This window comes from Dufourea novaeangliae, unplaced genomic scaffold (assembly GCF_001272555.1).
Source record: "Dufourea novaeangliae isolate 0120121106 unplaced genomic scaffold, ASM127255v1 scaffold55, whole genome shotgun sequence".
NCBI classification, from domain to species: domain Eukaryota; kingdom Metazoa; phylum Arthropoda; class Insecta; order Hymenoptera; family Halictidae; genus Dufourea; species Dufourea novaeangliae.
The window spans coordinates 1,005,841-1,258,268 of record NW_015373934.1 but is presented as its reverse complement, the minus strand read 5'-3'; the positions used below and the strand labels follow the sequence as shown (position 1 = coordinate 1,258,268).

The window sequence follows — 252,428 nt, the reverse complement described above, 5'->3', positions numbered from 1 at the left end:
TGAGGAAGCAAGCACAGACCTGCACGGGATGGTACGACCTTGGTACACGGCGTACACGGCTAAGTCAATAAACTGTGTGACGCAACGTTACTAGTGCGTTGGACTGACGGAGAGAACCGATACGCGGCACTCTCTACCGTACTCTCTCGCTCGCACGCCTTCCCCCATAGCCACTGAAATTCCTCTACACGCGTCAACACCGACGGAGAGCACCGATACCGCGACTCGCTCTACCGCTCTCACTCGCACGCCGGGATGTCACCCGATTCCCGGAATCCCGCTACGAGACGGCTCATGACGGTAAGGCATTCCCGCAAGGGAAATTGTAATGAATGGGAATAACATAATATGAAACTTCTTTACCTCTTCTTGAACATTCATACTCCCATATAAATTATAAATATGTAAATTTAATAAAAGCGGTGTATATTTTCCCCCACATATAGATTTGATAAACTATTTATGAAACTACATCTATTCTGAATTTATCTGTTACTAATATACAAATGTAAGGCACAGTCTATATTTCTATGTCTATGATGATCATAGTATGATCCCAATGCTGTAACATCAATGGCCGCTACTGTCATTGGGTATCAGCCGTCATTATTGTGACAGAAGTCCAGTTTTTCTCTAGCCTATACTTTCATGTCTTATTTATTCGATTTGTATTAATAATCTTGATTCAGACAGTGTTTTCACAATCTCTTAAACTAAATAGTTTACTGGCGACATGTTTGAAGCAGAAATTTAGACGAGATCATAGATGACTGATCGAGGTCAAATATGTGTGACTGATATTTGTCTTGCATGAAAAGGAAGAATTTTGTATTAAACTAGAATCGTAAAGATGGGTCCTCCACCGGTGGTAACGGGAGTATCACCCAAGGAAGGACCACCGGGAACCCGTGTGATTGTTCGTGGTGAATTCTTGGGAAACAAAGCTCAAGATCTCGTAGGTTAGTATCCCTCTCAACAATAATACTCTAAATATTTTCGATTAGGTATTTTTATAACATGAAATGCTTATAGGTTTGACAATATGCGGATGTGATTGCCTTTTGTCGGCGGAATGGAAATCTACCAACAAAATTATTGCTAGGTCAGGACCTTGCAAAGGTCGTGGGGACATTATAGTAACCACACATGGTGGAGGGCAAGGCACATCAACGGTACAATTTCGTGGTTATCACGAAACAATAGGCCCTATGAAAGAGTCAGCAGTATGGGTAGAAGAAGCTCCCTTGCAAAGTTTTGGGTGGGAAAGACGGACTCTATCCCCGACAAATTATCAACAAGAAGACCCTCTAGGCCTTAGTGTAGAGGGCAATGAGTATGTTCATTTTAGGATGATGAATTGACAAATGTTTTAATTCTTTTCTTTGCAGCAAAAAGTTCCCAGAGGACGAGCTAATAGAACTTTTTGGAGAAGGAAGCGGTGATCTTACCAGTGAGAAGTTTCATCCTGGTTGGTTTCTGTTACAGCATCATCATGCCACTACTTTTGGAGATTTAAAAGCTGGATTGGCATTTCTTAAAAGAAAAGTAAACTCTCAAAAGGAGGGTGAATTATCATTTTTGAAGGTGATTAAGTTAAAAAAAAGAATTCTTATCATATTCTTTTGACTTACCATTGTTTATAATTTGTAGGCCAATGTAGGGTCTGTAATGGAACAATTGGACACAATAATGTTATTAAAAGAGCAGTTTGAAGCAGATATAAAAACGTATGGTAGTGATCCTACTGAGAAATTAGAAAAAGCTATTCAGCAATCCATGTCAGAAGCTAATAAATTATTCGATGATGTATTAGCAAGAAGAGATAGAGCAGATGCTACAAGAAATGCTTTAGCTGTAATGCAACGATATAAGTTCCTCTTTTGTATGCCAATTAATATAGAAAAGAATATAAAACGGGGCAATTACGATCTTGTAATTAATGATTATGCAAGAGTAAAAAATTTATTTAAAACCACCGAGGTGGACGTTTTTAAACAAGTATTACAAGAGATCGATGATAGAGTCGACATGCTTAAGATATTTTTGAGGAAAAAACTAGAAGAAATGCCCTTTAGTTTGGAGGAACATAAAAAGATAATTAGAAATCTTGTTAATTTGGAGGCTAAAGGCGATCCAGCTTGGAACGCGATAGGTATTCGTACACATAAAATATGTTCGTATCAAATAAAATACTAATAATTACGTTTTCAGTTTCACACGCGAATTATTTGAAGAAAAGTATTACCGCGTGTGTACAAGAAGATTTGGAATCAGACAATTCAAGTGGCGACGATCTGAACGAAACAAAATCTTCGTTGAACAGTAAACAATCAAAATCAAACAAAAATGTTGGAACCAATATGCCACCACAAATATTATGTACCGAGGCAATTTGTGATATTATTGTTGAACAACTGCCTGATCTTTGGAGACTGGGTCAAAGTTATTTCACAGGACAGCTGCATGTTGCAGTTGATGCCGAGAAACAAACACCTTTCAAAGTAAATTAACGTAAATTCACAACGTTAATAAACTTAACATTACTGAACGACACAATGATTATTTGATTCAATTAATTGCTGTAACGCAGACTCTAGTGCTATCTAGCATGCAACACGCCATGGAAGCTATGAGAAATACATGCAGCAATGATTTAGACGCAGTTTGGCTTCTACATATCTTACGTAGGATCAGACAGATGTATGCTTCATTAATTCATTTGGATTTACCAAGTGATGCGCTGGACATTTTCGGAAAACTTATACTGGATTTAAGGTATAAAACACCTTAACCTTTTAAGAATATACATACTCTTCTGTTATATCATGCAATAAATTGAATGTACCCCTGAAACAGATTGCAGTGCTTTGCTGCTCTTTTTAAACAAACAGCAAAGAACATAGGAGCTTTAAACAAAAAAGAAACTTGGCAGATTGAATATTTAAACGAAGATGGCGGCGTCACAAGAGTGGTGATTATTTAATTTGTGAAATTTTCTATACATATCTATAAATTTGTTAGTTAAATATGAATTTTGTTCATTTCGAACAGCCATATTTGTTCGAGGAAATGGTCATGGAAGTTTCAAAGCAAGCAAGAGATACAGCTGTCGCTTGTGGCCCTCGAGAAAGTGCACTGTTCGCCAGTCCTATTCATCAACAATTATATTACAATTCTGTCAAAACGTTATTCACATCGTTTGACCGATGTCTCCAGCAGTTGGCATTCAGTGGCTGTGAGGAGGCTTTGGAGGACGACGAATCCTCTGTTTCTCAGCTAGTTGGTTCTCCTTCTGGCTATAAAAGCAAAAGCAGCAAACATCCTGGTCCAGTAAGTTCGCCACTCTGTTTAAAATTGATTTTACGATATTAACGATCCGTCTATTAGCTCTGTTATAAGTGATTGCAATTGGTAGAGTCCTTTGAAATCGATGCTGCATTTTATCGTTACTTCTGAATTTTTTATCAGACATGGGAGCAATGCCTTTTGATCTCATTAAGTAACATTCGTTATACATTGAATACTATTGTACCAAAAATTGGAGATGCGTTGAAGGAGCTGGATTACCCAAGCTTGTCGAACGCTGTCGGATGGAACTCTGACTGGACGCAGTTGGAATCATTGGCTACTGTCTTTTTAGACGCGTACTTGGAACGTCGTTGCGACCCATTGGTCGGTACGATCGAGCCCAGTATGTATCTAGGTGGTTTGGAATGGGATTATGAAACTGAACCAACTCATGTGAGACCGTACGCCCAGGAAATTCTAGCGAATCTGATTGCAGTGCATGCAGAAGTAATGATCACGTCTGATTTTGTCTAAAAACGAAATAGGATTTTCGTTATTATCAATTGTTTCGTTTGGTAGGTGCGTCGTGTCTCCCCAGGTTTATTACAACGAGTGCTGTCTCATATTGTGGAGACTATAGCAGAGGAGCTTGCGAGACTTATGTCTTGTGTTACTCAATTTCGACCTGCAGGGATTGTTCAGGCACGAACCGACATCGTCCTTCTACGGAACGCATTGCAATCTTACAGTACAACTAGAGCAAAGTACTTATCTTATTCATTGGAAACTACTAATAATTATGGTCAATTTTTAAAGTGACATTGATTGACAGAAACTTTTTCGAGGAAGCTCTGGACGCAATACCCCAGCCAGTCAGCAAAGAAGACTGTATGCGAATCGACATTTTGTTGTCGAAGGTGACAACGTCCATGCAGTTGCAGTTGTCGTGTCTTTCCAGCAACACAAATCATACTCTGCGACTGGTAGCCGATCCTAATCGCGTTACCACTGTATAATTGTAACAGTACCTTTAGCAATTAATTTATTACACTCGACCTTATATTTTTATACCGTTACAACGGGATTCGCTGTATTATACTATCCATAGTTATTGCTGTTGTCATAGACAGACTAAACGAGTGTCATCCTGTGATGTAAAACTGTATAAACAATTACGCGTGATAGCTATGATAAATAAAAGATGTTTATTACGGAAACATATCATAAAAGGATATCACTTGGACGTTTTTGTGTTTTCTTGTTGGTCAAATTTCTTTACCAGCTGTAAAACTCCGGTGTCTGCGACCAGTAACACAGTATCGCCTGAAAGTTGGTATAAATTTTAATGTAGTATTACTATCTAGTCTTATTTAGTTGTGAAAGTTGAGTCATATGGAAGAAAACTGCTAATCGAATAAATTCATTAACCTGTCTGGAACATTTGCGTGGCTCCCTTGGCGCTAATTATACAAGGCAGACCATATTCTCTAGCTACAACAGCTCCATGACTTATAAGACCACCCATTTCCGTGACTATGCCACTGAACAAAGCAAAGTATGGGCTCCAAGCGATGTCCGTAGCACGTGTAATTAAAATATCACCATGTTGTATTTTGTGAGTTTCCAATAGATCCGTGATCACACATGCTCTGTTGAGGACAGAGCCACCGCATACCGGTGTTCCTTGAACCTTTACTGAAGCGTCAATCACCGATGCACCCAAATCGTTCTAAAAGGCGATATCGTCATTTGTTATTTTATAAACGTCCATATAATTTTTTGCTAAACGAAGTCTTCTACGAATGGCCCTAGCACAATATGCAAACATTTACAAATGTTTCCAGAAATGATTTAATTTCATTTGATTGATTAGTTATTTACCTTTGAACAAGCGAAGTAGTGCGATAATTTAATACTCGTCCGATTTCTTCGTTCGTCAAAAAGAATATAAGATCTTCAGTAGGTAGATATTCCTCTAGGACCATCAACCTCCCCAATCTTCTGTAAGCTAACCTGAATTTGTGTACAATGCTTACGTATAACGCCTTCGTCAATTCTCTACGAACGACAGCTGTTCTACAAAGAGGTACGAGTTTCTTCAGAATCAACCTGGACAAATTTGATTTCGGCGTCTTCAGTAACGCCACCGATTCCTCCACGTTTAATGTCTTTTTCATGGTACTCGTTACCGGAGACGTTACCATTGTCTGGTGAAGATATTATTATTTAATGATTCAATAAATCTCACTGCACGCGCACCATTTCTACGTAATTTGGTTTACCTGAAGCGTCGTGATAAGATTCTCTGGACGAAGGCACCAAGGTTCATAAAAGAAATCCGTTTCTTGAATGCATCTGTGCCCATGCTCTTTAAGAATATTCTCAAATTCCGTCGCAGCTGGTGGACAGTTAACTTTCAACCAATCGATACACTTCGTAGGATCGAGTTCCTTAAATTCTTTGTCCACTTTGCTCTTTTTAACGTAATTCACTATTTTCTGGAATCTCGTCGCTATCTGCCCGCTAATGATATCACTACAAGAGCCTAGTAAAATAGCAATGTCTGAGAAATGATCAGGTATTAAGTCTGCGTATCCCTTCGTCAAGATTGTCATTGCGAAAATTTGATAAGTAACACCGACTCTCGATGTGTGCATATGAAAATGCGATGCCTGAAAATTTCACGTATTCTAATTGTCTCCTTAAAATTATTTAGTAACGACGAATTACTTACTTTGGTGTAGTGCGTGAACCGTTTATTAATTTCATTATATAAACTGCAGGCGGTATGGAAGTCTTCTGCGTTCAGAGTTAAATCTTGATAATTTTGTTTGGCAGCCTTTTCCACAGCGGTACACTGCACTGCATCTTTAAGCATTGAATACATTAGAAACATCTGAAAGGACCAACTAGGTTCACCGTTTCTTTCAAGAGCAATTTTATGAATTTCAGGCGTTAACACAACATTCCCAGAAACAGCCACGTCGATAACTTTATTCAAAAACGTAATATGTTTGCGAGGATGTGCTAAAAACATCTACAGCGAAAAACAATGTTATTATATTGTCCTTCTTTGTCTTACACGTTTAAAATTAACTGTTTGTGAAATAACTCACGTTATAGTAGTTCAATGCGTATCTCATGCCTACGATATTAAATAAGCAACGATCCTTAAAGAACCATGTAGCACTTATTATATCATTGTAGGCCTTTTCAAACGCAGAGATACTTAAAGGCGATATTGGGTATGGGCATACTTCGCCTATATTGGCGAACGATAGTATATCGGTATCGCTTGGCACGCCATTGTCTAATTCGTGCATTAACTCAAATTCCGTCCACGTGTACAGAGTAGTAATAGGTCGTGCTTGAAGCAAGTAAATCTTTTCGCCGATCACTGCCCATTCTATATCACGAGCACTGCTGAACAGGGTTTCTAAGTTCATCCCAATAGCGGCTAATCGGAGAGCGATGGTCTCTGATATGCAGATTTCATTATTTTCCTGCTCATTCAAATCAACTGTGACCAATCCATTTTCGTTTGCCAGCAATTTCTGCCGTTTATTCCCTGCCGTCGAACTTTTCACAGTCAATTTGTTATTCCAACTTTTATGAATAATTATCGTATCCGGTTCAACCGAGGCCGACACAACGGTCTAAACAAAACGAAAAAGTTGGTATGAATTAATACTATATTTTCACTTTGTACGGTTACTGGTTTAATATTAGTGTAATTGTACCTCCCCTAGGCCATAATTAGCCGTGATAACGATATTTGAGGGATCTGTGGTAGTTGGATGTCTGGTAAACATTACTCCAGCAGTATCAGCGTTCACCATTTGTTGTACACAAACTCCCATAGACGCTTTTATAAACATGCCGTGATGTTTTCTAATGTATGAATATTCAAAGTTGGAATCTAGGATATTTATGGATTACAAATGTAACACCAGCTAAATATTACCTATATTTGACACTTTGATACGAGAACAAACTTGCCCAACACATGGCTACGTTCTTAATTATATTGTCCACCCCTTGAATAGCCAAAAACGTTGCATTTTGACCAGCTGCCGATGTTTCTTCGCTATCTTCACCAACGGCACTAGACCTTACTGCGTATCTATTTAATATACCACTGCCACTTTCCGATTCTAAGTCATTCATTGCTTTCAAAATGGCTCCTTTTACTTCGTCGACTACAGGAGTCGACTGAATAATCTGTTTCGCCCTGAAAGTATCACACAATGAACACTATATTGTTGAGTGATCAAACGGTAAAGAATAAAACCAGCAGGCGATTAATGTACTTTTCACAATACTGTTGTAGATCACCCTCTTTTTTACCAACGCTAACGCGCTCAATATCTTTGATAACATTCTGCAATTCTGTATGTGTATGTAATTGCAGCTCCAAAGCGAACACTGTAACGCAAAATCCTTTTGGCACAATGAACTGCAAATGATCATTTAAGTTACGTGTTGAGAAATCAATGATGAGCAACGACGAGCTTTTTTTACAGTTCTTACATCACCGTCTTTAATTGAAGTTAACACTGCAAGTGAGAATCCTTTTCCGCCGACAATATTTTCGTTTTGACATTTTCCGTCGTCAAAACGTACAACATAATCGCTTCTTTCCACGTGTACATATGGTTGTTTTAAATATTGCAATTTAGGAGGTGCTTTTCCCTTGTATAGCCCGTTATACGAATGACATAACTGCAGCAGTCCAACACCTATTAAAACATTATGAGTGAAACTTTACAAAATTTATAAACAATCTTTTAAGATATATTCGATACCAATACCTGGTTTTCCATTGAGTTCCAATTCCACTGGAATAATCGTGTTTAACCAGTTCCATGGTTGTCCATAATACACGGTTACTGAATCAGTGCACTTCACAGAAATATCATAATCTTTACCTTCAGCTAAAATTAAATGTGTAACAATTATGTACATAAACTTTCAAACTATATTTTCATATGAACTGTGAACAACCTCTGAACCACGTTCTGTGTTTCGAGTTCCCCGTAAATTCTTTTTGCATGAAATCAGATAATTCGAGTCCCATACTGTCCATTATGTGTATCTCTTCACTACTGTGTCTAAATTGTCCACACCGTATCCTGTAAGCAAGTAATGGAACATTAGAAATCTTTTCGCAAATGACACATTGTTTCACTTACTCTGGAAAACTGTGTTTCGTACTGCTCGTATTCAGATAGTACAAGGCTCCATGCAACATCACGCCGAACAATGTAACAGATTCATTGAACTCTTGAGACTCATGTTGTCCCCAACGATGCTGGTGAAGCCCTCGCAAATACACGGTAGAAATAGCTCCGTCATTATATTTTATTTGACCTAACAAAGATCCAAAATAATCAGCGCCTGTATGATCCAATTGTTTTCTGAAAAGGTTCAGATCATTGTATTATATCCAGAAACAACAGAATAATTTATACGATTATGCAGTACATTTTGTTTATCCACTCTGGACTCTTCCACTGTTCATGAGCTAGCGCGTCAGCGTGCAATTTAGGGCTCCAATCTTCTGGCCATTTTAATGGTTTCGAATTTGCAATAAATCTAGATAAAGGATTCAAGTGTTTAATTTTCAGTAAAGTTGACTGATAGTTACGATCAAGATTATTTATCTTACAGGAAGTTCAAACGAACATGTTCAATATTTTCGTCACTGCATTCATCACCGTGGGCAATGTTCCTAAGCATACCGTTGTAGACTATTCTCCAACGTTCTTGGGATTTTAATGGTTCAATTTTAAGACCTGCTGCTGTCCATACTTGATTGAAACTGCTGACCAAAGCAGTATCTGGATACACTGTTGAAACGAAGCATTTAATGGACTTTGTATTAACGAATTGAGAAATTGTTGTTAAACATATACTGTACCAGGCAAAACGTATAGACGGTTGTCAGACGTTGTAAGGTGCAACGACGCTTCTACTTTTTTAAAGCCTCTGTAAGAGAATTTTATATGTAGAGAATTCCCGTGTTGATCTGCACCGTAAAAAAGCATGCTGTCGCTACTCTATAAAAAATCATAATCACTGTAAAATAACCGAAAATCTGTAATAGATAGCTGAGCCACACAGTTCATATTTACATCTTTGTCTTTTATTCTTGAATTTTCTAGCTGATTGTTTTTATTCTTAGTCGACTTCGTTTCTTTTTTCTTTCGCATTTTGAGACAGCATTCCGCCCACCAATGTTTCAGTAAGAAATTGATACCTAAAAATAATTCGCATTGCTGAAGTCTGACATTAATTGATTTTCTTTTAAATAATAGTATATACTTACTAGGAATTACACATTTTGAACACGACCCTGTCGAACACTTTCTTTTTGCAGTTTTATTCAGCCAAAAATACAGCCACAATGGGACCAGAATGGAAAGTGTAACTTTCATAAGAAACCAAATGCTGATCATTTTTAATTCTTATTTCAAATAAGAATGATGATGCTTCAATTAACGTTTCATGAAAATGAAGCTCATCACACCATGTACAACTGAATGAGACTTCAATATTTCTTATCACAAAGTTCAAACGATTCTTAATCTTTATAATCTTTATCAGAGATGGCTACTCTTTATAGTTCTCCAAAAGATTTGCTTATCAGCTAATCCAGTAGATACAATTTAGTGCCATATACGTAAAACACTTTCTAACAATACATATTACTCGCCGTCGACACAGTTGATATCGGATTGTTTATATATAGTCTTGGATGTAAATATTTATAAAGTGTCATTCCAAGAGACACCTGTCTACTAGAACATCCAAGACTATACTAGTAGGAAATTAAGCAGCATCCATTACCACTCCAGTGGTTTAACTCTATACTAAGTGACCTTGGTCACGATTATGTAACGAAATCATACACCGATTTCTGTAATTCTTACCAGTGTCTGAAAGTCAATTTAACAAATTTCACGGAACATCAATGTTTGTACGACAAAAGATTTGATTAATTTTGTATAAATTAAATTGAAATAGACGTGATTTTCTATTATTAGTGTAATCTAGAAAGTTTTGAAATAAAACACCAATCTATATGTGTCACGATCCAATCTCACATTTTCATTCTATTTCCAAATCGCTTATATATAAAAAATTCCTGTAAAGAAACAATGGTAATATATTCAAAAGATGTTGTGCCGAATGTGTTTTTTATAATTAATACTGCCATCTGTGTAATTTCGTCGTCAGAATGTAACATTGCCACGCTCGATATTATACGTTTCATTAACAAATACGTCATGTTGATTTCACATGTCAACAAGTTATCACCGTCTTACTATATATCACAAACAGTGAAAAATATAATTTTAACCCTATGTAACATTTTTATCTCTAAATTGTATTTAATTGGTTTTTTTACTCGAGCTCCCGTAATCGACAGATTCTTCACCAATTGTGTCGCCGTCTGGTCGAGACTTATCAACGGGGTACAGCCTGAAAAGAATCGTATTCGTAAAAATCTAAGTATACGTGATGTTCGCATAAACGTTAAATATATGACTCACCATCTTTGATACAGATAAATAAGAAAAATAGTGTCGTCTCGGAAGCATGCTATTCGATGTGCGGTCGGTGTAACAATTACAAATGCAAACACATCGTCGATGAATGTATTAAACGCTTTATACATGAATGTTCTCCATGGCAGATGCGCCACGGATTTCAGTTTATAGTTCACGAACAGTTGAGGAAGCATGAATAGAAATCCAAATGCATAAACACCATTCACCAACGAGTTTATACTCCACGAGTACCAACTGAAATTTCGTGTAATGCTTAGGCAATATTTTTAAAGGCTCTAATTAAATTGAAGATAAAATCAGATTACCTTTTGTGCGGTTGATAAAGCAAAGAATAAATCGCTCCCCCAATAACAAGAGGATATAACAAGTAGCTTAAATAACGCATGCTTTCCATATCGAATTCTCTTGTTTTCATTTCAGCCACGCTATTGTGACTTTTGTTTAGTCTAAGCTTCAACACCTTCTTCAGTTTCCATATCTGTTTCAAAAAAAAAATACAAGTATAAGTACAAGAAACTAGTGTGCGCTTTATTTAATATATTACCTCAATTATAGATCCTATTCCAGCAGGCATAAGCACAAGCAAAGAGGAACCTTCTTCAAGTAGATAGAGGAATACAACAGTCTGACTGATCCCTCTCCAAACAACAGTCCATCTACTAAGGCCAACAAGATTATCTTTCCTCCTCCAATAACTGACATCATTTTTAAAGGCAAGAAAATCAAACAGCAACTGTGATAATGCAGAACATCATAATACTAAATTAGTCTACATTGTTTCTTAGTTATTGCAATGCGTACGTACATGAATGGTTGCAATGAAGAATGTTCCTCCTAAAAGATATATGTTAGTATCTGCAAAAATGCCTTTAACTTCGTCTACATCTTTGTCAGAAAATCCAAGATATTTCATAGTCTGCATAGAACCTTCAACGTGCAACAACATCCTCAACTTTCCAAGGGAAATTGGTGAATACTGCAGTGTCATATTAACTGTATTATTGTGCGGCATTAGTCTCACTAAATCACTGTGTCTAGTTTGTAGGAAATCATTTTTAACAATAGGTAGAAATGTTCTGCCCTGTACAATCCTACAAAAGCAAACATTTGTCTAGAATTAGTTTCATAAGCACTGATGGCTGCAGAAATAGAATTATTAATTACGCACTTTAAGTGATGTATAAGTTCTGCAGGTACATTGTGAACAGGAAGTTTTATATCATCAGTCATTATTGTAAATGTTATACGGCTTTTTATGTGTGTCACAGGATGTAGAAACGTTTCTTTTTTCTTCTTTGCATTTGAATCCTTCTCTCCCAACAAATTAATAGCCTCTGCTTTAGGAATAACATATTGTGTCATCTCAATAGCGGTGTAAGATATATATGGATCCTAAAATATACATAAATTAAACATTCATATAAATCTAACTTACATCTCTGTGTGCACTTACTTTTTCTACATCCATGATACTTTCGCGATGTTTATTAGAACTGGGTTCAATGAAAAAATGGAGGAACAATGTCCCATTGTTTCTTGTTTTACGTGGAACATTCAAAGACACTGGACTGGAGTAGATATCATCATTTGATTATTATTATTACTGTTAAATGGTTTGTTAAAATGGAAAAAAACAATGTGCACCAAGAGAATAGAATAAATTAATGGAAGAAAAAAAATCACGTATATGTAAACAAAAACAGTCTGTGTAAATGTATACTCACAAACTGTTTGAATGCGTGTAATTAAAATCTCTGGCGCTGTAAATGAAATCTAGTTGCTGTCTATCAGCTGGATATTTCTCAACGGAACTGTAAATCTGCAGCTGCAGACGTGGCTTTTGGTTCAAGTAAGACTTCAAACACGGCTTGCCATCCTCGCAAGACGGTGTCACGAATAACAGTGACATACTGTAAATCGTATAAACAATGTAAGCTAGAAATATTTGCGTGAAAATCAAGCTCAACGACGGCCACTGCATTTTCAAAATTCTCTGTGAAAATGTTTATAACACGATCCGCCACCTCATTAGAATTAAACTGTACACGTCGATTTTACTTGATCCGGAAACGCGCTGCTTCGAAATTACGATTGTGACAGCGCAATTTCGATCATACCGCGTGGATTTTATGCGAACGAGGTCTTTGACATTTCATCGACACCAGCGTGTGCGGTTTAAATACGGATTTCTGACGGCAAACCGGTTAAGTCACAACGTCACACTTTGTGACTCGAAAGTTAACAACAGCCATAGACATACAATGTATAGACTGCGCGTCAAATTGGGCCGACGTCCAACTTTAGAAAGAGACAGATTGCTTTCAGAGGACTTGCTATCTCTTGTCTACGACAACAGCTAACAAATTAAATCATAATTGAGATATAAGGATGAATTTTATATGCGATGTATTTTCATGTTCCGAAATTTTGGGGCTTGAAAACCCATTACATACCATTTTAGTGTCATGCCCTACGTTCCCGATAAAGCTCACATTGTTGGGCATTATCACAAACGAGGTATGTACATAGATATAAGAACAGACATCTGATGGTACCACTGGGTACCACTGTGCCATTCGCTGCATAATGACGAAATAACCAAACAAACTCGTGGCGATATCTATGGTACCATGCCCAAGTTATTAGCCAGTTGGTACCCGAATTGATCTCTCTAGGTGGTGCCACCATTTTCATTAATCTGATGACATAAAAGGGAACAGGAGAGTAGTAGGATTGCATACTTGCAAGGAGCTGGCCTAGAAAAGTAAGAGGGGAAATTCGAAGCATTAATAATATATGAGTGGTTTATTCACAACCGGTACCATTAGACGAATCGGTGATTATTTTACATTTATTAAACGCTACAATCTATCACAATAAACTCTTCTTCTCCTCGAACGCGCGAGGCTTGGTATAGAAATATATTTGAAACAACATGCCACTAACTTCCTACTAGAACGTAAATCGTATTTCGAGGACGGCGGTCGAGATCCGCCACGGAAAACTTGCACACCTAGAAGATACATCCGTATTTATTGTACAGTAAACGTACATGTACATATATACAAGCTAGAAGTGGTTGTAGTGGAAAACACGGGTCGAGTCGTCGCTTTCTTCTCAATGTTCTGCTGGATATGTTATAAAGGCGTAAAGCTACAAACTACTTATGTATTTGGTCCGATCCTTTCGTTAGCCCGATTGCGTGTCGAAAATATTGTATGTATTTCAAGTCGACCGTACATGTGCAAGCAAATCAATTGATTTCTGTTACCCTATTAGAACCGTGTGTACTCTTTCAAGTTCGAAGACCGTGAGAAATGTTCAAGCTGGATCTCGAATTAAGAAGAGATAGCTAAATATTACTGGTACAAATAGAAGTTCATAATTACATGTACACAGGCTGTCCCGTTGACTTTATCACTGTTGAACGCATTATAACAGTAGAACCTTTCTGCTACGAAATTTTACAGTTCCTTCGGAAGAAATATCAATTCTTAACAGAAGTTTCTCACCTCGCGGTTCAAGGTGATTATTCAAAGTCAATAAAAATGATATTCAATTGTAAAATCATACCGATTAGTTTCTATGTAAAATACCCCAAACAAAAGAAAATGACTTTGGCGATAAAGTCAGCTGGGTTATCCTGTACAGTTTGGAAGTATTCTCCGACGATTCGTAGGAATTCATTCTTATTAAATCACCTCTCTCCTCCTCCCTGCTCTCTCTGCCACTTTCTTCCCTAGTTATCCCTAGCTAAAAATTAATAGTTTTATTTGTACTTACTGTCCTAAAAAAAAATTGTTCGTTAACCATCCCATCGACAAAGTACATTTCTTATTGCACTGACCAATTATTTCTTTTCGTTTTTTTTACTGCCGCTCGAAACGAAAGCGATCGGCGTCGCTGTCATCCCCGTAAAACATTCACACCTATCGGTTTATTATCGCGGTAGAAAAATATATTACGGAACGGTGCTACTGACAAAATCAAAATCCAGGCGTTATAGAAGAATACTCTGTGTTGCGTATCGATGCACGACGCGAAGCACACAACACGCGCGCGCGCGCGCCCGATACCACTACCAACACGACTATAGGAATGCGTGCGCGCGTCCTGTAATTTTGATGTGTCGTCAGCTGCTCTTCCCTCGAAAACCTCGCGCCTGTACACGCCTAGGATACCTGCGGGTGAACGGATAAAAAAACACGATTTGTTCGCTCTATGCGAAACTTCGCGAAAAATCGGAGTGAAAATTGAAAAAGTTACGGTGTGTACCCGGAAAGTATTCCATTTCCAGTTCGTGTACCGATTTCAAAAAATTGTCCGGCACGCGTCGAGTTTTTTTTTTAAGTACTATTGCTCCAACAATGAAATCTGTTCGTGCACTTCACCGTCAGAAATACTGAACGTTTCCATCCTCTTCACCGGCTGGATTATTTTCTTTTGTCATAGCTTCGTGTGCTTCACACTGTCCGTCCAGTAGTTCTGTATTGTCATCGCCTCCAACGAATTTAGGAACGAGTCGTTATCCAAACTGTACATCTCCTCGGAATTATCCTGCAAGAACCGGGGTTTTGGATCAGTACCAGGTGTAAAATCAATTCCCGAAAGGGCCTTGCAATCTGGACTTGTTAATGACACAAGCTACAGTGAATCATCGATGAGTGTTCGGACGTCATTCCCTCCACTGGGCGTTTGATTGACTCCACGGAATTCCCCTCTCCTCCACAGTGGTGTGGATGACATCTGAACAGTCATCGATGATTTACTGTATCTTGTACCCTTCATGCACTACTATTGAAATCGAAATTAAGAAGGACCCCAAGCGGTATCTTTCTGTAGCCACCGTCCTGCATACTTACACGAATAGTGGAATCGTCAATATATCCGGAACTATCGGGGTTACTACACTTATCGCTGTTCAGGGTCTGCGGTGGATTCAGGTACCTACGCCTGCAACAGACATTCATTAGCATCTATTTAAGTAGTTGGAGCAGTCCGACGCTCTACACTGAGCTAATTACCTGTACATAATGAATCCGAGGCTGCCCATTGTGCTTAGCAAAACAACGGTCGCCAGACAGCTTCCGGTAATGGCGGCGATGTCCACGGTGGATCTCGCGACGCCCTCTTGCTTCGAGTTCTCGCCGTCGTTGTAGTCCGGTATATGATCCTCTTGGACCTGATCCCTTTGGAAATCTTTGGGAAACGCGCTTCTCGCTCGGCTAAGTCGCGTGGGCTCGCTCACGCCAACTGAAATATCAATCACGGAAATGTAATCGTGATAAAATTTGCTTAAATATTGTAATAAATAGCTATTCGGTAGATGATAGTATAGTGTGTTTGATTATTTCACTACGTTCTTGCTTCTATAACATTAAACTTCGTAAACTCTAAACTCTTTCCTCGCTTAGAAACTAATAGGGAGATCGTGCTCTGATCACCTTCGAGGATCGACGCAGCGGTGGCGAACAGCTGAGGCTCGACCAGCTCCTCGTCGATCTCGACGTCGTCGTCGGACCTGTTAAACGTCCTGATACCGGAAGCCCCAGCGGACGAGGAGGCTAACGAAGAGGAGGAGGAGGAGGACAACAACGTCGATGATTTGGTCTTGTTCAGTACCAGCCTGATTCTAGACACCTCTTCCTGAAGAGGCAGCACCGTGAGATCCTCGACGAAGTCCACGCTGTCGTTCCGGTTCCCAATCATCTCCTCCTCCTCGACTTTCTCCTCCTGCTCGTACTTCGACCTGACGGTCTTGTTCGTCGTCAGGATCCACGTGATCTTGCTATCCTTCTTCGTCACTGGGCTACGTATCCTGTCGTAGTTCCCTGCCTTACCGGCCGTATCGTTCGAGTTACCGACACCGCTGCGCCGGAAGTCCTCCGCGGCGACAGGAGTCACGACGACGTTCCCCCGTGGCTCCAAGGGGCTCGTGACGGTGGTTGACGACAGCCTGTCCAGGACCATCGCTGCGTTCGTGGACGGATGAAAACCGATCGCTTTCGCGACACGAAAGCTCTGTCTTTGCGGCACCACGGTTCCCGTGTCCATGATGGAGACTTCCGGCGTCGTTTCCGAGCTCTGGACACGTGGTTCCGTCGTGGTCGACGGCACTGGGTTCCCTAAGATCACTGAACATCGAATACAAACGATTAGAGATACATATTACTTTTGTTTTTGTTCATTCGCGGGAGAGTTCCGTGAATAGGTACATTAAATCTTCGATGTGTGCCCGAAGGCTCTTTGGCACGGACCATGAAATATTTGATAAACTAACGGCTAGATGCAGATAAAACAAATATCATTGGCTTCAGAATCCCAAGCACTGTCACTGTTATAAACTGCATTAAAAATATTAACGTTACACCTGGGTAACTCTTCTTATCACTGTCCAAGAGCCTTCGAACACTCATCGAGAATTTACTGCATACGAAATTCTGAAACTCGTCAATATCTTCCACACAGGAGAATCAAGGTCCAGCTCGGGGCGGAGAGGGTGGATGGGAGGAAAAACTGTGTCGAGGATCGCGGATTCTAGATCCCTTGCCCCCCCCCCCCCCGCCCCTTCGGTCGGGGAGGATAGCTTCCGTTTGCGATTTCACGCGTACACCTCTCTCCCTCCTCGAATCTTATCTGGACCGTGAACGGGAGAGTCGCGTTTAACGCGTCTTTCCGATGGACGGCGCGAAAGCAGCCGTTTGACGAACCGACACGCACGGAAGTCGCGTTGCGAACCAACGCGCGCGCGCTCGTTGCCCTTGATTTACTACGGGATTGTACGGAACGTACCGAGAAATTGAGCGGTAACCCAGAACCAGTGCATCCACCAATGCAGCGTCATCGCGTCATCTGCGTGTACCTGCAACAGACGGGGACGGGCGCGTTAACTGGCAGTCGTTTGAATGATCGAGGTTGCGCAACGAACGAATCGCGAAACGGGAGGGACGGATGATTCACTGATGTTTTTCCCGACTCGAGAACATTCCCAGGGTGTTTGTCTGTCCGTCCATGGCTCTTTCATTCGAATCGTAATATTAATTACCGCTGGAATCAAACTGACAGATGTTCGCGCCAGGAAGTACGATGAGTCTTCGGAAGACGTGGAACGCGTTTACTGTGACGAAGGAATTAAATGAATGGCTTGTTTATCCGTAGACGTAACGAATCGGTACGTTTACGATTTTACTCGTCAGCCTCAATCGGATTAATATCGTATGTACTTAGATAATTATTGCAATAGTGATTACTAAACCGCGGATTATTATGCGAAATTACATTTTCCAGTATGATTCGTAACAACGTAAGCAAACGTAGCGATTTCTATGTAACTTCTTTTAATTATTTTATTGGGTTCGGAGAAAAATAGAAAACTCATTGCATAGGATGAAGATTTTATCTTCTGTTGTAATTCACGGAGTATAGACTCTGTGAACGCTATAGAGTCTATAGTCAGAGTCACTATAATAATATGTAGAGGCTACTAATGCATAAAATCCGCATTCTATTGAGTGTTATTTAATAATAAGACAACGCACGTATTCTTGAACAGGGTAGAAGAACAATTATTTTGCGTTGACGTTCTTGGAAGTCGATTATTATTCACAAATATCTGTTACCTTTCACCAGATTTCCCAGCTACGCTTTCGAAATGTTGAAAATTCGCCTTTAAGCGAGTCAACGTATAAAATCTTGTAATAGAAGAAAGATAATGCGTTCAAATTCTTGGAAGACGAATATTATTAGCGAATTTCTATTACCTTTTACCAGATTTCCTAGTTACGCTTTCGAAATGTTGAATATTCGCCTTTAAGCGAATCAATGTACGAAATCTTGAAAATAGGAGAAAGATAATTTTGCGTTGTAGCTCTTGAAAGACGATTATTATCCACGGATATCTGTTACCTTATATCATATTTCACAATTATGCCTTCGAAATATTGAAAATTCGCCTTTAACGTATTCAAAGTACGAAATCTTAAAAATAGACGAAGGACAACAATTTTGCATTGAAGCTCCTGAAAGACGATTATTACTCACGAATATCTGTTACCTTTTATCAGATTTCCTAGTTACGCTTCCGAAATGTTGAAAATTCGCCTTTAAGCGTCGCCTCGTTCGAGCCTCTGTCGCACGGAACTGGTCGGAGCGGGGTTAATTCGCGACCGGATTTTACGTGTCTCTCGAACGAGTTTCACAGGCGCGTTCTGGGTACAGAGTGCACAGTATTGAAATTTTCAACAGTAGCGTGTACAACGTGTGGACGACAATTGGTGGAAAAAGACCGAAGGATACCGCGTGACGCTGCTGTTCGACGGTAGCCTCTTTGCTAATGCAGTCACCAAGCCACACACCAAACGGTTTAGATAATAAGCGCTTGCGAATAATCACCGTTACGCGGTCTCCTTTTCACGCGACTTTGCTCCCGAAACCAATAACGATACCGAGAAATGAAAATTGCGTGAGTCTTAGGATCGATATGTAGTTTTTTCACTCTTTTCGATGATAAAAATCTTTTCGTTCTGTTCTGAATATAGTTCCCAAGTTGCAAGGTTTTCGCACCTTTGTATTAGCTCTCCCCGGGAGTTCGAAAAGCGTTACTCAATACACTTTGGCTCTCTGGTCCAGATACATACACATATCGTTTTAATACACGACGAAAGGATCGAGAGGTAGATCAATCGTTCCCACATCTCTCGACTCGTGCCCCAGAATCTGATATCACAAACGGCCTTCCAGTGCCTCTGGCGCGGTGTCGAGGTCGAATTTCAGCCGTTCCCGTAAAGTCCAGTCGAAGGTTAACCTTCCGAGCGGATAAATATGGAAAGTGAATGAAGCACACACATGAGGGAAGCGGAGGGAACTGGGTACCCGGTCGAGCTATGCGCTTACGCAACCAGCGGCCTCCGTCAACGAGACCCGCCTCGCCTTCAGGGGGGAAACACGTTCTTTTTTTTATCATATTCTTTCCTTTGGTTCCTCTGTCGGTTCTCAGGCTCGATGGGACCTCGTCGCCCATTCAGGTATGTAACGTCGAAAACCCTTTAAACCCTTCCTCAACCCATTCACCCTTGCGCTCCGACGACAAGCAACCGAAAGGACTCCGTTCTCCACCAGAGATGTGCAAACTAATTATCTAGATAAAAAGTTTCGAATAACGAATAAAAGATAAAAATGTATTTCGTGATTTTTTATCGTTTAAACGTGGAAATTTCAATTTTTTGTAATAAAATACTTCTTTATGAATGAGTCGACATTTGTCGAACAACTATTTAATCTCATTAAATGTTTAAAGATCAGAACGACAATCTAAATACTTCTTTATGAATGAGTCGACATTTGTCGAACAACTATTTAATCTCATTAAATGTTTAATTTTGTTAGATACAGCTGCTTTTCACTGCGTATTATTCGAATAAAATTCTGCCCAACTCCGTTCTCCGCTAAGCGTTCGATCCTCTCAAACGATTTCGAGTCGAAGGTGGAACGAATCGTCCACCGAAATCATGTTCCAAGAAACAATCTAAGAAGGAGGCTGTGAATGAGAGTAGAACGATATCGGACCCAGAGGTTTTTGGTCTAAAAACGAAGTGGCACAGTGGAACGAGAACGGCCAGGTAGATCGACCGACTATATACATCACGAATCATCGCCAATGTTGAATGTGATTCTCGTCGCGCGCCACGATGAGTTCGTGCTGTTATCTACGTGATTCATCCGACTGTTTTATGTAACATCAGCGATCGATACGGAAAACGGAGGTACGAGGGGAACGGTAAAAATAAACTTAGGAATAGATGTATATTCTGTCATCTAGGGAGACATTGGACCAATGTTGCTACTGGGATTTTAAGAAAGTAGTTTGTCCCTCGTAATCGTTTTTAATAGTAATTTTACAAGAGAATAAACGTATAGTAGTAAGGTTATAGTAAATCTTTTTAATCCTGCGTTTACCATTTTTTTCTTTTTACCACGTTTTACCATTATTCTGAATACACGACGTTCTGAAACACACGACGGTTCAAGGCACTTCGTAATCGATATTAATCTATTAATCCTGGTCGCTATCAAATGCAACGATTGGAATTCACCGTAAATATATACCTATTTATTACCTCCACGGCTCAATACACCATCAATCGTCCCACGTTCGGTCCATTTCAATCCTACAACTCCCGTTCCTTCGCGCGCTAACGAGATTTCTCTCTCGTGGAAAATAAAGGAAATTCTTCGACGACAGTCAGCCTTGAAAGTTGCGTGAATCCGTCCCTTGTGTCAATTTGACACATTTTTAAATTTAACCGAGGCTCTGCGAATTTTATTTTAAAGAATTTGCAAATTTAACCATTTATTTCTTTATTATATAAATTCCTTAACACTGTGTCAATATGACACCGAGGGACATGTTGCATTAAATTAAAGGAACGTCTAATTGACGTCACCGTCGATCCGCGGGATTCGGAAGGACTCGAAGCGTTTCTATACCGAGCGGAAAGGGAGCGGCGCAACACTAATTCCGGCATCTCTCTTGTATGTTGTACAGGGTGTTCCATTTAAAATATCAAAAAATGTTTCATACAAAGGTTAAATAAAACCAGAGTATTTTATCACTTTATGATGTTACTTTTTTCTATGTGGACGTGTAAAGGTCATACGAAGGTTAACTTTGTTTTTTTAGAATGGAATCGTATATTTTTTAATGTACTAATTCCCCATAAGTGACTTAGTACTTCATGTACGGAATAACGAGTAGCATCGAGTGGTGCATCAAAAAATATACGATTCCAGTTAAAAAAATAAAGTTGACCTTCATATAACCTCTACGCGTTCACATGGAGAAACGTTACTCTCATCAGGAAATGGGTCCTCTAATACCATTTAACTTCCGTTCGAAACATTTTTTAATATCGTCAACTGTTTCGGAGATATTCGAGTGAGTTGATTTAAATGGAACATCCTGTATAGTCGGTAGGGGTGTGGGGCAGAGGGAACAAATTGCGACATCGCGTCGCGCCTCGCGTGTCCAGGTGCAGTCCTCGGTCACAGTCAAGAGAGCATGACCAGTCTGCGAATATAACTGTACACCAGATTTTTTCGCGTCCCTGGCTTCGTTGAGGACCAAGAAGACTTTATTATTTTTTCTTTCTTTCGCGAAGACGCGCCAGTGTCGCGGTTCGCTTCGACGGCGGCCATCTTGTTACGCCCGATGGCAATCGCTAGCGAAATTAGAAACGATCGCCATGCTTTTTTTCGGACAGAACTGTCTGTGTTTATTATCGAATACTTTTCGTTATTTTTAATACATTCGCTATAACAGGCAAAGATGTTTATTCGCGTGTTGGTTAATTATTTTGTTTTACGACTGGAAACTATTAGGTATAGTCAGCGGTGGGATTCAGACGATTCGTACCGGTTCGGTGGAACCGTTTCCTAACAGTTCCCTTAAAAAGATACTTGAAATATTTTTTACTTAATTATGTCATAAAATTTTCATTATAAGTTTGTTGTTTTCACACTTTTGTAGCTGACGCTGAAGTTCCGAACCGGTTGTTAAATTATTCGAATTCCATCACAGGGTATATAATCTTCTTAACCCTTTCGATCTTTATCGTCAATAATTTCCCAGGAATAAAATAAATTCTGTATTCGTAAAAAAATTTTTGTATTCGTCAACACGAGTCTGACAGGATGTTATAAGGCAAGGGGTTAAAGGGTGAAAGATCGTTACTCAGCTGCATGTTGTGCTCGGAATTGCGCAAGTTACCGTTCAACAATCGACTAGTTAATGGCGCCGATCACCGGTGATCACCAATGACGATCGTAAACGCTCTCGGTCCAATTACAAAACGATCGGATATTCCACGGAACACAGGCGTTGCCAGGGTGGAACGGTCCACCGTTCTTAAAATTCCTTCGGGCGATGAGTCACGACTGAAACCGCGATTGAGCAACCGGCTGCCGATTAGTCAGTCTGAAATATCCAATTTTCTGAATGACGAACACCACGACTATGTCTATAGGATATTACCTAGTTTCGAAGCCAGATAACGAACCAGATAATTGTCTATTGACAAGAACCACAAATCCTATGTACAGTAAAAGTTAAAAATAAATAGATACAGTTTGAATGTATGGTATTCATTTTCACCACCAATTTTCTGTTAAATTATGTAACTGAAGTATTTATTTTACATTACAATTGTTTCTTCCTAAGTGCATTAAATAAAAACATAACCCATGTTCTTATATTTATTAAATAAAACCAACCAATGTTCTTAAAAAAGATCCCCAAACTATCAAATAAACTTTACATTTTTCTTCTTTAAAAATATCTATATGTTACAAAATTATACTTTCGACATTATGCTTTTACTGAAGTATTCTAGGAAATGTATGCATTATCCAGTAAATGAATATATTTACCAGAAATAAAAAAAAAACCACGCTTTTACTGTGACGTATACAGGAAAGTGCACGATTTTCTGGAATTCCGGATGACTTCCTCGAGCGTGAATCATCGAGAAAGGATCGACCTCGGTCCAGCTCTGGAATTCATTGGGACGAAGAGTGGACGACCGGTTGGTTTTTCCATTGTCGGTTGAAAAGCGGTCGGCCACCCGAGGCGCGTCGGTTCCGAGCTTTTGAATCGATCTCGCCGGTCCAGCCACTCTCTCGCTGTCCAACGCCGATATTTTGCTACGTGTCCCACGTGACTAATGGACCATTGTCCTGGCACGGACACCGAGAGAGCCACGGACTGGACGGGAATCCGACGAGGATCGTTCGATCACGCGAACACGATGGCGGCTTAATGGTCAATACGCTCGAAGCTGTCTTGTTTTTGTTTATGATGGCGGTGAAGTGTTATATCCCCTGTTAATATTTCATATCAATAGATAGAACTATTGTGGACAGATTCAAGTAATCAACGCGCGATTGTAAATGGATCAATCGTTTTTTAGATAAATAAGTGTTTATACGACACTCCACACTTGGGTAGATTTCGAGATTTGGTACAATTATTTTTTAAGCACAATTTTCAAATTGAATTGTGAGAAAGAAAATGAAGAAAGAATATGTAGTATGTTATTATTTTTATCCCTGTTCATTCGAACACCTTTTCCCCCTGGAGGTCGAATTTTAAAAAATTCTGAAATTAGTTAAGATGAATTAGAAAAAAGTTAAACCTTTGTATCCTTTGTATCAAAGGATTTTTCCAGTCAAAGTAAATATTATTATCATTATTATTATTATTATTAAATCGTTACCCAATCCCTTAATCAACCGTGGGAAATTCTAATTGTATGGAAAGCGAATTTTCCACGGCAGAGGGAAGGGAACGACTAGTTTATCGAACAGGCAGCCACGCCGTTGCTTCAGCGTCCAAGTCGAACGTCCGTGAACCGATTAGCCTCCCCGAGCCTCTTTCAGCCGTTTGTTAACAGGCAATCCGGTCCACGCGAGGCAAAGGTTAATTTTAGCGATTGACACTACGGTCCCTAATTGCTCGTTAATCACGTTTCCCAATCGAGCCAATTGCCCCCGTTCAACCTTTCCCTCCGACACTCTGGCCTTTCTTCGTTCCGAAAGGATAACCACGACTGATATTTTCAATTTTCCCCTGGAAAAAGGCTTTTCATATACATACCAGTTCAATAATAGACAGTGGATATTTACAGGTTTATGGAACATGCAAACATGCGGAACAATTTACTTTTAGTCTGTATTTTCATGAAATCATCCAGGAAAAATGGGAATTTCCAGGGAGATTCATTTCCTTCTCGTCGGTTTATTCTTAATTTGGAATCGACGTTTATCTGTTACACGATCCTCGTGTATTAAATTAAATTCTATAATTATATCGATAGCTGTAATATATAATACAGTATAATGTAAAATATACAATAAATTAAAGATCGACCAGAATACCTAAGAAAGCACCTTCAAGATTTCAGCGATAGTAAAATACTGAAATGTGTATTCCATCGTTTCAACAATTTTTATACGTATACTACCAATCAAAAGTATAGAACCAGACCAGATAGTTAAAGAAACTAAAAACTATTCTACAAAGATTGATAAAAGTAACGTGTCAAAATTGATTAAAAAGAATTCATATATCTACTGATTTCGTAACTTTTATATTACATCGTAACGGAACAATCAATTAATATTTCATGACTCATCAACTCTGGTCCCATACTTTCGGCCGATTAGTGTAGTTCTAGTGTTTCAAAATATATTACTGGCGCCGTTCGCTTATTGATCGTGACATTCTCGCCGTTCACGATACAAATTACATCGAACTCGACCCCGACAGTCAAAGAATTTCTCTTTGTAATTAGCGAACAAAAGAAAACAATAGGTGGAAGTGAAACAACGCCGTTCGTCGTGATCGAATGGATGGGATCCAGACGTCGTCGGGCATTATCGCGACAACTGTATCCATAATTCAGATCCCTTATCTGTTCTTCCGGGCTTCCGCTTCCGGGGGAAGGAGGGGGGGGAAGGAGGCTCCGTTCCGCTCGCAACAAGTTAACGCGCTCGCGGTCATCTGGGTCAGGATAGGCTCTCGCTTCGGAAGCCCGTGAACAGCTTATGTAGGTCAGGATTGTTTAGTACATTGTGCTCCGTTTCTTCGAGATTCGATACAACAGAGACGCCTGTTCTTCGCTCTGAAAACGGCGCGAAAGAAAGTCGCAGCTCGATCCTTGAGAACGTAACCGCGCAAAACCGTTGATAATAATCACGATTAATTAGGTTCGACAAGAAATACTGTTCGTAAACTTAACTGTGATAGAAACAGGATTAATAAGAAGAAGATGATGCGAAAGTATATAGTGTCAGGATCAATACAGTTCATGAAACCTCCTTTTGGAGCTCCAAGCGTATCAGTTTCGTTATAATTCGGTTCTAGCGAAGGTTAAATATTGGATAGGATTCTTGAACAATTTTTTTCTAAAAACAAAAGTAAATGTAATTATTGCATATAGCGATCCCCTAATTCTTTCGAGTACTGTCGTTCGCCAGAACCCAGTTTGGAGCTCCAAGCGTACCAGTTCTATTAGAACCCTGTCCCAGTGCGAACAGTTTCGTTTCTAAAACCAAAACTAGGTGTTTCGTTATTATAATACAAGAACCATATCGATATATAAAACCTACTTGAACCCTATTTCGGTCATCTACAAGTAACCATCCCCTAATTCAATCCAGCAGCACTGTCATTAAACATAGAACCCGTTTCGAAGCTCCAGTCTTACCAGTTCCATTAGCACTCTGATCCGACGTGGGATGAAATGTTCGATTCTCGGGGGGACTTTAAGGAAATTTAATACAGTCAAGAGTCTTTCCGAGGAAACTCCCTCGGATAAGAATCGCCGAACAAAATCAGATTATCCAAATGGGATTTAATCGGCTGGTTCGAATTCGTAGCCACGCTCGGCAACGCCGCCGTGTTTCCTCTTATCAGCTCGATGGAAACACGATCGGTTTCCCGGTGGGACGGAAAGTAGAAAGAACGAGCGAGATAGAAAAGCGACAACCGTGGCCCGTTTCGATTACCGGATTGCATAATACATATCGCGGTGGAGCTGGCTCCAGCCGCCTCGTCGATCGAGCGGAACGAGTTTCGCGCCCCGCTGAATCCCCTCGATTAATATGAAATTAAACGGGTAAGATCCACGCAAAAAAAAAAAACCTGAACAAAATTCCTCGATTGTACACATTCACCATGGCGCCCGTTACTTCACCGCGAAGAAAGGAAACTCATCGGCTTGTTTCCGCTCGAACATCAGACTCGTAAACAACGGGCTGATAGATAAGCATCTCACGGAGTCCAGGGAGAATCGTGAGAATCTCGGTCACGGAAGCAAGGAAACTGGGTGAATCGCGGTGGGGAGCAAGTTTCCGAGAAGAATCAAAATTTAGCAGCTTAAACGGTCGATGACAAATTTCTTTAGTCTTCCACTGGAATGCAAATTAATTTATTATTGGGCATGAAAAATTTATTTTAAAATAATTGGGCAGGCGAGTGCACGTTTATATTAAAGTAAATATTTGAAGGGTTAATACAATGCTGGAAACAATTGAAGGATCATCTATTGCGATTATCTACTCGTTAGTACGACGTGCAATGTCCGAAAATTTTGTGCATAAAAATGTTGACAACAATTTACCGAACCTAGAGGGCTTGTTTCGTTTCGTTCGCTCGGTATTATTCTGTATTTAGTAATTATTTCTGAGCAGTGTAAAATACAGTTCCAATCTAGGTTAAAACAATGGTGCACAAATACGTTATTAGTTCTCGTATCATCTTTGTCTTTCGAGATCTATTGGATCGAACCGTGCCGCCTCGTAAACGCCAATTCACTTTCGTTTCTCTAAAAAAGAGAATCAGTCCCGGTCCACTAACCGACCGTGTTCTTTCCTGGATTCGACGGGTGCGCGCACGTGCCCCTTGTGAGGGGAGGGGAGGAGGCTTTCACTCGGGAAGCGATTCGTATTTTGAATTCTTCCGTTTCCTTTTTCCGACTTATACAATCCTTTCGATTATTGTCTGGCTTGTCCTACACGATTATTGTCCAGGCGTTATCCCCACCACTGGGGGGGGGGGGCGTGGAACCTTTCAAGCGCATACTTTGTTGCCAAAGCTCAGGCTTCAGGCAAAAAAGAAATTTACGAGGATCTGAAGCATTTCTCCCTATGAGATTATTGTCTCGACGTGGTCCCGAGTTCGGGACGATAATCGAGACGAGTCTGTATTATTTAAAATTCGACAAAGAAAAAAAAGCATTCTCTTGTATTTCATTTGCTCGAACTACGGTTGTTCCATGCCTGTCGCATAATACGAAGACGGCATTGTACGTCTCATTAGTTCGTCCTATAGTAAGTATATACTGTGTTACATAATAACGAAAACTGTATTATTATTGGTATTATTATTGCGATGTCCCTGGACGATGACGACACCGTCGGAGCATCGATCGCGCCGGTTGAAAGTCTTCGTCGAGTAGGCGCGATCGCGAGCCCAGCTGCACACTAACTCGATCAAATTGTAATTCCGAATCGAAGAAGCGATACACCTGAATTAATCCAATTCTATGTCGTGCAATGTCCGTAACGCGATTCGAGAATCCTGGAGGGACGGCGACAACGCGAACTCGACCGTGAGACACGATCGAATTCGATGAATACGATGTATACAGGGTGTCCCAAAATAATTTCGACTCCCGGTAATGAGAGGTTCCTGGGATGATTTGAAACAACTTTTTCCTTAGCAAAAATGTTATCCGAGGCTTTGTTAACGAGATATTAACGAAAAACACCGACCAATCAGAGCTCGGCCGGTAGACTGGCGCTGATTGGTCGGTGTTTTTCGTTAATATCTCGTTAACAAAGCCTCGGATAACATTTTTGCTAAGGAAAAAGTTGTTTCAAATCATCCCAGGAACCCCTCATTTCAAGGAGTCGAAGTTATTTTGGGACACCCTGTATGTATATCGAGGGAATCGTGAAGTCTCGGAGACCGTGTCCAGGAAGTTTCAGCGGTCGAAAACACGATGGTTTTCGCTTTGTGTTCCCCTGTATTGTCCCACGAGATATACATATACACTCTGAAACATTTCCAAACGGCTCCCGAGCGTAGTTCGCTCGAGTAAGTTCGTCAGAACTTATCGCCCCGATTGTAATGGGCTCTATCTAATCTGATCGATTCCACCCGACTGCGGTGATCGTTGGTTAACTCTCTTTAGACGGAATGTTTTATATGCTAGGTGACTCGATGTTCGTTAAACAGTAGATTGAACAGGAAATTTTAATTTATTAAACATTGCCACCGAAACAATTTGTTCTTTCGTTCGCGCCATTAATACACAGCGGAGGCACAAAATGGCCGACATTGGGTTCCGATGCGCTCGACCGGTCTAGCCTACGTAATGTCTCGAACTGTCTGTACTTTTTTACCTAAAGACTTCTATACTTTATTGTTGTAGAAATAAAATAATATCTACACTTTACTGTACGAGCATAATATCTATACTTAATTTACGCTAGAATCAATCGCGTCGTATTACTTTCAACTTTTCCAACTGTGCTATAATCGAAGAAGATCTTTTTTGAATATCTACTAAAAACTTGGCTCGTACAATCACCAGGAAACTCTTACTACCCTGTAATAACTTCACCGAGCACACCGACGTAACATCTTCGGCTCTATAATTAACAGTCCCCGTTAACGATTACCGCAACACCACGGGTCCATCAGGCTTGGCGCGTTCCGCTCAAGAAACTCCGCACGAGCATCGAGGCTCCGAGTAAATACATACAGTGACTCACACATTCGTTCGCAAACTTCTGAAATACAATTGAAGTGTCAAAACTTTATACAATTTCTATTTATATATTCTGCTTATCGTAACTTTTATCATTCTATTGTAATAAATTTTTCTTAATTTTGAAATAAAATTCCCATTTTGGTTAAATAGCGGGAAGAAATTTGTGAGTCACTGTGTACCTGGATGAGCGTTTCCCTGATTTCGTTTCTCAGATTATCCACCGAGCGTTAATAATTTAAGTGTCAAAACTTTTATACAATTTCTACTTATATATTCTGCTCATCATAACTTTTATCATTCTGTTGTAATCAATTTTTCCTAATTTTGAAATAAAATTCACATTTTGGTTTAACGGAGGTGACAGACTTTCGTGAACGAACTTGTGAGTCACTATGTACCTGGATGAGCGTTTCCCTGATTTCGTTTCTCAGATTATCCACCGAGCGTTAATAATTTAAGTGTCAAAACTTTTATACAATTTCTACTTATATATTCTGCTCATCATAACTTTTATCATTCTGTTGTAATCAATTTTTCCTAATTTTGAAATAAAATTCACATTTTGGTTTAACGGAGGTGACAGACTTTCGTGAACGAACTTGTGAGTCACTATGTACCTGGATGAGCGTTTCCCTGATTTCCTCAGATTATCCATCGAGCGTTAATAATTTAGGTGTCAAAACTTTTATACAATCTCTACTTATATATTCTGCTCATCGTAATTTTTATCATTCAATTCAAATAAATTTTTCTTAATTTTAAAATAAAATTCCGTGAATAAATTTGTGAGTCACTATGTACCTGGATGAGCGTTTCCCTGATTTCGTTTCTCAGATTATCCAGCGAGCGTTAATTTATGCTCCGTGACCAGACAAGTTACGATACATTCCGACCCGCCGCGATCGAAAAGGACGCGATAACGAATGTGTTGTTGGAACGTGCAAAAGCACGGACAACCGGGACGTCGCGGTGAGAACAATTAACGTCCCGTTTTTCGTGCTTCCCGTCGTGCGTCTCGTTAGCGACCTGCCAGACGATTCGTTATTGCGGCGACCAATTATCACGCGGCGCGTCCCCGCGACATCGCGGCCATTCGAATGGACGAAGTTAAATTTGTTTTTAATTACCACGACAACGACGAGACGGGCCCGGAACTTGTGCCAGACCTAATTTATGTCCGATTATTTCCGCTTTCTGTGCACCTAGAGTCTAGAGGATCGGAGCAATTCGCGTAGCTAGCAAACTGAGGGTGGAGGGCTGATAAATTTGTAGTTTCACTCCCACGATATATACAGTGTGACAGAATAATATTTAAGACTAGAACAGCCAGCACTGAATGTACCTATGCTGAGTTAAATTGTGTAATATATAATGCAATATAGCTTACAATTAGTATACTGTAGGAAGTGTATAAGAAATTAGAGTTTAACATAGATTCCGATGAAAATATCTCTAGGGTTTCATTAATTGTAATATAAAAAATATGAAATCCATCATTCCGACAGGTTTGGTAGTTCTAGTGCTGATAAGAATTTATTTCGTTTGTACACACAGCGAAGACTGCACGATCATTTATAATAGAAATTTCGTTTTGTGAAACCCAACATTTTTCTAAATCGCGATACATCTGTGGTTTCACTTTCGTAGAATATTCCACGATACCGCTGAAGACGAGGCTCGTCCGAGAGAGAAAACCCGAAGGTGCATCCTCGTGATGCCCACCGCCCAGACGACACACAGGCAACAACGATCGTTACATCTTTAGATACCAGTCACGACCGGCTAATAAGTTGTAACGTGTATTTATTTCTGAAAGCGAAAGCTTCTAATGCAACTGGTAGTCACGCTCGCGATCATGCAAAACCGGCGTGAAAGCCGAACCGTCGCTTTCCTCGACGATTATTAAATCCTCGCCATGCTCGATAAACCATCATTTTTTGCTACTTTGCTGTCCGAGTAATCGTTCGAAACGGTCACATTGATCGTACCAATCTCCTAGTACGCACATATATCTAGGGGAACCTGAAATGATCGCTACCCAAGTGTTTCCTGGTCCTGTTTGAGAACTTTGGTATACCTCTTTAGTGTCAATAAACATCTTCCAACATTTCCATTGGAAGATACCTACTATGTATTAGGGATGTTACGAATATTCGAATAATTCGAATTTGATATTCAAATGATTAGAATATTTTTAAGTATTTGAATTATTCGAAATATTCGGAGTATTTGAATTATTCGGTGTATGTATTCGGATTTTTCGAATTATTCGCAATATTCGGTGTACGTATTCGAATTATTCGGAGTATTCGAATATTCAAAATATTCAGTGTTATTCGAAGTGATCGAATTTTGGATGGTACTCAACAGGAATCTGAATATAATATATTTTTTCACACTCTATCGTGAAATTCTCTTCACATTGCCCTTTACAATTATTTGTTTTTTAAATTCCTATTCGGTACAATAAAATATTCGATTACTTCTATTACTCGAATATTCAAATAATACGAATACTTCGTACTGTTCAAATTATTCAAATACATTATTGGTATTCGAATAGTTCGAATATCTGAATACTTCAAGGTCTACTACTTATGCACTTTCGTCTACTACTTATTCTACATCCCTCGCATTAGGCGACAATCATTTAGAAGGACGTGTTAAGGACGAACAAAGACACCAGGTCACCTTTTACCATCGACTTCGAAATCTGCAAACGATACGAACAGTCAGTCTAATTATGTATTACCTGAAAAACCTGAGTCAGACGTCCGACGTCTCCAGCTTCGAGCGTACCGAAGTGAAGGGGATAGATGATAAAGCTACGGTATCCTCGAACGATAGAATGTTATTGTTGGCATGAGCCACGGATCGAAACCGTGCACCCGGTGTGTCAGCAATAACCGTTTCGATCTATTTTCGCGGCGATTGCACGAGCCGAACCAGAAACCGATCGGTTACGTGTGCCAAAAAAAAAAAAAAAAAAAAAAAAAAAAGAAAAACTGGGCAGGAATGGCCGAGTGATTTCTGGTTTAATGCACGCGACCAAGGCATGACCACCTGCTGGCCTCTTCCAAAAGCAATTAGCGGGATTCGTTGCAAAAAAAATAACAGAAACCAGTCACGGTATATTTTTTCCATCGCTGGAGTTAATATTAAATTTCTATTTAAAGGATTCTGTTTAATTCGTGTTTATGGAATCGAACTGACAATTATGGACCATGAACGGTATTTTCTCGTTTTTAACTATGTTATCCTCGTGGACATCCGATCGAGACGGCCTTCAATTTGTTTTCGACGAACACGCGTTTACCCGTTTACTTAATCGTCGATTCCGCTAGCTGGAACTAACGCAAACACTGTGTTCAAATATCTTCGAACCCTTTGACAGTCCAATTTTATTTGTCGTTCTAAATAACTTCTATCTAAATTAAATTGTTATGATTATGTAATAAAGTGACTGTAACAAATACGAGGGACGCGTCTCATTAATACAAATTTAATACGAATATAAACTTGATAATCAAGTTGCCGAGACGGCTGCACCGATCGATCTGCAGTTCGAAAAAGCTGCAGAGATGTTAATCGAATGACCGTGCGCGAATTTTCACGCGAAATCGGGGGGAAAGAGACAAGCCGGTTCGTTAAAGCCCCCTGGAAGGACTCGCAACGCCACCCCCGCCGATGGAATTGAATTAAAAATGGAAATTAGGGAGGATAACTGGATCTCTGTTCGGAAAAACCTGGAATCGGAGATAATCTCGTCGAAGCAGGACAGAAGAATCACCTGGAAAAAATGTGAATTAAAGTAAATTTAAAAAATATAGGATACCTTCGATCCATTATTATTTCCTAATTTTTCCATCGGAGAAAATGAGATACAAGACTATTTCGAAATACATTCAACTTGATTGGATAGAATCGGAAGACAGCTCTAGTTTGGGGGAAATATAAGGGGAAGAATAAGGGGAAGAAATATCGACTGACCCACGTGACCGAATGATACGCTCGAGATTACACTAGAGATCCCTACTTCACACAAAACGTGTATTTAAGTACACGTGTACTGTCGTTCTTCGGGGAAAAAACGAATTTACGAGTGTCTGAAGCATATCTCCCTATGACAACGGTCTCAAACCTGGTTGACGCAAAAATTTTTTAATAAAAAATTACTTTTTATACCCTAATACGTACAAATAAATAAAACTTCACATCGTGACGTAACAGTAAAAATTCAGTGAATGAATGGTTATTTTTATTTTTTTTTTGTTCGAAGAGGCGTAGTAGCTTAAAGGTTGGAAACCGTTGCCCTATGAGATTATTGTCCCGACGCGGATCCAAGTTCGGGACGATAATCGAGAGGCGTCTGTAGTGGCGCTGGTGATACGAAAAAGAGGAAGACGAGTAAGAGAAAAGACGCGGCATTTCACGACGCCGCCAGGGGCTATTGTCTATTGTCCGCGAAGATAAACGAAGGAACGTTCCCTTTCACTTGCACACGCGTCCTGGATAAGGATCCCGATCACGAAGATAGAAAACAATGGAGGAGGCAACGAGTGCGCGCGACTGAGAGAGGGAACCATCTGCGGTTTGGCAACACTCGTGGTCCGTTCGAAAGAGAAGGAACGCGCATCGTCTTCTTTTTTCCGAGCGATTTTCACCGCACGAGGGGGTAACTTTCCTCTAAGACGTGTCTAACGGGGCTTACGAAAACGAAAACACCGCGAGACAACTGTGTCGGCGTAATTTATATACGCGAGTATCGAATTACCCGCGAGCAACGAGAGGAAAAGTGAACGCAACGAAACGGCTGGATACGGTGAGTCGTTCGCGATCGAGCGAGATCCTTGGATCCTAATTACGTTTCTCTCTGATCATCGTAGATAACCAAATTTGGATAACTGGAGTAGTATCGACACGGATACCTTTGAATTCCAGATTTTTCTTGTGTGATATTCGCGATTATGTTACTCAACACCAGGATACACAGGTGTTTGGCATTGCACAGGTGTGCAAGGAATAATCGTGTCCATGAATGGTCGTCGATCTACGATACCGTTTACGGTTTTTGCACTCCAAATACTACTTTTTGCAGGGGAAATTCACCCTTTTGAAAGATAATATTGATCCTTTTGTAAATCGAATGCAACTTTGTGCAAATTAAATTCACCCTTTTGTAGATGAAATTAACCCTTTTGTAGATGAAATTAACCCCTTTGCAGATCAAATACATCCTTTTGAAGATGAAACTCACCCTTTTAAAGATAATATTCACCCTTTTGCAGATGACGTTCACTCTTTTGTATATGAAATTCACCCTTCTGTAGATGCAATTCATCCTTTTGAAGATGAAATTCACCTTGTTGCAAATCAAATTCACCCTTTAGTAGATAAAATTCACTCTTTCCCAGATGAAAATCACCCTTTCTTCTTTCCCAGATGAAACTCACCCTTTCATAAATGAAATGTATCCTTTTGAAAAAGAAATTCAGTATTTTTTAAAATTATTTCACTAATTTCATGTATGTCGTAATGATGTTTATCCACGACGCAACAGTTCCTCGAGGGTTCGATGCCCGAAACACTGGACCGGAATGTGAAAAGCTGCGACCCGTTTCCGATCGTTTAAGCAGCGAGCCGCACTGGGAATAGGAACATCCTGTGGAAATTCGCGTCCCCCGAGCGGAAGTCGAGGGAGACCGCTTCGCGATACCCGGTTCCCGGCAGCTGGCCAGATTACCCGACGTGCGCCCACGATCGTTCGAATCGGTTCGGACATAAGAACTGTGGATTTTATGCCATTTATAGCCTATAGGTGTCAGTGAAAAACAATGGGGGACGAAAGTTTCGTCAAATGCAACAATTTTTTTGTTTCCTTTCGAATCCAATAATATAGTTAAAGGAAGAAAGGAATTCCTACTTTTCTTTTTATCGTTATGAACAACCTTCTAAAATGTGATTAGAGTCTAGTCAGGACATTAAATGTGAGTTTTGTCGCCGTGAAAATTAGGTGTCGCGTTTTGGTGACATTGGTTCCATTGCCACGACAAGAAAAGCCATGATTGTTTTTGTCACGTGAAAACGTACTTTTAAAATAGAATACGTCGTCGATACGATCTATGTAATTTCTTTCGAACGGTCGATTTGTTAAGGTCACCGAGGAGGACGATAAGTTCGTTCTAATGTTCGTCTAATTGAATCCAGACAGCGATTAATCACGTTGTTCAGTTGTTAAACGGTCGCAATTCCGCGGGAAACGTTGCGTTATCCGCGTGGAAACGTTTCGACGACGATAAAAGGGGGGAATTTATCACGGAAAACTGGGGCCACGATTTGTACGTCGGATTCGATATCGAGTGGATGCGCGAGTAAATGAACACGTATCAGTGAATAAACATTACATAATGTATAAAAACGAATAAATTAAATTATGTCAAGCAAGTGGCAAAATATTGATTATGAAAAGATATACAGTAAATCCTCGATGAGTGTTCGATGACTCTTAGTCACTGACAAGTAGAGATCCCCATTTTTCTGAAGCCAATGATATTTAACGTTCAGTACCCTTCGAACACTAATCGAGGATTTACTATACATACTAAAAAATCTAATTTTCTTATGCCAAATGTTTACTACTATTATTATCATTTGAAATTCGACTTCAATAGTTACAAAATCTCTTCAGTGTTCATTCATCGGTGCGTTTACCCTACGTCATGCATTTCACGATTGCTAAAAATTCGGCGAGCCTGATTCTACGCAAGAACAAAAAAAATTAGAAAGCTGATCACGTTGCGGGGGAGGACAACATTTAGTGCTTTCTCTCCCCAGGATCGATGGTGGAATTACGCGGGCGAGTTAGCCTCCACCTTCCCCCTCCTAACCCCACCTAAAGTGATCCGTTCGAATTCACCCGCGTCTCGAGGTTCATTGGGAAACGGTCGACCCGAATGAATTTCGATGGAGATCCCCGAGGCGATCGTGCGCCGTCCACGTTCGTCTCTCTGTTTATCTTCCGGGTGGAAGCAGCCTCGTGTGTCGTGGCCCAGGGAACGCAATGGGAGAAACAAAAAGAAACCCCCCCCCCCCCTCGGTGAGACCATCGTCTTCGCCAGAGGTTTGGAATGCGCACTATTCCTGGAGATTCTTCGGGGACTCGTTGCTCGTATTTTACGAAAAAGTTCTCTTCCTGGTCGACCGCCTCACCTTTCCACACGCGTGTATTCTCCGATCCAGTGGATTTAGAAAGGATCGTTCGGATGCCACCGATCGATTTGCACCTCGATGAACCCTTTCATTCCCACTGTTGCCTTATGGCACGTATTCGGAATTACAAAATAAAATATTAGTATCGTGTATTTTTTCGTATCTTTGAATATATATAAAATAGGATGGTCCTTTTTGCCTTTTTCATTCGATGGCATTCAAGTGTTGAGTATTGTTACAAATACAGTAGTAACTTATGGAACTCGAGCTTCTTTCAAATATTTCGAGAGGGTTTAGTGATTAAAGATAAGAAAAATTGGTTTTTAAGTATAGCAGTATAACGGGAATTATTATGTAATATATCACTGTGAGGAAAGTAAAAAGGTTTCTAATGGCAACGAATGAAAAATGGCATTAATGGCAAAAATACTACAAAATATTTCTTTGGTAATTTTTGAATTTCGGAATGAAAAGATTAGAAGTTTATAATATAGAATTTCAAATAAAGATTTTCCTAACTGACCTGAAGGTTTAAGAGCTTCCGTGATACGATAAGAAATGGAATCGTGTTCAAATGTTAGTTGAAAAGCGTCTGGGCTCAATTATTCAGCAGTCATTGGAAATATTTTTATGCAACGATTTCCTCGTCCAACCGTATGGGAAACAGTAATAGCATGCAAATATAGTGATTAAAGCGAAAAAAAAATATGCCCGATCCTGCCAGGATTCGAACCTGGAATCTTCTGATCCGTAGTCAGACGCGTTATCCGTTGCGCCACAGGACCGTGTTCTTACGACATTTCTAGTTCCGATACAAATTTCTATTGTTAAACAATTATTGAAAAGCTAACAACATATTACAGTAGTTTAAATCAAGAAAAGTATATTTACTTTTCCATCGATCTTCATCTGTAACACGATGTAACGTTACACTATTTACGCATCAGACGTGACATTTAAAAGTTAGCGAATAGCCTTATGTGACATTTATCGAGGTTGAATTTTATCACTTCCTCACCTTCTGATATATAAATACAAAGAAGATAAGAGAACAACAGAAAGTCGTGGAGGACGATTTACAGTAACAATTAAAAAGTCCTTGACTAGATTGTCCACAAATCTGTCTGAATACTTATTACAGTATTATTTTCATATTGAATTTATTCTTCAGTCTCACGTCTAACCACCATACTTGCTACTAACTCAAACACAGTGATCGTTAAAATATTAATATTAACGAATCGCGACCTTACGGTGATGACTTTGAAACAGAAACATCGAAAACAACTTTCGATTCGGTGTTGGTTTGGTTTCAGAGAATAGGTCTACCGTATTAGTATGGTATTGGTTACTGTTATTGTTATAATTGTATTAATCTAATGCGACAAATCTCGCGCGCACTCTACATTTGGTAATAAAGAAGCGAAAGTAACGATTCGTAAACACACGCGAGACGGCGGTGAACGCATCGACGGATCCTGAATCTTTGTATGTCCTACAAAATAGGATCCTGACAATGTGTCAAGGAAAATACCCGAGGCGTGATTAGAAGAGGTAAATATTATTACCCGCGCAATATAATCGCGATGGAATAAAGAACTCACCGTGATCAGCGGAACTGCAGTCTCGGAATGAAATGAAGAAAAAATAAAATATATCACAGGCGCGACAGTCCCGTCGATCGCGAGACTAGTAGGAACGTAATCGGTGCACGTTCGAATACGCACGGCACACAGAACCGATACTTTCGAAACAATAACGCACTTCGTGACACTTCCGCGAAACAACAATAAACGACACTTATCGAACGATCTCTCTTTCTATCGTTCGAAAAGGCACACACACCCGGTAAATCGGTCGCCGTTAGGACGGCCAGAAGACATTCGAGACCAGGCGAGAGACGATTCGCGGGTCCCAGTAACCGATAGGGCACTTTAAATCGACGAGTAACGTCAATGTCACCCCGTCACCGTCCATCGAGAACAGAAAGGGTGCCGAATCCGGTCGATGGTAACTACGAGATAATCGTGTCCAGTTGTTTCCCACAAAACGTTCAACCGTTTCCACTCACTGTCCGTGGCTGGAACGGTCATGTGTGTCACACAGCCGCACGCGTCCCGTTCAAAGATTCGTGAACACGAGCGAATCGCACCGAGAGCTGTCACGGACCGACCTCACTCTCGCCATTTTGGTTTACACTGACACTCGGTGACTCGGGAACGAGCGGAACGAGCAGCAAGGTGTTTTACCGTGTGTGCGCATGCGCGCGACAGGTGGCTATCCGGGAGTTAAACGCGATTCGCAACGCATCGGCCGTTGTACGGCAGTTTTCATAACCTTGACATTATCATTAAATTGTCGGCTGATTTAATTGAACATTTTGTGGAATACCTTAGACACGGTTGTTATTTTGCAAAGTCGATTTGGAGTTGAATTTGATAGGCCCGTCGAACACTGTTTTAACGACATTAGAGAACGACCCTACAGTACCGACTAAATGGAGAATAGACCTATCCTTCGAGTTTACATATCTGTACTTTTTTCCGGCCACAGTGCGGGGGCTACGTAGCCCCCGTATGCACCAGTTTACAGTAGGTACTCGTTTATTGCAGCCTTCAGGGCTGTCGATGGCCAGAATTCCAGGAATATTGTAATATCTCATTAAATATAATCGTTGCGATCCGAGCAATTTTTTAAGATAAAACTTGTTAAGAAATACTAGTACATATTCCGCGCCAACTATTTGTCGCTGTCTATTCTCTGCCTCGTCTGTGTCTACAGTTGATTCGTTACCTACAGTAGTTACAATTTTATTGAATTTATGTACATAATATTTCTACATTGAAGACATTCTATATGTTATTAAAAATATTTCGTACACACTTTATACGATATTGTAATGGAAAGACTCTAAAAAATGCACTGAAATCAAAATATCATATTCAAAATTAGAAAAAAAAAATTTGGCCCATGGGGGGATCGAACCCACGATACGCTCTAACCAACTGAGCTAATGGGCCTCGTTGTTTGTACAATTTCTTACACCAAGTATTCTAATACGTATGCAAATTGTATCAACATTCAATTACATGATTGGTTGTTTTCTAACACCGCCAACCAATAATTTCAATCTGTAAATGCAGCATTAAATGACTCGTGACTTGCATATAATAACCACATTATTTGCTCATCAGTTTGTAAATTGTAGGGTTCATGCATGTACATGCTCTTGACAGTGACACATACTCGTCACTATTAATAAGTTCGTCTCGTTGTACGCTGACGAGCGTTTTTCTCTTGTATAACAGAAATTCACCTGGCTATACGTCGGTCTCTGCAGTAACAAGTTTTCCGAGCAACGTATACGGCCGGTTGCGAGTTGCCGTGACTGTTCAACGAACGAAATTAAAAAATAATCGAACTCGCTGAAACTTTTCCGCGATGAACTTCTTCTCTGTTGCATTTTCCTTATTGACGGATGCTTCGTTATCCCAACTGTTTCTTTCCCTCGCGGTGGGAGGTTCGTGAACTCTACATATTGATTTCAACTATTCCTAGAGACGTACGAGGAACGGTCAATGGACTGTCGTCTTTCACGTCCATCAACCGGTCTAACAATAGTTAAACGCCGCGGGTTCGTAAGGCTCGTTCGAACGAAGGCAGGGGAGAATTGTATCTCGAGATCTCGCGGACGACAAACTGAATTTCGCGTATGGTACGAGTACCTCTATCACGATACTCTTATCACGATGTACGGACGTAAATTGTTATAATATAAACATAATGTATAAACATCCGTGAATATATCTACGTTTAAAAATTCCTACCCGTCCGCTAAGGGATGTTTTATGCACGGATGGGAAATCGATAAATTGGTGCATTGACCGATGGTGGCCGTGTGTCTATAGTCCGTGACAGGCTGCGTGGATTTTCATCGCGAAACAATGAACGGAATATGATGACCAGACTGCGGATTTATATGCATTTGTAGCGTACAAAATAGTAAATGGTAAACATTAACATCCGATCTAATACATTCTCTGTCTTATTCTTGTCGTAATAAAATCCTTCAGAAAGGAAAGAAAATCCAATCTGTCTTTGCAATCGCTTCGTGAAATGCTATTATCCATAAAGTTCCGCGGTCTACCGGTGACTTTATCGTGTGAAAATTTAAAACCCGCTTTCACGGGCGATTATCATGGCCGCGTGACATTTTAGACTCCTGTACTCTGATACAGGTTTCGTTTCTCCATCCAATGAAAATCTTGTCTCTTTCTCCCTTTCCACGAGTCTTTTATCATCGGCTCGAGGCACTCCTATTATCACTCGGGCACGTACGATAACGTGTGTACGGTCGTCGTGAGTTTTGCTCGTGGAAACTTAGCTTGTCATCGTTATTACACGGTCATCTCGACAACACGCTCTGCGATGGACGGACAGAACACATTGTGAGTACAGTTCGAGTTAGCTGTGACGCCGATTATCTTATAAATGCAACATACAGATATATACAGGGTGTAACAAAAATGTTGGAGGACCCGGAAATGGGAGACTCGTGAAGTGATTTGAAACAAGTTTTCATTTAGCAAAAATGTTATCCGAGGCTGTGTTAACGAGATATTAACGAAAAATCCGCGCTGCGATTGGTAGCCAACGTTACCGCGGGAACTCGGCTGGCAGACTCGCGCTCTGATTGATCGGAGTTTGTTGTTAATATCTCGTTAAAAAAGCCTCGGATAACATTTTGGCTAAGGAAAAACTTGTTTCAAATCACCTCACGAGTCTCTCATTTCCAAAATTTCCAACAATTTTGTTACACCCAGTATATAAGATACTTCATGTTTCACAGACGAAAGTGACGCTGATGAAGCATTAACGTTTTTCGTGTCGCGACAGAAAATCGAGCGGCGCTGCGTAGGAGGAAATATTTAAAAAAAACAATCGTAAAATCAAGAAACGGAAATCGGCGATGTATCCACGCGGACGTGTTAATGGAAAACAGTCACGATCGAATATTTCGTTATTTTCGCTGGAAAACCGCCTAGAAAACGATTCCCCCCACGTGGGGAGACGTCCACTAAGCATGCATCGCGAAACGAAAGTGATTGCATAAGCGACGTATGAAAGCCGGGTGTATCGCGATCGGCTGCAGCGTTCCGAACAAGGCAGAAGTGTCCGTAGTTTCGCGCGCGAGCGATGCTGTCGTCGTGACGGCGAAAGTGAAGCACGCGACACACGGTTATTTTTCTATTCTTCTTTTTGTGTTTTTTTCTTTTTGGTCTCTTGAACGATTCATTTTTCTCGAGCTATCTGTTATCGCTGTTTCGACGACGCCACGGTGTCTTATCCGCTAGAGGTCATCTCTGGTCGTTCTTCGTTGGAATCCTCTGAGATATACTGAGTATATCGGTGTTTGGATCTTTTCGGAAATCATTGCGTTGCTAAAAAAAACATCGGAGAATGACGTTACTAGAGTTATCAGCTGAATTTGAAAATCAATGTTTTCGTCATGAAAGCATCGTTTATTCGCGAGTTTCTGAGCTTCTGGTACAGTGGTGGCTAAATCTTGTCAGAATAGCAGCCATGTAACACCTATCAGAAATACTCGAGAAACGCATCCTCTATTGGAACAGTATTAAATTCTGCGTTATGCTTACAATCCGTTTGTATATCGCACTGCATAATAAAGTCGAACAAACTTACACAAATATTACACATGTGTATGTCAAGTTTATAAAAAAATATTGTATAAGGGGCACTCGACCCAGCGTTAACTTCAATTAATTTTCATATGGCCAATTTTAAAGTGTCCCTATTTTTGAAAATTTGTCCATAAAAAGGATAAATAGGTCTATATCACTAAAGACTATAATACATCCATGTGTCTACAGAATCCGAAATGTTACTGTCCGAATCGCGGTAAGTGTCCAGAAGAGCCGTCTGCGGCTCGCGAGTCACAGTTTGGACACCGTGTGGTTCTAGTATTCTTTATTGCCTGACCTCCTCGGTCGGCACTATCAACCGTTGACCTCCAGAAAACGAAGTACCTCTATCTCGCTGCTGCAAGTTCAGTGTATGTCAATTTATTAGAATAAATTTACCCGTGAAATTGTCGCACAATTGGTAAAATATGATCGTTCATCAGCTGGGCAGTCCAGTCGATAGTCGCGATACTCCCTATAGTCGAGCGATTGGTTGACAGGGACGCGAAGGTTCTCCTTGGTAGTGGTCAGAGACGCGTTATAGACAGACGGTTTAGTTGCGATCCGTGCACGAGGGGAAAAGGTTCGTCAGTCGTTCGTCACTTTTCCGTCTGATCGAATCCAGGATTTTCTCGTGGTGGCTCCTCGTGCAAGACGATCGTGGGACCGTGTGATTTCGTTGCAAGATCGCAGTTTCTAATTCACTGTTCAAGGTGCTTTCGTCGGAAAAATTCGACACGTCAATCGGTAAGATTCACGTTCGATTCGCTTAGCCAGATCTTCTTGCTGGTACCACAAAAACAAGCTGTTAACTTTTATCTGAGACTGTAATGTGTGTTTATATACGTGAAACGTGATTAATACACCGTTGATAGTCACGGTGTGTCTCGACTACTAACCGGCCGAAATCTTCGTCGATTAACGCGAATTAAACTTGTTTCGCTCAATTCCCAGTTTTAGATACTTGAATTTCCTCGATCCACGCCTGTGTGTCTCTTCGTTACTCTTCGTGTTATTTCTTAATAGACCATCGCCTTGAAACTCATTCTAGTTAATTGCATCTAACACGTCTCTCCAGTGTTCGATGCCAGTAAAGCTAAAAAGTATTAAAAAAAAAACTGGGAGTGTTTGCGTCAAGATATTGTTGTATCTTAAAGTGTCAATTAAAGAACGGAATTTACCAAGTTATCGTCAAAAGTGGTACTTGGAAGTTATTCGAAATTTTAGTACATTTTTATAAGCATGTGCCACATTGGCGGAATGTTTGTGCTATTTATTTCATGTTTATAAATTGTGAGTAATACTGTAATACCTTCGAAACTGCCCAGTCATTTTTTTACAATACTAATTTGTATTTTTTTTTTATGTCAAATGTTTATTGTCTTTCGAAAGAATCAAGGTGACCTTGAAATCTCTGAAATGCCTCTACCCACAAAAAAAGCACGTACCTTATAACATGTGCCCCTTGATGTCATATAACTTCTAGGCCTCAAAATTTTCATAAAGTATACCGTTAAGTCATTATTCGAAGTGATCAAGTTAGCTGAGACACCCTGTATATATATACATAAACATATGTGCACTATAACAACAAATAAACAGAAAAGATCATTTATTATGAATGTATACGAAATTCTTTTTCAAAAAACTTTCTCCAGAGAGAAGTTATTCATTTTTGTCCATTTTCCTATATCCATTGAACACTGTGAGTCTTGGCAAACAACTGCGAATTCTTGAGAATCACTTTCGTTTCCACCGAGTAAATATGTTTTCGAAGAAAATACCCACAGTTGTTTGACAGTCGATATTTATAAAGAACTCGATCGAAATCCGGTTCGTGCACTTCACGGAAAAACAAGTTTAATCAGGCGATATTGTTTCTCGAATGGCTCATCATTTGCAAACTTGAATCGATGGTACTTAAACATCGGTCGAAATTGTTTCCGTTCGCATCCGCCGGCTTAAGACAACGTGAATTGATTACAGATTCGACCTAACAACGCGTTCGGTCAATTAGTTTCATTTACGGCGTCAAGCTTTTCGTCAATCGAAGCAATTGTGGCGTCGCCAGCTCGGATACTTCGAAAACGCTGATCACAGATCATCATCGGGTGAAAGATCGTATACATTCCCATCCGTGTTTACGGTTGTCTAATCTACGAATCCGATCTTGAGCAATCCTTTTACAACCCAGTCAGCCAAATTTTCTCCAATGCCTGTTATAAAGTTATGGCGACAATCCAGATGGCACACAGACGGTTTAATGACGGCTTAAATCACCTCAGACCTAAAATAGCCGTAAAATAGGCGTCTTCAAGGCGTCATGTGCTATTTAGGAAGTTTGATGCAAGATTTGCTATAAACAACTTGTGAGCATCATTGGTAGCAACAAATACAATAAATTGGCCTGCGCAGACTCTGTTCCGTTTCTGTCCCCAATTTAACACAGGTTATGTTGCAAGACTTGTTGTTAATTGGCTTGACCATTTTGTCAGCTGACGTTGCCTGTAAAATCCAAGTCAAATGCGGAAACAGATAGTTCTGATTTTTCAGACAACCTTTGCCATTATTTGCTGGCAATTTGCTCGCAACTTGTACACAACTGGTTCAATCGCGAGTAAATTCCAAGGCGTTTGAGCCATCCTCCGCTTCGATATTTCCCGCGTACGAAGCAGGTTTCGTCGACTCGATGGAAACGTGAGACACCGTTGTCGTGGCAAAAATGCGTCGGAACGCGTTTAATGGCAAAAAAAAATGTCTGTTCTCCTTCCCCCCCTCACCCTCCACCAGAGCAGTTCCGCCGTCCCCTTTTGGATGCACCCGTCGTTTCACGAACGGTGAAAGACGCTGTTTATTTTACACAATCCACGGTTCGTTCGCAGCCCGGTCTCGTTGCTGCGGCCAATTCAAATTCACCGCGGGATTTGGCAAGATAACAATCAACCCGTTGGTTTAAACCGCGAGAGTTATTTTCAGCCCATCCAGGAAGTCTCTGGATACCTGTGCATGGTCTCGTTGGACGAAATGTTTATCGATCGAGGAAACAAAATCAATCGTTTCCTCGATCGTGAAATCGTGTGGTTTAAGCTGACTTTCGTCTTGCAGGGAAGTACTACGTGAAACCATGGTGAAGGCGTACGGGGGTGTGTTGCTTGTGGTGGACATTTCGCTGGAGAGATTGTTCTGGTATTTAATTGATGAAATATTCTGCAATAACGTAGGAATCATATGCACGGGTGACTTGAATGCTCGTAGACCGTAGTAATCTGTCGTCGTACAGGTACAAGGCGTGTACGTTATGTAATTTGTTTTTGTGGTTTTTAATTACTCCTCACTTCCTCCGCGATGCTGCATTCGTTATGTATATAATCGTAACCTGTGTGCCCCTGTGCGTTATTTATCGCGTACAACAATTACAAGCAGTTTGCTTTTATTCGACGTTAACTGCGGACTGGACACCGGATTGTAATTTAATGTATTATAATATTAAGTGACAGTTTGGTTGTTTCCGCAGGTAACAGGAGCGGGACACGGTATTGGCAAAGAATTAGCATTGAAATATGCATCGCTTGGCGCTACTGTTGTTTGCTGGGACCTAAACCCGCAAGGAAACGATGAGACAGTGAAAGAAATTAACCAGATGGGCGGCACTAAAGCTCACGGTTACAAGTACGTGAAAAAAGGTGTAAACGCCAAAACTCAACTGTACCATGTATCCGCATTGTTATTCTACAGACTTTTCCGATGATCCGCAGATGCGATGTGTCGAACAGGGAGGAGGTGCTCAAAGTGGCCGATATGGTGAGGGCAGAAGTCGGGGATGTGACAATCCTGGTGAATAATGCCGGCATAATGCCTTGTCGTACGTTCCTGGATCACACGCAGGAGGATATCAAGCGAATATTCGACATCAACGTGATGGCGCACTTCTGGGTAAGCTAATCTTGTTGGTTCAGCGACATCCGTTGCATCGAGTTACGTTCTTTCTTTTATGGGAACTGTTGACAATTTTTTTCGGAACCTTCTTGCAGACGTTGCAAGCTTTCTTGCCCAGCATGATCCAAAGAAATCACGGACACGTGGTTGCTCTCTCGTCGATGGCCGGATTGCTCGGTTTGACGAATCTGGTCCCATACTGCGCTTCTAAGTTCGCAGTAAGAGGTGAGAATCCTCGTTCTTCTATCGCACAATTGATTATCTTTATGTTAACGTTGCTCCTTTTCGATGATCGAAGGGTTAATGGAGAGCCTGAACGAAGAGATCCGAGCCATGACCAAGGATAAATCTTCGAACATTAAATTCACCACCATCTATCCGTACATGGTGGACACGGGACTCTGCAAGAAACCGAAAATCAGGTGAAGTTCGCTCGAGCAGAGTAACTCGCAGAAACCGGCTCAATGTATTCCATATAAATATTAGAATTAGTCTTTAAGTTTTTTTAACATTATGCGAGTCTATTAAATGTGAAATTACTCGCTCAATGATAATCACGAACACACGTGTTTATTTGCAAGCAGGCTGGATTATTGGATGAAAGGTGGGCGCTGATTTCTGAAACCAATAAATAATGAAAATATTCATAAAAGATGTACCAAAGCGATATAAAAAAGCTGAGCAAGGATTATAATAATGATCGATGGAATACTTTTTATCTAGGTTCCCGGGCGTCATGTCAATGGTTTCACCAAAAGAGGCAGTTGCTGAAATAGTTAGTGCGCAGAGGCGAAACATCAAAGAAACATCCATTCCCGCGTGTTGGGCCTATGTCAACACCTTCTTAAGGTAAATACCAATTTGATCGACGGTTCTCAATTCTAATGAAATTGTTTAATGAAACGTGTATCCTGTACGCGTTTTTCCAGGTGTGTTCCTGTAAAGGGCATGGCTTCCGTGACAGATTTCCTAGACTCTGGCGTCGAGGCTGACAGTTAGCGAATATTCCTAGGATCTATTAACGGGAATGTGGAGGAAATTAAAATCTGTGTCCTTTACAAGATCACGAGGACGCTCGTTAAACTATAAATGGGGAACAGTTCGTTTTAAATATTTATACCGTTTTTTATATATTTGTATGCACGTGTAATTATTCATCAGGAACTTGTAGATAACTTCTATTACGTAATTCGTGTAATTACGTATTCGATACACTGTTCACCGCTACATTTGGACACAATCCAATTTCCTTTCGGTTTGTTGTTGGTATTCCCTAAGGTGTGACGCGTGATAAGTGTAAATTGAGAGATATTTCTTGATGTGTAATATACGGATTTGTACTGGTGTATTGTTTTCTATTAATTCACAGTAAATGAATGTTGACTCGTACCATGTGCTTGTATCTATAATGATTAATTAACACGAAAACGTATGAACCAACAACCGATTGTATTTTATTCTGTCCCAATCAGATTGAAACATAGCTACCTTCTTTTTAAGATAAAAAGGTGGTAATATTGATACATACTTCTAAGTTTGAACATGTTTTTAACGGTGCATAAAACTTATGTTAAAAATCTTAAAAAATTCGATTTTCCATAACCGAAGATAGATCATACAGCCTCTTTAGAGTCTCAAATATTTACATAACGTTTAATATGATATTTCGACTAGCTTTGCAATGCATTTTTGAAGATTTCATCTAATTTGCCGTAGCCTTTTAAACCAACTTTAGCGCCAGCTACTTGACAACCGAAAGTCACGGCTGCTTGTAGAACACTCTGCGTAATAAATTCAGTATGGCTACATTCTACGCTTTCTATATTATAATTCTTTGTGATATTGCGCTTATGCCCCTCTGTGTTTTCTTCGGACAAGTCCGATTTTCTCGTTTTAATAAAATCTAATTTTGCGGTATTTAAAAAGTGCAACACTGCTGCATTGAAAGTATCACCAGCACCCAATGTATCCACAACTTCGTGTGGTGGGAAAGCAGGAGACTGTACTGTGACATTGTCCGGAGTTCTTGCCATAGCACCTCGATCTCCCCAAGCACAGATCAGAGTTGCCCTAAAAGTAAATAAAGTTAGTAACACGTTAATATTTTGGTGTTTAATTTATTCAAGGCTTGTAATTTATATGCACACCCAGATTTAGCATCTTCGCTGATATTCTTTAATGTCTCACTCATATTATCATATCCTCTACTTTGAGCAAAATCTTTAGATATAAATGCAACATCAACATATGGTAACAGATCTAATAACTCCTGTTCTGGACGTTCCAGTTCCACACTAACTGTAATTGGCATTTGGCTGTAATCAAGTTCTTTATCTGTGGAATCTTGACTATAACTTAACATATTATTATAATTTTCCACACACTGCATCATGGATAATACTTCGTTTAAATTTCTGCCTTCAAAATGAATCCAGCTGTAATCTTGGAGATGCAACTGTTCAAAATCCTTCAATGTTAATTCAGGCATACATGGATTGTGATGCAGAATCGTGCGGGAACCATTACTCAAACTCAAAATAACCGTCGATGTTGGACATCCAATTCCTTGTACCATAGGACAATGGGAAAAATCAATGTGATGCTTCCTCATGTCATTTTGTAGATAGTTTAAATGTTCATCCGTGCTCAAGGTACCCAAGAACTCACAAAAACTTCCCAGGAGGGAAAGAACTGTACAAGTATTGGATGCATTGCCTCCCCTTTGCCATCTATATTCTACAGATCTAGAAACAATAAAAAAGGCAGCCACTAAACAAATGATTTAGAAACTATTTCTTATTCTTAATAGACTTTAATACTAATTGCATTATATATCATTCAAATTGCACGCTTCAAGACTTTATTATATAATCAGTGACAATCAGTGACATTGTTTCTCTTTCTCAAGGTATTATTAAATTAAAATTATTCTGAACAGGCATATCCATAAAATGATCATACGATAGTTGTAATATGGAAGTATTATAAATCATAATTCATGATTCATAAACTGTTACATAAATGGAAAACTGTTGTCACAAGAAATGTGAAAAATATGTAGGCATGATCACAAGAAGGTGTGAAAAATATGTAGAAATACGAACCGTATTTCTTCATTTGGCGTTTATGTAAAATGTGCAAAACATATGCACTATGAAAAACATGCGCGTGCAAGAATATCCACAGTCTAATTATATTCCGCAATTGTATAAAATCTATAATCTAAAATCTACATAGTCGTAATGATCTGTAAATTTACATCTCATTTATCCTGGATATCTAAGAATCGATCTGTCAAAAGATTATCTTAATGAAAGATAAACGAAAAGATAACATTCCATTTACTTGAGTTGTTTACGCCTCTTATATGTATCAGCCGCATGCTTACAATGAGCAGTGCTCATCGTGGTCATTGAGTACAATAAATGACAGATAAAAGATGACATTGCAAAATCGCAAACCTAAGAAAATCTCACCCAATCTCACCTTTGATCAGTGTCTTCTGCGGGGTATTGTCTACAAGCTTGCACAATATCCAAACAAGTTAACCCAACACAAAGAATTTTCTGCTGGCTCGGCTCCGTCGTAGAAGACGCACCAATAATTTTTTCATAAAAGCTCGAAATCATAGTAGATGCTAACCCTGCAGCACTCAAATCACGTTACATTTCTTCTGAACTGACCACGGTGTTCTGACTAATTTACATACACTCCAAACAAAATTTCACGATCCGATATCGCATGTATCCAGTACTTCTTTTTGTTTAAACAACATATTTCCCTCGTTATCTGACCGATTACATGTAGGCGATCAAGTCTACTCGACCTTTGACACTTCGAATAGAGATACATACATCGATAACTTTTAATCCTGCGGTAACTTTAGCGCCAAAAATAGCGATAATAAAACTTACGAAAAATGGGATTACGGTTAAACCGGAAGCATGTTAAGCAGTGTACCTTTCTTTACTACTATACTGATAAGTTATATACGAAGAATGAAGTGAACATCTGATTGGAACATAGATTTTTATCCATTTATATAGTGTGACATGTGTCACGTAGAATGGCTTATTGAAGATATTGTTTCAGGATTTATGATTAAACCATATTATCAGCAGGTAGAGATTAAGAATGATGATGTAAAATTAAAATTCCCGCTTCATTAACATGAAACGATTGTAGCGCTTGACTGACAGTGAAAAATGCCAAGATGGCAACTCAAGCGAATTCGTTGGATGTCGAGATAACTTTTATTGTTCGTTGATTTACAATTCCGAACTGATACCGAGAAAATTATCATATAAGGAAACAGAAACTTTTAGCTTAATTATAAGAAAGATCATTTGTCTTTTAAGCAGGTCTAACTATATGCGATATCTACGCGTGTATCGCATAGAATACGGAAGCTGCGGCACAAAAATTGCACAGCAACTTTTTTCTGATAATCTTTGTACACGTTCCGTTTAAACTCGTTTAATAAAAAAATTTAATATGGATCCTCGAATACATAGAAGAACAGACTCGGAAAAGGGACCGGGTGATTTGGTCAGTGTCATAACCTGTGACATTTTCGAAACATATTTCATGAATACAAACACATCGTTTGTTACGCATAGAGATATACATATATGTATTTCATGAAGCTGTAATAATTATCAGCTAAAATGTTTATGTTCAAAGTATAAGAAAAATGTTTCGCTTAGCAAATTATACAGTGTAGTCATAAAAAATCTATATTATTTTTATTATAGAAATTAGAAATAACGGGTCGTTTTGTTTTGCGTTAAATCTTGCAGATAGTTGAATGGCTAAACGAGGCTTCCTTAAATCCAACAGAGGACGTAAAAGTCACCAATTTATCTAAAGTTCATGAAATATTAGTAAATAAGGAACCACAATTGCTACCATTATATTTAGACGAAGCTTTGCAATTCTCCTTAGATAGAAATGCAGAAGTTAGGAAAACAGTCACTGGTTTCATAGACGAAGCAGGGTAATACTCATTACAGATGCACTGAAATAATTCATTCATTCAAGATTTACCAATTATGTTTTATTTGCAGAGTAAAGCAACCAGAAATAATTCCACGTGTAGTTCAAATACTCTTAAGATTAGTCTCTGATGAATCATCTGCTGTAGCCAAAAGAGCTTTAAGAGCTAGTGGTAGAATATTGAGAGCTGCATTAAAATGGATATCTAGTGCTACTACAGTTACTCCTGAAATGGAAGTAGCATGGGGTCAACTTAGTACACTTAAGATACAGATAATAAATATGATAGACAGTGATAATGATGGGTAAAATGATTATTCTAGCTACTATTTCCATAATTGTATTAATCGATTTTTGATTATTAAATTTTTTATATTTCAGCATTAGGACACAAGCTGTAAAGTTTCTTGAAGGTGTTGTTTTGATACAAACATATCCTGATCCAGATTCACCAAAAAAGCAAGATGATTTTTCTTTAGAAGATATTCCACTAACTTTAAAAATAGCTCGTAGGCGGAAATTGGAAGAAGAAGCCAACGATGTAATGGATTTGTTAATTAAATTTCATGGTTCTCCTCATGTTAGCAGTGTTAATTTAATGACATGCATGGGGTCACTGGCATTGATTGCCAAGACAAGACCTCAATTTATGCCAGGAGTAATACAAGGTATACAGCATATGTGGTCAAAGCTTGTTTATACACAGTTTGTAACTAATAGATTTTAATTTACAGCTTTACAAAGGTTACAACACGATTTACCTCCAACATTGTCTGATTCTCAAGTCACTAGTGTACAGAAGCAGCTGAAATTAACATTATTAGGTCTAATGAAACACCCTGCTAGTATAGAATTCGCGTCTACAATAGCTAAGCAATTGGCACAGCTGGGAGCGAAAGAGCAAGAAATAATTAAAGCTTATCCAAAACCGGAGGACATCCGACGCATGAAAAAACGTCAACAAGTAATTTTGTTATTGATGTGAATGATGTGTCCTGATCGAAATTTATTCATTAGTAAATTATATAATTTTTAGGAAGCGGCTGCTGCTTCTGCTGCGAAACGGCTTAAAGTTGAAACTCCCTTAATACCGGAAGAACCGGAGGTCGTGCCCACTCCTGTACCGCCTCCAAAATTACCAGAATTATTGGAACTTTCGGAAAGTTTTATTTCCGAAAGATTAAGCGTAGAGATTGCTACAGATCTAGTAATGGATAGCATGGTAAATAATACGTCTTCTTTTGAATAAGATCGTTATCATTCCAAAACTTCTTCTATTAAACATATTTTATTCATAGGCATGGGTACCAGACACAATGACCACGATTTTTCAAAGAGAATATCAGCCGACTTCAACGACTGACGTTGCCATTCAACGGCAAGCGATTGCTAAATTATTGGCAGCGCAAATAAAACAAGCTAAAGCGAAGAAGAAAAAGGAGTCGAAAGACGAAGACGCGGTAATGGAGGATTTAATAAAGAATCCGACTATCAGCGTGGCAGAAGCAAAACGGGAAAGAAAACGTGAAAAAGATAGAGAAAAGGAAAAGGAAGCAAAGGCATCTTTGGAAGCCCATGAAAAATCCCTTGTAAAAGCAAGAAACCGTTTGAAAGCTTTGAAATTGTCTGAAGTCACGAAACCGTTGCCAAAAGAAATAAAAGAAAAAATGTTACTAATGGCTGTTAATAGGATCTTGTTGTCTGAAAAAACAGCCGTATTTGGTGGCGTAGCCGCCACAAGGTAAATAAACTACAAAAGAAATATTCTGTGAGATTGGAACTTAATTATGATTAACTAGTTATTATTTCATTTTAGGTCTAAAATCTTAACAACTCTAGCTGCAACATTTAATCCATATATTAAAGAGGCAGTATTGCGATACATTACTGATGATATGAGAAGTCGTTTAGACTTAGCTCTAGGCTGGTTGTACGAAGAATACGCGTTACTTCAAGGTTTCCAAAGAAGAACTACACTGTGCACAAAGCCTCAAGAAGCACCACATCAAGCCTACAACTTTCTGTTGTGTACTTTAGTGTCAGCAATAGATCTGGTACAAGGAAAAGATCGAGATACATTATTGAACAGGTATTAAGTGTATCGAGTAATGTATTTGCAAATGAAAAAATGTTGTATACGTCACATTCATTGTTTACTTTGTTTTTAAAAGATTGTATTTGGAAGCCCCTTTAATTACCGAAGACGCTGTGGAGGCTTTAAAAATGGTGTCTTCTGACGAGACCAGAGGGTTGGTGCCATTACAGTTACTGAAAGACATGGTTATTCGCAGACCAACGAAGCAATTAGTTTTCTTAAATGTGTTACTATGCCATACTGGTCACGAGAACAATACTGTATGTAATATCATTGTATATTATTTGTGATAGACTAAAGAAACTTCCAATTTTCTGTTTACACATAGATACGGGAAGCTGCAATAGAATTAGTGTGCCAGCTATACAGCCGTCCAGAATTAAGTAAACTCATAGAAGAGTACGCGGTTCTTTATTTAGGTTTCTTACGACTCCATACTCCACCCGAGATTGTTTTTGGACAGGATCGAGGTAGACCTCAAATAGAAAACCAATGGACAGAATCGACTACGAGAGCGTGTCTTGGATTATATCTCGCGCTACTGAGCGAACATCAAGATCTAATCCACGAGTGAGTCATCTCTACAGTGAATGTATTAACAATTAAGTCTTTCTCATACTCCTATTAATAACATTCTCCTAGATTGGCAAGAGTTTATACGTCAATGAGCGCGGATGTAAAACGTATGGTTCTTCGATTAGTAGAAGGACCAGTAAGGTCTCTGGGGATGGGCAGTCCACAGTTACTAGCTTTAGTTGAAAATTGTCCGAAAGGAGCAGAAACACTGGTTACGAGAATTATTCATATTCTTACAGAGAAATGTATGAGAACCTATAATTTCACGTTATATATTACCACTGTTTTCGATATCTTTAATGTGTTGCTTCATATTTAGCTGCACCGAGCGCCGAACTGGTAGCAAGAGTCCGAGAACTTTATCAAACCCGAGTTTCAGATGTTCGCTTCTTAATACCGGTTTTAAATGGTTTAACAAAGAAAGAAGTTATAGCCGCCCTCCCAAAACTGATAAAGTTAAATCCAATTGTAGTTAAAGAGGTAAATGTGTCTTTAATGATGTCTGCGTGAGCTTAAGGTAAGATCGTATATTAACGATTCAACGATTCTTTCACAGGTGTTTAATAGGTTACTGGGAACTCATAATAACGAAGGCGGCGTACCTCATACTTCTCCGATCACACCTGCTGAATTGTTGATAGCCCTACATAATATAGACTCCAGTAAAGCAGAATTAAAAACAATTATAAAAGGTATGATATATATTCAGTGTTCATCTATAAGAAACAACGATTTCTTTTTATGCTTAGAATCATTTGATAATATCGGTTTTCAGCTACGTCTTTATGTTTCGCGGAGAAACAAGTGTATACGCAGGAAACTGTGGCCGTTGTAATGCAACATCTGATGGACATGACACCGCTTCCTACATTGTTAATGCGTACAGTAATACAAAGTCTAGCTCTGTACCCGAGGTTAAGTGGATTTGTTATGAATATACTACAACGGTTAATTTTGAAGCAAGTTTGGAAGCAGCCGAAAGTCTGGGAGGGTTTTGTCAAGTGTTGCGAACGAACACAACCACAAAGTTTTGCTGTCATCTTACAACTTCCTCCGGCTCAATTAGCAGAAGCATTAAAGATGGCTAGTAACTTACGCGCCCCCTTACTAGCGCATGTTGAAGCGTTCGCTGAGAATCAGGTAATTCTAATGGCATTATTCTTTTACTAACCATAGAAGGTTTTTGTATAAATAAACTGTGGTTATTGCTTTACAGAAAGCGCACATTCCACAATCGATAATGGACGTTATTCAGGGTAAATCACCCTGCGACATGCATGATGAATTTGATATTGTGAGTAAAGATAGTTGTATATAAAGAATTGATTTTTATATTATCATAAAAACAAAATAAATATATGAACTGATCCAAACAGCTTTTCCTATAATTTCTTGCAGGCACCACCCGGTGATTATCCGATCGAACAAAAACCAGATACAATGGAAATTGATGTTTCAGAACCAGCTCCCCCTGGTTTAGATTAGCATAAACTCATTCCAGTGTTGGGATCTGAATCATCATCTACAGATTGTCCCAACTTTAACGAATTCACACTGTAAATCATAAATATGTTTGTGTATACTTCGTGACAATCTGAAACGTTTAGATCCATATGTTCTTTGACTCGTTTGAAAAGTGTACATAATTTAAATTTTGAATTTTCTTGTCGAAAATGAACTCTATTTTATGTTTTTGACAAGCCCACTTGAATATATGGTTTTGTAAATAGTTCTTCCATTACAATTGAATGTACATACATCTGTATGTTATTTTGCACGGTGTAATAGTATATTCTCAATTGCATACCGAAATTATTTAATTAATTTTATTTCAACAAGGATCAAGATTGTCATTATTAATTAAAAATTATATTTGTAGAAATATATTTATTAAGACTTGGAATTCTTCGAAAAATATACATAAAAGCATTTTCAGAAAAGAATAGAGATGTTACACAATTATATGTACATATTCTGTACACAGTATTGGTTATGGAATTCAAAGTATACATTGTCAAGGACGCAAAATAAATGTTTTGCTACGTTAAATTGTCACGATACTGTGTATATAGATCATTCTTTCAATATGAAATATGATAACAGTTTTTATTCGTTTTACAAAATATATGTGATTTACGTTGCATACGTACAAGTTGCATAATATAATGTTCAACTTGGTATTATATTTATCCTCGCGAATGTCTCCCTCAAACAGTAAGTATAAAGACTCACAGTTTCTGGTTTATACTCAAACATTAAGTATCATGAATGTGTTTATCATGTTTTATACATTGTGCGTATATGTTTCTTGCTCCATTAATTAATGAGTCATTCTACCGATTATTCGTATTTACTCATACGCGTATCTTACATATGACATGTTGTTTTACTGTATATGAGTATTAAAACATGTAAGAGCTACGTAAATGTAATGTGTATGAATTACAAAACAGAAGTTACAAAAAGTTAATCTTTATTGGAAGATGCTTCAAAGATCGAACGATATAGAAAGAGCAAATAAAATATTTTTTGTTATACAAATCTCAAACTTCTCCAGTACAGTTTCCCACAATATAACTGCCAGAAACAAATTATCACACTTAATTAGGAAAACTAAATATCATCCAAAATCAACTCCCGTGTCTAATAAGTCGCGCATCATAAACGATGCCTTTTTCGGAAGTACCCTAAAAAAGTGAAATGTTAATTACATATGAGATACTTAATTGCATTAATTGTAGAGTTACCTGAGAACATGTCCCAGATATAGTAAATACCCAGGTACACTGAATTCCGCATAATTTCGACGAACACCATCTAAAATTTGCTTAGCTGCTTCTACAGCGGGCATTGTGCCAAAGTAGCTTGGTATTCTACATGAAACGTAAAAAAAAAGTTAGTTGTTTATAGGAATACGAGTATTGTTTATTCGCTCCCATACCTGAAACGAATATCTCTTGCCATTTCTGCGCTCACAATAAATGGGTAAACATGAACTAAGGTAATTATAATATTACTATTAGAATGCCTTAATTCAGTATGTAATGACTCAGCTAAACCTTGAACAGCAAACTGAGCAGTAGACAAAGGAACCCTACTTCCTCCAGTAACAACACCTGATAGACCAGCCACAGAAGACAAAACCACTATGTGTCCCTTGCCAGCACGTTCCATGGAAGGTAAAACTGTTTCTAATAACTAAAAGCACATCTCACTGTTCATATTTATGATCAATTACATGTATATTGTACAACATATATTTTACCCAGAAGTGGCTGACTACAGTTAACTCAATTGTGTGCCTAATTTCTGGTTGATCTTCAATTAATGCCCTAGGACTTGGTATACTGCAGCAATGAAAAAGCATTGTAATTTCACCTAATTGTGATCGAATAATATTTACAGTACGAGCCACCTGTTGTAATTAATGTGATTCAATTATGTACTACCCTAACTATTCCATGGTATAAACTGTAATATTACAAACATTAAGCTTACTTCATTTTTGTCCGTAACATTGCAAATATATGTTTTTGCCACCCCCAATGCCTGTGAAGTTTTTTCTACAGTAACATTAGAATTTTCAGCATTAATGTCCACACAAGCAACACTGACACCCAACCGACACAAATGAATTGCTAATTCTCTGCCTACACCTCGTCCAGCACCAACAACCTAGGGACAAATAGCAGGTGCTTCATCAATGAAACGCACTGTTTATAAATTTGACTAAATAACCCTATTACCATTGCAACTTCTCCATGTAAACTTTTCAAAGGTGGAGGTCTAAATGTTCTATATATTGCCATTAAAATAGCAAAAAAGATGCCAACTAAAAGTGTTACAAGATCTAGCATCAGGATGAAAAGGGAATATACTTGTAAGAACATTTTTGGTGGCCTAAGATTTCTTCTTAGACTTTCCTGAAAAATTAATTTACACTTATGTAAGAAACATACTGAACCATAATATCAGTCTAAATAGAACATGATTTTAAATGTTATGACGTGGATCTGATGAAACCTTAATTTCAAAGATATGTAATCATTAAAAAAATTTTATACTATCGAATACACATGTTTGTTACATCATACTTACCATTTTCTGAAAAACAATAATTAAAACCAAGCGCGAACTCGATCGTGTCACGAGACAATTTGAATCAATTAAGTGCCTGAAAGAGGCTTTTATTTAATCGAAACATATATACCTTGTATCAACTATCGTCAAGAAATTATGATAACATATCATGTCATTGCGGTGGGAAGCTATCCAAAATTTGCATTGTACCAATCGAATATTTTACAAGGAGAATCGACAAGTTTGAATAAGAGTTTTAAAATAAATATAAAAGAACACGCTCACTCAAGTTCGTTTTTTCAAAATCTTCAACCGCCTTCACTGTTATTGCTGCGTACAGGCAGTACTCTAAAAGTATTTAAATAAAGTAACTCTAACTTTTACCATGTAATCGTACATCGGAAGATGATGGCCACTGCAATGTAATATTTAAAATTTCAAACTGTAAACTAATTGAAAGAATAATATACCACTTAATTCAGAACTGTAGTGAGGAATCCTATTAAGTATCAGCATCAAATTAGTTAAATTATTTTTTATATGTGTACAAATTATTTAAATAAGATATCACATTTGTCATTATTATACCCACACATTATATTAACCCTCTCGTCATAAATTTTAAAAGTTCAACTTTGCTAAACGATTAAACGAAAAGTGAAATACCAATTTGAAATATAACACGCTATGAACAAAGTGATAAACGCAAGCGCGTTTTAACACTGGTATATACATACACATGGTAAGCTTGCTGGGCCGACATTTTGCAATTGTATGTCAGCTAGTGCATTAAGTTAAAAACAAGATTCGTTCAAAATGTGGTGGTTCGAAATAGTTCCATGTATCTGTATTATGGGAACTTTGATGTCTATACCACAAATTGCAGCCTATCATACAGCTGAATGGCTTTATGGAAACGTAAGTACTTATTGCAACTTAACCTATACGTTCTCGCTTTTGCGTAACAAGTATTTTTTGAACTAGATATTTCTTTCCTTATTTCTATTTTATTTTGTCTTTGCAGCCAATGCGTAGAGATTTGACAAAAGAGTGGGATTTATCAATGTTTGAGAGAGATAATTGTTTAACTGGGAAATATTATGTAAAAAAAGTAAGTAATTGTCAAGTTTTGTATTGTTTAGTAATAATAAAAATGTTTACGCTAATATAACTTTCTCAAATTCAAGATTTCAATATTTATAAAAGAACTTACTCAATTGAATTGTTGGTTTTTTTACAGGGTATGGAAGAAATTCCTGACATGCCATAAAATTATGGTGTATCATATATTGTGGTAGTAAATTTATGTTATGTATAAATAATTAATAAAATACATACTTATAAAATGTTCTTTACTACCAGTTTCTTAATGCTCCTTGATTCGTAACACGTCCATTCCTATTGAACATTCTTAAAATATCTCTGTAATATGTAGATTGCAAAATTATTTATACACATACTGCACACGCTGAAATGTTTTTCATCTCTTTTCCACTGTTTTTAGTATTAAACCTCAAAAGTACATTATAGCACTGTCAACAATATACTTTGGAAAGTCTTCTGTATACAAGTCTCTTAAACTTAATAAGTTACCAAAAATGTTTTTGTAACAGCAATGGGCACTGTAAGAAAAACTAAAATAAACACAGTTCACAATTGCCCCCTAAATAGTAATTTTAGGAAAATTAATCCAGATATTTTTTAAATACCATTCCATGTTTAACAAGATATCCAGATGACACGTTCTTGCTGAGAGGAATAAATTGTCTTTAACCGAAGGAAAAAAGTTCCAAGGCGTAATCCGTGTATCTCATAATCCTTTATTGCAATAAAATCGTTCTTTGAGGAGGGAACTTACACGAAGCGGTGTTTGTACTTCCAGCCGTAGATATTCGGAAGAAAACGCCTCGGCGAATGAAAAATTAATAACTGCGAAGTTGTTCTGTCGGAAGGAATATTATTTCGCGTTTCTTGTACAGGCACAGCAAGCGTCCAGAGTTCTTTGGTTGTCAGTCCGCTCGGAAGAAAAGAAATATCGCGAGCATCCCAGAGGAATTCTTATTTTCTCCGTGCGAAACGTATTTTATGCTATTCATTTCCTCGGCACTTCCAATATGCTTGGCATCCCGTTCCGCGCCCGAAAATTCTTACTGTCCCAGGTAAATTTCGAGTGGCACGCGAAAGTCTTTTAAAGGGAAGAGAAGTTCCAGGTGTTCCGGACGTCGATGTCCTTTGTTTTCACGCCATTATAGTTCTGAACCCCTCGAAAATATATAAGATCGCCCCCTACGCGTAGTATACAGAGATAACGAACAATAGTCAGCTGAGGGGGGCAGGCCTTTGAACTGGGAACACAAAGGCCGTTACAGGTATACATACATATACTATACGCGCATTTTTCACCAGAAACGATGATAGAAAAAAAAGTAGACGGGGTTAATCGCGATTATCACGGGACTAACTAAACTGTGACGTGGAAAATACAGAAATATTTTCTTTATATCAAATAACGTACATAGATACATTGTGCGAATTTAGGACGTAAAAATCTTGTGCATGTTTTGGAATATTCCGATACAGCCGTATTGGAAAACTGTACGGATATTAATTTTTGAATACTTGTCAGAGTTTGGAATAAAAGGTTGCTATTAATTGCAGGCTCTGAATACGAGCTTTTAGCGATATGTATTCGTAACACTGAGATAGTGCGTCGGAACAATCGATCTTTCTAGATAAAACAGTCGACAATATTTCTCCGTAAACACACCGTTGTATTAATTCGCATGTGATGCAAGATGTTTCGCTCGAAGGTCGAGGGATCTTTCAGATATAAAATAAGGTAGATATCGTTCGAAATAATTGCTGTTGTACTGAGTCATCGATTACTGAACGCCGCAGGATATAATCTCAGCTACTGAGATAAGAGCACTTAGAGGCTAGATACTTTCAGAGCTTTAACGGATCTTAAAACGTTTTCCGTACCAGCACGGCAGATCCGGTCGAACGAAAGCAGAATTTATCGATTCTGCCATTCATCTCCGGTCCGTACTACCTGAGACCCCTTTCCAACCAATCGCGATGTCGGAATTTCTCAGTTTGAAAAATTAACCGCCGAGGGGCTGGATACTGTTGAGTCGAACAATTTGGCGTTCTCTTTTATGTGGGATTATGTCATAATCGAGAACATGTTCAAAAGAACAAAACACTTGAAATATTATCTTTTGCCATTTCATTTTTACTATTCCAATCATTCCATTAGCACTGATTTAATTCGAATCGAAGTTTACACAGCTCTCGCGTACTGCCGTCCGGATAAGAGCATACAATATACGTACAGTATACATACTTGAAAAACGATCTATTTGAATTACTTGACCATCTGTATCTTACGAATAATTGAACATGTTACTCAACCGAAAATACTTTTCCCGCATTCAATTATAAGGGTTAGGCATACATCTTCGATATTAATTGAAATCGCGAGGAAAAGTTGCAGGAAAATCGGCGCTGTTCGAGGTACATTCAGCAAACTATGGCAGAGCTTTAAATCGGTCTTGGGATCTCGGCGAGCGCGGCTCGCAGTCTAGCGCGAGACGTCGCGGAGGTAGCATCGTGTTCCACGCGTCGCGATCTTTCTCGTTCATGATTTCTCGCTTACGATTCTTTCGTCGTAAAATCACTTCGAACTGATTCTTCCGAAATCGTCAAATGTCATTCTAATTTCCGATAGACGACCGAAACGGATATACGTACGCAGCCGGATCGTATTTGCGCGGGAATTCACAAGAAACAGGGTCGCGTTGCAAGCGCATCTGTTCAGCATTTGTTCCTTCGGTTACAAAAGGACCGGCACGCTTGTCAGAGGCCAGTCGGTTGGGCGAAAGAACGGCGTGCAGCAAGACCGCAGTATTTCTTTGAATCTCCTTTCGTGCGATTGAAACGCGCGTGCAGGACAAATTAGTCTTTGGATAGTTTGCCGATTGTTTTCTACACGCGTTACCCTTTCTCGATGCGTTTATATATATATATACATACATATATATACATACATATATAGTGTATCGACGAAAGTTTCGGTCGGCGTCCACGGTCAACCTGTTAGTTAGTCATGTGAGAACGGTAAAAACCGCTCGGCAGGAACTCTGGAAGAGCAGTTTCTCGGAAATGGTAATAATGACGTAGTGGAACCTGCTCCTCGTTCCGGGCAAGGATACATGATGCTCTGACGGTCGTCCCTTAGCTTCTTTGTTGGTTGTGTGGTTTGGTGCGATGTTTGTTTGCTGGATCTGCGTACGGTGCAACACGTCCACAAAGTTTACGAAAATGCGTCATTCGAACGATTCCACGGACGAAACACTGTGAGATTATCATCTGGGAACGGAAAGCCACGGAATTACAAGAGATCGCGACAACGAAATACCGATTTTACGTCGCCATGCAGCGATTTGAAACAATTTCGCCAGGGTGGCATGCTAAGAAGATGGGTAAGTGACACATGAAAATTGTTACAGTAGCACGCTAACTGGGCTTCTCTTGATTCAAACCGATCGACTCTACGTGTTTCAGATTTTTGCGATCTTAATACCTTTTACATATTTCTGTTTAAGTAGTTTGCATGTTGTGTAATATCGTTATCAAGAAGTTGAAATATAACGGTTACGCGTGGAATATTTGTTTTAATTACTTTTTATCAGTGTGGATTTTGAGAGGCTCAGTTATTCGAACGGAACAAGAGAAAGTTATTCGATAAATTAATGATAGTGTACCAATTATCGAGCGTACAAACAAACGTGCGTTTTCCTTTCTTTGTATACGTTTGGTTATGACTCACAGCTGGCTCGCACGATCGGTAAGTCAAGAATCCGGATAATTAACAATTTATTGTCTTCTTCTCTCTCCGTCGAGATTTAAATGTTTTTGGGTTTCCTGTTCTCGAGTAATTACGTTTCGTTTTATTCGTGCGTCGTAAAGATCCACGATGTTCCCATGATGTTTCAAATAACATGGTGTTTAGACGCAAAAGGAATTGCGACTCGTTTCCTGAAAAATCGATCGGGTCCCGTACAGCCGTGAATAAACGCACAAACGTGTTTCGCAACCGTTGCCAACCGCCTTTTCTTCGTCGGAGAACGTTCATCCTGGCGATTTTTTTTCGCTCTCTGCCGGTCGCGCGTATTTCCCCCGATTCCAATAAAAAAAAGTAAATTGACGTGCGGGTCAGTAAAATTTCAGGCTGATATTTTCGGCCCAAGGACGCCAGGTTCTTAAAATTTTTTCGGACTTGCTGGGTTGAACGTTCACTGTTGCTGCGTACAATTAGCAATTACCTTTCCCGTTACTCCGGTTCCTCCCTTAGTCCCGGTGAAATGGTCGTGTTTCTTCGCGAAGCCCCTGAACATATTCACACGACACAGTTCAAACGTGTTTAGATATCGATTCTATTCCAGTCGATCTTACGTCCAGACGATTTAAACATCTCGCAAGTTCGTGTTGCACACGTGGAACGTTAATCGGAACGCTGACGGAAGTATTAATACTTCAAAGAACAAGTTTTATATTTAAATTAAAATTCGTATGAAACAGGTTGGTTCTTTAAAATTCCTTCTTTTATATTGCCGTTTAATATCTATGATCAATGTCCTCTCGAGCAGTTGTTAAAGAACGATGTCGGTTAGACAGCGTTTGACGTATGTGTCCACCATCTTGAGACAGTATACATAGATAATATCGTCGACGTTTAACACACAGAATCTTGAAAATGGATATAGTTACAATGTTTCTTTTCGTCCTATATTCCTAGAATCGTACGTTATTCTGTAATACATCGTTTTTTTTCACCAGAAAAATCTACAAACATTACACATCCACTAACCTGGGTGTAACCCCTTCAGTTCTATCGGCCATAGGGAGGGGGGCTAAGGCGAAATGGCAGCACCGGTGGGATTTTTGCGCCGACAGCAAGGAGGATCGTATTAACAGCTAGAGTTAAATTACATTTCCTTGAACAGGGGACAAACGGGCGTCCTTATCGTCTCTAGAGAGCTAATCTTCTTTCGAGAACGTTGATAAATCGCCCTCCGTCGACGGTTTTTCCGTGCGCTCGCGAACGAAAGACCGACTCTTGTCTCTTCGTTACTAGCCGTTTGTTATGTAAACACGCGGTTGTTTCGTGGACAGGGTCGGGGACAAATATGTATGTATAACCGGAGCCGCAGATAAAAATTGTTGTCGGGCATCGTGGAAACGGTACAGGCTCCCATAAGTCGACGGGAACTACTTGAACCGGCCGTGAAGGATCTCCCGTTTTTGGGTATTCTTTCTGTTACACGAGGCTCTGACTGAGGAACGCGCGCGAAAAGCGTTTAATTAAAATAATATTCGTTGCATAAATCGCGGCCGATTCATTCTCCGTTACAGCCTGAATATTCGTGCGCGCGTAATTAAAATTTCCATCGCTTTGAATTCCGTCCCAACGCGCAACCCCTTTCTGCGTATTTTATATTAAAGTAATCATGGAAACGTGTGTGTGGGTGGATTCGTTAACTTTGAACCGTCATTTATCTAGCCTCGAAAAAACGGAAGCGTGGAAAATGCGTTTCTTTTTTCGGAGCGGATAGTTTTTGGATCTCGTTGGATGGAACGTTTATCATTACTTTCCCCGCGTATATTATTATTTTTAATGAGCTCCGTGGTTTCCGGCCCTTTGCTACGTTAATAACCCATGCACGATCAGTTCGGTTTTTAAATAACTTATATACAGGGTGTTTCACAAATGCTCGAAGTGATGTCCATCAACTTTGATATACTTTTTCACTAATCCCTCTATCGTAGTTAATTATTTAAATCTACTCCCTTAGATTTGTGGATTTTTTCGCACTTAAGTTCACATTAAGGTCATACTATTTAGGCCATTGGATTGGTCTTGACTCAATTATTATACCACGATGATAAAAATATGTACAGTCCCATTTAAAAACACAGCAATGACCTTGAAATTTCGAAACAGACGACCTCGAGAACAATTGTTCCCTCACATTTTTGTGTATCCTCAAAAACAAGCGAGATATTGAACGGTGCTCACGTTAGGTGGAACACACTGTATATGTCGATTGAGTCGTTAGCGGCGGGTCGACGGTGTTCTAATTTCACGTGATGTCTGTCAATATTTGACAAGACTTACCGAGAACTTCTGTGCCTCGTTAGAGTTTCATGATGCAGGTGTATATTGTGTACTTATGCAAAATTATCGTCATTCACGTATATCACAGGTATGCGGGTACATGTTCTAGATGTAAAACTGATATACAATATCGAAACCGTAAATGACTCCCTGAAAGTTACATAATCTGGGAACTAGCACCGTGACTATATGTAGAGGGCAGTAGACACGATCCTGCGACAATTTCAATGTCTCTCCCTTCCATCTTGTTCCCATTTACATTCAGTACCAAAGGAAGGCCCATTTATTATCAGTTTAGCTCAGTACGATAGTAATGTGACTATGTAAAATATTGTAATTCCAGTATTTCAATATAAGAGGTCCTTTTGTGGTATAATTTTCTAGTCTTCCCGCGTGACAATGTGAAATATCGTACTCCCCAATATGTACGTCGATGGAAGAGGATCTTTTGTGGTCAATTTTCTAGTCCTTCCGTGTGGCTATGTGAAATATTATAATTCCCAGTATGTCGATGGAAGAGATGTGATCCTTTTATGGTACAATTTTGCAGTCCCCCTGTTAGTAAGAGACGGGGGTAACTACCAGTAATAAGTTTTCGTAGGTCTATAAAGTAGCTGCCAGCTTCTCAGTGGCCCAGTTTACGATCGTGCATAATATCGTTTCAGCGACTTCATAGCCCCCTCCCACCACTCCCCCATTTCGAAGTAAGGTTCGAGTCATTTGGAAAATAGAGATGGTGTGCAAAATCGCTAATAGTGACTAATCAAAGTGATCGCAGAATCACGATCACGGTCGTGATTGAACCCCATCCATTCCGTGATTTTTTTTATCTTGAGCGAACTTGCGAAAATTAATTACATTACCATTTTGTTCTTAAAAATCGGTATAAAAAAATGAAAATATAAAAGAATGATTAGGTATACTTATAAAACACATATTTAACAAATACGTAAGTATTTATAATCATTAATATATTCATTATTCTTCATTGTTCCTCATTATTTCTTTACTTCATGCGACTGGTATTATCGTCTCGTTAATCTAAAATCTAGAGGTTATGTATCGCGTGGAAAGACTGTTGAATGAAAGAAGTGTTATGTTCCCCCGCTCAATCAGGAACGATCACGAAAAATCGGAAATTACTGTGAAAAATCACCGTGATTGGGAACAGAAACATTGTCTTTACCGTAAAACGACCCGATACGCTTCGAGTTTTCCAAGGGTTCTCAGCCCGTCGTTATACACGGCGGGCACGCACCGTGCGTATTTAAACGCATAATTAAACGACGTTGCATCATGGGCAAATTGCAATAATCCTGGCCGCTTTCCCATTCGCGGGGAGTGCGCACGAGGGAATAATTGTTTTCGCTTCATTGTGCAACGCACTCGCGTTATCCCGTATGGCACGCGTGTGCCCAAACCAGGGCTTTTGTCTTTTGTCTCCTCGTGTCACCCGTCAGAAGCGAAGCGCAGGCTCCATCTTTCGACGCTCCGTTTTCTTATTCGACGACCCGTGTGCTCGGGGAAACCCCGAAATAAGGCCCGTTCCTATACGCGATCCGAGTCGAACCGTGAAGCGTCCACGGATTTCCGTACCCTTCAGCACAGAGACTTGTATTATTACGTCCTTTGACGGAACTAATGCCTTACCCTCGAGGGAGAGCTCTGTGCGACATACACAGATATTGTAGGACGGTGGTGGAACTTGAACGATGGATTAGCTGGAAGAAATATGAGATCTTTTTCTGAAACTGAAACGAGTTTTTCATGAAAATGCGAAACCATTGGTAGGAAGTATCCCCATACGGTCTTGTTATTGTAAAAATGCCATCCGTGTTGTTACAGAAAATATATAAATATCCTATTCCAAACAACAACGAGGGGGGGGGGCGTGTAACGGCGAACCCAAGAGGGAACAAATGAATTCTTTTGTGGCTCGAGCAGAGAGACAAGTTGTTACGTCGTCGGTCGTGTTTCGTTAAATTGTGTATCGACTCTGTGGGGGTGGCAGGAAGCATCGTCGCGGCTCCTCTTTTCCTAGAGGCCCAGAAATAGGATTCCATCGATGTGTGTTGTGTACTTTTCGTTCGCTTCGTTTCACGGGGGATTGTTACCGATATTTTTGATAATTGCGTATCGTTGTCCCTCCCCTTCGACGTCGTTCTTGCTGTTCGCTGGGGGAACGAGAGCAATCGATAGAGGGAACATAGAACGCAATTCTCGTTGCATCCCCCTTCTCCCGTTAAAATTGATACTGCGTAAAAACCTGTCGTTGATCGCGCGTTTCCATCTTTTATCCATGGGAGGGGAGTGGGATATTTAACATTTAAATATTGAACGGCGGGGGGGGGGATCGATTGGACCCGTAGCTCGTTTAAACATCGCCGTGTGTGCGCATTTCGACGATTAAATCTCCTTTCAACGGATTATATTGCTGGACGAGCAACGACAGAAGGGGCGTTTTCTTTGATTTTAACGAACGATCGTTTATACAAAATATGCAAGTTGGGGTGGTAGAGGGAAGAAAGGCGAACAACACAGAGTTTGAACGAGTATCGGGAACCGGACACCTCTTGTGGCAAAGGAGTATACACAGGTGAATTTACAGCCGTGTGTGCCGCTTTTGAAATATGCAGATTAATTATCAACAATATGTTCGTTCCATTAAAATTCGATAAGCGGCTCGGATGGATTTCATTTTGTCGCGAAATTGGATCGTCCCCCACCCCCTGTCGGACGCGCTCGCGTGCTCACCCCCCGACCTCGCCTTTTCATAATTATGAAACGCGATGCTCGTCGTGAAAACGTCGTCGTGAGAAACTTCCGTATCTTCGATTCAGGTGCTATTCATGCGTCTGTGTGACTTAATAATTTCGTTCAATTTGGAATTACGTACACGCCCAGGTCTCGCTAATATCGTACCTACGATACGAGCCGTTCAAAGGCCAACTTGATTGGTTTCATTCATTTCATTTTTGTCGAGTTTCTTCGAATGCACCACCAGTTCTTCTTACAAAGTTAAATCATCTGTAATTACGTACATTTGCGTGGATCGTATTTCTTCAGAACCGAGAACAACCGAGATGATTCTCTTTCGTTACGGTAACAAAACCACAGATATTACAGGACTAACTATTTGCCCACGGCTTAGCCTGCGCGGATTTTCCCTGTTATTTTTAAAACCATGTATATCTTATTCACTCATTTTTTCTTACTTTAAATATTGATAGTAATAAATTAGGTGCTCGAGTTAAAATTAACACCGTGTATATGCACAGACTTTACATAGTAAAATAGAGAGACTGGAAAATCCTGTCATCAGAATCAGGTTCAAAATTGAACGTGCTCGAGCGGATTTCGGTGTCACCGATCGCCTATCGAGAGAGGATCCGTACGTTTGTTAATTACCGAATATTAATTTTGCAACGCTGTGGTCGCCCGTCGTTTGATTAATCGTCGGTTATATTACCCGGTTGGAAATTGAAATCGACTGGGGTCGTTATTATTTTATAATCGCGCGTCGATGTTTCTCCCGGCGCGATCGACGGTAATGCGCGCGCGCGCAAATTCTGCTTGTTACCGGAAACGTTAGTTCGCGACGTTAATTCCGTTCCAGGGCCCCAGAAGGTCTGTATATTCGGCCGATAAACGAGTTCTCCCCGGCATTATAACCAGTGCCGCCGTTAAACCAGGAAACCGGTAATGAGGGTTGGCGCCCGCGAGGATTTTCGAAGTCTCGTAAATTCAAACCTGGGATGGCCCCACCGTCTAGAATGGCTGAACGCGCGAGAATTAAGCTGTTGCTTGGCCTCTGGGTGTATATGTGTATTACGCGTGTACAGAGATGCACCTTGTTTATATATCACAGGGCGAAAGCCTTTCGAGGAGGGTGGGTGGACTAGGGGTGGTTGTTCCAGCGATGAAGAAACTCTTTCGGAACTCCTTTCTGGCCCGATGATTCCATTCAGAATCACCGACTTCGTTGGGATTTCAGCGTCGCGGAGTCCCCCCCCCCCCCCCGAAAAAAAAGGGAATGTTTCTTTAACTTCAGCTTGAAAAAAACTCGTAATGTCGAGGGGGCAGGAGAGGGACAGAGTGCAGAGAGAGAATGTGCTCTTCTTTGTACGGTTCTGCGAACCCCCCAGCGCGAGCGCGTCCAAAGATCGAGGATGGTCGGTGGAGAAGCAAGGGTTCTTCAAACGTTGGAACCCCCTTTGACATTCGTTATTCCGTACGGAAATGTGTCCAGGTCGAGCTGTCTCGAAACCACGCTGCTAATCGATGTTCCCAGTTTAAAGCTGCGCGTTAACGAGCGTTAATGGAAGAGCGACGGTGAAACACGGGGACCGAGAAAAGAACCTTCAGGTTGGACAGAGCGAAAATGTTTAGGATTAGCCGGGTAGGTCTTGCTCGAGTGACGCGAAAATGTTCCGTGAACGAGGAGAAAATGTACGAGCTATTTCAGAGTCGAGGGATTATAATTGGTTTCCCCAGGACGATGCAGACTCTGGGCAAGACCCCAGCTGACCCCCGATACCCTAACTGTGCGAATGATCCTGTAGTTCGAGGACAGTGCTATCTGGTTTCTTCCTGTAATTAGCCGGAAATTTCATTCCAGAACTCGAGTGAAAATAATTGATTATTTCGCCAGGACGATGCAGTCTCTTGGCGAAACCTAACGACCCCCGATACCCTAATTGTGTGAATGATCCTGTTGATCGAGGACAGTGATCCCTGGTTTCTTCCTGTAATTAACCGGAAATTTCATTCTAGAAGTTGCGGATATACCCCAGTAAACGCGAATAATGTTCCATAAACGAGAAGAGAAACGTATCGCTAGTTCAATAAGGAAACACAACTGAAAAATCACGATTTCAGGGAAAAGCTAGTTCGAATGTTTTGATTGCTGTAATTTTGTACGAACGTGATCTATTAAATGGACTGTCCTAACGTCCTCAATACTCGAACCGTGGAAATAATCGTATAGTTCGAGGACAGTGCTCTCTGGATTCTTCCTGGAATTAGCCGGAAATTTCATTCCGGAAGTTGGATATGGGGCGCGGAGGGTAACAAGTTGTGTAGATCGAGTTATCCGGGGCCGCTGCAATCTGGCGAAAAGAGGCCCGTGAATCGTTACCAATCGTTCCTTCTGTCAGCCACCGGTTTGCATCCCCCCACCTCCAGGGGGTAGAATAGCGATTTTTATTCCCCTCCCAAGCCATTCCCCTAGTTTTCGAGAGGGTAGCACGACACAACGCCGGAACGAGGAGTAGCCTCGACGATGTTTCCATATATGCGCGTATTCGAGCGCTGGAAATATCGGACCACTCGAAATTCGTGTCGAGCCAGAACCAGGGATTTTATCGAATCGGTAGAGAGGAGATTGCTGGATCGTTGTTCCGGCAATATACCGGCGTGCGATTCGATCGAGGCGGATAGAACCACCGTATGTGTGTCCCTTTTACCAGGTCGAGTAACTACGATCGTGAAATATCGCTGCGCGGGAACTGTATCACCGAGGTTCTTTTAAAGTTTCGGTCATGGTTTACCTTTAACCATCTGAGTTGTTCTTATCCTAGATCTGTAGATCGACTATCACCGGTGGATAACGGAATAATTGTCCGAACCAGTTCTGTTAGGTGAAATTGTTGTTATGGACGGGATACGATCATAAGTACAGTGATTCCTTGATGAATGCGACACTCTTTGGAACCAATCAAAACAGAAGCTAAGCAGAGTTATGCTGTTAATGCTCCGAAACGGGCCCGAGTTTGTCGCACTCATCGAGACATTACGGTATATGGGACGAATGTTTTTGATTGGTTTCGAATTTACAAGCTGATGATCGTAACGTTCAGGAATTTTTACAATGGCCTAATGATCAATTGTTGTTTAAAGGAAAGGCGTTTCTTAACCCTTTTGATGTTTCCATCGAGTATACTCGTCATGAACAGATGGTATTTTTTTGCTATAGCTTAATTTGCTATTTAAAGTGAAATTTAGGGTAAAACAGAAAACATATTCGTAATTTTATTACACCGTGGAATATTTAGGGCAAAGAAAAGAAAAAAGATCCCCCGATGGATAAGGCAGTGACCTTTTTTTGACAGTAGATAGCGCTCAAGCCGCAAGAGTAATTCTGTCTTTTTATTAAAATTTATTCCAATTTTACAGCAAATGTATTTACTCTGCTATCGTCGAGTGTGCTCGTCGTAGCTTAAAAATAATTCAGCACACAAGTGCAAGTTTTCAAAATGAAATAAACAGACCTAAAGGGTTAAAGTGATATGGTATATAATATACAATTATACAATATTAAGTGATGGTAAAAAGATACCTTCAGCGGCATTTATTAGGTCCAGGAGGCGTTCGTGTTTAGGAACTGCACAAGGGTGGAATTACCACCGATACAATTTCGGTGTTGCAAGAAGAACCACTAAATCAATCCGGTCTTCGTGTTTCTCTGCAAAGAAATCCTGAGTGGCTCCGTTTCAGGGATGCGAGGCACGAGTCGGATCACCGGGCGATATTATTTTTCCGACGTGAATTTCCACCGTTTCCGGAGAAAACAGATTTTTCTCGTATTTCATCGACGGCGGGGCGGAAGGGAGGAGGAAACGCGTGGATCTCGTGAACAAATCCGGGGATCGTGTAAAGCAGGTCGCGCCGCTCCCAATCAGAGGTGTGCAAAAAGGAGAAAAAGTGGAAACACGCGCGACAGTTTGCTGCGAAAAATGCTTCTTCGCGTCACCACGTCTCGGGTAAACTGTCACAGATCAGTGGATTTTTATCGCGCGGACGCTTCGAGGATAGCATTTCATCCGTGTTTTCAAGAGACAATGTACGGGGTTCGAAGGAATTCCAGTTTATTCTTCTCTCTGTCCAGAGTACAGTAAATCATCGTTGAGTGTTCGAAGGCTCCTCGGCACTGTGAGTGCTTAGACATCATCCCCTCCACTGGGGTAGTTCCCGTGGAACCAGTCAAGCGCCCAGTGGTGGGGATGACGTAGAAACTCTCACGAGGAACTGCCTAACCAACTCTCATGTAACCTTTACTGTACCTCGATAAGTTTAACTGTTATTCATAGTAGGTTTATCTTAAAGGTAACTTAAATTTGTATCTTTAAAATTATCGAGTGCCTATACCTAATATTTCACATACATCATTAAGAATCTGTCATCTTTCAAACCTTTGTCAAAATCGAAGTCGGACAGTTGGGTCCTTCCCTTGTCAGTGTCAAAAAGCTTTACAATTCTCATCGAGGATTTAGTGTATTTTCTTTGAAAAGCGTCAAAGTTCGGGATTAACAATTGTAAAGAGTGTACGGCACGATTATGCTACCGTTTCATTGGCTATCGCCTCCTGTCTTGTACCCTCCCACTAGCTCATTGCTGCCCCCGCCCCCTTCCGTTGATACGCTGGGGATATCGACGCAATTATAAAGAGGTGGACAAAGGATCATGATATAGAGAGAATCCAACATACCATAGCCAGCTGAATACTCAATCGCTAGTCCCATGGCCGATGCACAGTCGGAATGCCATCACGATTCGAGACGTGTTGTTACGGTAAGTCGATCGATCGTTGACGAAACAAGAGAACACCTGCTAGCCCAGACCTTCGTCGCCACCTGTGTGTAATTACTATTTGTAAGTGGACACTCGCGATTCAATCCGACGACGATCAGTTCGTTCTTTTTTTATCATGCTTTATGAAACCGGTCGTTGACACTAGTGAGCAAAATCATTGATAGTGATTTATCGCAGTGCATCATCGAATCCACGATCACAGTCGTGATCTACCTTCATTTACGACCCATGATTTTTTTTTTTATTCCACTATGATCGTAATTCTCGATCTTTAAGATGTAAACGTATTCAGTATGATTTTAAAATGAATTACATTACTATTTTTGTTTGTGGGAATCGGTAGGAAAACCAAGAAATTCTGAAAGAATGATTGCTAGGTAACTTACAGATAGTAGCATTTCACGCAATCTCTAGTTGTCACCGTTAGGATAACCAAGAATCCATTACACTTAAACACCACGTATTCCTTTCGTTACTAGATTCTGCGGTTTAAACAGGCCGCCGACAAGAACCGTTATAGATCACGTTCTGCGCTCAGTTTTAACAGATTAAACTCCGTGGCGTGCAGTTTCGGTGCACAAAACGCTCCTGTGTCTGCCTACCGTCCCGGTTGCTCCGTAAACCCGTTGAACCGCGGTACTTTCGTAATAATCAATGGGAGTAATCTGAACTTCACAGTCAACATAGTCTGCGTTTTCGTGTCACGGAACAACGGGTCCCCCTTTGCAGCGATCTTGCTACCTGGAGCCGATTTGGTTTTGCCACCTATAATTCGAGATTAACTTTCCGATTCCAAATCGTCTATCACGACGGGGAGTTTCTTCTGGCGGAAATGGGTGGCGACGGTCGTATCCAGAACGGGGTTCGTGGGCGGGAGTATAAATCAAATTCGAAAGAAATCTGGATTCCGACGGTGTCTTTTAACGTAACCGGAAGAACAAGCTTCGTGGCTCGATCCTCCTCCATTTCTCTGCGTTGCCTAAATTTAGCGAACGGGGGCGTCCTTCAATTTGATTCTCGTTCTTCTTGACCCAAAACCCGTGGCTTTTCCCCGTCCTCCTCGTGTAACGGCTCACAGAGTTACAGATGGGGAACGGATTATTAATGGGCCGTCGTGAACGCGACGAAGAAAGTCAATCCCCCTTTTGATGGAGCATCGTCAAGCACGATTGCCAGCGAATCGTGCCATCATTTATCGGGACTCCGAGGTTCGTTAATATATATACTCGCCCTGCGAAATTTCCGACGAGATGGGATCATGTGTCCCTATTCAATTCTTCAAAAAAAATCGATTCCTTTGGTTAAAAATCGCTTTTCCGAGTCGATTCTCTGCTGTTCGATTTTTCGGAGAGTCAATTCTGATTTTTTACCATTTTTAGTTCGATTCTTTGAAGTGAATCGAACAACCCTATTACCCACCCACACGCGTCCGTCCGCCATGACGGTAACGAAAACTGCCCCAGTTCGAACCGATATTGTGCGCTTTCGGCTATTCGCTTCAGGGTGGGAGGGGAGGGTCTCGATCGTATTGGAAATTAATTTTCCGCCGAGAATGCATCCGATAGCTTCTCTATGTTGTTCTAACGTATCTTTTCGTGGCGTGCACCAATACCCTCAACTGCCCGTAGGCGGATAGTCGACCCCCCCCCCCTCCATTTTGTGCCTCGTATTGCTTCTATTAAGTCGAACGACAAGAGCACGATTAAACACGTGGATTCTAGCACGTACACTGTACGTTAAATATTAAAAAAGCCCTGTCCGACAAGTATTTCTTTATCCAGAGGTATAAATTCATCATCGAAATCCAAGGGGGGGGAGACAAGTAAATTCTGTCTCACGGTGCGACACACAACGAGACCAAGAGCAAGAACGATATTTCAGGATATATCGTATCCATTCCCCTCCCGACATTTTCCGGGAGAGGATCGATTGCGCGACGCTTTGTTCGAGGCGACCCCGCGACAGGAACCTTGCATTCTATCTCCGTCCACCTGATCCGAGTGATTCCCGTTCCGATATGAAATACATTATTAATATCGAATGTCAATGCGACGCGTCGGGTCCGATCTAGGTATCGAGTGTCCCCTCGGTGTCGCCGCGAACGGAAGACGGCCCCCCATCGTCGTCTCGCTGGATCCCTTCGGCGATTTTTCTTACGACGTTGCCGGTGCAAGGTATTTATTCGCTGTACGGACGATATTGGCCGTAACAGGAGGAAAGTATATAGAGGGTCCGCCCTCCGGTGGAATCCGATAAGGTTCATCGAGGTAAAACTCGATACTTCCCGGCGACCGTCGGCGAAAGGCTCGGGGTGTCGTTAAAATGGCGGCGCAGATCGAGAAGACATTCTCCTCGGACCAATATACGTCCCGCGGTAGCGGCTGCTGCTCTTCTTCTTTTTTTTCTTTTTTTTTCTGCGTTCGTTACTGCTGGGAACCGCGGTCTTCTACAGGGGGCAGTAACTGCGCTTTCTTATGAATATTAAGGGAGCTTTCTGTTATCGTTACCCATCGTTATTAACGCGACCGATCGAAGACTCGATTATACTCCCATTTTCCTTCGGGGCCACCATCGTCGTGCTCCCGTTAATCGATATTCCTCCCGGCGCGTATTGGGAAAGAACTAATACTGCTGCTCCTTCTCTCTGGAGCCAGCCCCAGTCTTCTTCGTGCTCGCCTTTCTTCTTCGGTGGTTTAAATCGGCCGCTTTCGCATAATCGGCACTATAGAGCGTTCTACCCTGGCCGTGGGAGATAGCTTTATCTATAATGTAACGTAATTAGACGAGGATACACATACCTAAATCCCCGGCGGATTCTTTCACGCGAATATCTCACGGTCTCCCGTATCTCAGTGGATCAATTTTCATGCGTTTACTCTTTCAGGCCCGCGCTACCAGAGATGGTACACTCTAGAAGTATCTGGACACTTGTATACTGAAGTGCAAACTCTGGTTTCGCTAGGGGAAAATGTGGTGTGGAAAAAAAATCTCCTACCACTTACTACATTTACTTCAAGTACTGAAATAAATGTTAAATTGAACGATCATTTGGTACAAATTTCAATAATTCCCAATACCAAGTGGTAAGAAGCCTTTTTCCTACGTTTCTTTTTTCCCCTAGTGGAAGCCGAGTTTCCTCGCGAGTGTACAATGATGCAGAAATATATATTCTAAGAATATTTATAAATATTTCGTATGTGTTAAAAAAGAAGTAGCGATATTTAGCTATAGAAAGCTTTAAGTTCGATAAATAGTAGCGGAAATAATAGTCTTATTCATTTAATACCGACAATGTGACGTGTCCCGACATTTGTGAACGGTAGTATGTGTATAAGTAATTGTTTCCGCGCGGCGGTTTCCCATCGTTGTTTCTAGGGGTAATTTAAAACTATCTAGGATCCAGCTCGAGGCTATGAACAAGTAGCTGGGCTGTGCTTACGGAATTCCTGTTTACCCGGTCGAATTGCTAATGGCCGCGAGGACGTACGGATTCCCTGCGCCGTATGAAACTTCATCGGCGAAACCGGAAACGATGCCCACTCCCGGAAGCCCTTGTAATGTTATTGTTGACGGACTTCATCGTGGACGCTGGTAGTTTATGGATTCGACGAAATCTTTTTCTTTGATAATTCGCGAATACAATAAAATCTTCATAATTGTCGTTCCACTTTCTGTACATGAAACTTTTGAAATTCCAAAAGGAATCCATTACTTAAATTAATGGACAAGTATGTGGGGTACCTTGTATGCACATTCGGTGGAAAATATTGTTTCGTTCGTTTCGAGAGATAAATTCAGCGGGGAACAAAGATGGCGACTCGGCTGCCCCTGGTCACGTGACCTAGCTTTTATTCGTCCACGGTCCGTATTCTACACCAGACCCAAGCCCCATACAAAACAAAACAGAAAAAGGGAACGTAAATGTTTGCGAATGCATGCAAGCAGCGTATTTTTTTTTCTCTAAAAATAAAATATTCACGTTTTTAAATTCTCGGCTGAATCTCCAAAAGATACTTCTCTGTCTATCGGCGGTTGCGTGAGCGAGGATCCAGAGCACAATCCCGCGGGTTCATTTTTCCAAGTCGAGCGGGATGGGTACGGAGAGCCCCCGCGGTAATGGATACGTCGCGCGCAATATCCACCGAGCCCCGCGAATATTTATGAAGCTTCGTTGAAGATGAACGAGAAACCGCTCGCGGAGAGCTTTGTGATCCTCTGTGTGAGCCTTCCGTGGTTCATCGGGGACGCGTCAAACGTTGAACGAAAGGTGAGGGGGCGCTGGTGTTTCGTCACGTTATAATGATGTATCTTGCCCCTGGCGACGTTTATGGTGACGCTTATATACAGGGTGTCCGAAAATGATGGGACAAACCGCGACGTGCATATTCCATATGTAAATACAAATCGAAAAGTCCTTTACCGTTTTATAATCTGAAACTCCATTTTCGAGATATTGGCAGTTGAACGTACCCCATTCAGCTGAACGGTTCGCCACACGTACGCGCAGAGGCCAGTCAGCTGAGTCGCGCGCTTTTTAACTGTGTCTCTCCGCGTACGTGTGACCAACCGCTCAGCTGATTGGAGTTCGTTCAACTGCCAATATATCGGAAACGGAGCTTCAGATTACAAAACGCTAAAGAACATTTTCATTTGTATTTGCATGAGGAATACGCACGTTGCGTCTCGTCATATGATTTTGAGACACCCTGTATACAAGAGGATCTCGATAAACTCGGATGAAAACAGTAGATCTGTTCGAATATTTGATCGTCAGGCGAAAGTGGCGATAAATCTTTCCCAGCTCTGTTTTTCATCCAGGTACTTGATGGTCGAAAATTATCGCATATAGATGTCGGAAGCAGCGCTAAGCTCCGAGCGAAACACGCCCGATTCTAAGAGTGTTAAACTCCGAAGGAAGCCAGAGATCTGGCCGGGATAGACGTGTGTCATGCCAGAGATTCTTGACTTCAGGAAGTTTCGACTCGAAGGTTAGTTCCGTGAGGATGACCAGACGCCTAGCTTTCTCGTCGAACGCCATACATCGCTTCTCGATCCGAGAGAACGTTCGTGACCAGGACGTTGGCTCTGGATCACATGGACTGACGTCTCTATTTATGTACTCTCATGCACGCAGAGCCCTGGAAGTGCCCGTTAAGGGTACCCGTGGCATCCACGTTCTCTGGATAACCGATCCCCGAACCTTCTGTCTTGGCCCCGTGTCGGAACTCATTCAAACTGTCGGCGAGCTGGAAAAGCAAACAGGAAGCGTCCCTCTCTCGATATATACCGTCCCCAAGCTTTAGGACTTGGGATGCTAAGCTTGGTCGATCTTACGGGACGATCCCGACCGGATCAACGAAGTTTCAGGTCCGCGTCGGGGTGGATACTTTAAAAATTAATTCCAAGTTCCGAGCCCACCGGCGGTTATATCCAATGATAAGAAAAACCAGGGGCCACAGGCGCGCGATTCAACCGAAGTTTCCATATTCGATGCCTTTCTTCTTAATTTCGTGCCACGCAGAAGGAAACACTCTGCGGTTAATTAAAGTTTCACTTCCGATGCACGCTATCGGACCACAGTTTCCGATCAGTTTCGGGATCGTTGGGTATTTTCAAGAACACCACGGGTACTTACCCGCTGGGCTTTTTCGCAACGGGGGGATATTCGGTGTCGACGTGGAAAAGTCGTGAAAAAAAAAACCACCCGATATTCTACGGTTGTGTTCTCCATCCACCGACGTGTATAAATAGAGCGAAAGAGATAAATAGGGTCTCCCCGGTCCGAACTTCTTCAAGATACATGGAACTGTCGAGGGCGCAACTTCGCGACTCGGACTGGTATACTCTCGAAGGTATTTGTAATCGGGTTCCTTTCCGCCGTCGCTTTTTAAGCCCGCTGTTTTCACCCCGACTGCAAAAATAAGCGACCGGTCCACGGAAACGCCCGACGTTCGCTCCTGTCTCTAATGAAATTCCTGGCTTGTTTCTTCAGGGGGGCCCCCACGAAGAAGCTGCACAAAGTCGACGACAACGAATTTGACCCTTGAATCTTGAATGAAGGAGGCTTTGGAGAGACACGCACGCTCGTTTATTTCGATCCTTTTGTGATCCAAAGACACCTGTAATGAAACGAAACGCCACGATTCATGATATATGATATTGCCGCGAAGGAATCTCATTGGCTACCTCGGTCGGTCACGTGACAGTTATAGGAACACCGGTATTGCTCGCAGATTTAAATTAATTATTAATGAATTCTTCATATTTAAATATAAAGCTAATTTTTTTTTAGCGAAACAGATGTCAAATAATGTTCTAAACTGAGACGATTTTTCGGTTATTAAACAACATGTAAAATTATTAAATGAAAATTACGCGCAGTAATTGGGACATGTGCCTTGTTACCTTTAAAAGAAAAGGGACTCGTATTCAACTGTCCAAACAGAAAATCGAGCTACGATTGGAATTAATTTGCACCAGTTGTATGTGTGTGGTTCCCTCGTGTCGGATTGAAGTGTGTAGAAGAAAGGTTCTTCACGATCGTTCGTTTCCCGTCGCGTCGTGATATCGCAATTATTAGAAGGGGCGCAAGTGTGAGCCGTAGTTTTTACCCGCGCGGCGTCGGGTGGCGAGAAGAAAACGCGTAAGAAAAATCAAATCGGTCGTCGGACACCGTTACCGCCTTTTCCCTCGTGACACCAGGCAATTTCCCACCGGCTGAAATGAAAGCAGTAAAGAAGTCGTTATTAGATACTCCGGGGGCGGGACTGGGTGCCATTTCGAAACGTAAAAACGGATCCCGCGGGGACTGGATATTGCGAAACTCTTTTGTCACGTCAGGTGGACAACAAGATCCCCACCACCTGTGTTCTTAATGGCCCGATGAAATCGATGGAAATTATTCTGGTGGGTGGTATTCGGTTTCCTCTTCGATTTCGATCCGGCGACGATATCCCGAGCAACAACAGAACGTAGATACAACCCTAATTGCTCGTTATTTCTCCTTTCAGCGCCAAGGGGGTCGTTTTATTGGACGGAGACGATTCAATATTCCCTATCCGATACATATAATTCGCGTCGGAGCCCACCGAGTGGACGCCTCGGCCACCCCCACGAAGTTTCGAGGCGCATGGGGATGAAAGTTGGCCGTAGTTTTTCCTATCTCGGGGTGGCTTTCAAACTTTCGAGGATCCAACTTTGTAGCGCTATTTTCAGCCCGGGTGATTCTTATTAATTCCCCGCCACTCGTGATCCTCCGTTTTATATCCCACGCGCGGATCGAGTCATCCGGAGGAACATTTTTATTCCAACATTCTTGTAATCGACGACTTTTGGGCGATCGAGTTCGCACGTTCCTGGACTTATTCCAGAGGATTTACATACTTCGCGGTGTGTGGTCGTTCTCGATCTGGCCTGGCAATAGATTACTATAATTGAGACCCTTTTCATTGTATGTACTTTTTCATTAGAACAGAAATAAAGAGTCCATTTTCATTCTGTTTTAATGGAACACTACGTGTAATTACTTCTACATAATACATCCGCGTGATACAGAGGAAACAGTGTCTCGTGAATTTCATCTCTGGAACTGGGCAGGTCTGTGCTCTTCACTAACAATATCAATTTATTACACATTGGTATGAATTAATTATTTTCTCCTCTGTTCGTGTCACTGCTCTACCTATAACGACATTATTCCACCGTCCATCCGATGTATGTATTCGCGTAGGTACTAGAATCGATGATTAAAATCGTGGTGAATCGAACCACCCCGTCCTATCGGTGTAACGAATCCATAAAATTTATGAAAAAGAATGAATTACCCCGCGGTCCACGCTCACGATGAATTACACCCGGTTGCAAATTGCGCGCGCTTTATGCAGATTTTATGCAGGCCATTTCGTTAAAGGGGGGATTCGGTGCGACCACTCGGCCCCCTTCCTTCTCTTCCTCTATGACGGTATTATTTTTACGCGCGATAAAATTTTCTTCCCTTTCGGCGCGCTCGTTTCGTTCCCTCTCTCGTCGACCCCCTTGAAAAATAACAACCGTGTTTCTTCCTCGCGCGCCGAAATTGCGACTGTTGCTCGCCCACTTCGGTGGCTCTCGAATGGGACCCCCGCGTGTGCACGACGAAATTTCGCACGATCGGTACTAAACGTGAAGTCTATTTTTTTTCTTCTATAATTTAATTAATTACATTTTCCTAACTTTTCATTTTGAAAACTCTACGTTACAAAAATGCGTAAATATTAAAAAAAATCAAATTTTCAAGTGCCAAATATTTAATAATATTATCTTTCAAAATTCGATTTTAACAACCGCAAAATTCTTAGAAGTTCATTCATTGGTGCATTCACCCTATCCAATGCGTCGAAATGGATCCAAAAAAACAAAAAACGAAGTAGTAGAATGGTCCCTGTTACCAGCAGTTGATCTAACGCCAGCGCAACAAGTAAGATCTCGCTCCGATCGTAGACGACCCCCGGCGAAAGGAGAGGGTTAATATTTCCGTCCAGCGGGAAGAAAGGGTCCTTCAATTCGATTTCGTACGAAAACGTTGTACCCGCGGGACGTAGAAAGAGAGAAAAGCAAAATCGCGGTAGCGGTTTATAATTAGCAGCTTGAAGGATGCAACGGAAGGGGGAGTGAACGTGCGCGCGCGAAGCAGCCGACCGAAACAATGCTTGGTTCTCGTCAGAGTGACGGGACCACTCTATAAATCGACGGTTAAAATAATATTTGCCGTTTCCACATTATTTCCGTCGAAGTAGCCCGGGATATTGCCCGTCGGCGTGTTTCCTCTTCTTCCTCCCTCCACTTCCTTCTTCTGGCCTCACCAGTGGTGCCGCCGCGGACGCGAACCCTTTCCGATAATGGGATTTTCCATCCCGGGCCCGCGATAAGGAAAATTCTCTCACCGTTCCGTGGAGGGGGGAGGTGGAAAGCTTGTCGACGGGTGTTCCGGCCGAGCGACGCGGCGCGAACTTGCTGGAAAATCGTCGGAAATGAAGCCCGATCCCTGGAACGCTCGCGAGTGCCGGGGCGACCAACCGGAAACGCGTGAGAACTCTCGAGAGACATAATCGCTACACCGTCTCTAGTCGGTTTAATACCGTTAACCTGGAACGACAGGATTTTATTTTCAGTCGCTGAAATGGAAAATAGATTTTCCGTTGGGACACGGACGATCGTCTGGATGGTATCAAGTTCTATTTTAACCCGTTGAGCTACGTGCATTTTCCGCGCCTGTATTGTATTTACTTTGTTCACACCACTTATCTGTCACGGAGAAAATTGAGAAAAAAGAATTTATATATCATTTTCAGCATTTGAACATCAATTTTTTTCATACAATAAAATTATTGTGGTACGGGCTAGACGTCTAGGTGAAAAATAATCGAAGGACGAACTCGATAGGGTACATAGTTTCCGAAATATCAATTTTCATGTATATCGCGGTTTCACGCATATAGTCAAAATAGAATTTTTTAAATAAATTCGAAAACATACAAATGTTGACACCCCACCCCTATCATTTCACCTGGACCACATCGTATTTCATGTTGAACAAAATCCCCGACATCGACCACCAAATTTGACGTGGAATGATCCTTCTGTTTTGTACATACGTATTTTAATGCAACAAATGTGATTTCAACTTTTGTGTTTTTCATCAAAAGGGTTGATTACTAGAATCTATGTGCCGATCAGATATTTTTTTACTCGATTTGGTAAGCAGTAATCAGCATCTAAAGTCTCAGACCCTTTTTTTCAGAACACCCTGTACACTCCGAGTAAAGCGGAACGGAAATGCGGCCGATGTTATCGGGACACGTCTTGGATTTCTCGCTCGAGGACGACCCGTTTTCTGGCCTTCCGCTTCCCCCTGAAGGGGAACTAGTTTCCCCCCTCGGGGAATGGCGATCTAATTGTTACGTAACCGATATGAAAGTCAGTGTCATAGTAACGTATATGGTACCCCTTCCCCCGCGACCGCAAAAGCCCTCGGCGAACGATCTCTCGTTACGGATCACCTACTTCCTCGTGTACCACCGCGGATACGTTTCTTGGGCCTGCTCCGCGCGATGCATCGAGATACCGATCGCGCAATAACTCGTCGTACAAGAGTAAAATAGCCCCCGATCTGTTTTCCCCAGGCGGGAATCGTCGTCGATCGAGTTTCCCCTCGATCTCCTTCCTCGTCGTGTGTGTTCGGTTCGAAACCAGGACGCCCCCGTGCATAGTAGGTAGTCAGGCAATCGAGTATCGGTTCCCCGAGCATTCGTGAGACAAATTCCCTCCTCACGATCCTCGATTTTCCAATGGAAAATCAAATCCGTTCCGAGGAACTCGGAAGTTTGTTGAAAGTTTTCCTCTTGGATGATCGCACCTCGTGGAAACTCGATTCTCCGGCGCACGCTGTCGACGATAATGACTTCACGAACGTGGAGACCATTACTTGGCAAGTTTCGATCTAGCACTCGATGGAAGGTGGTACCATTGCGCGTGGTGTGTGTAAGACAATGATCATCCGTGGGGGTTGTTGAAGCTGCAGGTTTTTACTTCTTGGGCTCGAAAATCGAGTGGACGACGATTCGAGTTTGAATTATATATTGCAATATTTAATATTGCAAAGCATCCTCTTTCCAAATTATTTATTTATTATTGTAAATAAACCGGCATAGCCTTTTGGTCGAAAAAAGTTACAATAGGACGAAGATGTATTATCTTCTTCTATTTTATAAAAAAAAATGAATGTTTAGCTAATACAGTAATGTCTCTATGAGTACTCGGGTCAATTTCAGAGTATTCGTGGCAAGGCGGGAAAGTTCTCAGCCCTTCATAAATTTGTTTTTTGCCCGAAGCCGAGCCTCTGGTTCTTTTTACTCTGTTTCGATTGGTCCCACGTTGGCTCGCGTCGCATTCATCCAGGAATTACTGTACCATTACTTAGCTAAGTTCCATACGTATATTCTCTTTAGCTGTTATTATTTTGTAAACATTCCGAATATAATTTGTTTCTTTAAACCTTTAGTGAGGTGCGGCGTGCAAGTGTCAGTCGCTTTAATGAAAAAAATTGTTGCATTTTTTCAGTACATATACCACATCGCTAAAGTCCTGTAAAAATGGCTGCTGTTAATGATCACGCTGTATCGTTACCGGTTAAAGTGTACCTGGATAAATCTTACGGAGCCTCGAGACACGGCGTGTAACAGTCTCGCCGCGTTAACTAACGAATAGAATTTCTATTTTTTTTTTTTCTCTCGAGCTCGACGACGATCTCGTCGACGATCGTTTCCCCGTAACGATGCCTGTTACCGGTCGCTACAACGGGTGCGTTCCTCAGCCCTACGGCCCTCGATGGAACAATAACCCAAAGGGAGGGGTGGGACAGTGGGGTGGAGGGGGGAAGCCTCGTCGAATCGACGATCCAGCGTCCTATCGAAGGGATAAATCGCGTGCAGGGGGATCGACGCAACGCCCTGAGGATCCGTGCACTTTATTCACTCGCCAGAGAGCCCAACACACCACCGCCTCGGGGGAGAACGTCGCGGCATCCCCTCTCTTTTTGATTTATTGCCGTCGACGATCGTAGTTTGCGCGCGTCTCCGCGTTCTTCGTTATTCCGGGACACTTGTATTACTCCTCTCCCAGGTGCTTCATTAATAATACTGTGTTGTCTTTGTTTCGCGAAAAAACCTGTGGGTGAACCTCTTTTTTTTTTCACGAACGTGTGCCGCGAATAATGCCTGGAAGACTTCATTTGGAATACATACTATGGAAGGGAAACGTAAAATGTCATTTAAAAAAAGGAAATGTATTTAATACGGTCTGGGGGCCAGATACAGATAACATACAGGATTGTGTGGGATTCAGTGTGACCGGACGTTCGATAAAGTTTGACGACATTAAAGTATTCAAGACTAAAATCTACCGGGAAGTAGAACGCACCAAACGTTAAGCTAAATATTCCAATAAACTCGTAACATATGTATATTTGCAGACACGTCACCTATATAATGCAATCTTATTGTAAATTAATGGGCTTTGTCCCAAGGACATAAATATAATATTTTGATTTTCTTAAAGAAAAGTAAAATCATAAACAGGGTAAAGAAACTTATATTCGACCACCAGTTTCTCTGAAATCGAACTGTAAAGGATCTATATTTACCCGAAGTTATTATAAAACGTGTTTCAGACAGTTCTGCCGGAATTAGAACACTGCCAAGTATCCGATGAGCAAAGAAACCACGGTGTGTATCTCCTCCAAGAAGAAGAATCTCGAGGTTCCGCGATTCCAGGTCGCGCTCGTCGATAAGACGCCTTAAGTTCTCCATAATTGGAGCGAAAAACCGGCGTCTCGGAGCGGCTGCATCGACCCTCCCCTCCCTCGAGGGGAAAGGAGCTGCTCGAGGCGTATCGCTCGTTGAAAAAAAAAAAAAAAAAAAAATTCCACGCTGATTGTGTTGTGTTCCTCTTGTACAATCCGCGGAGGAGCAGGGAGGAGGAACACCTTGCGCGCTGCGATTAACAGATTCCGTTGTGTCGGACCACGCGGTATCCCTGCATTCCGTATAAATACACGTGAATACCAGCGGGGGACGAGATGCGATCGCGGGAATTCCAGGCCTCGATATCCGCGAGGATCTAGATCCGTTGGCTCCACCGACGCGCGTTTTCGCTCGTGGAAATTCGATCCGCGCCGAATATTGTGCGCTCGCGATGTATATATATGTAGAGGGGGGAAGTCGCGGATGCAGAAATTCTTGAGCGTTTCGCGGCGAGGAAACACACCTCAGCGATTCCTTCGTTCGTCTCGTAGACGGTTTCTGCTGCACCGTTACGGGGTTCCGGATTTTTTCTGTCCAGGTCTATGATGATTGTAGCGAATAAGATGTATGACCTCGAAGCTTCCGGTCTTCTCGTTCGGGGACACCCTACACAAAGTGCGTCCCCCATTTAAATCAACCCACTCGAATATCTCCGAAACTATTGAAGGTATTAAAAAATGTTTCGGACTGAAGTTTAAATGGTATCAGGGGGCATATGTAAGTTTTTTCTATGGGGACCCGTAGAGGTCATATGAAGGTCAACTTTGCTTTTTTTTTTTTTAAAAAGGAATCGTATATTTTTGAATGCACTAATTCGACATATGGGACTGAGTACTTTATCTAGGGAATAACGAGTAGCATCGAGTAGTGCATTTAAATATATATGATTTCATTTGAAAAAACAAAGTTGACCTTCGTGTGACCTCTAAGTGTCAACATAGAAAAAAGTTACATTAGAAAGTGTGTACCCTGGTACGATTCAACTTTTGTCTGAAATGTTTTTTAATACCTTCAGTAGTTTTGCAGATATTCGAGTGGTTCGATTTAAATGGTACACTCTGTATAATGGTTCCGTGATCCTTTCTCCATTCAGAGGACCACGAGGATATCTAGTCGACGCGTTACCATTCGTTCGGTCGACTTCGAGAAGCGTAAATCTTGAGCGATGTCAGATACTGCGCGCGTTCTCTGAATGCAAAGGGGACTTTCGTTAGTCGGTGGAGTCACCGTGCGACATCGACGGAATTAAGTCCTTCTCGTGTCGTCATTGATCCCTGTGTATCTTTGAGGAGTCAGTACCTTAAATGGAAGCTCGGAGTTCAGTCCAGAGTTGGGATTACGTTTCTCTGAAACTTTGGATTCTGCAAGACCAGCAAACAGTCGCAAGTTTCACCTTTTTCTTTCTGCATTGTTAACCCTTTCATTCCCATTATTGCCATATGTGAGATAAAAGTAAGAAAGTCGTTAAATGGTAACGAATAAAAAATGACATTAGACGATTTCAAAATGTTATAATAGGCCACTGGTGAAAGTTACTCACAAACTCAGTCGTCGTATTGTCAATCGAATGGTAGGGTTCGTAGGGATCCATGAAGGTTCGCAGAATCGAAAATACGACGAATATCAAAGTCTTGTGTTCGGAGACCTCGAAAACCTTCTGGCGCGTCCGCTTAATCCCTGAACCGGTTCACACGTCGTGTCGGATCATGAGGGACACACGTCCGTGAATTTATGTAGTCACTCTGGTAAGCGTGAACCGATAAACTTGACCCACTCTTGAAATATATATCGTTTCCCCTCCCATCTCTCGCTATAATAACCTACCCGAAGAAAGCGAGCTTGGGGGCCGGAGGAAGCGTGACGTTCTCTGTCTTACCGACATTATACGCGATACCGGAAAAGAAAAAGGAGGAGAACGCTACGCTATTTTCGCGCCTCGTTGTTTTCCGGGGGCTCAGGGAACTAGGTGGTCCATAAATTTCGTCCAACGATTCCGGGACAGCTCGAGGCTGCCGTTCTCTGTGCTCGGCTTCTGGTAAAATCACCGTGGACGCCACCAGAGGCCTTTCCTTTTTATTTTTTAGCGCGTCCATCTGTTTCCCGACGCGGTGATTAATCGCGTGTAATTCTTGGCCCGACCCTCCGAGAACCAACCGCTTCGAAACCACGGCTTTTTACGTTATTTCGTTTCACACACCCCACCCCCTTCGCGGGAAAAGTGGAAACCGCCTTTTGTTCCGCGTGGAAAACAATACGGAGCGCCGCGAGATACGGGCGTACGGCTAATAACGATTTAAGGGAAATGCGAGAAAATCTAGTCGGAGAATGAAGGAAATGGGAAAAAAACAAGAGATGTCGTGCAATACAGAGTTCCGTCTTTATTAAACGTGCTTCGTCGCTCTTTGGAATCGTAACCATTGACCTTCAACGTCACGAGACCACAAGATGGACGTTTGTTTTTATAGCTTGGTTGCTTCTCCTCTTTTCCTGGTAATCTTTGAACCGTTAGGCAATAGAACGATCGTCAGATCGCGTCCACTGTTTCCAACGATCGCATCAAGATGGCTGACACTGGTCCACGCGTCAAGATGGCCGAATCGAATCCCTCGCCAAGGTGGCGCCACCAGCGCAGCGAACTCGATGACCCTCTCGGATATGCAAAAATTAATTATTACAGAGAATCGTGAACATTTGATAGAATTATGGATTATCTAGGCGGCTCAAAAGACCAATAACGAAGCGACTCAACAGAACCACTATCGAGACGACACAAGACGTTACACCCACGGGTTTCCAACTACAGTAAATCCTCGAAGAGTGTTCGAAAGGTCCTCGACACTGAACCTTAAATATTCCATAAACTAATGGCCATATGTGGCTGAAACAAATATAATTGGCTTCAGAATTCCAAGCTCTACCCATGTGCTAAACCTCGTTAAAAAGCCAGTGTTTCATCTGGGGATCTCTCCTTGTCAGTACGCCTAGAAGAGCCATCGAACACTCATCCAAAATTTACTGTATCCTTCCGCTGGAAGCAATATCAAAACCCTGTTCGGTCCTCGTATTTCCGGGAGTTACGCCGTGACTAATAACACCGTTCTCTCCCATACATAGCTCGCAGCCGAAATACATTCTCCCGTTGGCAATTTTTCGCGTCCTCGGTCCGAGTATTTAATATCGCGAGCACGAATGGCGAATAAATCAAGGTCGACTCGCGACAAAGCGCTGCGCCGTGTACAGGTACAGGCGTTAGATCCAGAGCGAAGCGATGTGCGGAGGGAAACATTTATCGAAAGCAATTGCACGTGGCAGAATTTTCGTGGCGGCGCACCGCTGTAATAGCTCCGCGACGACAAAAGCAAAGGGCCATCGGCACTTTTCTTTTTTCCGTTTTTTCTTCTCTTCACCGCGTAGAAAACACGGAGGAAAAACCACCAAGACGCGGCTTCTGTCGACGATCCACGAGCGGGTCTGGTCGGTTGGAAGGATCCGGAAACGCGCGAGTGCCGTTCTCCTTGCGCGCAGCCATGGCCAACGAGTTAATGGCCAGTTATGAACTTTCTTCATCTAAGTTCTCGAGGACTTTTTTCGCGTATAAATTGAAATTTTTATCGGACATTCCGAGCCCGTAACGAGCGGAGTCTCTAACCCCGTCCCTCGCCTATCCGCGGCATTTTCCTCTCTTGGAAGTTCGGTGATCGGACGCGCATATCAAGCGTGAAAAACTGGAAATTTGCTGCGTCCATCCGCGGATTTGGCGACTCGTCGACACCGTTTTCGTGACGGCGAAAGAAAGAGATGTCGAGGTTCGAATCGTTTAGAGGTCTTATAAAGTTACTATAATCACAGGCCATCGATACTTCCGGTATGAAAGGTCCAGATAGAAAAATATTTTTGCAAGTACAAATATAGAAAATCACTCGTAGACGCGGCAAATACAGTAAATCAGCGATGACTGTTCGAAGGCTCTTCAGCACCGAACATTAAATATTTCATAAACTAACACACTGTGCCAACCATTGTGCTGAGAAGCCCTCGAACACTCATCGATGATTTACTGTAGAACGTATTACAGTAGGTGTATCGAAAATGTATTTCTCGAGGAATCGATCTCAGCTAGGAAGGAGAAGAAGGAATCTGATTTCACACGCTCGATTTCTGGAACGTCTGGTTTCCCAACTCTTTCCTCGGCCAGTTTTCACGCTGGTTGCACTTATCCACGCGCAACAATCTTCCCCTCGGCTTCGGAAACGAAACGAATCACCGCGCTCGGGGAACGTGTTCCGACCGTGTATCCTTACTAAAAATAACAACCACTTCTGCTCCGTTCGGGGAGCTCGAGCGATTTTATTTATTCGATTCGAGGCCTGTCTGAAACGCCGCGAGACGTCGATGGCCGTTCCTGTATCCTCTTTGCCTCTTGCCACTCAGAAATTACTGAAACTCCCTGGTTCGCAACTCGATTTCGATGCTTCACCTCCGTCCTTCTTCTTTCATCCGATTTTTAACTCTTATAACTCGATCGCCGACAGTTCCTCCCGAGGCGTTCGATTTTCCGCTGTTCGCCCTCTTTTATGAGGCTCCTTTTTTTTTTCTATGGGAGAATGTATCTCGTTGAACGTAAAACTTGTAACATGCACGTAAAACAGTGACGGTGAACGTTGGCAGTATGTGCTCTTGATGTTATATATATATATATTTATTACACGATTGGCCCAAATGAGCCTTTAACCATTAACTACTGTTATATGCTTTGGTACACAATGTGCAGATATCAGAATAGTACTCGATTTAATCGGGTTTCTATTGGTTGTTCTGGGTTAGGGTCTTAAAACTTTATTACAATGACGCCCATTTCTGGTACTACTTGTAAAATACCTATCTAATTTATCGAACGATTACTATAAAAAACAGATTTCCACTTCCATGGCTCCTTTTATATCCGATTTAGATACCTTCTCGGAACCGCTTACAACGGACTTTGACGCCATCTTTTTTAACTGATAATGAATTTCTGGGCAAATTCAGCCTAGAAAACAACAAACATTCTTGTAAGTCCAAACTCTGAAACATCGAAAGCTTTTTCCCCCTTAATGGTTGTATCTTCAAATACCAACAACAATTAAAAATTGATATTGATAATAAGACAAAATTTTGTTAAATATAGGTAGATGATATTTTAGTGTGTTTGATTATTTCACTACTTCCCTGCTTGTACAATATTAAACTTCGTAAATTTTAAACTCAGTTTTCTCAGTTTAGAAACTAGTGGGGAAATAGAACAATTAAGAACTATAGCTGACATTTATTTTAGTTCTCAGTTGCTCGAGTCCCTTCAGCATCCAACTATCTTTTCTTCGAGAACCAATTTAACAATTGGATAACTTTCCCTGCAATTTTATTTATTATTTACACACGGATTCTGTTCGACGTTCACTGTTTTGCGTCACGTTGTCTCCAAATCCCAGTTGGTTACAGCAGCTGTCTACCGATAAATTGAATTAAGAACTGTCCATGCAGAAGTGCTTTCTGCTCCTCTAATCGCCGCGAGTCACCCCGCATAAAACATGTCCCTGTCGCTTCCATAAAGTGTCGTCACGGTCGGTCACAGGTGTCCCGAAACTTTTGTCCCCCCCACTCCGTGACCTCCCATTATTCTCGATTTTTACAAGTTCCGTCGTCGCGAGTCCAGAACGGTTATGTTATGTATCGTCGAGCCGGAAAAACAGCGCGTGGGGCTGGGATACGTGGGCATCGCGAACAAGGTGAATCGCGTCTCATAAATATTCAAAAGATCACGCAATCCCGCGATCGGACGCGCTGATAGATCAGAAACGAGGTAGAGAAGAAGGCTGACGAGAGCGTGTGCGTATGTTTTCGAGGTCATGACCGCGATAATCCGCTCACGATTTCACCCGGATCCGTTCTGTCCTCGAGTATTGTTCCGCGACAAATTCCGCGATCGTCGAAATCCAGGCGGATCCCTTTTTGTCCAGAATTAAAGTCTAACGATTCACGTAATCATTTGGCCGTCCTATGGATCCTCCAAGACCTCCAGATAATCCAAGTTTTCTTAAACGACCGCGAAAGAGGAGATCAAATACAGTAAACGATCGATTATTGTCCGAGAATTGGGCCGGGCGCTTATGAAGCAGAGGAATCGATTCTAAATACAGAATCAACGTCGAACGTAGGGAAGTGGGAATGAACACCGGGTGCTTACGCTGTAGATCCTTTCGAGCACTAATCAAACTTTTACTGTAGTTCGAACCGCGACGGTTCTCTCATTTCTGATTATCGGAGGACTCGATTGTACTACACGATGAAGAGCAGAGTATTTCATTTAAATAATACGACGTTTATAACCTATTCATATGAATCGTGCGAACGTGCACGTACTATCGTTCCTTTTTTCACGCCGTGTGCCCCATATCGAATGATATTTCTCGACGAGCGAGGGGCGCGGGCGTGTGAAATCGTTTTCGGACACTCGGCGCATACATACATCTTATTACGGGTCGTTCTCCGGGGCTGTTTATCATGTCGAAGACGGTTGGAAACGAGCAGAAGGTGTACAATTCCGACTACGAAACGACGTGGGCCTGCCGATGGACCCGTGATTAACGGCGGCCACCCAGGATGCGGAGGAGTTAGATATTCTCGCGTCTTCGGCTGATCTACGTTTCCACTGGACGGATCTTGCGGTGAAGATCGTGGTAAAATAATGGAATAGCGTGGTAAAACGTTTTTTTCATTCGTTGCCATTTCACAACTTTTTTAATAATTTCCATTGTAATGTTTATAATACATAATGAATCCAATTTTTCTGTTTTACCATTTACGTATACAAGACTAGAAGAAAGTAATATATACTCACAATAATATTTTACTTCGGCAACAGTGGTAATGAATGGGTTAAATGACATCCAAACATTAGAAAAACAGTGTTACCACCATGACTACCAATGCTCGTTATTTATCGCGAACAGACATATTATTTATAAACAACATTTTTTTTCAATCTTTCAAATAGTCTTAAAATGACTATTGATTCTTGATTTTATAAAGAAAGAAACATTCTTTTTTGTACAAAATATCAAAAAGATATGGTGAGCGGGTTAACGCGAACGTGTATTGTTCCGCTCGAGCTATTCACCTAAAATTGAATTACCCGTGCGTCAGACAGCGTGTCCCGAGTAGTTTCTCTTGCGTCCCGCGGATCCCTGGTTCTCGGTAAACGAGGATACGAAACAAAGCTGGTTAGAAAAGACGACCTAATGTGATTGCCTCGGGTGTTAATCACGACGGCCCCTCTGCCTGGTTAGATCTCGTTTTCCCTCGAAGCTTCGAGGTGGTTCCCGCGCTTTTCGTCGTCGTTCGTTGATTCCGTGAACCGTGGAAACGCGTCCGGTGCGTAGAGCATCGCCCAGAAGATTCCCTTAGAAATTAGTTTTTTTTTTCGTTTCAATGCACCGGGTGCCCGTTGAAATACTGGAACGCGAGACTTTTTGCCTGTAATGTATAATACATCCGTGTGTGTGTCTTTAACCGTTGTTAATCGCAGATCATCTCGTCTGGGAGACGAATTCGAATTTTTGTTTCGCATACCGCCACCTGGTGGAGAATTCTCGAAGCTCTTGCGCGTGTTTGAGCACCTTCGATTGACAGTAAACGGCGCAGTATTTCCGAAACTACACGTTCAGTTGGTTCTTAGAAAGTGTTCGAAAATAGTAATCGTAAACGGCCCTCAATTTTTATTTTCGAACAGACGTACTACTAGGTATGTACAATTTATATTCGACATTAAAGTGTTAAAGGTTAATTGTCTGGTAAAAGGCTGAAGAACTTCGAGTCGAATCAAGTCCGCTGGTCTCTCTGTGATCGTGACCTCAGGTCCCGACTGATGCTGTTTACATACATAGAGGTAGGACCGTATTCTTCGCCGAATATCCGTGCTGTTTTCCACAGAGTTTCTTTTTTAACTCGCGAACCACACAGGTGATTAATAATCAACGTGGAAGTTTGCGAAATGAGGGAAGCATTTCTTCCCTATTTGCGCCGAGAATTGATCCACGGGGCGAAGTTTGCCCGCGTTTCAAGTCCGTGGGAAAAAAGCCGTTTAAACCGTTGCAAGTCCGTGGAGTGGCTCGTTACTATATCCCACGTCGAAAAGTTTAATTCCACGGCGAGAAGGGGCCTTCGCTTTCTCTCGGCGTGATCGGGGAGAGAAGGGCGAAAGTTCAATCGCGTGGCTCCGAGAACGGGGAGAAACTCCCCGGTTTATTTCAGTCGACGGTGTCGACGGCTCGCGGAGATTTCAATGAAGTCATCGGTCTTTCCCCTAATTATCAGCTGCCCTCGCGGAAAGTTCACGAGGAGTCTCTACTCGTGGCTCTGCCCGATAAGACGCGACGAAAGCTTCGTCCTCGTCCTTCTTCCCTGTTTCTCACGCATCGCTGTCCAGCCGCCATCTTGGTGTTTTCTTACGACGGTTTCGCCGTGAGTAAAACACAGTGCGAATATAAAAATGGAAAATAAACTGTTCGGAGATTATACACAAGCCCGGAACTGGTTAACAGATGGCAGTTCTATGATCTCTCAGGTCTAACTGTAATCTTTTCATGCAAAGGACTTGGAACAGCGAATCCGAGAGATCCAGTGTGCACGCTAATAAAAATATGTAGTCCCATTTAAATAGAACATCGATGATCTTGAAATTTCACAAAATATAATTTCAAATCGTATTTTCCACTCACACTTTCTTTGTATAGTTTCGAAAATAAGTGAGATACCGAACCGTGCTCACGTTACGTGGGACATTCTGTATAAGAGACCGTGTTCCCAACATACAGGAAAAACGTTTGGAAGCATCGTGTCCCGTTTCTCTCTATAAGCGCGTTGCCAGTCCCGAGCGACGTGTCAGTACGTAGGGAATGTTCTCGAAATACAGAACTGACCGTTCGTTAACGGAAATCGATGAACGTTTCTAGGGGAAAAACGTAGGCTGCTGCTGCTGGAGCATTCTCGATGTCTCATCGGGACGCTGCACTAGTGACAAGGGACGACGAATTGCGACGTGTGGGGGTGGGAGGGAGCAATAAACGAGTGGAAACGTGAAACGTTTGGAGGGAAAACGGTGAAAATATGCGAGTTACGTCGCCGAGAATCGCTCGCATTCAGAGGAGCAGCTCTGGCCCAGGTGGCGGGAAACTTTCAGAAAGAGAGAGCTGCTTCTGGTCTACTCCGACGAATATCAACGTAGCACGACAAAGCTCGACCGAATTCTCCTCGTTTAATTTGTTTTCTCTTTAAACTGGGCTGCCACGCTGAAGAGGCGCCGTGAGAACTACGACTGTGTTTGCGCTCAGAAGATATCTGTTCCTGATGTTTGCGCGGCGAGAGGGACGCCACAGACAAGCGAGACGAGCGAGCTGAATGTCTGACGAGCCAGCCACCATTCAAATTTCCCGCCAAAGCTCGGGCCCCTTCCGACTGCCGCCATGTTTCTTTCTTAGCTCTCATACCGGAAGCTTCTTATTCCCTCCAACGATAATATTGAATTATTTAAATATTCTTCTTATTCTTGTAATCCTTACTCCTCGAATTATGGTATTTCTTGTGCTATTTCTTGTGCTATTTCTTGTGCTATTTGTGACAGTTCCGTCGACAATACCTTCGCGACAAGTAAACGGAAATGTCTGTTCGCTTGAGTTCAGATGAAAGCAACCAATGGCTGTTATTAAATTGAATATCTCTCTAGCTTTCGATCGACAATGATAGAGCACGAAGAAACATGAAAATTGGTTCAGGTGAAAGCTTGAAAGAAACTCGCGACCTGATTCGGCCGGTGAATGATTGAGAGTGCAAAAATGTCGGGCCGTGCGGTGCATTAAAACGGGACCGTTTGTCGATTACAGCGAATCAACGGGTTGTTTAAGTAAATTTTCACGGGAAATTGAGTGGTCGATCGGCTGGTAAACAGGCTATCAACGGGGAACGCGCGTTAAACGGGGAGTGGGCGTTGACGGTGAATAACGTCCGCGGATGTTTGACTTCGTGTTTTTTTTTTTTCACTGAAATTCGTGGGAATCCCTGTTTCTATGAATCGAAATCGCGCGATCATTCGCGGGCAGGCGTGTCATTCGATTATTAAACGACAGAATTATTCCATTACCGTGTTCGAATGGCCATCGATCTATTTATACTCCAATACTGTGATATCTGTCTACACAAGATACTAGGTAACGTTGCGACGGTCTTAAGACCACTCTGTCGTCTGTGAGTTATGTACCAACACGCTGTTTGTTTGTGCTGTACCATTATATCGGTTAATACTCGTAAACATATCGGCAATGTTACAGCCGGTTATCAGTTTCAAGGACTTACAATTATTTTGGGAAAAGCTGTTCAGAATAAAGGCATTGATTCACAAGGTCATTGAAATCGGTACTGAGGACCATGTTCTTAATAATTACCCACATTTTTTTCAAAGACTTCTCCACTCTCCTCCCTCAGAGTATATCCAAATATATATCGTTATTACTTCATCGTACATACGCAGCGATTCGATGCCTAGGCCCTCTGGGTGTTCTATGATCGATAACGAGACAAGGCTCCCGAACGTTTGATTTCGTCGAGCCCCGAGGCGCGGCGGATTAATACTTGATTCGATTATACCGGTAATCCGTAATAACCCGGAAGCCTTTGGCTCCTTTCAGGCGACGGCTGAACAGGTATATCAAGTCTTTGATAACCTCGAAATTAATATTGACCGAGAGGCGAAGAGACCGCCTCGGGGACGATATTCGTTTTGTCACTCGAGTTCTCATCATCTTACCATTTCTCCGTTCCTGCGACCGATATGGAAACTCCTCTCGACGATCAAACTTTGAAACCTAAACAATCGGTTCACGGGGAACAAAATCGATTCGTACGCGACAACAAAGAGGCCAGATAGAGTGATCCGAAGGCGTCCGTTGATCACCAATGTATTCGAACTTCTTGTCTCTCGACCTTTGACGCGAATGGGAGAATCACAGGGGTGGAAGGGGGAAATTATATATCGGAGTACGTCTATTGGACGCGACAGTTAGGCGTAATGGATAACTGTATTGCGTAGACGTCGAGATAGTATACGATTTACAACGCGGAATTGTTTCGAAACTAACGGCAAACAAAGCGATAACACGAACGCCTCTATCCGAGACTACTCCGCTAGGAGGGATCGGAGGTTGTGTGTTTACATCAATAAACGCCGTGTGACGAAAGCCACTACGTGTAATCTTGATTTGTTCGGGAAGATGATACGGGGGCTTTCTTGGCTTTACCTTTGAATCAGGACTTAGGTGACGAAGAGCGATCATCGGGGAACAGTGGAACGATAAGAATTCGGCTGGCTATTATTTTTTTTTAAATTAAAATCTTCAAACTTACTTTACTTCATGTCGGATCATCGAGGGTTGGTAGCTTTCTGTGTAACTTTTTTTCGAAAATTAAAATCTTCAAACCCGATTTTAATTCATCGAGTATCATCGAGGATTGCCAGCTTTCCGCTTATAACTCGACCCGATTTCCCTCTTTATTTATTGAATTCTCCGACGAATCGTTCGGGCCCACCCTGTATGCAGGGGCAATGAATCTTCGTTCGCTTACTAAATAAATAGTTATTAGAATCGTTTCGGAAGATTCAGTTCGGATCTCTTTGAAGCGTGTGAAACGAGTCAGCTCCGACTTTTATCGCTTTCGCCGTTCGCGGTTTAACGATTTCGTTGTCACGAAGGCAGCAGCAGTAGCATCGAGGCCGCGGAAAACTTCCTCGATTCGTGGGGAGAAAATATTTACGCGGGCTGGCGAAGGCAGTCGAGGGGGATCCCAGCTAAAATGTGTTTTCGAAACTATCGAAAAGCTCGCGAATCGCCTCGTGGAAGAAACCGATTTATGCTTGCCGTATCGACGGAGTTATATCTCCGCCGAAGATCTCTGGGAAACCCGTAAACTGCTGGAATGTATTTGCAAAACTCACGAATCGTGCTCCGTGTCCGATGCCGTGGTTTTTTTTTTTTTTTTTTTTTTTTTTTGCGAGGAAGACTGCGACTACACGAACAATTACGAACGATTGCGGCTGACCGTTTCCCGTAAAAACGCACGCTTCAAATTGAAACCGGGAACCAAAAAGAACGTGACGGGCGTGAAAAAGCCAGGAAACACGAATGCGCGCTTCGAGCGCCCGATCGAATCAATGGGTTTTCGTACGATGACTTATCGGCGGCATTTCACCTGGGAATGGTCGGTTATTAGGCTCTGGGACATGGGACACCTGTGAAATATCGCGTGGTTTCGGATATTTCAATTCAGAATGTTCTAAGTAGATCGGAATGAAGTGAAAAAGATTGATAAAATTCAACAGGGTCTTTGTTATATTGTCTTTTTTAGGTTCTATCTCCACTAGTTTCTAAGCTGAGAAAACTGAGCTTAAAGTTTCACCAAGTTTAATATTAGTGAAGCAGGAAAGTAGTGAAATAATCAAACGGAAATTTTATCTTATTATTAATATAACTTTTTACCGTTAGGACGAAAAAAACTTTCAAAGTTTCGGGGTTAGGGCTTAAAAGAACATTTGTTGTTTTGTAGGTTCTGTTGAATTTGTATTCTTTGGACCAATGAGACACACGTAGATGGTTTAACGAAATTTTTGTTGAAAAATGGAGTTAGAACAGTTAAGACTAGAGCCACGATTTGTCGAGGTAACGAGGTTCGATTGAACTTCCACTGGAAAGTCCATAAAAATGATTATAGGTAGGACCGAAAGTAATTTCTATAATCGATAACGTATTTTATGTACGATAAAGCGCTTTCGTAGACCTCTTTATAATCACTTCGCTATCCCCAATATATTCCACGAGGTTAGATAACAGTGGGCGGGACTTATTTCGGTCTTGCCAATAGCGAAATATGCGGATACCGATGGACCAATGAAAGGCGACAAAGACATAAGTCATTAGCCAATGAAACGGTCGTGAAATTGTATCCATTATTCTGTATAGTTTCCTCGCTAGTCCTGAACCGTTCCAGTAAAGAAATTAACCTGAAAAGAATATTAGCACCGGTAATATTCTTTTTCGACGGTATTATTTCTGCAAGGTGGCCTCGGAGATTCCAAAGATCGTGGTAATTGAAGGAACACTGTATCCAAATGGATAGTTTATGGAGAAGTCTGGCCGCGGGAGAATAAAGTTAGCCGCTGCTTGCGTTTCGAGGCTCTGCAGTTCATCGGAGCCTGGCACAATAAACACACCGCGCCTTCTTTCAGAACCTGCTGACTACGGCTAACACCGTGAATCACCAGCGAATGGTAAACCGATTTCTTTGTGCATCCTCGAACGAATTCCTCGACGATCATGTTCCACCGATCCATCGTTACGTGACGTCGCGACGATTATGCGGTGTAAATGAAAGCATAACCTTCAACATTTCGCTGAATTTAATCCTCTTAGTACCTTACAATTTCTTTGTGTACCGTCTACAAATACCTTGGAGAATTATGGATTTTGTAAGGTATTTATTAAAATTAACCCCCTTTTTCGACAAAGAAAGATAACTCTTTTTTCCATATATTATTGTAAAATGTGTTTCGTTTTACATTAGAAATGTTGGAAGTATTTTATATTTAGCCACTTCTCTATCAAAATTGCAAATTGAATTTGCAACAAGGTATTTGTGGCAAAGACCGTGGTGACGATATTTTGGCTTTTGGGGTAGTAGAAGGGTTAAGAACAAATATTCTCTTGCTTACACAATACTATAAAAATCCTCGACTAAATCTAATCAGGGGTTTCTAATTCAATTCCGTTCGTGCAAAAAAATCTTTGAAAGTGCAAATTTACATGCAGGGACTATTACTACCAGAGAGGATTGTACCGACAACTTGATTCCCCGGAGGGAAGCGAACGGGACGATAAAAGACCATCTCCTTCCGTATTAATATAAGCTTTCTAATATTTCATAGAGTCCGTGTCACGAGGATCCAAGTTACGTCCGGGATAGCGGGTAACCCCCGAGCCTCGTGGCCAACCGATAGGTATTCCGACCCGTTAAAAAATTCACGCGATGTATCCGTTCGCCTTCCTCCCCCTCGGAGAGAAACCTGCATCGAGAATGCCTCTCAGATATTCTCTCGTCATTGTTCCCCCCCTTGCAAGCAGGTCGAAAGCGGTGGTTAACGTGTGGAATAATGCATCCGCGGGGACCCGTCAAATTGTTCTTGACTTTTTGCGATTTTTCTCGAGACAATCACTGAGAACGTAAAGAAAGCGGCCGTGGAAGCGAGTACTGACCGATTACTCGATTTCCAATTCGATTCGATGCTATTATTGTTAAATTTTTGTATAAAAAGGGTCTTCCTGTTAATAGTAATAAATTAAATTGAAATTAAACGAATTGAAAGATTTGATTCGATATGATTCGATATGATTCGATATGATTCGATATGATTCGATATGATTCGATGTGATTCGATATGACTCGATATGATTCGATATGATTCGACGTGATTCAATATGATTCGACGTGATTCGATGTGATTCGATGTGATTCGATGTGATTCGATGTGATTCGATATGATTCGATATGATTCGATATGATTCGATACGATTCGATATGATTCGACGTGATTTGATATGATTCGATTTTTTCGAAGGAACTTTCCGATAAGTTCATGATCCACGTTGAGAGATCCGTCGTGAAGTTGCCCCCCCCCCCCCTCCATCTTCGAGAGTTCGTCGATTCACGGAACCGACCCGCCAACCTCTCGAAACGCTCGAGCCGCTCAGCCTCCGAGTTTTCAGCTAGGAAAATCCGCTTATTCTGTTCCAGACATGAGCTTGTTGCTAGTGAACGGGCTATTGATGATGGGATTCGTCGTGGCCACGATGCCGGACGCTATGGTGCTAGGATCGGCGGGTTCGACTCTGGTCATGGACCAGGACATCCCCTCGAGGACTTGTAAATACAGCAAAGCTTACTCGATGCTACAGGTGCGCTGCGTGAACCTCGGCTTGCCTTACATTCCTACCACTCTGAAGACGGACATTCAGGTGGGTCGATTGATCTTTACTTGGATTACAGTTCGATACTCTTTCCTACTTTAGACGAGAATGTAGTGTAGACAGAGTACTAGAAGGGACAACAAATGGGAGGATAATAGGGGATGGTTAAGAGAAATAGATGGGAAGGTAAAGGAACAGGAGGCAATAAAGTTAGAAGCGTAGTATGTATTCATAAAAGAAGGTTAAATAGAAGAAAAGAAAAGTGGTGGGGATGAGAGTGGGTACGTCGCAATGGATGAATGAAAATTTTTTAAACCAAGGTCCTTTTCAAGGTCGGAAAGACTGAAAATAAATTACGTACATATACTTTCTTCTGCTCTCGAAGTGGTTGTAAAAAGAAAACCACAGTTCACCTTCAAGGGGTAATGAATTAAGACTAGATCGTCTGTTTTACGAGAACTAGAATCAATGAAAAATCGATCCCAGTAATTAAGGGTAGTAATTAGGTAAGACCCCTAGGTGTTCAAAACAGTAAAGATTAAAATTCAGCGAAAGAAACTCTGTGCTCGTTTAATAAAGTAGACGACTATAATAAACGTCGTGACACACGATTAATTCGGCCGTACTCTCTCCGCAGATTCTAGACGCGTCTGGGAACAGGATCCGCGAGGTGACCAACACCAGCCTGGCCGCGTACACGAACCTCGCGTACCTCTATCTGGGCGACAACTTCATCGGGGACATTCACGAGGAGGCGTTTAGCAACCTGCGTTACCTGGAGGTGTTGGATCTGTCGACGAACGGCTGCGACAAACTGCCCAGAAACCTCTACCAGCTGCCCTATCTACGGAAGTTGTATCTGTCCGGGAATATGCTTCGCGACGACGCATTCACCGAGATCGACGTGATGTCGCCCCTGAATTTCCTCCAAGTGTCGAAGAACAAGATCTGCCGTATTCCCCAACTGGGCCCGGTCCCGACTCTGATGCATCTGAACGTCTCGGGCAACTCGATCACGTCGGTGACGCCCGACGATCTGGCTCCATTTTGCTCCCTAAAGGTGCTCGATCTCTCCAGGAATCCGATCAAGTTCGATCTGGCCGCCTGCGAGTGCCAGACGTTGAATTCATGGCTGAAGACTCGCGGTATACGCGTGCTGCCGGTGTTCAATTGCACCGACGAGCTGAAAAGCGGTTGCCCATCGAACGCCGAGTTCAGTAACAGGACCAACGAGCTGTACGATCGGTGCGCGGACATCATGCGGCTGAAGATCGAGACGGAGAAGGCAAGGTACACCTGGATCGTGGTCGCCAGTTGCATCGCTGGTTTTCTCGTCTGTCTGTTCGTTGTGCTCTTCTGCGTGCACAAAGTGAATAAACGCAGGAAGAAGAAGCTGAAGGAGAAGCAAAGATTGAACGCTGCGAGCAACGGGAATAACGCGAACACCGAGCTACTGAACAGCAATCTGAGCCAACCGGAGAACACTTGAACAGGGACGGGACTCACCGAGGCCACTGAATCGCGTCAGGTATATACGTATACCGTTTTTCTTGGCAACCATGCAACAAGTCAGATATTACTGAAATGATCCCTGATTACTGTTACGTTCTCCCTGGTTTACGCGGTACACTAATATAATATATGTCGGAATGTTGGGTTCAACACTCAAGTGTTTCCAATATATTAATAAATGTATTGTTTACGGTTGTAATCGGTAACAGCTATTTTTTACATTCTAATGTATGACATTTATCGTAAAAACAATTAAAACAATGCAATTCACACCACCACGCGCATCATTATAAAAGATATATAACCATGTTAGATCGAGTTTCACCTAAGTGTCGTTTTTCCTTTTCAGGTGCAAAGCGGACCTCTTTCGAGAACGAGCTTGTTTCGCGGGAATATCGCCGGAAGACTTCGCGGAAGCTTGTTCTCCTTGAATGCATTTTATGGTGGGGATGGGCAGAGGGCGCAAGGGAGAGAGAAAGAGAGAGAATGAAAGTGAGTGTGTGTGTGAGAGAGAGAGGTAATAATCGAGTTGAATGAAACTAAAATTGCAGTTCACCTTTGAAAATACAATACTATCTGTTCGACGAAAATAACCATCGTGTAGTCACCGATAACGATTATATGGGCCAGCTTTCGGCAAAGGATTTCACGAATTCCAATCGAAACACTTAATCTTCGATCGGTAGTAATCCCTCTCGCGCGTGAGCCAGCACTCGACCTCGATAGTTCGATCCCTCGTTCTGATCACGTCGCGATCGTCGGATTCCCGGAAATCATTACACAAAGGTTGTACCCGTTTACTATCGATGATTCGATCGGACTGGAACGCGTTGTCGGTTACCCATTCTGATAGACTGCGCGCCCGTTTCCCCCGTATTTTGAAACGCACTTGACGAATCCTCTCCTCGTACGGGTGAGGTGGTCTAACTGCGTCTTTCTCGTCCGCGAATCCACGGTGCTTGTAATTGCAATTACACGCAGGTTTACCACGGGGAAATCGTAACGCCGCGTTTAATTGCAATTAGTATCGTTGGATCGACGCGCTTTAACCGCCCTCCATATCATCCCACATCCGCGGGTGTTGCACAACTTTCTGCAACGCGCGAAAACGGGAATGACAAATGGGATTCGGTTGAGATAAGCAATCTCTGTACGAATTCGATCGAATCTTATTCATCATCAGCGATAGTAGGTGTAGATATTCCTCTCTTTTTACATTATCGAAACCGTGTTGTAGATATATTTACTCTTATTACAATATATATGTATGTATACGTATATATACCTATATATGTATGTATTAATTGTTATCGTATTTATTTGTATTTAACAAGAGAGAGAGAGAGAGAGAGAGAGAGTGTGAGAGAGAAAGAGCTCTGTATTTATTTCTTGGTTCGTCTTTGTTTTCTTTTTGTCCTACGAAAGACACGCGAGTTTTTCGTAACCAAGAGTGTAATAGACGCTTTTACCCGAGGGCAGCGAACTGAAGGCGCGTGCATATGCCGTGCTTTCTAGCGAAAAGGGTGCCAAATACGATTAATTTACGTGCAACATGTACTTTCTGAAACAAGGTTCTGTGAAATTTCGTTGAATGAGAGCACGCCATACGAAGAAGCTGAAATTGAGAAATAAGCTTTGAAATTTATGTATCGCTTCGTAACGGTTCTTTGATCCCTTTCCCTCCATTTTGCTGCCAACCGTTGCTTCTTTTCGAATAATCTTTTCGCCGACAGGTAATGGTATTTAAATGGAAACCCGAGCGAATTTTATTTAATATGTGAACAGAAAGAACTTTGAAGTCCAAGAACATTTCATGTCAGTTCAACGGTGTGTGTAACGTATACGTGAACGTTTCAGTCATAGTCGTTACGGCTCTCGAAGTAATAAAGCTGTCGGCTTTGAATAAAAGATTGGTCCTTGGAAATGTTAATACGTTTCTTATAGATCTACAAATGTGCAGGCTCTATTTAATTTCATTTTCGGCAAATTCAATAAAAATCTGCAGTTCCATACACATGCACAATATGAATTCAATTACTATGCGATATAGTAATTATAATTAAAATACATGCAACATATATACAAGCATTTTCTGTTTGCCGGGCGGAATGAATGTGTTTAACTAAAGACTGATATGTTCGTCGTGTATTCTTAACAAGTACAACACAATCCATAAACAAAGTCATATTTCTTTGTATGCGCGTGCAATGTGTACTTAAAACTGTGTTCTAACACATCTCCAATTTTCCTCTCTTAGATTTTACTACGTACGGAATGGAATTATATATGTTGTACAGAAGATGTTATCGAAAGTTCGATGGATTCCGTGAAATAAATCTTAAACTTATTCCCTGTTAGTTTCGTTATAATTCCCAGACCATTTTACAGAAAAATAAAGTATCGAAGGAGTTCCAAATGTTCCGTGTTTTTATGTACCGTTTGTATCGATTGATCTAGTCAATCGGTAGTTCCGCGTATCTCCGCGAGGTGGCAGCCGTTTGTACTTTACTGTCGTGGAAATTCAATATGTAGCGCACATTTGAATGTATCCTATGCAATAGGCTTAGATTCGAAACAGTTTAAACTTCTTTACAACTCAGTAAACTAATATTTAATAGCTATTTACAATATACACATTTTTAGTTATCATTTATAGCTCCTGACGTCGATATGGGGGCAATCATTGTTGATTAAAGTATAGTCTTTTTTAACAGTCATTGTGTGAACACATCAGGTATCAATTTTCATGCAATCAATTTACCCTTTCCATTCCGATTTTACATGTGTATCTTGATGACAATGCATTTCGGATGCCTCGGTCGAAGATATAAATACGTTAGAGGAGGTATGAGGAAATTCAGTTTCCGATGTTCCCTCGAGAGATGACGCAGCAATCGCAAGTGCAGGACGGCATGAAATGATATGATAGTTTGGAGAAACTAGACAGACATTGATATTCATTTAAAGGTGCAGGGTGTAGATCCAATTCATCCAATCCAGCATTGCCGTTGTTCCTGATCACGTGTCGATGTAAGGTTAACCAATGACACATGTTAGAAGCGACAGCCAGTTCAACGCCAGTCAGTTGTGTCAGTCAGTCGTCAGTCGAGTAACGGTCTTCTACTTAACTGGACGTCACTTGACATCCGACGAGTTGAGTAATCGAAAAGTGATGGGACGTTCACATGTTGGAAATTAGGCAGGATTTATCTTGTGTTCAATCGTAAGTGAAATGTAACACTGAGCCAATTTTTCTCCTCGTGCTTTGTACACGTTCTTCTGTTGTTATTGCGCTTGAATCATTACATTTTAATGTGTTCATCCCTAGGGACCAGCGTGAGAAATATTCTTCCAATGACTCGAGTATCGAACGCGATCCCATTAACACTAAATGAATCATTATTGACAATCATGAAAATACCGTTTAATCGATTGTATCACGCTGTTTCGACACCCGAAGATCGCAATCTATCATTATATAAGCGACTTTTGTGACTATCATCGTTTGTGAGAAATGTTTTCCTGTAAAACTGAGTGTCCGCAAATGCAGATATGCCGACTCAGTATTTTTGATTCCTCTTTCACAGAATGAATTGTGTTCATTACAAACGGTTTACCTCATCATTCGATATCGTAAGTTCTAATAGATTTCAGTGAAAACCGTGATTGTAATCACAAAGTATTACCTTCGCCCAGTAGATTACGGTTGAGTAATGTGTGTCAAATGTACACATAGAGTGCCTCACGTAAAATTGACCCCCCTCAAACGATAAATTTTTATAATTTGCGGGTCAGCTTGAATATGATTCTACGTGCAAAAATATTCTGTAATGGTTTATGAAAAAAATTTGGTTCTAAAAGAGTGTCATTTGCCAAATTTTATTTTGTAACGTAAGTAACGTTTTTCTCAAATGTGTAGATTTGTGGGGATGAGTGAGGTCGGTTTTACGTGAGACACTCTGTATATTATTTATCATCGTCGGAAATTCAAAGTATGCTGAATTTCTTATCTTACCACGCAGCTTTGTTTTTGTTGGAATTGTATTTGAAAACATGAACTGCCCGCACTTCATTCAAGTTCAACCGTCTACGAGCCTCTATAGTGTTTACGCACAAACTGTACAAACTTATGTAAATATCTGTTTGTATTATTTGAAAAACAAATCGCAGTTCAGTCTAGTTTTGTTGTTGTACCGACGGCACCTGTTCCGAGCGCTAAGAATAGAATATTTTCGATTACATGTTACGTCTACCCGTTGTATATATACACAATGAAATTCATTGAATCGAATCCTGATCCAGTATTCACTGTGCCCTGTATCGTCGAACTTTGTCTCATTCTTTCTATATATTTTTTCACAAAGAATTATCGTTTCCTATTCGGTTCCATCTATTCAGAGACGATAATATCATCGAGGAAAATGCAAAATCGAAGGACACGATAGTGTGATTGTACAACTCATTGGTGTAGTTAATTGGGAAATCCGTTTCGCTTCAGCTTCCGCTGAATTCTTCCGCGAAACGTTCTTGTAGTTAAAAAACACCGTTGTTGCGAGGAACGAGTTTGTTGGTTCAGTTTGGAGTGGATGAATAATTGTTTTGAATGAAAGCGTACCAACGCTTGCTCTTCAAAAGTACGGCAAGAAATTGTTATGTGCGATTAACATACTTTTCGAATACGACTGAACGGACAAAAGCGATTAGGAATCACGGAACTCTAGCAATCTGTCGTGCGGTATCAAAGAATTCATGGTGAGTTTGTATGTTTAGCTTATGTGTCACTAGCTTGTGACTAATTGCATCATTTGTATCAACAACTCTTTAGACAATTAAGTAACGAGTAAAGTTCAATATGATACATGCAGGAGATAAGTATTTTAGTGTTCGTGGAAAAGCTTACATTATGTGTTTCACAGCTGGTGTTCCTAATTGAATATTGGAATGCATTGTGTGAAGTGTATTTTGCATTTATATTTCTAAGTACTACACATTATCATATAATTTTGTCTTCCACATATATAGAATTACACATATATTTCAAATATGATTCTCTTTACTTTTAGTTGCAAATAAAATATTGATGCACTTATGGTTGTCGAAGTAGTATCAGTTTATTAACATTCTTAAGGTACATATTTATGCATCTACTCAAATACCTTATCAATGCATACATTACATACCACAATAAGTAGAATCGACTTCTAAAAGATTAGCAAAGTTCTTTATTATCTGTTGTTGAATTCTAAAGAGTTTATTGTATGCAGCATAATATTTTTATGTCAGTTAATATAAATGTATTTTTTCCAAGTTATTTGGTCCTTACTTATTTCCGCATTGTTGCAAGTGGTATGTTATATATGTGTTTGGAACATTTAAATGGTTTCATAAAGTATACCTTTTGTCATAATTTGTTGACAAGATTAATATCCTTGCTTTTGATACATGATTCATTGGGTGTATCAATCCGATTATGTTTCCTTTTGATAAAGGTGGATGTGTTTTATCATGTTTACAGAGAGGCCAAGTAGAGAAATAAAATTATCATGGATGGAAAAGTCAAAGCAGAAGGGAAAAAGAACCCAAGAGAAGGAGCAAATCCTCTGAGTGTTTTAACATTTGCGTAAGTTGAATAAAATATCATGACATTGCTTTTTTTTCTTAGTCATTGCGTACTAATAAAAACATGACATCAAGGTAATAAATGAACAGTGTTTGGAAAGTACCACCATATCAGATACACATAAGCATTGTGTAAATAAAGCAACAACTATCTTGAATTCCACTGCCGAGCAAATAACTAGACTTCTTGATCTGTTTAATGTTATCCAGTAGTATTGTTATATGTAGAACTTGTTGTTATCTCTAATCAATTACTGTTGATATTAAATGATCCAAAACAAAGATAATATACTGAGTACAGGCATTGACATGAAGATAATAAAACATGTAATCAAACTATATGATTTTTTAAATTCGATTTGAAATATTTTTAATTGAAATGTTTATGTGATAAAAAAATTTGTTTTCCATTAACAGGTGGGTTCTACGTACCTTTTGGATAGGTTTCCGTAAAGAATTAGAAATAGAAGATTTGTACAGACCTCTCAAGGAACACAAAAGCAGCATTTTGGGTGCAAGAATTTCAAAGGCATGGGAAGAGGAAGTTCAAGCATATAAGAAACGAAAGCTAAATAGTGAAAGAAAGGAAAATGCTAGTAAAGCCTATGATGTGAAAAAGAATGTGAAGAAGCCCAGTTTAACAAAAGTACTTGCCAAATGTTTTGGTCTTAAATTATTAATATATGGGTTACTTCTAGCCGTTATGGAAATTTGTCTCAGGTATATATCAGACAAACACTGCAATTACTAAGTACACCCGTTATTTTTGTTATTGTATAAAGCCTTATAATTCCATTTGCGGATTTTAAACGTTTTTCTATTCCCGATTCAGATTATCACAGCCCATGTTTCTTGGCCTTCTGATTCGTTACTACAATCAGACGAAAATTAAACACTATGTACCTGTGCATAGTGTATTACTGTCCAGATCACACAATTCTTCTGACTCCCATGTTCATGAAAATGAAGATGCGACGAGATCGTTAAGTTCCTAAGACCCTTCTATCCTGTACCTACTACTCCTCTTATGTATCTTATTTCTTAGACGCTTTGTTGTCCTTTAAATTTTTTTCTTTGGAAAAGTTCACTAAGCTTTTGATGTATATTCCTTATTACGTTTAACATTGCTTGCATTTACTTTAATTAACAATAGTGACTTTAGTTGCAGTTTGGGCATGGTATATGTCATGTCCACGCAGTTAAACAAACATACTAACTTCTCTTTATTCCATATACAGGGTACTTCAACCGCTGTTCCTTGGCAGATTGTTGAAATACTACAGCAGCGATGAAATAACAAAATCAGAAGCTTATTTATACGCTACCGGGGTAATATTGTGTTCAGGATTGATAATATTCGTTCTTCATCCATATATGATGGCCATACTTCACATGGGAATGAAGATGCGCGTAGCTTGCTGTTCCTTAATATACAGGAAAGCGCTGAAGCTTTCACGAACAGCCTTGGGTGAGACGACAGTGGGACAAGCAGTAAATCTGTTATCTAACGATGTCAACAGATTCGATGTATCGATTATATTTTTACATTATTTATGGATCGGGCCTCTTGAGACAATTATTATTATGTACTTCATGTACAGAGAAGTTGAAGTATCCGCCGTTATCGGAGTCGCAACACTTTTGATGTTCATACCCTTACAAGGTACGTATCTTGGTCGCTTCTCTTCAACGATATATTTGTTGTGGTCTTATTTTACATTGTACTTTACATGCGTGCAGGGTATTTGGGTAAGAAATCCTCAGTTCTGAGATTAAAAACTGCTCTAAGGACTGACGAAAGAGTTCGTTTGACGAACGAGATTATTAGTGGTATTCAGGCGATTAAAATGTACACTTGGGAAAAGCCATTCAGCGCTCTGGTTGACAAAGCAAGAAGGTAATTCTATACGCGATTAAATCTCTTGGAAATACTTAACCATTTTTTCCTTACATTAATCGCAGGAAGGAGATCTCCGTTGTTCGAGGCACATCTATAATTAGAGGTGTTACTATGTCTTTTATCATATTCAGTACCAGAATGTCACTTTTTGTTACTATATTGGCGTACGTGTTGTTCGATCGCAAAATAACTGCCGAAAAAGTGTTCATGTTAACGGCGTACTATAATATTTTACGTCAGACTATGACCGTATACTTTCCACAAGGCAAGTATAATCGAATGAACATTTATCGACCGGACTGAATTGCCGACTTAACTCCACTGTTTACTTACATAGGGTTAACGCAGGTAGCGGAGGCGCTAGTCTCCATAAAACGTCTGGAAAAGTTTATGATGTACGATGAGACTGAACCGCAACAGGAGAAGAAAGAAAGTGAAAAAGAAGATTTAAATTCGGAAAAGAGCAAGAGTAATGTTAACGGTGTAATCAATGACATGAACAACGATAAAAATGATATAAACCATGGGCAAGAAGATTACTGCGTTTCCTTAAAGAACATGAGCGCGAAGTGGTTGATGGACGAAGAAGAAGAGACGTTGAAGAACATCAACATCAAAGTAAAACGGGGCGAGCTGCTGGCTATCGTTGGGCAAGTTGGCGCCGGGAAGAGTAGTTTACTTAATGTCATATTAAAAGAATTGCCTGTTCACGCTGGCTCTATGAAAATAAACGGCAAACTGGCGTACGCTAGTCAAGAACCATGGCTATTTGCCGGTTCGGTCAGGCAAAATATCCTGTTTGGGAAGAAGATGGATCAGTTCCGGTACGATCGTGTGGTAAAAGTTTGTCAATTAAAAAGGGACTTTAGCCTGCTGCCATATGGCGATAAAACGATTGTCGGTGAACGAGGTATTAGCTTGTCGGGGGGACAGCGTGCTAGGATTAATTTAGCCAGAGCGGTGTACTCGGAAGCTGATCTGTACTTATTCGATGATCCTCTGAGCGCTGTGGATGCTCACGTGGGCAAGCACATGTTCGAAGAATGTGTAGACAAGTACTTACGGGGGAAGACTAGGATCCTCGTTACGCATCAGCTACAGTACTTACGTAACGTCGACAGGATAATCGTTTTAAAGGACGGAAAAATAGAAGCGGAAGGTACTTATGATGAACTACTGACAATGGCGATAGATTTCGGACGGTTGGTGGAGAATCAAGCACTCGGAGAAGCGGAACGAAGAGCCTCCGTCGGTGTTCCGAGCAGAAGCAACTCACGGAATGCCAGTATAACATCTTTGAGTTCACACGCGAGTGCCGCCACGGAGATGATTGATCCGGTTGAGGTAAATATTTCATAAATACGAGTAGAATGTGCAAAGTGAAATGTACGAATAATTGTAACGTTTTCCGAAATATGCGTAGGTGGCCGAGACACGCACGAAAGGGAAGGTTTCCGGCGATGTATACGCGGGATATTTCACAGCCTGCGGGAATTGGTGGGTTGTAACTGTAGTTCTCTTGCTGTGCATACTAGCGCAGCTGGCAGCTAGTGGTGGTGACTTCTTCATCTCTCAATGGGTCAATATGGAGGAGAGATACGTAGGTATCCACTTTACGAATTCTCTACTTTATCATGCTCGCACGATTACGATTGTAGCGCCGTCTGACTAGAATTTTTTTTAAAGGTAACAGAACTGCCAAATGGTAAACTTGAAATGGACTGGCAAAGTCCCATAAGCCGTGAGCTTTGTATATACCTGTTCAGTGCTTTGACCGTATTCACGATCGTAATCACCTTAACGCGTTCGTTCACCTTTTTCATAGCGTGCATGAAAGCGTCTATTCGGTTGCACGATCGAATGTTTCAATGCATTAGCCGCGCAACGATGCGTTTCTTCAACACGAACACATCGGGTCGCGTTTTGAACAGATTCTCGAAGGATATGGGTGCGATAGACGAGATGTTACCCACTGCGTTGATCGACTGTATACAAATTGGACTCTCTCTTCTTGGAATAATAGTGGTGGTCTCTGTGGCTAATCCATGGCTACTGATACCCACAGTGGCCATAGGAGTAGTCTTCTACTACATACGTGTGTTCTATTTGGCGACTAGTCGCAGCGTGAAACGCCTCGAAGGAATCAGTAAGTACTTTCGGAGGATTATTGGAATTAAACTTCCGACGTCACTATCCGTAAATCTACATTGAACTTATTTATCTGCAGCTCGATCGCCGGTATTTGGACACTTGAACGCGACTCTTCAAGGGCTGCCAACGATACGCGCGTTCGGAGCAGAAGAAATTCTGACGAAAGAATTCGATCATCATCAAGACTTGCACTCGTCCGCGTGGTACATATTCATAGCGTCCTCAAGGGCATTCGGATTGTGGCTCGATTTCTTCTGCGTTGTTTACATCACCTTGGTCACATACAGCTTCTTGATTTTGGGAGACAGCGCAGTGCTCGGTGGTAACGTGGGCCTGGCTATAACGCAGAGTATTGGGTTGACGGGTATGTTCCAGTGGGGTATGCGGCAAAGTACTGAGTTGGAGAATCAAATGACGTCCGTTGAACGTGTCTTAGAATATAGGTAGGTGTTTGCTTAACCGATCCGTACAGAAAACTTAAGGAATTAACGTTGTTCGATCTACATTTTGTCTTGCAGTAAAATAGAGAGCGAACCGCCGCTCGAGAGTGCTCCGGATAAAAAGCCCAAGGATGATTGGCCCGACGAGGGTAGCGTTGAATTCAAAGATCTGTCGTTGAGGTACGATCCCGCGGAGCCTGCGGTGCTGAAGAACCTGAACTTTCTGATTTATCCTCACGAGAAGATAGGAATTGTTGGGAGAACAGGAGCCGGAAAGTCTTCCTTGATTGCGGCTCTGTTTCGCCTGGCGGATCTCGAGGGCGTGATCAAGATAGATGGCGTGAAGGCCAACGAAATCGGTCTCCACGATTTACGTTGCAAGATCAGTATAATCCCCCAAGAACCGTTCTTGTTCTCGGGCACGTTGAGGAGAAACTTGGATCCATTTAACAACTACAACGACGACGTGCTCTGGCAGGCACTGGAAGAAGTTGAACTAAAGGAAATGGGCCTGGAGGCTCACATCAACGAAGGCGGTTCTAATCTTAGCGTGGGTCAGCGACAGCTCGTGTGTCTAGCACGCGCTATCGTCAGAAACAATCCGATTCTTGTTCTCGACGAGGCTACAGCAAACGTAGATCCACGTACCGACGAACTGATCCAAATAACTATACGGAAAAAGTTCGCCAAATGTACAGTGTTGACCATCGCGCATCGACTTAACACTGTTATGGATAGCGATCGTATTCTAGTGATGGATGCTGGCCTCGCAGTGGTGAGTTTCTCTTCTTCCCAGCATTACACTCAATTCTAAGTGTTTCAGAAATTACTTCAATTAACGTTGATTTCGTTTTGGTGTAGGAACTCGACGCGCCTCACGTGTTATTACAAAAGAACGATGGATACTTAACTAGTATGGTGAACGAGACTGGACCGGCGATGGCGGAAGCCTTGAAAGAAGTGGCTCGTGAAAGTTACCAGAATCGTACTTCGACTGCCCTTTGATCATTTTTCTAGTGAAATTCATTAATTTTCAATGTTGGACTCCACATTGAGTCGCATCGTATTTATAGGTTACAATACTTTATAATTTTAAGGAATAGTCCTTTTGTACGAATATTCCCGAGGATTCCCCAGTAATCGAAGCACGCGATTGTGTTGTTTCAATCAATTACATCAGAAGTATCATCACTGATCGTAATTCGACATTCTTCGAGTACTTCTCCCGCGACCGAACGCGTCGCGTTCCTGGATACACAGTATTATTACGTAGACCTTTTGTAAACCAGTCCGATATATTTTTATGCAGAAAACTGTTGCCTTGAAAAGCCGCCGCAAGCCTTTGTATACTTAAAACGCGTCGCGTCTTACTATTTTTGTATACTGCAGAGGTACACATGCATACAGCACACAGTTAAGGGACCGTTTTTCACTTAATCGAGAAGTGTGTAAAACGCAGGATGCTCGTTTCCTCTTGATCCTGCTTGTCGGTGCTATAAGTACAAAAATTTGTGTATCGTTTCAAAGAACAGAATGTGACGTTACTTCCTAAGGACAGAATCAGTTTGTCCGATATATACTATGTCGAAACAGTTTTTATTAAAACACCGATGTACTTGACCTATGTACATATATTAATAGTCGAACGATTCGCGAGTTCGAATTTGTCGATTACTATCGCGCTCGCAACTCACGCAACCTTGTTAATATTGACACAGTCGCGAAATACGCTTAATCGGTGCATGCGTGTGCGTAGCGCGTAATTAACGAGATCCGCGCGTGTGTGTGTGTGTGTGTGTGCGTGTTTTTCAAACGCGAGCAAACACTTGGCCAGTTTGTACTGCGCGTTATCGAAAGAGTACACATTTTCGTACGCAACATTCGAGTGACTTACCCGTCTCTCATATGTGTTAAATGTCACACGGTACACTATCTTCTTACTCGTCGTACAAGTAAGCGTGTATTGTACTTTTAGGTGAGAAAAACAATTGCCTTACGTACAAGTGCCTATGTAATTTAATTATTATGAAACGAAACAAAAAAAAAATATATAGATGGCGGAGCATTATTTGCGTTACAAAAAACCGCGCGGTATTTGGGGGACGTTTATTTCACACCGGTTCCTGGAACCCCCGTTTCCCTCGATCCCACACGTCGCGGGCGTTACGCAACCCGTTTACCATTCGGTCGTCTGAAAAATGAGCGGCAGTGGTTTTCATACGGGAGTTTGCGAAATGTACTTTATTTCATACAGATTTCAAGTAAGAAAAGAAAGTAAACAGACACCGACGGCTCTCTCCGGAAATATAAATATTCTCGTTTATTATATCGGTTCTCACGAACAAACATTTTCTTTTTCTCGTCGCAAAGAGAAACAGACCTGCTTTATTATTATTTCATTCTTTTTTTTTTTGGTACTCGGAGCCTTATTAAAACACGACGATCCTACCGGTGCGCGCGACTATGAAAACGGAAACGGGGTCTGTTCCCCTGTAGGAAATCCTAGAATCGTCGCTATAAACAAAAAAATATACAGGTGTACATTTATATAAAAAAAGAAAAAATACAAGAAAATAAAAACGCGGTATATTTCTCCGTAAACGCGCGTGCTCAACCGTTTCGTGTCGTAACCACCTGTGTGTGTGTGTGTGTGTGTGTGTGTGTATATGTGTGTTCTATCGCTAACGAACAAACGAGTTCAACTTCTACGTCTATACCTCTCTGCTTACTCGGCTCGCAACGATCCCTCGCGACGCGTATCTGTCGCGCATGCGTGGCCCGTCGCGAGACAAGTACACTAGTGTATCGTAATACTGACAGTAAAGAGATTACCATATGGACATTAAAATTAAGCTCACCTCGCGGGTCTGTCTGTGCGACACCTAAAGTACACTTACACTCAATTAAACGGGCTAGTACAATGCGCGTACAATAAAGCCGTATGGTACCGCCGGCAAGCGGAAACGTGGTATACAATATATAACACGGCATCAACGGTAACCCATCTTAATCTATTTACACTCGACAGGGGGGGGGGCGGTATCCGTATCGTATATCGCATCGGTGGTTCGGTAACCGTTCGATATATTTTATTCGTAGGTGGAATTGTAAACGAAATTCGTAGATTAAAACGGGCCACCCTGTATATACGATTACAGGTAATGTTTCAGCTTAAAATTAGAACGACAGGATTATCGTTTACGTCACGGTTCCCGGATACAAGTTATGTTCTAAGTCTTTCGTAAGTTCCTCGACGCGGTGATAATCCTCCGAGAATTGTTATAAAAACATACGTATGTGTGTGTTTTGCGTATATATATACATATACGTATAAGTATGTATATATCTATATATATATATATCCTCTCCCCCTTTTACATGTATGTACAAAACAGTATAAAATATCTACGATATTCGTTTCGACTCGCGGCGCGAAAGAAACATGGCGCCCGGAAATGCAGATCGCTCTGCGTTTCCGTGTCCGTCGTCTCTCGTAAACCCGATGAACCTAAACGGTTATAAATAAAATACACGGCTAACTAAATAAATAAAGGAGCACCGATATGTATCCAATATATACAAACAGAGAAAAGAGGCTCGCGTGACACACCGATTGCGTGTGCTACGCCGAGCACAGACGAGATTCGCTTTCTACTCGGTCTCTTTTCTTTTTCTTTGTCTCGCCCCGATTTAAGGCAATCCTGTCCGGCACGGTGTCGGGAGGGGCTCGATCGGTATTTACTTTGGGGGTATTTTTATGGATTCGAATATGGCGCCCCGTAGCAGACGCGACGCAGCTCCACCTGTGTGGACAGGACCGTCCTAAAACTTCGCCTCGCAAGACGGAAGACTGGCGGGATTCGTCCGTTTCTCCACTTTCCTCTCGTATCCTGCACGAGGACAGAATATTAGATCTACTTTTGTGGATACAAGAAAAGTGAACCAGGGAAGAGAAAATGCGTGCAGGAAACACGTGATCTACTACGAGATGGACGTTATTGAAACTTTCATCGATATACGATTGTGAAATTTGAACCAGTCGTGGATAAAACCCACTTCGGGGAAAGAAACTTCAACGGTGCCGTTATAAGATAGCTTTCCTCGGATTCGAATATCCGGGAGCGTCAAGCTAGGTTGAATTTCAGACCTAAAAGAAAATGCGCAAGTAAAATGCTATACACCGTTGCAGAGGAATTACATTTTTTTTTTTCACCTCTACACACGGCTCGAGGAAATCCAGGCGTAGTTGTTCGAGATTCGAGGAAGTGATAATCGAGCAAGCTTTCGATTATCGAACACATCGATCGTTTTTGCGTTCCAGAGGAAGAACGAGCGAACCGTTTCGAGATTTCGATACGGTTTCCGTTAACTGATCGGCGTGACGGAAGGAAAGGAAGAAACGGATGAATCGGTTAAGTGATTCGTCGACACGATTCCACCGCGAGTTTAGACAAGAACCTCGAGGCTCTCGCGCGATCGAGCCTTCTGCTGTCCACATTTTCCGTTCGCCTGGACGATCATGGCGACTGATTGACAGCCTGTCTCGTTACCCATCGGTCGGACCGGTGGCATCGCCAATCGAAGCCGATACCAGAACTTCCGGTTGCTTGCCCCGGTGGCGCCATCTCCGTCGTTCCAGCACAAGATCTGCAAACGATCGAGGCACAGCTCGCCGGTGTCGTTGCATCCTCTGGTCGATCGTTTCGCGATCGTCGTCACGCTCGGTAAATTCTTCGTCGCTATCACGATCGTTCGGTTCGCGAGCGTGGACAGCTGCTTCAGGACCGTCCCGACGCTGGCCTCGTTCCAAATGTTGCCTAACGACGCGGGACTAAGGACCACGATCACCCTTCGGCTGGATGCTGCGTGAGGACCGATCTCCAGGCTCCCTGTAAGTCGATGTTTCATATACTATTATTACCATCTTACATTCAATAGACAATCGAAAGGATAGCAACAGGCAGTTTTTTCTTTAACGGTATTACAAGTCACCGTAATAATCCTGTGACATCCGATCGACTATGTACTAACATAACCTAACATATGACGTCATCGCCGCCATATGCAGAAACGTGCAAGTTCTAATATGAATCTTCGTTGAAACGTCGTTGAAATGTAATTCAAGACTTCGATTTTCGCGAAATTCTGACGAAAATCTCTCGAATCCCAACCGTAGATTCCAGTTTCCACTGGGAAACGTTTCAATTTCGGAAAGATCACCGCGCGCGAGAAATTCACACGCGCAAACCGTGTTCACGGGACGTCGGTTAGGACCCAGCCACACGAAATGCATCCGAGTCGAGGAAATACAGCTCGGCTGGAGGATAGAGATCGTAACAGTTTCTCGGTTTCGGGGGCATTATCAGAACTTTGCGGTGCGAAAACGCAGAGTCGGCTTCTGGCACGGGGCTTCCACCCCTCGTATACACACCTAATTCGAGACCACGGCCGTCTCCGTGAGACAAACGAGACAAACGAGACACACTCGACGTGTCCGAGAAAGCGGCTAACTTTCTAATTCAATTTCCTAAGTTCCCCAGTCGTGATTCCCATGATCCTGGAGGATCCTACCCCTGTTATCTTCCGGTCATCCTACCCACGTATATGTGCATTTATGAGGAATAATTAAGGGGGAAATGCGGTTTTCGAATGGTCCCTAACGACCTTTTCTTAGAGGTACCAACGAGGTTTTAACACTTGCGACAATTAACCCTGAGTTCATCCCGGGATTTGACAGACTTGAAAAGTTAACACCAAAAATATCGTGCCCGTCAAAATGACGGATTTCCTATTTTAAAATTACCGAAATCCTAATGATACTTTCATCGGAGTTTATGTTGACCTTTAATTTCTTGCACACTTTATATTACACTACACTAAGCTATATTGTAGTTTATATTACACAGAATAATTAACTTAGAATGAACTGCTAATAAGATTAATTTCGACCAGAGTTTTTTACTGTTAGGTGACTGTTATCCTACAACAGGATGATTTCTGAAGTCGTCACTGGGGATTATCGTTGGGACCTATTACGCTAGCCTTCGATAGTTGGACGCAAGGTGTAACGGGAGGCGTAAATTTCCGATTATCGAGTGTACAAGGGAGGTCGAGAATTTCCGCTAGCGTAAAACTATAAAAAAAGAAGGAAGTCCCCCGGCCTGGCGAAATGAAATTTATGTATAGGTTGCTTTGCATCCCCGGATTGGGGCCGGGTGGCGGCCTGCAGCAATTTGCATTAATAAAATCGCGGTCGACAGGCGTACGCGCTCACACCTACTGTACACGGCCCAATTTCGTCCCGCCAATTAGAAGGAAATTAGTGTCTGAATATTTTTACGTCAACCACCCATCCCTCCGTTATCACGTTGCGCGCCTAACCCCTGTTGATATTCATGAGATGCGCCCGCGAAACTAGACTACGGTCACACACACGGCAATCGGAACCCATTTCGGCCGTCGAAAGAGCCGCGATGATCGACGAGCCACTTTTTGCCATGCTTCCTCGAGAAGACGGGTTTGTTTGACATCCCTATGATATAACAATTTACTCGAACGTCTTTGTAAATCGGTTGGTGCATTTTCGGACTGGATTCACGATAATTGCTCGTTTATGGAAACGTGAAAACGAAAGATACAGTAAAGCCTCGATTAGCGTTCGGAGGTTTCTATTATAACGTTTTGCTCTAGTCGATGCGGTAATGATGGACTTTTATCGTAACGTTAAATACCGGTATTTTCGGTTCTGGCTTTGCTCTATATAACCCTATATAAGCCCTACCCTTGTAGAAACCGATCAATACCAGTATTTCTTTCGGTAACACCGTTTTCCTAATGTTTCGATGGCATTCAACCTGTCAACCAGGGAATTAAATTTTGCTCAACTCATTTTAGAATGGACCCTATGTATATATTTTAATGGCAACGCTAGGTTTTAATGCGCATTATTAAAAAAAATTTACACGACGAAAAAAGTCATCATCCCCATTGGAGTTGTCTTCCTATCAGGTTAACCCTTTGCCATACGATTCTTTTTAACGATTTCACTCTCAAGAATTACTTTATCGTTAATATTATCCCAGATGCCTCAACCTTAAATGTTAATACCAGTGAAATAGTATTTAATATCGACTTAAAGAAACCGAATAATATATTTACTAAATTCATTATGAAATTTTTATCACGTGTCTGACTCGATCTCGTAAGAAGACAAGGGGTTAAAGAAGGTTCGTACTGCCGATCGTCAAAAAAGGTTTCAAATATTGTCACTAAGTAGGCGTCCATTGTACTGGACAAATGTAGTTATCGGATTAACGATAGCTGCTCGCCACGGTGGAATTAGTCGCCTTGTTTAATTAAACCCCGAGTACTTACAGTTTTGATTCAGATGGGAGAGCTCCAGGGCGGTGCACTTGTACCGATGCCTGGTCTCCAGGGTGGGCACCACTATACCGATCACCAGGCTGGAGTCCTTCTCGTGGTAGCAGACCAGAGCGTCGCATTCCTTTCCGTCTGGAAATCGTGACCGTGTTCAGTACCACAGGCTATAGTGTCGTAATTTCTGTACACGCTGTTTACGCAATCAGAAGGTGTACCAGCGTCTAGTCTCTTGGTTTCCGGTTTCGTGGCGTCATGTACACCCTCACGAGCAAACTGGGCTTCCGGTAGGGGAAAAAGAGTGGCGTAGACGAAGGGCCTCTTCTATCATTCTTGTTTTTCAAGCATTGAAATAAATGTTAAACCGAATGTTAATTCGGCCTAAGTTTTTTTTAGAAGGATCCTCCCACGTATGCCACTCTTTTTCTCCTAGCGGAAGTCGAGTTTGCACTGACACACCCTCTGATGGCGACGGAAGTCGTGTGTTCCGATCTGTTCTGTTTTAAATCCCGTTTCTCTCGCGGAATAGTAATGGGTCTCTGCCAGTGGACGGTGTTAAGGCTGTTGTCCACTTAACAGCACACAACACTATTATATGTGGTTGGCAATTGAACGGTGTTGGGGTCTTTTAACGGAAGGATTCGAACGATAGAATTTTCGTAGGTTCACTTATCTGTACATATAAATTTTCAAGAAGCCTATATGTGAGAAAGTAGCCTATATCCTGAAAAAATACATATTACAATGTCGATACAGAAAACTCGTTCGAATATACCGTCTCGTTACTCTCGATATCGCAGAAAACGAATCGTGATATAATTTTCTCGTTTTCATGGAAACACGTTGCTTTCGTAAGAGCAGTGATTTCGAGGATAATCGATTCAAGGTGTATGGGAGGGGAGAAAAATGGTTTGGAGGGCAATGATTACGGAAACGGGACACGGCAAACACACGCGAGGTTCGAAAAATATTCGAAAGAGAGAGATAAAGAGTCGATAAGAATCGTTTTACCGCGAACAATCGAGGTGAGGACAATTTCCTATTTACCGAAAAGAAAGAAAGCAAATACGGAGCTGCCTTGATCCGTTAAAAAATCGAAGACACTTCTCCTTCCCCCTGTTCGCAAGGCCTTCGTACTCGCGACGGTTCGCCTGTCCGTAAACGTGTTTACGACTGGGGTCCACGGCGGTTAAACGATGTACCCGCGGTGGTAGCCGCGAATTCCGTGGCGGGATACGAGTGAAAGTGGCCCGATTGTTTATGGGGAACGGTTCCCGCCGCCGGTTGGCACGAATAAGGAGAGTCAGTCACGAGCAAAACGAATCCATCGCGCACCGGTGATCCTTTCGAGAATTCTATGGGCCATTATTGCGTCGACTGTTTCCACGGAACCGTCGCGGTTGGTATTATACCACCTGGCTGCATCGAACTGGGCGAGGAACGTTCGTTCTGTACACTACTCGTGTCAGGGGAATCGATTCGTTTAATGTACCTCGGTCGTTCCAAGTTCTCCTCGATTTTCAGACTGTTTTCCAAGTTCCAGTTATGTAATATGTACGAATAGAGCCTGATCGTTGTTTCGTTTTAACGTTCACCGATGTACCGGGTGAATCACTTTAATCTTGTCTGATTGATTTTACAGGGTGTCATGAAATGATGGGAGAAGTCATAATATGCATATTCCTTGTGTAAATACGAATCGAAATGTCCTTTACTGTTTTTTAATCGGAAGCTTTGTTTTCGAGATATTAGCAATTGAACGAACACCAATCAGCTGAGCGGTTGGTTACAGGTGCGCGCAGACACAGTCAACGAGCAGAGACCAGGCAGCTGATTGGAGTTCGTTCAATTGCTAATATCTCGGGAACGGAGCTTCGGGTTACAAAACGGTAAAGGACTTTTTGATTTGTATTTGCACGAGACATTCGACTGGATAAACTATACAGACGAAAAATTTGGCGCCTATAGTATTTTATTAAGTCTATAGATATTTTTATATTTTTATTGCCACGTTAAATTTGAATTGGACTAAAGTCTAATAAAAAAATTCAGATTAGTGTTCAACCCCAAATCCAAATGGATGTTATAATTGGGTGTTCGGCCACGAAAAAGTAGAAGACAAAGAGCATTTCCCATCGCTGGTTCGTCCGTGAAGGAAAAACGCTCGGCACGCGTCGACGGTCACGAACAATGTCCCGGCAAAGGAAAATAAAATTCCCGGCGAGAGTGATCGCATGCAAACGTCTCGCGGATGCCTTTCTACGTCCGTCCACGAGCGTGCACGTATCCGCATATAAACGACGGCCAGCGCGCGACAGGCGGAAAATCTCAATAAATTTTGCGCCAGCGATAGATCGTTCGACGGCCGACGAAACACGCGTCCTCGAGGTATGCTGGGTTTTTCCGTGGTCTACTCTCTGCCTTGAATCGCAAAGGAAGAACAGGAATTGGTTGATTTGACTCTACTTTTGATCTTCGAATTGATCGTCCACTGGAAACGAACTGTAATTTCCTGACGATCGGAGTTGAAAGTCCAGAAGAAAATGACGAAGGTACAAATCGAACTCGAGAATCCAGAAAAAAATGCAGGGGGTGTTCAGGTCGAACTTGAAAATTCCGAACAAAATGGCGGAGGTGCACAAGGAACTCAAAATCGAGAACAAAATGGCGGAGGTGCACAAGGAACTCAAAATCGAGAACAAAATGGGGGAGGTACAGATGAAACTGATACAGATGAATACGAAAATTGAGAAGAAAATGCAGGAGGTGTACAAATCGACTCAAAAATCCAGGAGAAAATGTAGGAGGTATAAAATCCAGAATAAAATTTTCAATTAATAATCATTGTGCTTTCGTGAATGAAAGCTTCGAGTGGAGATTACTATTTTTAATGCTACAATCACAGTGTCTTCCGAAGTACATCGCAACGACATCTGTCTTCAACGCGCATCGAACCACAAGTTCTCCCGATCTTCAAAAAAATTCCGTTCGAATTCCCGATAAGCACCACCATTAGGACAGAAAACTCATTGCGCAATATGTGTGCATACATCCATAAAATAGGGCTTCAAGTCCAATGAAAGATTGGTCTCGATTAAAGAACCACTCATGAAACGCGTTGATTTCTTGTTTCGTGTCCACGATCACGTTACAGATAACGATCGAAAAACAATACATCGTGACATCGATTGCGCGAGCTTGCCACACGATTGCATTCTTCGATCGTCACCCAAATTTTCCAATTGATATTCTTATCGTTGACGTGACTATTGTAATCGGACGAAGCGAGTGTTTTTATCTGCAATTCTTCGTGAACTTTTTCGATCGAGATAACGATTTTCCGTTTTGTCCCAGTCGCGTGGGGGGGAGCATCTGGTTGTCGACAACTTTCCATCGGTTGGACACCAACACACAGAGAAAACGAGCTCCCAGCGAAACGTTAATAGAAGAGACTGTCACGGCGGTAATTCTCGGAAGCGGCGTAATCACGGTGTAATTTTCTACTTTCCGTATACGGCGTTGTAACCCCCGTGGAGAGACGTGGATCTGGTCGTACCTGCTGGATAGCACCGATAATACGACTCTGTGTATTAGACCACGTATTACACGTGGTACCAGGTAGGTCTCGATTAGTGGCGAGTAATAAATCCCAGAAATTAATCGCGTTACAGATTCCTCTCGATTATTGTGCAGCTTGGTCTACACAATTATTGTCCAAACGTTATCCCTCTCCACTGAGGAAAAACGAATTTACGAGGGTCTGAAGCATTTATCCCTGCAAGATTATTGTCCCGACGCGGACCCGAGGTCGGGACAATAATCGAGAGGATACTGTATTCGAATCCGCACCGTTCGAATACACCCAATTCTGTCGTTACACGAACTTTTTGTGCACGTTCTTGATTTACCACGAATTAGACGAAAAATTATATTCTCGTAGTAAATTCGAAGAAATAATGTTTGATGAAAGTTCTTGAATGAAGATCTTGAACTGGCCAGTAAATCGGGAGCTTCGTCAAATGTGATTTTAACGAGTAACGAGCTGGAAAGTTTCAACGCGATCGGAAGTCATTAATGGTTTCTTAGTACAAATTGTATAATGGGCTATCATTTAAAGGAGACACCCTGCATATCTTTAAAATAATCAAGTGTTCGTAAATTGACAAAATTAAACAGATCCAACAGTCCTTTATCTAATTCCGACAAGTTCAATCCTCAACCGTAATGGAAAATATGGTTTCGTACGAGCACTCTCAGTTCGTCGGAATCTTTTTCGACTCGGTAATCGTTATTCGAACGAGATTGCGCGCCCAACTCGAGGTCCATTAGAGGGTATGTTTTCGAGGGTTTCTTCCTACTCTTTATCCCCCTCCCCACGTTTAATCCCTCGCGCGATCGTTCTCGAGGACGATCACCTAATTACTCGGCGCGTAGCCGCGTCGTTTCCGCTAGGCGGATCGAAAGGGGGAGGGGTTTCGGCCGTTAAACTCGCTCGTTTCGAGAAAGCAATAAAAGGAAAAAAAAAAAAGGAACGAAGGAATTCGAACGGGGTAGAAGTCGTTTACGCAGCCCGCTGGCGCTTTTCCGGATTAACCGAAGATTAAGTAAACCGTGTGCGAGCGACCAGCGAGCTGCGGAAAATGTTTCTACGGATATTACACACACAGGACGATTCTGGCTGCGCCATCGAAAGGCAATACATACGTACGGTAAAGCATGCACGAAATGGGAATTCGATATGTTAATTCTGATTTTCGGCTCGCTTCCCCCTGAACCCCAAAACGTTAAAAGAAGAGCAGCACGGAATTTCTGGTGAATGTGTCGCGTCGGTATCCACACATCGAGAAATTTTACGAGCGAATCATCGGATTTGGTGCGGGTAGAAGGTATCTGAAAAGTGGAAATTCGAAAATATCTGATTTTCTTTTTGGTAGAAATTTTTGCATTGGAATTGGGAAAAATTGAGGGAAAACCGATAAACCGAATTTTCCCTGTGACCACCCCCTTCTGAACGAGATAGGGGCTTGAAAATTTGTACAGATTGCTTTTTTCTTCGTCGAGCTACTCGAACGGTCCATTGCAGAGTCCAATTTGGTTTGAGGACACTTTTGACGGCTTAGACGGTTTTTCGATGGCTGTACCCTTTTGGAAAGAGAACGCGTGTTTGAGGCTCGAGGTTTTCGGTTTCACCAATTATCTCTGTATTACGTTCCCTAATACCTAATTAAAGGATCCTGGATCCGACAGGGGAAAGAGATGGTGAAAGAGAAATGCCTTCCACCACTTGGTAAATTTATTTCAAGTACTGAAATAAATGTTAAATCGAATATTAATTTGGCATAAATTTCAATAATTCCCGATACCAAATTGTAGGAGGCCCTTCCCTTAAAAATAAGCGTCCAAATACTTACGAACGGGAGTGTACGCATCAATGAATAAAAATGTTCGAAACTGAACATGGTCTCTCGCGAACAAAATGGCCGATTCTGGTCACGTGATCGCCGAACACAAAATGGCGGACCAACTAACGCGTTAGTGACGACGCCTGTGTTGACTTACGGCCTGTGCAGATTCAAACGCACCTTGTACAGTGTTCGGTGAGTGTCGAAGGGAAATTACCAAGAGAAAAAGTGTCTGAAGCAAGTTAACGAATCCACGAGCGGTAAAGCGTTAAATATCATTCCTTTTGCCGTGTATTTCTTGAAAGTATCGGGGTCAGGATGGCAGTTTGAAACGTTTGGGGGAGGGGGGGGGTGGGTGGAGGGGAGTCGATTGCTCTTTTCGCGGGGGTTAAGTGCTTGGAAACGAAGGGGAGGGGGAAAAGCGACGGAGGAACGTACGGAGGGGTTTCCCTTTGATTCTTAGACCAATGCCGCCTGACAAACGTGAAAACTGCCGTGCGCGCGCGCGAACCTCGCCAGGAACGGGGCTTGCAGCCGGTAATTAAAAGTCCCAGTGAATCGGGGGCAAAAAAAATGTGCCCTTCCCTCGATAATTACCGTTCTCCTCGAGTGGGGCGAATTTGTCGCGGCAGAGCAGCGCGATCGGCAGCCAGCAACGCGCGTAAAACGCGCCCGCCGAAATCAACAGGAGCAGGAACAGCACACCGAGCAGAAACGACTTCCTCCAGGAGCCGTTTTGAAGGCCAAGCGCGAACTGCGGCTCTGAGAAAAAAAAAGCGTAAACATATATTCAGATTAATTGCGTGTTAAAGGCGTAACCTTTTCGATGTTTGTGTCGGGTATATATACTCGTCGTAAAAAGATAATATTTGTTGTTGGTTTGAAGACGAGTATACTCGTTAAACGAATAAATTTGCATTTGCCGTTTAAAGTTAGGTTACGGTAAAACAAAAAGTGTATTGGTAATATTAACGTATTGTAGAATATTTCAGTACAAAAGAAAAAGAAAAGGAATCACTGGCAAAGATAAAGAAATATACAGTAGTGTACAGGGTATCCCAAAATATGTGTAAGTGCTTGAAAGGGGTGATTTCTTGAGTGATTAGAAACAACTTTTTCGCTAGGAATCACCCCTTTCAAGGACTTACACCTATTTTGGGACATCCTGTATGTACGAGGGCTTAAAGCATATCATGAACGAAATCACGTGGCGAGATATCTCGTCCACCGGTGCGAAGGGGTTAATAAAACAGTGACTTCTTTTTTTTTACAATAAATGCTATACAATCATCTTACAAAACCCCGTTGAAATGGATTTCGGACAATTGGGGTCCTTGTAACGATTAGCATGCATACGTAAGATTTGAACGGAGCTGTAGACACGGTATTTTACAGCCTCTCGGTCCTTCGCGTTTCGCGCACGCAGCCTCATTTGCACGATAACCGGGAGGAGTCCCGAGGGCGGTGGTGGATCTTCTTAATCGTAGAGGGTAAGGAGAGGGGGGACAGATTAAAAGGCTTAGTTACCTACCTTGTCGGTAAACGTGAGCAGGTAACGTGATCTCCTCGTCCACGCCGTTGCTAACTTCGCACTTGTACTCCCCGTAATCTTCCAGAGTTATGTCTTCGATCTCCAAATAAGAGCCGATGATCTGATTGTTTTCCCTGAAATCATGGTCGTTAATCTATCAGTCCGAGAGTGTGGGCCGACACGACGAAATAAAAAGTCATCAACACTGGCCTCACGTAATCGTTTCTTATTCGCTAGAGTCCCCCCACCCCCTCCCAACGCCGCGGAAATCAAGGTTCCCGACGTTCACGATCCTTCGAGATCGCTACAGGTATTTTATCTGAATTACGACCGATCTCATTTTTAACCATGAACACAGTCGACCAATTGTCAGGCCAAGTATTTATTTCTGAATCAATCACGAAGAAAGGTCCTTTCGCGTTGAATGGAGGTGTTGTACGACCCTAATCCTTCTGACTTAACCCTTTGCACTCCGATGAATTTTTACTATGAGCAACCAGCTACTCCAGGACTATTTAATTTTAATACACAATTATATATGCAATGTAACAGTAGAGGTTCCCATGGAAAAGTGAAGAATATTTTAATTTTTAAACGTATAAAAATACAAAGTTCCCGCTACATAGATTTCGTCATCGGAGTGCAAAGGGTTAATAAAGTCTCGGTGAACGTTTCACTGTTTGGATCGACTCTGGTAAACGGTACCAGGGACAATTCTAAAGTGACGTTGAACCGTATTTTTCTTTTTTTTTTTTTCGTATCCTATAGCCATGAGCGTTGCGACCTAACGCAGGTAGATGATGGACGAAGGGATCGTTACCGTCTAGGACCCTAAAAGTCATAAACGGGGATTCCAGGACAGCCCCTGGTCACGTGCAAAAAAAATATTTCGTTGTCCCTATGTAAGAGTAGTTATTTATTTTGTTCGACGTTGCCTTGTAGGAATTCGAAAGACAATACATATGGCCCTATTTTCTCCACAACATAAACCAACCGAAATTCTGTATTTTCCACCACTCGTCGATCCTTTGTAATAAGCGACTACGCGTACAACCATCGGACCAGTATACGATTCGACCGTCAAACAGAACGCATCTATCGGTGACAGCAATATAACATAAACGTGGCAGCATATAGTGCACCGGTCAGTACTGGCGACAAGCCTATAGAGAAGCTCTGGACACGATTAGTTTTTTCGACTCCTTTCTGTCATTATATCATCATTCTAGGTTCTTAATTGTTGTATCTCGACTAGTCTCTAAACTGAGAAAACTTAGTGTGTAAAATTTACAAAGTTTAATATTATACAAGCAGGAAAGTAGTGAAATAATCAATATCCGAACGGCTATTTGTTACCATATTTAACATAAATTTTGAATTGTTATTAGTATCTCGAGATACCACCATTAAGAACAAAAAGAAACTTTCGGAGTTAAAAGAACATTTGTTGCTTTCTAGGTTCTGCTGAATTTGTATTCTTTGGACACCAGTGAGACGCACGTAAATCGATTAACGAAATTTTGTTTCGACAAAATGGTGTTCGAACTGGTGGAGGATATCGATAAGTGAGTACTGTAAGATTATAACGAGGGAATTCCTGTTTCGTGGAACACTCGATCCTTCGAACGTTATTCCACGCTCAAACGAGCATCGTCCAACCGGCTCTCGATCCTCCTCCGTTCTAGAACCTCGCGAAAGTTTTACTCTGGAAGTCTCGCGATCTCTCAGTTGGAGATTCCTCGGCCGAGAGGGAAAGCAGGGCTCAGAGCGATCGACGATCGACAGAGAAACGGCCATAAATCAGTCGATTCGCGTTCTCTCCTCCTCTTCTTCTTCTTCCATCAGGCTCGCGCGATCTCTCGGAGCCTTTCGCGGGCTTATTAAGCTTATAGAGCCGTCAGCTGTCCACAGTTGTCTATTATTTTTGCCTCTGGTATCACTTGGACACGTTCCTTCTTTCCCCTTGGATCGCTAAACTAATCGCTCCGATCGAGCCTCCTTGTCCATTTTTTTATTCCAAAGAACACTACTCGCTGTCACATTTTTTTCTTATTACCCCTGCGATTCTAATACACTTTTGTAGGTCGATTACACACCGATCATTGTCAGTGTCCTTGAAACTTTAGGTACAAACGTTAATAATTTGGCTAACTAATATTTTTAAGCGTTTGACATCTGAAGAGATAAGATTTTGTTAAAAGATGGGAGTAAAAAAATTATAGGTTTATCTATAAAAAAAATTGAAGATGACCTTGAACACTCTGGGGGGAAAAAAGGGTTGACAACAATTTTGGTACCGTCATCTTAAAGGTCTCTTCAAATAAATATTATATTAACCAAAAAGATGTTCTATCGAACAGCTGGAAATAGTATATCATTCTATTATACAATATAGTTTACCATACACATTCAATCCTGGTCAGTATCTAGCGTTAAAGAAATTGATAATTTGCTTAAAAAAAAAAAATGAAAAAAAAAATTACAAGGTTCACGTGACCCCATCTTTATTCGATCCAATCGTTTCACCGACGTTCAATCAGAAAATGAAAAAGAGCATAGGAAACTGGTACATTTTATCGACCGTTAATTAAGATTCAACAGACTGTGTGTATATACTTGATGCTGAAACCGATCCCGAGACGGTTACGACGTTGAACGGAGGGTGGGGCTTATTGGTTTCTCTTAATTAAGCAGGATCAGACCGAACGATGTTGGCACGGAGCGGCAATGGAGGAAGAGGGAGGGCTGGAGGAATCATTAGATCCATCGATTTCCCGTCACCTTTTACGAGATTAAAGTCTATCTCCCGTGGGCCGAATGCGCGATCGTAACGCGCGAGTGTTCCCCGAACACTCTATAAATTCCGCGCCGTTAAGTCGATTTAAACTATTTCAATTGATGGGATACTTCGAACATTTACCGGCTGTTCTATGAACTCTTCCCCCGTTACGAGACGACCCATCAATCTTCATTCCTCTTCTGTCGATTGATCCCAAAGATACGCGACTGATGGAAGGGGCAAAAAAACAAAAAAAATTATCAGACAATCGTGGTCGTCTGGGTGGAATAGCCGTCGATCGTCCGTCAATAATATCGAGGAGGAATAATAGGTTAGTTGTCCGTTAACACGCTGACTGGCGTGTCATCGCGTGCAAAGAGTTTTTGGTCACGTGTGTTTCGGTGACGTTCGTATATTGACTGGTTTACATATTCGGATTACATATTAGGTGTACATATTCGGATGGATGTAGTCAACAATGTGTGGTGGATGCATAAGTAAATGAACACGTACCGATGAGTGAACATTATTTATGAAAACGACTGAAATATAATATTAAAATAAGCGAATGATCAATCCTCATCCGTCCTATATTTTCCCAACTTAATTTGTCTCCGGTGACAAATTGACACAGCGTTAAAAAATTCATATAATGATGGAATAAATAGCTAAATTTGCAAATTCTTTACAATAAAAGTCGCATAGCCTCGGCTAAATTTACCTATACACGACAGAATAACATAATTTATTAGGATAAAAATGTGTCAAATTGACTGAAGGGACGGATGAGTGTTTGATTTTTTGTTGCAATTCCTTCTTTCAAAACTGTTCACTTACTTAATATTAGTTATAGATACCGCGTTGGGCATTTATTAAAATTAATTGTCTGCAAACCAAAGGAAGTGAGACACTAACGGTGCTCACGTTAGGTGGGACACCATGTATAGGTCTCTGACTAAGCTAGCTACATCTATAAATACAGTAAAGTCTCTCTAATTGTCAATCATGTGACCACTTTATAGGTGGCAGTTGCCTATCTCCATTCAACAAGAAGTCTTCCTCACTTTCCATTCGTCCTCACAGAGTCACATTCCCATTCTTTTCAAGAAATTCAAGAGAGAGCATTTTCGCGATAAAAAATCTATATTCTAACGTCTCAAACTCAATGATTCCAAAACACCACCGCGTACAGAGACTTTTTACTGTACGTTATTTCGATAGTTCGCAACAGCCTGATACGGATTTTCACGAAAATTTCCCATTGGCCCAGTGAACGTGTCGAAAACAATCCATTTGGAAAGATCGTGGATCGATACTTGGACCCGCCAGCGCGCGAAAATTGAATCTCGAATTGAAAAGCAAACCCCATTACCTTTTCCACGTGCTTGAATCCGCTTTCACGGATCCGCCTATCGACCTAACGATCGCCCGAGCCCGCCTGTTTCGGCATTCTAACGGTGGTGGGGGGGTTTTTAATTAAAACTTGTCCGAATTGTACGGCGGTCGTCGATTCGCGTCGCGGAAAAGTTGGTCAATTTAAAACACCCCCGTCCGACCTTGGGGTTGTAATTAAAACCGACAGCAGAATGAAATACCAGGTTTGTGTGTAGACGGCGGTTGGAAAACGAGCATTGGATTCCAACCCTCTGTGAGTTGAAACTTCTGGTTATGCGTCGAAAAACCGATTTCGGGGGGATGATCGACGTTGCCTTAAAAAAAAAAAAAAAAAAAACAAAGAAAAACGCGGGATTATTCAATTCCTAACCGCGTGGACCAGTTTTGCAACACGACGTGGAAAAGTATTCGGGGTTCGTTCGGGTCGTAAAACGGTTTACGATTTTCCGACGAGGGCTCTTTCGACTGTTTTTTATGCCGCAGACCCTGGTACACGTTTCGTGGTTCGCAGCATCGAGCTGGTGCACTTTTACCTCGTTAATTCGCGACTGAAATACATTTCGAGCCAGCTGAGGCGGTGTTTGTTTGCGACGACGACCCAATTTTCCAGGAGTTTTCGAGGTATGTAGAGGAAGGCATGTTTGGGAAGCTAAGGAGAAATATAAGTAATGTGATAATTGTAACTCTTAATTAAGTCTTTATGAATCACGATACAAGGATGAGTTAACAGTCTAGTATTTGAAACATGCTTTGGACAATACAAAGTCAGACTATTAAGTTATTGAGCTTTAAAAAAAATAACCAGAGAAAAACCGTCTTGCCCCTACTATGGGGTAACATGGGGTACCGAAAATAGAGCAAAGGTGGTTTGCTTATGGTCAGAGATGGCCAAACAATTTAGATAAAAAGTTTCGTATAACGAATAAAAGATAAAAAAAAGTATTTCGTCATTTTTAATTATTTAAACGAGGAAATTTCAATTCTTATAATAAAATAATACTTCTTTATGAATGAATCGACATTTGTCGAACAATTATTTAGTCTAATTCATTGTTTAAAGCTCAGAACAACACTCTTAGATACTGCTGCTTTTCACTGTGTATTATTCGAATAAAATTCTGCCCAACTCTGCTTATGGTACCTTCCCCAGTGGTAGGGACAACGCCTGGACAATAATCGTGTAGAACAAGCAAGACAATAATCGAGAGCTGTCTGCAATCCACAGAATAGAGCTGAAAACTTCTACGAATCTGCTTCGTTTCGTAAAGTGTGTGTGTGTGTGCCGGTTTCCCGTGGCAAAATCGCGCGGATGAGGCCTGAAACACAGCAGAGACGAGTAGGAACAATGCGCGTGACGCAATTTCCTGTCGGGTCGTCCGCGCCCCGGCAGCACGGAATAATTAAACGGCACATTGTGAGATCCCGCGATGACACTTCCCCTTCCCATCCACCCCTTATTCCCCTGGAATGGCGGACAACGACGACGGGTCTCGTCTGTCAAATTCCAGCCGGCTGAATCAGGCCAGATTAAGTTTCCAACCGAGGTTTCGCGTGCGTAGGCACACATACACACGGGGTCAGACTCTGGGATTAAGTGTCCGGGGCCGCGATTTCTCCCTGTTACACACGTTGGCGACGTGTCCGTCGATCTTCGACCCAATGGACAAGCACGATCTATGAGAAACGAGGTGTAACGACGGTGAAATTGCTGGGAAATCACTGTCGAACGTAAAAGTACAGGAAATTCTCGCTGAGTGTTCGAAGACTTCTCGGTATCGACAGATCGTGTAACGTTAAATTTTTAATCAGGTGTAGCATAGCGGTGGAGCTTGGAATTCTGAAGGTAATGATATTTCTTTCAGTCGTATATGGTTATTAGTTTATTAAATATTTAATGTTCAGTGGCGAGGAACCTTCGAACACTCGTCTAGGGTTTACTGTATCCAGTTAGAGATTTTGTTAATTATCAAAGCGTTCGATGCGTTTCAACGTTCTTGCAAAACGTTCCTCGATCCTAGGACGAATTACGCTCGGCTACTCTCCGCTGGTTAATCGATTCCCCAGGCGTGTGTACCACTTTAAACCCAGTGGGATTCAGCAATTTGGAACGGAAAGTCAGCGAACCGCGAGATCCGCGATGTGGATCCAAGTTCCGTGCGGGTCGGTTCGAGAAACAATGTGCAGAGGGTTTAGGGAAAGGGGTGGCTGGAGGGAACGGTTTAGCCATTTCGAATACATATCGCGTTGGCGCCCGCGAGTTTCCAGGCCGTGTCGCCGCGCTCTGCTTCCATGCAAATAGGGTGAAGAGACATACGTGTGTGGTATGAATTCGTGGGAGTAGGGCCGGACCGGAAGTCGTTGGACGTGTTCCAAGAAATCTGCCGAACCTTTAACAACCCCGAGAGAATAAATTTTTTTCCCGTGATCGGTGAGAACAATGGCGGTGTTTGCTGAAATATTGACTCCACACACGCGGAAACGGGTCGAGCCGCGGAGGGGAATCTCCTTCTGAGCCTCGGGGAGCGTGTTCTCGCGGTGAAACGAGGTGAATAGAATAGGAAATGATACGACATCGCGAGTTGTATTCCATCCGAGGGGATAGGCTGAAGTACAGACGAGAAAAGGAATCGGTTGGTTGAACGGATAAGGGGTATTGTACCTTTTGATTCGAAACGGGCGATCGTTCGATACGGCGACCGTTTTGATCGTCGAGAAAGCTACTTTGATTGTCCGTCGATGCTTATTCTAAGTCGTGTAGGGGAAACTATGGCTGCCACTTCTGTTAATATGGGTTAGTGTCTAGCGTGATCTATGAAGTTCCTCTCAAAATTCATCCGCTAAGACTGGAATCAACGCCTAATTGTTCCTATCACGTAACAGGAGTGATGCTTTGGTGCACACTCGGGAATCGAATCAGAGATCTATACTCCAGGAACAGCTCTGATCATCGACTAAACCTGATCCTCCGTCTCCTAATTCATACAGGGTAAACATAATCAACCCTTCTGTTCACAAGACTCTAGAATGATCTATGGAGTGGAGTTGGGAACAATATCGTTCGAATAATTGACTATACTGAAACTGACAGTATCTAAGATTGTTATCCTGATCTTTAAATAGTTAATGAGATTAATTAATTGCTTGCCGAGTCTACTCGTTCACGAAGAAATATCATTGTAAATATTGGAATTTCCACGTTTTTGTTTGTTCTTTTATCATTCATTCGAAACTGTTTACCTAGATAATGAATTTGATCAGATGAATTTGATCAGAGATTCAGTCTCTAGAATCGGAATCAATATTGGTGGTCCTATGACGTAAATCTAGCAACAGCTCTGATCAGTGACTAAACTCATCCTCCCTCTCCTAATTCACAGAGCGTAAATAGGAACGCCGTATCTGTTGCCTGCGCGATTCAATCTCCAGGCACGATCTATGATTTCCTCTTCCAACTCAATCACCTCATCTCCTGGGACCGAAATGAACATTGGTGGTGTCGCAATAGGTATGATATCATTCAGGTATTAGACCTGGTACCCATCCAGAGGTTTTTAGCAATTAGCTCCGATTCTCTGCCTCATCATAAACATTGCCATCGTTTACGCTGCCCATATGATTTAATCTCCAGACTGAATGTATGGATTTCCCCTTCCAACCCCATAAACTCATCTTCTGGGACGATAATCGTGTATCGAACCTGAGGTCTTTAGCACCTAGCTCCGATCCTCCATCCCCTAATTCACATACCATAAACATGGCCATAATTAACGTTGGCCACATCTAGATAGACTTCTACCAATCCAACGACAATTCACCCCCCAGTACCAGACTCCATATTCACGATCCAAGGACATAATGGGTCGGAAAATTAATTTCGAATTGTCCCCCATTCGAAGGATAGCATTCTTCATTCGGGGGGTGAAAACGTTGACCAAAGTCTATCGTGGCGATCGATGAATGAGCCCATTGGAAACTCTGCACCCTTACCCCCGGGTCAATCATTTTTTCATCCCCCATTTCTATTCTCTACTGGCTCGGGACCACCCCCCCCCCCCATCCCCGAAAAGGAACAGATTTCCCTCAGTAGGAAGGTTCTCTCGAAATGAGCTCGCTGCAGGAATTCCATTGCTCGTAATTCCACCCCCTTCTCCCTCTCTTTCACTCGTAGGTAAGTTCACGATGAAGTTCGGCGAGCCCGCTCGATTATAATCGTTGTTGCGGGGGAAGTTTCGCGGTTTCTCACAGTATACAGTGCTCTGAAAACGCGTTTTTACTGGCCAAAAGTCAAAAGGTCATTGGAACTTTGGAAAAGTTTTTAATCAAGCGTTTTTGAGGTCACTGATAACGAAGCTGACACCATAAATGCAAAATTCAATATGGTTGATTCAATACTGTGCATACATGGTTTGGAAACTCTTAAGCTTTTGGCTTAAGCCGCGTCTACACTATGTAACATAAAAAAGAATTTTGGAAAAATAGAAAAAGAAACGGTTATATAACATTCTGTTGTTTATATAGTTATATGTATGTTGTCCATCGAGTGTGACGCTATTATTAATAATTAGATACGAAATGTTATACAAGCTTGTCACAGACTTTTCCAAAAGGATAGTACGATCTCATAGAAACATCATTTTATAAATTAATCTTTAGAGAAAAAAGATTATAATCTTGTAACAAGTTACTGAAACATGTTGTACAGCAAGGATATATAACAATTTGTTATATAACACTACATGTCATATAGTATAGACGCAGCTTTACTTTACGGATATAAAATTAGAAGAAACTATATATACGCAAACATATGATACTAACAGTTTATTTTGCAATTTAGAGTACGTAGCCATAAGATAACAGTGGGAACAAAAGGGTTTAAGGATTCGAGGAACGTGCTCGAGGATCGCCAGACGAACTGAAAACGCGGGTAAATTCGCGAAACGTTACGATAGCCCCGCGACAAACTGATTAATTAACATTTGACCGTTTCGCTAATTCGATTTCGCGACCGATGGGAGCGCGCGGAATAGGACGCGATGGCGCAATTTACTTGATTAAATTAGCGTATTATCGGCCGTATCGATCGATTCCGGCACGCGCTCGGATTTCGACGGGTCTCGACCCCGTGGAATTCGAAGGATCGTTTGGTACAATTAATTTCATTCTTCTATATTATTCTCCTCGTTCTCCGACATCCTCTAAATTAACCCTTCGTGACGCCTGTTATTTTTACTACTTCCTACTGAAATAATTCAGAGGTACCAGTGTCCCTATTACCTGCACGACCCAGTTGTTTTTAAGTTGAATGTTAAAAGATTCTTTTTTTCATAACAATCCCTTCGTTTTGTAAATATTTGAGTGCGAAATTTCGCTTGTAGCATAAAAGATCCACAGGGGAGGGGTCACGGAGGGTTAAGAATAATTAAATTGGGCGTTTACGTAGATCCATAATTGATTAAATGTGGAAGTTCTAATTTTCCTAAGAAAATAATATTTCTTCTTCAACGAGTTGACACTCGGTAACAATAATTTAATCTTAAATGAACTATTTAAACGCCAGTACGACGATCTTAGACCCTATTCCACTTTATTATGTATCATTCCAATAGAATCGTGCCCATTTCTCGGTTAGTTTAACGATTGCAAACAATAACCGTACAGTGGAATCATAAACAGAAGAAATACTGTCTATCATTTCTATACACAATACAGAACACTTCTGACCGTAAAATCCATTAAAAACATTCTTCACTCTCCATCCCCACCGACTGCACAAAGATCGATAACAATAAAACTCCCACGATGCACTCTCCCCGACAAAATGAAAAAGAACGTTCACCGTCAAACGGATGCCAGAAAGAAAATACATTCCCGTCAGAAGTAGAAGACAGGGGAGGACGGGAGAGAGTTCAGCTTTAAAATCTCGATGAAAAGAGAGCCCAGAAGGTGTCGCTCGAGAGATGCCGGTTCGGAAACGAGAAGTAATTGCGCAAAGAAAACGTAGCGAGAAAAAAAAAAGGGGGGAAAATAAAGAAAACTGAATTAAATCGTAGGGACGACAGCGAGGGCGGCAGTCATCCCCTCTTTTTATTCCTCCCCGTTCCCACCTCGCATTTGTCCGATACTCTCGTGTGTTTCGCCAGGAAAAATTCGCCCCTGGCTTTGGAGGGTGGGGGCATTACAATTAACGCGACGCAGAAAAGTGGGTCGACCTCCCAGTAATTGCGTCGCATTCATTGCTGCCCATCCCTCTTCGACACAATCTCGAGGGGGGATCGGGTTGGGGGATGGAACTCTGCTTCATCGAATATCGTTTTTATCCCCCCACTGATCCCCACCCCCTCATCTCTACACCGTTTTTCCCCCCATCGATGTTCACCTTTTTCCTCCATTTTCTTCGGCTCGCTGCCCCATTCCCTCCACGTTCTCACCCCCCAACCCCCTCTTGGCCACTGTGATTCCTTTTGCTCTCGTTTCCCCGGCCGAGTCTCTTTTCAATATTTCACCGATCTTTGTCTCCACCGTTTTTTGCTACGAACCATCCAGCCTCGCTTTGAGAGATGCTGTGTTCAGCCGATTTTCCGTTTCAACCCCCCAGCCCCCTCTTTTCTTTCTATCTTTTTATTTTGTTTTTTTTTTCTTTCTAATTCGTCCTCCTATCGATACGTTCGTGGGATCCCTTTTCATCGATCCTTTCTGTCTCCTCGTGAGAGTAAAGGGGAGACGTTGAATTTGTCGCGACTTCGACTGGGAGGGAGGATATAGACGGGGTGAGAATCGTGGACGTTCGTTACGGGTCAATTGTGACACTACGGGAGGGGAATTTCGTGACTCGTGGACGTCAGAATACCTTGATGAAGATTTATTAAACCCTCGCGTGACGGTGGGCTGGGTCAATGGGGTGTTTCGAGGAAAGAGGATACGTTCGAATTGACGGGAATCTATTTTTTTTTTTTGTATCAACAATTCGAATTTTACGTTAGTTTTTTTTCTGTAGATTATTGTTGAAAGGCGAACTAATTTAAATTAATTCTGTTGCTAGTTGTTCGATCGAAAAGGGTATTATTCTCGATCAGAGTCGACCATAGTCAATCTTAGACGACGAAAAATGGTTAGGTTATTGAGGGTTTTTAAATTTTGTACAGATGTTTGGTTATATTTCAAGGTAGCATAGTATAATTTATATGCAATTATCTTTATTATTATTTATATTATTGTATGATTACCGTAGTGTATAAATTTCTATGGCTCACAATTTAAATTCTTGTGTTGATCTGAAAAAAAAGTCAAGGATAATCTTGATCTATAAAAAAAAGTCAGGTCGTTAGTCCCATTAAAATAATCGATGACCTTGAAATTTCTAAAAAAATATATGACCTACAAAATTGTTTGCATATCGCAATAATTTCTATCTAATCTTATCTAAATAAATACTTTCCCCTCGCATTTTTTGTGCGCCTTCAAAAACAAGTGAGCCATTCACCAGTGTTCACGTTAGGTTGGACACCCTGTATACTCAAAGAGTCGGGCTATTCAACGGTATAAAGGGTCGCTCTTCCTACCAAGGCAATACAATACAAATTATGGAACAAACTCTGTGTGCTAATGAACGATCCGAAAAAAAAAATAATTTCAAAGCGAACCGCCACCCACCTGTCCGATTTCCATCCGCGAGAACAATCGCGTTCCATTAGAGGAAAAACGATGGGGGCCGTAGTGTCTGGCGCGCGTTACCGTCGTGGATTTGCATTCGTATAATCAACGTTAATAGATCCGCGTCGGCGTTGCTCGGCCGTTCGTAATCCGTCTTTATTAGTGCCCGTGCAGGCCGGTCGCTCAAAGATTTACGAGAGCCAGGGGCGAATCGTCGACGTCGTCCACGTCGATCGGGCCCTCCGACAGGAGAATATCTGTTCGTTACACCTGGTAATTCGGTCTATCGATCACCCCTTTCGTTCCAGACTGATGGATCGCTAGAGGAACGTTCTCGACGATGAATCGTCTCCACCCTTAACCTCTGAATCCGGTTCCTGCCCTCTGAATTCGCTATTCGAAACGGACGTACTCTTCTCCTCGAGGGTATTTCTCGCGGCGTATGTCCCTGGATCGTTTCTGTAAAACTTTTCGCCAGGCTCTCCTGGAATGCTCCCTGTCCAAAGAGGCGAAATCCTCCCGTTTCGGTACGTCGAAAGTTTCGCAACCCAGGAGGCCAGGAAGAGAGACTACTCGAGATTTCACGGTTGATTCTCTCGAAACAGAAGTCGCTGTTGGGGGGGGGGGGGGGGGGGGGGGTAAAGTTTCGAAATGGCTTGGTGTTATTTTTCAAAACACGCCGTGGACGACAGACGGTCTCTCTGGACACTCGTACGGTTTTATTACGTCCACGGACTTATAGCGGAGGCTGCCCCCATTCGTAGACTGATAGCGGAGGGAGTCTTCTTTGTCAAGATGAGACCATTTCGCTTGCACACGGACCGCGGAAGAGCAAGGAAAGTCCGATTCAGAGGCTGCGTCAGCGGTATTTCCGAGCGACGGGGGACGAGCCTTGCTCGGGAGAGAACGTTTCTCTCGTTGGACAGTTTCGTCGACGAGCAGTAGGAAAATCTGCTTCCTTGACGAAAGGATTTTTTATCGGATTCCTGGACCGGGGGATTCGAATCGTGAAACGGGGTCCTTCGTCGGGGGAATAGACTTCCCCGTCTGCTTGGAATCGCGTTGAGGAAGTAGTTATTCTGAGTAGAAGTTGGGTAACTTTCTTGGTGGATGCCTTTGATAGATGTCGCCGAAGGGATTGTATATTTTCTAGTAGGTAGAGCTGATTCGAGAAATTGACTGTTGTCGATTCTGAGGAAAAGGGGACGCGAAACATGACGGCTACTACTGTCCACGTGGGGCTAGAGAATATGAGATCTTCATATTCTGTTACTATCGTTCTGTGATGGTAACTGCTGGCGCAGGATCTAGAGTTCTTCGCGTTAGAGTGACCATCAGAGGTCTAAACAGGCCTACAGAATTATCTAGTGGATCAATCTGCTACTTCCATTGGTAGCCTACCTTAAAGACACCAGAACTTTCTTATTGGGGTCTATAATGACTCGGTCATCGATTGATATTCGAGATTCAGTACTTCCGTCATATTGGGGGATCCAAGACCTAACTTTATATGTCCAATGCACCCAGTGTCACCAAAAATCCAAGATAACGGACCTGTCCAAGAAGCTAGTGATCCTAGAAATATCCTGTGGGGGATCTAAGACCTAGGTATAGATGTCCAACGCACCCAGTGTCACCAAAAATCCAAGATGACGGACCCGTCCAAGAAGCTAGTGATCCTAGGAATCCTGTAGGCGATCCAAGACCTAGTTTTAGATGTCTAATGCAACCAGTGTCACTAAAAATCCCAGATAACGGACCTGTCCAAGAAGCTAGTGACCCTAGAAATCTATCCTGTGGGGTATCCAAGGCCTAACTTTATATGTCCAATGCACCCAGTGTCACCAAAAATCCAAGATAACGGACCTGTCCAAGAAGCTAGTGACCCTAGAAATCTATCCTGTGGGAGATCCAAGACCTAGTTTTAGATGTCTAACGCACCCAGTGTCACCAAAAATCCAAAATGACGGACCTGTCCAAGAAGCTAGTGATCCTAGAAATCTATCTGTGTGGGAGATCCAAGACCTAACTTTAGATGTCCAATGCAACCAGTGTCACCAAAAATCCAAGATAACGGACCTGTCCAAGAAGCTAGTGACCCTAGAAATCTATCCTGTGGGGGATCTAAGACCTAGTTTTAGATGTCTAATGCACCCAGTGTCACCGAGAATCCAAGACGACGGACGTCCAGGAAGCTAGCGATCACAAGACAGCCTAAGAGCCTATCCTGCGTCCATTCCAATCATGGCACAGCGATCGACGTGCCAACGACAGGGCTCGTCGTGCGTTCAACGAGCCCACCGTTCGTATTAACTCGATCCTGCCGGCACGTAATGGAAGCTCGATTAAAAGCGAACGGAATATTGGGGGGGGGAGAGAGAGAGAGAGAGAGAGAGAGAGAGAGAGAGAGAGAGAGAGAGAGAGCCGTCTCTCGAGTCGGAGGGCACCAGGTATCGACGATCTCGTTTAATCCTGACCGAGCGGCGACGCTTAGAATATGAGAAGCCCGACGACGGACCACCCGTGGCCGGTACAGAGCCCGCTATCTCGCCACGATGATCGAGAGCTCGGCGACAAAACGACGGGCAAAAGCGTGAGGAGTAGGAGGAGGCAGTAGCGTGGTCGGGCAACGAGCTCTGGAGAGGCCCGTGACCCTGGCTTCGCTACATTCCGTCCTCCACGACCCGGTTCTTCCTCTCTTCCGTCCAGCGCGACTTGACCTCTAGAGACTTTTGTCCCCCCCCCCCCACACACCCTTGGACAAAAGCTCTCCCTTATCGACACAGGGCAGATCCACCGTGACCTCGCGTTTAATTGGACCCGCCGACTCCTATCGCTGCGCGTATACTCTTCGTCTACGCGGATCTCTTCGAGGATTCTTCCTTATTCAGCTACTTGTGCTCGCGGAAGTGTCCCTCGATTCAACGAATTTTTCTCGTTGAATCTTGTCTTCGGACGGGACCATAAACATATAATACTTCGTTAATAAACTATTCGAAAGATAATTAGTTGTGTCGAACGATCCTGATTTCAAATCGTTAGAGGTAGATGACCGACGGGGTTAGCTGAAGTCGTCCGCGAAAAATGAAGTTCAGTTGTGGACGGGAACAATTTTGTAGAAACGAATCGACTTCTCGATGAATCGTAAGAACGATTCTGGGGAAGGGTTGGACAGGATCCTTGTCGGATAATTCCGCGGAAGCGGAAACTCGTGAATACCGAAGGGACCTGCACTCGCTGGATTCTCAGGCTGCTTCGGAATTAGACCGTGATTGGCAGACAGAAGTCTTTCCTTCACCGCAAGGGTGTACACCCTTGATCGATCGCGTACACCGCGAGCTCTAGGACCTCTGGACAACGATCAAGCTCCCTCCTAGACCGTCAAGGTTTTCGTCTATTCGGACGTGGGTTCCGTTCGATTTGCTTTCCTGGCAACGCATGAGTGGGATATTCGTATCGAGGATAGAAGGATCGAGGGGGATCGACAGGAAGCCATGGGGTTGATCGAGCGATCTGAGGGTGGAATGTGGGGGTGTCGGTTTGGGGAACGAGAGGCACTTTCATCGAATTACAGAACGTACACGCTCGGGGAACTGTGTATACCGTCCGTACTCGCCGAAAAACGATTTTGCCGAACCAGAAAGTTCGAGTTGATCGTCTTCCATGGGCAAGAAATCGGGAGCAGCCGACTGGATGATTGCTCGTCGACATTTTTCTGTTTCCTCCGGACGGGGGAGGTAGGAGGGAGGACAAAGAATTGGCGGTGCAAAGGGGGGACACTGGGAAAGAGACAACACCCCCGGGGGTATCATTAGTGTAATGACGGAGCAACTCGCGTGGAGACAGAGAGAGGACAGCTCTGAAGGATTCCTCGAAATCCCTCGATTGTCTTTCTTCCTTGTTCGTTTCCTTCCTTTCGTTTGTTCCCCCTGGAGAGTTTTGTCTCCCGGTGTTATTACGTCTATAATGCCCGCAGCGGCGGCCACCGTCGCAAAAAGGCTAATCGCCGGGACACAAACGGATCCGCGGCTAGTCGACTCTGACGGACCTGAGATCCTCAGGTGCGGATCAGTCCGGCGGGAACACGGTTTTGTCGTTCCATGGGAACTCGCGTGGACGAAAGATCGCTGATCCTGGTAGCAAAAGGTGCTCCATTTAATTTGAATAATTAATATTTTTAATTACTTCAAAATATATGAACGAAAAAAAAAAACAAAATTGTTTTATAACGTATACGCGAATATGTACAACCACAAGCAAATTCGGCTTTAACTAGGAGAAAAAGTGACGTAGGTTAAGGGCCTCCTAGCACTTGGCAAATTTATTTCAAGTACTGAAATAAATGTTAATATGCATGGTAATTTGGCATAAATTTCAGAAACTTCGGAAACCGAGTTTGCTCGTGGGTGTACATAATAATATAAATATATACATGCGTGAGGGCCTAGTCAAGTTATCGGTCGAGGGGGAGGGGGTGCAAAATCCAATTTTTTTCTTCCAGGGTAGATGAAAAGCTACTTCTTCCAACTGTCCCCTGGCTACGCCCATTTAGGTTTATATATCTATTTATATAATAATCCCATTAATCGTCACACAGTGTGCATAGCGTACATGGTCCGTTTAAGGTAGACAAGATCCATATATTCTACAAAATTCATTGGTTCGAGGGGGTCGTGTCTGGCATCCGTGGTCGAGAGTTTGTGGTCCTGTAGGATAGAAGCAAACCTGTCCAAGAAATGCTAGCTCGTGGAACGATCGTTTACCGTAAGTTTGGGATCACGATCGACGGTAGCCCACGACTTCGTGACCGTTTAAACAATCGATCGACGGGGAGATGTATAATTGGAGACGACGCCAGACCAGTGGGAGAAACATACTCGACCGAGAGGGAAACGGAAACTTCCACGGGGAAAGCGTGTGTCCTGTTGCCGATCGATGGGATCGAGGGGATATTCATCGCGACTGTGGCTTGGACTGTGGTTCGCGGGATATTGAGTGGCTCTTGCTGGAAAGAGTATTCTGATCTATCGCTATCGTTTCTGTTTACTTTGACAGGGAGAACGGGAAGGTAGTCTCGGTGATTTATCGCGGAATAGACTGCAGCGAGGGGTAGTGTACCTTTCTGATGGACAGTTACAAGAGGAGGTTCACTCTGTTGGGTATATCGTTTTCGATGAGCTTTAACGTGGTCAGTCCACTGTTAGGGGATGCTGGCCGATTTGCTTTGAACATCGATTTTAAGCTATTCTATCTTATAAATAGACCGCGGGTTTTACACATTTATCCCACAAACGATCCTCTAAACCTCGGTACAGTTAAACTGTTAGATATAAGTACCGAGGTTTTAATTTTTCGTTGAATCGTATAGAAGGTTGAAAAGGGTAAATAAATTTCTATTTGACTCCAATCTTTGTAAAGTAGTCTACGCAAACTTAATATTTCCATAAAACACCTGCAGTCTAAGTGTAAATTATATAACGGAAACAAAGATGGCTTCCACAACGATAGTTACATTGAGAGCGCTAGATATTGACGAGATTTAACCTAGTCAATCTACAGTTGGGGATGAAGAAATTGGCCAACTGGGTAACCTACTTTGACCACCCACCTTAAACTATTCTTCCCCTGATTCGTATATAAAAAACAAACCTGGCTACTTGAAAAAATTTCAACGTTTAGAGTCCATAATACAGTAATGTCTCGATGAGTGCGACATACTTTACATTCGTGGCAAGACGCAAAGGTTTTCAACCCCTCATAAATATCTTTTTTTACCGAAGCCGAGCCTCTACCTTCTGTTTACTTTGTTTTGATTGGTTCCACTGGGGGACTCTCGTGTTGCATTAATCGAGGAATCACTATACTAAAAAAGTTTCATTTTAAATATTTTTCACCACTTCTCTCGTCGACCGTGTCCACACGTTTCAGTCGATCGTCGAACGTGGGACGTCTTGGATTTAATAGAGGAATTTCGTGGTTCCGCTCGCAGTTCACCGTGAAACGCAGTCTGGTCTCGTTACACGGGACGCGCGCACACGTTGGTGCCATTACCCGTAGCGACGGATGCGGTCACTAATTGGAGGACAGGTTTGCAGTACAATTTCGAAATTTACCCGTGAGACACATGGCTGAACGTGGGAGCATTTGCATTCGCGGAAACCGCGGACAACGGGGTATGGGGATGGAAGGGGAGGGAGGAACCAGCACTTCGTAGTCGGACGCCGATTATACGCCACCCTCCCTATATCCCGGGACCGGTGTTTACGCGGGGCAATAGTTTACAGAATTAATCCGACCGTTTGCGTGTTCCCGTTGTCGCCCGAATCCACCGTCACCCCTCCGTTTCTATCTGAGACGTAACCGATTCCGACTGTTCCCCGAATTTGATATACATCTTCGTCGTTCGCCACGGAATACTGTCGAGTTATTCGATAATAAATGCGTAAATATTCTGGAAATAATATTATAAATGTCCCGATTGCCAGTGTCCATAATACGGTCACTTTATTTATTTTAATTATTAAAAAGGTAACGCCTAAAGAATTGTGTACAAGTTTTATTATTACATTGGGATTGCGATTTATTTGGAAAAATGAAAGTACAATTTGTATGTTAAGAATGCGTTACGTAAGTGGGAAGTGATGGCGGAATTATCGTAAGGAAAGAACCGTAATTTTACTATTCAATCTGTATATTATGTTGCACAAAATGAATAGTTAAAGTATATAAGAATTGCATTAATATTCGAGGTGAAAATTATTGGGACACTGGGACAGCCCACAGATTTTAGTTAATTGTCAATTAACCCTCTGCACTGGACTGTCCTCTCTGAAGGAACAAAATGTACGGAAAATTAGAAATTCCGAGTGCAAAGGGTTAATATTTCACATTTAATATGTGAAAACTATATTTTTCCAATGAAAGAGGTGATATTTCTGTTCATTAAATTCATTTTGATACAAGTCTGACTTAATGTTAAAGGCAAGGGGTTAACAAAGCCTCGCAGCACTTTCTCCTAATTAAAAATTTGTTTGAAATTACCCCTTTCAAGGACCTGACCTATTTTCCAACACCCTGTGTAGTGTATACGCAGCTTAAGTGTATCGATTGTCGGAAACACGACGAAACGAAAAATCGTCTTTAGGGTGGGCAGCACGGAAATTCCGTATTCGGCGATAACGACCACGGGGGGATTTCATTACCGATTCCTCGTTAGACAAACCTCCTATTAACCGATTCGCGGAGGCATTCCGCGAGGTTTACGGAAGCAGGATACGCGGCACCGGATCAAAGGGAAATTCCGATACTCTCTCTCTTGCTGGGCGAACTGGGATGGGCGTGCCCCCGGCCACTTAATTAGCGGTTTGCTTGCTACGCGCGTTCTACAGTTCCCGTTTCGCCACTGGCTCGCGAAGATTGTTCCTCCTCCTGTAACGTTCGATCCCGATCGGTCGCGTCGTTCGAAATCGCTGCCGGTATTTCGTTCACCTAATGAACTTCTAAACGCTCTGACCGTTCCAACAAAGCAGAGATAAAAAAAAAAAGAAAACAGGAGGTTCGTTAGGGAAGCTTTGTTCGAATCGAGAAAGTGATCCACCGATCTAGACGGAGACAATTTCCAATCGAATGCGGGGGACATTCTGTTCGAACGAAAACGTTATTGTAGGCGCGTTTTTGTTCTTTCTCGAATCGTTATTATTTAAATGTACGCGTTGAGTTAATAGAAGGCCGTTCACATTGTTCGAAATTATTATCGTGATATTAATTTTACGCGAAAATTTTGTAACGGTATTTAACACTAAACCTACCATGCGCGGTCAAATGACCGTTTTTGAAATTTCGTTTAGAATTTCTCGTATACAACGTTACTGTATCACCATGTAGCTTATTGACTTTTCCTATAATATACATACAACCCATTTTTCAATATTCACAACTTTCTTTATTGTTTGCTTTCCGAAAAAAATTTGCTAAAATCTCTTTCTATATTAAGATACATATGTTTTTTTGAAGCGGTCATTTGACCGCTCATGGTAGGATTAGGTATACATGAAATCTCGGTAGGTTTAGTGTTAAATAATCCACCCTCTTTGCGATGTACATGTTACCCATATTTGTGCGTGTGACTGTATATACGTCGAATTTTACGAACGATAGTGTACGTTTGTAGAACCAGAGGAAAAAGATCCGAATAAATAAGGAAAATTTCGAGCAGACCGATCGGTTCTTCCCACGTTGGATTCTGTACAAGTGGAATTATTTAAGGGTTCGGTTGGTGGAGAAATAACTCACCTGGACACCCTGTGCTGGGCGATCCTCCCGTGACTGGGCAGCGTGACGTTGCTGTCGCTTTTCGACCAGGTCACCGAATTCTTCGCGTCCGGCAGCTCGACTTTACCGAGATAAGCTTCGCAGAACAATCTTGCCGCGCCTCCCAGTGGGACCAGCTGCGAGGCTGGCCGATACGTTGGCAAAGGTTTACCCGTGTATCCTCCAGACTTCTCACCTGAAAACATAAAAGTTACAGGTTCTGAAATAGTGGTCGAGGCAACGTATATCAGTAGAATCAATAAAAAAATATAGGGTACTATTTAAATATTTGATTGTGACCTTCACAGAACTCGAGCGTTATCTCAAGGTCAAATAATTATCACTATCATTTGATGTCACCCATGTAATATTACACAACTTCAGTTTTAAAAATGAAACCACCCTTTTTTAAACACCTACAACGATAGTCCCTTTCATTAGGAATCCAGTGACTATTATTATTCAAGGTCATTCATGGTCACAGAAAAAGGGTGGTTCCATTTAAAAGAATGAAGTTGACCTTTATATTTCAAAAAAGAAAAATTTTTTGGCATCGTGTGAGCTCCATTGAACCATTTAATTTTGTCCTTAAGACATTTGACGTATCTTTAGAAACAACAAAGATATTTGGGATGCGAACGTTAGGCGACTCACCCTGTATAATATGTATTTAGACCGTAGTCTGTATTTGGACCGGTTTTTCTACGATCGTTAATTATTCCCGTGGAAATACCAGCGGATCGTTCTATAAACGAGTGTAATTTGTCCTCCGAGGAGTTCACTTGTTATCGAAGAAGCTCCTTGGAACGTGGATACCGGCGTTGTTCGACGAATCCACGTCTACGTCTCCGTTCCGACGCTCTATCGATGTCTCGTGAGATCCTCGACGAACCCCGTCGATCTCCGAAGAAACTCGAGAACCTCCTCGAACGGTGAAATTTCCAGTTTAATGGGACCGTGAAACTTTCGTTTCATCCGCGTTTCTATCCATCCTCGCGACAGGAGTATTTAATCGACGGTTCTCATCCGTATCCGCGAGTCGCGAACCCGAACGGCGAGAGAACAGAAGACGACAGAGCTTTTCATAACTCGGTTAAGAACGAACCGGAGGGCTTAGTATTTCCACGGGAACTGGCGAAATGTTCGCGGGTGTCGGTGAATTACGCTTACGCAAAAGTGGCGTGATTAAAGAGATTTCCATTTTCCAGGCCGATTCGTTCCTCTTCCGTGTTTCCCCCACCCTGAGCTGCGCACGTCGAACGCGCCTTTACTCGCGTAAGGTAATTACGAAAATTTCGTTTCGTTTCCTAGGGATTATTGAACGGACGAAAAGGCCAGGTTTTAATCACGACGAACGGGAATCGTGTTCTCGAAGACCCACATCTCGAGTGGAGAAACTCCAATAACAGAACAAATTTAGCAAGAAGGACTAAAAAATTCCATAAATTACGCTCAATTATTCCTGCCTCGAAGTCTTCCGAGGCAATTAATCGTATTCGAAGCGACGAGTTTACCTTCGTGTCGTTTAATTCGACTGGAATCATCCGCCTATATTCCGACCGATTCACTTTGCATCGATCGAAATTATCGGGAATTGTCGAAATTATCAATCGAATTATCGGATGCGCGGTTACGTCGGGGATCGTTACGCCGTTTCACCAAGCGGAACGGAATTTCCTATACGTGAATTCCTCCCTTCTGGATGATCGAAGGACCCCCCAACGGGATTAACTGTCTTCTTCCTAATTCTTTATCTTCCCGAAAATGGAATTAACCGTGTATCCTGTCTGAACTCGAACGCGAAGCTCGGAAGCTTCCCTGAGAGTTTCGACCTCGATTTCGAAACGATCGATTTCCTTCGACCGGGTTTTAGATCGTAACAGGAGCCACGTCTCGCGGAAACTCGGGAAATTCCTCGGATTCATAAACGCGTTTACACGGCGAACTTAATATAAACTGTTCTGGAATTTTCCGGCTACGCTCGAGTTCGTTGCTAAAAAAGCACTAACCGTATTTTCGCCGAGTAACGTTGATGTTTTACGAGGGGTGGGGGCAAAAAGTGTGGAGGTGGCCCGTTCGATATCTCCGCCCGATACAGTAAAGTTTTCGATAGTACCCGAAAATCAGGACTGGAGCCCGAGTAATATAAATAATATAAATAAATAAATAAAATAATAATAATACATTCGCCAAATATACATTCATATAATAGAAAGAACTTATTGTAAGAGAATTAAATAGAGCACTGCCCTGTAACGTAAACACACACGCAGATCAGGGATTGGATCGACTGGGCTTTCCCAAATGCGCTGCTAATACCGATTACGCGAACAATCCGTGGCTGGTATCGTGATTCGAGCCTTTCAACGCGAATTAAAAAGGAAGGGCAGTGGTGTTAACGGAGGTGCAATCCGTCGTTCATCGATTTTTCAGAGTGCAAACCGTGGATTCAGGCCGGAGTTCCATTAGAATAAAAATAAACTGTAACCATAGTGAATTACTCGATGGTACCACCTATCGATATACAGGGTGTAACAAGTGTCGTAGGTCCCTGAAATGAAACACTCGTGAGGTGATTTAGACCAAGTTTTTCCATAGCAGAAATGTTATCCGAGGTTTTGTTAACGAGATATTAACAAAAAAACCTCTACCAATCAGACCGTGAGTGTGCCGACCGAGTTTCGATTGGTCGGGGTTTTTGCGTTAATATCTCGTTAACAAAGCCTCGGATATCATTTCTCCTAAGGAAAAACTTGTCCCAAATCACCTCACGAGTGTTTCATTTCAGGGACCTACGATACTTTTATTACACCCTGTATAGTATTCATCGTCAACCAGTTATGGAACTCTGGATTGTTTCGTAAAGGTACAGAGTACAGGGAAATCCGTGTTCCAAGTCCCGAAATCGACCTATCGTCTCGATAAGAGTCCGTTCGTTCGTAAAAATTCACGAAACCCACGGGAAAAGTATACCGCCTTTGAGGAATCCGAAGTCACGGATTCAGAGCCATCCCCACGGCGTATCGCCGTAAGGAATTCAGCGTTCTATTCGCCATTCATCGATTTGCCTCGCGCGTGTATTCATGAGTCGGGAGGAGTGTCGAGGGTCTCTCGATTCGAGGCAGCTCGAGATACGAAAGAAATACCAAACCAGGCGTGTTCCTTGACGCGACGGTCGAGAGGAGGCTGGTTTCTCGGCTCTGTGGCTCACGTCTCGTGTCGCACGTGCATCGTATCGTATGCTGGCGTGCATACATAGCGAAATTTTGCGGTTGGTCAGGACCACCGGCTGCAATTCCCCGTGAAATACGCGAAGATACCCCCAGAGACATGGGTAAAAATCAGTTTGCACGTGAGACCACGCGGTGTTTTGCCTCCGCTATTCTTGCGGCGACACTTCGGTCTCGATCGAAGGAACGTTTATATTTTTATTTTTATACGTCGATTAGATTGTAGATATTATAATTATACGAGTGATTGTCTTGGGATAGTGAATGAGGTCGCTGTAATAGAGAATCAATAAATGGGAGGAACAGGTGTAAGGTTTGGGTTAGGAATATTTAGAATGGAAGGAACAGGTGTGAAGTCTGGGTTAGGGAAATTTGTAAATGGGAGGAAGAGGTGTGGACAATTACTAAACGGTGTATAACAAATGTTAGCAGACAGAATTTAGGTACATGTTAGTTGGTAGTAACTGGGATGTCTGTAGTTCGATCGAACACGTTTCACGGGTGACAGTAATAGCGTTCCAGATGTATTTCAGAAACTAATGAATATACAAACGAAAGTAGAGAGATTCAGAGTGTCACAACAAATTTTTTCCTCAATTAAACATATTAAACAATACTGAATACAAATAAAAACTTATATTTCTGGTAGATTAATACAAAAATTATACAATAATATCAGTGTCATTTCTGAAAGTGTCAGTAATTGGGAGTTATACCCCAGGTTCAACAATTCCAATCAATTCAACGTGTCCGAAGTTGCGGAACGATATACAAAAAGGCGTGCGAAACAGCCGACTTAGAACGCTCTGGGGACGGGGAAAAAAAGGAACTGGTTGTTCGAACGAATGTTTCGGCGTCGGAACAGGTTTCCGTCGGCCATAATGAAACGCGGTTTTCTCGGTGGACGCCGCCGCCTCCTGCGACAGTTTTATTGCCGTGTGGCGCGTTCACCGGGTTATTCCTTCTTTTGTCCGATAGTTTACGCGGCGTTGGTTTAGGTCGGGGGGTGGAGAGGGAAGACAGAAACAGGGTGGAAAAGTTTTCCCAAGGAAAAGCCAGTTCGGGGCCGTCGCGAGTCTGTCTGCTCGACGAACGAACGAGGATTCTGTACGATCCTCTCCTATCCGCGTTTCTCTATCCGCTTGACGCTCGCGTCTTCCCTCTCCCTTCACCCCTACGTGTCGCTTAACGTCCTCTGGATTCTTTTATTTCACGGAACTGTCGGTGTTAGACGCACACGGCTGTCCTGAGGATTTTTCCGGGAGAAAAGCGGCGAAACCACCGAACGCCGATGGAAAGGGGGGACCATTGAGAAGAAGCTTCTCCAGGAAGCTACAGTTACTTTCTCTATTGTTTAATACTTCTCTCTGGAGTTTATTTTCATGCGCGCACCGTGGTCTCGAACAAAGGTTCTCGCGAGGAGACTGGATATTCCGGCTCGGTTGACCCAGATATACGCCCTCCGGAAGGATGATTGTAGTTGGTAACTTTCATTTTACGATTTGTTTTTTGGTACCGTGTGTCGTGTCTGGCTGACATATTAATGGTGGAATGGATAGTTCTTTTTTTAGAACTTACCGTGGAGGTAATAGAACAATACGGTCCATTTGTATGGATTGTAGAGGGACAAATTATGTTATTATGAGAGAAATTCAAGCTCGTCTGGGTTAACCCGCTGTGGCAGTAGTGGCCTATTAAGGGTTAAAAGAATCACGAAATTGTTGTCGATTCGAGGATCTTCGACAACCGAACAATAGTACCATTAATACACGGTCTTCCAATTATTCCGAAGAAAGCAGTCTGATTTGGTCACCATTGTACATTAACGTTTCGAAGCTGGCGTTGACCCATCCGTAACAAGGCTCGAGGTGGCGGTTGATCATCATCCCCCGACGATTACTCCGGTCGAATTTTCCGAGGATTCTCCACGTCGAATTTCACGGTGAAACGATTCTGTGTTTCGGGAGGATCGACGGGGGCATTATTACCGCGTTACTCTACCCTGGCCGAGGAAAACCTCTCCTCGAGCCCCCGGGCGATCGACCGATAAATTAAACGACCCCCGGGGGCAACGAATACTCCCCCTCCCCCCGTATCTCCTACTATCCTCTTCGAAGCTCGGTGCATCGTCCGCCGTGGTTACGAGCGAAAGCTCCACTAAACTCGCGTATACGACCTCGTGAGAAGATAGAAAGAGAGGGGGATACCCGAGGAAGACTTCCAAGAATTCCGGTTACCGCGGCGAAGAAAGGGCGCAGCAGCCACGGATCCTTTCGCGGGTTTTAAGAGGGTTTCTCGGAAGCTGTGCGCGCGTGGGTTCAGCTTTATTCAAATACTCGCGACTCGCTTTTATTGCAGTCCTGGTCGTCTAGTATGGTCTAGCAACTAGAGAAATCGATGGACATAGGAAGGCTGAAGACTGGATGTCTTCTTGGGCCAGGCAGCTCGAGGACCATTGGATGAGGGGAGAGACAGTGTGACCATTTAATTTCGTAGTAGATTTAGTACTTTTTACAAAATTTCTAGTGTCCTGGTACGTTCAGCAAGAGATCTAGTACTTTGTCCATTCCGAATAGAATAATTGTAACATCAATAAGATGAGAGTTAGGCCTACTGCGGAGTATTCCCCCACGTCTATGTGGTCCGGGCCTTAAAAAGTTGGGACAGTTGGAAAGTTGGGGGAAATAGCCTCCCCGGATAATGGCTGTAGTAGTCCCAATTGCGGGACTATGAGATAGCTAACGACGCAAAGTCACAGCTGGGCCTTGGAGGGGAATATCGAAATTCCCCTTTCACGGGAGATCATGTTCTAAATTAAACTAACTAAACTAGGCTTACTGCGCCTCTAAGGCATCTCGTCATAGACATTTAATAACAGTTTGCTTCCATTAACGACCGATGCAAAACAATGGGCGTGTCCACAATGGGGACTCGATGAAAATGCGGGTTTTTGAAGCCCATCATATAAAAATTATGCTTTACGTTTAAAATTTAGTAGACAACGATGAAATTATGGGGATGTTTAAATAATAAGGTAGTAATACCGTAAATCGTTCTTTATAGAGAGAAACGCGAGGAAATAAAAATTGAGTACTTTCTTTCGGATTTAGTACCTTTTTCTTGCATAACCTGGCGCGAAGTATTTTTGCTGGGTGGTCACACTGGGAGAGACAATGGCCTCGGGGTGGTAATACCTCGAGATAGAAGACGACTCTCAGTCCACCTCCTTCGACGATCTTTCGAGATATCCATTAATCTTCCGAGGGAAATCATTTCTTTCACTTCCGGTCGAATTCGCCCTCGCTAATGGCGCCCCCTACCATCGATCCAACATTAGTCGAGTCCCTGGGACTATGGATTTCGATGGAACCTCGGTTCCATATCTTGTCTCGGTGTTTACAATACAACCAATCAGAGCTCGAGTTTGCCAACCGATCTTCCGCAATAACGTTGACTACCAATTGCAGCGTGTAGAATTTCGTAGCATTTTTTCCAAAGAAAACGTTGTTTCAAATCATCCCAAGAACCCCTCATTTCCAGGAGTCGAATCAATTTTTGAGACACTGTATAAATGAATCCTATACTTTCGAAGTGTATACTCATTTTTTAATTTTACTGTACACGAGAGACTTTCCACCTTCTCTGGCTTTTTTGGACGGATCATTCTTTCCGCGTTCTCATCGAAAACGAGGTTCATTTCCTCGGGGGTGGGAGGGTTCGTTCGATCGATCGAGGAATCGAGAATCCCTGGCATATACGATCTGAAACGGCTTTGTCCTCTCAAGTGGAAGGCTATCGGACGGCCTCGTCGTTCCGCCGAGAGGATTCCGTGGGCTTAGCCACTGGACACGGGCGCGATACGTATTCTGTTTGGGGAACACGGGATCGAAGGACATTGAAGATCGTTTCCTCGTTACAACAAGCCGGCTCGGGTTAATTGATTAACGTGCTCGCGGGCCTGTCAGCTGTAAACATTGATACCATTATCCGGATGGTTAATACCATTCCGTAGGAAATTGTCGCGATTGAACGGTATATTGGGTAGACGTCCCAATTACTGTCACCTGAAGATTCTGGCTGAACTTCATTTAAAGGGTTATGCCTACCTGTAAATTTGGAAAAAATCGATTTTTGGGTTTTAGTATTTTCTTAAAGTGCATCCTTTTAAAAATATTCTGTGAAAGTTTGAAGTTCATCAGACCGAAGTTCACATTTGGAATTGGAGGAATTACTATAAGCAGTTTAAAATATATACTTCCGAATACAATGACGTATGTTTAAAAAAGGCTTCAAGCTTTTTGGAAATAAATACCGAAAGTCGTCCACATTCACCCTAGGTTGATTTGTTATTCGAGTATCGCTCACTTTTCGTAAATCATCTGCGTATAGATTATTCAAGACTCGTCGAAAAGATCATCGATTTTTTCGAGAGGAACATCTTGTTGTCGTCGTGTTGCAATTATTTTCACTTGTAAGAACGATCTGCCTTACGATTGGTTAAATTATCAAAATAAAACGTTCGCAATGTTAACAAATACCTATCCCGAGATTCTGCAGCGTCGACGGGATCCAGAATCTTTTCTCTCCTTTGAACGACACAGAAAGTTCGGGAAACCGTAGATGGTTTCACAGCTGCAGGATAATCCACGGGTTCGTGTGCATGCATATGCATTCCGGAATGCACGCGTCATACGATAAGGCGTTACAGAGCTCCACCGGCGTCGTTTCCGCTTCGCCTAACGGTACGGTTTATTGTTGCGCGCAAGTCCACTGTGAATCTCCTTCTTCGAAACGGAAACCACCTAAATATAACGCATTATTAGTCTGTTACCCTGTGACGACGAGTTAATTCGTCATTTGAAAATACTTCTTTCTCTCGTAGGACAAGTTCGCTAGGAATTCGAAACCGTTTTTTCACCGATGAAGGGGAACTAACTGGTCGTTTGAAAATTCTTATTTTTTGGGTAAGACGAGTTAAGTTGTTGTTTATTATGGAGCTACTTTCGATCGAAATATGTGCTGGTTAACAGATTAATATATTAGGTATGCCAATAAGTAATCCCGAATTTTTCTTTTTAGCACGTTGACTGTCACAGTGAAAAAGTGCAGTACGTAGTCAGACACACTTTATTTCTTCTTCTAACCCTGCAAGCACTTCATTTCATTTTGGGAACGTGCACTTGTGTGCTTTATTATTGTTTACCTGCAACGAGTATACTCGACAAACAGCATGTAACATCTTTACTTTAAGCAACTATGGTGGTCTAGTATTGAAAATATTCCCCATAATTTTCTACGCATTGACACCATTTCTATGGCAAGAGTTAAGATGCATCTTTCAAACTGACCCAAGTTAATACTGAAATTTCGCACCAAGCAAGAGCTAAAAAATCTCAAAGTCTCCGTTTCGACATTTCTCAAGTTCCATATTTAACGACCAAATATATCATCCAATCCACGAAACAGCAACCCCTAAATGTCCCCTACTGGACGGGAAGTACTTACACTTCCATTGACCCAAACAGAGGCCCCATCCTCCCACCTTAAGAGCCCCGAGGGGTGGATGGCGAGAGTGCTCGATAAAAGAAGAGTTTCTCGAATCAAGACGCGTTATACGTATATTCCTCGGCCAGGCAGGCATTTTTCCGTTCGAGAAGTAGGCTAGAAAGGGACAGAGAGGCTGGGTCTAGAGCGAGGCCAATGTTCCCCGGGCAGAAATAGCCGGGGAGAGATAGCGCACGGTGGTGGTGCACCAGCTAATTGCATTACCGGGAGCATCATCGGCGCAGCCTTCATCTCTCTCTCACTTGCAAGATCATACGCATTTACTTAATGTATGTGGCGCGGAACCACTCGGTGCACTTAGCCCTGAGGTATTGGCTCATAATTCTCTCGCGCCCCCGCGCACATCCCCTGGCTAAATGCGTATGCATATTTATGCCTGGGCCGAGTTTCAAGGGGTTACTCGCTCGGAAATTAATTTCGTTTCGCCCCCCCCCCCGACCCTTGCGTCTTTCCAGTCTCGCTCTATCTCCCTTTCACAGTGTTCTGTCGCGCGTTTCATTCCTCCTCCAGCCTTTCACGGGCTTCGAAAGCATATATGTACTCGAAATGTTTTCACTCCTCCCCCTGGGCGTTGGGGGTTTCGCGAGCTCGAACGGGTTTTCTTCTGCTTCGGGGGGTCTAGGTTACACGCGCGATTTAACCCAGTAACACGCGCGACGACCCTTGGTTACGCATGAACTTCGGTGGTGATGAGGTGCTATGGTATCGTTCTGAGATGTGAATTTTTGTTTCGCTCCAGGCAGGCTGAGGATCGTTTGAGCTACGGTTATAGGGCGGGCGAACTGGAATTGAAATAGTAATTCGGTGTATGGGACTTGCGGCGTGATAGGAACGACGGACTCCTACGATATTGCCGCTTGGCCTATTGCCACGCTAGACACTTCCTCTGCACACAAACGAAGATCGTTTAGGGTGGGTGAATTGGAATCGAAATACTAATTCGGTGCGTAGAAGAAATGGTGGACTCTTACGATATTGCCGCTTGGCCTATTACCACGCTAGACACTTCCTCTGCACACAAACGAAGATCGTTTAGGGTGGGTGAATCGGAATCGAAATACTAGTTCGGTGCGTAGAAATGGTGGACTCTTACGATATTGCCGCTTGGCCTATTACCACGCTAGGCACTTTTTTTGCGCACAAATTCGCTCTCCCTCCAGTTCGCCACGAAGGCGGCTCTCGATGTATTGCTGTTTCCGAGAAATTTACTCTCCTACGGCCGCGGCAATATCGTAAGAGTTTACTGTATTTCGATCGTTGGTATTATTTATCGAACTCTATATACCTGGAACGATAACAGAGTACGGAAAACCCTAGATAGAACTCCTTTCCTCTACTTACAATACTGTAGCAAATTTGGGTATAGGCAAATATAGACGCGACTGTACGTTCAGAAAACATGTGTGCAACATGTTTTTAACATGGTTTAGTACAGTATGGCCATTAGTTTATGAAATATTCAATGTTCAGTGCCGAGAGGAGCATTCATCGAGGATTTACTGTAACCAAGTAGCCTCTAGCGATTCGAAAGTAATTTAAACGGTGTAAGATTCGACCAGCGGTAGTCGTGGAAACTCAAAACCTGGAGCTTGATCTCGCGGTATCGAAAAAGTGGCCGAGACGTGTACGACTTAAGGTGGTTAACTCACGCGATCTATACTCTATCCTCTCCCGGATTTACGAGGCGTATTTCTTGCACGCTCGAGAATCCTTCCTCTCTGTCTTTCTCGTGTAAACTTCTCGACGATCGGTTTCGCCCGATGCTGCCCACAAAGCTCGGCCAGAACGCGCGTGCAACCGATTTATTTATCTATCTTCGGGGAAGCACCGCTCGTTTTTTACAACGAGATATCCGCCGACAGTCGAGCTGCATCGTTTACATCGTGTGCTGCACGTGATAAGCGTGTTACAGTGTTTTTCCGATCTAAACTGTAGACTTGCACATCGTTCCATAACCTTTGTCGGTGGATCCCACCCCCTATTACCCTTTGTATCATAAAAATGTGAAAAAAAAAAAAATATATATTTCTACCGAAATAAAGTGAATTTATATGTATCCCCATTCGATGCGTGCCCACATCAAGTGTGACGCTATTATTAATAATGAGTAGACTGCGGATTTTTGTGCAAAATAACATTTCCTAAAGTAATTAATAAAGACAGGAGCAAATGTAGAAATTTAGTTTTCCTCGTAAGTATCTCATATAAAATAGAAAACTCGTTGGATCCAATGACAGTTTTATCTTTTATTGAATTTCACAGAGCCCTGTACGCTATAAATGCATAAAATCCGGAGTCTAATAATGAGATACGAACTGTTATACAAACTCATTACAGTCCAGTCCAAAAGGTGTAACCTCGTAACAAGTTATAAAGACGTGTTGTATAACAAAATCCACGTAACAATCTGTTACGTAACACTGTTCGCACAGTGCAGACGCAGCCTAACCGAACATCATTTCGTGAATGCGAGCATCTCGGAGGGGGTTCGTTCGATGGTGTTTCTCCTCGATCAGAGATCAGGTGAGGAGGAATCGATAGGTGGGCCGAGAATTGGCTTCGTTCACGGTTATTTACTCTGATCGTTCACGGTTCCAGGGATGATTTACGCGGAGCGATCGGGCCGTCAAGGAAAAAAGAGGGAAAGGGGTGTTGGGCGTCTGGTCGACGTCGATCGATGCGTCACGGTCCCGTCGCGTAGTCGTCGCTTCCAGGAGCCGCGAATCGATTCTTTTTCCTGGAAATTAAACCGTCCACTATGGGGACAGGATGTGGATACGCGGATAGTAGAAAGAGGCTGCGGAGGCGGCCGTTGCAACGGTTATCGACAGGAGGCGCGAAGCCACAGAGACGGAGAGATAAAGACGGACGGGGACTCGAGGCCACGATTTCGAGGAATCCCGATTAGCTGCGTTCCTCGAACGTATTTCTGTCGTTTCACGGTATCTCGCGTGTTTCTGCCAAGCGACGACTAATTACGGGTCTCACGCTCGTTCCACTTTACGGGTTACCCCGCCTCTCTATACGCGACCGAACACGACTGGTGGTTCGGACGGCTTTTCGACGGTTCGACGACGCCCGACGTTCCGTGGGTTCGTCGAGTGAATTCGAAATGGGGGAAGAAAACCAAGGTTAGGGCGGTTTACGCGGAATTCGTGGGTGCAGGTCGTGCTATCTTGGAAGGGTTGACAAGTCGAACGTGCCAGGTTTCGATCCAGAAATGGATTTTGTACGAGGTGTGCTGTAAATAGAATCGTTTAAACGTGTAGAAACTCGGGAGAGTCTATAGAATCGTTTAAATCGTCACAGACGGGAGGCAATAATTGTATATCAGTCTCATAATTTTAACGGGTCAATTAAGTTTCCTTCTTTTTCTTCATCCGATACTGTTCCAATAGCGCAGAGTTGGACAAATTATAATCTAACTACAAAATTTGAAGTGAAATTACAATGTAATTACGGGACAATTACATTGCAATTTTTATAGTAAACTTAGTATGGTTAATTACATTTTAATTGTCCTGCAATTAAATTACAGTTATCTAACTGTGTATTACAATGTTGTAATTGCAATTTAGATTTTCTGATTACATTACATTTCGACCAACCCTGCAATAGCGGATGCAAACAATACGTTGCTACGATCGCCGAATTTTTCACGATGTTTTATGCTGCCGTTCAGTCGTACGTAATCGCGCGTAAAGGTGAACGTTCCAACCGTGAAATAAGGTCACTTCAGCCGAGCGGGGGCGACCTCAGGTGGGCAACGGACGCTAAACGAGACGACGCACCTGGATGATTATCAGTCTAGTCGGCTTACCGAACGAACCCGTTGGTTATCCGCGTGACGACCAACTCTCGTCGGTTTTCTGGACAACGTGTGTCGTTTTATTCACCGGCGGTTTTTCATCCCCCCCCCCCCCGATTCACCTGTCCCCTGGTCTCTCCACATTCATCCCCGGTTTCTCGTCCCTTCGATTCTCGTTAGAGGCATTCGTCTCTGTCGGTGGCTGGAGCTACGGCCTCGTTTCCCCACAATTTCTATCGGCTTCCGGGGAGCTGACTTCATCCGTACCGGACAGACATTATTCTTCCCGACACGGAATCAGTTTCCTCGGACTCGCGAGAACCCCAGGCTACCCTCTGATCGATATACAAGGTGTCCCGTTTGAAATCTTTGCACGCAATTATCTCCTGAACTAATCTCGTTGTTCCATGAAAATGTTTACAAACGGAACTCACGAACGAGACATCTTACGATGGTCACAAATCTTGTGCAGGTGAACGTTCAAAACTTACCTTCGTTGAACGTACATAATATTTTTTTTGTTACCAGATTATTTTGTCCATTCGTTACTTATCTAGTATATTACGAAGCGTTCTCCAATCTAAGCATTCCCTAATCTAAGCATTCTCTAATCTAAGCATTCCCTAATCGAAGCGTTCTCCAGTCGAAGGAGTTTTCCGAAGGAAGCATTTCGTCGTGAAACCGCGAGGTATCGAAGATGTCAGACATAGCGAGCATTCGTAGGCTCGGCGGACGAGAAAGGAAAGGGTTAGACTCACCGAGAACCGCGAGAGTGATGTCTCCTTCGAGGATGGTCGTGTCGTTCCTGGCTCGACAGGAATACCTTCCGGCGTCCGAAGCCCTCACCTTCTGCGTGTAGATCGTCTGGTTCGCGCTCTCTGGGTACAGAATAAAGTGACTCTCGCCGCCTGGCCAAGGATAAGCCCTGTTGTCCTTGTACCTGTAACAACGCGAACGAACAATCTATCAGAAACGATGTCCGAATCGATCGAATAAGTATCGATAACTAACGATTACAATAGAAGAAAATTGTTCTATAATGTAAAGTTTGACAAACGAAAGTTATTAGTACAGTTTCGAAATATTTTTGGAATATCTGAACGTTGTATATGAAATATTTAATGTTCAGTGCCGAGGAGCCTTTGAACATTCATGGAGAATTTACTGTACTACGGCTGAACAACCGACCAAACACCCCCCTGTCGTTCCATGGATCTCCCCTCCCTTTTATTCTCGTTTTTCGTCCCGAACGACTCTTTCGTCAATCGTTCGGGTGTGTTCCCCCTCCCAGGCGTTTCGCGTTGACGTTCGGGGACAGTACTTTTCGAGAGTCAAAGTTGTCTCTGACTGCGCACGGGCCCCATTTCCTCGGGCCGCTCCCTGTTCCACGGAGAGGACAAGCCGTTCGTTTGCCTCTCGGGCTCGTTCACCTGTCTTCCTGGAAGCCTCTGTTTGCGTTCAACAACGCGCCGCTTATACCACTTCGTTCTTGATGGATATACACTACCGTCTATAAATGTCTGGACACAGTGCATTGTCGACATTCGAATGTCACTATTTTCCAATAAATAAAACTAATAAATGTAATTCGTTAAATCAGACTATCTATCTAAAGACTTCTGTTGCTGTTTACGGAATGTAATGGATTTCTTTGATTAATTTTAGAGCAGCACCAAACTCTCCTGTGGTTAATTTTGCATTAGAATTCGAGTTCGCAGCCTCTTACACCGTTACGATTAAACTGATTCTAACCCAATGCTATGTCTTATTTTTCACGCTTTTAAATTAATCGGTATGGTAAGAGTCATAATTATTTAAACAGTAATTAAAATTTTCACCTAGAAAAATTATAACCTTGGCACGTTCCACGGCCTCCCCTTTCCAATAGTGTGGCTGAAATAGAAACTTTCACGAGGAATTTCTTATCCAACTCTCATGGAGTCTTTACTCTATTTTCAGCTCTACCTTCATCCTGCTTCAGGATTATCCCCGAATATCCCTGAGAGATATCAGTTCAAGCGAGCCGAAACAAGGGAAGAAACGGTGTGGTTCACGCAAAGAATATTGTTGTTCGAGCAGCGGTGGATTACTTTGCGATTTAAAAATGACAGGGAATCGATCGTGCGGGCCGATGAACTTTCCGAGAACGCCGGACGCGATAGGACGCAGCAACACGGTTACGGAACACGCAGTTGGGTCTCGTGGAAATGTTGTCGTACGTGGCCATAGAGCTCTATCGTCGGTCTGCTTTTCTCTACATTCCCTGCCCCCTCACTTTTCTCTACCATCCAAGCCCCCTCACTTTTCTTTACCTTCCCTCCCCCCTCAATTTTCTCTAGCTTCCAACCCCCCTCACTTTTCTCTACCTGCCCTCCACCCTCAGTTTTCTGTACCTTTTAACCCCCCTCACTTTTCTCTATCTTTTCTTTCCCTCCCCCCCCCCTGCCGTAATCAGTTCCGCGAACAGAAAAGCGGACGATATCCCCTTCGCCGCCACGAAATCGATCCGAGTCGCGCTGCGTAATCGGTGTATCCTGTTCCCGTCGTTTTCTCACCCTACAATTTGCCCTCGGAGAACCCTCTTCCTGTCGTGGGAGACAGCTGAAAAATAGCTGGTCGCATCGCGACGAACTGTCTCCGCGGAAACGACAGCTTTCGAATCCCTCCAGCTGGCCCTGGCGCTCCATCGATCGTCGAAAGCTTCGAATAAGTCGATCGTGGAACCGATGAAAGCGATGGCCATGTTGTTTACGCTGTACGAATTCCAGAGGGAGAAGGATTAGTGGTCGAAGCAGTCAACCGATAAGTGATCGATCCCTGCCCATTCAATTACCTGCTAGGGTACTCGATCGACCGATTTCTTCTTTCTTTTACGCTTGGTCCACCAAGATGAATCAGTGGTCGTTGGGATACTTTTGACGGATGGAGTGTAACGTTCTCGTTCGATCGATCGATCGAGAGCCAACGTAATTGTATTTCGACAACGTGATGACGGAAATATAGGACGTGAAAGGTCCTGGGCCTTATACGAGGACGTGAAAGGTCCGGGGCCTCATATACGAGGACATGAAAAGCACTGATCATCATATAGGAAGACGCTAAGAATCCTGGGCCTCATATAGGAGGATGTGAAGAGTCCTGGGTTTCATACAGAAAAACAGGAATGGTCCTAGGCCTCATACAGGAGAACGTTAAGAATCCTGGGCCTCGTGTAGAAGGCCCTGTAAAGTCCAAGTTTTCACATAAGGCATAACGGAGCCTGGGTCTCTGTTAGTGTCATATGAATTATCTTCTAAAGAACTATTTAGAACAAGAAAAAAACCTGCAACTCCTCAGGGTGTCCAAAACCCTTTTCAAAGGGCCTGTTTTCCTAGCAAATCATAGATCAATAAAACCAGGACGTTGTTACTGAATCTATACACGCGAGCGAAGTGAATACTTCCGTGTATAATACATGGTAAAAGGGATGCTCCCAGCCTGAAATAGAATGTGAACAACCCTTTTTGAAATATCGATTCCGTTAACTGTACACCACTCTAGAAGGGCGGAGAAGGGTTCGAGGAGTTCGATCGTTTCGCGGGAAACCTGGCGGCAGCCTCCTTTCTCTCTATTTTTCCTCCAACGAACATCGGACCGGGGCAAGAAGATTTAATGAAAAGGGAGGATCGGTGAGAGTGAGCAAAAGAGAGAGAGAGAGAGAGAGTCCTCTGTTTCAAGGGAAAATATTGGGATAAACGTCCGTTCCGAACGACGGCTGATTTCTCAGCAAACAGAGTTAAACGACGAAATCACCGTGGAGCAATAGAAATCGACGGACGGCAAGGAGCCGCCGCCGCTGTCGGCTTCTTCTTCAAACAAACACACACACACACACACACACACACACACACACACACACACACACACACACACAGTCGCGTATTTTCGCCGAGCCACGAGAGCTGAATAATAACCGAGAGAACGAAGCGTTTGGTTCGAGTTTTCGTGGGTTCCGTCACGCATCTTCGTGAACGCGTGTTCGGTTATTGGAACGACAACGGAAGCAAATTAACCAGTGAAGGATGGACGTTCGAAATTGCGACAGGGACAATTCACACAACACTGGACCAACGACAAACAAGGAAATGGAACATCCACGGAATTTATACGGTTTCGGGGGCAGGTTACCCGACGAATTAATGAAACGTCGGGGGTGGATACTTGTTTTATTGATATTCGTGGTCGTTGTTCGAGCGATTCAGAGACCGTACAGATTCAGATCCATTAAACTGATTTAAAATGGCGGTGCCTATAGCGTATATAAAACCACGCCCGTATCACGTTTGGGTTAACAGCCGCAGCTAGGTATTCGAGATAAATCCTCGAACGGATACGAAACAAATGGGTATTTTCGCTTGGAACACGTCGATCGCTCTGTCCGATCGTTCTCCGTTTAACAGGAATCCATTTCTCCGGGAAATACAATGGGATACTTCACGGTTTTACCTTTCTATAAACGCGGTGTTGGCTTTTTCTTATGATCGTGATGTCATTTCCCAGTGTTGTCCACGGTTTCAGTGTTCCAGGTGGCGAGAGGAAAGAACGACGAAGATAGACGTGATAAAAAATTCTTCGATTTAATTGTGATCGTTGAACACCATTACAATGTTGAACATATGGCGGTACAATCGGAACGGAGGTGATTCCTTGTGTACAAGTAAGTTGAAAATATAGAATTTCTTTCGTAGGACGCTTCATTTCCACGCTAATCGAATTTTAAAATTTTCTGGATAAACATGCGATTAAATAAGACAGCCCTTTTTTGCTTTGTAGGTTCCGTATCCTTTATCCTAAAGTATTCTAAAACCTGTTAAAATTACCAATTGTTTTTTGTTTTACCTAAATTTTATTTTAAAGAGACGAGTATACTCGTCATGATATGTTATATGACCATAAACATCGAAAGGGTTAAATCCAATTCCAATAGCAAATGGATAATTGTTTGTTTTAACTAAATCAGTAGGGATTAATTCGAATGTTTGTTTTATTCAAATCACTAAGGAATAATTTAAATTCGTTTAAGTTCGTTGTAACTTAAATTAAACATTCGAATTGTTTTCTAATGATTTGAATGTAATTACTCTAAATGATCAACGACCAAAATGTCTTCCACTGGTTACAACTCGATTTCCGTCCGAGGCGGTTCACTATTACCCTCCACCCCCCCAGGGTTCATTCGATTAAGGTGTATAAACATGTTTCCCGGGTCCATTAAAGGGCCGTCGAAACGTATAAAGTTCCAGGACTCCGATGACACCTGGCAAATTCATACCATAAAGTATATCCAGCCGCCTCGCGCGAAACAATTAGAGAAAATCATCGTCGGGGCTGGAAGGACCCCCCACCTGGAGGGGTGGTTAATGGTTTACATTTGTTCCGGCTGATTACCACAGGCTCCCGTGGCCTGGCTTCCCGGCCAACTTCCCTTAATCGACTGCGACTGGAAATTAATTACGATCCATTCCGAGGCGCCGCGCCCCCGGCTGGCATTCGCGCGTTCCCGTGGAGAATGAATCGGTGCCGCGAATTAATGAACTCTTGCCCAGGGTACGGTCGATTCGCCCCGAAGAAACGACGACCTTCGTGGGGCTGACTGGGAAATCTTCGTTTTGTTGAAATAAGGTTGTAATATGTAAATTACTTATGTACATAAATATACATGGGCGTAGCCACGTCATCAGTCGGGGGTGCGGTGGGTAAAAACTATCTTAACGTAAATTTCATAATATTATTTTTCTTCCCTGGAGGAGGGAGATTTACTTCAAGATAAATTTAATAACATTTTTTTCTTCTCCGTGGGGGGTGGTAAATTTACCTCAAAGTAAACTTCGTAATATTATTCTTCCCATGGGGGGAGGGGGAATTTACCTCAATCAATGATTTTCGAACCCTGACCACGACGAATACACGCGTTTCAGTTTCATTTTCAAAGTGAATTCCCTCGAAAAGAGTCTCGAATGACAAAAATTTCATTCTGTATTTTCGATTTACTTTTTCCACGTAGAATCATCCCAACTTGGTTGCACCACCAGTTACACGTGCCATCCTCTCTATCTCGAAGATACAAAAAGAAGGTTGAAAATTCACCGACCCATAGATATTTCGTGGGATCGTTTCGCGACAATCCACGAGAAGGTCGTCCAACGTGCGCATGTTGCGACTGCATCTCGTGTGCCACGCGGTCGATTCTCGGAAAATCGCGAGTCGACGTTCTGGAAACCTTTCTTTTTTCCCTCTTTCTACCCCATAGTAGGAAACAGGCATCGATTTCGTGGGGCTGAAAGCGAGGAGGAGGTCGCTGGTTGTCGTCTCGTGGCCAGCAATAACGATAACCGTAATTGTTATCGCGATCGTCGTGAAATTCTGGCGCGACGCCGCGTCCACGCCGAAAAGAAAAGGATTCCGGGAAATTCTCGCGGAGCCTCGGGGGTCCACGGAATGGGCCTTAATGACGGCCATTTAATCGGCGTGTTCAGCGACGTGGGGGTCGCCGAGGATGGGAAGAAAACGCAGCCTTCGTGGCGGTCCCCGTGGATTTTTGACGGGAAATCCAAGAAAATCTGGGAAAAACCAGATTTCGTTGCACTGGAAACGTAGACGGTTGTATCGTTGTCATTACATCTTTGTAGGTATGGTGCTTCAGGGGAATATGATTCGCGTGAAAAGAAGCCAGAACACCTTTCTGTGCTCTGTTGCGATTTGTGATTGCAAATTTTATCAATAAATATTAAAAGTCTAACAAGTTAGGATTTTAAAAATTTTGAAATTAACACTTATAAAACTAATTGAAGATTGTTCAGTAATTTTTTCAACCTAAAGTAATTAATAGTTTGGGTACGGTAACCGTTTAAAGTCTGTGGGGTAACTGTGACCCCAGTGTGCCATGTCTGATCTTGGAAGAACACAGGAAAGAGTGACTTTAAACAAATTATTCCTGTTTCCGATGCAGTGCAAATTCTACTTTGAACGGTTCTCGTTTCATTAACAGGAAAGAGGATAGTTACGTGGCCTCCTTCAATAAAAACACCCTGTATAATACGACATAGCTTAATATAGTACAATGTAAATAAAAACGTATGTAATTGTTAACGCAAATTCCGACGAAAGTGTATCTTTATGATTTCACTAATTGCAAAATAAGAATACTGAAATCTGCGACTTTTACGGGATAATTCTACTATTACCGAGTGAACTTGCAAAAAAGGTTTGGCACGGTAACAATAGGAAAGTTGTGGATAAGAAAATATACATACACAGAACTCCACTGTTATCCATTTCAGGAAGTTCCTTTAAATACTCGAATTTATAAAGGAACCTCTCGAGAGTCGAACGCAATACTTTCCACTTGCTGTTGTTAATCTTCAATCCCAAGAAACAACTGCGTAACAACGTTCGCTAAACGTAGGCATCCGCAGACAAAACGGACCGGCCGATTTTCTCGCGGGTCGATCCCTTATCGGGTTTAATTAACGGCAGAGCACCTGGAACAGCTGCTGCTCGCAAATAAAAGACCGCGGGACTACCTTCGCTCCTCCCAATCTGTTTGTAAACATTCGGACGACTTTTCATTATCCTTAATTAGTCGCTTGTAATTGAACGTTGCGACGTCTTTATCGAGCGTCCCGGTGTTTCGGATATTATATCGTGAAACATAGGCGAATGTTCGTCACGATCGGTAATGATGTCTGATAGACCATCGAGGATCTAAGGTCAGTGTCGATAGCATTGTGAGTCCAAAAAACCAAAATACTATTTATTTATAAACGGGTTATGAAGCCCCTTTAATAGGTCTAGAGGACAGAGGAGAAGTTTAGATATACAATACAGTAAATCCTCGATGAGTGTTTGAACATTCCTTGGCATTAACAAGGCTAGGTCCCTAAGTGTAACACTGATTTTTTAATGAGGGTTAGCACTACCATAGTGCTTGGAATTCTGAAGCCAATGTTATTTGTTTCAGCCGCGTATAGCCATTAGTTTATGAAATATTTAATGTTCGGTGCCGAGGAGCCTTCGAACACTCAACGAGGAATAATTTTTTTTATATTAAAAAAAAATTCTGCGCAACTACGGTTTATATTTTCTTTAATAATCGTGTGCCCCAAATAGTTAAACGGGTTAATAGAGCCGTCTGCGTGTACAGATTTTCGTTCAAACGATGAACAACCTTCGAAAAATCTTCCGAACCAGGAAAACCCTATTTCATCCTGCGAGATCGAAACTGCCAAGACCAATTTTCCACCCCCCTATTCGCACACCTTCGCGCGCCGCGAATCCAGTTACGTCGGGGCTTGTCTCGATTAAATCGCGAATGGGGGAAGAGGGGAAGAGAGATGGAATCTCGATAAATATCAAGGTTTCTCGTCCGATGAAAATCTGTGTTGTCGATCGCGACTGCAAACCGCGTTCCGCTCGAATATCAGATGCATCATCCGTGGTCGGCCGTTTTAATAACCATCGTTTCCCCCGTCTGCTGTCGATTCCAGATGTTAAAACGAACAGAAATTACCGGGGTGACCGTCGTCGGTCCCGTGGAATCTCGTTCTCCCGCGAGGAGATCGATAGCGAACGGGCAGATTATTCAACGACACCGCGGAAAATCAGTTTCCATGGAAAACCAGGGGCTTGGGGGGTTGGAGACAAAACGTGAATCAATGTAACCCCGCTGTAACAAACGACAATCATTGCGCAATCCTTGTACTATATGTTAACCACAAAACAATAAAAACTGAAAATTTCAGGGTGGTTTTATAGTTACGCCACGCAGTGTATATTAACGTTTGCACGATACTTACAGTCTAGTCTCTAGTCAAATTTCTATCGGTAATCGAAAATATCAGAAGACCTCGAGGCATTTTTTTTTTTTCTTTCTATTTATTACCTCTCTGCCTTCACCCACGCAGAAAATGTTTGTGTCACAATATGCCCCTCTTTATACCGTGTAAGTTTTGTATATAACATTTTTGTCATATTATTACGAATAACGGCAACATTCAAAGTGGACATAGTTATTGCCCCACCCTGTATATACGAATACCATCAACGCCCAATTACATTCGTACGAAGAATCATGCGCGAGATTATACGTCCTACCGTCGAGCATAACGATCGCGATGCAACGATCCTCTAATTACCACTAGCAGCGTACGATGAAACGGAAGAATTTCCAAGTAAACGAATACAGGAAAACGTGGAATTACGTAATCACAGGGTTGAATACAAACGGAGTAGAAACTCGAATCCGCCTAGTCTTCCTCTCTAAATAGGTCAACAGGTTAATCGTTCCTCTGCAGACCACCGCCAGGTTAGCCCTGCGAATCGTTAACCTCGAAGTGAAGATAATTATAAAAATTCTATCGTTTCGTCGAAAGGGTGGGGAGTCGAGGAGCAAGAGGAACGCTCTGCACGATATCCACCCTCGCGATCCAGAGGATAAAAGCGACCGGAGGGGATAGAAGGGGAGTAAAAGAGCAGTAAGGGTCGTAACGAAAGGGGCAAATAGCTCCGTGAAAGCGACTTCCGTGGGGGGGCCCAGAGATATAAAGAGGGATTTCCTATTGGAGCGTTGCGCCTTCGGCGTGGTCGTTCGCTCGTAAATTTCCACGGGATCCGGGGGTCACAGGGCCCCCGCCACGGACTGTCAATAATTCGGGAAATTCTCCGAGCGAATCCTAGGCTAACCCTCGATTCTATCCTTTTCTCTTTTCACGCTCCAGTTCCTCGGCACCTGAAGAAAGTATACTGCCCCCGCTTGGATAACCGTTCTTGCCCAAGCTCGTCCGTCTCGTGATAATATTTAAGTTCCAGGAGGAACCACCGCCGCGCATTTTCACGCTGGTGTTGCCCCACGATCGATCTCGACGCGAATTCGTTCTTCTCGCGCTCCGACGAAATGACGGAGTCCCCCCCCCAACTGTGTTCTCTCTTTTTCACCCTGCTAGAGATGATTCTGGGGGTGAAATTGTACCGTGGATTTTCTTTACGCGTGTCTCGTATCTTCGAGGTATATACGGGGAGAACTTCCATCTACGAAGGAATTGTATTCAAAGGACCGAGGATACGATGTTAACCCTTCTGTATATGGGTTTCAAGGGTTTCCTTTGATCTGCAGACGTATCTTCTTTTCAGACCTGTTACCGTCATCCAGCTTCCTCGGGACAGATTCTGTTCTTGGTCCCGTAATCCTCGATGCCTGGGACCATTTCAACCCCTTGTGTCACTTTGACGCATCTTTCCCGCGAAACCCTTTTAGTACCTTACCATTTTTCTGTGTACGATCCGCATATTTTTTTTTGTTATAAATAACTTATATTTTGTACAATTTGTTATTGCCATATTATTCTACATAAAAAACCACAAACCTCGTCCATTAGAAGTTTTCAAGTATCTCCTCTGGTTTTCGAGACAGTACTTTCGGCTCGAAACTTCGAGTGGTGGTTTCACCCCTTAAACTCGCGTCTCAGCCGATAAAAAAAAATACGTATCCCTTATTTTTGACTGCTTAACAGACATACGAAGTTTCGGAAGAGGACTCCACCATAGCTTCCCCTGTCAGTGTGACTGTAGACCCCCCACCACACGTTTCGCTCGATGACGTCATGTCTGTGCCTCAAAGTGGGGGGAAACCGTCGACCTTGAGCCAGTCTACGCTTTCCAGTGGCGAACAGCGCCGGACTTTTCCGTCCTGCGTTACGACCCGTTCACGGACAACCCGACCCAGAATGGAAGGAACCCTGGGGTGGCCTGGTTGGTGTCCAGTCGAGTCGGTTCAACCTCGCGGTAAGTGGTAACAAGGCGGGGGCGACTGCAGGTGCGATCGATGGATTCGCTCCAACGGTTCTCGAGGTTGTACCCCCTCCCCCACTCTCGTTCTACGAAGCGTGAGGGCATTAGAGGAGGGCCGTTTCTCGGAACGACATTATTTCACGGTTAACACGGCGGCGGAGCGTGAGCTAGCGGGGCCTCCTTCCCACCCCCTTTCCACGGAACGATGGTTCCCCGGAGGATTCGATTGTCGCCTCCTGGAACCCACCCCTCGTTATATCTGTCGGCGGATCGCAACCGTAGAATTTATCGCGGTTTCGGCCTGTCGAGGACTGGCAATTTTTTTTCTTCTCCTGGGATTCTGACGCCCGCTACACACCACCAACAGGTCGGGAATTCTCGCGGGGGCCGTCACGCGACTGTCACGTATCAGTTTGTTTGTTTTTGTTGTTTGTTTTTGTTGTTTACGAAGTTTGACCGGAAAGTAGTGCATTCAGTTTGTGTTTTCATGTGTAGGTGTACAGTTTTTACGGGGAATCGTTTGTGTTGGGTGAAAGTGTCAACACTTACGTTCGATGCTGGGAAGTATACAGGGTGGTCCGCTTGAAACAGACCACCTAAATATCTTCTCTATCTGTGATCATACGAGAAATATTTTTTACGTAATTTAAATGGTTAAAATTTCGTAATACAATGTTGCGTGTCACACGAAATGTATACTAAATCAGAAGTCGACAATAAATTCCTCAAAAAGCGTTATCATAACTTCAGTAATTGTAAAATAAGAATTCTGCAATTTGTCATATTGGCGAGTTTGGTAGTTCCAGTGTTAAATAGATATAAACAATGCATACTTGACCGAATAATAATAATAACTATGCTACCCTATTATAGAAAACACTATGTAATTCAGACCTAAATTTATTTATGTCAATCTTGTTCCAATTATTTATCAAAGTGAAAATTCTACTAATTGGGTCTATGTTATAGAAGCGAGAAAAGAGGGGAGATAGTCCGAAGAGCATAGGTGTTCTGGTGTGACGAGTGAGTGCGTTGAAATGTACCAGCGAATAATTGTAACTGAATGTAAGATTAAATTTATGTAATACTTAACTACTGTTATGACTGTACAACTTATTCTATTGTATTATTCATGTACTCATGTTCTTTTGCAAAGCAGATGTAAGCCTCGTCAGAGGCTTCAAGTGCTTAAAAAAAAAAAAAAAAAAAAAAAGAAAAAAAAATTGTAACTGATTCACGTTTCGTGGTCCGCCCTGTATACACGCTGTTAAAGGTTTAATACAGTGATGGGAAACCGAGCCCGCCAGTGAGTTTCGCGGGCACTGAGTTGCCCATCGCTGGTTTAATAGATGGATTAAAGCTCGGAGAACGTCGATTCTCCAGCGTCGAGAGATTCGAACGATCGAAGAACCGAGGGGGGCCACGATCGACGATCCATTAGCGGGCATCGATTAATAAACAGTGTCCCGCGAAATTGCGAAAATAACCCGGGCCGCGATCGGGGTGTTTGTCCAGGGTTCCTCCGGTCGTTAGAACAAGGATTTACGGCCGACCAGGGATATAATTATGCCCCGGGACGGGCTGGAAACGACGCTCGAAAACCGGAGCAATTAAAGGGAGGGGGGGGGGCAAGCAATTATTCCGGGCGAGAGTCGATCGGATACCGTCCGATAAAATACAAAATCGGGGATTGCGCTGTCGAGGCAACGAGAGGGTAATTAAAAGCGTGCCGGTAATTAAAAACCCCTCCGTTAGAAACACCTCTGTGATATCGGAGACAGTGTCTCGACTTACTTCGAAAATCGTTACACGAGTATCGAGTTGCCTGTTAATCCCTGTAAAGTGTCGAAATTATATTGCACTCTGGTCAGATCTAGCTTCGAATACGCGTCCGTCATCTGCCCTAATCCAGGAAAATATAATCTACTCGTCGAGAGGGTGGAGTATAATTTTCGAAATTTATCTTGTACGCTGGTTTCGAGGAGAAAATTGTACATTCAATTTTAGGTATATTTTCAAATTCATATTATTACATTTGTATATAACTACAAAGAATACGGCAATAGGTTTCAGACGGATCAAAATGACCCTGCATTCGCAATCCGAAGGTTCACGTTCGTTCACAGGTGAAATTAGTATTTCATTTTATTTCATTATCTTTTCCACTTTTTTAAATATGAAATCTTCTGCGTTACAAGATGTAATATTTATTAATATTGTTATCATTTAAAATTCGACTTTAATAGTTAGGAAATATCTCTTACGTGCTCGATCATTCGTGCGTTCACACTAAAAGCTAGAAAATTTTGTTCGAGGAGGGGACGAACACCAGTGGGGGTCTCCTAGTCATCTGTCCCCACCTACAGTATCGACGATTCCATCGATTCGATACCACGTTTTCCAGATTTCTCGAATCGCCGCACAAAAGAAAAGCCTGTCTGTCCCCCGTCGTTTCTTCTCCCTAGTTCGATGTGGCATCGAGTAATCCGTAATGCTGCAGATAAGGGACAGCTTGAAGGGGGCGCAGAGCCTCTTCCAGGCCCGTCACCGTGGATCAAAGGGATCCAAGATCCGGACGAACCGGCGTGTCACCAACGTAAGATTATCTTTTCCGTGGGACCAGAGTGTCTGGTCGTGTCGAGATGACGCGATTGCGAATCAAGAAGGGAACCTCCCTCGAGGTGAGAAAAAGGAAATCTTTCGCGCTACTGGATTTCCCGCGGCCATCCCCCCTCCCAAGTAAATCCACTTTCTCAGCCTCGACTCCCAGAAGCGAAGAGATCAAAGACCGATCCGGAAGTCTGTCGCGCCTCAAAGAACTCCTCGTGTTTCGCGGGAGTTGGTCCGGCACGAATACGATACAGAGACAGGACAAGCTCGTTCTTCGAATGAGACGTGCCTCGACGAAAACGCTTGGAATCCGGTGGAAATTAAGCGATCGAGGAAGCTCTCGATACTCGTAAGTATTCGGATATTCGAATAATTCGAACTACTCGAATAATTCGGTTAATTTTGAATACGAATGCTTTATTCGATGAATCCGAATACTTGAAATAATTCAGGTAGTACGGAGTATTCGAATATTTGAATATTCGAATAGTAGGCATGAGGTATTCGCATTATTCGAATAATAGAAGTGATCGATGTGAATAGAATTTCGCAAAATAGTATGAAACAATACATTGCTTTCAGATTCCTATTCAGTACAATCTAAAATTCGATCACTTCGAATATTAGAATACTCAGAATAATCCGAATATTTCGAATACTTCGAATATCCGAGTATTCGAATTATTCGAATGATTCGCACTAGTCTACTGTTCACGTACGCTGAGGTGGGATGTGGTTTCCGAGGTTTAAACATGAAACGATGAAATAACGTGGTCCTAATGCTATATTACATTACATCGTATCGTCATCGTTAAATATTCTCTCGAACGGTGACCCATCGGTGGAAATAACGTCGCCCTGAACGTGTTAATCACGACTGATCCAGGACTCTTGGCAATTACCGAGAATGAAGCGATGTGTTCTGGAACGAAGAGGGGTGGAAAAGCGACGTAATCCACGTCGTGGCGCAACAGGACAGGGTAGTTGGAAGCTTCTTCTCCACGTAATCGATGTTCCAGTCGAACGAATCGAGAGGACGCGTTCGTCGGTCGGAAATAACGACGGCGTGTCGAGGTATTTATCAGGGGTGGGGAAGGAACGAAAAGAAAGAGGGTCGATGGGCGTCTATCGGCGTGTTTCACGGGACCCGAAAACGTCGATGGCGTTTCAACGATGCCCGTGGAACGAGTCAATTATCGGAGATTTCGCGAACGTAGAGAGAGGAGCCGTCCTAATCGAATTGAGAGGAGTCGTGGTGATCGACAGGTTCTCCCCGTCGTTTGTTCCCGTTCGCGGGTTATTTCGAAAGACGGATAACACGAGTAAACGGGGATCGTCTGTCTCCGTCCGTTCGGCTACCGTGTAAGTATACCCTAACCGTCGCGCGAGCCATAAATTAAACCGAGTATCGATAGGAAAGTCGTGTCACGAACGAGTAAAACCGTGGAGGCTTCGCGTCATGTCGGACACGGAGAACCCGTGAAAATTAAACACTGCTCTCCACGTTTTTTCCGGGCTGTTGAACGTCTCTGGTTAACGATCCCCGTTGATTTCTACGTTTTACTGTTCTTATCGACTCGTTCGGATCGTTTCCGACGGTCTCGAAAAACTGTAAGAACCGACTGTACTCCGGTTGTAGACGACGATGGTCATTCCATGTGGAATCGGACACATTTTTAGAGTGACATTTCGGACTGTTTTTGCTTAAATTGATTGTATTGTAATCTTCGGTAAACGTGTCTCAAAAGATTTTGGGAAATTGTTTAAATTGTTGATTTTACAACTATTTGAAATATACTATCGATCTTACAGTGGAGACATAGGTGTACCTACTTAACGAAAATGATTTCAGCTAAAAGAAGAAAAACACAAAAATGGCCAAACACTTTTTTTTTATGTTTCATTCGTCATTTCAAATTTTTCATCTAGATAATGAATTTGCCCATCCCTGGTGCAAAGTTACGGTCGAATTGGTAGCCAGGAATGAAGGTCTTTCGGTGGCGACGAACGACAGGATACGACGTCGCGCCACAAAAGTGTCACCCTTGGTGTCCCCCCGCGTCACGTGGAGAGGGCACGTGGGTCGATTCGCACAATTGGATAGTCGAGGGGGAGCGATTGAACCGAAGGACAACAGGAGAACTCGTAACGTGAGTCGGTGGAATAAGACGCAAAGCCTTGGTCGAACTTCGACAGTCCTCCCCGGTTACTATCTTAATGGATAATTTTCGTGAATTTACTTAACTTTGACAAATGAGAACGATTCATGTGTAATCTAACAGTAAATGCGTGCTTTCTTCTTTAACACTAGAACCACCAACGATAAACGCACACCTATTTCGATCGATCGATAAATATGGTAAACTTTTGAAAATTTACAAATTTATAAATCAACTCATTTCTTTAACGTCGTATTGTAATAAAAGTTACAAAAGATCTGAGAAAATGGATTGTTATAACATTTTAATCATCGTTTTAAGAGTCTATTAGTAAGTCCTTTTGACTTGCTGGATAGTTCTAGTGTTAAATGAAACCAAGACATTGGTTGATCGGGCGAGGATTTCTACAGAGTTACCGAAGCGTGGTTGGCTAATGGGGGAGGGGCTGCGAATCCAAAAGAGGATTGAAATAACGACGTGGTGGCTGCGCTGACCATCTCCCTTTTATTCGCATTTCTCTCTCTGCCTCGTCAGTGACGACCCCAGAAGAGGGACGGGACAAATTTCGGTGGATCGCGAGTAATTGCAGGCGTGCGTAGGCAAAGTACGAAATTGCTCGTGAGAGGCGCGGAGGGCATAATTTTCGTGGAATAATCGGCTCGTCGCCGATTAAAGAAATCGGGCTCCCTGGAAATTCAATCCGAGAGGAGCACTCTCGGGGGAAACCGGTCCTTCCCCCCACGGACGCAATTAACTCTCGGCCCTCGTTATTATTTAAATCATCGCATCTCGCTGGAATCGCATCAGTTCCGGCGGAGAAACTTTGTCTCGGAACGCAGTCGTCGTTGCGATTTTTCCGTGGGAAATTCGACGCAACGTTACGACGAGTTTACTTGTTTACGATGTACAGTAAATCATCGATGAGTGTTCGAAGATCTCCTCGGCATTTACGAGGAAAGGAAACCATCCAACTGTACCACTTTGATTTTCTTTTTCTTTTGGAGGGTGAGAGAATACATATTTCTAGTGATATTTGTGAAATACATACAATAAAAAGTTATATACCTAGTTGCATATGTTTAAAAAAATCGATAAAATCGGAGACAAAATTGCAGGGATCATTTGCATGTTAAGCGAATACATTTTGTAAGTCAAACTGTAAATTATGACTGCAAAAAAATATTGTATTAAGCGTAATTTTACCGTGAAATATTACTGCAAAATTACGAAACAGAGATAATATATTCCAGTTGTACCAAAATCCACGATTTGACCCTGAAAAGTAATTTTATTAGTGGAACGGAAGGAGCTAGCTGTCCCCTCGTTAACGATTCACCGTTTCTTCGAGCAATCCCCGGGGATTGTTATTTCTCGCCCTCGAGAACTCCCGCCAGGACGCGGAGCAACAGGAACGCGTCTGCCCCAAGTTATATTATACGCGACTTCGAACTTTCTTCGTCCCTCTGCGCCCCCCTGAGGGGAACGTGGGAATATTAAAAAACCGACTTTGTCGGCGACACCGTCCGTCAACTTTTCCACTACTCGGTTCTCAGCGACGACGAAATCAAACACACACAATGAACCTCGAACGCTTTATTAAGCTACCGAGAGTCTGTAGTAACTTACTTTTTATTCGACCTAGAGACCTTTAACGGGGAGAGATCGAATTCAGGACGAATCTAGCAACTGACACAGCGTCGAGGATTTCTACTCCAGCAGACCCAACAGATGAATATTTTATCACGGCCTTTCTAAACCAACGTCCCTGTTCAATATCAAGAGTGTCTATACGAAGGAATCATTATCGAGAGGATGGTTGTTCCATTCAGGTCCTTCTGGATCGATAAACTCCAGACATCGGACCAGGGTTAATTGCCTAGACGGGGCCGTCTGCCTCGTTACCATCTGAAAACGAGAAGATAACTACCAATGGATGATTCGGAGAAAGCAAAGCAGAAGAGGGACTTGTCGACGAAACAATCGCGGAATAATGCCTCACTGTGCCGTGGAATAGCGTCATATGCGTTCTGCTACAGAGAGGGGGAAATACCGTACACAGAGAAAGAGGGAGGACGAGGTGAAATCCGTCGGAGGGGATCGGATTATTTCCTGAGGACGGGTACAAAGCTTCGATCGCATTCCAGATGGAACGGAAATAAGTATGGGGGGGGGGGCTGGCTTGCATCATCCCCGGGCTCGCGATGATCAAAATCGGGGCTCTCGGATACTCTCGACGGACAATTCGCGAATAGGAAGAACGCAGGAGGGGTTGCGAGGATATGGGGGAAGGAGGCACGGTCGACGAGATGGGGTTTCGTGTTACGGACGGGGGTTGGTAGTAGATCCAGCCGTCTGATTTTCCGGCCGTTCCGGCTTTCCGCGAAAAGCGGAACGGAAATCCTTCTTTCAGCCCAGCTGCGGAGCGACGCTGAAGAATGAGCAGGGGTGGGATCTTGGGAGTCCGCGGCGTTTCCTTCGGCCCGTATTCCATCGCTCGCGAGGATTCTCCTCGGATCTTCTTTTCCATTCTTCGCTTATTTATTCTTCTGGCGGATAAACTCAACCCCCTCTTTGGGATTGCTGGGGATAATCGTCATTAAATATTGCGAGACTGTGGCGAAGATTCTTCACTGGTCTCGACGTATTTCTTACGGTGAACCCATGTTTTATACACTAGAAAATATAGTAATATTTATAGATTCTTTTTCGTGTGTCTATGGTAATGAATAAGTAATAGTTGTAGGAAGTCGGGAAAAATGGGAATTTAGGAAGAAAAGGGAAACTCAGGGGAACGGGATTAGAACAGTGGTTTTTCGAACGGTCGAAATATAAGGAACGGTCTTAAGAACCGCGAATGGTTTGAGCGTGATGTGCAGCTGTCCAAGAATCCCTGTTTATGACGGTTTGGTAACCGTGCGACCATCGCCCACCTGCGTTGGGTCGCAACATACATTTTGCTGTCGCTCGAACTCCGCATGTCTCACCTTCTGTGACTCTTCCACACCGTTCTCAATCACGCACATCACCCGAAGGTTCTTTCGGGAACCTTCGCCCCTTCCTTTAGCACGGTTTCTACCATCAAGGAGGCTTCGGGAGTAAACTGCACCGTGTATGACCTGCTTCGCATCGAATAGAAAGCAATCTGTTCTAAGTGTTCAACACTGTGACTAAGTGTATATACCGATAAGCCAGTTACTCCAGCAGCGTGCTCGAAAGAAACATTTTTCATCGGTGGCGCTTTCCATTACTAACAACGGGGTCCCGTTATCGCGAGGAAGCCGCGGGAGGCGAAAACGCGGCCGTGTTCTCCACTCCAGGGCCCCACCGATGCAAGCTACGGTCTCGCCGGCCATTTCTGCCGGGTGTTCATAAATTTACTCGAGGACTCTTTCCAGCTCCATTGTGAACAACCCCCCCCTCTTTACTTTCGTCGGCCCCCACGGTTTCGACGCCGTGTAAACGACACCGAGCCACTTGTAATTTTTTTTTTTTTTTTTTTTTTTTTTTTTTACCCCTCTAACCCCCTGTTCGTTCGCTCGATTACTGGAAACCCGGTCCCCGCTTCGTGAATAATAATCGAACAGGTTCGGGGCGGGCTTGCCGCCTCTTCCTGATCCGAGAACCGTTCCTCTTTCAAGGTGACGTTAACTTCGTCAACCAATTCCGGTAAATTCGAATCACGGGAAGAATTTTGAACGGGGGACAGACACGGATAGAAGTTTGGTCCTCGGCTCGAGGGAACTTTCAGACGTACGTAGACTGTCCCACTGATTCGTGGACGTCTTAATTATTGCCATTGCTGTTTGAGAAAAATGACAGAGAGAAAGAGGCCAAATGTACCTATTTTTGTTGTCATCAGATATAGATTCGAGAAATTATTTTTCACTTTGCATATCTTCGATAGCAGAGGATGTAGACGTTCTCGATTAATGGGACACCCTGTATACAGTGTAATGCTTGCGATCGTCCGATAGAATAGACAAATACTTATGCGTCAATCAGGAAAATTATTCCCGACTGGTATCATAATCGAAGATTACGTTTCCCTCTGTACAAGTCCCCTTTTTTCTGTATGTCAGGCCCAGATTAAGATTGTATAACTTCCGAGGGCCCCCGTGGATGAAACCTGGGAGGCGTTACAAAATTCCTACAAACCACAATAAAACACATAAATCTTAAAACATTAGAACTTGTTCTAAATAAAATTAAATAACGTTTAATCGCAACGAATAAACAGGGCCCACCTGGAACGTGGAAAACGGGGTCTACGACCGCTTCCCCCCCGATCCAGGTGTGCATGAAACGTTAATGAAACAGAGCAGCCTGTAACGTTGTCGCGAGCCTGGAATACCCGTACGCACGGATTGATTTTCCATAAGGGCTTCCGTGAACTGTTCGTGACGGAGCGTTCCGAGGAAACGCGGCACGGTGCCACGTGGCCGGCCACCCGATGGAAATCGATCGCTTTATCACCGGTTCTCGGCTTTCTCGCTCCCTTTGCTCGGCCCGTCCCAGCGAATTTATCGTCGTCCCGCGAATTTATCGCCGGCTACGGCGTGGCGGCCGGCTACCTCGAAACCGTACGCGTTCGATTCAGAGGAAACGATTAGGCCCAGCAGCGATGGCGATTAGCTCGGTTCTACGGTTACGTCGATAATGGAGCGACCTGAAACACGACCAGCTCCAAAATAGGCTGGTGTATATGGGATCGATGCGTGTACCGTAATGGCGGGGATCGAAGACGAAAATGGGAAATTTCGACGACCAACTCGCGAGAACTCTATACGAAGCTTTGAAGATCGTACGGAAGATTTGGAAGTTACAGAAAGTGAGAATTATTCGCGATTGATAAATTTATATTCGATCGCTGTTTTATAAGTCTAGATCAGGGTTTCCTAAACTTTTTCTGCAATGAAACACTTCGCAAACCAGGAAATTTTAGTGGAACACTTAGCTTATTTTTTAGGTTGGGTAATTCCTACTAGTAAAAATTAAAAAAATGTTGTTAACACACATTACTTGTTTAGTAATTATTTTTAAATGTAAAACTATAATATAAACATAAAAATATGAATAAATAAAGCACTTAATCACTTTGATGATGAAACTTTTCCAAATTGTCGCGGAACACCTAAACAGTTTGGGAAACCCTGATCTAGATAATATTTATCACGTTGACTGCCACAGTGAAAAAGGCAGTACGTAGCCAGACACACTTTAAGTCGTTTCTTAAGTCATAAATAGTCGAAAATGTATGCGTTTACTCAATCGAGGTAAATTGTCTTGTTTCTAATTATACCGTGATATTAAGTTTACAGAAAAGTATTGTGAAGGTAATTAAATAATCCAGCCTCCTTGCATTGTTTCAACTATCGTGTTAGGCCTACTTGCACGGAATTTAGGCAAATATTATTATAGTATAAGTAGTGTCTAAGGAAACTGTTATTAAATTTACACAAATATGATAATAAATATATTTATTAAATAATGGCCCTTGAGGAGATTCGAGGGGTCGTTCCAGTTATATTATTCCCTTTAATTTAAGTTGACCGTTTTACAATTCACAAGGTCCCATGCACAACTACACTTAAGAAATTTATATACTCTAAAATCATTTTACTCAAAGGGGTCACTGAGAAAAAAAAAGGAAAACTTTGAGAAGTGGGTAATGAGCCGAAAAAGATTGGGAAACAATTCTCAATGTACATTCGTCGAATCGCCTGGCCCCCTTTCACTCTGAAAACAAGCCGTGCCGTGAGAGTTTCACGGAATCGTGCGATTCCGTCTCGTCGAATACTCCCGCGCGTCGTCGGTTAAAAGCGATTAAACCCCGGTTCGACGGTGTCCACTGCGCGAATCGGGACGCCCTCGGTAATTTACGCCCGGTATATAAGCTCTCTCTTTCTCTGGCAGACGAACTTTCCCTCGAATTTTCCCAGGCCTCGGCGAATCCGTTTCGCCCGTAACAAAAGTTCGGGCAAACGGAATGAATTAGCGTGTGTGTGTTTCCACCCACCCTACTTCCTACGTCCACTTCCCGTCGAGATTGTTTTATTTTATTCTTCTTGTCCACCGTCGAGGATTAATTCCTGGCCGTGGATCGAGACAAGGAACACGAAACTCGTGAATTTTCGAACAGTTTCGCGATTACAGGATCGAACCGTTTCGCAATACAGATCGAACGGTTTGGGTTTGCGTGGAAACAAGGCTGGGAGTCTCTCTCCGGCTTCAGCTTGTGATGGGAATTGACGTTTCCCTTTGATCGTTGCTGCGTCACCGGGGAGTATACACAGAATGAACGAGAGTCGCGATGAATGAATGATCGATACACCCTTGGATATCGTTACCTATCGAAGCTCCCCTGTAATATTCACGATGCAGGGGAGTGGAACGTGGGATGAGTGGTTGGTCGTTCATAGGTAACGAGGATTCCTCTTCGAGCCGTTATTATATCAATTGGACTCTGCGTATCGAGGCTCTGCTTTATGACCACACTACATAGAACCCCTTTCCACTCACTGTACACCCCCTCCAATCTACGATATTCTGTTATTTTACGATCACTTTTATCTTGTCATTATTTATTTATTTTCAGTCTTCGATTATATCAGAACTCCTGATCCTGTTTCTTAATCTTTCTTCTTAATATCAGACATGGGTGAATTCGTCGTCTGAAGAGTTTCGAAATAATTTGCAATCGATCGAAACGCGGAAATTACAATTTTTACGAATAAGGCAATGGTTCTTCCTGAACGAGTGGACACTTAGCGAGAAAACATTTGGTCTCGTTAACTGTTCAACGGCCAGTATGAGGATCTTAAATACCAATTCTTCTCGGTATGCATTATTCGAATAAAATTCTGCGCTATTCTGATTAGTAGTACACGTGCACCAGGATATATAGGGTGAACCACGAATCATGATCAGTAGACAAATGGTTTCAATAGAGCTTTAACGTGATTATAGCAAATTTATTGTCAACTCTTTTTATGATTTTTCAAGGTCGCCTTCAATTTTCTTTCAAAAATTCAATTCAAAAAACAAGTAACACATGTTATGTAATTCCCACCTGAATAGACCGTACCAAAGACGTTCGTCTCCCGCCTATAAACTCGTCTCCTAAAACTCTGCATGGTCCGAACGAACCCTAACAGAAATTCCCTCTGTTCTTTCGCGACTTTTTCGAAAAACGTTACTATCTCCATACACTGGAACTGTTATCCAGGTCGGAATCCCGCCAATTACACCGGGCTTTTTCCGTCGTCGTAGCTAATTTTCCCCCGCCGAAACCGACACGACGGGTCGCCCGAAATCCAGTTCGTCGGAACGAGGGAAAAAGAATAGGCGGGAACGAGTTTGGCGAAAGTTGGCGGTAGCCGAGGGAAAACGTGGCGTTCAAAGGGAGGTTTCACGCGAAAATCGGGGGCGGAAAAGGGGGTGGGGTGGGGGGGGGGCGTTGATACAGCCAGGAAACAGAGGGAGAGAAAGTTTTTTTTTCCCCGGTGCAGTTACAGGATTATTTAGTCGGAGGAGGGTGGCGTGCGACGCGGATTTACTCGTCCTGCGAGGACGAAAGTTCGCTCGTTAAAAATAGCGCCGACGCGCCCGTATTTCACGCTGACCCCACCGTGGGTGTTCTTTATCGGATGAGTCGCCGTGCTGGGAAATTGTCATTGGAGCTCTTTCTTTCTGTTTCTCTTTGGCCCGATCGAAATCCCAAACAGGGTCGAAACTAGATGGATACTTTTTGCGTACGATCGACAGAGGGGAACTGTGTGCTCTCGATTTTGTCGATTTCGAAAGGCAGTGACTATACACGCTGGTACTTTTGCGTAAATTATCTAACAATTACGAATAAATATATATTTTTCTTTTCATTTTTCTCTATATTAGACGATATATAAATAGAATTACAGAAATATTTTAATATTTCAAAAGAGTTCAATGCCATTTGGCAACTTTTTTTTTCAAACTGATCACTTTGTACTTCCCATTTTTTCGTACAAATCGAAGTCACCGCTTCGTAACGTGCAAGCCATGCAGAGTTCAATTTGAAATTGTTCCGAAGCATCACCGTATGTATCCCTCCACATCGCTATATCAGAATTCCCTCCGATTCAAAAAAAAAAAAAAGCTGGCCAACCCGTATACATCGAACAGCACGGAGTCACTAATCTTCGAATTCGAACGATAATGATACGCTGGACCCTGTGTTCCATAAGTAGGAGGGGATTTTTAAATCGTACGGTCTGAGGCGGGGGCTCCCTAATTATGTGTGCATTATGATCGAAGACAGGCTCGTTCCAGCGACCGATCGACCGGTCGGGATTCCGAGGAGCGGGATATTAAAGAGGCGGGGTCCTCCAGCTGATCCCAGGGGCCATTAAGAAGGCGTGTGTGTGCATTCTTTCGGAACCCCGGCGAAGCTCTGGGTTCCCATCGGAAAATGGGACCGACAGAGGGGAAGGAGGGGATCGGTCCCCTAATGACCGTCGATCCATTCTCGAGGCCCCCGCGACGCTATCGCCCCCCTCCTTCCAGTGCTAATTGCGTGTGCTCTGGAGAGCACGCCTGGGCCGTGTCGTGGACTGGTCGAAAAGAACGATCGGGGACCCACGGACCCCGATGCACGGAACAACCTCTGTTCCACAGATAAGAAGGCTGGTTCTGTTTTGCTGGGGCATCTCGACGGTCCAATATTTAATTGCCAGGATCATCCGATACTCCAGGCTAATTCGCCATTGCGTCTAATATTTTCGTTTTGGTTGTTGGTCTTTTTAAACTACGTTCTAAACGGTGGATCGACGTGGACGAATCGAAATCGACGCGGAAAGATTCTTTGTTTCGCGAGGAACAGGTTCATTTTTGTCTGTTTTTTTCTCTGGGTGGTATTTTATTATTATTGTGGAAGGAAGTTTCTGAAATTCTCTCTCTCTATATATATATTAGATATGGATTCTCCGATCGTAATATAATGCTGAATTTTTCATGAAAATCGAAGATAATGAAATTTTGCGAATTTTGCATTTCTGACAAGACATTGGAATTCAGAAACCCCAGAAGCTTGAGAATACCGATTTTTATGAAACTCCAATGAAGTTATGAATTTTGTCCAGCTTTTGAGGAAAAGGACCACTGTGTGACACCGCGTACCGAGCGAATAGAAGAGGAAATCGCGTCACGGGCAAGCTTTAACGCCAGCCAGAGGACGCGAATCGGCAGAGCACGGTGTAAAGGAAGCATCGGTATTCCCGGCCCGTGCCCGTCCAGCGATCCTTTTCAAACCCCCAGGATAATTGGATCGAAGCAATCTCGTCGGGCCTCGAGGATCATCCATTCCTCTTTTCTTTTTTTTTTTTTTTCTTTCAGCTTTCGTCTGCCGTTGAATTGCTCCAAGAGGAGATCAAATTGCTAGCCACCGGTCCGCTCTAATTGCGTAGGGATACGAGATGTTAGTCCCCCCACGTGATTTTCTTTCCCCGAATCACGGTGAATTCGAGAGTCAACATTTCTATCGAATTGGAAACACAATAATGGATTCGTTTTCTACGCTGAAGATTGATCTTGTGATCCTTCGATTCCTCTCGCCTCTTTGACTATCTAGAACATGGCTGTGTATTTTATCTCTTTCGTACGATCAGGGTTAGGTATTCTATATACTAGGTGTAATAATAAATAATCTACAATTGTTCTTTAATTGTAAGACGAAATGTTTTAAATTGACAATGTCATCCCAATATTTTATAACTCTTCGCTACCACGAAATCCACCTTGACGAAAGCTTTATCCCTCCCCTGGTCGAAAGAATCGCGGAAATGACAGTTTCCGCACGAGTTTTCCTCCCTTTTCAACCCCTCGAAACGAGATGCAACATCGCGTTCAACCCGATCCTCCACGAGGTGGAAGCTACGAGGCGTCGAGAATTCGAAATCAGGAAACTGTCACACACTCGACGTTTCACCTGGTCTTTCTCTCGTGTTTCCCTCTCGATCGGTGACCGCGAGTGGGACGGACGCAATGTAAGCTCTTTTCGGGACACGGAACGCGTTTCAATCCGTCACCGACAGACCAGACGATCCGATTTCTCTACGCTCCAACCCCTTTCGATCTCGTCCATGCTTCGTCCAGACCGACAGGGTCGGGTCAGTTCTTCCAGGGAATTCAAGTTAAATTAAAAGATCTCTGAATTTATTTGTATATGTGTATAAAGAAGGAAGTCCTGACTGACAGACTTATCAACGCAGAATATTCGTTTCTGTTTAGAAGCAAGTTTTTCCTTGAAATAATTTCCCTGAAGTCATTTGTTCTTGAGGAGGTGATGGGGAAACAATGTCTATTAAATCTTCAATTGTCAGAAGTTATGGTAATTCATCAAGATGTTGAAGTACTAAACGAAATGATCTCCCTCAAACACTTTTTCTTATTTTTCTGTCAACAACTATATGCGAAACAAAATTTTTTTTTTTTTTTTTAAGAAATAATTCAGGACGGAAAATGCTAATAGAGGAAAAGGATATAATCCTCTAGATTAAGGGTATAATCCCCCAGTGGGGCCGCAAGCGGAGCAACTCACCGACGACGTCGCCTAGACACTGAACGACGAAAGAAAATAGAACGGAACCACTCACCTGAAACAGAAAACAAGAAAATATGTTTAGAAAATTGTACGGACACGTCGGTTTGGTAGTGAAGGGCCTTCTCTAATCCCTTCGTCGAGCTACGATCGGAGACACCGCGAGAAATTTCGGTGAAATTGGGCCACCCTCGTCGAATAAACTCTCGCTCTGCCTTTTCAATCGACCGCTCGAGGTATACACGGAGGCTGGCCTCTCGAGAGCTTGGAATTTTCTCGTTCAAGGAAATCCGCGGTGATACTCGTCCGAGAGACGAAAATTGCGCTGGGTCAGTCGTAGACGCGGATTAAACGAGGGTATAATTTCAAAAAGAGAATCCCTTCCACTGACGAGGTCCTTGCAGAGAGGAAGATGCGTGTATAATTTCCGTATACTGGTTTTCACGAACGTCCGACGATGTTTGACCCTTATAATTCCTTATAAACTTTCTGGGTACCGTCCAAAAATATCTTGGAAAACACATCTTCGTGGTACATACTTTTTTCCGTTTTTCTTTTAATTTTATTATTCCTATCCAGTATGTTCCACTAGATATAAACTTATTTTATGCTGTATACCATCGCTATTTAAAATCTTTTTTTTTATGGTATTAGAATTATTTATTTTTCTTTTAATTTTATTATTCCTATCCATTATATTCCACTAGATATAAACTTATTTTATATGTTGTATACCATCGCTATTTAAAATCTTTTTTTATGGTATTAGTATTAGTCATTGAGGTACATACTTTCCAATAACTATACCAAATCTGGCAAATCAATCCTTTGACAGTAAACATCCCAAATTCTTTCCTTACTACTCGCCCTCGAACTTCGCCCTGAACGTCTCATCCCTTACTAACCGCTAGACTCAAGACATCTCCCACGCCCCAAATCACCAAATCTAAATCTGACAAGCATTTCTGTATAAAAGCAGCATTATTCTCCAAACTAAGAAACATCTTTCGTAGATCTGACTTTAGAAATATTTATTGTACACGTAAACGTACTTTATTTAAAATTCGGTACTCGTACTGAGTTGTTACTGCACATAATAACACAATCAACCAACAGAATACAACATACAAAAATGAAGTGTCATTACACATATTTAAATTACATTAAAAATAGAAAATATCGGCTCTAAGGTACTAAGAATTGAACGAAACCTAAAGTTACACGTATGGTGTGCTCTAGGATTTTCCTTTTAACTCGACTCGACGCAGCCTCGTTCGTTGAAGGGTTAAGGGTGTGTTACTTAGAGTCTACCATAATGCTCTCCACGGTGCCCTGGTCCACTGTCTCTTATGATGCTCTCTAGAGGAGAAACGAAGATCGAGGAGAGGGCAGAGAGAGGTCGAGGCTGGGCGGGTCATGCGCTTGGATTATTATCAGCAAATGAGAAAGAAGGGGTTATGGCGTGGGAGGACGGTGAAAGAGGTCGAGCAGTTTGTTTTCAAAGGACAGGTAATAATGGGTGTTAAGGTGGGCCGAAAGAGAGACAGAGAGTGCAAGAGTGCCAGCGGCACGAGGATGGTTTGTATGCAGACGGCATCGCTCGTTCCGACACCCGGCACGCGTGATGAAATTTCCTGAGGCCGCCGCCGCCGCCGCCTCCGTTGTGCGGCCTTTTACGTTGCTCGAGCGAAACGGAAGGAAAAATTTCGAAACGAAGACACGACCGATTTCTTTGACAGGCTCTCTCTGCGCCGAGTATCGACTGCGTTGTACTCTTTTCCGTGACACTCCTTAACCCCTTGCCATACGATTCTTTTTTACGACTACACTTGCAAGAATTACTTTACCGTTAATATCACTGGGACTACCTTTTGAAAATTTAGAAATTTAGAAATTTAGAAATTTAGAAATTTACTAATTTCTTCACTCCTGTATCGTAATAAAAGGTGCAAAAGATCAGAGGTTTGGTAGTTCTAGTGATATTTGACCAGTTACAAAGGGAATTGTATATTTATAGCAAGTGTCACATTTAATCTAAACCTTAAATGTTAATACCAGCGACAGAGTATTCACGTGAACTCAATGAAAATGAATAATATACATGTTTACTAAATTCAGTTAGAAATCGTTAACACTCCGAGTGCTGGACTCGCGGGTCGCCCGATGCCGGGTCATTTCTGACTCGCATCTTTATTAGGAAAAACACTTATTGTTAGGACCGATCGCCCAAGTACGATACTCGAAATTTCAATCTAACCACAATCCTCGTCGCAACCACGGATGGAATTACTTACAACATTTCATTCATCTCAAAACTAAAAATCATCTGTTGTCATTTCCGATAAACTTCTCAGATACACGCAGGAATTCTGGAGACTTCAAAATTCGAAACGTCGTTAAAACATTTACCGTTCCGTGGATACAGAGGTTCAAAATCTCGGTCGTTGCCAGTACACGGTTCGAGAACGGTCGGATGGCGGCGATTCCTCGAGGGCCAGGGGTGGTGAACCGAGAGAGAAAGAGGGAGGCCAGACTGGGAATTTGGAAATCCCCCGGCGGCTCCGTGCCCGGAATCTTGTCCAGGGTTCTGGAGATGTAATCAGGGACGAGGAGGGGTGGTATGTGCTCGCGGAAATCGTTCGGAGCGTCCAGATAGTCGCGATTTGCGGGCAGCAGAGCCGCCGCCACGTTTCTTCCGGTTGCACCACGATCGGAATATATCGGACCGTTTTGTATCTCGGGCCAGAATCCCGATAGAACCTGTAAATATACCTGGGCTCTTCCCACCGTTTTCTGAAGCTGTGTGTATACGTTACAGAGCGCTGGTGAGAACTTTAGTGTCAAACAAAGTGTTCATTCCGGGAGCTTGGTTGGTTCCACGGGATTCACACCACCACCAGTGGTGGGGATGATTGTTAGGACCGAGCAGCCTTCGAACATTTATCGATGGTTTACTGTACAGTTTGGAGAAATGTTTCTATAAATCTAGAACATTTCGAAGTTCCTTCTATATTTCGTTCTTTCAAATGTGGACAATCGAGTGCAATCGATTGATAAGGTTTGTACAATGATCCTGAGAAAAGAACAAATGAGTTTATATGATGGTCCGAAGAGAAGAACAGAGGAGAAAGAAGAGGGCACCAAATTTGTTCGGAGATGGCATCAAGACCAATAATTATTTACATCGAAGTAACAGCGTACTCGTGACAATAGAATCTCTCCGTTCACGCGAAAATTTGTCAGATCTGTCCGCGATATTGTTCGAGACGATAGCAAGTGTACATCCACGCAAAAAGTGGCGTAGGAAAAAGGCCTTCTACCGTTTGAATTCGGAAGTTTCTGAAATTTATGTCAAATTACCATGCATTTTAACATTTACTTCCGTACTTGAAATAAATTTACCAACTGCAGGCACTTATCCTCCGTCACTTTTTTTTCTAGTCGAGTTTCCTCGTGAGTGTGCACGCGGCTTAACGCTCGGACGTCGTTCCTTTCGCAAATTGCTTCGGTGGTCCCGGTGCTTATCCATTCCGCGGCGCTTTCGAAAATTGCTGGTTGGCCGTGCACGGAGGCCTCCGTGTGTACAGTTCTCCGAGCATCAGGAGGGATGATCGCGTATTCGATCCTCGTCCTCCAGTTTCGATTCGCAAACGGTCATTTTTCAACAGCCTGGAAAGTTCGAATCGAATCGATAACGGCGAACACTTATCCAGAGGGAGGAACTGGATCTCTTGGTTGGTGTGGTGTACGCTGTTATTGCTAATAGTTCGACGTTGTTGCAGAAACCAATACATCGGGGCACGCCCCGAACATTTTAACGAAGTTAACAGACTTCGCCCGAGGAGTCCCTTTGCGTTTCCACGCGGTCAGCGTCTGTTATTCGGTTTCGTGGCGAGCCTTCGAGCCACTGTTCCGCGCAAATACGTATCGTGGAATCCACCGAACGAAAGATTTTCACTTGTAACCTTCAGAGCGTGGTTCGTGGAAGCTGGTAATAACTCGGTCGATTACGATCTAGAGCGAAACTGTTCGTAAAACGTCTGAATACTACAGGATCGGAAAAGATGGTCCTAAGAGGATCGAGAATAGATCTACGAATTTCACCCATAGGAACAGAATCGAAAACTAGCCTAGAGCTGATCTGCATTGGTCTGGATATTGTCTCGGGAATAAAACTCCAGGTAGATACGTAGCTTAAACCTTACTCCGCTGGAAACTCCGTTCCCACTCCAGGCGCTCGACGCATCCGAACACAATTGCTCTGCGTTTCAAACCGCGTTATTAAGTTTCTCCATTGTGTAGCTTAACTAATAGGCTTTCGATTCAGGCGTTGTTTGGCCTCGCGGCAAAATACGGAAATTTTAGCTCGAAACTGCGACCATAGTCGTGGGTAATAGCCCCGGGGGTTTCGTCATTGTCGCCTGGAAGCGAATGTTCGCCAGCATCCGTCGAGCTCCAGAATTCGCGCAACATATCCGGAGACGAAATTATACGATTTCCATTTAACCTGATATTGAGTAGCATAGGGAACTTCGTGAATATTATATCACTCTTTCACCGTTAAAATCAATTCCAAACAATGTGAATACGAAGCATCGGGATGGAGAGTAGATCTGCGATTATCGACGACACATTCCGAGGAAAGTAGAATTAAGATGTGATCACCAACGAAGTGGCGATCAAGATGCAAATAGGCAACGGTAGGTCCTCGAAAACACTGGAATAGGGGAAGGTTGTCGAATTTGCACTATCGCCTGAGTTCGGGACCATCTCCTAGGTTGGGGATCGTACCCTAAGTTGGGGACCATCTTCTAGGTTGGAGATCGTCGTATAGCCTAGGTCTATGATCAAAGCATCGTCTAGGACGAACCCAATCAATCTAGGACGAACCCAATCAATCTAGGACGAACCCAATCAATCTAGGACGAACCCAATCAATCTAGGACGAACCCAATCAATCTAGGACGAACCCAATCAATCTAGGACGAACCCAATCAATCTAGGACGAACCCAATCAATCTAGGACGAACCCAATCGCCTAGGTTGAACCTAATCCTCTAGATTAGACCACTACGGTAATTTGTCATATGCAAGCAATGTCCGTCGTACGACAAACAATATGTGGTGCTTACATACTAAGTCGACTAATGCAATCACCACTATCATACATCTATTGTCCATCATAGAGCGCAAATTGCTAACACACGACAAGTTACAGTAATGGTCCAACCTAGGCGATATTGGACCATCGGCAGCCTTCCTCCATATGGAGGAGAAGATGTACCGGTCGATCGAAGATCGGCCCAGATAATTGATAAGCTTCCGGGACAGGCAAGACTAATTGCATCGAATCCCTCCGAAAATTTACGATGGTCGTTTAGGGTACCAGTAACACAGCGTTAGCTGTGAGCACCGCAAAAGCACAACGTTGGTCAGGCGTGTATACAGTGCCTGAACCATGTGTTTTCATGGGTGCAGCTGCAGGCCCCCGAATCAGCAGTTTCAGCCGGACAGCCTTATTGGCTAGGCACGAGTTACGATACTGGAGGGTAGTTACCGAAACTGCCCGTCCGGCCGCCTCCAGGTGCTGGCCTTTTTCGTATCGTTCTCAAACCAGGGTTCTGGATCGCTTTCGAGAAATCGTTTAATCGAATCGCCTGTCCCGGGACACGTAAGTACGTAACTTCAACGTGTGTTTCGTATCGGTGGGAAGGGGAAAAGAGCTCTTTGGCGTGCTTACGGATCGTGCGTGGTACAGTCCCATCGAACAATTTTCCCTCGGTTCCAACAGACCTACCCTTCCTGTAGGAAACAACAATTTCTGTGAAAGGAAATATCGATCGCTGACCACCATTCTCGATGGCTCAACTCGGAGGATGAATTCATTTATCCGAAGGGAAAAAATTCAACGAACTATATTCATGTTTAATCTCGATGATCCGTTGACGGGAACAACGACCAGGAGAAACTATCGATCTTCGAATGAAATGGTAATCATCGAGCAATTCTGACGGACGTAATGGAGGGAAACAAAAAAACGAACTCGGGAAACATGGATCGAACATTGGAACGGAAGTTTCAAGCGTGCTTCTCTATTATTCGAACGAAACTCTGTGTTTCAGCGCCGGTTTCGATTCGCCCGTGAATAATTCCACGACGGGGAAAACGATCCTCGTCGAGGCACTCGTCGACCTCCGAATTCCCTGGACTCTGTCGAAGGCCACGGCCTCGATCCACGGATGAATTTCACGTGATTCTTGGTATCGACGGGAATAAATCGACGCGGTGCAATTGATTATTACCATCTGTACCCGGGGGAGGGGGGGGGGGCGCGGCCCGGAGCGTTTGTAATTTGACCGGCGATCCATCAACGGCGGCCTGTCTTAACGACGTTAATTCCCAACGCTGCAGGGGCCCGCCGAAACACGAACAAGACTGGGGGAAGGATTTATGCAACGCCTGGTTTATGAACTCGGGGAAACCGCCCTGACGCACCAATCTCTCGGCTGATAAACGCGTTCCGGAAATCCGAGCTGACACGGCCGAGATTGAAGAAAAGGGAGAAGAACGCGTGATAACCGAACGGGGAAGAGATCCAGGCTGAACGGGACCGAGGATCGCAATATCGTGCGCGATGACAACGGCCATATTGTTACTGAATTGGACGACTGTTGATCGATTCGACGACGCTCCAGGCAGGGACTTAAACCGGTATGATTTTGATACCGGTATTATGCCATCAAAGCTATACAGAAACCGATGTATTACCGGTATTTTATGTTTCGGTGGAAGTCCCTGGCTACAGGCCTCCCTTAGTGACAGATTTCGCGAAATATGGTAAAACTTGGATCGTTATATACCTGAAAATTGGGACCGAAACCCCGGTGGTTACGAAGTAGAGGAAGCGATGAGGCAACGATAATGTAATAAAAATTATTTCTTGTTCTGGTTTTCAATGAAAATGTTTTTAACGCATTTTTGAGATTTTTTCCGATTAACATGATACCAAACACGGTATAATTTGGATCGTACACTCCGCGAAAAAATTAAGGGATCGTCCTACGTTCCTTTTTGGCAAAGTTTTGAAAAATTTGGAAAATTTAAAAAAAAATTTCTTCCACTTTGCAATGTTACATAGGGTGAATACAATTTTTTAAACAAGTTACATTTATGCCAGTCGAAAGCGATTAGATTCCTGTTTAAAATGAGTGTTCGTCGATTGTTGTGCGATTTCTTTCGACCGAGTTATTCAACTTTGACGCACGGTGGAACTTAATAACCCTGAAGGTAACTCAAGTTATTCCTGTCTCGAGTATCGGAAGGGAAGAATCGAAGGAAATACGTGCTGCGAGGGTTCCGGGTGCCACGCTTAGGGCATCGCAAACATTATCCGATTTAAACTTCAGTTCCCGGTTAACAGGAATTTTAACCGTTCTTCGGGCTACGTGTTTCTCCCTGGAATACGTCAGAATGCGAGGAACCGAGCTGAAAGAGATTGGTCGGTTCGCGAAACAACAGCTTCTCGATTCGTGTCGAAGGAATGAGAAAGTTTTAACGGGAAGGACTCGGAGGAACGGGAGGTTCCGAGCTGAAGAGCAACGATTCGAGAGGGGTCGTTAGCCCCGAGAGGAACTTTGTCGGTGGTCGAGATCTCGGATGAAGAAAACCTCCCGGAACACCGAGAGATTCAGCCGCGGTCGAGCAAAACAATAAAGCCTGGAACGATCTCCTGGTCGCGCCGGTCTCGAGCGTTCCGGTGGACGCACCGCCTCGCGTGGGGGGTTTCCAGAGTTGGTAATCTCGCGTGACACGCCACGGGCCCGCTGGTAAATGGGCTTTCTGGTCCCCTTCCGTGGCGAACGGGGGAAGAGAGCTTTTATCGCGATGTCGAGACAGAACCAGAAAGGGAGAAGAGGTGTATAAGCAGCCCCCACGACTCCTCGAGATCTTCCGTTCGAGGGCGTTTAACGTCTGTCGGACCACGGGAGACCTGTTAGCGTCTCGGCCCCTTTAACTCGCGCTTCGAGAACCATCCGACAAATAAGAGCCGGCTGGTCCCACCGACCTATCGAGGCAACTCGCCTCGAATCGCATACTTTACGCGGTGTATCTTAACGACGGGTCGTTACAACGGAGGAATCTTTGATCTCGTCTCGAGCACGTAAATACAACCACACGCTTCGAACTTCAGAAACTGTCTGGTAACACACGCGAAGCTATCGCTTGATTCTGGTTGGAGAGGAAAAAATAAATTGGTTGGGGCTGGTTGGAGGAAGACGATTATGAGTTATCTTGCATAATTTCGAAAACACGGTTTCAAAGGGAACGCGGTTTAACAGTAGAACTGCGAAAGGGAATCGCAGAATTTCGGTATCGGTAGCAATAATAACGGACATTTTTTTTTTTTTTTAAATTCGGCTTTCGAATAAGGGACTTCTACCGAAACGTTAAATACCGGTATTTATTTCGGTTTTCGGTAATAGATATATCGATTTTCGGTAATATATCGGTATCGATATAGCTTTGATGGCATAATACCGTTATCAAAATCATACCGATCTAAGTGCCTGGTTTCAAATTTTAGGAGCATATTTTTGACACGTTGTGCCTATGACTAGGATTAACAAACGTTTTCGCCATTTTTTAACCTGTTACACGAGAATCCCCCGTTAACCAGCTTATCGATGATTCTTCTCTGACAACGAAATCATTGTACGGTGAGCAACGGGCAGTCTCACGTCAGTTCGGGGCTATAGGTCGTGCCCGTAGTTGAAATACGAAGTGATTCCGTGTATCTCGAAGACCTTGGGGTGCGATCGTGCCACGCGAATAACCGACACCGCGTATTTGGGACACGCGCGTCGTCGGTGGGGATCGGTTGGATCCTGGAAGTTTCGCGTCGGAGGAAGGGGAGAGGCATACTTCGTGACTGGATCGCGTGCGTGAGCGTTCGCCCACGATAATAAAAGCTTGCGCTACCACCTCTAGGTAACATAAATACATCGTTAGCCTAGATTGATAGAGGATGGGGGTCACGAGCGTCAAGTTCCTTACATCGACTCGTTCGTCGAGGTGCAAAGACCGACACGAGCCACGATCGGGGTTACGGCGAGCCAACACTTTCGAACGAAACGTGGCTATAATCGGCAGATTCTTCGACTATGGAATTAGTCGGTTAACTTCTAACCCCTTTGTTTCGCTGTCAACATATGTAATTGCACAGGGTGTTTCTAACGCGAGCACCGTTCGATATTTCACTTGTTTTTTGAAGAACAAAAAATTGTTAGGGGAAAGAATATTACAGTAGTGTCTCGATGAGACTCGAGTCCGTTTCCGAGCAATCATGGTAAAGCGTTTTCAGCCACTTATAAATTTATTTTTTAACCAGAGTTGAGGCTCTGCTTAGCTTCTGTTTACTCTGGTTTGATTGATTCCAGAAGGGGAGTCCCCGGTTGTGGAAATAACATCGATACTCGTATCGTGTTCATCGAGGAATCACTGTATTTTTTCTCAAGGTCATATTTTTTCGAATTTTCTAGGTGACCAGCGTAGTGTGATAGTTAAGATCAAGACCAATCTAATGACCTGTAATAGTGTGTCACCTTAATGTGACCCTGGGTACGAAAAACCCCGAAATCTGTGAGAGTAGATTGAAATGATAAAATAACTACGATATAGGGATTAGTGGGAAAATGTATAGAAGTTGATGGACATCGGTTTTAGCATTTATTCAAATGAATATTCTGCGAATCAAAAGCAAGCTTGATACTAAATGTGGAACACTGTATATACGTGACTGAGGTAGTTACACTTTTCAGAATTACCAGCGTAGAATTCAGTTACGATACGATCTATGGATTAATTTTACATGGGTCGCCCTTTTGAAAGATGTCTGATGTGGCGTGGAAAGGGTTGAAAACTACGGGAAAACCAGGTTACGTCCGCCACGAGCCGAAAACACGGTTTTGCTATCGTGTGGGATCTCTTTGGTCGAGACGTAGCGCGAGCGGTGGTGAAAAGCTATTTAAAAACTTGGCCGACGATTAGTCCTCGTTCTTCCAGCCGCCAGCCGTTCCACGGAAGTCGGACCGGGGGGCTCGTGGGAGCGAGAGTTGTTCAAGATTATTAAGAAAAAGTACGAGTGAACGGAATTAAACGATCCGTGGAAACTCGAGCAATCATCCGGCTGCGAGTACCGTGTATACGGGAACTTCCGAAAGGCTGATTACACGTACGTGAGCTCGAATTTTCCAAGTTCCCACGGCCGGCTAGAACCGGAAGTTGTGTGTCTGGACTACGAAACGTTCGCGAAATCCTCCGCGATTGCGATAAACACCGTCCGGCGAAAGGATTGGGAAAATGGTCCGGATGATTAATCAATCATCGAAAGATCAGAGTGTCCTCGTTACGATTTTTCTGTCGTTCAGTTGCACCTCTGACGAAAGTGATAATTAGACTGCGGATTTTTGTGCAACATAACATTTTCTAAATGTAATTTACGAAGATAGAAGAACATGTAGAAAGTTATTTTTTCCCTTAAGTATTTTATCGAGTTCAGAATAAAATAGAAAACTCGTTGAATTGTTTCGTGACGCCTTATAGGGTCTATTGGAAAATAGTTTCTGGAAGTTTCAGTCCTGAACAATCAAATCCAACTGTTATTTACCGTGTGGATTCTTACCGATACACCGTTGTTATAGTCCTGTGACGTTAAATAAATTAATTATAAGTCACGAAGAGACGCTGAGTCGCAACGATATTATACTTGCAGATGCCTGACCTCTCTCATCGCCGGTTCCCTACCACGAGCAACCAGGTAGACACGATCGCGAAAAAAAAATTGTAGAGGGGCAACGAACGAGGGCTACCGGTTGAAAATCGCGATCTCCGACGAATCAAGGTACACTGGACACTAGACGTTCATTCGCATGCGCCGAAACGACCGTCGGACGTTTCTGCATCGCGCCCGGACAAAGGAGATCGCGATTATGCACTCGTCACGTAGAAACTCTCTCTCTCTCACTCGCCGACGTGCCAGTCACGGAATGATAAATTCCCCCGAGGCATTGTCCCCGTCCCAGGAACCACGGCCTCTTCCGCGAACCGCCTCAAACGCGCCGAATCAAGGTGTTGGCCGATCGGAGCAGACGAGTAAGTAGGATCGTTTCTCTCTCTTGCGCGATGATTAACAGTCTGTTTCAGCCCAGCTCTGTTTCCTCCTCGGGGCGAGGAGCAATAGGCAACTCGAAACGATGTCTTGCGATCCATTGTGCAAAGATCCTTTGGATCCCTAGCGAGAAATCTTGTGGATCTTTAATAAAAAGATCCCTTGGGTTCCTAGGGAAAGGAACCCTTGGATCCCTAGGGAAAGGAACCCTTGGATCCCTAGGGAAAGGAACCCTTGGATCCCTAGGGAAAAGAACCCTTGGATCCCTAGGGAAAAGAACCCTTTGGATCCATAGGGAAAGGAACCCTTGGATCCCTAATGAAATTATCGATTGGATTCCTCGCGAATAGATCGCCTGGATTTTTCGCGAGAAGCTTCGAAATCTCGCGGTTAACGAGCCTTTTCAACGACTCCTCTCTTCCCATTGGTCCGTCGTCGCCCGGCATTACAACTTCGCGGCACGTTTCTCGTCTACGTCGCGAGCAAGTAAGTTCCAGGCAGTTCGGGACGAGAGAATGAAACGGCGTTTAGCCCCCAATTCGAGGGGAACACTCTGAAATTCCTCTAAGCGGGAGAACTGCGAAATTATATACACGCGACTAGGCCGGGACAGGCACCGAAGATCGATCGAGGCAGGGCCCGCGGAAACGTTCTTCGAATTCCTTTCTAGTCCCGAGACTCACTCCGTATCGCAAGGCTATGGAAATTTATTTCCATGGAACGATCGGGCATCTTCAAGTCGAGGGTCAATCAAAAACACTCGACGTAGGTGTTTCTATCGCGACGATGGAACCTCCGAGGCGAGAAGCAATAAACTCGCCTGGATCGCGAAACAAGAAAGAAACAGAATCAAAGAACCTTCTACATTGTTTCGCGAACACGGACGTTTAATTACTTCGCTGATAATTATCAGCCAGACAGAAGTAAGCCAATGACAAGCGACTCTGTTAGGTAGATATAACGTTTGGGATCTATTGCTGGCACCTGGTCCTCTCCACGGTGTATCGCGTCAGGCAAAGGCTTGCTAAGCCCCCTCGCGATATTAATCCGACCGCGAACACGGATCGTCTCTGATCCTTTGGCCAGTGGTGTACTATCAGCTTTCCACTCGATACTCCCAGAATTCGAACGTAACTGACCAAGCTCGTCCCGTTCGAATTAGTCGAATGATCTCGATCGCCGTTTCGCCTCGTGGATATAACAGACTTACTAAACAGAACGCTCTATCTATAAACATGCTTTCCTATCCCGTTCTACAGTCGCTAGCCTGGATGTCTCTGGTCAGAATTCAAGGCGATACAAGGTCGAAAATATTCCCTGAAGTATCCAGAAACTATACGATGTCTTTCAGGGGAAAAAAAAGCAGCTGCAAGAGAGTATCGTCTCGAGATACCTGACGTTCGTCACGTCTTCGACCTCCGACAACTCACCGGCTCAAGGACACCACCCCTGGAGACGAAGAATCGAGCAGACAGGGAGAGACAGACCTCCAGAGCAGAGGCAGCCAATGGGAGAGCCGCAGTACCTACTGGACGCGCCGATTTCGTTCGATTGCCTCGAAAATCCCCGACGAAATTGGCCCCAGTCGACGAAAGAAACCGCGCCGGAAAGAGCCCAAGCGTTCCTTTACTCGATTCCACCGGTTTCTTTCTCGATGCTCATCCGGTCCCAACCCCTCCCCCCCCTCTTGTTCCCCTTCGCTACCGGCGGGGCCCCCACGAAAGGTAATTCGTGCTCTCAGAAGCCACTTATTCCGTCTGTTCCTCCTCTTTTTCGTGGTGGACCGACCGAAGCAGTAGATCCACCGCACGAAGCGACTCGGTTTCGTTTCCTTCGGATGCACGCAGAGAGAAAAACACTTCGGGTCTCGCGAGACATCCGTGCCCCGAATCCGCCAGGACGTTATATACGAAATCGTGTCGCGATTTTCACCTGTTCCCTACGTGAAGTCTGGGATTTTCATTCGAAATACATATTTCCGAAACTAGTTGACTTTCATGCGCCTGGTCGTATTCTTGAGTCGTTGGGATATCTCGGTAAGCCTATACTGTCTCTCTTTATTTCTCTCTGGCAGAATTCCCTCGAAAGTATTCGAAACTTTCTATCCGCGATGGTACTCTCTGTATCTGGGCGTATCGCGAGAAGCAAGGAAACTCCAACGGTTAACGATCAAATAATCGCCAGGTTTTTTCTCTTCCTTCGTAGTTTCACGAGGAACGCTATCAACTTATGCTTACCACTCGCGGTTCTATATAGTTAATTTTTCTGGGCCCCTTCGAATCCGCAGTAGCGGCGGCAGTAAGAAACCGGCTGAAAGACGACGTTTCCAGGAACGACTTCGACATGCGGTCTCGTTCGTCCGTCTGTCCGTCTGTTCGTCGCGAAGAAGGATATCTAGATGAGCTTTCGACTCACGCCCGGTCTCTTCGCCCTGGACTCATCCGAGGAAAGTCTCGAGAGCACGATAGTGTACGTTCACACGTGTCCAAGAAGAGAGAGAAATGTTCTGGTCTCTAGAAATCATGATTTTGAAAGTCTGTTTCACATACATGCACACGTCACTACGTGTCATTTTAAGTACGCGGTTACACGTGTGTTATGTCACGTAATTTAAATACACGTGTATTTAGATACTCGTGCATTAATACACCCTTATTTTAATTCTAAATTTTTAGAATATTTCTTCTATTTCTACATTTTTAGAATATTTCTTCCAATTCTAAATTTTTAGAATATTTCTTCTATTTCTACATTTTCAGAATATTTCTTTAAATTCTAAATTTTTAGAATATTTCTTCCAATTCTAAATTTTTAGAATATTTCTTCTATTTCTACATTTTCAGAATATTTCTTTTAATTCTAAATTTTTAGCATATTTCTTCCAAATCTACATTCTTAGAATATTTCTTCTAATTCTAATATTTAGAATATTGATATTAATTGGTGGAACATCGATACTAGGCTATATTGCATTACATATTACACAATTTAAATTAGCGTACAGTCAACGCTGGTAGTTCTAGTGTTAAATATCCGTGAAATAGTACACGTGCATTTAAATACACGTGAAATAGTGCTCTCACGTGGTCCTGGGATGAGAATAGCCCGCAAGCCTTACTTATTATCCTCCCTGCACTCGTGGTCCACCATTCGGCCCCTTCATTCTCGATTTGCTTGCCCCCCCCCCACCCTTTAATCTCCGTTCGTTTCCCCCTCTCCTTTGGGCCCTTCTCTGTCTTCGTTTTTTCGACGGTATCCTCCGGGGTCCTCTCGAAAACGCGGCCACCGCCACGAGCACTCTTTCGAGAGTCAGGTAAAACGCGAACAAGGAATGTCTCGGGCTCCGAAGAGCCAAGGAGAAAAAGGGAGCGCCCGCGGGGTCCGAAATGGGGTCCCAAGCCACTCTCTCTCTCGTTTCGTTTCCGTTTCTTTCGACGTTGTCTCGACACACGAGATCGTGAGAACACGCCCCCCCCCCCTCAACCCTGGAGATCCACTTGAGAAACTTGCGAGTGTAAGTACTGTACTCGTTTCTCGTGGAGACATGTAATCAATTTTTTTTTGCAGTTTTATGCAGTCTACCTTAATATTATCTGGATGATCGAGATTCGAAAGGAATTAGCCAACTAGTGTCACGCCACCAATTTTGGTCCTTGTGCACAGAAGCATAGACATCGAGGAAGCTATCTACCCTACCTCGTTTGAAAGATAGTTTTATGGCGATTGCTGATAATTAGATGAATTACTGCTTCATGCAGTCGACATTAAAGTTATGTAGATGATCTAAATAGATGCAGGATTAACCGATTGGTATCACAACGCTGCCTTTGATCCCTGCGAGCAGAAACTTAACCCCCAAGAAGACTAGAGTTACCTCAACATTGTTCCAGAACTGTTTCTGATAGGATTACTGGAAATTAGACGAATTACTGCGTTACGCAGTCGACCGTAAAATACTCGAGATGCTCTTCGATTCTGAATTAAGCAACGTCTTTCCACAGCTATTTCTGATTCGATCGCTGGAAGTAGATGCCTGCGCGTAGCCCGTCGCCAGAAGGGAATTTCAGCGCTCGAAGGGTTAATTATGAAGCGGCGGACGGGGGGTGTTTCATTAGCGAAATAAAAAGCCACCGCCGCGAAATAATCCAATTTCCGTCACCGGGAGAAAAGTTTCGTGCCGTAAACATCGTTACCAAAGGAGGGGGCCAGAGCCTTAAGCGAGATCCCGAGGCCCGTCTCGTTCGCTTCTCCTGCAAGTCGTTTACATTAGGGAGGAAAGTTTTATGGGGTGGGTGGACGGCGACCAGGCCGAGACTAACCCGGTTACATCGAGGGAAGAGGGTTGGTTTCCGTGGCTGACCGGCGGAAAGAAGTATAGCGCGACCGTCCCGTTCAAACTCTTCTTCCGAGCGTCTGACATCGAGTTCGTGCTCACGATTCGATATTTCTGTCGATGCTCGATGCCACCGAGAGCGTACCCCCAACGTTGGAAATACAACGGACCACCCGCTGGACTCTGGGACGTTTCGAAACTGGAATTCCTTCGGGACCGACACTGTCGATTGCGGAATTATCAAGTTCCCAGGGAACAGTCTTGTAACAGCGTTATTTGTACAATTTACTAGTTTATTTTTTTTTTTTTTTTACAATTTAACAGTAATGAAATATTAATGTATTGCTTGTGCATACTGTAGGTGAAACGAGTATTCGATCATATTATTGAAAATTGTATTTTCGTTTGCTAGAGGACTGTAGGCAAATTTGTTTTATATCATGGAATAATTTTTATGGACGACTAAATCGCGAAATTTATGCAGTTCTAATAGATGCAACTGTCATCCTGTATAGGTTGCAGGTATTAGAGTGAAATCTGAAGTAAAACCACATTTGAAATATTCGAACCTATACACCTGGATGTCTGTTATACGAACTGAACGAGGTTGAAAATTGGCGAAATAAACTTCTGTTTCAATGTTCCCTCACAAGTGTTAGAACAGTTATCAAATACCTGTACGATAATTGCTACAACGCATGGGAAGTCGCAAATAAATATTGTTCTAGGGATACTATGAGTTATGAAGTGATAAAAAGGGCCTAAAATATAATTTTTGTTTCATACAAACCACGTGTCCTGATACTTATTCGTATCATCTCCACAAAATCAAACCGGAACTTAACAATTTCGTTCGACGAACACATCCGAGTGGATCCCACGAAAACGAACTACGTATCGCTCGGTCCTTTCTCCGACTGCAGGTCATTGCGCCGGCGAAAAAGAAGGCACAGACCGAGAGAATGTCCGGTTTTAATGGACTCTCGTTATCGGTCCGCTGACCACCCTCGCCTCTTGGTACTCTACTATCTCGATGTATGACGAGCCGTGTGTTTCCTCGTGGAGCACCCGCAGCCTCGCCTTTACAGCCTGGTCTTCGCGATAAGTCTGCATCGGGAGTCATCCCGAACGGGGACTAAAAACGTATATTGAACCAACAAGTCTCGAGGAATGTTTTCGGTTCGGTAGATCGAGTGCATCGATCCATGATTGGTGGATTCGACGAGGCTCTGCCCCCGAATAGGACGTTGATCTGACAGTTATGTGGTACGAATGTGTAAAAATTTTGGTAAGAAAAGAAAAAAGAAGATCGGAACGAGAGGCGTGAAGACAAATCGTTTCGAAGAACAGTAGACTCTCGATAACTTAGGAGGTCAGAGGTAGTAGAGGAAATTTCTGGCGATACGGAAACTTCTCGAATACCCCCACCACAAAGACAAACTAAGTCTGGAAAGATAGCTCCAGCGTAGGGATTTTCACCTGGTGTGCCGGGACGAGGAAGTTAGGTGTACTGCGATCATATTTAAAGATCGTTAATTAAATTACTTTCGAAAGAAGTTCAGAGCATAATAAGTGAAAATATATAACAATTAAAACTCTTTTAGTTTACCTATAGATTCAGGTGTGCCTTTTTCAACTACTTAGAGGGACGGCACAGTAGCAAAGGGCGTGGTGGGGATACGTCAGTAGTATTAGAGAAAGTGTGTACAGACAGAGGAGGAATATATGCCTCTACGGAAAGTTATCGAGAGTCCACTGTTTTATTGTACCGTACGAGTCGTGGCAAGAATAAAAATTCTTCCCCTTTCCGTAAACTTTCCCATCGAACTTTCTGTCATGCGCGACATACAAACGGAGGGGAGCCTTGAATTCTTGGTGGCCATTTTCGAAAATGGTCCTCGAACACACCGTGGACACCTTGTACGCGCGGGAAGGAGGTTAAAGCGTGGACACCGCTGTTGTCGGTCGACATTACAGTTCTCAGACGGAGAGGATCGAGAGGTAGGACACGGTGTGCGCCGGGTGAGAACCGGTCTCGCCGGTGAGTTTTTGCGGAAGCACCTCTGGAAACGGTTTCGAGCCGGGGTATTCTGTGGATACTCTTTCAAGGCATCTCCTCGAAGATTCGCGAGCAGCCGGGAGATCCCCTTTGGAAAACTTTTCTCCCCTCCCCTCCCCATCTCGTTGATACCGAGTTTAACTTAAAACTCGACTGGGGGATGATGGTGGAGGATTCTTTGTCTCGGGGGTGCAAAACGAGTAAAGTTAAGCCTGACGGAAGACGGCTCTTCCTCGCCACGATACAAGCTCCCTATCTGGCGGACAACGGCTCGTAATCCAAGTGGACGCAACGAACCCGTCCACCTAACCCGACAGAGACCATTTGCGCGCAAAATGAAGCGTCCGTTCACCAGTTTACCGCAGAAAATTCTCGCCTAGGGGGAGACGATGAGATTTTTTCTTTTACGGGGATGTTTACGGTTCCTCCTTTCGCCTGGACGTATCTAATATACGAGAGCTACCCCCCGTTCGAGAGGCTTTCGATAACGAAGAAAGTTCGCGAGGTAAACTAGAGGAGCTGACGTACAGCAGACACACACACACACACACACACACACACATATACACCTTTGGTAGGTCGAAAGGATCAGAGTCCTTGTGACTCGAAAAGCCGGCACGCGACCTCTATATCATACTTAAGAAAGATTCTCCCCCCCAACACTGGGTGAGAACGATTCCCGTCATCCGGGAAACGGTCGAGGCAAAAGGGGTGGGGGGTGAAAGAAGAAGAAAGGATCTCCTGGCGAGAGGAGCTACTCTCCTCTCCCTCTCTCCCTTTTTCCTCGATTTACGACCCACTCTCCCGATTCGCGGAAAGCTTTTCCACGAACTCGGACTTCGCTCGTGATCCCGATACAATGCCACCATGGGGCCCGAATCGTTTCACAATGCTCCTTCGACCGCCTCTCGTCTCGTTTCCACACGGACGAGTCCACGGAGGCGTCTCAGCATCCCTCTTGTCCCGAACTTACCGGGAGGGATAAAGACGGATCGTTTGACTGATGGGAGCGGAACGGAATGAGGGGAGGGAGCGGTGGGAACCGTGAAAGAGAAGCACGGGCCGTTCGAGAATTCGTAATCCCATCGTCTCGGCCCTTCTTGTTTCCCCCGTTTTCGACGTTTGTATTCTATCGCGTCGTGGAATATCGTATTAATGGGCGATAGAATTTCGAATTCAGACGTGGGTCAGACGTGACCCGTTTGTCAAAGGATTCGCAGGGGATCTGAGAAGGACTCGGATCTTGGATGGTTTTACGATCATTTCTCGTATCATTGCCAAAACTTCTCGATCCTTCGTCAAACGGCGAAATTTTTAGCGACTGTTAATTCGATTCTACGATCCTTTTGACGAAAGATTGAGCAGGATCGTAGAAGAACTGAATCTTGACTGGTTTAAATTCCTTCAATTGGATCAGATAACAGAGAAGTCTGATCAAAATTTCATGATATTTTTCAGCTTCCAGTTTCATTTCGGAAACGAGATCCTCGTTCGCGACGAACAATGACGGTCAGAGCTCGAGAAGATTCCAATTGTTTGCGAGTACGATCCCCGCCGTTCCTTCGGCTCGGGGACGATCGAGAAATCCTACTGCCTTCGAGATGGACGAAGCTAAGAAAAGTCCACAAGCGCAGAAATACGCTCGGAAATCCGACGTTCGATCGCAGAAACGAGGGCGACCCAGGTTTCTCGTCGAACGATTAACAAACGAGGGCCTGTGCGACGATCATGTAGACGGAAGTCCCTTTCGCCGAGCGAAAGTTAATTGCCGCGTCGCTCGAGCGTGGAATCGAGCTCGTTATTAATTTACACCAGCGCCCCTCGTCTGCCCCCTCGACAAGCCCCATTAGCAAAATGCAATTTTCCTCGGGACAGGGGAGACGCTATCGATAGAAGGTAGAAAAGACGGTCTTCTCGAATCGCGTGGAAGTCTAATTTCACTTCGATGCTCGCGTTAAAAATTACGCAGACGTCAAGGACCACTGCACGAATTATAGTATTCTAAATTTACTTCGTTTCCGTATCGACGAAATTCGATAACGAGAAGTAACAATTGTTCGTTCGATACAAAGAATACATTGGATCGATTGCAAGGGAGAAAGACGGTAAGACAGAAATTTTTCTGCTTGAATAAAAAGGAATTTATAGAATAAATAATATTCGTAAATAGGGAAACCCCTACTTCACTTGCAACCTAATGGAACGTATAATAGACGAAATTCGATGTAATATTTATTGGTTTCAAGATACCTACAAAATTTTCGAAAATCTGCATCTGCATTCGCAGTCTACTCTTATAACGTGAGTAATCTTTAGCATTTAAATAAAGAATGTACATTTTTCGATCCCCATAGCAGGCCAGTCACCGGTTTCGCCCAACTGCCTGTTGCTTCCGCGAGGGCGGACAGATTTTTTCGCGTTTCGAGCGTGCAGCAACTACGTCCGGGGTGATACGCGACAAACGTGTCAGTGACGTTTCACGCGACGGGCCACGGTTTTCCACGCTGAAATGGCGTGCACGCGACGCGCGAAATGGTCGCCACGGGGTGCCGGCTTCCGTTGGCTCTGCGCTGGACGGGTGTCTTATTCCCCGTGAAAATTGAAAATTACTCGAGAATCCTCTCTGAAACTCTTCCATCCTGCAGTTTACACGCGTTAGATTGCATTGAAGACTTTCCATTCGACGAATCGTGAACAAATTGGAGAACACGGAAAGCTATCCAAATGTAAAGAAGTGTCAAAACTTAATGGTATTAATGGTATAAATGGTAAAAATGGTAAAAATGGTAAAAATGGTAAAAATGGTAAAAATGGTAAAAATGGTAAAAATGATAAAAATGGTAAAATACGGAACTTCGATGTGATTATCTCTTTTCCAGAACCGAAGATGGTTCCGTCCAACAATGAAGAGTTACTAGGATCGACAATGAATACATCCGTGTGTTCACAAGGCGTTGCCTCGAATCTAATGAGAAAACCATGTGAAAACCATGTGAAAACCGGCAGTCATCGTTGATTCTTGGTCGAATTGTCCCGCGCACGCGAATTCGACCGATATTGTTTAACGCGCGTAACACGCTCGGCTCATTTGTGCTGCGCCCTCCTACCTGCGCAAACACGCTGGTCAAAGCGCGGCTGGAACGGCAATTTGCGATATTTATCCGCTCGTATTATTCTCCCGTGCGTGTGCTTTTATTCCGGTCGGCCGGCTCTCAATGAAGCTTAAATTAAATATTTAAATATCAGAACGTTTCACGTCTGTATTGGATCGAACGACGTGGCTCGTTTTCCCGACGTTTCGTGGATTCGAATTGGGAATTCAGGCGATTTCCAGATCGGCAGAGATTCTTAATCGTAGAAACAGAATTTTGGGTGGGACACTTATCGAATATGCAGTAAATGTTAGAAGGCATTATGAAAGCTTTGAAAGTCGAAAGGAAATATTGTTTAGGGGATATTAACCCTTTAGCGCCCAGACCCTTAATTTGTTATTTCAAAAGTATCAGACTGATATATATATATATATATATATATATATATATATGTGTGTGTATTGAAATTGAAAATATCGATATTAAATATACCTTTTTTTCTTCTTCATTTTAGAAGCTTTGCATCTACATAATAAAATACTGAAGAAATGAAAGAATCTCTTTGAAAACTGTTATTTTGTATAAAGTTCCGGCAGAGTTTAATCGTAAGTTGACGCCATTCGACGAGAGGATATCGAATACGACGAACCGGCTAATGAAACCCGAACACTCGCGGTTGTCTTATCGTCGATTCGAGGCGAACCGAGACGGTGTGACGAGTCGAAAGTTTGTTCCGCGTAGGTGTGCGCGCTCGCCGAAGGAAGGGGGACATAACCACCTGTCTATAAAAAGCGTGACCGGATGTCCCGGACGGAATATGCCGTTTCCTGTAGCAGGAGAAGTGCCCCGCTGCCCGTAGGTGGGCATCGGTTGCGCGCAGCCATCGTGTCTCGACGGTTTTACAAGCGCGCGTGGCGCAACAGAAATCTTCATCAACAGGTTTCTCGATCGTTTACTTTCTGCGTGCAATTTGCCTAAGTGGTCACCTCCGTAAAATTATACGAATGTAAAAAGTTAAGCATTAATCAAGTGCTTTGACATTAGAATTTGAAAAGGTTAAAAAAAAACTGGAGTTAGTCAATCTCACCTGTGAACAGCTCATATGTACTGTTCTTATTATCGAAGAATTTTCCCGCCTCTAATCCATATAATACCATTCTCCCATTTAATTTATATGATAGGTATACAATTACAAAATACAACGCTCCGAGCCTGCAAGCGATTCCGAGTGCAAAATACAATGCACCATACAAAATACACAGAAAAGTACCGAGGCATAGATTTTCGATACCAAACCGGTATCAGGAACACGATCGCCGGTTATGAACAAACGATTCGCTATACACTCCCGTCGACCGGAGGTATATACAATATAATAGCTCGAGGTGGAATGGGGTGAGCACGGTATACCGCAGGAAACAGCGATGATCGTATCGTAAATTCGACTGGATGTCCTTAACAAAGCCCGCCGATAACCGGATACGTTGGGTGCCCAGGCCACGAATCACGGGCCACCGATTTCTGATCCGTACGATCCAAGAACGACGGAGAGAAGTCGAGTGGTGGTTCTCTCCCAATGGCAAAAAGGACAGAGAGAGGGGAACAGCGGGCATTGGAGAAACCTGGGACACAGGAACTGTTCAGGCGAACAGGAGAAGAGAACTCGAAGGTAGAGAGAAGAGAGAGACGAAGGAGACGAGGCGCAGGCGAGAGTGGATCGGTGAGTTGGAACAAAGGGAACTCATAACCGCTATTCACCGGCTGCCTCTTTCTCTCTCTCTCTCTCTCTCTCTCTCTCTCTCTCTCTCTCTCTCTCTCTCTCACTCCGTGGCTGCGATCTGCCTCGGCTGATTATTCCGCGAACGGAGAACGGGCAATTGGCCGGACGGAGCCGAGGGAACCACCGAGCCTCGAGGAACCTAATGCCCGGCTTTCTCTCTCTCCGAGACCCAACGGCGGGCTTTCTCGATAATAATTGTTACATCGTCGTTGCTGCACCGGTGGGCGTGTGCATCGATAATAGACAGAGGGGGATCGATCTCCCCAAAGGTTTCTTTCTCCTTTCTCTATTCGACGAAGGGGAACAACGACGATCGGTTCCTTCGAGACGGTCGATCCTTCGAGATATCCCTTGGTTAGATCGAGCTTTCGACGAGGGAAGTTCCTACCGGATGTAACTTCCAATGGAATATGGCTGTAAAGAGCTACTCGAGGTACTCTACAGTACTCGCGAACGTCCCGACGAGTATCTACAGAAGCATTCGAAACGGTTTCGAGGAAGCTTCCGGGACGATAAATTGCTCGATGCACTTTTCTTTCGTGGAATTACAGAGGATTATTCTCGTACAATCTATTAATTCTTTGGAATATTTAAAACGATTCTTAGTACCGCGCCCGTGGCAGACTGGTTCATAAGCTCCTCGATATTCGAATCCTCTTAAAGGAGTCGATATACTGAACTACGTTTAACCCTTCGCGCTGCAACTACCTGTGTGGCTGGCACAAGTTAAGGCGATCTACTTCCAAGTACTAGCTATACCCTCAACGTAAGATCTTCCTTTATTTACCTAAAAATCTCTGGAGTAGACTAGTTACAGACGCGAAAAACACATGGAGCGTAAAGAGTTTTAATCGCCCTAGGCGTTAACTATTTTACTAACAAATGATGTCAGGAGACACTGTGCGAAGTTAGCTCCCCATTTTGGAAAACTAAAAAAATCATTGTTCCACTGGTTTATGGTAGCTTTGTACCACGTTGTACCGTTGAAAGTTTCCAATAATTCGAAACCGTTTTCGAAGATAGAGAATAAATACATTCCTCTTACCCCTGTACCATTTCGTTGGACTTTTTCCGAGCAACGCACTTCGACAACCAAATGCACGATGTAACGACCTGGTGTGATTTAATATAAAACCTCCAACAAGCATCCCGTTCGCGATCGAACGCCTATTTGGACCAGTTCCAAACCCGCCACCACCCGGGGACACGTTAATCCGCCGCTATTTTTCACCGGTGGACCTCGAGGACGGGGATTCCAGAAGAATAGGGAATGAAAATTCCGCTCAGCCCTGACCCCGTCCACTTTATTATCCTTATTGCGTTTACCCCGCTAGGTAAAGGGGAAAAGCTCCTCGGAAGGATTTCTCGAGTATCCTCCGTTCGAATACTTCGGACGAAAATTCGCGTCCCTGCGAACACCAACCGACGTTCGTTGATTCTGAACGAACCGGACACTGGGGCTAGGCCCCTGGAGAATCGTGAGGCGGAGGAAGAGAGATAGCGTCTTCTTGGTCGAGCTCCGCGAGAGCCGTTGCTCTCGAGAACGCGCGCGCATTAGTCATCGGCGGAGAAAGCAAGCCAGCGACCTGGCAAAAAGGAGGATACCGTGGAGCAACGACGACGACGAGAGCTGAGCCGCTTATCGTCATCGACGGGAAATGGAGCTAAGGAATTCCCGTCGCCCAGCGCGACGTAGAGTCGCGGATGATCGATCGAGAACTCGGTGGAATCGGTCGAAAGTGAACTATCTTCCTGGGGCCCTGAGGCGAGAGACCGCTAAGTCTAAGGGGAAGAAGGTTATCGAATTTATACTACTGTTCGGGTTGAACCAGTATTTTAACTTCTTGTGTGTAAGCAATTTATGCCGTGTGATAAACAATATATGTACGATGGTAGTGATTGCGTTAACTAATTTACTAGGGAGACTCGGTTGGTGTCAGAACCCAACCTAGACGATGGTCCAAATCTCGGCGACCATCCCCTATTAGCGTTCCCCTTGCTATAGGGCTGATCATCTGGGTATGATTGTGGAGAGGAATGGAAACGTAACGAATGTATAGATCGAAATAGGGTAACGTTCTCTTCTTGCATCAGAGTTTGAACAGTACGTTTGTTAAGATATCGTAGTACGGTGGGAATGACAAGACGAGACTATAAAAATGGTGGACAAAGCGCGATCTCCTCCTGGAGGGGCAACATTATATTCGTGGACACGTTTGTTAAATGACGCAACACTCGATGGAATCGCGGCTCGAACAATCTCCCAGGACGTTCTTTTTCTCCGTCTCTCTTGGTGCTCGGTCTCCGAGCTGGAGAACGATCGTGTTTCAGAGTTCGAGTTCCTCTCGTTTCGTTTCTGGCAGGCGCGATATTAGTTTCAAAAAGGGGGGTAAGAGGAGGGAGGAGGCCGGATGCGTTTTTCAAGATCGTTATCCCGATGAGATCACCGCTTGTACCTCCAGTGTCTGCTGGTCCCTCAAAGGCCACGCTCTCGGCCTCCTCCATTCGCTTTTGTTTTCCGGCGGGTCCGGCTCGTTTCTATTAAAATCAGATGTCTCGAGTTTCGGTATCTCTATCTGCCCCCGGCTACCACGGGACAGGTATAATAAATTGTTCCTGGCGACCGAGATACACACAGAGAGGTGGAGTGGGACTTGGCTGTTGCTCCGTTCCCAGGGAAAACACGTCCGATAACCCCAACGATGGTGATTCCGTGGATCTTACGATTTTTCAGCGACCACACGGAACCATCCTTCCACGGGACGTCTGTGTGTGACTTCTAGAGACACGGAGGTCAGTCGTTACGACTTCGTGGTTCAAGTTCAGCTGCTCTGACGGAGCAGAGAGCCTGGGCCAAATGTACAGACTAGCGATTTTACGCGCTGCGTGCCATAGACGCTCGTGGAAATCGTTAACCCGTTTCAGACTCGGAATATTGTGTCAGACTTGAGGGGAATTGAAACTGGAATTAATAAACTTGAAGATGTTCAGTATCGAACACTCATCCAGGATTTACTGTACTTATGATAAACATGGGATGGATTTCAACAAAAAATATGAACGCTAAAATTAACAATTCCGTCAAAATGTTGGGTTACAGATTTACTATTTTATCACTATTGACATTATAATAGTGCTTTCAGCGGAATTTATATTGACCTTTCAATTCATTTTACGCTATATTATACTAGATTGTACAATTTATTCTGTATATCATTATACTGTACAATTTAATCTAGTATCTATAGATTCAACGCTGGTAGCTCCAATGTTAATAATCAAACACAACTTACAACCTAGTCACCAGTCATCCGTCTATTCTGTCAGGGCCTGCTAGACCTCTAAATTGCGCAGGAAGTAAACGAATAAAAGAACAACAAAAATAAACTAAAATCGCCCCATCGAATATGATATCAGCTGTCTAATTTGTAAACCGCTCCGAAAAACTATCGGTCCAATTCAACGTTCAGGTTCATCTCTATCGCTATCAGTCTCCCTCTCTTGCGCCGCGAAATATACATCAAACATCTCTGATCAAAGTGGCAAAATCATCTCACGCTATTTCCGTCCAGCGATACGCCAATACGCGGTCTCGTTGAATAATCCATCAGGGGACAGGCCGCTTTTAAAGGCGCGTCGTCGTCGTCTCCGCCACGGTGGACTGTTACTCCGGGACAAGATTACTTATAGGGCAATTCCTCGGACCCCCGGACTATCGGTACTACCTCGTACACTCGTGTCGACGAGTCCTCCGTGTATGTAGCTACCCGTGTACCCGACCGGGAGAAGGTGTAATTTAACGGGAACGTGCTGGATCGAACGCGAGTTACGTCAGTTCCCGTTTACGCTGCTTTCCCGTTCTGGTCGCCGCGATAGTCTCGGGTACAATCGACGGCCACGATATTGTGTCTTCGTAGAACCATTATGTTTGAATAGGTACCCCCTCCCCCTCGTTTCGATAGCCGAAACTGTAATTCGAAACGCTTGGGTATCTTCAGGACCGTGCAATATGAATTCGAAATGGAATTGTAGTTAAACCCTGTAGTTAAACCCTCTTAGTAACTTTTAATTTTTCTGTGTACGATCTAGAAATACCTTGGAAAATATGCATTGTTGAAGATATTTATTAAAATTCACACAGTTTTCCTGAAAATAAAGATATATGGTAGACATTTTTTTTTTGTACAGTGAAGTGTAATTTGTATTAGATATAAATATATTGGGTGCATTATATTTTAGTCACCTGGCACCTGAATTGAACGCTTAATTTTACGAGGACGCAATATCGTACCAGTCGACTATACGTTCGCTGATATTCGAATGATTCATCGAATGGAAAAAAAAGGGGGCCCACCGGTGAAAGCGATTTCATTGTTACGTCATCGTGTATTGTTGATCGAGAGGATTGAATCCATCGGAAGGAATTCGACAAGACTTCGATGGTAATTTTCGAAACGTCTTCGTCGCGAGGCCACTCACGGTTCCGAAGAGTTCTCTGCCCCGATATTTTTCTCGGTTTCGTTAAAGCAGTATGGTACTTGTTGCGTCAAGAGGCAATCGCGTCGCAACCACTCCGCGCGAAATCATTCTCGAGGAGAATGAACACAGGCGAACGGAGGAAAACAAGGGACGCTGGAGAAACGAGAGAGCAGCCTGTGGAGGCCACGGGGTAATCGAGTGAAAAGAGTTAAACCCCCGTCGAACCGACCCTGATCTCGTTTTCTCTAATATGGCTTGCTCTGTCTGCCTATAGTCACGGTACAAGAGGGACTGAGAACCGTGATTTTTAGAGAACGATGGAGACGATATTTTGGATTAGTTTTTGTTTTTTAAGGAACCAGAATAAAGGTGATTGTATTAGTTTACGCGAAAACTAGAGACATACATACACTCAGGAGTAAATTTACGATCTACTTGAGGGAGAAAGCGACGTTGGGGAAGGGCCACTTGATCTCCGGAGTTACTGAAATTTATGCCGAATTAATATTCGGTTTAACATTTATTTCAATGGTTGAAATGAATTTACCAAGTGGTAGAAGGCCTTTTTCCCTAGCAGAAGCCAAATTTGTATGTCAGTGTACATACACCACCATAAGGATCTGGACACAGTAGATTGTCGATATTGGAATGTTATTATTTTTCAGGTACATAAGATTATCTTTGAAATTTGTTGTATTCATATGGGAGTCACGGGGCTTTCCCTACAATCTGTTACACGTTACGGCAAATGCAGCGATTGTATCAAAATATCCGCATTTACGAGTCAAGTATCGATACCGGAATATATCCAGACAAAATATCGATGTTTGAATTGAAAATTGCATCGATATTCGAAGTATCGATACCGTATCGCACATCACTATAGTCAACAGTTACTGCCTCCGCTAGCTGATTCGGACACAGTCGATTCGATTTTCTTCCGAAGAAACGCCATCCAGAGGCAGAAATTCTCGAGGACGGAGCTGACATTAAAATCGAACCTCGAGGAATCACGTTAACCTCGCCGCACTGCTGCCGTTGCGACCGACCTCTACCATCCCAGTTGGCTTTCTTTCGAGCCAGGATCGTCGAAGATTGATCGTCGTCCTCGTGGTGCCGCGGTACAGCGACCGTGGCACATACATCGAGAAACTTCTTGCGTCCTCGCGCCACGTCCATTCGGGGGACATTTATTGGACGTTCTTGCGGCGTCGTCCGAGGCGAAAACCCCGGGGCGTAGGTGTCCGCGTACCATCGCCGGCCACGATCCAACGATAAATTTCGCATTTTTCCACGTCGACCTTCGTCCCCATAGCCGAGCTACCTATATCCAGGGTGTCCCAAAATAGCATCGACTCCCGGAAATGAGAGGTTCCTGGGATGATTTGAAACAACTTTTTCCTTAACGAAAATGTTATCCGAGGCTTGGTTAACGAGATATTAACGAAAAACCCCGACCAATTAGAGCGCGAGTCTGCCGGCCGAGCTCCCGCGACAGCGTTGACTACCAATCGCAGCGCGTAGGGACTACTCGCGCTCTGATTGGTCGGGGTTTTTCGTTAATATCTCGTTAACAAAGCCTCGGATAACATTTTCGCTAAGGAAAAAGATGTTTCAAATCATTTCAGGAACCCATCATTACCTAGAGTCGAAAATATTCTGGAACACCCTGTACATATATTCTCGCCCTGGTTCCTCGCGTAACTATTATGATCTTTTCCGTGGAAATTCACAGCGTCGATACAATCGATCGAGGGAAAACGTCACGCACGGTTCACACACGGCGAGGAACGAAGTTTCGAAGGAGAAGGGAGGAGAAATATACTCGATCCATCTTCAATGATCGGTGGGGAAGAGGCTTCCTTCCTGCCTCACGATCCTATTCGAGTTTTACCCGTAGAGAGAACGTCGCGGTGGCGTTACTCGCGAGGTGGCAACCGACGAGGACGAATCCCGAAATTGAATGTTCGTCGCACGTGCGATGGCTGTCGGGAAGTTTCCAGGTCGGAACTAACACGGTTTCTCGTAGACCAGCGCGAGCGTCCCCCCAAAATCGACCTCTGAGCCCGCCGGTTCCGTTGAAATAACTCGATCGAGAATTCCCGCGGAACTTTCTTCGAGGAGAACTCTCTCGTCCACTCGAGAGGAGAGGAGAGAGTGAAGGTTCGGGTATGGAATTTGTCGAAACGACAAAGGCTCGCGAAGACTATTACACGGCCTGTCCCCGATTAGTTAACGGGCTCCGTAAAGGATTAGTTCAGTTAGCAAGTTTTCCCCGGAGAGTTTTCTCCGCCAGAGCCGTTCGACTCGATGAAAATTCTGCTAATGTCGAGGCGTAAGAGCGTAGTAAAATCTACTATTTCAACGTAAACAATTTCACCACGTGGCATTGCATCGTTATAAGCTCGATTCGCCGTATGCAAAACGAAACGAAAACCTAGACACGATCCCAGACAGGGTACACAACACGTTACATCGAAAACAATATTAAACGTACCCGATTCCTTCCCGCCGTGAGATAAAGGGCGAGTCCGTCGTCCCTCTTGGCGAATGAGAAACCGCCCCGAGGAAAATACCATGCAAATCCTGGTATATCCATTTTATCAAGAGCGTATCCAGGTGCAAGAAGAATGCGGCCTCTCCTCCCCCCTGCCCTCCCTGTCTGTGTTTCTTTTATTTTCTCGACGGCGACGGCGTCTACCCTCCTCGCGGCTCGTTCTCACCGCGGCGTGACCCGCAAATGCAAATTCCCCTATCGCATTTGTTCGAACCGCAGACCTTCGCCCTTCTCGCCTCCAGGGCCCCCACGTTCGCCTCATCCTCCTCTTCGTCGGGCACCAAGCACCGCACGCCCACGCAAATTCATCGTTCGTTTCGCTCGCGCGGATATGCGCGCGTCGACGCCCGCATCGAATCACCTCGATGATCCTCGAGAACGCGGAAGACCAATCCTGTAGGTTGTAACTAATAAACATTTCGGACAAACCGGTTAACACCGTCGAGCCACACAGACCTGGTGACTTCTGAAGTGATATTATTGGAAATATTATTTCAAATGACATATTATGTCATTTCATCGTTATTTCCATGCCTGTGATCACGTCGGATAGAATAATATTTGAAATACTTCGAATAACATGTTATGTTATTTTTCAATCGTTTGAAATAATTCTCTTAAAAGATTCTCTCTTCTCTGAAATAATTCTCTGTAAATAGATAGTGAGAAGCAGCAGTATCTAAAATCGTCATTCTTACCTTTAAACAATTCATGAGATTAAATAATTGTTTGCGAAGTGTCTACTCATTCAAGAAGAAATATTACTTTATGATAAAAACTGGAATTACCACGTTGAATAAAATAAAAAGTGACAAAATATTTTTTTCATCTTTTGTTCGTTATTCGAAACTTTTTATCTAGATAATCAATTTGATCTCTGATGTGTCCTCGTAATAGATCCAACGAAGTGTGCAAAGGGTTAAAGACACGGTTGTGGTCCCAGGAAACGCACATAAGTACAAACATTCACCATAATCGACCCTGAAATTTCCAACGAGGGTTTAATATTTATACAACGAGGGGGTTGTGAAACATGAAAATTCGAGACGAAACACAGCCGTTCAACGTCCGTTCTCGAGCAGTTTCACCCGTGTTTCGCGAGTGGTACTCTCTCAAGAACGACGGGACACGTGTTTCAGTCTTTCTCTGGCGCGTTGCATTTGCGTCCCTCGTTCGTAGCCTCTTCGCTGAGAGGCACCGAAAACGATTCGACCTTCCGAGAAACGCAAGACGAAGAGGGGGATGAGGTGGAGAAGATGAGCAGGAGCAGACGGCGGTTGGGGAACAGCAGTTGGGATCTGCTTCGAGGGATTGGTTCGTGTGTAACGTCCACGGTTAGTTAACCGCCGCTTTCTGACGAATTTCGCAGACCGGCCGGCGGCGCGCAAACGGGAGAAACAAATAACAGAGCGCTTTTGAGGATTGTCGAACGGTTCTCGACCCCCTATCTCGCTTCCCTCGTGCCAGTGGAAACGGTGTCTGAAATATTCCGAACGTTTCTACGCCTGGAGAATAGGGGCCCGAATACGGTTTAAGTCTGTTGTTCTCCTCGGAGTTTATGAAAGGTATCCCCCACTTAACGCGAGCACCTTAAATATCTCACTTGCTTTCGATGGTAGAAAAGGAATGTGTGTGGAAAATATTATTTGGTTCGAAGGGGAAATACTGTGATAAACAAATTTTTCTTATGGTCGTATTCTTCGTAAGTTTTGGTATAGTTTTGTCATCGTGGTAAACTATTACTCCACGATGATAAAAATATGTAAGTCTTACTTAAAAAGAAGAAAAAAACAGAATCTTTTCAGAACAAATTCAGAATTTTGTTTGCTTATTACAGTATCTTCCTCTTCCAAGCAAATATTTTCCTCTAGCATGTTTGTTCCATCTTAAAGACCAAGTGAGATATTAAAGGTGCTCGCTGATGAAACGCGTGGATGAACGAGATGCAATGCTAAGCTGGTTGGACCACTTTCGAGAATGTCGAAGTAACCCCTTTTTGTGACACTGTGACCAGTTGACGAGGGTTTCCAGTGAAAAATAGGTCCGAAAACGACCTTATTCGAACAACTCGTAAGCATTTGACGCTGATGGGAACAGGTAGGATAGGTGACACGATTATAAAGAGGATCGACAGCGCCACGATTATAAGAAACCTAACACAAAGCCAGTCACTCGGAGACCAGTCGGTCCTTTTGAATCTAACCACGCAGAGCACGTCTGTCCTATACAGAAAAGCTCAAGAGGGCCCTTGCGTACCAATCGTATTTTTCGCTTTAGGAAGTTCGAGTTCTCTTCTGAGTCCCAAACTGTCGAAGGTATCCCGTCCTCCCCTTTGTTCCCTATGTCCAAACACGCCCTCTCGAGTCGCGTTTACACGAATTCTTCGCGAGACAGGAAAGTTGAAAAGAATGCTGCGTGTGTCCTGCGATGTCACCCTGCCTCTCTTCCTCTCTCGAGAGTGCAGTCATCGAAACACGATCGAAACATAGATAGGAAAGGTAATGGAGACACCGTCGAGCGCCATTCTGAAGGTAAAAGACAGGGCGACGACCTGGGGACACGACCAAGGAATTCCAGCCTTTGTGCGATTTTCCATGTGGAACCGAGGGAAGGCGGGCCAAAACTCAGGCCAAACAGACCGAACTATTTAAACGTCGAACGTTACGGGGCTGCCCCGGACGGGAAATTAAATTCCCGTTTAATTGAAATTGGATTACAAACGGGACGACGCTCCGCGGAGCAGCGTTAACCCCCATCCCCAAGCCGCTGGGGGGGGGGGGCAACGAAATGGCTGAAATACACCGAGAGAATTTGATGTTACGTCACCGGTTCCGGGACAATAATCAACGGCGAGGCCATTTCAACGCTCTACCTTCATCTCTCTTTTTGATTAGCGAATTAAAAACAGACCCTAGAGGGATTTCGGACGCGAAAAGATCCTTTCGACTCCGACAAACAAAGGGAGGTTCCAGTGGAAAAGTATAATTGAAAAATTAATTCACGTACGAGATATTAATTCATGTACAGGGTGTTAATAAAATGATGGTACACTTTCACAGGGTGGAACATACGTGACAAACTAAGGACGAAAGGTGACTTCGTTTTCGAGTTAATCGTTGAGATCGCAAGATACGCGTGAAATGTGTCTGACGCTAGGGGTTATTCTACTTAAGAGGCGTGTTCGTTGGCTGTTCCGCGAGTTGCTTTCATTCATTTCACCGAGTGCCATCGATTGAAACCGTATATCAGCTGGAAATTAGCTACTCGAGTAGTACATATAGGTAACCCATCCCGTCAGACGTATTTCGACCGTATTTCCATCAATTAATTTCTTTCTCAAGATTTTTCTGACGACTGCGATCTCCAGAAATACTCGAGGTCAAAGTGACTAACTCCACTTTTTAAATTTTCTCTCGAACGTAATTCCATCGTTCTTGATTTTCTTCTGTAAGTTCGACGTGTTGAGTCCACGCTGTCCCACGTTTTTCATGATCACCTTGTATACAGCGTGGATGGTTCAAAGGGTAATTTTCGGTTGACACATTGGAATCGTCGGTAAGGGACGACAACAACGACGACGACGCGGGGAGCTATGGCAACCGACGAGCCTCGGTGCTCGCGCGTGAACCATAGTTACCGGCGAGAGATACAGTTATCGCGAGCGTGGGCGATAGTTATGGGGCAACGTGCGCGGGCGCGCAATTATGCAAATAGCCGGCAGAAATGTCAGGGTGTGTTTACGGCGGAAGCGTCGCGGTTGGTAGTTACGACCGTAGGGAGAGGGGGCGGTTGGTCTCATCTCCGTTTACGAGCGAAAAAAGAAGGGAAAAAAGGGTAAATATAGACAATAAGGGATACACCTCCATTTTGATGATTTTTTAATATATTGCTAAGGTGACCCTGAGTAGTATTGCGTAGGTTTCAGTCGGGGGTCACCGTTTGTCAAAAAGTTACTAGCAAAAAAACTTTAGTATTGCACTTTAGTAGTATCGATAAGTAAAATGACCGATGATCTTGAGCTTGAATGTATGGTGACCCTCCTGAGTCATCTTCAGAAAGTTTCAGTTGGCAAATGTTGTATATACTAAAAAGTTATTGACAGAACAATGTTTCCAACTCGGAAGCATTGTATCGATTGTAGTTGATTGGAGATAATTAACGAAAAAAAAGTAACTTTTCTTGATAATAGCTCCCTCAAATCAATAGACCAATTTCTATTTGACGTGGGGTATCCGAGACTGATTCTACTTGAACGCTTTTGACTACGACGCATCGAAATCAGTGGTAAAGTCAGAGTTCTAAATAATTATCTACCTAAGCTTTTATTTAAAATAACTTTTTTACAAACGTCAACCCTAAATTAAAACCTTCACGACACTACTCAGGGCGATGACCCTGGCAATATATTGAAAAATCATCGAAATCAGAGGTGGCTCCCTTACTGTATTTCCCCCCAAAAAAAGAATATACGTCAGTTGTCGTCGCTTTAATCGATGTTCGCTTAATTAACCGGTGTTGAACGATTATATTGAGTTACGCACGCGCGACGTCAAGATAGCGACAGCGTAAACGGATTACCGGGATAATTATCGGATGCCGTTTAATACAACAGATAGATCCAATTAGATCCGGTTCCCCCCTTTTCTCTCACCACGCGATCCGACGTCGCGCCCCGGGGAATTATTGTTGTTTTTTTCCGACGAACGAAATTCGAGAGCCGCGATAACGATTAATTACGAGATATCTGCGCGCCTGTTTCGAGCGATCTGGCGAGTGGATCATCCGCCGTGGATTAAGCTTCAAATCCGTCTGCGTTGCGGTGCAGACGGACGTGTATGTATTTATGTGTTTATTGATTAATTTATTTGCGTCGCGATCGTATCCCAGGAAAGACGCGTGAAAACGGTCGCGGAAACTTCCATGGCGAAGGCAGACGGCGCACGGTAGGAATGTCATACTTAGACGTTAGCGTTTATTTACAGGAATGGTAATAAAACACGACAGTAATGGTATTTTAAAATTATTTAACTTGAAATATCTCTTGAACTACTAACTTTTCGACATACATAAGTTAGTACTGTCTTATAACGAATGTCCAGCTGCATCGATTGATTTATTAAAAAATACCTCATTCCATTTAAAAAAACAAAGTCGACCCCCCCCCCTCATTTCGGGAATTTTCTGAACATTTTTTTAAACAAAATCGGGTGAGACACCCTGTATAGATGGTAGTGACGTGCTACCCAAGAGAATCGACCTTTCCAAGAATCGAATCAAAATCAAACATCCTTAACGCACAGTTTCCTGGGAGACGGACACGTCGATGGATGCGGAAAGTTTGCGGACGAATCGCGGAACGTTCCGTCGTCTCTGCGGTTTGGTCGGTGTGTGGCCGCGGTTTCGTGAACTTTCCCGCCGATTCCGGAATGCCTGGTTCCGCGGTCTACGAATGCCAAAAGGCAATTCGAACGTATATACCAGTGGTGTCCCGGTCAGAGACTTGCGACCGTTTGTTCCATATGCGGGTGGTCCCTTGTACGTAGGATGAATCGAAATGCGAATTTGTCGACGGAGAATGTTTTACGGGGAATGCCCGTATTTTCAGAGTCGCTTTTCCCCTGGATGATTCTGCGAATGCAAAATTCCAGAAACCGATTTGCCTTATACCGTCATGGACCCAGTTTCTGATCAGTAAACTGCGGATTTTTATTCATTTATAGCCCATAGGACTCTGTGAAATACAATAGAAGACAAAGCTTTCATCGGATCCAATCAGTTTTCTATTTTAGTCTGAACCCAATAAGATACTGAAGGAGGAAAAATAAATTTCTACATTTACGCCTGTCTTTAGAAATTACTTTAGAAAATGTTATTTTGCATAAAAATTCTCACGCTACTGATCAGAATCCAATTCCTAATCAGAATCCAATTCCTAATCCCTTTGGTACAACGCTAGAATGATACAAAAACACGTGGACGTAAACACGAAGACTCGAGAAACTATCAAGTTCGCCAAAAGGATTCCAGGTGCTCCTGACATTTTCGAGTTAGGGGATGACGATCTTTCCTATCGGACGTGGATAGACGGGAGTATCACGCCGTGTATTTTTCACCTGTCGGCCGATGAACGTCCAGCGAATGGTTCGTTCGCCGGGGGTTGTTGCTCTCTCTCGGGCGCAACGATTTCATAACGCAGCGATGATCGTTCTTTCGGTCGACGAGGTCGGATTATCCCTGCGCAATTTCTGCGACACAGCCCGACGGCGCAATTACCGCGCTCCGGGAATTTATCGTACGCGGGAATTTCATTGGCGCGGTCGGGGGAATTTATTTCGAGCGAACGGGAATACGATGGAGGGAGATAGAGATAGAGATAGAGATAGAGATAGAGATAGAGATAGAGAGAGAGAGAGAGAGAGAGAGAGAGAGAGAGAGAGAGAGAGAGAGAGAGAAAGAGAGTTGACCTCTCGAATCTCATCGTCCGGGCTATTCCGCTCGTCCCGAAATTCGATAACCGTCCGACGGCTCTCTCGGATAGCCACGTCACCACTCGAATACTGCTCGTAAGTAACGTGCAATGGCTCGTTTATATTTTTTCCCATCACCCTTCACCCTCACCCCCCACACCCCCTAAACCAAGCCACTCTCGACCTCCAATCGATTGACTGTATATCCCCAGTTCGCCGTAAATTACAACCTTTTTTCACTACAGATGAACTCACTCACCCTTTGACAGTGTGTCCTCCGATTTTTATGAGACTTGTAATTAAAGTTGGGGTAAAGTATGTTACAAGCAGGTTCGAATCTAACTGGATAATTTCGAACGTTTCATAAATACTTGGAAAAGGGAAAGCAATACGTTTAAGTAGACTCGAACCCAGACGAAATAGGATCGAACTGAGTATACTCGAACCCTGGCCGAGTAGATTCGAACCTTTTAGGAGTCCTTCGATTTTTATCTCCGAAACTATTACACTTACAGACATTTTTTTTTCGATTAACTTAATTTCGCGTCGAACAAACACTATCGATATAATACAAGATCACAAATACAAAATTTATTCCGTTTACTTTATATTCGGACGGTATCGTTCAACGGTTTCCTTATTCAAGACAGGTATATTTGTTTTCCATCCAACACAAGCAACGAAAAACCACACGAAACTCGGAATTAGTTTTTTGCTTTGAAGGGTAGACATACGACCGGCAAAGGGTTAAACGAATGAATATTTCCAATATACGCGGAAAGCGTGCAGCTGCATCGATTTTCCATACACAGCAGAGAACGAATTCTCAGAGCCCGATTTCGTGTATTTCGAACAATCTAATAGTTCCATTATCGAAGAAGAACACGGGAATTAGTCCTTTGCTGTCCGGTACAAATTTAAACGCGATACCCTTGTATATACGTATCATTCTCATAATTTTAAAATAAGGATCCGCAGATTTGAGCGTTAAAGGGTGAACCGTGACGGGAGTCTTTAACGGGCCAGATAAATCTCAATCCCGACCGGATCGCGGCTAATAAATTCTAATCCAGAAGTCGACACGTATAGGCCGAAAAAATACGACGTTGAATGGGCGTCACGTTGCGCAGCCTCGTGGCGACAATGTCGGGACGAAAAGGGAACTGTGTCCACTCGGTCTAGAGGAAACGTCCATGGCGATCGTAAATCGCTTTACGACCGGTTCGTCGCAACCCAGACCCCGCGGATCGTTCACGGGAGGAGACAATGAATACGTGGCCCTCGCCGGAGCTATACCCGTTACGACCGCTAAACTGACTTTCCTTCCCCATACGTTACACGGCGAGTGTACCTCTGGACTCACTGGTCCCGAGAGACTGGACGTAATTCCGTCCCATCGTGTATGTCCCTTGAGCGACGCCCCCGAGAACACGATTTCCTTGCGGGGACAAAGCGCTCCGAGTTTGCTTGGCATATTAGGTTTGGGGACGAGGACGCCAGGGGAGTTATGAAGTCCTTCCATCTGGAAGCTGCTCTAATTAGTCCTAATAATACTCTCCACGGACGACACTTCGTAGAACTGGGCAAGAACACGCGGACTGTAAAGAGGCTGTATGAGACATGTTGCATAGGACTTCTGGAGGTATAGTGACGGTTCGTAAGAAACAACAGGTGTTTTAGCCCTTCACATCTTAACCCTTTAATGGGCAGTGTTGCACTGGTGCTATACTCGTTTTATAACTATTATCAACAAGGATTGACTATTGTCAACAAGGATCCGTAATTTTACCTTAGAATTGAGAAATTCAAGTATCACCTCGAAAAATAAATAAGGAAAAAAATATTAATATCGATATTTTCGACTTCGAAATAACAAAATACAACAGATGTATCAGTATCATAATTTAGAAATAACGATTCAAGGGTCTGGGGGTTAAAGGAGCTTACACTAACAAAACCAGCGAACAGAAGATCGGTATTTAGAAGAACAAACAGGTATTTCACGTAAAACAGAAACACCCACCAAAGAGTTGCAGAATTGATAATAATTATTTTCTGACTTTGGGACGAAAAGTTACCCCCGACTCGGTCAAAGTTACCCCAACTTATGACACACGTATATGGTTGCCGTTTCCCTGTACCATTACCATCCCCCATTTATAAGAAGCTAGAATCCCAAGGAAAACGCAACTGATCCACGGACTTCTTCAGACCCAGCTCGTGTTCCTCCCCCTCGAAAAGGGATGCAAAATGCGGCAAATTTTCATTAGACCGTTGAAATATGTCCGACGAAAGAGAGGAAACGACGCGACGACGGGTCGAGGCAATTCCGGGACCACGTTGCGACGCATAAGAAAACGATTGCAGCCATCAGCAGCCATGGAGGGGGAAGGGGGTACCGACCACGGAAACGTAGGGGTTTTGAAACGACTTTCAGCGACTTTCCTTCCATCGGCGTACCCTTTTTGTCCCACCTCCAACGACCTACGACCCTCCACCCCGCGGGAAATACCGCGGCAACAACGCTCCCTTGTCCCGCGAGATTGGATTCTCCACGACGATGGAGATGCGGAAGACGAAACGTTCGGAGAGAACGAGAAAGGATCGCGCGACGAGTGACGGCGAGACAAACCGGGACAGCCGGGCTGTTGCAGACAGACGGCGCGAGAATCGTGACGGGGACACGTAATTGCGAGAGACGGAATTATTTGCTCGAATTTCGTCGCTCTGGATATACCGCGGGAAGGAGACTGAGTGTCCGTTTTACAACGTTGCGGAAAGACAGGCAGCAGGATTCACCAGTTATTTGACGCTGAGAACGATGACGGATCGTGCAATGGGTCGGAGGATCCTTGGGTTTTTTTGGGGGGGGAATATCGATACTTTTGATTAGAAACATCGATATCTTGTATCGATTTTTAACACTAGAACTACCAAACAGGTGAATGAAGTTAAATCATGATTGTGATTCTGTAATTACTCTGATAAAGCAGTGTTAATGATTTTGGAGGAAAATTGACGCAGAGAAAGGACCTCCTACCATTTGAATTCGGAAGTTTCTGAAATTTATACAATATTAACTACGTTACTTTTTCCCCTAGTGGAAGTGATCAGTACACCATCTGTACTGATCACTCAGTGCCAAGGAGCTTTCGAATGCTCATTGATTATTTACTGTGAACCCCGAAACAATGCCTTGACATCACAAAAGTCCACATAAAGACTTAACCATTCAAAAGAAGAAAACCAAAGAAAACCAAACCAATCTTGTACGCTAAAAAACCTATCTAGATGACGATACAATGTAAAGTCCACTTCTATAAAATGAAAATAATACCCATTGATCGGTGAATCCACCGCAAAAGAAGGTCCATTCCTACCGGGAGCACTTCGAAGGGCTCTCAGGTTTGCTCGTTCCGCTTTTTCTGTTCGCGCGACGGCAGTATTTCACGATCCTCCAGGTGCAGTCGAGCGCGGGTCCTCCCGCGAATTAATGGATTAATAAATTGCGGGCGCCCGCGCGCGCGAGACTCGTAACGCGGAAGTATTAACGCTTCGAGGCAACCCCCCGTGGCGGAACGACGATAAAATCTCGCGGTCGACCATGGTGGGAATGAGGGAGGGGGTGCAAAACATTCGAATGCTACCCGTAATCCGTTGGACACATACGGCCCGTTATTTACGCCCTTGCGGCACCGCCGTTTCTGTCCCCCGCCAGGATTCCCAAAATTCTCGAGTGGCGTTAAATCGCCTCGTCCCGACCTCTCCTCTACCCATATAAATCGAGGACCACGTGTATTCCCGTTGCCTCTCTATTTCTCTCGACCTTCGATTGCGAAAAATCGCCGCGGAAAAATAAGAAGAACGGACCAAACCTGGATCAGCTCGTCCATATCATCGAAGAGACTTCTTCGGAAAACAGACTGGCGGGAAAAGTTGTGCCAACATTCTTTCTCCCGTGGTCTTCCAGATGATTTCAGTTTCACGAGATTGCCCCTGTGGAGCTCTCGAAACTATACTCGAGGGACGAACGTCGTCTGGAAGAACCGCCCGACGAGAGTCATTTTCCGTCGACCGTATCTTGGCGATGTGTGTAGTCGCGATGACGACGACAATGCTTCGAGAAATGTTTTGACCGCAAAAAGGATCCGGAATAACCGGTCGGAGATCGATTTTCCGTCCTCGAGCGAATAACACGATCGAATTCGGTTAATTAGTCGCGTTCAAAGGAGGGGATGGGTGGCGATCGCGAACGAAAGAAGCGGATACCGATAGAGAACGGCGTTTCCAGGTGACGCGGAAGCGTATCGACCGAAACACCGCGTTCTCCTCCCGTTCACGGAGCAGCAGCCCTCGAAACACCTTTGTAATCCAACCCCTAGGTCTGGAACACGAACGAGATTGCGTCCCGGCTCTCGCGAGCACTTCCCTTGATTAATTAAAACGAACGAGTCCGCTTCAATGGGTTGGCGGATGCGGCTCTCACTCTCTTTCTTGTAGCGATCGGCGGCGGTGACCCTTTTGCATGCTTCGATCGTTTATTAAAAGCGAACGGTGAAACAATTAGGGATTGACGGGAGTCGGGGAAAAATGTTAACGCTTCGCGAGACCGGCTGGTTATAGGCAGCTTCGGGATTACGACTGTTCGTCGTAACTGGAATTGTTAGGGGTAATTATTTTTAAGCAGGAACTTTGTAAATTTTTTTAGAGATCTAAGGATCTTGTCTGTGGACAGACCTTGTGCGTACTGAACACTGTGAGGCGTTTACTGGAACTAATACTGGAACTAACCCCTTGCCCTACGATTTTCTTGACGACTGCAGACTCCAGGATTACATTGTCGTCGATAGTTTCCCAGAAACGAAAATAATTCTGTACTCATCACAACTGTACTTTTACTGTAAAAGTTCAATATTAATGCCAGCAAGGTGGCATTTCACTTCGACTTAAAGAAAATCAAACAAAATATTTCTTTGTTGAATCAATTTTAAAATCGGCAACACGAGTCTGACTCGATGTTATCGGGCAATGGGTTAAAAGTAGCTCTACAATTTGATCCCCCTCCACTTCTCCAGAAGACGATCAGGACACGCGTGTCCGTTTTATCCGATAGCATCGAGAGAGCATCGTGTGTCCTGCTGGTAAAGCGACGAAATTAGCGGAGTAAAAGGACGAGAGACCCGGCGGAGAGACCGCCTCGACGACTTCATCCGAGGGGGTGGGAGGGGACAGAGAAACAACTTGTAACGTTCCGCGAATGGCAGGTAGAACAGGCTATAAAAAAAAGAAAGAAGGAAGGAAGGAACACGGCGGGTTTGGCAAAAGGAAAAAGGGAGAAACGCGACGCGGCGGCACCAGGGGCCCCCGATGAGGGCCCAGGGTACAAATCTATGGAATCTGTCGAAAGCGGAGCCGGCTACCTGAAAAACAGAGCCCACGGCGGAGTGTTCCCAAGACGAGATATGGACCTCGAAAGAGAGCCCCCGCCCTCACGGATTCTTACGGAGCTCGTTAGCCGAATCCGGAATAACCACCTGAATATCCATCTAGAATACATATAAATCGAAGCGGAAAATAGAAATCTATCGGAGGAGGCCTCGCCTCGAAGAGTGAAAATGAATTCTTCCCTAAATCTCGTGAACGGTGAATAATCAGGGTATACGTTACGTGGTATGAATATTCCGACTTACGATAAAAGTTTCCATATATATTTACTGTGAAATAAGATTTTATATTCAGTTTCGAATGTTTTATTTTTTCGAAATACATTTTTCTCGTAATATTATGGAATGTAAAGTGATTCTTTATACGCATTGCTGTAGTAAAAACCAATTTCTCGACAATCGATTGTCACAGGAGACGGGTCAAAATGAACCTACATTGGACAACGATCGGTTCGTTATTACCGCACACGAGAACCCCGGTTGATCACGGATAATCGTGATCGCGATTAATCGTGGCTGTACTTTAATTTTCGGGCGTGATTAGTAAAGGAAAACCGGTGGAAAGGGTGGAGGGAATAATCGAGCCGGGGGCAACGTCGGCCCCACGGGGTCTCCGTTTGTCGTGGAGACACACACCAGCCGTCCTGGGGGCAAGGGGAGGAGAAAAGAAAGAACGCTTGATGGGCGTGCGGCGGATGGAGGAAAAGGGCAGTAGTGGGGGGTGGGGAGGTTAAGGGAAAAAGGAAGCAAAAAGAGAGCGTAGGAGAGACGGTAGGCGGATCCTGTCTCGACCTGGTGAAATTCCAGCATGTACCGGGTGCTCGAGAATAGAGCTTCCGAAAGGGCGGCCAGTGGCTCGCAGGCGAAACACGCTACTATGCAAATCAGGGACTGTTTCTGGCCAGGGCGTTAATTAATCCCCGGGTCTCGCGGGTCGCGACCACTACGCTACGACCTCATCCGTTTTGCACACGCGACCCCGTGTATTTTTGTATCTGCTTAGAGTCGACAAGCTCTCTATGCTAAGTGGATCCGTCCGTCCAACGGAGATGACGAATGAAGCGGATGGAAGGCTTGTGAAGTCGCCCCGGGGCGCACAGTGGTTCAGAATGAAAATTTAGCAGGTCGAATGGTCGAAAACGAATTTCTTTTGTCTTCCAAAAAAGTCCGATTAACTAATCTTTAACCATGGAAGATTTGTTACGCGCATTATTTCTCTTTATTACCCTCCGGCCCATTCGAGTCATCAGTCTCGCTTTGAAATACTGTTCGCGGCTCTAACTGCAATAAAGTAGTTCTTTTTTTTCATTATTACCGAGTAGTAATCGTGTGTAATTTTCCAGTGCACGGTTCTTCGAAGAGGAACTCACCATACACACCCACACGCCAGCAATTACCGATCGAGTCTGAGAAAAGTGGGAGCAAAACTTCCGTTATGAGTTAATAATTACAATTCAACATGTCGCAGAGTACCGATAAAAGTTTAATAAAGTTCCCCACGGGGGATTTAGCGAGTTCACTCGACAAACTCGTTTACCCTTCTTCCTTATCGCATCGACACCCCTTATCGCTACTTCACCCCCTCGAGAGTCTCGAGAAATCGGACGCGATATCACTTATCCTGCCGAATCCTCCGTAGATCTTCAAAGCTTATTCGATCGAGAGCCAGAGGGTATTCGATCGTGATGGTAAACGGAAGCGAAATACCGATGCACACACACATGTTCCATGTTTCCGCGAGAGTCCACGCGACCAGCCAGGTAATTTCCGTCCTCGGAATAGCCCTGCGCGCCGGGAACGAACCGGAAGCAGCTGTCCCCGGGAACGCCGGCAGCCTTTCAATTCCCCTGGGGCCCCCTGTACATGGAGGAACTTCTCGAAAAGTCCGCGGGAAGGATGCAAATGCAATTAAATTAACGTCGGCGACCGGCCACGACCTGACCTCCTTCCACGATCTTCACCATCCACCCCCCACCCCACCGTTCCACCTTTCTGTGTTTCTCATTTCGTCCACGGAAATCCCGTTTGTTGTAAATAATCACCGTTGGTGGAATTAACGTCGCTGTCCCGAGCGCCCTCATTGTTGAAAAGTATTCTCCTCCACGGCGCGGCCCGGGCAGGAACTGTAACTTTCTTTGAACGAGGCGACTAACTTTTCGGTGCACCACCTGTAAGAATTAACTTCCTTACCGAACTCTGGCTTGTTATTTACCTGACGAGACAGAACAACCGCGTGGGCAGGTGGAACTACACGGAGCGCGGAACGATTGTAATTTAAAGTAGCGATGGGTCGGTGATGGCTTTGAATATACGTTTGAACGCAATTTGAGATCGACCTCCAACGACTCGAGAATTGGAAAAGCAAGGAAACAGGTAATATGTCTTTCAGAAAATTTCCCCCACGATAAAAAAAAAAACGGATGGGGTACCACCGTCTCCGCCATTTTTGTTATATCTCGAGTGTTTAAACTTTCCATTCTAAATGATCGAATCACGAAACTAGTGGCCAATCAAAAAATCTGATCGAAAGTTCGATCCATCCTCCTTTTCCTAAGTTTATACACCTTACGAAATGTCAGAACGTTGTTCAACAGAATGTAAAAAAAGCTGTTGCAAAATTACGCTACACTTTAAAAACTCTTCCAATGAGTTGTTGATGCCACGATATAATGCACACAGTCGTCATAGACATGATGATTTCGGACACCGAGGTGCACCGTTACGTCCAGCCTTCCATTTCCCCGGGAGGTGGCTGGGTTTTCATTTTCCTAAACGCGACGCTAGACGATCCGCGAGATGGGACGAGGGGTCGGAGGTGGGAACGGGGTTGGGTCGCTTGAAAAATATCCTCTTACCGCGGGACACCCTTTAATTAACCGGCGGGCACTTTATCTAAAAAGAAAGCTCCATTAAAGGGGACTCGAATTAATGCACGTCGGTGTCTGTGTGAAATTCACCGAGTGGCGTCGGCGGTTGGAGCGAAACGAGCGGAATGCAGGCTAAAAACCACGGCACAAAGGGAATTCTGATCGTGGAACAACGTGAAAAGGGTAGGGGACGTGAAAGGGGTAGTTCGATTCTTTGCGCTTTCATCTTGCCTTTCGGCGATAATTAAAGAATTTTCCCCGTGATCGAGGCTCGCACACTTCTCGATCGAGCTCTTCCCGTCAGACGGGGATTCCTGAACGTTCCCTTTTATTCGTCCAGAGAAAACGGTGATTCTGACCGGGAGGAAACCTAAATGTGTGTATCCATTTGTTGCGTATCCTATCACCGTTGCATACCAATGCGAATTGAGGCAAAATGTATCGTACGATGATACGATACGATGATACGATACACAAGTGGTTACGCACCTTAACGCTGCAGCCTGGACTATAGCAGAGTCGACGTTAATTACAATAACGAACTACCAGCGGACTTCTGGTCCCGGGGAAATTTGCATGAACAGAATATGCAACGTGGAAATAACGTACGAGGGACAAACGAAACAAAGGATGACCCGCGACATTCCCCCACCCCAAGTCGCGTGTTTCACCAGTTTTCTCGGTCAGAAATTGTCTTGTTTCCGATCCTTCGAGATCCATAATACCACCAGCGAAAGCAACTTGAAGCAAACCAGAGATATCTATGCAGTTCTTTCGAGGAAGTGTTCACTTTCACAGAAGAGCGAAGGGAGGAGATGTATCGCGATCCGGGACGAGAAAATCGATCGCGTCCGGCGACAGACCCCATCGAGGCGCGCGTCATTATCGTCGATTCGCGGTGTTCGCCGGTATGCACCGCGACTATTTATAGGTTTCGTGGTCGCACGCGTAATCGCGCATACCTCGATATGGCTCACGACGACCGATGCATCGGTGTACAACCGGTTGCACGGACTCCACGTGTTCCTCGTATAATACATTCGATGAAAGGACCCGTTCGGCGATGGAAAATACAATTAATCTATCGAGTGTGGCGAAATGACGGTACGGTAATTATGAATGAAGCTATCATTGCACGATGATCGATGGATATCGAAGATCGTGACGGAATAGAAAAGAATTCTTTATTAACACTAGAACTGCCGATGATAAAGGTAAATGTCTAATTTGATCGATGGATAAATATTGTTGAAAATTTACAAACTTGTAAATTAACTAATTTCTTCACTTTCATATCGTGATAAAAATTCCAGAGATCTTAGAAAATGTGTTGGTATAGCGTTTTAATCATCGTTATAGGAGTGTACTGACAAGTCATTTCGACTTGTTTGGTAGTTCTAGTGTTAGTTGTACCTATCAGTCGTGAACAGTACTGTCTTGAAAGACTAATCTAACACACGATACTACGGTAATGGTATTCGAAGTGCAATTTCCTCCGAGTAGTTGTAATTCGTAACGACCATTTTTCCGAAGATTAACAGAACTGTGCACGCGACTGGGCACCAGCGGAGCTTTAAACGAGGCAATTAAAGCTACAGAGTAATTAGCATAAGTTCAATGAGTTAAGATCACTCTGTCTCTCTCTAATGTTGAGGACAGTTCACATTGTACGCGCAGTCTATCTTCATATATTATGTATTAAACAGACCTCATTTTTTTCTCATTTATTTTTCGTGTGAAAACATGAATTTCTCCACTGTACACGTAGCGATCTGTTTCACATCGGTGAAACACCGAATTCTTGCTGACAAAAGTTGGCTATTAACCGACAGAATCTGATGCACTTTTAAAATGACCGTTGCACCACCGAGCGTTAAAGTGTTAATAGGTTTAAAAAGCAGCCAGCACCTACCTAACACCGAAACCATCGCGCGCCATCGCCTCGGATAAAAAAAGGTACCAAAATAAAATTCCGATATCACGTCAGAGCCTCGGATCCCCGTAAAGGGGTTGGTGATCCTCTAAAAGCATCGGGGGCGGCGGCCAATTTTTCCTAGGCGTCAAAGCGTCCTCCACTTCTGTCTCGCGAATGAAATTTCGCCCCCGCGGTCTTCGTCGACGTAGCAGGAAACCGAGAGGCCCTCTCACGACAGTCGAGGGGGTAAAGTAGCGAAACGGGGCCACGGGAGGAGAAGAAGGGTTACCACACCCCGGTGGAAGCGTAGTAAAAAAGGACGAACAACGAAGGAAGAAAGGGGGAGAGCAGCTCGCGCGGGACCAAGAGCTGGATGGAAATTTATCGCGTATATAAGGAAGAAAGTGGTTCGACCGGCAGTTGCGCACGTGTGTGTCCCCCCTCTCCGGTTGCACCTGCACCCTCCCCTTGTACCTGCATACATATGTGTTCCAATGTAAACGGGGTAACATTGGAGGAACACGGTACACGCGCGTTCATCGTCTCTTCTCTCCTTTTCCACATCCGGAGTTCTACATCGAGGAGGAGCCTCCGCGTTAGAGCGCGTGCTTCTACCCCCTACCCACCCCCAACCCCCATCGGTTACCCAAGCCGGACAAATTACGCGCGTCGAAACGACGCTGGGACGCTCTCGCGAGTACGCGACCACCCCCTTCGCCCTCCCTTGCTCCAGATCCAAGAGGAGCAACGTAGGAGAACACGTTTCCCCGGGGGAGGGAACCGCATTATCGGTTCCCAGCAAGATGCTTCCTTCCGACCGCGCCGGTGAAAACGTTCCGGGATGCAAATTGTGTGCCCGGAGAAGTATACATTCCGCGGCGGTATGTAAATATCGAAGCCGTTTCGAATTAAGGGGCCGCAGTAGAGCGAACGAAAATCTGCCCCCTCCACCCTCGTCAGATGGGGAGGAGAACCTTTACCCGTTCCGAGACGATCGTTCGGGGTTTCTTCTTGGTAGTAGAGCACGGCGAAATTTCAATGGTCCCCCATTGGAAGCTAAACGAACGCCGTTTACCCTCGTCAACGATCGTGGTTTCTTCGGTATGTACCTTACGATCACCGCTGCGAAACACCGGATACCGGATTCTGGGGAAATTTTTGTTTGCTCTTCTGTGGCGTGTGCTCGTTATTTGGAACTGTGATACACCTGGGATGTAACTTTAAATTTTTTCACGTGAAGGGGAATATCTAGCTTCGATTGTTAAGTGGTGGAACGCAAGTGGTTCGTTGTTAACCCTTTCGGTCCGAGGGTCGGTGTGTTTTTTATCGGAGAGGTCCACAGATACACCGGTAAGGGTGGATGCCCCAATTACTGCCACCTTAAGATTGTAGCGTAACATCGATTAATCGTTTCACCTGTTTTGTTAACTTAAAAATTGTCTCAGTTTGGAAAATAATATTACTTAATATCTCTCCTTCAAAAAAGAAAGTATTTTATATTAAAAAACTAAAAACTAATAAGTTTTTCATACGTAGATATGCCAGTAGATAATCATCCGTCCCAGACGAGCTGTTGCTCGACAAAAAATACTCACAAATTTCGTAGAATTTTTAGAATAAAATAAAAGAAACTTTCCTATCAGTTATTAAAGCAGGATTCAAAGTTTAGGAACATATAACGTCCACCCATCGGAAAGACCTAATTTCAACTAAAGAGAAGTAACTTCTATCCAATTGTCTACAATTTCAAATTACCCAAGATCAATTTCCATCTACATATATTCGTATCGATTCGGAGGAACCTCAATTCAGTCGAACCGACGACGAGCAACAAAATGCTCGCAGCGAAAGAATGGTTTTTTCCCAGCCGTCTATGCGCATATATTCCACGTGAATTTTCATCGATTCGAATCTTTTTCTGAATCATCGCGGGAACGTAATTTCCTCCCGGAGACGAGTCTCGAAGCCCGAAGATCCGCGATCGGCGTATCGGTTCGACGAGAATTTCCTCGCGTCGCCGTCTCGATCGGTCCCGCTCGTTTCCGCGAATTCGCGCTGCAAACAGGAGGCGGTCCCCGTCCTCCTCGAGTATAATTCGTTCTGTCCATGTCCAGTGGTAATTAGCACAAACCGTGACCCGCCAGTCTCCGTCGTTTCGCCTCGAGTAACGGTGAACATCTCCCCCCATCCGGGCCGACAGCACAAACAAGGAAGTGTATCGGTAGAAAAAATACCCGCGAGTTGCCCATTCAAATATTTGGCGGCGGTGGACATATATATACATACATATCTCTCTGGTTGCTAGGAGATTCCATGTGTCGGTGGGATCCTAACCAAACAACGAGGAATCATTTACCTTCCATAGGCTTTCCGGAAACCGTCGCGTTTTTCGGGAATCTGTGATCCCAGTAACGCTAGAATATGTTGGAAAACGTTGAAACAGGGACTGAAACCGGTATGATTTTTATACCGATGTTCTGCTATCAAAGTTACACCGAAACCGATATATTACCGAAAATCGAAATAAATATCGGTATTTTTTCGGTTTCTATAAGGGTAGGGCTTATATAGAGTTATATAAGGCGAAGGTACAACCGGAAATACCGGTATTTTACGTTTCTGTAAAAGTCCCTGCGTTGAAATACCCTAGAAAATGGTGAAATACGTTCGAATACTCGACTGGAGATCGATTCGAATGCGTCACGACGGAAAGTTCTCCTCTTCCCAGTGCATCGACGAGGAAAAAATTCGAGAGTCGCGTATCCGGTATTCGACTACCACGGTTTCATCCTCGAGAATCATGTCACAGAGGCTGCGGTTCGAAGATCAGAATCTAATTGAAGCTCTTCTGTGACTTTCGCGGTTTCTGCCTTTCCGCCTCATCTGTGTTCCCTTGTTACCTTGGTCGAACGCGGTCCACGGCGACGTCTCTCGCCAGGCTCGTTTATCTTGGCCGCGTGTTTCAACAACCGTGCTCGAGCCTCTGTTCCCGAGTATTATTATACGTCATCGGTCGTGCCATCCGAGACTTTCTCACGGTTACTACCGCCGTGTCTCGTTGGATTGCCGAATGGTGTACGCAGGGACATACCGAAGAGGAAGACGAAGAACTTTCGCGCCGCGTGACTTGTCGGCGAATTCTCGTTGCGTTCACGTCAAATGACTCCATTACAGTGTCAGATATTCGATACGTTTTCGTAATAAAACTTCGGGTCGTGAATATCTCGAAAAATATCGAGTATCCGACACTAGACTGGGGTATCAAAGGTGTTCGAAGTCTCGACTAAATAGGTGGAAAGATCGCTCTCGTCATCGCAAGATCGTACTTTTTTTCTCAAGGATGATCGCGAAAAAAGAAGTAATCGTGCAACGATGAATCGCGCGCAGGTGCGCGGAGCGGCGTCGTTGCAACGCGACCGCGGCTTGGAAAAACCGGACGATTATATTCACGACGCGGCGGCGGCTTGCCTCGGATATGATGATACTCGATAGAAATTCGTGGTAGCGTAATAAGGCTGCTGACGGCACACGCAACCGGTAAATATAGTCGCGGTTGGGGATTATGAACGGCGAGAGATGAGAGAGACAGTTCGACGCGCGAAGGTAAAAATACGCAACGTTACGAAACGGGAATGTCGGAATGTATAATTAATGGAGGCGCGATGCATCGTCGTAACGAGTGCAAAATTCGCCGCTCGTGACGTCATTCTGTCCTTTAAGTATGGGACGGTGGACACGCATTTTGCAAGTGATCAAACAAATAGCGACAACTGGGCCCAGGTAGATACATATTGTTGTTTTTCTTGTTTAGATACGTTTTATAACGAATTTCGTCGAAATATATGGGTCATTTCTACACGAGTGTAAACATTTTGAGTAATTTCTGGAAGCTGGAACAGTGCCATGAGATTCCTGATTTTATGGGTCAAAATGGACCGAGACAGTATCGTCCGACCTATTAACCCTTTTAGTACCTTGGAATATATGCATTCTTAAGGATATTTATAAAAATTAACACATTTTCGCGAAAAATCAAGAATTTTTTTGATATTTTATCATACTTTCGTCAGTTTCTGCATCACAATTTATAATTTGTATTACGTATGAAAAGCCGAAATATCGCCCAGAGGTATTTACGGCGAAGACATTTGTTTTTTGCCCGAAGCCGAGTCTCTGCTTAGCCTCTGTTTAAATTGATTCCACAGGGGGCCTCCCCCCAGTGGAGTGAAAATAACGCCGTTGCTCGTGTCGCATTCATCGAGGAATCACTGTATCGTTACATATATTTTCTATCGTTACCATATATTATCATTAATTTATACGTACGACGAAAGAAATCGCCGCTGAACGAATTAAAAAAAAAAAAAAAAAGAACAGTTGCACCGAAACCAAGAGATCGTTTCCTTCGAATCGCTTTTCGACTCTGTAACACGATTACTCGACGGATGCGGGGAGGCTTCCTAGCGGTGAAGTCGTGGTCGATTCTCGCTCGACGTATACGAATGAAATTCGAGGCTACCGGTGGCTCTCTCGCCTACGCGTTCCCGGAATCTCAGTGCTGTAACTTTTCACGCGGTTTTCCCCGTAATGAGGACGGGACAGGGCCGCTGTAAATCGCGTCAGACGACGATGGCGGTGGCAAGGTGAGAGGAGAAATAATTCCGCGAAAGCGTCCACGTTTCCCAGTATGCCCCTCGTGATCCCAGGGACAAGATGGCTGGCCCCGAAGTGCGCAAAAACGGTGCAAATTAACGCAACGCTCGTCGACTATATCCACGGCGCAGCGGAGAGGCACGCGATACGGTTTCGCAAGGATTTCAATTTTTCAGACGAACCGCACAAGTTTCGCAAGAAACGCGAGAGCTCCGACGAGGGGAACACCGTGCCGACGGCGGCAATAACGTTTCGCAACACACAGCGTGTTCCATTGTTTCACGTTTGAACCATGGAGTTTCACGCTGGAACGAGAAAGTCCGCGCGAAGTTTTCTGCGCGACCAAATAGAGCCACCATGGCTGGGGGCAAGTTCTTCGATAATGAGAGCCACGTACAATATTTTCCGCAGATTTTTTAATGTTCAAGAGCCGCGGAAAGTATTTCATTTAATTTATTTGTAGATAGTCACCATTTATGATACAATTAATTGGATAAAGTATAGCAGCACAACTAATGCTGAAATTTGATGATGCAGTGTGGAGTAGTAATGAGAAACATTAAACAGGGGAAGGACCCCTGGTGTTCGACTTTGATTTTAACGGGATTTTGTAAGATGATAGTATACTATTTCAACAAACATAAATATTATTCGTTTTCTTTGAGTTAAAGTGAAATATTAGTTCGTTGATATTAATGTAAATGTACAATTGCGATAAATACAAGAATTCCTTTTGTTTCTGGGTAACTATTGACGATAAACTAATTGTGGAAACTGCAGATATCAAGAAAATCATAGGGCAAGGGGTTGAGGTCCCAACTACTAGAAAAACCTACTAATTGCCGACAAGTTTACAAGCAATTGTGAATCGGTACATTACTCGCAATAATATTTAAAAATTGTATCTGTAAATAAATACAAATCTGTCTGATAGGATGTCAAAGCTGCTCTAAGAAGCTGTCCTAAAACCCGTACAGTCCCTCAAAAGCCCCACCGCTTTGTCCACCGTTGAAATATACCAAGAGTTTCTTTTCGGCACGATTGCTAACTTTTCTCGGAAAAATAAAGGCGACCTTCTTCCCCCCGATCGCGGTGCGTCGCATTTGCATCGATGACGGTTCGGCGGTCGCATCATGTGTATGTGCATCTCCTCGAATTCAATCGCATTGCGAAAGTGTTCACGTGCCGCCATCCCCGTGCACCACCGCGCGTATCGCGTAACCACACGAACGTAGATGGAAGAAAATTCTCGAACTCACGTTTCTCGCCCCGGGTGGAAACCGGAGGAAAAGTCGAGAGGGAGAATCGGAGCTGCGCGCACGTTCGCGGTCGCAAGATCGAAAAACTTTTCCCACCCTTTGCAACCCTTTCTATCCCACGGAGAAGAGAGAGAAATTTTAGGCCTTTCTACACCATCGTCGAACTATCGGGGCGCAGCTAAGGGAATAACCGGTGACGTTCTATCGACGGTGGAAAATTTTCCTCGGTGAATTCACGAAGCGTGAAAGAACGCCGTTCCGATTTCTACCGGTAGGCTATAAAAGATAATGGACCACCCCCTCCCACCCCCCTGTTGCATCATAAACGATGAATGGGTAAGGTCCAGTACCTACTGCTGTCTGTTGTAACACCTAACAACCGAGTTCGCGGAAAAAGAAATAACGAAACGTAATGACATTTCCCGGATCGTGCGCTGGACTTCTCGATAACGATTAACCGCCCAGGTTTATAGAAAGTGTACAACCCGATGGAGTTGCATTCTGAACGGCTCATTTAACCGTTTCACTGCGAACCCCACTCTTACAATTTAGTATCGGAAATTTCCAAATACCATGTGGTAGGAGGCCCTTTCCCTACGTTACATTTTCCCCTAGTGGAAGCCGAGTTTGCTCGTGGGTGTACAAATATTTTTCCGAGGTCTACAATCTCACAGTTTCATCAGAATCGACGATTGTCAATTCGAGATGTACCCTTCTCAGCCCGCGTTCAAAGGCGAGGAATCTGTCCGATGGATATCCTCCGTATTCAACGTCTCCGGGGAGCCCTAATCAAGGGACGAAAGGGGGCTCGGTGGTGGCCAATTTGCCGGGGATGCATCGAGACCGGTCCCCGTCCTAGGAATCGGTCTCTCCTTGAAAATCATGTTCACGCATTCCGCGAACAGACGCGCAAGAGAGCTGGCGAGAGAGATGAGGAGCCACGGTCGGAGTGCCGTCGTCCCTTTTCCCGATGCGAAATTACGGCTCTGTTTCTCCCGGCTTGTCATTATCCAGGGCCCCCGAGGCCACTGCTCGCCGCGCGGAATCGACGCAGCCCCGCCAAACGCACACGTCCTCTCAGTCTCTGTATGCCCTCAAACTTTCCCCACGGGACGACAGACTCGAAACCTCTTGCGACAAAGACGACAGGGGAATTTCCTTCTTTCGTTTCAATGGGTACACGCCATCCGATGATGCGCGCATCACCTCTTCTGCCTCCGCCCACGCCACACGGTTCCTCTCGACGGAACGCGACGACGCGCAAATTGCTAGACACCCGACGCAATCTTCTTCTCGTCGTTCGCCTGTTTTCCACGGGTACATCAAGAATTCATAGCCACGGGAGCATCGTAATGACGGCGGTGAGTCTTTGTTACGCTTATGAACACCCCGAGGCACGTACGAATAGGACAAGGGGGCAGAAAAAGGAACGCAGGTTTTTACAACAGTGTCGTGGGTACAGGGAGCAGGACGTTGAGCTGACCACCGAAAGTGTGTTGGTTCAAACGGAAGAAGAATGATGTTGCACACACGTTGAGAATGAAGCAGAGTTGGGCGGAATTTTACAGCTATAGTAACTACATTCTAAGATGAAATAATTGTTTGCCAAATGTCGACTCAAGAACAAATATTATTTTATTATCTTTTACTCGTTGTTCAAAACTCTTTATCTAGATAACGAATTTTCTCGTCTCTGGAACGAAGTTGTCACACGATATCGACGATCCACGTTATTGCGTCTGTTATACAGGGGGTGTTAATAAAGTACGAAGCTTGAAATACCACTTTCATTATGTGGATTCCACGTTCCGAACTGAGACGAAAGTCAAGAGCGACGAAATTGCGTTCGAGGTTTCGTTTTCAAGTTATTGATCGTTGAATATCGGGGCAACATACGTCTGACGCGACAGTTTATTCTACTTGAGAAGCGCGACCTTCGACCGATGCACAAGTTGATGTCATACGTTGTATTGTATTTCATTCATTTTAGTTTCACTGGGTCATCGATCATGGTCTTGTATCAGCTGGCAATCGGCTGTTCGAGTAGTACATATTTTCCCATCGCGTCAGACGCATTGTACGCGTATTATGCCTGTGCATATTTTATATTTCATTCCGAGCGGATTGCCCAACAGGCTGGACGCAATGGTTCGCGTGCGTGCCGGAAACCGCACGGCATGGAGGATCGCGCGCGATCGTCGCCGACAAAACTGGGAAACAACTTTCCACAAAACGATTATCGACTTCCGGCACGTCGAAGCAGTGTATGTGTGTGTGTGTCCCCATGGCCGATCGCGTTCGGCACGCCAGCATCATTATCCCTAACGACGCGAAGCCGCGAGTGTGTCGTTCGAACAGAACGACTCGCCGATATGCAGGAGCCTCCAGCCAAAGATCCTTACAGGTGTGCTTCCGGTTCCGGTCAACCGTGCCATTATCGTCCCCGGTTTAAACTGGATTCCCCTATCATTTCTGTTCCCATTCAATTCAATCGCGCGTTCGACGAAGCAAAATCTAACGATCGTGCCGGGCTTCGTTTTGTTCGTCTGCGATCGTCAATCATCGCACAAAAATTATTGTAAAAACATTTAACCGGTAGAAAATGACATAATCGTCAAAGTTTTTCTGAGGTATCGTCGAATCCACGTGTGATCATCGCGGTTCGGTGGCTCTGAACAAGCGTCAGGCGAAATTTCACCTAGATTTGTCATTTTATTCTCAATTTGCTTTCGACGTGCAACATCTGACAAACGTCTGCTTCAGTAGCAATTCTGACGCACAACGCACGCGCCGGATGCATCCAACTGCGTTTAAACGAAATGTGACCTACATTTGTTTTTTATTTAATTCCATCGCCTTCAAACGCGCGAAATCTGACGCTAGTAAGAAATTCCACCATAAGACGTCTCTACATAATTCCCTGCGTACGACTTGTTTCTTCGAGAAGTTATTGCGTTTCGGAGACTAAAACGAACCCTTTGAAGTGTCTCGGAGATAAAGGCGCATTCCCAACGACTAATCCGGATGTTGCACTCGCACCTCCATTCTCTGCGAGCGAACATCACACGGCCGAAAGAACGTTCGCGCGTCAATGATTTCGCTCGAGTTTCATCCTTTGTTCTTCACGTTCCTCCGTCGAACATAACCTCGATAACACCGGCTCCGCTCGCTTCCGGTAACCTTGTTCGTCGCGAAGTATGCGCCGAGAGATGGTCCGCACGATTGTCGCGAAACAACATTCTACGTTAGAAGATACTCGAGGAGACGCACTATCTATGTTCTACTGGGCACGGTAATAATTTGCAAATGTCAATTCGATCATTCTTATATGTCAGCTTTCTATTCCAACAGTAATCGTGTCGAGGGGTGACCACTTTACTATTTCCGTTCATTCGAATACGTTATGTGCACCATTAGTTACCATTATAAAAGTTGACGTCGTGTCTGTAATTTACTCTCGCGTTTATTCGCTATATTTTTATTCTTGTATTTAGAAAGTTTATGCATTTATAGCACCATGAAACTCGCGTAATAAAATAATGGTTTTACTGAAACTTGATATTATTTATGTGTTCTCATTAACCCAGTAAAGCCCCTATTATAGGGTTTCAAGTTTCGTTTCATTTGTAACTTTATATGTAGATATATCAGTACCGAAAATTCTGAATTTCTGCAAACTTTCGCAGTATATTTATCATAGTTAAATTTATTAATAGTACACGTTACCGAATCTCGTCCTGTTTATCCGTGTATTCAGTTCGTATGATGTAATAAGTACCATCATTATTATTATTATAATGCCCGATGCAGTTGTTATAGCCGTGTCATTGTCGCGGAGAGCGGAGGAGCAAGCAATTCCATGCAACCGTATAAATAGCCGATGACAATGACGGGTACGGAGAAGAAACTTCGTATACCTCCCGCCGCCTTTCACTCTCCCGAAGAATTTATAGCGAGCGTGAACCGATGGGTTCGATCGCGTCTACCGGGTGTTCGTCATCCCGCCGTTCTGGCTGACTCAACGCACGACAGAGATGGATCTCTCGTCTCTAACCACTTATACCGCAACAAATAGACGTTTTTATACGAATCTGTTACCCCTAAAGCTCTATTCACGAACGCTAGACAAAAATTCCAGCTCTCTTTTCACGTATGTCCACCCATTATTTTGTATTCGACTATTTTTAAAAAATTGAACATCGCACGAGTGATCGAATCGAGGATCTTTCCCTCTCCAGGCGATCACTTATGATTAGACTGCGGATTTTATGCAATTTATCGTAAACAAGACTGTCTAAAACTCACTAAAGTCCAACTTTTAACGAACCTTACCGAGATTTTTATACTCTCCTCAATCTTACGGAAGCTTTAATGAGGCTATCAGATTTTTATCGGATTCCAATCTTTGTAAATTAGTCAACAAAAATCGATATTTGCATAAACATCCCACAGTCTACTTATGATTAATGAAGTATGTGGATCACCATGTCGATTTTATCTTTTTCTAATTGATACTGCTCAAACGGTATTCAATAAAAATGGCATCCAGCCACAGCACTGTGAACAAGAATATCCCGTGTGCCGGTCGTTTAATTTATGCCTTCCGCGTGCCCTTTGTCGCGCGGATGAAGTCGACCGCTAATAAAACGCTACGTCAGCCGGACACACGTTCGCGCATCGACGGTTTCGTCCTTTGTTCAACGTCGAACACAGGCCCCCATTGGCTCCTTTTTCGCGGAATCGTCGACAGCGTGGCGTGGCGCGCGCGCACCGGAAGACAGGGAGCATAGGAGGGGGAGAAAATCGTTTACGGCGAAAAGCCGACGACGAGGATGGAAAAATAGCCGGGGAGAATCGAGGGAGATAAGTATGAAATAATCGTCGGTCCCTGAGCCCCGCGGATACAAGCAATTATTTCACGGAGAACCGAGGATCAACGTTTCGTTCGAACTCGAGGATCGCAGAGAACGTGTATATACCGATAGAAAAAAAAAATAGCTTCTTGCTCGCACAGATGATAAAGATCAAAAACGACGACTCGATGGTATTAAATTTATTACGGTACCGCAGACACTATCGATAGAGACAAGAAAAAGTCGGTCATTCCGCGCGCAACAACCTAATGCTAATTCGATCTGAATGGGTGACGCATCGGGGTGGGTCCCAGGCCCGCATAATTTCGTGCGTGTTCCAACGGTTGGCCGGGGACCCCGCCCCCTCCCGCTTCCAAGATGGACACGTTCGATAGAGACGTAACAGGTGTGGCGGATAGACGAACGCGGATGGGCCGAGGAAAAGAGCGTGTCCGTGCGGCGGCACACGTCCGTTTTATGGGGCCCACGAGTTTTTCGGGGACCGATGTGGCCTCTCTCGAGCCGGTGAATGGCACGGAACAAATATACCGTTTGACACCTGGTCGAGCGAGAGCACAATGACGACGCGGGGGAGGGGGATCCGGGTGAGGTTCCATTTTGTCCCAGGGAATAATAAAGTTCCCGGTGTATACACGGGAAAGGGATTCGAGCAAATCGCCGCGCGGGCCCATAGAGGGCGCGGGGAGCAGAGGGGATTGGGGGCCTTTCGGAACGCTTCTCGGAAGAGTTTCTTTGTTAAAGGCTGCGCCTTGCGGTCGCCGAGGGACACAAGGCGTCTCTCGAACCGCGACCCCCTATAGCGATTTCCATCTCTGCCTTGCACTTCGTAACCGCGCAAGCAGCCCGTAGCCGAGAGGTAAGGCGTGGGGGAAAAGCGAGAGAGCTAGCTCGCCTCTAGATTTATCGTGGAATAAACAGCCGTTTCGTGGAAACGTTATTACCGCCGTGACGTGCCTCGTTCGCTCACTTCGCGCGCGCGCGCGCTCGGTCGCTTCTTCGGCGTCGTCGTTTTTACGAATATCGTCCGACAATCGGTTCGTTCGACACGCTCCGACGACGCCAACGGGGGCTTTTCCTGGAACACAATGTCACGGAGCAACTGGGAAAAATACGGCCGGGGAGAATTTCAGAACGAGGGCCAGACGATCCGTGGGTCCCCTCGTTAAAGAAAAAACACCGGGAACCGTGTAATGTTTTCAAGGATATTTTCCTGAGAGCTTCCAAACATTCCGGTGTATCGCAATCACTAGGACGGATCGAATAGTTCCATTCTTACCGAACGTCTGATCGGAAAATTGAGGATTCTTTTATGCAAAAATTATATTTTATAAAGTAATTCAGGTCGAGGAAAAGAAAACTACAGATCTAATTTCCTTGTCTATCTTGTTGGGTGAAAAATAAAATAGAAAACTCGTTTCATTCGACGAGATTGATTGCTAGACTGCGGCAGTTTATGCAAATTCATAATTTCAGATACGAATCTTTGAAAGTTATTTACTAGAGGCATCGCTACATTACTAATAACACACGAATAATACGGGACTTTATTGAAATTTTTGTTTCATTATGTTTTCCAAGTTAAGAGGACGCTATGAATGCAAGAACATTCGCAATCTAGTTATTGTTTTCTGTTGTATGGCACAGTCTTATAGGTAATAAACTGCAAGATATCCGCGGTCTAGTAATCTTCGAAAATAAGTTTATGCTTCCGAGGTGCTAGCTAGAGACTCCGATGGTCCTTCAGAAGCATTAAACTTTAATGACCGAAGGAACTCCGATGACGGTAGCGTGGTTTACCGTCAAGAGCAAATAGTCCCCGAAGTTGATACAGTCTTCGCGTGTCAAAACAATGAAGCTTTGGGTACATCCACAGGGGGTAAATGTCGCAACCTATGTCGCACCATAATTAGGCAGCGAAAACAGATGTGACAGCTAGTATTCTCGAGGTAAAATGGCGACCCTTCCCTATACAATTTCGTCGCACAATGTCCTCGCACCGAATTTCACGATAACGTTTTCCTCGATTTTTTTTTTGCTCCGATCGGAGATTTGAAAAACGATACCGTTTCGTAATTCGTTGTAACGAACATTTTCACGCGATACATATATTCAGGGTGGTCGGATTTCGGCCCAATCTGTACAATACTTCCGACGGCGATTGTTTCGGTAGACAAGGTAATTTTCACACGTTTCGCGAACCAACGGTGATGTCGCGGCGGCACGTTTTGCCCGGAAATCGTGTTTGCTCGTGAGCGCCCGAGCGCGGTGCCGTATGCCGGACTAATAACCGGTTTAACGTATTCCTCCAGCGACACGGGGACAAGAGGGGCAAGAAAAAAAAACGTCTGTTCCATAAATGGATTAGTTCCACGACGCCGGGAAGCGCGGGTTTCCAAGTATTCGCGAACTCGGTGAAGAAAAAAAGAGAAAGAAATAGAGAAAAAGAACAGACTGGCGAGAAATTGCATCAGCACGAATGTCGGACACGCACGCAGACACATGCATGCACGTTATTCAAATCTGCCCTCGAAAGCGTGACTCCCGCCCGCGATAGAATTAACAACATGGGAAATTCCGCGACGGAATCTCAGATCCCCTTGTGTCGGGCGTCTTTCGTCGAGACACACTCGAAAACGGAAACGGGCCGTTCGGAGTGTCCGACGACGCCGTTATTAATTGCTACTCGAACGACCTCTCCAAGAAGTCGTGTCCGTTTAACCTTCGTTCGTCGCTTGAAACGAGCACGAACGCCGTGTTTTCGTCAGGCTGATCTGATACGCGTGTATTTGAACGCGGTAACGTTCGATTGACTCGAGAAACACCAGAGAAACAAACACTTTGTTTACATGGAAAGGAATACGTTATAACCGAACCGATCTTTCGCCGTTGGACAAAAACTGAGGATGGCGCGGTTTGTTTCGAGCTATTTCAGGACATGCAGTGTATTTGAAGTAATAAACATATTACCGTTATATACACACAATTTACAAAAGTACTGCGACAGTACGACGAATATTGCGTGCTAACCTAACAGTATCTGAACATGTCGCGGCGTTATGGTTCGAGAGACGAATGTAGGTTGAGTTCAAATAGAAAAAAAAAACTCTCTTCACTCACCATTCGATGCTTCTATAACCACGTAGACAGCAGTGAAGAGCTTTGAACGCCCCGATGTTCGCGTATTCCGTGGTCACGACTTCTTTGGTGAACCTCAGGCCGCCCGGTAAATTGTCGAATTTGTGCATGGAACAGTAGTCCTTGAGTTCGTTGGCCTGACAGATCGTCGCCAGGAACGACAACACGATCACGCCACATTCCGCCGATCTCGTCATCTTCGGAGATTTCATCGAGAGGATTGACTGTCACGAAGGGAACACGCACCGCTTCAAATCGCGCGCTTTTCGAGTCCGGGAATCGCCATGGTCGTGGGCTAGTTTCTCAGAAATGGAAATCTTGTTCCCACGGGTATGTATTCTACCGTGGTTTTTCCCGCGGAAAGAGAATTCGAGATCTCGGGCTGCCGTTAACGTCCGAAGAGAATACCCGTGAACGTACACGTTTATATACACGCGAGCCGCTTGACCGTACACGTCTGTCGTCAAATCACCAACCACTTCTTCCACGTCCTGACACGATGTTTACACTGGGATTACGAACGGTTCTCGTGTTTCACGCGACACAACCACCGATGGAAACGTTTAACCGTTCACTACGTTGCTGCTCCCGCAAAAATCATTGTTTCCGAACGATTTCTTTCGCAAGCGCGATAATGTACCTTCGAATACTCTGAAGTTGCACACGCGTCACTAGTCACGACTACCGACTACACTCACGTTAGTACAAGAAAACAAATGTCGTCGTCCACGTCGTCGTCGCTCACAAGAGAAAATATACGACGAGAGCCGAGAAATTAATGGCAGCGAACAACGCGGGAGGCCTATAATACTACTTTCACCGGAGAACCCGTTTCTCGCGAATCAAACGAAACACGCGCGCACGCTGTGAAGGCCGGCGGCTTACTGTCAGGCCACCGCATCGAAAACTCCCCGTAGGCCACGGGTTTAAAACGAGCCGCCTGTTGCCTCGTGCCCGTTCGGCTACCATCGACAATCCTCGTCGCTCCTCGGCGGGACACCGACGCTACCGGTACGGTCGGGGTTCACATGTGTACACGAAGAAACCGCGTGTGATCCTCGAAGGGCACTGCTTCCCCCGTTTGTTTTTTTGTTTCTTTTCTGGTGTTTTCGTCGGAAGTTTTCGTGGATTCATGAGACGATGTGCGAAGCAGATGTTACGGGAACGAGTGGGACCGTTTTATTCGTTAAAACGTCGACGGTATGTCTCGGGAGAATGTTGGTAGTTCCACGGACGTTCACGGATTCTCAAGTAAAAGAGTACGGTGTCGTGTGATCGTGTGTAACCGTTTTGTGTACAGTGTACATACTTCTGTTTGTTAACATCGAACCTCGCCAGTTTCACCGAACGTGAATCAAAATCTACGTGACAATGTACAGGTATGTGCTTTATATTCCGTAATAAAGGAGATATTATTATTATTACTGTCCATAACGAAGTAAAGTAGAGTGGGTTTCGGCCATTGGTAACAACAAAAAGTTGCAGAGCTGAAAAGCTCGTTTAAACGTGCTCTAAATCCCCGGGACATATTTTCGTGTAAATTCTTGTAGTATTCATTGTTTGCGTTTTGCAATATAAACGTTAAATTTAAAACAAATGTTACGCTCAGTCCGTTTCTCGGTATATATTCGAACAATGCGGTGCGCGGTTTTCCTGTTCGGAACGTTGTTGTTTTTTTCTCTCTTCTCGCTAACAGAATTTTTGTGGGGAACTAACGCGAGAAGGTGGCTCCTCCCCCTTTCCTCTTTGCTGTTTGCTCGAGTGCCAAGGAAAAGGAAAGCAAACAATTGAAACAACGAGCGCGTGTACACGGAACTAAAAACAAATAACCGCGCGGAACATTCGTATTTTTCGACGCACCGTAACACACAAGATCCTTCAGCTCGTGACTTCTCTCTCTCGTCGTTCGAAACCGTCGCGATACGAATGCAAACTTCGGCGAGAAACGCGATTAAAGGCGACTGACGTTTCCGCGAATGCGATAAATTCCAAATTTATGTGTTTAATGACTGCGCGGCCAGATAATTTTTCCGGGATAAGATTCCGTCCAAGGCTGTGCACGGTCATTCCGCCGGCGTATTGAATTCGGGGAATTCGCTTGGACGCCATCTTGAAATATCGAAAATCGCGTTTTTCTTAACACGTTAAATGTACATTCTGCCTCACGATTATTTAAAAATGATCCTTTTGATCTTCGTAAAGTCTCAACGAAATCCTACGGTGGCCAATGAGAGGCAGCAACACTCGATATACATTTTAAAGCTTTTTAAGATCTGGGTTAGATTAAGGCGATTACGTAGAACAATTATATCGGATAAATAGAATAAGATTCTCTCGGTCTGTCTCGTCGAAATTTATCGTCTCAATTGAGAAAGATTATCCCCGATAAAGGAGATCCAGGATCGACTGGAACGACAGGAATTTATAACTGTCATCGTTCGAAATTGTTATCTTCGTCCTGCGCCAATTTCCTATCGCGATATTGCTTATACTTTCGACGGTGGTTTAATCCGCATTATTACGATCGTCTAGTCGGTCTTTTATTTTCACCGTCCATTGTGCATCGTATTCCCTCTATCTTAACCTCTCTCTCTCTCTCTTTCTCTCTCATCTCTGTCCTCTCGGTCTTCTGGTTATCAAAGCTCGATTCCTTGGAAGTCTCCGACGCTCTCATTATCCAGTTTCGAATGTTTCTGAGCCGCCGCGTCGCTCGCTGTCCGTGATTTGGCACCGCCATCACACACACACATGCACTTTGTTGCTTCGTTCATTTACAGGCGCGCGGGCGCGCACGACGCTGACTCGCGTTCTAGGAATTCGAGTACGCGGTCAGTCGTTTCGTGTCGTGTGGCAACGATTATGCTGGATGATCGTAGTCGGCGGCGGGATCGTGTTTACGCGCGCGATCGACCAACGGCTCGTAACAGACCGTCTCGTTTTTTATTTGTTCGGACGCGACGGAGATTATCCTGACATCATCGGCTATTCGGGAACCAATTAACGACGATGATAATGTAATTCCCAGAGTCTGTACAGGTGGTCCTCGATCATCAAAGTGACTTCTACTTTAGTCGTAACGCATTGTTACACAAATACACACTGTTCGTCGAACTGCAGATACGTTCGAGAAGCAACCTGTTATTGTTTCCATCTGCCCTTTGACCCATGCTCGCTGAAATATTCGTTTTATGAGCTACATACATACATGGGTTCGCAGAATTACACACTCGACTCTAGCGAGTCAAGGAATGTATAAATAAACGAGAATTCGCGTTCTATCGAGCAGCCGTTACCGATTTTTAATTCACGGATTATCGGGGTCGCCCCTCGGACCCGCGCATTCAAAGAACGGGGCGGTGTTATCAATTGGCGTTAAGGCGCGTCCAGCCGTGGAGGCAGTACGAGTTTCCTGATTAAGACGATACGCGTTCTCGGAAGAGACATCGAAACAGCCGGGAAAGGGACGACTGTGCGCGCACGACCGACACACTTTATTGAAATCTTGTACAATTAAGACCGCAACGACGAGTGCCAGAGCGTCTCGAACATTAATTATATAGAGAGTCGGGTGAGCGAAGTCAGCTAACGCTCCGAATCGAAAACAATTTTAAGAAGGCCGTTCGTGGAAGAGACGTCATCGTGCATCGTGTAGCTTTTTATAATCGTCAGCCACGACGCCTGAATATTCTGAAATATTCAGGATCGATCCCACTGGATTAACAGCGACCTACTCAATTTTTGTGGTAATCTATTCCCGTCTAATTATCTTTGGACTAATTGAATAGACAGTTCAAGCGCTCGGTTTTAATCTGCTTCACGATATGGTTCTTTAGATGTGAATATCTATATGCACGAAAGTAGAGATTAGTAAAAATATCCCGAGGTAGTTACATCGAGTTACAGAAGTATTCATAACCCTCGGAATTCTTAAACTGCGACGACTATACTCGACAAAACCAGAGTAAATGCATTTGTTGCATAACTGAAATAAATTCTAATGGGAACATTACTCTTGCGACTTGAACGCCATTTATTGTAAAAAAAAAGTCATTTCCCTATCAATCAGTTCTCGTGCATTATATACTAATGCATATTCCTTCCTTCAAGTGATTTTTTTCTTTGCATGTTTCTTTTTCTTCGCTCCTAAAATATTCTACAAATCTGTGAAAATCACGAATATGTTTTTATTGTTTTACCAAAATATTACATTCAATAGAAACTGTAAATTTTGTTGCTTAACCCCTTGCCATACGATTGTTTTTACGACTTCACAATATTTTCCCAGATACAAAAGGCATTCTATTCTCATGGCAAGTGTTACATTTATTATAAACCTTAAAAGTTCATGCCAGCGAAATAGTATTTAGAAAGAAAACGAATAATATACGTGTTCGCTAAATTCAGTTTGAAATCGTTATCACGTGTCTGACTCGATGTTGTAAGGCAAAGGGTTAATCCAATAAAACAAGAAAAATGCCATCTTTTCGTGACGAGTATACCCGACATAAACATCGCAAAGGTTAACGATAAAGTAATTCTCGAGAGTGTAGTTTCGCGAAAGAAAAATCGTAAGGCCAAGGGGGGGGGGTGTAAATTGTAAGCAGCTTTCCCACGGGGGACACCGTCCCGCGGAACCCCTTTTCTGTCCCCTTGGCGTACGCGGCGTCGCTGCGTTTATGGTATTATGTATACGATCGTACGTACGTACATACATATCTCTTGTCCCCCGGCCCGATATCGACGTTTCAACGGAAATGAGAAACGCCTCGCGGTATGTCGACCGTTTTCCTCGGTTTACCGAGAACCCGTAATTACACGGCACACACACGCCACTTACAAGCGTTCCTACGGGGCCGCGCATACCGGGTGTCGGCCCTGCCGGCGCGGCACGGCGAAAAAAGGAGCCGCCGGTTACGAGATTAGTCCTTAGACGGCCGGCACGGATCCGTTTTTACTTTCGTGAGATTCACAGGTGTCCCACGGAGGGAAAAGCCGTCGTCTCGAGCTTATTCGAGAGACCCCGTGTGTAATTGTCAGCTGTCCGTTCCGTCGCTTATTTCACGCTACCAACCGACCGGTTTCCATCGGGGCCGCGCCATTTTTCCGTGCTATCCTCGGAGGTGTGTAGACCAGCCCTATTTGACTCTTCGATGTTGCCCGTTCATTACGATGACCGAATAATGACCGAAAAATCCCAGGTGGTGCTACTATCTAGTTGGCCAATTGATATATGTGTGTAGAAAGCAGAATTAATGGGAACTAATATTAAAGAAAATGCATTTTGTATCGCGTAGATTAAAATATGAAAAAAAAAAAAAATGAAATGCATCGATATTGGCTGCACGTCGGGATACAAAAGGGATGTTACATAATAATGGAGTTTACATACCTTTTCAGTCTTTCGACGAATTGCAATCTTGAGAATCGTCTGGTTCTGGAGTGGTACACAGGGGTGGGGAACCCATTATATTTATCTATAACGAGAGATCTCACGTTAACACGTCGTTTCGAGAACCGTTCCTTTCCTCGGTTACGTCGCTTGGTTCGATGTATAAGGCCAATTGTCTGAATATATATACACACACACACACCTACAACGCGTGTTTGGTTCACCGGCGTGAAACGTTTTGTTGCCTCGTCTGTCCCGGTGTGCGAACGCAATATTGCCCGACGATAGCGTAACGGGTGTACGTTAATCGCGTTACATCACTGTTTTTCTCGGAAACGAATCGTCATACGACGCGGTGTAGACTGATAGAGGACAGAATCGGATGGAATCTCGAAGCCCCGTGGCCTAACAAGGCTGATATTACTGTCGCGTCGGGATCGCCCAAAGTCGATTGAATCGCTTGTAATATACATACATTTGAAGAGGAGATACGGAGTATCAGGCGCGAACGAACCTCGATCCTCTCGAAATTCATCGTCCGATTCGAATCGCGTACACCAAACAGACACTTGTTGCTCTTGTCAAAGTCCACGTACCGTGCACGCGACACCCGCACACAGAGATCTATATGTGAGTACAATCAATGTCAGTGTGATCTTCACCCAGGAATCGTTTGCAAAAATTCTCCTCGTCTTCCTTTTTTGGATCGACGAAGGAACGGACGCGGTGGGATGCCGAGAGGATACAGAATCCTCGGGACGAGAGCAGATTAAGAAGCAGCCAGATGCAGCGGTTTGTATCTTCGGCGGGGATGGTTGGGAACTTAATTAAGTTTCCAAGTCAATTAACCATCCCGAGCGGGGGATTTTCCCTCGATCCCCCGGCGGTTTTCTTTGACCTTTCGCTCGCGGTTCCCTGGGTCCGTCGAATATCACCCGATTACTTTGCATTAGGCTTTGCCTGTTCGCGACACTCGAGTAAGCATCCTTTCGTGGAATTTCGTTGGAATTTCGCCGCGGCCCCGAAATCTCGTCGTTCCGCTGAAATCGGGGGATAAGGCGACGAGATAAGAATTTATATCGCGACGAGAATTCACTCGAGAGTTCGTAACCCTGCGCTGGGTGCATCGGTTTTCCATCGATTGCTCGGCTAATTACGCCGTTGGAAGGTGGCGACCGCAGATTTAGGGTGATCCCCTTCCCCGGGTGAATTAGCCACGGAGGGGAACGGGTCCAAGAATAACAGATGGACTGGAACGGCGGGACAAGAAAATCCTGGAATTTATCGATGGACCACGCTGGAATTTCGAATCGCCGCGGCTCTGTTTGTACTTTCTCGAAACTTACAAACGTTGAAAATACTCGCAGCTAAAGGGCTCGAAAAGTTTTCTCGGATTCCAACGTTCAACCCCGATTCCGATTTCCCACACGCGATCTGGCCTGGTTCTCTCGCGTGAACGGCTGTCCTTAATTTGTCCGTTATGAATACTCGTGTCTCGAACATCAGGATGGAAGGATTTGATCGAGAATCTGGAATGGATCTTGGATCGCTGGAACGGAAGGTTCAGCGTGTTACGAGTATCGATTAGAAATTTGTCGTTCTAGTGCTAGGAAAATAATTACAGCCGAGTGGAACTTTTTGGATTTCATGTGTTTCAGTTTTAATCGTCCTTGGTGTCACAATGGTGCAGGTAGATGGATTGTCGTAATCGTTCACTTGTTGCCGATCATGTCCAGCAAGTCTTCTAACGTGAGCTTGGACAGAATACCGTCGAGTAGATTCGTGACGAGCTTGTTTCCGACTTTCGATAATTGTTGCTGATAGTCGTCGATCAGGTCAGGGAGTAACTCGGATGCGATCTGGCTGATCAACTTTGACATCTCCGCGTCATCGAACAGCCCGGTGATCACCAACTGTGAAACGAACGATGATTCGAGTGTCGATTTCCATCGTGGAAAAATGAGTCGAGGGTTATAATAAGTACTCACGTCGAATTTTTTCAGATGAATGCTCACGTCCATGGTCCTCACGTACAACGTCATATCGTCGTTGATGCTCAATTTTGTGTTTACCTCTACCGTCAGTCCCTGTACCACAGCCCTGAATATTAAAATCAAAACATGCTTTAATTTCCCTTCAGCCGGTGCCCGAAAAGCACCGATCAAAACTTTTCGATCCTCC

The 252,428-nt window shown here is 43.4% G+C and overlaps 12 protein-coding genes, 1 long non-coding RNA gene and 1 other non-coding gene across 17 annotated transcripts in view; 6 read left to right on the top strand and 8 right to left on the bottom strand.

Moving 5' to 3' along the window:
- Positions 1 to 850: 850 nt before the first annotated feature.
- LOC107195207 (exocyst complex component 2) lies at positions 851 to 4,497 on the top strand. The gene is made up of 11 exons (XM_015585008.1): positions 851 to 959; positions 1,033 to 1,333; positions 1,389 to 1,584; positions 1,651 to 2,152; positions 2,212 to 2,501; positions 2,591 to 2,775; positions 2,857 to 2,971; positions 3,052 to 3,330; positions 3,469 to 3,795; positions 3,868 to 4,052; positions 4,121 to 4,497. The coding sequence occupies exons 1-11, from the start codon at positions 851 to 853 to the stop codon at positions 4,302 to 4,304; spliced, it is 2,673 nt and encodes an 890-aa protein (XP_015440494.1). The 3' UTR covers positions 4,305 to 4,497.
- Positions 4,498 to 4,522: 25 nt separating this feature from the next.
- LOC107195165 lies at positions 4,523 to 9,815 on the bottom strand. Its single transcript, XM_015584952.1, has 18 exons — positions 9,617 to 9,815; positions 9,423 to 9,547; positions 9,209 to 9,347; positions 8,957 to 9,137; positions 8,773 to 8,883; positions 8,481 to 8,705; positions 8,293 to 8,420; positions 8,100 to 8,222; positions 7,819 to 8,027; positions 7,599 to 7,744; positions 7,253 to 7,519; positions 7,029 to 7,179; positions 6,405 to 6,944; positions 6,023 to 6,325; positions 5,571 to 5,960; positions 5,178 to 5,495; positions 4,717 to 5,017; positions 4,523 to 4,611 (listed from the first exon to the last, which is right to left on the bottom strand). The coding sequence occupies exons 1-18, from the start codon at positions 9,744 to 9,746 to the stop codon at positions 4,523 to 4,525; spliced, it is 3,876 nt and encodes a 1,291-aa protein (XP_015440438.1). The 5' UTR covers positions 9,747 to 9,815.
- A 596-nt stretch (positions 9,816 to 10,411) lies between these two features.
- Positions 10,412 to 12,930, bottom strand: LOC107195205 (cleft lip and palate transmembrane protein 1-like protein). Its single transcript, XM_015585006.1, has 8 exons — positions 12,587 to 12,930; positions 12,316 to 12,430; positions 12,031 to 12,254; positions 11,668 to 11,953; positions 11,407 to 11,595; positions 11,168 to 11,340; positions 10,845 to 11,096; positions 10,412 to 10,773 (listed from the first exon to the last, which is right to left on the bottom strand). Exons 1-8 carry the CDS (start codon positions 12,841 to 12,843, stop codon positions 10,683 to 10,685), a joined length of 1,587 nt encoding a protein of 528 aa, XP_015440492.1. The 5' UTR covers positions 12,844 to 12,930; the 3' UTR covers positions 10,412 to 10,682.
- Positions 12,931 to 13,668: 738 nt separating this feature from the next.
- Positions 13,669 to 38,220, bottom strand: LOC107195191. The gene is made up of 6 exons (XM_015584986.1): positions 38,008 to 38,220; positions 17,655 to 17,724; positions 16,307 to 16,996; positions 15,887 to 16,115; positions 15,725 to 15,815; positions 13,669 to 15,419 (listed from the first exon to the last, which is right to left on the bottom strand). The coding sequence occupies exons 2-6, from the start codon at positions 17,704 to 17,706 to the stop codon at positions 15,309 to 15,311; spliced, it is 1,173 nt and encodes a 390-aa protein (XP_015440472.1). The 5' UTR covers positions 17,707 to 17,724; positions 38,008 to 38,220; the 3' UTR covers positions 13,669 to 15,308.
- Positions 37,116 to 37,188, bottom strand: Trnar-acg. The gene has a single exon. It is a non-coding gene; the product is annotated as a tRNA-Arg (tRNA).
- Positions 38,221 to 44,557: 6,337 nt separating the features above from the next.
- Positions 44,558 to 47,484, top strand: LOC107195164 (epidermal retinol dehydrogenase 2-like). Its single transcript, XM_015584951.1, has 8 exons — positions 44,558 to 44,612; positions 45,239 to 45,291; positions 45,620 to 45,774; positions 45,861 to 46,038; positions 46,137 to 46,266; positions 46,340 to 46,463; positions 46,765 to 46,890; positions 46,971 to 47,484. Exons 1-8 carry the CDS (start codon positions 44,558 to 44,560, stop codon positions 47,038 to 47,040), a joined length of 891 nt encoding a protein of 296 aa, XP_015440437.1. The 3' UTR covers positions 47,041 to 47,484.
- A 223-nt stretch (positions 47,485 to 47,707) lies between these two features.
- Positions 47,708 to 49,909, bottom strand: LOC107195177 (ketohexokinase-like). The gene is made up of 3 exons (XM_015584966.1): positions 49,528 to 49,909; positions 48,189 to 48,785; positions 47,708 to 48,111 (listed from the first exon to the last, which is right to left on the bottom strand). Exons 1-3 carry the CDS (start codon positions 49,668 to 49,670, stop codon positions 47,712 to 47,714), a joined length of 1,140 nt encoding a protein of 379 aa, XP_015440452.1. The 5' UTR covers positions 49,671 to 49,909; the 3' UTR covers positions 47,708 to 47,711.
- A 475-nt stretch (positions 49,910 to 50,384) lies between these two features.
- On the top strand, positions 50,385 to 55,192 carry LOC107195201 (symplekin). The gene is made up of 16 exons (XM_015585001.1): positions 50,385 to 50,589; positions 50,841 to 51,037; positions 51,108 to 51,341; positions 51,418 to 51,704; positions 51,771 to 52,000; positions 52,073 to 52,258; positions 52,335 to 52,777; positions 52,853 to 53,125; positions 53,208 to 53,391; positions 53,460 to 53,701; positions 53,774 to 53,952; positions 54,027 to 54,187; positions 54,264 to 54,399; positions 54,483 to 54,847; positions 54,924 to 55,001; positions 55,106 to 55,192. The coding sequence occupies exons 1-16, from the start codon at positions 50,536 to 50,538 to the stop codon at positions 55,190 to 55,192; spliced, it is 3,336 nt and encodes a 1,111-aa protein (XP_015440487.1). The 5' UTR covers positions 50,385 to 50,535.
- Positions 55,193 to 56,273: 1,081 nt separating this feature from the next.
- Positions 56,274 to 58,186, bottom strand: LOC107195163 (17-beta-hydroxysteroid dehydrogenase 13-like). The gene is made up of 7 exons (XM_015584950.1): positions 58,172 to 58,186; positions 57,454 to 57,630; positions 57,206 to 57,382; positions 56,973 to 57,122; positions 56,649 to 56,905; positions 56,455 to 56,580; positions 56,274 to 56,394 (listed from the first exon to the last, which is right to left on the bottom strand). The coding sequence occupies exons 1-7, from the start codon at positions 58,184 to 58,186 to the stop codon at positions 56,328 to 56,330; spliced, it is 969 nt and encodes a 322-aa protein (XP_015440436.1). The 3' UTR covers positions 56,274 to 56,327.
- Positions 58,187 to 58,532: 346 nt separating this feature from the next.
- On the top strand, positions 58,533 to 59,178 carry LOC107195225. The gene is made up of 3 exons (XR_001516356.1): positions 58,533 to 58,705; positions 58,812 to 58,898; positions 59,028 to 59,178. It is a non-coding gene; the product is annotated as an uncharacterized LOC107195225 (long non-coding RNA).
- A 2,693-nt stretch (positions 59,179 to 61,871) lies between these two features.
- On the top strand, positions 61,872 to 102,584 carry LOC107195196 (decorin). 3 transcript variants are annotated; one of them, XM_015584994.1, is made up of 4 exons: positions 61,872 to 62,271; positions 99,767 to 99,927; positions 100,577 to 101,467; positions 101,801 to 102,584. In XM_015584994.1, exons 1-3 carry the CDS (start codon positions 62,223 to 62,225, stop codon positions 101,426 to 101,428), a joined length of 1,062 nt encoding a protein of 353 aa, XP_015440480.1. In that variant the 5' UTR covers positions 61,872 to 62,222; the 3' UTR covers positions 101,429 to 101,467; positions 101,801 to 102,584. The 3 variants fall into 3 exon arrangements, with proteins under 3 accessions (XP_015440480.1, XP_015440478.1, XP_015440479.1); XM_015584992.1 differs by having other exon boundaries at positions 99,767 to 99,987; XM_015584993.1 differs by lacking the exon at positions 61,872 to 62,271 and adding an exon at positions 92,586 to 92,675 and having other exon boundaries at positions 99,767 to 99,987.
- A 1,861-nt stretch (positions 102,585 to 104,445) lies between these two features.
- On the top strand, positions 104,446 to 113,874 carry LOC107195245 (probable multidrug resistance-associated protein lethal(2)03659). Of its 2 annotated transcripts, XM_015585046.1 has the most exons (13): positions 104,446 to 104,674; positions 105,850 to 106,203; positions 106,967 to 107,071; positions 107,488 to 107,790; positions 108,309 to 108,733; positions 108,811 to 108,967; positions 109,033 to 109,235; positions 109,308 to 110,314; positions 110,394 to 110,570; positions 110,657 to 111,116; positions 111,198 to 111,564; positions 111,640 to 112,336; positions 112,423 to 113,874. In XM_015585046.1, exons 3-13 carry the CDS (start codon positions 106,995 to 106,997, stop codon positions 112,564 to 112,566), a joined length of 4,017 nt encoding a protein of 1,338 aa, XP_015440532.1. In that variant the 5' UTR covers positions 104,446 to 104,674; positions 105,850 to 106,203; positions 106,967 to 106,994; the 3' UTR covers positions 112,567 to 113,874. The 2 variants fall into 2 exon arrangements, with proteins under 2 accessions (XP_015440532.1, XP_015440533.1); XM_015585047.1 differs by lacking the exon at positions 105,850 to 106,203.
- Positions 113,875 to 113,963: 89 nt separating this feature from the next.
- LOC107195246 (single Ig IL-1-related receptor-like) lies at positions 113,964 to 245,487 on the bottom strand. The gene is made up of 7 exons (XM_015585048.1): positions 244,841 to 245,487; positions 159,370 to 159,551; positions 145,991 to 146,204; positions 125,872 to 126,005; positions 124,938 to 125,102; positions 118,936 to 119,073; positions 113,964 to 116,450 (listed from the first exon to the last, which is right to left on the bottom strand). The coding sequence occupies exons 1-7, from the start codon at positions 245,068 to 245,070 to the stop codon at positions 116,008 to 116,010; spliced, it is 1,506 nt and encodes a 501-aa protein (XP_015440534.1). The 5' UTR covers positions 245,071 to 245,487; the 3' UTR covers positions 113,964 to 116,007.
- Positions 245,488 to 251,900: 6,413 nt separating this feature from the next.
- Positions 251,901 to 252,428, bottom strand: part of LOC107195236 — a 2,508-nt gene continuing 1,980 nt past the window's right edge. Inside the window, exons 5-6 of the mRNA XM_015585040.1 lie at positions 252,236 to 252,347; positions 251,901 to 252,160 (exon numbers count right to left, since the gene is read on the bottom strand). Of these exons, the coding sequence (XP_015440526.1) occupies positions 251,960 to 252,160; positions 252,236 to 252,347 (313 nt within the window). The 3' untranslated portion in view covers positions 251,901 to 251,959. The remainder of the gene's footprint in view (positions 252,161 to 252,235; positions 252,348 to 252,428) is intronic.

Bases quoted from the DNA above. Each gene is read 5' to 3' on its own strand.
- LOC107195196 (XM_015584992.1), top strand. From the start codon at position 62,223: ATGCAGCGATTTGAAACAATTTCGCCAGGGTGGCATGCTAAGAAGATG. The intron at 62,272-99,766 runs GTAAGTGACACA...ATTCTGTTCCAG, and splicing joins GTGGCATGCTAAGAAGATGG to ACATGAGCTTGTTGCTAGTG. The intron at 99,988-100,576 runs GTGGGTCGATTG...CTCTCTCCGCAG, and splicing joins CTCTGAAGACGGACATTCAG to ATTCTAGACGCGTCTGGGAA.
- LOC107195205 (XM_015585006.1), bottom strand. From the start codon at position 12,843: ATGCAGTGGCCGTCGTTGAGCTTGATTTTCACGCAAATATTTCTAGCT. The intron at 12,431-12,586 runs GTGAGTATACAT...TATCTACTCCAG, and splicing joins TACACGCATTCAAACAGTTT to TCCAGTGTCTTTGAATGTTC. The intron at 10,774-10,844 runs GTGAGTCATATA...GATTCTTTTCAG, and splicing joins ATTTATCTGTATCAAAGATG to GCTGTACCCCGTTGATAAGT.
- LOC107195201 (XM_015585001.1), top strand. From the start codon at position 50,536: ATGGATCCTCGAATACATAGAAGAACAGACTCGGAAAAGGGACCGGGT. The intron at 51,705-51,770 runs GTATACAGCATA...TTTAATTTACAG, and splicing joins TATGCCAGGAGTAATACAAG to CTTTACAAAGGTTACAACAC. The intron at 54,848-54,923 runs GTAATTCTAATG...ATTGCTTTACAG, and splicing joins AAGCGTTCGCTGAGAATCAG to AAAGCGCACATTCCACAATC.
- LOC107195163 (XM_015584950.1), bottom strand. The intron at 56,906-56,972 runs GTAAAATATATG...ATGTGCTTTTAG, and splicing joins CTGTAGTCAGCCACTTCTGG to TTATTAGAAACAGTTTTACC. The intron at 56,395-56,454 runs GTAACTCTACAA...TCACTTTTTTAG, and splicing joins TATCTGGGACATGTTCTCAG to GGTACTTCCGAAAAAGGCAT.
- LOC107195177 (XM_015584966.1), bottom strand. From the start codon at position 49,670: ATGATTTCGAGCTTTTATGAAAAAATTATTGGTGCGTCTTCTACGACG. The intron at 48,786-49,527 runs GTGAGATTGGGT...TATTGTTTCTAG, and splicing joins GCAGAAGACACTGATCAAAG to ATCTGTAGAATATAGATGGC. The intron at 48,112-48,188 runs GTGTGCATATAA...ATTTACTTTTAG, and splicing joins AGCGAAGATGCTAAATCTGG to GGCAACTCTGATCTGTGCTT.
- LOC107195245 (XM_015585047.1), top strand. From the start codon at position 106,995: ATGGATGGAAAAGTCAAAGCAGAAGGGAAAAAGAACCCAAGAGAAGGA. The intron at 107,791-108,308 runs GTATATATCAGA...TTCCATATACAG, and splicing joins GTTATGGAAATTTGTCTCAG to GGTACTTCAACCGCTGTTCC. The intron at 110,571-110,656 runs GTAGGTATCCAC...TTTTTTTTAAAG, and splicing joins TCAATATGGAGGAGAGATAC to GTAACAGAACTGCCAAATGG.
- LOC107195246 (XM_015585048.1), bottom strand. From the start codon at position 245,070: ATGAAATCTCCGAAGATGACGAGATCGGCGGAATGTGGCGTGATCGTG. The intron at 146,205-159,369 runs GTGAGTCTAACC...TTATGTTTTCAG, and splicing joins CATCACTCTCGCGGTTCTCG to GTGAGAAGTCTGGAGGATAC. The intron at 126,006-145,990 runs GTGAGTTATTTC...CCATGATTTCAG, and splicing joins GCCCAGCACAGGGTGTCCAG to GGAAAACAATCAGATCATCG.
- LOC107195165 (XM_015584952.1), bottom strand. From the start codon at position 9,746: ATGATCAGCATTTGGTTTCTTATGAAAGTTACACTTTCCATTCTGGTC. The intron at 8,884-8,956 runs GTAAGATAAATA...TCCTTTATCTAG, and splicing joins CATGTTCGTTTGAACTTCCT to ATTTATTGCAAATTCGAAAC. The intron at 7,180-7,252 runs GTAATATTTAGC...TTCATACATTAG, and splicing joins TATCAAAGTGTCAAATATAG to AAAACATCACGGCATGTTTA.
- LOC107195207 (XM_015585008.1), top strand. From the start codon at position 851: ATGGGTCCTCCACCGGTGGTAACGGGAGTATCACCCAAGGAAGGACCA. The intron at 2,502-2,590 runs GTAAATTAACGT...GCTGTAACGCAG, and splicing joins AGAAACAAACACCTTTCAAA to ACTCTAGTGCTATCTAGCAT. The intron at 2,972-3,051 runs GTGATTATTTAA...CATTTCGAACAG, and splicing joins ATGGCGGCGTCACAAGAGTG to CCATATTTGTTCGAGGAAAT.
- LOC107195164 (XM_015584951.1), top strand. From the start codon at position 44,558: ATGTTGCAAGACTTGTTGTTAATTGGCTTGACCATTTTGTCAGCTGAC. The intron at 44,613-45,238 runs GTAAAATCCAAG...ACCATGGTGAAG, and splicing joins TTTGTCAGCTGACGTTGCCT to GCGTACGGGGGTGTGTTGCT. The intron at 46,464-46,764 runs GTGAAGTTCGCT...CTTTTTATCTAG, and splicing joins TGCAAGAAACCGAAAATCAG to GTTCCCGGGCGTCATGTCAA.
- LOC107195191 (XM_015584986.1), bottom strand. From the start codon at position 17,706: ATGACGCTGCATTGGTGGATGCACTGGTTCTGGGTTACCGCTCAATTT. The intron at 16,997-17,654 runs GTACGTTCCGTA...TTCGATGTTCAG, and splicing joins GGTTACCGCTCAATTTCTCG to TGATCTTAGGGAACCCAGTG. The intron at 16,116-16,306 runs GTGATCAGAGCA...TTGATATTTCAG, and splicing joins CGCTGCGTCGATCCTCGAAG to TTGGCGTGAGCGAGCCCACG.